Genomic DNA, 288,358 nt, shown 5'->3' on the forward strand with positions numbered 1-288,358 from the left:
TTTTATACTGGCCAAGATAACTAATTCCTGACCACAAGACAGGATACATTTTTAGTTACTGTAATGTCTCCCAGATTTATACTATACAAATCTACCTCTTCTAGATTTTCTTTTCAAATGTTTGGGCAATGCTTACAAATTACTACTTCTAGTCCAAAAGAGTGAATGTATACTCCAGAGTGGCAATGAACAGTAACAGCCGTAAGTGCAACATTTCTTTTAAACTTCATGTTTTTCCTAGCATATACATGTTAGAAAGTATTTTTAAAATGCAAAGGTTAAAGTTTTTAATTCTGAATCTTTAGGGATAACTGATATACAAAAAATGTGTTAATATATTTACCTGCAACCCTATATTCCCTAAAATACATCAAATATACCCTATTTGAGAAATAAAGCTCAAAGCTAAACATCTCCCTTCTATTCTTACTTTTTCTAGAAGCAAAAATTGACAAGACTGATATATATGCTAAATAAGAATCACACTCCTTGAATCCCCCCCTAGAGATGGTACATTAAAAAAAAAAATCATGTCATTTGCTGCCATGGACAGATTATACCAACTAAAATGAATCTCAATGGCCACTTATAGTTTATCTCTAGGTTGTTTGAGACATTTTTATCACCCACATGAACAAATACAAATATCATAAAAAGATACTTTAATGTAAACACTTTTTATTGAACTATTACACTATTTAAAATACACTCTTCAAAGCAGTCACAAAAATTATAGCACTCAAACATTTTAGGTAAAACTCTTCAAGGGTAAGCTATTTTTTTTTCAGTCAGCTTGTCCAAAGTTCAGTATCTAGAGGACACTACTACAGAGACTTGCAGTTGGTTCAGACTCAGTTTCTACTCATGCTATGTAGAGCGTCCACAAGGTTTTTATTGTACTCTGCAATCTGCTTGGTCACAGTCTTCATAATTGACTGGTAATCACTCTCTTGACTCTTGGTTGCTATAACTAATTACATGAGTTAAGGGAAAACACTGATCAACAAAAATAGTGATCTATTTTGGCTTTGGAAGGAACCAATTCATAGTGGTATTTTTCTTATTGAAAACTGAAAACAGCACAGAAAAAGCACAATTAGAATATATAGGAAAAATATAGTAGATTAAGATCATTTAAAACCTAAAAGGCCAAGCAAAACTTGTTTCAAAAAAGTACACCTACAGGGGCACCTGGGTGGCTTGGTCAGTTAAGCATCCGACTTCAGCTCAGGTCATGATCTTGCAGTTCATGAGTTTGAGCCCCACATTGGGCTCTGTGCTGACAGCTCAGAGCCTGGAGCCTGCTTTGGAGTCTGTGTCTCCCTCTCTCTCTCTGCCTCTTCCCTGCTCATGTGCACACACACACTCTCTCTCAAAAATAAACATTAAAAAAAAATATTTAACTCTAAAAAAAAAGTACACTTATACTATAAAAGTTTTTGTATAGTTAATATGTTATGCATCTCAATCTAATTCTGTTCTGAAAACAGCTGAATGTTCAGAAGAACCATGTTCTCTAGAGTACCTCACAATTTCAGAAGTCTTTAGACTTCACTGTATTTCAAAATCGCCTACTTTGTGTTGCATAAAACTAGACTGCTGGACTAAAGTATATTGTGTGTGGGAATCTTCTTTTTAAAAAAAAATGTTTATTTATTTATTTTGAGAGGGGGGAAAGAGTGAGAGCACACAAGGAGGGACACACAGAGAGAGAGAGAGAGAGAGAGAGAGAGAGAGAGAGAGAATCCCAAGCAGGCTCCATGCTCAGCACAGAGCCTGATATGGGGCTTGATCTTGTGATCATAACCCGAGCTGAAACCAAGAGTCAGGCGCTTAATGGACCAAGCCACCCAGGCGCCCTGGGAGTCTTCTGCTTTTAAACCAAGTTGCTCTATTGTGGGAACAGAGCTCCTGATGTATTTCATCTGGAGATAAGCTGGGATCCATGCTGCCCTGAGCTAAAAGTTCAGCAGTTTCCTAGAGGAGAATCTATACCACCAATGAGTCAGGAGCTATTTTTCCAAGCAGAGATGTCCTTAACGGGTCAAAGAAGAGAACTGAAAATAAGTTTTGGGGAAACGTTTCTTACAACTTCATAACACATGCCCTCAGTAGCTGTTTCCTTCTCCTATATAGTAGCACAAAAAGATAAGTAAGAAGATGGGATATAAGTTCCACCTTAGTAGAAATGTGAGGTTGAATTGGCTGAAACACAAATGAGCTTGAAGGTCAAATTTCTCAGGAGACTATTCGGTTTATCTCCCTCTCCTGCCCGGATATCCAAGGTACAGACATACCCTAATTACTGTAGACTAGAGACTAACTCTTATTCATTTATGACCCACATAGTTTGGCTCAGTGATATTTGATAGATGTATGTTAAATTTCATTTCATTTCAACCTTTAAAGAAATTCCTAGGAAAAAAAAATCACTTAGTCAAGTTCATTTGCAGCTTTTTAAAGGATACATTCTTTCATCACAAAATTATTTTGCTCATGGTGTTGCCACTTCCTCTCCAAATTTGTAAGCTAAAAACACAAAATAACAATGTTAAACAGTACCCATATTCAGAACAATTATACACCCTTTTAAGAGGATAAGGAAAAAAACATTCAATTTTAAGTCTTATCAACTCCTTGCATTTTAGTGAGATAAAGCCATGGTACACAAAAAAGAAAATTAGAAAAGATTAAACAACCGTAAATACATTAATAAATACAATGTTGAATTTGACAACAGGTTTTACTCTATATGTTTATTTTAATTGGAAAGCATTTACAATATTTATTATGCCAATGAATGTGCCAACTGAAAGACAATTTATGATTTTTTCCCTTTCCTAAAAGAACTAGAAAGAAAAGAATAGGACATAATGGGAATCTCTCCTTGAAATCTGGAAGTCTAATGCCACAAATGTGATATATATTCTAACACTGTCAAAGGTTCAACTATATAGGAGTAACTTCCTTATTTCCAGGGCTAAATTTCCTGTCTAATTCCACAAGCTGTGATAAGAGCAGAGCTGCAGTGTGAAGATTATAAGAGGGTTGGTAAAAAGCTGGCACTGTTACAATAATTTCTGCATCAACAGGAAACTAATGTGGATATTATATTGATGGTTGCTTCCTCAGAAGACAATTTTACTGTTATAGAATTAAATTGTTTTTCTGATTTAATTAACCTTGTAACTCTGGGTTATGGTCTTTCTTTTTTAAGATGCACATAGTACTTTTCCTAAGCAAAAGACTGTCTGAAAAATGAAACATTAAAATAACATTGTGCATGGACATTTCTAAGAGGTAATGATCATTTTTAAGAATCTGATAACTGAAGCAGCAGTAATATTTCTTTCTACTCTCATGTTAAAATTATTTTAAGGGCATATGTTCAGTCTTAAGGTAGCATCCATCTCATTGTTTATTCTAAAGAGATAAATCTAAATATTATGATAAATCCTAATTAATTGTATAAACTGTATGTGCCATGAGTTAACACTATTAAATCAGATATAGCTCCCCAGATGGGAACTCAAAGTTAAGATGAACTTAAGGAAGCAGTCAGCATTTTTGGCAATAAATCTCTAATAACCTTTTGCAAAGTCAAGTGCCAAACTTTTCCTCTTTGTTTCATACAAAGAGGTGGCCTTCTTAGAATGCAGCAGACCTCTTAAATGCTAAATGAATAATGCTATAAAAGCAACACTATGTAAAGGTCAACTTCCTTCTATATTATACATGTGTATTAGTGACTTGCCTTTAAACCTCCGAGGATATCTTGAAGCATTAATCTTTTTTTTTTTCTACAACTTAAACAGTCTGTTGTGTGTTCTTTATATATTCTGGATATTAACCCCTTATCAGATATATGATTTGCAAATATTTTCTCCCATTCTGTAAGTTGTTTTCATTTTGATTGTTTCTTTTGCTGTGAAGAAGCTTTTCAGTTCGATTAGGCATACGTATTTATTTTTGCCTTTGTAACTTCAACTTTTGGTATCATAACCAAAACACTGCTACCAAGACTCATGTCAAGGAGATTTAAAAAAAATTTTTTTAATGTTTATTTATTTTTGAGAGAGAGACAGACAGACAGAGAGCAAGCAGGGGAGGGACAGAGAGAGAGGAGAAAACAAAATCTGAAGCAGGCTCCAGGCTCCGAGCTGTCAGCACAGAACCCAACATGGGACTCAAACTCATGGACCACGAGATCATGACCTGAGCTGAAGTCGGACGTTTAACCGACTGAGCCACCCAGGCACCCCATGAGAGCTTTATCCCTATGTTTTCTACTAAGAGTTTTATAGTTTGTTTCAATATGATTATTGTTCAAATGATATCAAGTAAATAATAGCCATTCCTCAAAAAAGTCTGTTATGAAAATTATTTATAGGTGTCAAAAAAGTTTTCAAGAAAACAGTTGTGAAAGATAATGGGACCAGATTTTATGTGATCAGTAGGGATTCTCAAAAAGCAACAAATAATACAGAGAATAAATTGTGAGTTATGTTATGAATTCCTGTTACCAGCATATGGTGTTAAGTATATGATTAGTACTTGATGTGGGAATAAACAAGGTAGCCACTGACTGGGTCTAAGAAATTGTGTTTGTCAGGTGTTTTCCTCCTTAAGTATATCAATATTTTTTCCTAAGAACCATTTAAGACAATAGCCTCATAAACTTTTTCTTACATTTCTTCAGCATCCATCCCCACTCTAAACAGCCTAGGATAACTGTGCCAATTACAAATCTATATCTAGACCTGTACATCATGAAGTAGAGACAGAATAACTGATAAATTTGAGTAAAAAAATTAGTGATTTCTAAGCTTTTAGTTGTGGCAAACTCTGATGAGACTCCACCCCTTTCAAAAAGAATATAAGGTATATCTTTGTCTTTAAAATGGTAAATCCATATATAGCTGTCATAAAAAATCATCAAAAAAAGATCTTGAAATATTTAAGTGAGAAAATTAATCTTTAAAGACTATATGCATAGAATTCGATTTTTGGAAAAACAATGTAAAATGGGTATAGAACTGCACAGGAAAAAGTTTACAAAGATATTATACCAAAATATTAACAGTGATTGCCTATCATGATCATATTACCAAATAAAGAAAAGAATAATTTTTCATGCATTTAGTGTTAATAAATCATAGTTACAAATTGCTAATGTATGTATACTAATTAGACATGAGAATGATCAATCCTTATCAGACCATAATTACTGATTTTGTACACATCACACATGCTTCATTTAATCCTCCAACAAATACTTTTTGAACACCTATTATGTGCAAACCCCTGGCACAGTTTAAGAAGAAAGTGAATGAGACAGAAATCATCTCTATCCTCTCAGACAGGGCACTTAATCTAAAAAACTTCTGACATTGTTCAGGTAACTCTGTCAGTAGGATGAATGATATGCAAAGGGGGCTTGTCTATGCATCCTGTGTAAATAATCAGAAATGTAAATCAAGTAGTTCAAGTATAGGACTGCTTTTTACAGCATTAAACAGTTTTAAAACTAAAAATAACCTAAATGTGCAACACTATGGAACTGCTTCCGAAAATTATATCCATGAAGTCAAATATCATATAGAATCGTATTTTTTAAAAATCTACTGACAAGGGAAAGTGCTTATTAGAAACAAGTTTCTAAATAATATGTACCATATGATACCATTTCTTTAAATATATAGAAATACACATATACTTATGTGTATGTATAAAGTATATGTACATATAACATACACACAGAGACTAGAAGGACCTACATAAAAAGGACAAGAATTATTTCTTCTGTGAGATATTAGTCATTAAGGTTTATTTTCTTTATTTGTGGTTTTCATGATTTAGCAAAGTTTCTCCATTCAAAATGCTTGAGTTTCGAAATTTTTAAAAGCTATTATCATAACAGCTATGCCTAGAACAGGGCCTAGAACAGAGTGCCCTTCAATATAGGCTTATAGAAGGAGAGCAAAAGTAAATTCACTTCTGAGTGGAGACTGTACACAGTCTGGCTATCTTCAAAACCAGAAAGTCTGGAAGATAAAACAACTTAAAGAAAAAATTGTTTTGGGGTGGAAATACAGATTAAGAACATGGGACAGACAGTTTAAAAACAGAAATAAACTTTAGTCTTTTTTTTCTTTTTACCTGAGAATGTGTCTCATTTTCTTGCAATTGTGTTTTTAGCTTCTCATACTCTACATTTAGCTTCTCCGTTATTTTCTTAAAGGCATTTCTACGGGTTGTTAATACTGTTCTCTCCTGATGTAATTTCTAGATAGATCCAAATGGAAGCAAATAATAGACTTCAGTGAATATCTAGTAAGCCTATATAAATGATTTCCTACTTAAATAATTTCAATGATAGTCTGGTTAAATTCTACCAAGATTATAATTACTCTAAAACTTGTTTGTAAAATTACCTTTTGAGTTATAATAAGTGAAATCAGTATTAACTGTATTAAGGCTGCTATATATATGTTCTTATCCAACCAAATTTAATTTAATTTAAATAATTTATTTTAATGTAAATAGCAAAGAAAAGCCACTAATAATAAAGTCTTAAGTAGGGAAATATCATAATCAAACCTGCATTTAACAAAGTTCATATCTGTTGAAATGCTCTATCCCTCGCTTTTGCCTTTTGTTTAAAACTTGTATCTCCCTAAATTCCTACTACATATGTAAACATCTTTATTTTTTTTCTTAGCTTATATATCAAATAATCAACTGAAAATAGTAAATTCTATAAACTACATACATATTAATTTGTTAAAAAAAAACATTTGTATCATAATTTTGTAAGACTGTCACCATTTACCTTTTTCTTTTCTTCACCTGATGATTTTAAAGCTGGCAAATCATTATATGTTTCCAAATCAGCTGTCATTTGCTTAATTTTGCTTTTCAGAGAATGCTGTTCCTCAGTCATCTTACTTTCCAGAAGCTCCATTTTCTGTAGATCCAACTGTAGACGCTGACTATCTGAAACATAAGAAAATTCAAAACCATAGTCAAAACTTTATTCCTTTCACAAAGACAAATACAATGCAACCATTAAAAATCATGTTTTACAGAGTACCTGCAAAAGAAACGTGTTTCATTACAACCAACGAGACAATACAAAGATAAATTACAAAGAAAAAAAATACTCTTCCTCCAGGTAACCAACATAACCTGATGTATACCAACATACTTGTCTCCATTCTCATACAAACATTCAAGAACACACAGGTTTTTTTTTCTTACTTAATAATATAACATATATTATGAGACCCATTATTTTTAATAGGGGCATGAAAGCAAATTAGGAAACATTACATATTTATATACACATATATATGTAGCAAAATTTTGTACCTATATATACAGTCAATTCTCATTACTTATGGTAGTTATATTCCATAAAGTTACTATAAATACTAGGTTAGCAAATACTAAATCATTTGCTCCTATGGGTGATATGGGGTTAGGTTCCTGAGAGCCCCTGGTCACAATATTTTCATCCATCAACTAATACATAACCTTGTTTTGTGTGTGTTTCTGTTTAAACATACCTTATTTAATATATATAGAATTCAAGGCCAACTTATACCTGAACAAAGCTAACCTAACTCACATATTCTCTGAAAGGCACATTGCCTTACAATATTCTTAGGAATAGTGGGCTTAGGAACACGACCAACACTTCAGCATTGTGCTTGGGAGCCATATTATACAGGAGAATCACCAACAAAAAGTACAAAACTGTGGCAAAAAGTGGCACCAAATATGCCACAAAAAGGATACTTGTTCACAGAATGAGGATTAACACAAGAAGGCAGTGTGTTGCCTTATTTGACCTCCACTGAAAAATGTATGTCAGGCAATACAAATTTTTCCTGACTTTGCACATGTCCACAAATGATCATGAAAGTGCTACAAGTATTAATTTTGGGGGTACAAATTAATTATGGTGAGTAGGTAAATTCACAAATACAGAATTATGAACGAGGACTGACTGTAAATATATGTGTGTTTAAGAGGGAGTGTGTGTCTCATTCTTTGTTGCTAAAGTATTGAGCATCTACTATGTGCTAGGTGCTATGAATAATATGGAGATCAACAGAGACATTGATTTTGCTCAAGGAGCTATATTCTAGAGGTAGAACCAGGATATTAAAGTAAGCATTTACAATAAGTTAGACAACTACCATGAAAAGAGTAATACAGAGTGCCATAAGAGCATATGGGACTAAGAGAACTCTCTAAATATATGCCTTTTAACTGAGTGAAGCCTTAAGGATTAGGAATCCACCAAACCAAGAAGTGAATGTGCTCCAGGCAACACAACCAATATATGCCAAGTCTAGAGGTGAGAAAGCGAGGTACACCTAAGCAAATAATAAAAGTTAAGTATGATTAGGACCCAAAGTTCAAAGTGGGAAGAATTTCAGTTCATGAAGGGCTTTATAAATGAAAAAAGGGAATTGAAACTTTATCCAATTTGGCCCCTTGTAGCAATGTGGATGGAACTGGAGAGTGTGATGCTAAGTAAAATAAGCCATACAGAGAAAGACAGATACCATATGTTTTCACTCTTATGTGGATCCTGAGAAACTTAACAGAAACCCATGGGGGAGGGGAAGGGGGGAAAAAAAAAAAAGAGGTTAGAGTGGCAGAGAGCCAAAGCATAAGAGACTGTTAAAAACTGAGAACAAACTGAGGGTTGATGGGGGGTGGGAGGGAGGGGAGAGTGGGTGATGGGTATTGAGGAGGGCACCTTTTGGGATGAGCACTGGGTGTTGTATGGAAACCAATTTGACAATAAATTTCATATATTGAAAAAAAATAAAAAAAAATAAAAACAGTAAAAAAAAAAAAAGAAAGAAAGAAACTTTATCCAAAGGGCAATGGTAAGTAATCGATGAATTTCAAATCAAATTGTGGCATAATTAAATTTCAGAAAGTTCACTCTGGTTTCAATGTGGACAATTAATTAGAAAAGCATTACTAACATACAGAAGGACCAGTTAAATGTTGATTCAGTGATCTACATAAGAAATCTTAGACTGGTGTTAACACTTTGGGGATTTTTTTTTCATTAAGCAATATTTATTAAGTGCTTTCTGTGTGCCAGGCAAACTTCTAGGCAGAGGGGATACAGCAATGAATAAAGCATATGAAAATCCCTATCCTTATAGAACCTATATTCCAGTAAAAGACAACTATATATATGAAATCTAAAGTTATGTCACATGGAAGTAAATGAGGAAAAAATACAGGGGAGATGTGGAGGGACTCAAGAGATATTAGGGATTTGGGATTAACAAAACAGGCAATTGACTGGATACAGTGGTTGAGCAAGAGGAGTCAATGCAGAGTTCCATTTCTAACTTAAAGGTAAAGGAGTTGATGGTTGGGGAGGCAGACGGAAGTCTAAACTTTTGTTTGTAGGAGGGAATGAAATGAAGGGTTCAAGTCAACTTAGGATATGTTGTGCGAGTTACCTCAGAAACACCTAAATAGTAAACAGGACATGTATAGATATATGCGGGCGTCTAAAGCCCTGAGAGAAATTTGAAGATAACTATTTTGAAATCATCCACATAGCACTTGAAACTATGGGTGTAGTTGAAATCATCAAGGGAAAAGGATTCATGACAGAACCTATTTTTAAAAGAATAAATTGACATGAGGGAGCCTATAAAGGAGAATAAGAAATGACCAAAGAAGTAAAAGAAAAATGAAACCATGGTGAAAAGACATTTCAAGACTAAAGGAGTGGTTTGTAATGCAGAATACTATTTAGAGATTAAAAAAAAAAAAAAAAAAAAAAAAGACTGCAAAATACAAGTTGTACTAACTGGACAGGAAAACCTTGATGTATTTCCTGAGAATAGATTTCATAGAAAGAAAAAAAAAATGGGACCAAGAGTGAGAGGAAGGTTTTGAAAACTTTGGCAGTGAAACCTCAGAAAGGGAGGGATGAGAGCTGGGCAGAGAATACTTGGGAGAGGTTTCTTCTTTTTTGCCAAGATGAAATATTTGAAGAAGACTGAAGAAGATATTGGCAAATGACATGTCTGATAAAGGGTTAGTATCCAAAATATATAAGAACTGATACAAGTCAACACCAAAAGACCCCAAATAATCCAATTAAAGATGGGGAGAAGACATTAACAGACATTTTTTGAAAGAAGACATACAGATGGTCAATAGGCAACAGATGCTCAACATCAGTCATCATCAGGGAAATGCAAAAACTACCATGAGGTATCACCTCACAGCTGTCAGAATGGCTAAAATAAATATAGAAGAAACAACAAGTATTGGCAAGAATGTGGAGAAAAAGGGACCCTTGTGAACTATGGTTGGGAATGCAAACTGGCGCCGCCACTATGGAAAACAGTATGGAGGTTCATCAAAAAGTTAAAAATAGAGCTTCCCTATGATCCAGTAATCGCACTACTGGGTATTTATCCAAAAAATACAAAAACACTAATTCAAAGGGATACACGCACCCTTCTCTATGTTTACTGCAGCATTATTTATAACAGCCAAATTATGGAATCAACCCAAGTGTCCACTGATATATGAATGGATAAAGAAGATATGGCATACACACACACACACACACACACACACACACACACACACAATGTAATATTATTCAGTTATAAAAATGAATGGAATCTTGCCATTTGCAATGACATGGATGGAGCTAGAGAGCATATACTACTAAGTGAAATAAGTCAGTCAGAGAAAGATAAATACATTATGATTTCACTTATATGGGCAATTTAGGAAACAAAATAAATGAGCAAGGGGAAAAAAGGAGAGAGACAGAGACAAAAAGAGAAATAAAAAAACAGACTCTTTCTTAGCCATAGAGAATAAACTGATGGTTACTAGAGGGCAAGTGGGTAGGGGGATGGGTGAAACAGATGATGGGGATTAAAGAGTGCACTTAACCATGATGAGTGCTGAGTAATGCACAGAATTGTTGAATCACTAAATCGTACACCTGAAACTCATATAACACTGTGTGTTAACTATACTGGGATTAAAATTAAAAACTATTAAAAAGAAAAGAAAAAAGACTGGAAAGATAAATACCAACATTTGGAAAGATAAATACCGACATTTTAATAGTCATAAATATTTGACAGTGGGAATTTAATATTTAAAAAGTTTTTATTTATGCTTTTCTGTATCTCCAAAATTCTCTGTAATGAATACAAATTACAATAAGAAGGCAATGTTTAAAAAAAATATTGTTTTTTTTATTTTTTAATGTTTATTTATTTATTAAAAAATTTTTTTTAACGTTTTATATTTTTTTTTTTAATTTTTTTTTTTCAACATTTATTTATTTTTTGGGACAGAGAGAGACAGAGCATGAACGAGGGAGGGGCAGAGAGAGAGGGAGACACAGAATCGGAAGCAGGTTCCAGGCTCTGAGCCATCAGCCCAGAGCCCGACGCGGGGCTCGAACTCCCGGACCGCGAGATCGTGACCTGGCTGAAGTCGGACGCTTAACCGACTGCGCCACCCAGGCGCCCCTAACGTTTTATATTTTTGAGAGAGACAGAGTGCGAGCAGGGGAGGGGCAGAGAGAGAGACACAGAATCTGAAGCACGCTCCAAGCTCTGAGCTATCAGCACAGAGCCTGATGCAGGGCTTGAACTCAAGAACCGCGAGATCATGACCTGAGCTGAAGTCAGATGCTTAACCAACTGGGCCACCCAGGCAGCTCCAAAAATATTTTGTTCTCAACAGAATTCTATAATATCTACCTTCTCTATTTCAGAGACTTTTAAACATTGTGGTTCTGAATTTAAAAGTCCTTTTTCAATGTGAGAGAAAGGTATGGTGGGAGCCAATATTACTGAGTACCTGAAATGTGCCTGACTTTATATGTTATCTCTTCTACTTCATAACAGCCTTAGGAGGTATGCTATGAGGAAACTGAAGCTTAGAAAGGTATTTTGTCCAAGGTCACACAACCAGTCAGGCTTTGGCGCTGAGTAATATTATTATCATGTTTATGAAAGGTTCATATTTAAGACAGCAAATGTTACTTAATGATCCAAAAAGATGCCTTGATGAGGAACAGTGAGCTATGAAAAGAGGAACATAACATTTGCTCAGTTTTGCTATTCAGGCTTCCCCAGACATCTTCTTTGCTTTACTTTTCTTATAGCTATCAAAGTAAAACATGAGGGGCGCCTGGGTGGCTCAGTCGGTTAAGCATCCGGCTTCAGCTCAGGTCACGATCTCACGGTCCGTGAGTTCGAGCCCCGTGTCAGGCTCTGGGCTGATGGCTCAGAGCCTGGAGCCTGCTTCCAATTCTGTGTCTCCCTCTCTCTCTGTCCCTCCCCCGTTCATGCTCTGTCTCTCTCGGTCTCAAAAATAAATAAACGTTAAAAAAAATTTTTTTTAAAAACCAGCAAAGTAAAACATGATTAGAGCAAATTCAAAAATGGATACTAAAATGGAACTGCGTTGGGTAGTATTAACATTTTAACAATATTTATTCTTCCAATCCATGAGCACGGAATGTTTTTCCATTTCTTTATATCTTCTTCAATTTCCTTCATAAGCTTTCTATAGTTTTCAGCATACAGATCTTTTACATCTTTGGTTAGATTTATTCCTAGGTATTTTATGCTTCTTGGTGCAATTGTGAATGGGATCAGTTTCTTTATTTGTCTTTCTGTTGCTTCATTACTAGTGTATAAGAATGCAACTGATTTCTGTACATTGATTTTGTATCCTGCAATTTGCTAAATTCATGTATCAGTTCTAGCAGACTTTTGGTGGAGTCTATCGGATTTTCCATGTATAATATCATGTCATCTGCAAGAAGTGAAAGCTTAACTTCATCTTTGCCAATTTTGATGCCTTTGATTTCCTTTTGTCGTCTGATTGCTGATGCGAGAACTTCCAACACTATGTTAAACAACAGCAGTGAGAGTGGACATCCCTGTCGTGTTCCTGATCTCAGGGAGAAAGCTCTCAGTTTTTACCCATTGAGGATGATATTGGCTGTGGGCTTTCCACAAATGTCTTTTATGATGTTTAAGTATGTTCCTTCTATCCCGACTTTCTCGAGGGTTTTTATTAAGAAATGATGCTGAATTTTGTCAAATGCTTTTACTGCATTGATTGACAGGATCATATGGTTCTTATCTTTTCTTTTATTAATGTGATGTATCACATTGATTTGTGAATGTTGAACCAGCCCTGCACCCCAGGAATGAATCCCACTTGATCATGGTGAATAATTCTTTTTATATGCTGTTGAATTCGATTTGCTAGTATCTTATTGAGAATTTTTGCATCCATATTCATCAGGGATATTGGCTTGTAGTTCTCTTTTTTACTGGGTCTCTATCTGGTTTAGGAATCAAAGTAATGCTGGCTTCATAGAATGAGTCTGGAAGTTATCCTTCCCTTTCTATTTTTTGGAATAGCTTGAGAAGGATAGGTATTATCTCTGTTTTAAATGTCTGGTAGAATTCCCCTGGGAAGCCATCTGGTCCTGGACTCTTATTTGTTGGGAGATTTTTGATAACTGATTCAATTTCTTCACTGGTTATGGGTCTGTTCAAGATTTCTATTTCTTCCTGTTTGAGTTTTGGAAGTGTGTGGGTGTTTAGGAATTTGTCCATTTCTTCCAGGTTGTCCAATTTGTTGGCATATAATTTTTCATAGTATTCCCTGATAGTTGCTTGTATTTCTGAGGGATTGGTTGTAATAATTCCATTTTCATTCACGATTTTATCTATTTGGGTCATCTCCCTTTTCTTTTTGAGAAGCCTGGCTAGAGGTTTATTAAATTTGTTTATTTTTTCAAAAAACCAACTCTTGGTTTCATTGATCTGCTTTACAGTTTTTTTAGATTCTATATTTTTTACTTCTGCTCTGATCTTTATTATTTCTCTTCTTCTGCTGGGTTTGGGATGTCTTTGTTGTTCTGCTTCTATTTCCTTTGGGTGTGCTGTTAGATTTTGTATTTGGGATTTTTCTTGTTTCTTGAGATAGGCCTGGATTGCAATGTATTTTCCTCTCAGGACTGCCTTCGCTGCATCCCAAAGCGTTTGGATTGTTGTATTTTCATTTTCGTTTGTTTCCATATATTTCTTAATTTCTTCTCTACTTGCCTGGTTGACCCATTCATTCTTTAGTAGGGTGTTCTTTAACCTCCATGCTTTTGAAGGTTTTCCAGACTTTTTCCTGTGGTTGATTTCAAGCTTCATCACATTGTGGTCTGAAAGTATGCATGGTATGATCTCAATTCTTGTATACTTATGAAGGGCTGTTTTTGTGACCCAGTATGTGATCTATCTTGGCGAAGGTTCCATGTGCACTCAAGAAGAAAGTATATTCTGTTGCTTTGGCAAATGGATAAAGAAATTGTGGTTTATATACACAATGGAATACTACGTGGCAATGAGAAAGAATGAAATATGGCCTTTTGTAGCAACATGGATGGAAATGGAGAGTGTTATGCTAAGTGAAATAAGTCATACAGAGAAGGACAGATTCCATATGTTTTCACTCCTATGTGGATCCTGAGAAACTTAAGAGAAGACCATGGGGGAGGGGAAGGAAAAAAAATGGTTAGAGAGGGAGGGAACCAAAACATAAGAGACTCCTAAAAACTGAGAACAAAACTGAGGGTTTACGGGAGGTGGGAAGGAGGGATGGGTGGGTGATGGGTATTGAGGAGGGCACCTCTTGGGATGAGCACTGGGTGTTGTATGGAAACCAATTCGACAATAAATTCCATTAAAAAAAAAAGACAAAGACTTTCTGATTTGAAAAAATAAAAAAATAAAATGAACTGCAATACATAATATGCACATCAAATGAAGATATCTGAATTCAAACCTAGCTAAGCTAGTTTCCTCTCTCCTGTGTTCCCAGGGTATGATAATAATCCTAAACATCCTGCAGTTACTTGTTTGTAGATAGAGGCATACATAGTGATATACTTTCACCTTTGAACATTTAGCTTTCACTCTACCTCTATTACAAGGTAGAGATATGAATAGCCTCAGAAAAATATGGTGGTATTTCAGAGTATTAAAAGCCAAACGTGAACATATTCCATTTATTACTTAGAGACTTAGGGGTGAAAGATTTTTATAATAAAATAAGATAAAATTTAATCTTAGAGTGGGATGTATTATTCCCTCTATGTATATATTATTTTTCTCTGGCACCTTCATTGTTTTTCCTTTATGTTGCATTTTAGTAGTATGATGTGGTTAAGAGATTTTTATATCAATCTTGTTTAGGGTTCAATAAGCTTCTTAGATACTGTTTTATTATTTTTTTTAATCAAATTTGGGAAATTTTCAGCCATTATTTCTTCAGTTATCTTTTTTCTCCCATTCTCTGTCCCTCCACTCCTCCTGGAATTTCAATTACATGTATTTCAGACTGCCTGAAACTGACCCACAGAACATTTAAGTTCCTGTTCATTTTTTTTAAAGTTTATTTATTTTGAGAGAGAGAACGTGCACATGCACTAGTGAGTGTGTGCAGGGGTGGGGCAGAGAAAAAGGGAGAGAGAGAGAGAATCCCAAGGGAATCCTGAGCTGAGAGAGCGGAGCCCTATGTGGGGCTCAAAACTCACAAACCACACTGTGAGATCATGACCTGAGCCGAAATCAAGAGCAGGACACTTAACCAACTGAGCCACCCAGGCACTCCTACAGTCTCTGTTCACTTTTATTTCTTCTCCAGATTAGATCTTTTTTTTAAATCTTCAAGTTGATTGACTCTGCGGACTTCAATCTTCTATTAGGGTCATTCAATCAATTTTTCATTTGAGTTATACTTTCAATACTGGAATTTCTACTTGGTTCTTTTTTGTAAATATTTATTTTCTCTGTGGTATTCTCCATCTTTTCATTTATTATGATTTTATTTTCCTTTAAACCCTTAAATATGTTTATAAACATTTAAAATCTTCTGTTCAACATCTGGATTATCTCTGGTTCAGTGTGCATTGATTGCTTTTCCCCTTGACTCACATCTTCCTAATTTGCTGACATATCTAGTAAGTTTTATAGTATAATGGAAACTTTGATATGTTGTAGAGATTCTGGATTATGCCGTACTACTTTGGAAAGTATTGATTTTTATTAAATGAGCAATAAACTTTGCTAAACCAAAATTCTAAACTTTTCTCCTTTGGAGTAGACAGCATGTAAAAAAATCTATGTATGCAGTTCTTTCAATTTTTAACTGCTACTTTTTCCTGGGTTCCTTAAAGTTTACTCAATGTGTACATAGTTCACTGGTCAGATTAGGATCTGAATAGAATTTATGCATGTATTTTGGCATTGAGTTGCCCTCTTACCAGGATGTCTTCCTTATATGTGGGCAGGCAATTAGTAAGTTAGTTTCTTCATATAAAATTTAGCAAAATTTACTTGTAATTGAGTTGTATTATCTATACAGATTCACTAATGGAAAAATCAAATACAAAGCTGCTATTAAATATTAAACTTTCTTCCTCTACCTATAAAACTAGAAAGATTATGGATTAAAATATAGGTGGAAGGTGACATTATAGTAAAAATATCATGTTCAAAAAACTGAATGTCTCCATAACAATGATCACAGGGCCTAAAATATCAAATAGTTTTAAAAGTCTTCAAAAGACAATGATTTAAGAGAGGAGGTTTTTACCAACCAAATTTAAGTTGGTATAATTAAATTAGAGCATTTCCTTTTGTCCCTTTAAGAGTCACAAGACTCAGTCATACTGACATATATATCCTTAAAAAAACATACATATATACATGGACTTAAACGTTGTGGGATGGGTTTTGTTTTGTTCGATTCATATCTCTACTAGGGTTGGAAACAGTTAAAATGAAAACCAAAGTGCTGAATCAAAGTCCCGGAGGCTTATGATGTTTCAATGCTTCAAAAAGGAAAAGTATATAGCTTGTATATTTTGAGTGCTCAGTGAAAATGTTACTGAACTCTAACTACAGGTTTAATTTGAAGATATATTAGGGACATACATTTAGGAGCTATAGAACCTGCTTTTCCTAGAGAAAGGGAGAAAATGGTTGGTTGGTATGAGGTAAAGTTTATCTTCCTTTAACAGCGGGTCCCCTTGAAAAGCTAAAAACTTCTCCAAGGGAAGAGACAGGAAGAGGATGCAGACTAGTTCCTTCTGATATGCTATGAAGTTGCAAAGTTTACTAAGCAGTGTGTACATAGTAGCAAAATCTCAGAAGGAACCACTTTGACATGGGGAAATGTTTCTGAAATATTCTGCCATCAGTGCATTTGTTTATTCCTTGGAGTTTCCTTTCCAAAAATATAAATAAAAACTATTGCTGACAGATTTCTTGCCTCTTTCCTCATGCAATACAGCACTGTTTTGCAGTCTTTTTTTTTTTTTCCATTATTGTCCCCCTATGGAGCTTTTTGTAGATAATTATTTTCCCTTATCACTGCTCTCTCATGAAACTTTTATATTACAGATATAATGTATATATCTGTTAATTGTACAGTGACACTTTGGAGGGCCACAAGCCATTATAATCAAGATTTTTTTTAATCTCCCAAGAAATAATTTTTCCCCTGTGAGAATAATATTGTTCCATTAAAAAATAGAGTACACTAAGAAAATCAGGTGATTTCCAATCATAAACTCAAGAGCAAAAGGGGAGGCAATTCACAAAAGGGAATATAAAATTCATTATCTCTGAAAGGTGAAGTAGAATATTATAGACTTCTTATGGTGATTTGTAGACATAAGAAACTTCATGTGGAGGATAGTATTAAGAGAGGAAAAATCATTTATATGCTTGGTTTAAATTAACATTTAAAAATAATTGAGTAAATGCAACTAATTGTACAGGCCAAAAAATTCAAACCATTATTAATAAGGAAATTTTTCAGTAAAATTCTTATCATAGTAATAAACTTGAATAAAATTGAAGCCAGCTCTCATTATTTTTCAACCCTACATCACTGGAGAAAATATAATGGCTAGTTTTTAAAAGAAAATGTAAAGAATAAAGTATAAAAGTATGAAAGGAATTCAAAGTCCTTATAATTGAATTCATTACCTGGTACTGATATTTATCTTTTTAAAAAATGTATGTTTCTTAACAGCCATTTTACAAAGATAGCTTAAAGGAGTAAAAAACTTTTCAAATTAAAACTGAAAATAGATAAATGAAAGCCTTAAAACTATAGTCTAAAACACAAAACAGAGATTTCCTAGATGGAACAATTAAAGATAAAATTCTTTACCTTATAGAAAAAAGAAAATTTAGATGTAAAAATACTCATATTTGAAAAGATCTCGAAGAGGTATTTACACACCCATGTCCACTGTAGCATGAATCACAATAGCCAGGAGGTAAAACAACCTAAATGTCCATCACCAAATGAATAAAAAAGTGTATGTATAGTATGTACATACTATAGAATATTATTTAGCCTTTAAAAAAAGGAGACCCTGTTACATGTTACAACTCTGATGAACTTCAAGGGCATTGTAAGTAAAATATCCATTCACAAAGAGACAAATACTGCATGATTCCACCTATAAGAGGTATTTAAAGTAGTCAAACTTATAGAAACAGAAAGTAGAATATGGCTAGCAGAGGAGAAAAATTGAGAGGGAAATGGACAGCTGTTTAATGGGTGTAAGTTTCAGTTTTGTAAGATGAACAAGTTCTAGATACCTGTTGCTCAACACTGTGCCTACAGTTAATGGTTAAGATGGCAAATTTGTGTTCTGTGTTTTTTATCACAATTTTAAAAATTCTGATCGTTAAACCAATAACAGGTATAAGTCACATTTAGAATGTACCTCCTCTAGTTGTTTAGTATATATTCAGATATACAAGTAAAACTATAGCAAACAAACTCTAAACAAATCTGGACAGATAAAATATACTTGAATGTATAAAATAACGATAATTGTCCAACTACATCATCATTCTAAATTCAACTGTATATGAATAACATTCGGTATACACTTATAGGTCTATAATCCTTATTAAACAAATTCCTAGGTTATTGTGTTTTAGAATGCAGAATTCTTCAGATTTTAAAAAAATGATACAGCACATATAATGATTATAATAGAACTCCCATAGCAGGGTCTAAGGCAGCACCCTGTCATCAAGTACTTGGCTATTTCTGAAGCAAAAAGTATGAACAGTCATATTAGGTAGGATAATTAAAGACTATAAATAGCCTCATGTCAGTTCAGGTCAGGTTAGGTTTTGTGGCCAGGAGCTTTTAGACCTTAGGATTCCAGATAAATGAATACAGTGGATCTTTTATTCCATTTCACGAATCCCAACATTTTTACATTAGTAAATATTAATTCTTTATTCCTTGTAATTTTACTAACTGCCAGTGTAATTCCAAGTAGACAAATAAAAACATAGCTAATTCAAAGTCACCACATACCAGCATAAAACATATCCATAGTTAGAATCTATTAGCTTAAAAATCAAAGGTTCCATACAAATTTTGACTTTATCCTAAACTTTTTGTCTTTTGAGTATAGTTGACATCCTATCCTAAACTCTTTAAAATCAATTTTGTGTATTCGTTTTTAATCTCTATCTGCACTGCCCAAGTGGCAGCCATTGGCCAATTATCGCTTTTAAACTTTCGACTATGTCTAGTCCCAAGTTGAGATGGACTGTGACAGCAAAATCTCATGGATCATTTTTATACTGAGTACATGTTTAAATAATACTCTTTTGGATACACTGGATTAAATAAAATATATTATTAAAATTCATACATCTCTTTTTAATAGGGAATTTAAAATTATATATGTGGCTGGCATTACATGTCTAGTGGAGAGTGTTGCTCTAATACCATGTTAGTCATAATGGCTGAAACTAATTATAATTGAAACATTACTTCCTCTAGGATACCTCTCTGGGAGGGGGGGGGGGGCGGGTGGATATGAACCCAATGTCGGGTTGCTCCTTATGCTTCTATCATAGTACTGCTTCATTATATTTTAGTTGTTTGTCATTATTCCACCAAGTTCAAAGTTCCTTGAGGAAAGAGACCGGACTTTTTTTTTTTTTTAAATCTCTGCATACACATGTTATAGCACAGGCATAGAACAAATATTCAGTAAATGTTAAAAATGAATCAGAATGTCCCAATGAAATACTACTAAGTTGATGTGAAAAGTCACACACAATTCTGAGTCTATAAGTGACTGGAGCAATAAGCAATCATATATTATATTGTCAGCCTTTCAAAAAAATCAAATGAAATGGTATTAAAGTTTTAAAGTTTCAATTTGTCATGGAAAATATAAAAATCTATGTTCTCTCACCTGAAGTCAAATTTCTAGCTGTACTTTGTGACTTCTGCATTTCAGTAGATTTAAAATTGAGATCATCCTGCATCATCTTCAGCTCTTGATTGGTGATAGAGGATATCTGTTTCATACGATTTATATTCTGTATTTGTAGAGAAAAAAAAATAGAAAAACTACACTGATTTAACTCTTCAAGAAAACTCTTGGAAAACACTGCTAAGGGACTAGCTGTTGTGAACTGAAATACATCATTCATTATATATGTTTCATGTATGTTTATAAGAGTATAGTGAGATTCAAAGTCAGGTTTTCTCAACATGGAGAGACTAAAGCAAATGTAAAAGAAGTAATTCTGAATTTTATTTCACTGTAGAAGAAATTCAACTACACTATTTTAAGAACTATTTGGGGGTCTTACGACACTTAGAATATTTAAAAGAAACTGTGCATTTTTCCTTCTATGCTAGCACTCATTAGTAGCTGCTCAATAAATTTTTTTTTTGAATAAATGAAGATACTCCTTGGTATCATATACTCTTAAAGAGTATTACAAGAAAAGAATACCTTCTATTTATAGTACAAATTACAATGTAAAAATATATCAAAATTTTCCATTATAACATGTAGATTTTGAAGTTATCTGTGCAAGCATTCCTTCTCTAAGTTTAAACACATCAACAATGGAAGAAAATCATTAATAATTACTCCGAATTAATACCTCACTTACTGCTAAACACTGACATCATACATGTTACCCTTTTCCCCTACTGTCCTTAGCTGAATTTTGCTAGAAATACACAAATTAAAGGAATAAAATAATAATCAAGGGAATTTAAAGGAAACAGATTAAATGAGCAGATGCCATTGTGAACCACTGCATTTTCTGAACTGTATTTGGAAAGGTAATCACAGTAAAAATAATGAGAGCACTAAGACAGGCACATGGTACTTACTCTACTAGAGTGCTCCAAAAGTGTAACAATGTTGGCTTCTATCTGTGCCTTCCGTTCAAGTTCCTGATTCTTAGTTTCCTCAAAAGTCTCAATAAAAGCTACAGATTCAAAATTACAATGAGAAGTTACTGTTAATATAGTTAATACTATATAAACTCTGATTTGTAGCTCTTAACAGTACTTTTTAGAAATTCAAAGCAAATTTCATTTTTTTTTTGTTTGTTTCTACGATTTATTTATAATTTTTTTAACTTTTTAATTTTATTTAAATCCAAGCTAGTTAACATGGAGTGCAGTAATGATTTCAGGACTAGAATTCAGTGATTCATATGACTTACATATAACACCCAGTGTGCATTCCAGCCAGTGCCCTCCTTAATGCCCATCATTTAGCCCATCCCCCACCACAAACCCCTCTAGCAACCCCCAGTCTGTTCTCTGTATTTTCAAGTCTCTTATGGTTTGCCTCCCTCTCTTTTTATCTTGTTTTTTTCTTCCCTTCCCCTATGTCACAGTCAATTTTAAGGCACGGTTTCATCTTTTATTAACTCAAGGGTAATTAAATTATTGAATAAGAACATTTCTACATATTTTCACAATTAAAAAAAAGTTTTTTGAATGTTTATTTTTGAGACAGAGAAAGAAACAGAGTGTGAGCAAGGGAGGGCAAAGAGGGAGACAGGGAGACACAGAATCCAAAGTAGTTTCCAGGCTCTGAGCTGTCAGCACAGAGCCTGACTCAGGGCCTGAACCCACAAATCATGAGATCATGATCTGAGCCAATGTCAGACACTTAACCAACTGAGCCACCCAGGCACCCCTACTTATTTTCAAACTTTTAAAGCTTAACTGTTGTGATCTTAATACAAGTAAACTAAAAGTTACTCAGAAATAATAGTTGATATAAAGAAGAACAGAAAAAAATCTGTTCTTACATAGGATCTCCTTGGTCTATAATTATTAATATTTATAATTAGTCATTAATTTCAATACTGAGAGTAGTTACTAATAACTATTTTATCTGAAAGTGAGTATTTTACTTATAATGTTGCATTAATCTCAACTAAATAAATTTAATAATTTATTCACATTATAAATAGTTTCTAAGAAATCCTCCTTCTCTTGTCTTATAGAATGAGTACATAATTTACTTTTTTATATTCTTAAAAAATTTTTTTTAATCTTTATTTATTTTTTCAGAGAGAGAGAGAGAGAGAGAGAGAGAGAGAGCAAGCCAGCGGGAGAGGAACAGAGAGAGAGGGAGACACAGAATCCAAAGCAGGCTCCAGGCTCCGAGCTGTCAACACAGAGCCTGATGAGGGGCTTGAACTCACAAACTGTGAGTTCATGACCTGAGCCGAAGTCGGAAGCTTAACCGACAGAACCAGCCAGGGGCCCCTATTCTTTTTTATATTCTTAAAAATGTATTCTATGGCTTTCCCCAAAATAAAAACTTACAGTAAGTTAAAAAAAACTTTACTGTTATTATGAAACAATGAATTAATTTTGAGATAATTTCTGGTACTTGCTGAGATTTTAAAGAAATCTTGAGATATTGTTAAATCAGAATTAGCAATTACTACTTTATGGCATGCTTCGATGAGGGTAACAATTGACATCAGACCTATAAAACTTCAGATTCTAGTAAAATGATTATTAAAAAAGGAAACCAATAATAAATATTAATTTTTTTTTTAACGTTTATTTTATTTTATTTTTGGGACAGAGAGAGACAGAGCATGAATGGGGGAGGGGCAGAGAGAGAGAGGGAGACACAGAATCGGAAACAGGCTCCAGGCTCTGAGCCATCAGCCCAGAGCCCGACGCGGGGCTCGAACTCACAGACCGCGAGATCGTGACCTGGCTGAAGTCGGACGCTTAACCGATTGCGCCACCCAGGCGCCCCAATAAATATTAATTTTGAAAAATTTCTGAATGTACAACACAATTTTAAGTGAAGATCTACTTACAAAGTTAAGATTTTTTTTTTTTTTTTTTCAACGTTTATTTATTTTTGGGACAGAGAGAGACAGAGCATGAACGGGGGAGGGGCAGAGAGAGAGGGAGACACAGTATTGGAAACAGGCTCCAGGCTCTGAGCCATCAGCCCAGAGCCCGACGCGGGGCTCGAACTCACGGACCGCGAGATCGTGACCTGGCTGAAGTCGGACGCTTAACCGACTGCGCCACCCAGGCGCCCCCAAAGTTAAGATTTTTAAAAAGTAAATTAGAAGTTGCAACAGAAGGCTACCAAAACTACAATCAGTGACAGAATCAAGTAGCAAAATCTGAGGTAAGGGCTGATATATAATGAGAGAAGTATTATAAAGAGCTAAAAAAAAAAAAGGGTGAAAGACACTAAAGATGAATGCAGTGAAGCATGTAAAAGAGAACATTCAACATTCAATCAATAAGTGGTCTCTATACAATTAATGTAAACGCTAGTTTTAGAATCTATCCCTAACCTAAAAATACTCATACACACAAATACACAAAACCTTTCTAAATTCTCTACCCATCCCTAAACTCTGCTTGATATTTATTAATTCCTCAAGGCAAATGCTTTGAATGTCCACACTCCTGGATTTATTACTAGCTACTGTATCTTCCCAAAACGAGATGTCTGATTTGGTATAAATGAACAGATACCTGAGAATATTTTCATATCAATAAGATGACCACTTACTGTCCATATTTTCCTCTCGTTTTTTTAGTTCCTTGTACTTCTGATTCATTTCACCTATAAGAGACACAAAATATAACATCAATTTCACAAACTCCAGATGGTGTTCTAAATATAAAATATCTCTTAGGTTCTCTATATACCAATGGTCACTTTTTAGTGACCATTAGTTACTGAAAATTCATTATTTTAAATTCAGTGACATTCTTTTATATTAACATAGAATCTTTTTCAATACCTATATACTTATGTTTGACTATTTGGAAAAAACAATCTCCTGACTGGAAAGGACTTAAAAGCTTTGCAATGGTTCTCTATTTCAGTCCCAACTTGGAGCTATTCAACCTGCACATGAACACCACTGGTGATGGGAATCCTAAGTTCCCACAGAAGTTCATTCCATCTTTGAATAACTCACCACAGGAAGCAAAAACAGCAAAGTTAGCTCCCTCACAGAATTTAAAATCTAAAGATTGAACATGTAATTAGAACGGACTAAGTGCTACCTCATGAAAAAGGATGCTATAAGAGCACAGAATATGGACAACTTACCTAGTTAAGGAATTCACAGAAATGTTCTCTAAAGAAGTAATATTTAAGCTGCATTATATAAAGAATAAATGAATAGGAGTCACCTGGTTGAAACAGAGAAGGGGTTCAAAGTCAAAGCAATGCAAATACAGAAACTTCAAAGCGAACAAGGAAGTGAAAGAGCGGTATGGCAGAGGCAGAAAATGTGAAGTGAAAAAGTGGCACAAAGAGAAGGCAAAGTGATGAGAGATCTTAAAAGACACATATAAAGAAGTTTGGACTTTCACCTAAGGACAAGGCAAAATTACTAAAGAATTTTAAGCAGGGGAATCAAATGATCAATTTGCATTTTTGAAAAATATCTCTGGTTGAGTGAATAAAAGGGAAATAAATTTTGGAGACAATATGACCAGTTTAGGAGGTTGTCACAGTAATCCAGGTAAAAGATGAAGGTTCCCTGGAGTAGGGCAGTGGCAGTTAGGATGGAAAGCAGATTTTTGTCGCAGACATTTAAGAGCCAGAGTGAATTGATTTTGTAGGACTCCCAGGTTTCTGGCCTGGGCAACTGAGGACATGGTCATATTATTAAACTGAAAAGAGAAGCAAGTTTAGGAAGAAGTTGCTTACAGCAGGTCTAGATGTGTTGCATTTAATATATGTGAAAGACATGTTAAAAGGGCAAAAATCTAAGACCCCAATAAATGGATGAAATTGGACACTTTAGCTGCATAAAGGGACTGTTATAGAGGTGGATCATGATTATTTTATGACAACAGGATTTTCAGCGTAACAAAAAATGAGTTTTAGAAGCACACTGCTATTTCCCTGGACTAGTGAGACAGTTGCAGCCCTGTGTTCTCAGAGTCCCAGGTAGAGAAAGCATAATAAGTTTGTGCTTGCATCAATCTGCAATTTCTTCATCTGAGTCAGTCAATTTTTAGCATTTTGGAAAAACCAAGAAACGTTATTAAGATGATATCTAGCAAAGATGGTGAGAATCATAGACCAGAGATTCCTAAGGAAGTTCCTGATAAGGAGCTGGTGGATAGAAGAACTTTAAGAAGAGTTCAAAGAAAATAGGAGCCAAAGGTTATAGTGCATAGGTTAAAACCCAACGGTCAGCCTGTGTTCTATTTAAACTCCTATGCAGCTTTTTCAAATACTGGCTAGAGTAAAGTTAGGGAATAGAGAAGACAGTTGGGGTAGAACCTCAAATTACATGGAGGCATGGCCTTCTACTTATATAGATATATATATATATTTGCTTGGGTGGGAAGTGAGTTACAAGTACAAGAAGGTGATGGAACAGAAACCTAGGTCAGCAGTTTTATTCCTTTCTGGTCTAAATATTTTCGCCAAACTCACTGAGGAGAGCCCTGATACAGAGAAAATCTTGTCAAGGCCCCCAAAACAGTATTGACAATAAAAAGCTAAAAGTGAACTCCACTCCTTAAGAAGAGTAAATACCCCGTGGTCCTTAATTTCCAGCCAGTGAACACCGAGAACCAATGGGAAACATTGGGTTCATTCAGACTAAGGCTTTGGATGCATTAACTTTACTGAACAGCTATCTGAGTTCATATGATCACCAATGGTCTCAAAGCATATTGATGCATGATAGGTTATTAAGGGGAAGGGGAGAGATAATTTGTTATTAATAACAAACTTTGGATACAATGTTTTAAAATTAGTCTTAAAATAAATATCACCATTCACTCACCTTATGGCAATAGTTTTTTGAGTTGGGAACAAAGAATTAGAGATGGAATACCCTCCACAGGAGGAGTATATGCATGGAAATGTTACATAACATGTGAAGTAGCAGAAAAGGTAGTTTCTGCTGAACCTGCCATAGCCCAGGTTTCTAAGAAAGTCCTGACTGAGAAGTTGCGCCAGAGATTGGTCAGGCATTAAAGAATTAGGAGGAAGGCCTGCATCCTATGCTTTACAAAAATGTAACTACCATCGTATCTTTCTTCTTACTTAAAAGAATCTCCTATACATGCTGTTTCTAGTTCCTCATCTTGCTATCAGACCTCAAGACATGTAATGAGACTTCTCCTTCTACCATTCTAATGAAACTTCTCTCCGTAAGGTTATATGATTCTTTAGTTATCGAATCCAAGGGGGCAGTTTCCAGTTCTTATATTACACTGTAATATTTGACACTATTGATACTTTCTTCCTTCTTTCAATTTTTTTCCCCTTATTTGTTACTGTTAGGGTGGGAACTTCTGATTTCTCTCACTCTCAGATCATTCTTTCTGTATTCTCTTCATGGCTTTCGCTTTCTTATTTAAATTCTGGTTTCTGCCTTTAGTTGACTTCTAATGCTACATTACATCCAAGAAAATTGTACTCATTCTTGTGGTTTAAGAACTCCCAAATCTGACCTTTTCCCTAATTTTCAGATTGTTTTATCCAACTGTTTACTAGATATATTCATGTGGGTACTTTCAAGACATCCTAATAGTTTATTAATAATTAAATTCATCAGTCTTCCCTCTCAGAGTCTGCACCGCTCTGTATTCCCTATTATGTTTGGAAGTCCTTCACCACACACTTATCATCCAAGTCAGAAACCTGGGAGAGTATTTCCTCCTTCTCTTTTCAAACCCTTGTTCTTAACTGTCATCAGATTGAGCTAGAAGACATATCTGGTCAGTGTCTCCAACTATACAGCTGGCCAGCTGGATTAGAAAGGACACAGCTCCCATATAGCTTAGCAGATTACCAAGCTTTGTAAAACCTTCTCCCTTATCATTGTTGTTAGGAATAAAAGAGGTTGGGGCACTAGTAAACGCCTCTATTTTGTGATTTCTCAGTTGGAGGATTCATATTTGAGCTGTCCATGATAGGCAATGTACAGATGTGGGCAGTCCTGAGGTAGGGTAAAATACAGGAGTTATTACCAAATGTACCCTTATTGTACTATTAAAGGAGAGTTCAAGATCATAGATACGGGAAGCTAATCAGTATATTACCTGGAGGTGCCAAAGCAGGCAAGCAGAAGGACCTTAAGTAGTAAGATTAAAGAGACCAAAGGAGTAGGAAAACAGCATGCTGATAAGGGTTATTTTAGGGTTATCCTCAAATTCTGAATATATGATGTAATTATAGCTCTATATAATTTACTTCAAATTTACTAAATGCCTGCTATGTGCTAGATACTGTAGCAGGTGCTACAAATCAAAATGAACAAGATAGTTACAACTCTATCATAGAAAGGATTACAATCTACATTAGGTGTACATGTAGAACCAAAAGCTACAATGGAACCTAAGTGTTCTAACTGAGGTATATATGAAGTCCTGTGGTAAGTAGATAGGTGAAAGAGTTCAGGAAGTATCCTATCAGCAAGGCACTCTAACAGGTAATATAGAAATTATAGAGATGAAGAAGACCTTTACATTCAAGACATTTATACTCCACCAATGCAAGTACCCCAAAATTATAAACTATTAATTCAGGCCTTTTTCCCCCTCACTTGGAGGAAAAAATAAATGGGTATAGACTATTACAAAAGACTTGGTATACTGTAGAAAGGACATATTATTGTCTTTTGACGGTGTCTGCTATAGAAAGCTAGTGGAGTAAGAGAGATACGCTCTTCTTGCACTACCAAGGGGCTGAGTAACCACCACAATTGCCTTTGTCCTCACTATCCGTTCATCTGACTCTATTACTTCTCTGCCATCAAATGTTCTCTGGACTCTAGGCTTACAGAGTCATCTTGATTTTTATTCTCCAAGAAGTAGCTCTGCCCCTAAAGAAGGTCTGAGTACCATTTCCCCTCCATATTCTCTCTTGACCAATATACAACAAGGCATACGCTAATGATTCTTCTGGCCTAAAGTTCCCCACATTGGCAGGCCTACTGATTTTGGAGGGGAAAGAGCAAACAAACAAATGAACAATCAAAAACACTAACCAAGCAAAACAACAACAAAATTAACAAATAAAATTAGAGAAGTGGGCCATGAATAAACCCCAAAGGACTTTTACATATCCAAATTCTTTCCTTTCTAGTATTTGGGGTCCTTCTGAGGCTAGCTAAGTCTCCCCAGGACCTTTGAGTAGTCAATACCTTTGAATTTTCCTTCTGTGGCATGGTTTTAGTCTCTACCATTCTGTTCATTCTACTCTTAGTGAGTTCCAGTTCTTTTTTTGTCCCTTTTAAAGTATAATGCCAAGAAATATAGGATTCGTAGCAGACTATTACTTCCCATACCCTATATATTCACCTTTTTGTTAATGCAACCTAGGATTTCAGCTGTTTGGGAGGCTATAGCACATTAATTCATACTAAACTATTGTCTAAATCTTTGCTAACATTTTCACCTATTTTAGTAAGCCAGGACACTTTCTCTTCCCCTTTCCTACTTAAATTTTAATTAGTTTGGGGTTCCTGTTAAATTCCATCTTTTTATATTCAGTCTCTCTTTCCCACCTACTTTTCACCTATCATCGTAGCAGTAAGTAATAAACTAGCATATGAAATATTACCAAACTAGTATGTGAAGATGAGTCCATATAAGTTTAATGTTTTAAACTAACTTCTGGCTTCAGGCTTCATCCAACTTATCAGCCATACATTCTCTGCAAAATGTTTTAAATTTTTGCAGGCAAGTTTTCTTACAGCTATGCAGTAAATAATTCTATTTTTACACACTGGAGGCACTTTAAAAATATATAATAAAAATTCTCTAAATATGTAAAAGTTGAATTATTATAAAAAGCCTCACCATATAAATAAGAGAAAAAGGACTATAAAGACATGTGTTTTAACAGAGTAATATCAATAAAACTGGATGGTATAATGAGTAGTCCTTAGAATGTACTAAACACAAGTTCTTAATTATTCCCTCAAGAAGTGGTTATAAAACTTTAGCATGTATCAGAATCATCAGGAGGGTTTGCTGAAACACAAATTCCCTATTCCCAGTGTTTCACATTCAGTAGGTCTGAGGTGAAGCCAAAGAATTTTTATTTCTGACAAGTTTCAGATAGTACTCAAGTACCTGATCTGGAAATGATACCATCTTCTAATGAAAAATACAAAATGTAGCTTACCCAATCTCCAAATTGAAAAATAAGCAATGATTCATTCTTCTTCATTGAATGTATATTGAATCTCTACAGAACAGCAATGCATAAATGCCATTTGGCATCTCAGATACCAGAGGATAAACCACTTTGAAACTGAATCAGTTATTTTAAACATCCTAGGGAAAATCTTTCCTCAAAATATGTTTTGGGAAAATCTCCAGGAAAGTTACTCAAGTTTCAGTTTATAAATTAATAGCATTAATAATAACAGCCAGTAACTAACATTATGTGCACTTTTATAACTGTATGCTATTTTGAGTCAGTTACTTACATACACACACACACACACACACACACACACACACACACACACACACCCATTCATTTAATATGCATAGTGACTCTAAGTGGTAAGGAGGTACTGTTATCATCTCCATTTTAAAAATGAAGAAACTACTAGATCAATTAATTATTCATTAATTTTTTAAAAAAGAGGAAACTAAGGTATAGAAAGGTCAGATAGTATGTCCAAGATCATCCAGTAAAATGGCACAGCTCAGATTTGAATACAGGAATTTTGGCTGCAGAACCTATGCTCTTAAATAGAACTATCCTGTCTTTATAAATTCTATATTATCTAACATAAGTAAAGAATAAAAGCTTCCAAACTAGGCCATGGCACCCTGCGTATGAAAAAGTATCCTATGCTTCAAAGAAGCATATAAATTATAGAGTAAATCACAATGAGTTTATTTAGAGTTTAGGAAAGTAATGCAATGATTCTACAGCACTTTATGCATACTTCTACCATGATACATATTTATTATATTGCAGCTGTTCAATATTTAGATGTCTGTGATATGCTGTATCAATAATCACATATTTAGTTTTACAATCTAATCCATCTTTGGGAAGGTACTGAACTCTAAAAATGAGGAAATAATTTGTAGTGAGTAATAATGCCCAAGAATCCTTCTTTTTTTTTTTAAAATTTTTTTTTCAACGTTTATTTATTTTTGGGACAGAGAGAGACAGAGCATGAACAGGGGAGGGGCAGAGAGAGAGGGAGACACAGAATCGGAAACAGGCCCCAGCCTCCGAGCCATCAGCCCAGAGCCTGACGCGGGGCTCGAACTCACGGACCGCGAGATCGTGACCTGGCTGAAGTCGGACGCTTAACCGACTGCGCCACCCAGGCGCCCCGCCAAGAATCCTTCTTGCAGAGATATGTGACTGTACTTTTTTTTATGTGACTGTACTTTTTCAACAGTATTTGTCAAGCCTAGTCTGTGTAAGTAGACATCCAGAAAATTAGCCCCACCTTGTGGATCATAGTAGTCCTACAAATTCAGGCCTTTAAGAACAGTGAACCATCAAAGTGTATATTCTCTTGACTGACAAAAAATAAGAAATTTATAAATAACACTGGTGAGGAAGCACTTTCACATACTGCTGTTGGCTGTATAAAACAGCACAATCTTTTCAGGAAGAAATAAACAAAAATAATAGAAATTGTAAAAGTAACATTCTATTTAAAATGTCACTTCTAGAAATTTATCATATGGAAATACGCAAGCTAATGAACATGTATGTAACAAGGTTATTTACTGCAGCATTGTTCTTGGCGGTGAAAAATTAGAAATCATCTAAATGTCAATGTGGATCCAGTGAATACTTTAACCATAGTAACAAAGAGGATGATAGCAGGTAACAATTGTTGAGAGTAATAAATATGTGCCAGGTACCATTCTTGGTCTGGCTTTAAAACTCTGACATTGTGGGGAGCCTGGGTGGCTCAGTCGGTTAAGTGGCCAACTTCGGCTCAGGTCATGATCTTGCAGTCCGTGAGTTCGAGCCCCGCATGGGGCTCTGTGCTGACAGCTCAGAGCCTGGAGCCTATTTCAGATTCTGTGTCTCCCTCTCTCTGACCCTCCCCTGTTCATGCTCTGTCTCTCTGTCAAATTAAAAAATGTTAAAAAAAATTTAAGAAAAAAATAAAATAAAATAAAACTCTGACATTGACCACTATACTATACTTCTTAGAATGAAGTAGATATCCTCAAATGGAAGAAGGTACATTATATATAGTTAAATGAAAGACTCAACCTCAGAGAACCTGTATTACTCCATCTTAAAATACATACACTTATATATGTACAGAAAAAGTCTAAAAGGCTATAGACACCAAACTGTAAATAATGATCACGTCTGAAGACTGGGATGACTCTAAGGAGAAAGGAGATGACTTTTTACTTGATACACTTTTGTACTGCTTGAATTTTTCACATTAAGTATGTATCAGATTTTTATAAAAAAATAAAGCACACAATTTAAAAAAATGAATTAACTAGAGTCTTTAAAATAACTTTAGGGGTGCCTGGGTGGCTCAGTTGGTTAAGCGGCCGACTTCAGCTCAGGTTATGATCTTGTGGTCCGTGAGTCTGAACCCCACGTCGGGCTCTCTGCTGACAGCTCAGAGCCTGGAGCCTGATTTGGATTCTGTCTCCCTCTCTCTCTATTCCTCCCCTGTTTATGCTCTATCTCTCTCTGTCTCTCAAAGATAAATAAATGTTAAAAAAATAAAAAATAAAATAAAGTAACTTTAAAGAAATTTTTTTTGAAAATTAGGAAGGGATAACCTCCTATAATTGCACAGTTAATGAAAGCATGAGAATGGTCATTTGAGGCAACACACACACACACACACCCCGTAAAATGAAGTACATTCAGGTGATTAAAACTCTAGAAAATTCTGAGTAAGCCATGTTTATAACTGGTAATTTCTTGATAAAGATGGCAGGTTTAATAGGCACAGTAACTCTAATCCTCTCCCAAACTCAACAAAAACTACAGAAAAAAAATTTTAAAGGTAAAACTCCCAGCAATGAGATTTTTAGTGGAGTCTCTTTGTCTAATTTTGGAATCAGGGTAATGCTGGCCTCATAGAATGAATCTGGAAATTTCCCTTTCATTTCTAATTTTTGGAATAGTTTGAGAATAGGTGTTAAGTTTTCTTTAAATGTTTGGTAGACTTGCTCTGGTAAGCCATCTGGCCCTGCACTTTGTTTTTTGGGAGACTTTTGATTATTGATTCAATTATTTTGCTGGTTACTGGTCTATTTAAGTTTTGGTAGTTTATACGTGTCTAGGAATTTATCTACTTCTTCCAAATTGTCCAATTTGTTGGCAAATAATTTTTCATAATATTCTCTTATAATTGTTTGAATTTCTTTGGTGTTGGTTGTTATTTCTCCTCATTTATGATGTTACTTATTTGGGTCCTGTCTCTTTTCTTTTTGGTAAGTCTAGCGAGGGGTTTATCAATTTTATGAATTTTTTCAAAGAACTAGCTCCTGGTTTCATTGATCTGTTCTACTGATTTTTTTTTTTGTTTCTATATCATTTATTTTTGCTCTAATCTTTATTACTTCCCTTCTTCTGCTGGCTTAAGGCAGAAACAATACTTTAAAAAGCACAATTAACCAAATATTTAACGGCTGTCATTTAGCTGAGAAAGGAGAAATCCATACGGGTTCTGCCTTTTCTGAAAAGTAGCATGGCATCTGCCAATCATGCTCTGCTTGAATAATGATGTAGTTTGGGGGAGCCTGGATGGCTCAGTCAGTTAAGCGTCCGACTTTGGCTCAGGTCATGATCTCGTGGTTTGTGAGTTTGGGCCCCACGTCGGGCTCTGTGCTGACAGCTCAGAGCCTGAAGCCTGCTTTAGAATCTGTGTCTCCCTCTCTCTCCGCCCCTCCCATGCTCATGCTCTGTCTCTATCAATAATAAATAAATGTTAAAAAAAAAACCTGTAAAAAAAAATGTAGTTTGTACCCAAATTCTGACCATGTTAGCAACTTTCAATAGAACTATTTCTCATTGCTTCTAGTTAGTATAAATAATAAATAGTTCCTTACAGTACAGTATATATATTTTAATCTAAATATTTTTAGAATCTATATAACAAAATTACCTGCTCCATCAATAAGGTAAAACCACTGTATGGGTGAGGTCTAATAAATATTTAACATGATAAAACTCAATCCCTCAGAAGTTTAAAAAGAGTAATGATATCTTACTATATTGAAATTTTCTTTATGAGATTTATTTTTTTTTTTAATCACTTACAAAGATGAAGTAAAGATGTGAGAGCAAAGAAGCCTTTCTAGAAGTGGTCAAAAGTCCAGGGGCACCTGGGTGGCTCAGTCAGTTAAGCATCCAACTTTGGCTCAGGTCATGATCTCACGGTTTATAAATTCGAGCCCTGCATTGGGCTCTGTGCTGACAGCTCAGAGCCTGGAGCCTGCTTCAGATTCTGTGTCTCCCCATTTCTCTGCCCCTCCCATGCTCATGCTCTGTCTCTCAATAATAAATAAATGTTAAAAAAAAAAAAAAAACAGAATTGGTCAAAAGTCCAAGTGTACTATGAGGATAACTCAGCATCTGAATAATGAAGGTTTTCATAGGATAGTCAAATAACTGTTAATTTATTTTACTAAGTTAACTTTGAAACATAACTACTCAAAGTAACTTTTGACACGGTATAACTATAAGGACTTGTCAAAATAAATAAATATAATGCACTTATGGAAGATACTGGATTACAGGGCCACTGTTAATACTGAGCAGAGAACACGACTACACCTAACACAGTATCCAAGGATGCCTGATGAATTTAAAATGAATTATGCAAAACTGAAAGGATGAAGCAACTACTAACATAGTGAGATATATATTATTAACATTATTTATGGTTTATATGCTCTTTTAACCAGAACCACTACAAGGCAAAATGGTGGCCTTAGGTGGATTATACAAAGGCACCCTAAGGTAGCAACTGTGAAATTAGTAAAATGGCCAGAGAAACAAAGCCTGGGGCAGGAAAAAGCATGAATTGGAAAGCCAAAATAACTTGATTATCCTCTACACCTTAAGAAGTGGATTATCTACAGTCTTCAGTCAAGGGACTGTGAGAATGCAGATAAAGGTAAGAACCCATCACTTTACTGGTAATAAATAATGAATCCAAGGTAGGAATCTTCCAGAAAGTAATAAAACCTTTGCTAACCAATCAAACTGTCTCTGGAAAAGAGTGCATATGTACATCCTAAGAACTAGAGGGCCCAAAGAAGTGACAGAGCTCAATTTTCACCTTCAGTTCATTCTCAAATCTTTCCCTGCTAAAATACATCACTGTTTCATTCATTCCACAAACATTTATTGTTTATTTTCCCAGACACCATGTTGATGAAAGAGGTTACCAGAGTGAATAAGACACAGTCTGCATCCTTTGAGGATGTACAGCCTAAAGGAAAAGACAAACATCCAAGGACATAGTGGTAATATAGTATGGTCAATACAGTGATATATTTATGCACAGTATGCTCTGATACAGGGGTGTGTGTGTCTTAGTCCAGCCCTGATATAGGTCAGGGAGGGAGGTTAGGGTTATTATGCTAGATGAAAGGATACCTGAGGTAGATTTTAAAGATGAGAAGTTAGTAAGTAAATAACAGGGAAAAGAACATTCAAGACAAGGGAATAAATAGTAGGAGAAAAGGACTGAGTCTGATTTATGGTAAAGGGGGTGAAGTGCAGCGTACTGTAAGGAGATTATTATTAGAATGTAAGGACATAAATGATGAGGAGGAGAGGAGACTGACAACAAACAAATCAGATTGCAGAGGGACTATAATGCCATGCAAAGATTCTTAAACCTTTTCTCCCATAGGTCATGGGGAACCACTGTTAAGCAGGAGAATGACAGAGAATCAATTTTACTTCAGGTCACTTTAGCAACATTGTGGTAGATCAACCAAGAAAGAGCAAGACTGGAGATGGGGCAACCAGTTAGAAGGCTACTGCAAAAGGTCAGACGAGAAATAATGAAGTCCTGAGCTAACACATAACCTTCTAACAAAAGCCCCCTGTGCTACTGCATCCATAATTTATGTTCACAGTATAGCACAAGAACAAAAAATTAATGTGTTAATATATACGAACATACATATGTACATAATATTTATGTAACACATATATTTTTATAGATACTTTAACACTTTTTTGTTACTATTACATTATTGATTGTCTTTTTCCACATTAATCAAAAAGGACAAAGAAGGTTAGAAAACAAAAAGGAAAATAGAAGCCAAAATTCAAAACATTCTACTTAACTTAGAACTAGCAATTAATAGTTACCCTTAAAATGAATTACTTTACTGGAAAAATAAATTGAGTGTTGTTAGAAGTTTAAACATAGGAAGAGGAAAATTGTTTAGAAAGTTTCCTATAAAGCATCTAAAATCAAGAACATTATCAGATTTCTCAGAATAAGCTATTAATAAAAAAATCTAGAATACTAGATCTACATAAATTAAAAGCAATAAAATTATTTAGTAAGGAAGATAGTATGACCTTAGTTTTAACAATTTATTTGGAGCTTACCTTGTCATATATACCATTTAGTATTCATAAACTTAGTGAGGAATGACTCATATTCACTTTGCAGATGAGAAAATTTAAGCTCAGAAAGGTTTATCTGTTAACTGGAACTTAAAGTTTGTCTGCCTTATATGCCTAATATGCCTAAATGTCTTACTTGAAGCCATTACTAGTAGCCATATGTAAATAAAACTAAGCATTTCATAGGAATATTTTTACTTCACAAATGTATCACTGATTAGGCTTGGACAATAGAATAAAACTTTGGGATCAAAGAAAACTTGGTCTAAACCTAGACTTTACCCCTTCCTAGCTGTGGGAATTTGAGTAATTTCTCTGGGCTTCAACAAGTATAAAAGGGCTTACAAGGCTTCAATGGTTCTTGAAAAGATCACATAGTACCCAATCCAGGTAAGTAAGCAATCAATAGTAGCTAATGCTATTATTCACACATCAAGAAAAAATATAAATAATATAACCACACATATACTATAACTCTCCAATCCCTACATGTTCATACCCCAGGCTCCCACAAGGGTTCTAGTCCCTTTGGCCCTTCATATCCCACAGCTGGGGGAAGCAGGGAAAGGATCAGATCAGTACTTGCTACCTCATTACAGGGACCCCTAAGAAATTAATTCTTTCTGTTTGGGACTTGATCCTCTCTCTCCTCCCAATTCTACCAGCTACCCCAGTTGATTGATAGCTGACCACATTAAGAAGGTATAAATTAGAAATCTGTAATAACTTTAAACCATTTTATTTCATTTTTTTAAAAAAACTGGGGTGCCTGGGTGGCTCAGTCAGTTAAGCGTCTGACTTCAGCTCAGGTCATGACCTCGTGGTTCACGAGTTCGGGCCCCATGTCGGCCTCTGTGGTGACAGCTCAGAGCCTGGAGCCTGCTTTGGATTCTGTGTCTCCCTCTCTCTCTGTCCCTCCCCTGCTTGTGCTCTGTCTCTCTCTCTCTCTCTCAAAAATAGATAAAAATATTAAAAAAAAAACTGCTTTGCAAAACAAAATAAATTCTTGTCATTATATAACCACTTTATTTCAAGTTTTTAGTCAACTTACACAATTTAATATTAATTATATTTACTATTATAGTATAGTTCAGCATTTTAGTAATGTTAGAGATATAATACAGAATTAAATATTAAATCCCACGTAAATAGTCCCTGAAGTCCAGGGCAATACTATATCAATACTGCTATATACCTGCTATCACACATTATAAAAATACCAGAAAAATTACCTTGGTGTTCTTCTAAATCCATGTCCAGTTGTCTAATTTCTTCATTAAATTGCTTTATTTTTTCTTTTATATCTGTTAACCTGTTGAAAGTATTATTTAATAAAGTTATATAAGAGGGATGCCTGGATGGCTCAGTTGGTTAAGCATCTGACTCTTGATTTCGGCTCAGGTCACGATCTCATGGTTCTTAAGTTTGAGCCCTGCTTTGTGCTCCATGTTGACAGCACGGAGCCTGCTTGGGATTCTCTTCTCTCTCTCTCTCTCTCTGCCCCTCCCTCCTCCCCAAGATAAACTTAAAAAAAAATAAATTTGACAGATAATTTAGATATCCAGTAAAAACATTAAAAATAAATTAAAACATTAAATAAAAATTTAATGATGTTAGGAAATCTTTTCTAAGTTGCATAAATAAAATCTATAAATAATATGCCCTATTCTGAAGACAATACTATAGAGAGAAAAATCTTTTCCAGATCTTTTTATAGGATTCATATTTAGAATAGAAGTATATTCTGAGAAAGTTAGGTTGCCTGATTTCAATAGCAGACCTTTCCCCCATCCTTTTCTTGAGTTTGACTTGTGATATTAAAGTGAAAAATTTTTAGCAACCTTCTTTTTGTAGGTATATAAAAACTGAACTAAGTTGACAAATTAGTCTCAAAAATTAGAGAATAATAAAAAATTTACTGCTGACTGACAATTATATAGGTTAAAATTTTTAACAAACAGCATTTGTACTTATTACAAAGCTACAATAATTAACACAATGTGGTACTGGACTAAAGGAAGACATATACAGCAATGGAATAAAACTGAGAGTCCAGAAATGGGACCCCCTGTATTGATACACAACTGGTTTTTGACAAAGGTGAAAAAATAATTAAATGGGGAAATAATATTGAATAATATTTATTGAAAGAATATTTCAACAAATGTTGCTGGGACAAATGGATAAGCACAAACAAAAGAATAAAATTGGACCCTACCTCATACCATATACAAAAGTTTACTTAAAATGAATCATAGATCTAAACATAAGAGCTAAACTGTAAAATTCTTTTTTTTTTTTTTTTTTTCAACGTTTATTTATTTTTCGGACAGAGAGACACAGAGCATGAACGGGGGAGGGGCAGAGAGAGAGGGAGACACAGAATCGGAAAGAGGCTCCAGGCTCTGAGCCATCAGCCCAGAGCCCGACGCGGGGCTCGAACTCACGGACCGCGAGATCGTGACCTGGCTGAAGTCGGACGCTTAACCGACTGCGCCACCCAGGCGCCCCATAAACTGTAAAATTCTTAAAATAAATCATCAGCATAGATCTTCATGACTTTGGATTAGGCATTGGTTTCTTAGATAGGACACCAAAACCACAAGCAACAAAATAAAAAATAAACTAGACATTATCAAAATCTAAAACTTTTGCTCTTCAAAGGACACCACTAAGAGAATGAAAAGACAACCAACAGAATGGTAGAAAAACTTCACAATGATTTATCTGATAAGAGACATGTCTCTAGAATATATAAAGACTTCTTAACAATTCATTAATAAAAAGATAAATAATCCAATTAAAAAATGGGCAAAGGGGGTAGCTGGGTTGGGAAGTATCCAGCTCTTGATTTCAGCTCAGGCCATGATCCCACGGTTCTTGAGTTCCAGCCCCACATCAGGCTCTGCACTGGCAGCATGGAGCCTGCTTGGGATTCTCTCTCTGCCTCTCTCTCTGCCCCTCCCTGGCTCGTGCTCACTTTCTCTTTCTCAAAATAAATAAATAAGCATTTTTTAAAAATTGGCAAAGGATATGAACAGACATTTCTCTAAAGAAGATATAGACATGGTCAATAAACATCAGTCATTAGGGAAATGCAAATCAAAACCATAATGAGATACCACTTTCTACCCATTAGGATGGCTAGAATTAAAAAAAAACAAACAGATAATAACAAGTGTTGGTGAGGATTGGAGAAACTGGAATGCTCATATACCGCTGGTATAAATGTAAAATGGTGCAGCTTCTTGGAAGATAGTCTGGCTGATCCTAGAGTTACTATATAGGCCAGCAATTTTATTCCTCAGTATAAACCCAAGAAAAGTGAAAAAATATATACATCAGTGTTCATGCCAGCATGATCCATCATAGCCCAAAACTGGAAACAATCCAAATACCCATCGACTGATAAATGGATAAATATGGCATATTCACACAATGGAATATTATTTGGCAAAAAAAAAAAAAAAAAAAAAAAAAAAAAGAAAGAAAAGAAGAGAAAAGAAAATAAAAGAAATTATATACTGATACATACTACCACACAGATGAACCTTGAAGACATTATGCTAAGTGAAAGAATCTAGCCACACAGAACCACATACAATATGATTCCATGTGTACAGAATATCCAAAATAGGCCAAACTACAGCAACATAAAGTAGAATGGTAGACTAGGGCTGGGAGTGGTGGATGAGGGGGGTGAGGAAAGGGGTGTTGGATCTTACTGATGTAATGATTGCACAATTCTGAATATATTAAAAACCTTTGAATTGTATACTTTAAATGTGAATTGTATGCTAAGGAATATATATATATATATATATATTTTTTTTTTTTTAATGGCTTTTTTTGAAAGAGAGCACATGTGAGTGGGGGAGGGGCAGTGACAGAGGGGGGCAGAGGATCTGAAGCAGGTTCTATGCTGACAGCAGAGAGCCCAATGCAGGGCTCAAAGCCACCAACTGTAAGATCATGACCTGAGCTGAAGTTGGGTGCTTAAGCGACTGAGCCACCTAGGCGCCCCTGGTATGTATCATATCTTAATAGAGCTGTTTTTAAAAAATAATTATGCTATCCAATGGCTCTTAACTAAATATTAAAAGAAATATTTAAATCTCTAAATAAGATTGAACATTACATCAGTATTATCAGTGTGAAACATAGAAAATAATAACTAACAATATGTACCTATTGCACATTTAGAATGAAATTTAAAACATGTGAAATGGATGTAGTGTGTCATATTATAAATGTACTTACTGTCGCTCCATGCTGGCTATTTCCTGATTATCTTCTTTAACCTATAAAAGCATATAAACAAAATAGTACTTAAAGAGTTACTTATCATTAGGCTATCTTAAAGAGAATTTCCTTCTAAGGTATGTTGTACAAACATGTCAAATGTAGTCTCTTTCTTGAAATCTATTTCTTAAAATTCAACCTTTGAAGTAAAAAAATATATATATTTTATATATAAAAATTTTATAATTATGTATACACACACACACACACACACACACATTATTAAGAAACTACTCTCAGATTTTCCCTTTTTTCTCAAAGCAAGGGTGATGACTGATACATCTATACCTATCTGTTTGGCACCATGAGGCTGTTGTGTCTTCAGGCCTAGATCAGTTTACATAAATATCCAGGCTTTCTGAGACTGTCTTTCCTTAGCCCCTCACCCACACCCCCACAAGGCAGGGTTGCCAGATTTCATGATCTCTATTACATTTGAATTTCAGATAAATAATAACTTTCAGGACACGTATTTACCATGATTAATATATGTGTGTGTGTACACACACGCACACACACACATATAATACATATATTATAAACAATTATTCATTGTTTATATGAAATTAAAATTTAACCGGTTGTTGTGTATTTCATCTGGCAATCCTATCCCAAGATCACATTCTCCCTCCCCTGCGTCCAATGATTTCTTTCCGAGGAACTTCAGAGATTCTAGATTTTAATACCTTTCTGGAATGATTCTAACACTTAAACAGTTCCTGAGTTGATCCCTAAGGTTCATCCAAACCATTTGGGCTCAACCTAATCCCACAGAGGAGTCTCATCTGTAGGTTCCTAATGGGTGCTGTTCCCAAATATATATGCAGTGCTCCAGGAGCCCTATAGTTAGGGTGTCTCAGGATAAACAACAGGTTAATTATAACTTAGTGCTAGATTAAAACTAGCTTTGGGGTAATAAGAAAGCTAATGAATACATGTGACACAACCTGGTGACATACTGCGATTTCATAGTACATTTTAACTCCATTCACTTCACAGAGACACTGATAATAATCACCATAAAATTCATTAGCCTTGGGGCATTTTGTTTTCTAAATATTAGGCCCCAAACAAATAAAGGAACAGATCTTCAATAAGATCATCTAATTATTTATGGACCAATAAAGAAGACTTTCAGTTTTCTTATATGGATCCAAAACATGAAAAATGGCCAAAATGTGCACAAGAGCCATGTAAAATTAGGATTTAAGTCAAGAAACAGCTTATGTGAAAAATGACTTGCACCTAGATTTTCTTGGTCAAATAGTTCATCATTATTTATTTATTTTTTAATGTTTATTTATTTATTTTGAGAGAGGGAGAGTGAGCAGGGATGGGAGGGTCGCAGAAAGAGAGGGAGAGAGAGAATCCCAAGGAGGCTCTACACTGTCAGTACAAAGCCAGGTGGAGGGTTCAAATTCACAAACTGTGAGATCATGACCTGAGCCAAGATCAACAGCTGGACGCTTAACTGACTGAGCCACCCGGGCACCCCAGTTAATCTTAATTTAGATGAAACTCACTTTTCACTGTTTTTGAAGACAATAAACTTACTGGCTTTCGGTTCAATATATATGCCTTAAATAAAATAATCAGAATACTTAACAAATCTTAACATAGTAAAGTATTTTTGTTTTTTCTACCTGCTTAAGTAATCTCTCTCTCTCTTCCATCGGAGATCCCATGCTTTTGTCTTCAGCAATCATTTGGTCTCGATGGGACTCCAACTCATAAAGTTTTTCATGCAGCAATACAGCCTCCTGTTTAACCTGGGAGTGTGCTATTTCCTAGTGAGCACAAAAAGAAGAAAAATTTAATTGCATTTTATAAAAACTACTCTCAAGTAGGTTTTAGTTTATAAGAATTAGGACAAATTTAAGCCATCAGCATGTTCAAATAGAGATATCCAATATCTATACTACTCAATAATGCTACAAAGCACATTTGTAAATTGGAAGAATAAAAATAAACTTTTTCCTTCATAAGCCATTTTCAGTTTAAAATTCACAAGAAGATGGTGGTTTATTTTATCTTCTAAATATAACGCCTGAACAAAGACAGACATCTCTACCATTGGGAAGATAATTAAGAAATTGTCACAATGTATGTACAACTTAAACCACAACATTCATTTGGAAGTCCAAAGACCTGATCTCTAGAGGGAAGATATTTTCTCCTGGCTAGTCATATATATTCTACTACAATATTACAAGTTGAACTTTGTCACCCAAAGATATGTTGAAGTCCTAATCTCCAGTACCATGAATATGACCTAATTTGTAAAAGAGAGTACTCATAGATTTATTCCAGTTAAGATGAGGTCATTAGGATAGACCCTAGTCCAGTGTGAATGGTGTCCATATGAGAAGATGTACAGAGACAAAGAAGGAGAGTGCCATGTGATGACACAGGCAGAGACGAGTGATGCAGCTAAAATAAAGGAACAACTACCCAGGATTGATAGCCACCACCAGGAGCTAGGAAGAGGCAAGGAAGGATTCTAACAGTATCTCAGAGGGAACATGGCTCTGCTGATACCTTGATTTTAGATTTCTGGGCTCTAGAATGGTGAGAAAATTTGTTGTTTTAAGCCACCCAGTTGGTGTGGATTTATTACAGCAGTGTTAGGAAATTAATACACATACATAGGATAGTCTTGTATATTCACCACTATTCCACTGTTCACAAAGAGAAATTAAGGGCTGTGATAATTTTTAGATAACCAAAAGAGGTAGGGATGTTGACAGTGATGAGGATGAGGGGGAAAATGACATTTGGAGCTGTTATTTATTGAGCAAGTGCCTGTGCCAGGCACTATATTCCATGTTCTTTAGACACTATCTCTAATACTCAAAGCAACTCTATCAGATAATACTATTATCTCTGTTTTACAGATGAAAAGACAGAGGATCTAAATCTAAATAATTTTCTAAGTTAACAAAAATAAAAGTTAATGATGATATCTGAAACCAGGCCCACAGCATGAACAAGACCAAATGTTTAAGATGAAAGACCTCTTTTTTGGAAGCCAAAGAGAAGGAAAAAGCATGTAAGAGGAAATGTTTGAAAGTCTATTAAAAAAGCATCTTATAGGGGCGCCTGGGTGGCGCAGTCGGTTAAGCGTCCGACTTCAGCCAGGTCACGATCTCGCGGTCCGTGAGTTCGAGCCCCGCGTCGGGCTCTGGGCTGATGGCTCAGAGCCTGGAGCCTGTTTCCGATTCTGTGTCTCCCTCTCTCTCTGCCCCTCCCCCGTTCATGCTCTGTCTCTCTCTGTCCCAAAAATAAATAAACGTTGAAAAAAAAAATTAAAAAAAAAAAAAAAAAAAAAAAGCATCTTATAGAAGTGCCTGGCTGGCTCAGTTGGTGAAGAATGCGACTCTTGATCTCAGGATTGTAAGTAGGGACCACACTGTGTGCAGAGATTACTTAAAAATAAAATCTTGAAAGAAAAAAAAAAAGCAGGGGTGCCTAGGTGGCTCAGTTGATTAAGCGTCTGACTCTTGATCTCAGCTCTCAGCTCTTGATCTCAGAGCCAATAAAAAAAAGCATATATACAGCTCAATTAATCGATTAGCTTCAGGTCAAACAGCACGATAATAAAATACAGATAGAAGAAATACAGGTTATCTTGAGATACCCTTTTTCATAGCTATCTCCCCCTTCCTTTATTTATTTATTTATTTTTTTAATGTTCATTTGTTTTTGAGACAGAGAAAGACAGAGCATGAACGAGGGAGGGTCTGAGAGAGGGAGACAGAATCTGAAGCAGGCTCCAGGCTCCAAGCAGTCGGCACAGAGCCTGACACGGGGCTCAAACTCACGGACTGTGAGATCATGACCTGAGCCAAAGCCAGATGCTCGACTGAGCCACCCAAGCGCATCTCCCCCTTCCTTTTGCTTAATCATCCTAAAAATCTCTTCAAATTGTATCTCAATAAAACCGTTCCTGAATAAAACTCATGTTGATTCTTCACCTATGTTTTTTACATTCTGGTGAAATGAACAAGTAATACTTAGCATAGTAGTGAACACACAGTAGATATTCAACAAATACGAGTTAAATGATATCTGACACAATGTTTTCTTGAAGAACAAGTCCAAATAAAAAAGAGAAGGAATCTGGCAAAAGTTAAATAAAATTAGTAACTTATACTTTTCCTGATTTGGGAATACTGTAAGTTTTATAAAATTTCATGTTATCTTACTCATACATGTTCTGATTCCAAAAAGTAGCAGCAATATAAACACTAAGTCCAAAAATATAGCTTATACCTCTTCCTGCAGAAACTAAATTTGCCAAGTGAAATAAGACCTGACATTCCCTACATACCCTAAAACAGATAGTGAGGAATTCTGTAGGGCAGCTGTGTTAATACTTAATATGGCCCTTATTCTTTGAAGCTTATAGAGATCTGTTACCATAGAGATGCAAAAAAATAAAAATTATATATACCCACATGAGGACAATCAGATATAGAAAACCATCTTAACATTTTAAGCAAACTACTTTTTCAACAGTAAATTTCCAAAAGAATTACAAAATACTCATGCTTAATTCTTTTTGCAAGACAGTAATCTTGTCAATCTACAAGTGTTCCCAATCCTATTATCAGGATACCTACTGGAATCCATAGGAAATCAGGAAAGGCAGGCAAGGTTTGAGATACAGACAGTATACTGAAGTGTAAAGGACATGAAAAGGTAGTTCACAGAAAAAGAAATACATTGGCCAATAAATATATAAAGAAATACTCAATTTCATGCATAAACAAATGAAAATCAAAACAAGATAGAAATTTTTACCCATTAAACCAGCAAAAATGGAAAAAGTGGATAATGCTTGCCATTAATGAGTGCAGGGGAAAATAGGCACTCTCAAACATTGAATCTAGAAGTAGAAAATGGAACCAGCTCTTTGGAAGGCAATTTGGCAACCTGACATTTTAGAAGTATGTATCCTTTGACCCACTGCAAGAAATTTATCTTAAGACATATTTACATAACTGCATAAAATGCATGTTTTTACTGCAGCACTGTTTATAATACAAAAAAACTATAAACAACCTATTCATCTACAAGGCTATGTTATAGTTATGCAATATAACACAGTGCAGTAATTTACAATAATGATTTACAACAATAATTACAATAATTTACAATAATAATTTACAATAATAGCTGAGGTGAATAGAATTCAAGAGAGAATGTTAAGTGAAAAAAAAACAAATCAAGCTGCATATGAAGTGTGAATCCCACTTGAGATTTTCCATAACAATAAAACCAAGATAAGATTATGAGATTGTTGTAAAGATTAAACAACAATGCTGGTGATCTTTGTAAAGAGCTCAAAAAAAGCACATAGTAAACACTCAAAAAATACAAAGTACTTCTGTCTAGAAAGAGGGGAAAAAACAGACATTTTCACTTTTATCTTATTCAACTGTTTTGAATAAAAAATAATTTTTTGAATAAAAAAATTTTTCATTAAAAACACATGCTTTTTAAATTAAAACTACTTTAAATAAACAAATAACAAATGCAAGCATTTACATCTTTAAAGTGATGAACTAATCTCTCTCCCTTTTCACTTTTATTAGACTCTTTCTTCACATGTCTTTAACTTACCATTAGATTTTACATGCCTCAGCAAGGCAGAATGATTCCTTTTGCACACAGTAGGTACTCAATAACTGAATCTAATTTCTTAACAAACTAGGATATTTGTGGTGATGAATGGGAAAAAAATTATACTCCTCTTAGTAAACTGCTAAATAAATATGTCCTTGAATGAGTTCCATTAATATATTTAGCTGAATTATCTTTTGTAGCTGAGTAATATAAGAACCTTTATTTGATTTTATACGTACAGCTTCCAAGCTCTCTTTTTTCATGTTCAGTGAGTCTAGTTGTTGCTGAAGTGTATCTAATTCCTAAGAAAAAGGAAAAAAGCAAATATATATGCAAGTTATATTTAGAATAATCTGTTTCTCAACATTTCAAATGTGGTTGTGGCAAATATGATTGTGGTTTTGTAAACATATTCAACTCATATCTTGCTATATGACTAGAATTTATTAACATTATTTGTATTTTTGTTAATTTCTTTCATTACTCCTAAAAACTATGCCATGATCTACCTTTAAAAATACCTTATGAGCTTGTCAAAGGTAGCTAGCCCTTTACACAGTGAATCATCATTGTGTTTCAAGAATATTAAATATCAGAAGCCTTCAAATTAATGATGTCATTGTTTAAAGTCATGATTTTTAATTTTGACTTCTTAACTATGTTTTCATATATTTTGTCTAATTTCTTTTAGAGCCAACACATAATATACATGGCTCACTCCTAGGGACAAGACTTTCGAGCTGATTACTTATTCAAAAACAGCTGTGCAAGATTAAATACATTTTCATGGTATTTTGGCATTTCTGTAATAGTCTTTTCTTCAGTGTTTCATTTTATGTTATAAATCCTGAATAAAAAGTTATATTAAATTGTTGGTGAAGTGGGTGGATGAGTGGCTCAGCCGGTTGAGCATCTGACTTGATATCAGCTCAGGTCAGGATCTCACAGTTATTAGATGGAGCCAGCAGCCCCCTCTGTGCTAAGCATAGAGCTGGCTTGGGATTCTCTCTCTCTCTCCGCCTCCCCACCAAATAAATAAATGAACTTTAAAAAATAGTCAGTCAAGTAATATTTGAGAAACTGTATTCATTACTGGCATTCATGAGGACTAATTATCTGTGAACTGTTGGGTTAACGGATATATAGGCATGTAAAGGCACTAACTTGCTAATCTAAGTCACCACCATAACTGAATGTTGGGAGAATTCTCAATGAGCCCTCAGCAGGCCCCCAAATTTTTACTTAAACACCATGATTAGGAAGCAAGAGATGTTCAAATCAAGGGCACGGTAAAAGAGATGCTTATTAGGTGCTGCTTATTAGGCAGGAAAGAGAGTAAATATCTATATGGCTCTGGTATATGAGAGTTTTTATTATTTCCATTTACAGTTCATTTAAAAAAACAAGTGTTTTCATGAATCTTTGTACCATGCAAAAGTGAAAGATGCACAGAAATGAGTAATACAGTCAGATTAGGTCATTATGCAACATATGCTAATGAAGTTTTCTAGATCAGTGCTTCTCAAATTTAAATGTCCATAAAAATTATCTGGAGACCTTGTTAAAATATTCTTATCAGTAGATCTCCAGGATGCCAATGCTGCCCATCTTCAGACCATATTTTTATTAGCAAGACTGCTATATGCTTGGCACAGAACAGTGATTAGTATTACCTGCAACAATTTCTCATTTGTGGTTTTCATTTCTGTGTACTTGACTTGTTTTTCAGGAGACATGTTTTTGATAATGCCATCTGCTGCTTGCTTTTCCTGTTCAACTTCTTCTTCTACACTTCTAATTTGTTTTTCCTTCCTGAAATCAAAAGCAAGCATGTAATATTCCTCTTACTATATTGAGGGGGAAAACATCAATTAATTTTTCTCAGGTCATGGTCTGAACTAAATAGGGTAAAGTTATTCAACATAGTTTGTAATCCTTATAGATGTACAAAAAATTCTATTTAGAGAACAAACTAGCAGTTGCTGGGGAGGAGAGGGTGAGGGATGGGCAAAAATGGGTGAAGGGGAGTGGGAGATACAAAGTTTCTAGTTATGGAATGTATAAGTCATAGGGATGAAAAGTATAGCATAAGTAATATAGCCAATGGCATCGATATAGTGTTGTATGGTGATGGTAACTTGTGGTGAACGTTGCATAACATATAGAGCTGTTGAATCACTAAGTAACATTATGTGTCAACCATACTTCAATTAAAAATTAATAAGAAAATCCTTTATACATCCAAAAAAAATAATTTGGTCCCATCAGCACAGATTTATTTTACGTCTTTTTCTTCTCAATCCCCAAATCCTTCTATTTCCTTAGTGTCCATTTGACTTTATTAGAAAACACAAAGATTATCACAGAAAATCCTTAAAGCCATATATATACAAGGATGTGTTTACACTTTGCCATATCCTCAAGAGAAATAAGACAGTTAAATTTTAGAATAGTGGATTTTAAACATCTTTTGGCTATAGAATTCTTTGACCAAATGAAATCTTGTATGGTATCACCATGTAAATGATATAAAGTAACACTGCTCTGACTGATCTGAGAGTAAGGAAACCTACAGTGCAATTTGATTAAAAAACAATCAGAGCTTTAGAATAATAATATATTTTGCTTATCTACAGCTTTAATTAAAATTGGTGTTCTGGGGCACATGGGTGGCTCAGTCTGTTAAGTGTTCAACTCACTCTTAATTTTGGTTCAGGTCATGATTCATGGTTTGTGGGACAGAGCCCCACATTGGTCTCTGTGCTTAGAGCACGGAGCCTGCTTGGGATTCTGTCTCTGCCCCTCTCCCACTTGTGCTTCTTCTCTCTCTCTTTCTTAAAAATAAACTTAAAAAAAATTGGTGTTCCCAAAGTTATCAACTATATTTTAGCACTGCAAAATAATAAATTTCCCTAAAAACATAACAGGAACATCACGAGTGTAATCATATAAAAGTAGTAGTGACTAAATTAATTATAAACAATAACCATCTTTATCATATAATCACAAGAAATACCAGTGATGTGTCACTTATTACCTAAGCAAGGTCAATTATCAATATGGTAGAGAAAAATTCTGAAAAAAATAGAAAGATGCTAGTTATCATGTAAATACTTAAAGACTGACATATAAAAAGACTACTTGAAGATAAATGTTTAGACTCAACATCAAAATTTCTATTTTGTGTTTCAAAATATGAGTCTTCTACTATTTAATCTTTCACATGTAGATATCAACTTCTACAGTTTTCACAATCTCTCTCTAAACCCTGTAGATGCACCCATCTCCACACCTTTTATACTCATACCCCACTACCAGAATAAAATAATCTAAACTAAGAAATTTTCCTACAAATAATATCTCATAATAACCCAATAAAAGATGAACAAAATCAGGGGTGCCTGGATGGCTCAAGTGCAGGAGCATGCGACTCTTAATCTCAGAGTTGTGAGTTCAAGCCCAACATGGGATGTAGAGATTACTTAAATAAATAAAACTTAAGAAAAAAAAATGAACAAAATCAAACAACCTGGAATTTCTATTTATTTTTGTCTCACTGCCTGACAGAGTGATATCTTCACTTTGAATTTCAATTACTATAGTACAACAAATGCTGAACTGATACGGGCTTACGGGCTCACAGAACTTTCAAGCAGAAAAGGTCATCTATTGCAATCTCTTTGTTTCATAGATTAAGGATACTAGGCTCAGAGGAGTTAATCTTTTGGAACTAACTCATTCTAAATTCCATGATTATTCACTATCAATAAGGAATCTTAACCATGTTTTTGCCTGATTTATCTGTCTACTGTAGTAATATGGGAGCTCATACTATACAGTATTCTATTTCACAGATGAGAAGCTGCAGCATAAGGAAGGTAACTCATTTTTTGAAGGCCACACAATGCCAAGTGTCAGGTCTTTTGATGCTCTGAGCACTTTGCTCCTGTTATAACTTGGCAGTAAAACCACCAATGACAGTGTCATAAAAATGAGTAAATAACAAAGTTGAAACTCAGGGAATACAAAACTTGGTGGTATCTTTTCAACTTGAATCTTTCTAAACACAAAATACCTTTAGGACTAACTTTAAATCACTCTAACAATATATCTTTTAAAGTATGCATTCTCAATATTATATACTTTAACTTGCAAAGTGAATTTGCTAATATTTAAATTTTCAAGAGTAATTAAGAAACACAAAGGTTAAGCAACGCACTTTATTTGTTACGCTAAAAAAGTCAAAGATGACTTTAAGAAATTATTCTTCTAGTCAATCTTTTGCTAAGGAAGTCTAGTTTTTTTTAAATCACGTGTTCACTAGGTACAAAGGTTAAAATGTAAGTGAAATGCAATCATATGACATACTTTTTTTAATGGTGTAGAAGAAACAGTAGACTCCTTAGCACACGAATCTCAGAGACAAAAGAAAAAAGTAAAGGTAAGATCCTATATATTTATAGGTTTGGTGGTTGCTGGTGAATTAAAAAAAACATATTTAGATTTGTTAAGTCTGTACAAAAATCTTTAATAAGTGATGAAAGAGGAGAAAATATGATTATATCTTCACATGATCTACTTTAGAAATATACACCTGGGACATGGCCAAAAAACTTTCTCGAATAAAGTTATAATGCAATGCAAACTAATTTTCTTTTTTTTGGGGAAAAAGGTTGCATCTAGCTAATCAAATATATAAGATCTTTTTATTTTGAAATATGTTAATCACAGAGCATTCTGAAAAATGACATTAACTTAAAACAAATTTAAAAGATGAAAAAAAAACCAAAACAACTGGACGCTAATTGGTAATTGCTGAAATTAGGTGTGACTATTCTCCCTGCTCAGAGGTTTTCTCTTGAAATTTTCCATTATAAAAATGTTTAAGTTTGCAAAAAAAATCTATAAAATGGTTGACTACAAAAGTGAAGTTAATCATGAACTGTTAATATCTTCAAACACATCAAATTCTGGTGTAACTAAAATATTTAATGGCAAAACTATATATACATTTTATTTAACAAAACCAACATAATTGCAGCATCTTTTTATTTCATGGTATGAAAGTCATAGGAAGTAAATAACCAAAAACTCCCAAGAAACTTATACTTGAAAACGCACTAAGGGGAACACTATTCTTTACCTATTATTTACTTTTGTGTAAAGCTTTTTTTTCCTGTAAGGTAGGCTGTAAGCTAAGTCAAAAGGCACTTTATTTTGTAAATTAAAAGAAACTGTTATTCCATTTGTTCTTTATTTTTTTATCACTAAATTCAAACCCAAGTATCATTTCAAAATAAATTTCAAATTGAGAAAAAATTCCAATGGGAGGGAAAAGGCAGTAATAGATATCTTCTTTTTACACCAATGTTTTAAATGCGGTAAAGTGACTCAAGGACAATCTGCATAACCTATCTACTGGCTAGCTATTCCACCCACTTGATTTCTTTAAGATAGCCAATAATGCTAGCAAATGTTTTTGTCTAGGGACTTCTCTACTCAGGTTGTGATGGTCAACATCCACTCCCTCTTTTATTTATTAAAAAAAAAAAATTTTTAATATTTATTTTTGAGAGAGACAGAGTACAAGCAGGGGAGGGGCAGAGAGAAAGGGAGACACAGAATCTACAGGTTTCAGGCTCTGAGCTGTCAGCACAGAGCCCAATGATGAGGAGCTAAAACCCACGAACTGCAAGATCATGACCTGACTCAAGTAGGACACTTAACCGACTGCGCCATCCAGGTGCCCCCACCCCCTCTTTTAATCTTTCCCTTTCCAAAAGACACACAAAATATATGAAAAGCCCCACACTGTGTAGTCCAATCAATGCATTTCATAGCTTTAGACCTAACAATGCTTGAGATTTGCTGAACACTTTCTTATACAGAATCTACCTTAAGCTCTGCATATATATTGCTCCTAACTCTGAAATTTATCAAAAAATGGGGAAAAATCCTTTTCTAATCTTATCACCTTTAGCACACTAGAGAAAGCAATTATTAGTATGAAATAGAGGATAAAGATCATAAATTACACATTGGTTTATAGTCCTGCCTGATCTCTCCATTACATACTTTAGCTGCTTCTTTTCCACATAATTTCTTAGAATCAGCTCATTTTTTTTTGTAGCCTATTTGCTTCCTTTAATGATCCCTATCCTACTTATTTCTGAAAAAAATAGGACTTTTCCCTTACTCACCACTACCTTACCTACATTTGCACCCTCACTAAGAACTTTGCTACCCCACTGATAAATACTGACACAAGCCATTGACAAGGCTGTACACATGTTCCTAGAGGTGGTTAAACAGGGGTAAAGTACCTTTTATGTATGAATTAGGGATCCCCTTTTGTGGACAATGTTCTGGAATAAGAGCTTGAACTCATTTCTGATTTTAAAAGAATCAGATTCTAAATCTGATTCTAAAAGAATCTGATTCTGAGTCTACATCCAGTTTGTGAAATCTAGGACAGCAGTGGCTTTTTCTAATAAATTTAACTATGGTAAAGGAGAAATAAAAGAGATATAAGTATAAACAAATCAACATACTGAAGGTAATGAGAAAGTGAACTAAAATAGACCAAAACTGAAATAACAGTAAATTCCTCATTGCTAATGAGGCAACAACAGATTTTATAACTTGAAATGAGGCTTGCTCATTCTGAATAGTTTTCTACTTCCTGCTCTGATGGAATAAACTTACCCTTTAAAATATTAAGTATCGCATTGCAAAAAATGCTATAAGATTTAAAAGACTAAATTTCAGAAAGCCAATAAGGATTATAACAGGATATATTCATATCCTCTTAAATGATCATTTGTTTGCAATATAGTTTTCTAATGCTGACTTTAAGAAAACAGATAAAAACAAGAAACATCAAGGTCATGAATAAAATGACTAAATGGAAAGTAATTATTTAGCAACAAGAGTTTACTCAAATTAATGGTAATTTCCAGTTAAAGATGGCATGTTGGATGTACACGTTAACTTTGACTCCTGACCCAAACCTGACTTAAATGAAAATAAAAAGTAATAAGGACAAAGAGAATGGAAGAGAGGGCAACAGCAATAAAACCAAGAAACTTGAAAGTTAATGGTTAAGTGGAATCTAGGAAAGCAAAATGTTTCCAAGCCAGCAGTGGGGCAAGCTGAGAAGTTGCTTGAATTATACCACAGAACCCATAAATGGCCCAGAAACTGGCAGCACCAGGTACTCTGGAACTGGAGAAGAAAGGAATAAAACATAGTTAAAATTCTTCCTTCTTGCCTCTGCCCAGCCAAGTAAAGTTCCTCTCCTACATAAGCACAAGACTGAGGCCTTTTTTTTCCCTCTGGGGAGAATACAACAAAGGGAATCTGGGCACTAACCACAAGTGAATGCAGGAATGTTAGTCCAAAAACGGGGAGTAAGTTAAAGTTTACATACTAATTACTGAGATAAACCCCCCTTTTTCACCACTCAGCTTTCAGCTCACTACCTGGCCTTATCTGTTCAGACAGTTGAAAGTCATTTTGGGAAAGCCAACCAGTCCAAGAGAAAAACAAAACAAAACAAAACAAAAAAACTAAGGATAATAACATTTAGGGATTCCCAAGAAAAAGTCCAGCAATTTCATTCTAAGTAAGGCCTAAGGAGAGACTTCTTTAAGAAGATGGAATGTTAAATATCTAATAAGTATAAACTATTTAGCGATATGTTAGGGGAGAGTTTAGGTATCAATTCATAAAAAAATAAAAAAAAAACTAAGCACATGAAAAATACAGTAATTTAGAGGAAAAAAAAGTGTACAGGAACAGGAAAGTAATCCTGTTACATGGCTCAGTCATTAACAGTATTTATACGTTCATGATAAGCCCTGAATACTCATCTAGCCAAAATTATAAGTAACTATGTTTGGAGAATGAAGAGATAAAAAGCATACATTTGATGGATTGGAGATGAAGGTAGCAAGAGTTTGAAAAAGAGCTGAAGGCTCTCAACTCCTACGGTTTTAAGTCAATGGATTATACCAACAGACAATGCCTAAAATCTAAAAAAAACAAGAAATAACAATATAAGCATATTAAACATGTACACATATGTATGTATATAAAACTTTCTTTCACGCACATTATTAAAATTTTAAAATATACAACCAGTTCTATTAAATTTCTTTTCAATCAATTCAGGAACTCATAAACATTCTAAAATATATTCAAATTTCATTTGCCAGGAGCTTTCCAATTTGTTAAGATTAGAGAGCAAGGAAGAGTTCAGGGACATGTACTTGTTTTACATTTTACATATTTTAAGAAAAAATAGATTTACAAGGAGAAAAAAGGAAATCAAAATGTCCTCAATCATCTCTAAAGTTCTAGTATCCTACTGAGATGAAAATACTCTCTTTTCTATCAGGCTTCCGATATGAAAACTACATGCATCACAATCTTGTTTTGGCCCCTCTCCATGCTATTGTTATCAGACGACAGCCAGTCTTCTAGAACAGTAAGTTTTTACAACCAATATTTTCAAAGGTATACTTTGTGTACATTTAGTAAAATATCCCAAGACAATAAAAGAAAAAAATCCAAGCTATCACAACCAAATGTTTAGCTGTCTATATTCAAAATCTGTGATATGTAAGCTGGATTCTAATTTGACAAAAGCAGTCTATAAATTTTTTTTTATAAATTGAAAACACATGCTTTTTATTTATTTTTTTATTTTAGACAGAGAGCACATGTTCGAGTGGTGGAAAGGGGCAGATGGGGGGGGAGAGAGGGAGAGAGGGAGAGGGAGAGGGAGAGGGAGAGGGAGAGGGAGAGGGAGAGGGAGAGGGAGAGAGAGAGAGAGAGAGAGAGAGAGAGACAAGTAGGCTCAATGCTCAGCCATGGAGCCAAACGTGGGACTTGATCCCACAACCCTGGGATCATGACCTGAGTCGAAATCAAGAGTCGGACACAAATGACTGAGCCACCCAGGTGCCCCCATTTTTTTTTTTAACTTAGTTCTTTAAAAGTTTTCACTATAAAATGTGAGATTAGTTTCAGGACATAAACACCACTGTCTTGTTTTAAGTAATCTCTACTCCCAAAGTGGGGCTCAAACTCAGGGCCTGAAGATTAAGCGTCACATGCTCTACCAACTGAACCAGCCAGGCACCCCCAAACACTACTTTTTAAAATGTAGGATTTTTTTTTTAAATCATATATTTATGAGGAAAATTATTGTTGTTACATTATTGTTTTTAGGGAGATACTTCAATTGCAAAAATAGTCAAAATAAGAACTATTTTTTTGGCTCTATATCCAAATAAGGAAAGCACTTCTTCATGCTTCCTGGCTCTTAAATTCAATACATGGTTCAATTTCTGTTATAAAATAAATATTTTCTGGGGGCACCTGGCTGGCTCAGTCGGTAGGACATGATTCTTGATCTTGGGATCATGAGTTCAAGCCCCATGCTGGGTACAGATATTACTTAAAAAAATTAATAAAGTATGTATTTTCATTTATTTTGAGAGAGAACATAAGCAGGGAAGGGACAGAGAGAAAGGAAGAGAGAGAATGTTAAGCAGGTTCCATGCCCAGTGCAGAGCCCAGGACGCAGCTTGACCTGAGCCAGAGTTGAGTTGGACGTTTAACTAAGCCACCCTGGTGCCCCAATAAATATTTTCTTTTAAAACACGAAACTTTGATCTGTTAATTCTATAGAGTTATATCTTGAGTAATATTTCTGAATGATTTAATGATTTAATAGCCCTAGTGTTGGTAGCTCTGATTTTTAAAAACAACAAATTTTAAATTTCATTATAAATCTGCACAAATGAAGTACTAAATAAGAGAATTATTATTTGCCATGTATTTCCACATACATAAATGGAATTACACCCATAGTCTTTCTTTCTGTAATAACATAAAGTATATATGGTAAACTAGAAGATCTTTGCTCAATTACATGTATCAGAATTTCCTTAATCTTCAGTATTTCATCCCGATAAATAAAAGTATTTTCTTTACCTTTTTTACACTGTAACATCAAATATTAGAGAGGAAATATTTTCTAAAACTATTTTCTCCTAAATATCTAATTACCTGGATATGAAAATTTGGGAAATTCTGTCAATATTTTTCCTAATTAATTTCTGATTTTTTCTTTTTTAGGAAGTCAAATATAATTTCACTGAAATGAATTATTCATTAATTCCAGTGGATATCAATAAAAACATTACTATACTTGATCTCAGTTATAACCAAATTTCTCTGAATGTTACAGACACAAGGGTTCTACAGACCTATTTTTTACTCACTGAACTCTATTTGATTGAGAACAATATCATTATGTTATATAATAACAGCTTTGGTAACCTCTCCAACCTAGAAATTTTAAATATGTGTACAAACTCCATCCACATAATTCAACAGGGTGCGTTCATAGGCTTAAATAAACTAAAACAGTTACATCTCTGTCAAAACAAAATATTTCAACTGAATCCTGATATATTTGTGCCTCTAAAAAACCTAATACTTCTGAATCTGCAAGGCAATTTGATAAGCTATTTTGATGTACCACGAATGTTTCATCTGGAATTAATAATTTTATATGGAAATCCATGGAACTGCTCTTGTAGTCTACTGAATTTGCAGAAATGGTTGAACACCTCAAATGTGACACTAGGTAAGCTAACATAATTTAATCAAAACCAAAATGTGATTGATTTTTGATTGTACCACCCCAGGAAAGTCTCTCACTTCATGTTTTAAAGAAAAAGAAACTATTCCTGTTTACGGGAAGCAGGAAGAAACAATAAAAAGTAATTGCTGAATAGATGTTCTTCCTCTGCCTTTCAGGAAAAAAAAAAAAAAAGAAAAGAAAATTTTAAATGTTCTATATATGTGAAATGATACTATCACTTCATGTTTTAAGTTTGCAGTGTGAATACATAAGAGTAATTTTTTTAGGTATTTCCTTTTCTTAGGATATCCTGCCAGAGAGTAGATAAAAACAGGTGCCCTATTTGCTTAACTGCAAACCATGCTCTGCCTGTGATCAATTTTCACCACAATCTTAATCATACCATCTTTACTTTAATACATAAACTAAACAATAAACATATTACACTTGAACTATATTCATAAAATAACTTAATAAACAAGAATATGAATCTTTCCCTTATAGTGTTGCTAGGCAAATACAAGAGTTTCTTTCTTATAATCTTTAATGATGACAGGTCATTACCAAAAATTCTAGGTAAAAATAATTATAAAATGTTAGCTATAAAAATTTACTAATATTATTAATCCTATTTTCCCTAACAAATCTTAATTCTGATTTACCAGAAAATGAGAACATCACCACATGTGCCTACCCAGATATCCTGAAACGCTATAGTATCACAACTGTACCATACAATGCTGAATGCTACTCAAAATTTTCTCCACCTATAAATGAAGATCTTTATAACCACTCTCAGTCCATTAACAATTCAACATTTAACAGCTCTTTGAACAACTTAAAAAATTCAGGTAATGTACTGGTCTTAAATATTAATATTGGGGCAGTAGACTAAATAAACTGAATTTTAAATTTCTAGAAACAATGTAAAAGAACAATTCCTCATTTCAACAAAACATTTACAAAATACTAGGTTTCCAAACCAGGTTCTGCCAGTTACCATCCAATGCCATAATGCAACTTATTTAACTTCTCTGAGCCTTACTTTCGACTGGTTAAGTAACAATTCTCAACAGGTATAAATCAATAATGTTTTAAGGTGAATTGATAAACAGTATCTGCAAAGATAGGTAGCTATTTTGAAAAAAAGGTATTTTCTCACCACACTATGAAATATCTTAATTTACTGTAGTCTTAGTAACTTTTGTTTAAAGAAAATTAGAATGTGTGTTTATTTCTAATACCAATACTATGGAGTTATTAGGACATGTAATTATGATTATTTTATTTTTGTCAATTTAACAAAATCTCTTTCTCTCTCTCTCTTTCTCGGTATTCCAATTAAGAACATGAACTTCTTGGAAAAAGCTGGGCTTTTCTTCTCGGTGTGGTAGTCACTGTATTGATGACTTCATTCCTCATTTTTATTGCTATCAAATGCCCAATATGGTATAATTTTCTGCTTAGTTACAATCATCATCGCCTGGAAGAGCATGAAGCAGAAACCTATGAAGATGGTTTTACTGAAAATTCAAGTTCTCTTTCACAGGCCTCACATACAAACTCTGAAGAAACTACAGTAATATTTGAACAACTACATTCATTTGTAATAGACGATGATGGGTTTATTGAAGACAAATATATAGATACTCATGAATTACGTGAAGAAAATTAATTCTCTTCAATGTTTGATTCTTTAAAAATGTTACTGGCTCACTCACAGTTTAGACATAGAGATTAGGCATGTGACATACCAAACTGTGGCTAGTAGTACTTTCATATTAATTACAACACATGAATATCATAAAATCATGTTTTTCTCATTGGTACTGAGCAAGTATGTGCAAATATAGTAAACGACATTACCCGGTAGCTAACAGTTACAACAGAAGTATTACTTTTCTCAGCAGTATTCAGGAGACCATACATCCTAGTAAGAAAAAGACCTAAAGTAAATTATTCATTAATTAAAATGAATTGATTCTCATATTAGCCCAGATATTTGATTCACTACATATTAAATTATATTAACATTTATTGACTGGAGTAAGTGAAAAATAAAGGTTTTGGATATGAGAAGTCAAAGTGAAGAAGCTTAAATATACAACAGACTAAGATTGATTTTATGCTCATAGAATGAATTCATGGAATTGGAAAATATTTTTTCAATGCTTCCAGAATTAGCACAATAAATTTCCTGAAAATTTAGTACTAACTTAAAGCCCAGGCACAATGTTCAGGCACAATCCCTAACAAGTTACTACTGATTTCCAAAAAAAAAAAAAAGTACCGAGTTTGTCTATAAAGAAAGACCATCACCATAAGGCATGATCGTCACAAATGAACAGTATGGTGGCTTCCAAAGTGGCTATCACAAGTATCTGTGAATCCTGTTTTTAAAAATCTATTTTTTTCCCTCTCTTAGGAGAACTCTATTCTTTTTTTTTTTTAATTTTTTTTTCAACGTTTATTTATTTTTGGGACAGAGAAAGACAGGGCATGAACGGGGGAGGGGCAGAGAGAGGGAGACACAGAATCGGAAACAGGCTCCAGGCTCTGAGCCATCAGCCCAGAGCCTGACGCGGGGCTCGAACTCACGGACCGCGAGATCGTGACCTGGCTGAAGTCGGACGCTTAACCGACTGCGCCACCCAGGCGCCCCAGGAGAACTCTATTCAAACGAATTTGGCTGGACGTGAGAAATTTCCGCTGGTCCAGGCACAGCTGTTTGGGATCCTGTAGATGGCCCAAATTGTTTTACAGAATATTAATTTCCAGAAAAATGCCCAGAAATACTTATAAGGGGGGAAAAGGTACATGGGCAAATTACTACTGAATTCCTATACGAAATACTGAGTTTCAACAAAGTGAAACAAGATTCTTTGTCATATGACTTATTTGAAACTCTACTAAGCTAAAGTACTCTGCTCTTCAAGAACCAAGTTTTAAGAATTTTCCAAACTTACTTGACAACAAAACCCTTTATTTGAAGTATGCCCATAAAGAGTTCATAGCACATTAATGGTCCAAAAAATGTAGTTTGGACAACAATGGCCTTAAACTATTATAGGAAGGGTCTGAAGTTAATTATTTACTAATTCGTATTATTTACTAATTCAGTTGGCTGCAATCATAATTTAACAACTTAATGCAAACAGTGGCATTAAAAGCTGTAAAAAACAATCCATCATTTTTACCTTCCATATGGGTGGAAATTAAGTGTATTTATCTATATCTTTTAGAGAACATCTCTAAAACACTAAAATAAAATACTTTTCTAGATGAAATAATACAATATCTTTAGAACTTCTTCATCGTAATACAGGGAAGGCAGTAGTGAGTGCCTAGAGGTCTGTATGGAGCAGGAATGGATATGAGCTGATGGAGCTGGGAGATGGGAACATAAGTGTTTAATACACTGTTTTATTTTTGTGTCATTTCTCAAAATGCCTATGCACCTAATAGTTTCTTAGAAAAAAGAAACTAAAAATAATGTAGATATATGTTATATTCTGCAGAATAGCCATTATACCAATAGTAAATTCAGCTCAAATGTCTAATGAGGAAAATAAAAACTGTTAAGGATGATATATATATGCCCTGTCAAATAGAACTCACTTATTTATAATGTATATTTGTCTGTGTTTATAGAAACATGTTTTCAATAAAGGACATAAATGTTTTACATGTAAAATTTCTTACTAGATAATATCATTTATACTTTATTGTTTTAAATCTCAATTATAAGAGATAATTATGGAAACAAAATGCACCTTTTTAATTTTTAAAATTTTTTAAAATTTACATCCAAATTAGTTAGCATATAGTGCAACAATGATTTCAGGAATAGATTCCTTAGTGCCCCTTACCCCCATCCTCCCTCCCATAACCCCTCCAGTAACCCTCAGTTTGTTCTCCATATTTATGAGTCTCTTCTGTTTTATCCCCCTTCCCGTTTTTATATTATTTTTGTTTCCTTTCCCTTATGTTCATCTGTTTTGTCTCTTAAATTCCTCATATGAGTGAAGTCATGGTATTTGTCTTTCTCTGACTAATTTCACTTAGCATAATACCCTCCAGTTCCATCCACGTAGTTGCAAATGGCAAGATTTCATTCTTTTTGAATGCCAAGTAATACTCCATTGTATATACATACCACATCTTCTTTATCCATTCATCCATCAATGGACATTTGGGTTCTTTCCATACTTTGGCTATTGTTGATAGTGCTGCTATAAACATGGGGGTGCATGTATCCCTTCGAAACAGCACGCCTGTATCCCGTGGATCAATTACTGGGTTGTAGGGTAGTTCTATTTCTAGTTTTTTGAGGAACCTCCATACTGTTTTCCAGAGTGGCTGCACCAGGTTGCATTCCCAAAAATGCACCTTTTTCTAAAAAGCTATTATTTTACCAAAATATCATTTCCTAAGAGGCAAATATTAATACTGAAAAAAATGTAGTAAAATGAAATACTACATGAGCAAACTACATCTATTTTCTTAAAACTCTTATAATTGAATATTGGCATGCAAAACTAAATTTTTTTTTTTTTGGCATGTGAAACTAAATTAAAACCAAGTTTCTTAATGCTGTAGTAATATATTAAGGCTGCATAATATAACTAACTGATTATGAATAGGTGTTACATAATAAACCAGATGGTTTAGTCACCACACTAAATCACTAAATGGTAGTACTATAAAACAGAATGAAAAAAAGTTTTTAGACTTGCCTTCTCAAGGTATGAAATTACTTGTTCCCTTTGAATGTGGTCAAGATACAGCCTTGTGTTATTGAGATGCTGACCATCTGATTAACACATGAAGTAAGTCTATCCCTCTGCATATAAAAGTAAACTTCTTGAAGGTAACTTTTGTTCTTAATTTAATTTTCTGCTTAACAGGGTCAGGAGAACCAATTTCACTCAGCCTCAATTACAAACTGCCAATATAAAGTTTGAAAGTTCTCACATTTCAGGACAAACTACCATATTTTAAGAACTTTTTCCTCAACTAAATGAACCTAATAGACATAAAGCCTGTGGCATTCTTAAATTTATAATCTGTGAGTTATCTTTCTGGATGAAGTATCTATAAAACATGTACATATAATATATACAAATCTGACTTGAATATTATACAACTGCAGATAAATGAGGAAATAAATGAGGACCTAAATGTTCCAGACTCTAAAGGTTCTAAACTCTATAAAAAACACTTTATATAGTTTTTTTTATCAAAGTCCATTATAAAATATAAATGGACTACAGTTTATTATTTATTCCTTAGGTACCTAGGAGAGTATTTTATGTATGGTAAGTGATAAATGCTTGCTAAATGGTTTAAAACCAGAACAAAAACAACAGTAAAAAAGAAAATTTTCTAGTAACAACCTGGTCACCATAAATATGGAATTTGCTTTGTAAATGGGAAGGGACTTCCAGGATTTGTAATTTCTAAGGCACACTTTATAACAGCATCAAACGATAGATTGATGCTTTGTTTTTAATCAACAGAAAAATTATATTTATCTTCCAAATGTTTTAAAATTACCTGTAAACATCCTATTCTTTATCAAATATTTACGTGCATAAGTAATAGGACAGTATATGTGTTACAGAATTTCAGTAATTACGGTTACTTATTATCCTCGCTCTCAAAGAGATTAATACTGATAAAATTCTGAGACAAAATATGTATGGGGTGTGTGTATAATAATAGCTTATCTTTTTATGTTTGCATTGCCTTAGATAGTATTTAATTAAGGCTAAAAATCAAGGAAGAATAATTATGTTAACTGCTGTTATCTGAATATTTATGTCACTCAAAAATTTGTGTTGAAATCCTAACCCCCAAAGGTATTAGTAGGTGCAGTCTTTGTGTACTGACTAGGTAATGAGGCTGAAGCCCTCATGAATAGGATCAGCATGCTTATAAAAGAGATCCCACAGACCCCCTCTGCCTTGGGAGGATACAGCAAGAAAATGCCTGGTATGAACCATGAAGAGGGCCTTCACCAGAATGGGACCATGCTGGTGCCTTGAGCTTGGTCTTCTCAGCCTCTAGAACTGTGAGCAACAAATTCTGGTTGTTTATAAAATACTCAGTTTATGGTATTTTGTTATAGCATCCCAAACGGACTAAGATAACCACATCACATCTACATCTTTGTAGACATTGCTGTCACTGCCACATGTTTTTTAAACATGTTATATATAAAGATCCATATATATATATATATATATATGCATTAATATAACTATTAATTATAAACTAATAATTCAATAATGAAATAATATAAATAGCCCACTAATAATGTCCCTTTTATTAGGCTGGGACTTAAATATCATAATTCAAAATAGTTAAAAAGCTCAGGTTAAAATTACAAGTGGTAGGGGCACCTGGGTGCTCAGTTGGTTGAACATCTGACTCTTGATATTGGCTCAGGTCGTGCTCTCGCAGTTCCTGAGACCAAGCCTGAGTGAGGCTCTGCGCTGACAGCAGAGCCTGCTTGGGATTCTCTCTCTCTCTCTCTCTCTCTCTCTCTCTCTCTCTCTCTCTCTCTCTCTCCCCCTCCCCTGTTCATGTCCTCTTTCAAAATAAATAAACCTTAAAAAAATCAAAAATAAAATAAAATTAATAAAATTAAAAGTGGCAGAGATGGAGATGTTCTCATCCATCTTAGATTTTAAAGTACTTAAAACAGAAATTTTATTTATCTGATCTATGTAGTTATTTTATTTATACAGGATTTGGCTTCTTAGTGGTAAATGAAGATAACAAATGTATAAACAATAAAATTTGTTTTGCAAATATTCAAATTTTTAAAATACAAAAATGTAACAGAGGAAAACGAGAAAATTTCTAAGGAAATAAAGGACTCCAAAGTTAAATTGCCTAATATAGTTCACTTGTAAATGTTTGATTTCTACATGGATTGTACTTACGCTTGTCTTTCAGTAAATATGATATCCATACTTTGTGTTTCTCGATCATTTTGAGCTTTAAGCTGAATAAAGAGTTAACACAGAAGTTAGTGATAAAAATTACCATTCAACTGAGCTACTTCTTTAAAAGGTATGCTGGTCATAAACAATTTGAGAGATTATCATAATCCTAACGCCACTGTCAAAGTTTAAAAAAAAAAAATACGGTACTTATTTCACTGAACGAACTACAACCCCTGGAAAAGGAAGTCTTTTTCACAGGCATTGTAATCTAAACCAAAAATATTCACTGTTCTTTAGTGATCTATCAAATAATCCAACGTAAACTTAATTTATGTAAACAGAATCTAATATTTATTGGCTGTTCAACAGTTGATTAGTAATATGCTGAATTAAGGGCCAACGCAAGTTTTATTCTTAAATTATTCAGAATTTTACCCTGAGTACTCCTATGTGACTCTACCTGTCTATATTCAGCCTAGAATTTTGACCTATCCCAAACAACTGACAAAACACATAAAGAGGTTTTCACATTTTACATTTGGCATGAAAAATATACTTTTAGTGGTGCCCAGCTGGCTTAGTGGGTAGAGTGCATGACTCTTCATCTTGGGGTTTTGAGTTCAAGGCCCACACTGGGTGCAGAGATTACTCAAAAATAAAATCAAATATATATAGGATTATATATAGATTTATATAAATCTATCTAAATCTATCTATATCTATCTATATCTATATCTATATCTATATCTATATCTATATATATAGATATATATATATATTTAAGTTGGGAATTTTCCTGTGTTCTAAAGTTAAGACTAATTTCATGAAATTATCATGTTTTTAGAACTCTAATTTAGAAAGTCATTTTATAAATTCTATGCTTTCACAGAATAGTCTGACTGTATAAGCTCTAAGCCATATTATAAACTATATAAAAGTTATATAAAGAAATTATAAGTTATATAAACTATAAGCTATATGTATGTTAGTTTCTCCTAAATGTTTATAATCAAAATAAGTTAGCTTCTATCCTTTTGTTGTCTACCAAAGAATCTAAGAACACTGAACACAAAGTATCATTTATCAATCAAAAAGTAGTATTATGTCTGGCATTATATAACTACTGACTTTTCTCTCTTTCTTATAAAACTTTGTAAAAGTGCAATTGTATTTCCAGTGAGTAGTCAGTTCCTTTTGTGCAAATACTGAACCAAAAGTATTGCAAACTAATTTATATGTAAGGAAATATAGACAAGACTCCCTAACTAGCGCTGTGTGTGAGACCAATTCAAACATGGCCTTGTAGAAAGATACTAAAGCATCTACTAGGGAGATATGACCAATAGGAAGAAATTTAAAAAGAGCAACTAAGGGGCCACTGGCTGGCTCAGTTGGTAAAGCATGCAACTCTTGACCTTGGTGTTGTAAGTTGGATCCCACATTGGGTATCAAGATTACTTTAAAATCTTTAATGGAAAAAAATGCAACTAAGGGAAGTCAACTATAATAGAAATATTTAAGATCAAAGTAATACCTATCTGTAAAGTGTGTAAGGTTTTATCAAACTATTTCTAGATATGAATGCTTTGTTTTGGGTGATATGATCTATGTAAATCTATTACTTATACTTTTAAATTTTCTTACCATGTTGTAATCATTCATTACTTCTTCCATTTCAGTATTGGTATTAAGTTTATCTACCAACTAAAAACAAAGATACAAAAAAAAAATTGTTAGTCTTCATAAATTTTCTCTATAATTCATAAATAGGTATTCAATCTTAAAACAATGAGTAGTCATTTAATTATTATTACTTCTAAATATTTTATCTTTTTTAATTTTATTATTATTTTTAATTTTATTTAAATCCAAGCCAGTTAACATATAGTGTAGTAATGGTTTCAGGAGCAGGATTTAGTGATTCATCACTTAAATATAATTCCCAGTGCTCATCCCAAAAAGTGCCCTCCTAATGCTCATCACCCATTTAGTCCATCCTTCCAGCCAACACCCCTCCAACAACCCTCAGTTTGTTCTCTGTATTTAAGAGTTTCTTATGACTTGCCTCCCTCTCTGTTTTTATCTTATTTTTCCTTCCTTTCCCCTATGTTCTATCTATTGTTTCTTAAATCCTACATATGAATGAAATCATATGATATTTATCTTTCTCTGACTTATGTCGCTTAGCATAATACACTCTAGTTCTTTCTATGTTGTTGCAAATGGCATGATTTCATTCTTTTTAAAAAAAATTTTTTTTTTAATTTTTTTTTAACGTTTATTTATTTTTGAGACAGAGAGAAACAGAGCATGAACGGGGGAGGGTCAGAGAGAGAGGGAGACACAGAATCTGAAACAGGCTCCAGGCTCTGAGCGGTCAGCACAGAGCCTGACACGGGGCTTGAACTCATGGACCGCGAGATCATGACCTGAGCCGAAGTCGGACGCTTAACCGACTGAGCCACCCAGGCACCCCTAAAAAACTTTTTTAATGTTTTATTTTATTTTTGAGAGACAGAGAGAGAGAGAGTGTGTGTGAGTGGGCAAGAACAGAGAGAGAGGGAGACACAGAGTCCGAAGCAGGCTCCAGGCTCTGAGCTGTCAGCACAGAGCCCAATGTGGGGCTCGATCTCATGAACCACAAGATCATGACCTGAGCTGAAGTCCAATGCTTAACTGACTGAGCCACCCGGATGCCCCATGATTTCATTCTTTTTGATCTCTAAATAATACTCCATTGCATATATATATCACATCTTCTTTATCCATTTGTCCGTCAATGGACATTTGGGCTCTTTCCATAATTTGGCTACTGTTTATAGTGTATTTTATCTTCTAAGATAAAAACAAATATTGAGCTACCTAAGTATACACTATGCATTTGGCCAGTCACATTTTTAGGGTGGCAAAGTGAGCTTTGCATGCTTTGAAAAGATGTTTGACCTTAAAAGGAGTGTCTAAAGAAGACAAAAAGTTTGGGGAATGTCGGTCACTCTCTTTTCTGCAGCAGAGAGCCTATTAACAGATTTACAAATTTATACCAGTGAGAACACAAAATGATTTTCTTGGTCATCTAAAAATTAAAAACAACAACAACAACAACAAAAAAGCCAACAAGGTAAGGCACAAACACAACACCAGGTAAGCTTCCTTCAAAAAGTTAGGCAATGATAGCAATTGCTAACATATTTGCCTTCCACCAAACATTGTTCTGGACCCATTATATGTATCACTTAATTTTAACAATTACTCTCTAAAGTAGATATTATCTGCATTTTGCAGATAAAGAAATTTATTTTTTTAAGTTTTTTTATGAAATTTACTGTCAAATTGGTTTCCATACAACACCCAGTGCTCACCCGAAAAAATGCCCTCTTCAATACCCATCTCCCACCCCCCGTCAACCCTCAGTTTGTTCTCAGTTTTTAAGAGTCTCTTATGCTTTGGTTCTCTCCCACTCTAACCTCTTTTTTTTTTTTCCTTCCCCTCCCCCATGGGTTTCTGTTAAGTTTCTCAGGATCCACATAAGAGTGAAACCATATGGTATCTGTCTTTCTCTGTATGGCTTATTTCACTTAGCATCACACTCTCCACTTCCATCCACGTTGCTACAAAGGGCCATATTTCATTCTTTCTCATTGCCACGTAGTACTCCATTGTGTATATAAACCACAATTTCTTTATTCATTCATCAGTTGATGGACATTTAGGCTCTTTCCATAAGAGAAAGGCTATTGTTGAGAGTGCTGCTATAAACATTGGGGTACAAGTGCCCCTATGCATCAGTACTCCTGTATCCCCTGGGTAAATTCCTAGCAGTGCTACTGCTGGGTCATAGGGTAGGTCTATTTTTAAATTTTTGAGGAAACTCCACGCTGTTTTCCAGAGTGGCTGCATCAGTTTGCATTCCCACCAACAGTGCAAGAGGGTTCCCGTTTCTCCACATCCTCTCCAGCATCTATAGTCTCCTGACTTGTTCATTTTGGCCACTCTGACTGGCATGAGGTGGTATCTGAGTATGGTTTTGATTTGTATTTCCCTGATGAGGAGCGATGTTGAGCATCTTTTCATGTGCCTGTTGGCCTTCCGGATGTCTTCTTTAGAGAAGTGTCTATTCATGTTTTCTGCCCATTTCTTCACTGGATTATTTGTTTTTCGGGTGTGGAGTTTGGTGAGCTCTTTATAGATTTTGGATACTAGCCCTTTGTCCGATATGTCATTTGCAAAAAACTTTTCCCATTCCGTTGGTTGCCTTTTAGTTTTGTTGATTGTTTCCTTTGCTGTGCAGAAGCTTTTTATCTTCATAAGGTCCCAATAGTTCATTTTTGCTTTTAATTCCCTTGCCTTTGGGGATGTGTCAAGTAGCTTGTATTTCTGAGGGATTGGTTGTAATAATTCCATTTTCATTCACGATTTTATCTATTTGGGTCATCTCCCTTTTCTTTTTGAGAAGCCTGGCTAGAGGTTTATCAATTTTGTTTATTTTTTCAAAAAACCAACTCTTGGTTTCATTGATCTGCTCTACAGTTTTTTTAGATTCTATATTGTTTATTCCTGCTGTGATCTTTCTTCTTCTCCTGGTTTTGGGGTGTCTTTGCTGCTCTGTTTCTATTTCCTTTAGGTGTGCTGTTAGATTTTGTATTTGGGATTTTTCTTGTTTCTTGAGATAGGCCTGGATTGCAATGTATTTTCCTCTCAGGACTGCCTTCACTGCATCCCAAAGCGTTTGGATTGTTGTATTTTCATTTTCGTTTGTTTCCATATATTTCTTAATTTCTTCTCTACTTGCCTGGTTGACCCATTCATTCTTTAGTAGGGTGTTCTTTAACCTCCATGCTTTTGAAGGTTTTCCAGACTTTTTCCTGTGGTTTATTTCAAGCTTCATCGCATTGTGGTCTGAAAGTATGCATGGTATGATCTCAATTCTTGTATATTTATGAAGAGCTGTTTTGTGACCCAGTATGTGATCTATCTTGGAGAATGTTCCATGTGCACTTGAGAAGAAAGTATATTCTGTTGCTTTGGGATGCAGAGTTCTAAATATAGCATATAAAGAAATTCAGCAAGTTGTGGAACCAGAATTTGAATAGGAAGGCTACTTGGGAATGCAAGCTGGTGCAGCCATTCTGGAAAACAGTATGCAGGTTCCTCAAAAAACTAAAAATAGAACTACCCTACCACCCAGCAATTGAACTACTAGGCATTTATCCAAGGGATACAGGTTTGCTGTTTCGAAGGGACACATGCACCACCATGTTTATGGCAGCACTATCAACAATAGCCAAAGTATGGAAAGAGCCCAAATGTCCATCAATGGATGAATGGATGAATAGGAAGGCTATTAAAAGCAAATTATTTGGGTATAATTTTTTCTGAAACACCAAGCTTTATTAATGTACTATGCATTAGTTTATAGAATATTTCACTTCTGATATGAATAGTAAGTACTAATAAACCCTAACATTTGAGATCTTACTATATGTTAGATATCAGCTAAATGTTTTCCCTGTATCAGTTGTTAGGTCATTATACCTGCAAACAACATATTTCACACATTATTAACATCTTTACATAAGTAATTTACCTAATGCATTCCAGTACAGCTAAATGATTTTATCTAATGTCATTTCATATTTTATAAAAAACTTCCTCATATTTAGAACAAAACATTACTAAAAAAAAAAATCTGTACTGAATACTAGGCTCTACAAAATGTTCATTATGGATTATACAGTTAAACAGATTTGAGAAGTACAGTATTCCATAAGCAGCAAAATTTGTTTATAAGTACAATATAACAATATCAAGTAGCTATAGCATAATTTACCCAACCATTATGATAGAATGTTTCTTGTTTTATGTAACACAATTTTTAACAGAAGTGAAATAAAAGTTTTCCCCTTTAAGACCAAATGCCATTGCCATCTAGAGCACCTACAGAGTTAGAAGAAAGAAAATTCTGACACTAGAAAGTGTAATGGGGCCAAGACCACCCCAAAGATTGCGACAGTTATGAACAAAGCCAAGGAGATTATTTCTTCAGAAAGTAAACATTAGGAAAAATCCTTGGTGGAACTATGTTTATGTTACATACTCTATTTTGGCAGAAGGCAACCACTGTATTTTGGATGAAACATAAGAATGGAGGTAGAATCTGCACAATACATAATTAAAATTTTTAGTATTTCATAATAAAAACCATCCATAGAGAGAGAAAATGTTTTTTTACAGAAATGACAGTTAGTACCCAATAAATTTTAGCTACTTTTAAAATGATTATTTTAATACTGTTAGGGAAAATATGTATCTGCAAGTAAATGTATTTTCTTAAGACTGGAAGAATACATATCTGTTAGGCCAAATGATTTCTGGTGAGAAAAATGAGGGAAAAGCAAAGGGAGGCTTTAATCTCTATACTCTCCCTTGTTACAATCTTTCGCCGTAAGCATATATTCATGTATTATTTAGTATCTAAAATAATATATTTTTAAAGTGGTAAAAAACAATGGAAATATTCAAAAAAATCTCAGAAAAGGGCAAATACCATATTGTAGTCTGCTAGTTGTCCTTGAAACTCTTTGATTTCAACAGCTAAAGTCTCAGCTCTGTAAGCATAAAACAAATACATTCATAAACACCTAAATAAGAAGAACATTATAAACATTATGTATAATTACAAATTTGGTATTAAACTTCTGAAGCATATAACATTGAATATTGCTCTTAAAAAGACCTTGCATAATTTTAACTGCAAAACTGCTCACCTCTTTTCATATGACAAATATACTGAATTCTCTTGATTGTACATTTCTATTTCTTTCTGAAGTTTATTAATTTCTGTTGTAAGTTCACTTATTTTACTTCTAAATGGAAAGAAATAAAAAAGTCAGCAATAATCCTAATCCAGGAAAGAGCCTTTCTAGTCAAGCAAATTTTTCATAAATATGTAACAATAATATAAATGGTTTTGTGAAATTTCACTAAAAAAAGAAAAACAATTTATGTGGCCTGTTTGACTAAAATGAGGCATATCCCAAGAAACTGAAATAGATTCTCTGATCATTAAGATGAAATAGGACCAGAATGTAAGCCTGGTCAAAATAACAATCTATAGACACAACTAGATGCCTAATTGTCATCCTCACAGCTACTGCTACTCTCTAAGGTGGGGCTTCTCAAAAGCAGCACTGCTGACAGTTTAGGTCAGTAAAGGATACTCTGGCAGTGGGGAAGGGCTATCCTATGCACTGTACAATGCTTAACAGCATCCCTGGTCAAGTTGTCAGTAGCACACACCCCCAACCCTAGCTGTGACAACCAAAAATATGTCCAAAAATCACCAAATGTTCCCTGGGGGGCAAAAATCATGGAGAGTTGAGAACTAGTGCTATAGAGTCAAATAATTACAAAAATACCTAGACCCATTTTTTTGACACAAAAGCACAAATCCTGGAAAAGTGAGGATATGCAATGCTGACAAATAGCTCTATATCCTTTCTTTCTTTTGATTAAAAAGTGGCTGGATATGAAGAGATGCTACGTAAGTGCTGGCCTCATGCTGATGTTAGCATTAAGGAGTGGTGGGGAAAACCTACACTTCTCTCTATTGCCTTCTAGAAGTTTGAGACCCATAAAGGATCCTGATAATTGACAAACAAAAGACTGCAGAAGAAATGAAAAAGAAAACAGAGGTTTTAGGACATGATAGAAGGATGGATTAAATGCAATGGAAATAGTAGACAAAGATATAGATGATGAGCCAAGAACAAAATACAATAAAGCAGAAAAATGAAGACTGAACAGTAGGACATCTGAGCAAAAAAAGGTAGATAAAGAATACGAAAAAAGTTCTCAATTTAGAGCTTCATTCTTAGAGACATAATGAACTTCATGAATTAATTAAAATTAGGTTACATTTGTGGCAACTGACCAATTATACATTTATGTAAAACTCTGCCCTAAAATATTATAAGTATACGCATTTTCCCTTTCTTACTAGATACAAGTGATGACATTTCAGTGGTATGAATAATATATTTCATAGTAGTTAGTGAAAGAAGCATAATAAAAGATGATTCTTATCATTATATGATAGTGAACTGGACATAAATTAATTCACACACATGCAAACAAATACAATTTAAAATCTCAACCTATTTGTATTATCTCATATATTTTGTAGCACAGCCAAATTAACCAGAAATTATAACACAAAATAATTCTTAAAAATCAACAGACACCTAACTATCTTAATAAGCACCAGCGTTAAAACTTCATGACTATGCATAGGAAAAAAAAATGTTTATTGAACATACCGAAGAAGTCCAAGATAATAAGATTTGTCTAAAATTTGCCTCTGGGGACCTAAAAAAAATTTTTTTAATTATTAGTGTTCAGTTTGGAAATACCACCAAAATAGTAAAGCCAAAGCACAACCACAATTACACTCCACAATTCTGTTGATTCCTTATTTATGCCCCAGTAAATCTGATAATCAAGATGACAGACTGAATCAATTGAAAAGACAATTGGGGTGCCTGGCTGGCTCTGTTGGTAAAGCACGTGACTTGTCATCTTAAGGGTCATGAGTTCAAGCCCCATGTTGAGCGTGGAGCCTGCTTAAAAAAAAAAATGGAAAAGAGAACTAATATCTTAGCATCATAACATAATGGAAACTTGAATTAAGATCACAAAAATACGACTAAAGGTAGGGGTGTTAAGACAGGAAGTACACTCTACAGGTCAGGTTAACTGAATGCAAACTCAATCTAAGAAAGTCTAGGCACACCAGGGTGGCTCAACAAGTCAAGTGGCTGACTCTTGATTTCAGCCCAGGTCATGATCTCATGGTTCGTGAGCATGTGCAGAGCTTGCTTGAGATTCTCTCTCTCAATCTGTTTCTCCCTCAAAATAAATAAATATTTTTTAAAAAGTCTAGAAGAGGGTTATCCAATAGAACTTTTTGCAACAATGGAAATATTCTATACCAACACTGTCCAATAAAGCAGCTACTTGGAATTATTAAACACTTGAAATGTGGCTGATGATAGCAGAGAACTGAATCTTTTATTTAATTTTAATTAATTTAAATTTAAATAGCTACAAGTAGCTATTAACTATCATAAAGCACAGTGAAGATTTAGACTGTGGATTTCTCAATGTAAGAGATTATGATTTTTCATAATTTGTCTTAGAGACCGTTTTTTTAGAAACATGATCTTATTTCAGTTATTTCAGCAGGACTAAGAAAGTAACCCCTAGGTTAAATGTCCAAACCTTGAGAGAGGTGACCTTGCAAAGTGGAAAAAGTAAGGATAGAGTAGTAACTGTGAGGTCTATGATCAGAAGAGGGAGAGAAGACTAGACAATGATATAATTTTGACATTTCTTCACAGTATTGATATCAAGCAAGAATTTCTAAAAAATTGTGTTTTTTTTTTTAAGTTTATTTTGAGAGAGGGGGGGGGAACCAGTGGGAGAGGGGCAAAGAGAGGACAGAGGATCCAAAGTGGACTCTGCACTAACAGCAGAGAGCACTCAAACCCACAAACTCACAAACCGTGATATCATGACCTGAGCCGAAGTCAGATGCTAACCAACTGAGCCACCCACATACCCCTAAATAATTGTTTTTTAATATTTAGTGAGCTAAGTGGTATTATAATAAAGTAAAAAAATTTAAGTCTCCTGAAAGGCATGGCATACTATATTACAAAAGGTAGCATAATATCTTATAATTAATTTTATCCCAGTAGAATATCTTCATCCCTGATAAGTCATCTGTCACAAATACAGAAAATAAAAAACTCATTATAAAGCAGTTTACCATGCTTTGATTTGTATGTATCACAGACCAATTTTTCAATCATAAGTATACCATTATGCTTTTTTAAACACATACATAGGCCTAAGGAAAGATGCAGTAAAAAACTGTGTTAGCTTCAATTCCTTACTTAAGAAGTTACATATTATAATGGATTATTAATTATTAGAAAAGTAACACTTCTTGAGTCATTTATCATAAATACACAAATACCTTAATAGTGTCATTTTGATATGGAAACAATCAAAAAATATTTCAGAATATTTCTATGTAGTACTAGAAACCTAATTTTCATTCCTGAGCTTTTCTTCAAATTATTTCAAATTTCTTCAAGTTATAGTAAAGCTCCATATTTAGAAAAATGAAGATTAAAGTTCACAGTGTATTTTCACAGCACTTTTATTTAACCATCACCATAATTTTGTGAATCAAGGAATAAAAATTGAATAAAATGGCCTCTTTATACTTCTTGGCTAACTAATATGGTACTGCAATACTATTTTTTTTTTTAGTGTTTGTTTATTTTTGAGAGACCTCAAGTTGGGGAGGGGCTGAGGAGGGGGTGGACAGAGGATCCTAAGCGGGCTCCATGTAACAGCAGCAACCCCAACACGGGGCTTGAACTCACAAACCGCAACATCATGACCTGAGCTGAAGACAGACACTAGTAACCAACTGAGCCACCCAGGTTCCCCCAGTAATATGGTACTGTGATACTTCTTATACAAAATATACTCGTCTTTTTAAAAGAGATACCTTTCATTCCAGTTTTCATTCCACTCAAACCTTGTTGTGTTACAGGACGATCAGCAACTTTGATTTGAGAAGACAGAACTCCTCCTGTCCCAATGGTACCACCACGAGAGCCTGGTCTTGCTGTTCCAGGTGGCATCTAAATGAAAAACATGATTTCAGTTTTAGTAAACTAGAAAAACACTATACCTCTAGTACTGTTATGACAGCAAAGAGATTATTTTTTAAAAATTAAAATTACATTTAATTTGTAAAGTATTCCTTACCTTTTTGAATTCCCAAAATAGGACATATTAAATAAAAGTCTTTAACATTTAAAATTCTATGAACAATAGATGCTGGCAGCCAAGCTCTCCAACCAGCCTGATGGCAGGGCCCAGACGGTGGATGGATCGGGACTGCAGGGCGGCCCACTGACAGTGAAGCTTCTTGTACTCCTGCTTTTATGTAATTTGGCCTTAGCATTGGTCAGGGCAGCCCCCCTGCCAATCAAAGTACCTGGGGGAATCGTCTGTTGGTGAATTGCCCACGACATGCCCCCAGGGAAAAGAACCACTGGGGAAAGAAAGAAGATACCCCAAGAAAATCATGCAGCCCTACATCTCGCCCTTGCCACCCCCTATAAAGACTCCTCTACCTAAAGGAAGGATGACCCCATATATTTCCCAGCCAAGGAGGGAACAAATGGATTTGAAAGCCCCACTCCGGCAACAAAGGAGTGTATCTATGGATACAAGTTACTCCAACCCTAGGCCCACCTGGCCCCCAGGAGACATTCAAGATGATGACTGGACCTGGTGGGTTAAGGTACAGAATGGTTCATTAGTTCCTAGGTATACATTGTCTCTCTGGGAACACATGAGGCGTGGGTTCCCAGGGTCCTCTTGGCTCCCTCCCGGCACCCCAGACCAAAGCAAAAACTTTTGTTCCTTACACCGCAAATGGTTCAAAAAAACAATTAAGAAGTCCTGTCCCTGTAAGTCTTCCACTTGAGGTGTTGAGAGATAGATGACCTTTCATGAAAATAGCAAAGCAAATGCTTTATAGATTATAGATAAACGTAGATACATAATGAAATAATGTGAAGAAATTAATCAATAAGAAAAGGGCAGGAGGGAACATTACAAGAAAATAACCATGTTGTTCCTTAATGGGTGATTACACATAGGAACATTTTTAGAATTAGGTAATGCCAGAAAAAGATGACGCATGCTACAAGGAAACTGCTAACAAATATAATGCCACGTTTGTCACAATAAAGCGGCCAGTCAAACACACTGCTGTTGTCTGTGTCCATTTTTTATTTTTTCACCGGCGCCATTCATCCTTCGGGAATCCCTGGATCTGCTGGGGCTGGACCCCGGCAATTAGACAGTACATTCCTTTAAAATTTAAAATTTTAGAGGAGTTAAGATGGCAGAGAAGTAGGGTTACAGGGATTTCCCTTCCCTTCCCTTCCCTCAAACACAGCTGTATTGAGGTCAGAACACTTGGAACACTAAGGAAATCAATCTGTGGAGTGAGAGAAGTCTCCACAGGTAAGGGAGACAGCTCAGCAGGACACAGATGCATTATGTGAACTGGGGGAGATAAAACAGTGTAGGCACAGAGGGGAAGGAGCCCCTTCTGTGGAAAAACAAAACGGAGAGAAAGAAAGGCTGTGGATTGTGGTATTGTGCTAGTACAAGAGAAAAACTTCTCTGGACCATAGACTGGGGAAAAAAAATACTGACAGTGCCAGTTTCTACTTTGCAAACAGCCTTAGGAATTGAAGATCAAAGATAGGAGCTTTCAAAAGTGTGCAAATTTCGGCAGACTGAAGTCACTGCAGCTTCCATGTACGCAAGCCTGGGGGGAAGAGGGAGCTGGCCCCAGGGCACAGTAGCAATCTCAGGGGCATGCTGAGAGGTAACAGTCTCCTTCCTCCAATACTGTGGGAAGAGGGTCTATGGCCCCACCAAGGACAAAAGACCTTTCAGGTGCCAGCAGGGCTGAGTGGTGCTACACCAAAATGGAATCCACGTGGTATAGGGCCCCTTAAGACATCAGGTTCTGAATCTTAGCCAAGAGCCTAAGAGGTGCGGGAGACTGTGGAGAACAGGCTGACCACCAGCACTATTCTGTAAGGGCTGCCTGAACAGCATGGTTTGAGAAACCCAGTCCAGGGAGGAGAGACTGGGGTGTTGCCATTTTTCTCATCACCAACACAGTGGGGATTGAGGGAACAGAACAGTTGCCCCCAGTGGAGGCAGGACTAGTTTACACCAGACCCGCCCCTCGTGTCTAGCAATTTGGCAACTGCTCACCTACTGGAGTGGGAATGACACTGACTGAACCAGACAGTCCCTCCTCCAGACGAGCACAGCCACTGGTCCCAGACACCAACAGACAACTATCTTGTGGCTTTGTATGTTAGTCTGTTTTTCTTTTTTTTTTTTTCCTCTCTTTTTTCTTTCTACCCTCTTTTTTTCCTTTGGAATCAGGATCATAGTTTCTGATTTGACTTTTGGTCAATTCTTATTATATATATATATATATATATATATATATATATATGTATTTTTTTCAGGCATTTTTATTCTTTTTACACTTTTTATAAAGCTCCATCTTTATTTTCCTTCCTCTCTCTCTGGATTAAGCCTTATAGTTTCTTTGATTCTCTATTTGGTCTTTTTTTTTTCACCTCTTTCATTTTTCACTTTCTATGGGATCAGGTTCCCCACCTTTTCCTTTCTTCCAGAGTTACTTCAACGAACAAATCAAAGCACACTTGGTGGAAGGTCCAAACAATCCACACCACAAGTAAGGAGGAGCTTTGTAGAAGACTGACCAGTGGGTACAGCAGCCAAATACACAACACAAGAGTGCACTCAACACACTCCAAAAACACTTCCTGAAGTGCCTGGCCCTGGCCAGTGTATTATCCCTCTTTAATATAGTAGTAACTTGCAGATGGAAGACATAACAAGCTGTTAAAACACGTAAAAGCCAGAAATGTAGCCAAAATGTTGAAACAGGAGAATTCTCTTCAAAAGACAACCCAGGAAGAAATGACAGCCAGAGAATTGCTCTTAACAGATACAAACAATATATCTGAACAACAGTTCAAAGTAACAGTCATAAGACTAATAGCTGGGCTTGAAAAAAGCATCGAAGACAGCAGAGAATCTATTGCTGCAGACATCAAAAATGTAAGAAATAGTCACAATGAATTAAGAAATAACTGAGATGCGGGGCGCCTGGGTGGCGCAGTCGGTTAAGCGTCCGACTTCAGCCAGGTCACGATCTCGCCGTCCGGGAGTTTGAGCCCCACTTCAGGCTCTGGGCTGATGGCTCAGAGCCTGGAGCCTGCTTCCGATTCTGTGTCTCCCTCTCTCTCTCTGCCCCTCCCCCGTTCATGCTCTGTCTCTCTCTGTCCCAAAAATAAATAAACGTTGAAAAAAAAAAAAAAAAAAAAAAGAAATAACTGAGATGCAAAATAAACTAGATACAGTGACAGTGAAGATGGAAGAAGCAGAGGAGAGAAGAAGTGAAGGTAAAATTATGGAAAATGATTAAGCTGAAAAAAGAGGGAAAAGAAATTATGAGACCACAAGGGGAGAATTAGAGACTTAAGTGAGTCAATGAAATGAAATAACATCCATATAATAGGACTTCCAGAAGAAGGAGAGAGAAAGGGGCAGAAGGTTTATTTGAACAAATTACACCTGAAAACTTCCCTAATCTGGGGAAGGAAACAGACATCCAAGTCTAGGAGTCACAGAGAACTCCCTTCAAAATCAACAAAAACAGATCAACACCATGACATATAGTGAAACTGGCAAAATACAAAGATAAAGAGAGAATATTGAAAGCAGCTAGGGACAAACAAGCATTAACCACCAAGGGTAGACACATAAGGGTAGTAGCAGACCTGTCCACTGAAACTTGGCAGGCCAGAAGGGAGTGGCAGGAAATAAATACTCAATGTGCTGAAGAGGAAAAATATGCAGCCAAGAATCCTTTATCCAGCAAGGCTGTCTTTCAGAATAGAAGAAGAGATAAAGGCTATTCCAGACAAACAAAAACTAAAGGTGTTCCTGACCACTAAACCAGCCCTGCAGGAGATCCTAAGAGGGACTCTGTGAGTGGAAAGCAGTAAGGATTACAAAAGACCAGAGGCATCACCACAAGCTTGAAACCCACAGATAACACAATGACACTAAATCCGTATCTTTGAATAATCACTCTAAATGTAAATGGATTAAATACTCCAATCAAAAGATACAGGGGTATCAGAATGGGTAAAAAAATAAGACCCATCTATATGCTACTTACAAGAGACCCATCTTAAACCTGAGGACATCTGCAGGTTGAAAGTGAGGAAATCTATCTATCATGCTACTGGGCGTCAAAAGAAAGCCAGAGTAGCCATAGTTATATCAGACAAACTAGATTTTAAAACAAAGTCTGTAACAAGAGATGAAGAAGGGCATTATATCAAAAGTAAGAGGTCTATCCATCAAGAAGAGCTAACAATTATAAATGTTTATGTCCCCAATGCTGAAGTACCCAAATAATATAAATCAATTAATCACGAACATAAATAAATTTATACACAATAACATGATTGTAGGGGACTTTAATACTCCACTTACAACAATAGACAGATCATCTAGGCAGAAAATCAATAAGGAAACAACGGCTTTGAATGACACATTGTGTTGCATCCACACAACTCCTGAAACAGAATGCTATGGGCACCAGTGACAGTCACAACAAAGTTTATTGCAATGAGAGGCAAGGCCAAACGATCAGGACTGACACTCTAGACCAGAGTGCATCTCTAACAGCAGGGGTACAGAGTTTTTATAGCGACCACATAGACCACATCGTCTTATTATCACCTGGGAACAAAACAAAGAAATAGTTCCCAGATGGGGATGGAAACAGTTCAGACATGCCCTTGCCCCAATCCAATCAAACACTAATCCAATTTATTTTCCTTGAACTTTTGTTCCCTTGATTGATAGGACAAGGTTGTTATCTCTTAATCTACAGTGTTAAAACAAAGCTGTTATTTCTTAAGGCTACAGGTTAGCCCTACACTACAATTTAACCCTTACAACTGTAACAGATGGACTTAACAGATACATTCATAACTTTTCCTCCCAAAACAGCAGAATACACATTCTTCTCGAGTACACATGAAACATTTTCCAAAATAGATCACATACAGGGTCACCAAACAGCCCTCAACAAATATAAAATGACTGAGATCATACATACCATGCATATTTTTAGATCACAACACTAGGAAACTTGAAATCAACCACAAGGAAAAATTTGGAAAGTCCCCCAAATACATGGAGGTTAAAGAACATCCTACTAAAGAATGAACGGGCCAACCAGGAAATTAAAGAAATTAAAAAATATATGAAAGCAAATGAAAATGAAAAAATGACCGTCCAAACCCTTTGGAATGCAGCAAAAGCAGTCCTAGGAGGAAAATATATTGCAATTCAGGCCTATCTCAAGAATCAAGAAAAGTCCCAAATACACAATCTAAACTCACACCTAAAGGAACTAGAAAGGCCGTGGCAAAGAAAGCCCAAAGCCCGCAGAAGAAAAGAAATAACGAAGATTAGAGCAGAAATAAAAATATAGAATCCAGTAACACAGAACAGATCAATGAATATAGAACAGATCAATGAATAGCCAGATTAATCAAAAAGAAAAGAGAGGACCCAAATAGATAAAATCACAAATGAAAGAAGACAGATCATAACCAACACCACAGAAATACAATTATTAGAGAATATTATGAAAAATTATATGCCAACAAACTGGAAAATCTGGAAGAAATGGACAAATTCCTAGACACTTACACACTACCAAAACTCAAACAGGAACAAACAGAAAATTTAAACAGACCCATAATCAGCGACAAAATTGAATCAGTTATCAAAATAACTCCCAAAAACATGAGTCCTGGTCAGATGGCTTCCCAGGGGAACTCTACCAGCCATTTAAAGCAAAGTTAATACCTATTCTTCTCAACCTATTCCAAAAAACAGAAATGGAAGGGAAGCTTCCAGACTCAATTCTATGAAGCCAGCATTATCTTGATTCCCACACCAGACAAGGACCCGACTGAAAAGGAGAATTACAGGCCAATATACCTGATGAACATGGATGCAAAAATTCTCAACAAAATACTAGCAAATCGAATTCAACAGTATATTAAAAGAATTATTCACCATGATCAAGTGGGATTCATTCCTGGACTGCAGGGCTGGTTCAATATTTGCAAATCAAACGTGATGTATCACATTAATAGAAGAAAGGATAAGAACCATATGATCCTAGCAATAGATGCAGAAAAAGCATTTGACAAAATGCAGCATCCTTTCTTAATAAAAATCCTCAAGAAAGTTGGGATAGAGGGAACATACCTTAATGTCATAAAATCCGTATGTGAAAGGCCCACAGCTAATATCCTCAATGGGAAAAAACTAACAGCTTTCCCACTGAATTAGGAACACGATGTCCATTCTCACCACTGTTGTTTAACGAGTGTTAGAAGTCCTAGCCTCAGCAAATAAGACAACAAAATGAAATAAAAGGCATCCAAATTGGCAAAGAACTCAAACTTTTACTTCTCACAGATGGCATGATACTCTACATGGAAAACCCAAAAGACTCCACCAAAAAATTGCTAAAGCTGATACATGAATTCATCAAAGTTGCAGGATACAAAATCAATGTACAGACATCAGTCACATTTCTATACACCAATAATGAAGCAACACAAAGAGATCAAGGTATCAATCCCAAGGTATCAAGGTATCAATCCCATTTACAACTGCATCAAGAACGATAAAATACCTAGGAATAAACTTAACCAAAGAGGTAAAAGATCTGTATGCTGAAAATTTCACTATAGAAAGCTTATGAAAGCAACTGAAGAAGACACAAAGAAATAGAAAAACATTCCATGTGCATGGATTGGCAGAACAAATATTGTTAAACTGTTGATACTACCCAAAGAAATCTACACATTCAATGCAATCCCAATCAAAATAGCACCAGCATTCTTCACAGAGCTAGAACAAAAAATCCTAAAATTTGTATGGAACCACAAAAGACCACGAATAGCCGAAGTAATGTTGAAAAAGAAAACCAAATCGGAGGCATCACAATCCCAGACTTTAGCCCCTTCAAGACAGTATGGTACTGGCACAAACACAGACACATAGAGCAATGAAACAGAATAGAGAACTCAGAAATGGACCCACAAATACATAGCCAACTAATCTTTGACAAAGCAGAAAAGAGTATCCAATAGAAAAAAAGAGTCTCTTTAGCAAACGGTGCTGGGAGAACTGGACAGCAACATGCAGAAGAATGAAACTGGACCACTTTTTTACACTATACACAACAGTAAATGCAAAATGGATGAAAGACTTAAATGTGAGACAGGAAATCATCAAAATCCTAGAGGAGAAAACAGGCAGCAACCTCTTTGATCTCGGCTGCAACTTCTTACTTGACATGTCTCTGAAGGCAAGGGAAATAAAAGCAAAAATGAACTATTGGGACCTCATCAAGATAAAAAGCTGCACAGCAAAGGAAATAATCAACAAAACTAAAAGACAACCGATGGAATGGGAGGAGATACTCGCAAATGACATATCATATAAAGCGTTAGTATCAAAAATCTATAAAGAACCTACCAAACTCAACACCTAAAAAACACATAATCCAGTTAAGAAATGGGAAGATATGAATACACACTTTTCCAAAAAAGACATCCAGATGGCCAACAGACACATGAAAAGGTGCTCAACATCACTAATCATCAGGGAAATACAAATCAAAACTACACTGAGGTATCACCTCACATGGGTAAGAGTGGCCTAAATTAACAGCTCAGGAAACAAGAGATGTTGGTGAGGATGTGGAGAAAAGGGAACCCTCTTGCACTGTTGGTGGGAATGCAAACTGGTGCAGCCACTCTAGAAAACTGTGTGGAGGTTACTCAAAAAATTAAAAATAGAACTAACCTACAACCCAGCAATTGCGCTATTTATCCAAAGGATACAGGAGTGCTGATTCAAAGGGGCACGTGCAACCCAATGTTTACAGCAGCACTAGCAACAATAGCCAAATTATGGAAAGGGCCCAAGTGTTCATCAACTGATGAATGGATAAAGATGTGGTATATATGTATACAATGGAATAATACTCAGCAATGAAAAGAATGAAGTCTTGCCATTTGTAATGACATGGACAGAGCCAGAACATATTATGCTAAGTGAAATAAGTCAGTCAGAGAAAGACAGGTATCTACGATTTCTCTCAAATGTGGAATTTGAGAAACTTAACAGATAAGCATAGGGGAAGGGAAGGGAAGGAAAAATAATATACAGAGAGAGAGGGAAACCATAAGAGACTCTTAAATACAGAGAACAAACTGAGGGTTGATGGGGCTAGGTAGGGGATGGAGGGTGGGGGAAATGGGTAATGGGCATTGAGGAGGGCACTTGCTGGAATGAGCACTGGGTGTTGTATGTAAATGATGAATCATGGGAATCTACTCCTGAAGTGAAGACTACACTGTATGTTAGCTAACTTGAGGGGAAAAAAAAAATTCTACGTTAACTATATTTCAAGAAAAATAAAGTAAAATTTTTTTTAAAATTAATTTTATGTGTAGACATTATATAATAACCTCAAAACTGGAAAGGAATTAAATATCCACATTTTTGTCCCTATTTGACCATAGGAAATGGTTGAATAAGTTACAGTATATTTTAAAAAGTAGTTTACAGAACAGTATTTATAATTCCATTTTGTAAAACAAAAAAGTCTGAGAATTATATAAGAAACAATAACAATGGTTATCTCCATATGATGTGATATTATAGTTCATTTTTATGTTGTTATTTTTACAATTCAGTGTTTTCAGCATTATTGTGGTAAGTATATACTACCTTCAAAATCAGAAAAAATAAATTTTCATTTTTAAATTATAATTACATATAAATTCTGTCATGAGATAGCCAAGTGTCAAAGGGCTGACATCATTCAGCATGCATTCATATCATTACATGATTCTCTACTTCAGGTCTGTAAAATCCAATAGAACATTAGACAATCTGAGGAAAGGACAAAAGACTGTCCTCTTGTCAGTTCATACAGCATGGACAAGTTGGAAAGGTAGGAGACAACCTGAGGCTGTTTCAAAATATCCTTCTTTTGTTTATCTTCCATTCTTTCTTTACTTTTTCCCCCACTCTCTGTCAAAGAGTCAAGTAGTAGATTAAATATGTAGTAGACATTTTAGATAGGGATTGTATATAACCATAGTCATTCATTTTGCTTATCATTAATTGTTAGGTGGTGGTCTCTAATCTTGTCAGCTAACATAGTTCTTAAGTGATTCTGAGAATTACTTGGTTATTATACTGGGGGCCAACAACAGTAACACATGTCAAAGAGTATGTTGGACACAGGAACACTGTCAACCACAAATACAAATGAAATGAGTTCAGGGTTATCTTGAGTGATCTTTGGAAGAGAATGCTACATCTCTTCCTGGGCAAACTTTACCAAATGAAAATATAGAGAAGTATAAATTAAAACGGCACATATTAAAAGGAATTACTATATATATGTATTCACATGGAAATACATTATTAAAAGTAATTGACAAGATAAATAAAAATGTGTATAGTATTATCATTATTTTAGAAAATAGTAAAACCATATAATCTTATATGCATGTGTGTTAGTGTTTGTCAATGAACAGAAAAAAATCTTAAAGGGTATATACGTCACACTGTTAACAATAGTTATACCTGAGGTAGGAGGCAACTCTGACACTTTTCCTTTGTACGATTTACAACAGGCATCAATATTTTTAAAACTGCAAACATTGGGGCGCCTGGGTGGCGCAGTCGGTTAAGCGTCCGACTTCAGCCAGGTCACGATCTCGCGGTCCGTGAGTTCGAGCCCCGCGTCAGGCTCTGGGCTGATGGCTCAGAGCCTGGAGCCTGTTTCCGATTCTGTGTCTCCCTCTCTCTCTGCCCCTCCCCCGTTCATGCTCTGTCTCTCTCTGTCTCAAAAATAAATAAAACATTGAAAAAAAAATTTTTAAACTGCAAACATTAAATGGGTAAAGCACCTGGCATGGAGTAAGTGGCCAATGAGTGTCAGATTCTTTTATAAATATTTAAATAACAAGCATAAATTTTTACTAAAATAAAAATTCTTACTAGCTCAGTACCATGTACATGAAGGTTTTAGAAAAATCATTTCAGTGTAAGTTGATGATGCTGGTAATATTAGCTGAAACTCTAGAAAAATCTGAAAACTTTAAGAAAATCTGATTTTTAACAAAATTATTCCCTCCAAAATTTATTGTGCTTCGTATGAACTAAAAACAGGACAACCCAGTATTATCTCTGGTTTGCAGTTAGCCTACTGTGTAAACTTCACAGATAAGGAGTCAAAACCACCTTACATGGAGTCAAAATCATCTGCTACAACCATAAGAAAAATTAATATGAATATTTTGGTACATTTACTTCTCTGTAAATAAATGTACGTTTTTATGTTCAACTGGCACCACACTTTTTTTTTCATTTAATACTGTATTATAAAGATATATACTTTCCTCAAATACTTTGAAAATAATTTTTAATGACTACCTAATAGCCAATTATAGGGATAGATATTATCATAATTTATTTAAGGTTTGCCTGTTACAAGGTAAGTTGCTTTCAAATTTTCACTATTATAATGAAACTGTAACAATTATCTTTTATAGGATATCACTCTGCTTAGAATTATCAGTTTATAAAGTTTATCCAATTTTTTTCTAATGCGGTGTTTCTCTTACTGATTTATGACATTCCCCATCTTACACTAAGCTATTAACATTTACTAGTTTGTTTGTTTGTTTGTTTCCAGGCTCCTGTGGCAACCAAAATATTGTTTTACTTATTACTTATATTTTTATATTATAATACTGCACTTTTATTTTTGTTTTTTATTGCTCTAAATGAATTCTGGAATAGTTTTACAATGATATTCCCCACTCTCCCCAAAATAAATCTCATGTAATTTTGATTTAACATAGGGTTCATAGTGTTTAATTACAGAAAGAGCTCTTACCAGTTCATAAAGATTTTTCATTTTACAATTCTCAACTCTATTTATGACATATATGTTGCAGATATTTTTATCAGTTTGTCATTTTTCTTTTAACTTTATTGTGGTGTTTTCAATTTTTAAAAATTCAAATATATAAATATAAACATACTTTCCTTTTCAGTACTTGGTGTTTCTGTTTTACAAAGGCCAAGTCCACACCAAGTTTATATGAAATACTTGCCTGTATTTTCTTCTAGAACATTTATGGTTTCATTTTCTAAATATAAAGTTTCTAAAACACCTAGAATTCTGTGTGAGGGAGGGGTCAATTTTTAAAAATAAATGGCTTATCCATTACTTGAATAAACTATTGAATACTCCATGCTTTTCCAACTATTTTGAAATGTTACCTTCATCACTAATTACATATGTTTGATTCTGTTTCTCATCTATTCCATTTCATTTAATTCAGGCACCAATAAGCTATACCACTTAAATTATTGTACCTTTAAAATAAATTTGAATATCTATGTGAGAAGGTATCTTCTCTCAGTAATGTCTTTTAGGGGTGCCTAGGTGGCTCAGTCAGTTAAGCGTCCAACTCTTGATTTCAGTTCCGATCATGATCTCATGGTTCGTGAAATCGAGCACCCACACTGGGCTCCGTGCTGACAGTGTGGAGCCTGCCTGGGATTCTCTCTCTCTCTCTCTCTCTCGCTTTACTCCTCTCCTACTCGCACTCTCTCTCTCAAAATAAATAAATTTTTAAAAATGTCTTTCAGACATCCTCCCACATTTATACTTCTAGGTATTCCCCCAAAAACCCCCCCCCAAAAAACGCCAAAACATATGTAATAGTATGCTGATGGAATAAAGAACAAAGAAGAATCTCTTATTATAGACAGGCTTTCCAACTTCTAGTAGGACATATGCATGAGAATTAAACAGATTTGTTTGAAACTTACTCCAGTTGCCACTCGAATACTTGCTGATGGGGGTCGTATTCCAGAAGGAGGTCTTCCAGTCAACCCCATTCCACCTCGTGAAACAGGGCGAGCTGCTGAAGGTTTGTGATTACTGGCCATCGTTTGTTTACTTTCACCACTATCTGGAAACAAGTAACAGTTCAATTCTCCTTTAATGTCTCCTATAGCAACACACTGGAGATCCACATAGCTTCCCTTCAAACATTTAACCCACAATGACTTCTCTTGCAAATTGTCATTCCAGGTACTACTACAAGGCTAAACAGGCTTCATTTTGTTCAAATATGAAAGTAATGTTCAATTTAGAGTGGAACTATGAAATCATTTATCATATGCCTTTCTCATTTCCCTATTTTTTACCAAAATGTAAGCCTCTCTAATTACCTATCTCTCTTGAGCTCTTCCCATACTCTATTAAAATTTCTCTTTTCTGACATATCCAGCACGTTTCTTCCCTCCCTACTTTTTTTTCCCCCCACAGGGAAAAATGATGATTCACTCCTTTATATTCTAAACCCTGTTATCAGATCTTTCATTTTACTCTTTGCCTTAATAGAATCCCAACTTGCCGCAAAACACTTTCAGTGAAGGCTGTTTTAGCTTCTCAATCCATAATTCCAAAGCAAAGGAGTGCACAGCATTCCCGTTGCTCCCCAGTGTCACTTTTAAAACATGAATCTTCCAAATCTTCCTTTGAGGACCAAGGAATGCAACCTTACTGCCTTGGATCTTTCCTGGTTCCTTTTATCTTAGGGACCTCCTAATTTCTCCCCCCATCTTTACTAAAGTCTTTTATACCTAGTTCAAGTCTCTCTACTCCAGTCCCACCAATGTCCTGGATGACTTCCATAGGGATACTGGCTTCAATATCTAACATTCTAGGTCACAGTTCCCTGACCTAAATTTTAGTAACCATCTCAACTCCATTTCACTCATCCATAGCTATGGCTAGACCTGGAGCTTGTCATCATCTGGAATTGTTTCATCTCAATACCAATTGAAATATTTCATTGGTATTCTTTATACCCATCTTATCTTTATTCTCACTTTATCTCCCTTTAAACCTGCTCCTCAATTCACTCATCCTCTCCCAGTTTACCAGCCCCCTCCTTTACTCATCAGAATATATTATTCAAAGTTTTGGCTGATGATTTAGAATAGCACTTTTCAGATTATGGGTCATGACTTGTTAGTGGGTTGTGAAAACAAGTTGGTAGGTTTTGCCCAATATGCTTTAAACATGAAGTAAAAAATGTAAGAAGGGTGACTGGGTGGCTCAGTCAGTTAAGCATCTGACTCTAGATTTCAGCTCAGATCATGATCTCACGGTTTGTGAGTTCCAGCTCTGTATCAGGCTCTAAGTACTAACAGTTTGGAGCCTACTTGGGATTCTCTCTCCCTCTCTGCCCCTCCTCCACTCACTCTCTCTCGCAAAAATAAACATTAAAAAAAATGTAAGAGGGGCACCTGAGTGGCTCAGTTGGTTAAGCGTCTGACTTCGGCTCAGGTCATGATCTCACAGTTCGTGAGTTCGAGCCCCACGTCAGGCTCTGTGCTGACAGCTCGGAGCCTGGAGCCTGCTTCGGATTCTGTCTCCCTCTCTCTCGTTGCCCCACCCCTGCTTGCTGTCTCTCAAAACTGAATAAACATCACACACAAAAAAATTTTTTTAATGTAAGAGTTCACTGCATATAGGAAGGGTATTGTTTCATTACATTTTTGTTTCAGTTATATTTATGTAAATTTACACATTAGCGAAAAAAATACTTCATTGCTAAAAAATGCTAACCCTCATCTTCATCTAAGCTTTCAGCAAGTCCTAATCACTAATCACAGATGACTATTACAAATATAGTAACAATGCATAGTCTGACATATCTCCAGAATTACCAAAATGTGACAAACATGAAGCGAGCAAATGCCGTTGGGAACATGGCACTTATAGACTCGCTTGACAAACAGGTTTGCCACAAACCTTCAATGTGTAAAAAGCGCATTAGTGGAGAAGCTCAAGAAAATGAAATACGGCTGTTGTCCATGTAAAATTTAAGTCTATTATTCTAGCTTTCCTGACAACTTTAAGAAAATGTACAACATACAGAATTTCCAGGGGCGCCTGGGTGGCTCAGTCTGTTAAGCCTCCAACTTCAGCTCAGGTCATGATCCCTGGGTTTGTGAGTTTGAGCCCCCATCCGGCTCTGTGGAACAGCTCAGAGCCTGGAGCCTGCTTCAGATTCTGCGTCTCCCTCTCTCTCTACCCCTTTCCTGCTCACACTCTGTGTCTCTCTCTGTCAAAAGTAAATAAACATTTCAAAATTAAAAAAAAAAAAAAAAAGAATTTCCACCTGACTGTCTCTACCACTGCTTTACTACCTTGGAGAAAGCCTAGCATTAGATCAGTCCCAGGAGATAAAAGAACGGTCACTCCTAACAGACAGGCCACTAACTCCTCCGTTATTCACGCAAATCAGAGACGGAGCCTAGCCTTTGGTTCCAGAAAAATGAGAGACACAAACTTTAGCTCTGACAGTTATCCCCACTGGATGTGGGTCCTCATCTGTAAGACCCATGCGTGGCAATGGGCTGTGGCCTGAAGAGCTGTTGTGAAGATTAAAGATACTATATAAAAACATCGGCTTGCTAATTATTACTACCAGGATCCTCCCTAAACCAGCCATTTTAACATATACCAACAACTGGCAAGTTGCTAATAAAAGACACAAATCTATTGCTTCGAGTGAAATCCCTCAGCCCACGGTGAATTTTCTCTTTGAGGCTCTTGGATCCTTCCTTCCGGTCTCGCCTCGGCAGGTTTCCTCAGGGGACTGACTGAGGTGATCTCTCCACACGCTCTGCCGGCCTGGAGTCCGACTTCCAGGCCTGGCGACAGGCTGAGAGAACGGCTAAGAGCCGAAAAGTGTGGATTTGTTTTTGTTTGGAGCGGATCAGCTTCTCCAAGGTAAGAAAAGCGGCTCCGGAGGGACTGAGAGAGGGATAGATGGGACCTGGGATTTCTCACCTCCCTGGGAGTGTCAGGAGGAAAGCTGTAGCGGTGACGGGCGCTCGAACCTGTTTCCGAGGCCGCCACCCCCGGCGGAGCCCACCAGTCGTACAGAGTACCGTTAGCTCACTTCGCCACTGCAAGCTGCCCTCGCGCAGCTTTCCTGGGTCCTCAGAACTAACCACTAGCGGCTACGCGCGGCTACGTATCCCGGCAACGGGGGCGGGACGAAGAGAGGACCCGCCTCCTGATTGGCCAATCTTCGGTTTCTGCCCCTGGTAACACCAAACAGAACGAGAATAACCTGTTCTCGCGAGATTGGAGATCTAATTTTTGTTGTCGGAGTATCTCCAGTCTTTTTCTGAAACAAACAGAAAACGGCGACTTGAGTAGGGAAGTACGTTTTGTCTGAAAACCTTAGTATTTATAATCAAAGTCACCTTTCTGATTGTGTGCCTGACCTGCATTTATTATATCGCTATGTCACCTCGTATGTGACATGATATGTGTTATCGTGTAATAGACTTTTTAATAACTGTTTTTAGTTACTTGTGGTAGGCAGCGTTATACTTTTTACTTCTTATTAGAGGTAGTTATCCTTCCTGTTAGGTCTGCGCAATGTACACATTACATTAAGTATAGATGTGTTTCTGGTGACATCTATTCCTCGTTTCAGTGGAAACTTCCTGTCTTTAAACTTCCTTTCAAAGTTATTTTGATCCAAGTTTGTGAAGGATGAATTAAATGGACAGTGGTCTTAAAAATAACTATCTTAGAATCAGTGTGTAAAGAAACACCATGTAGGGGTGCCTGGGTGGCTCAGTCGGTTGGGCATCCGACTTTGGCTCGGGTCACGATCCCATGGCTTGTGAGTTCGAGCCCCAGGTCGGGCTCTGTGCTGATAGCTCGGAGCCTGGAGCCTCCTTTGGATTCTGTGTCTCATTCTCTGTCTGCCCCTCGCCTGCTTCTGCTCTGTCTCTCTGTCTCTCAAAAATAAAGGTAAAAAAATTTTTTTTAAAATAAAGAAACAATGTAAAAAAAAAAACAAAAAACTACTTCATCTCAAATCCCACATCTCTAATAAAGTAACTTGGAGTTTTCTTCCATTCTTTCTATGTAGAGAAAGCTTAAATGTGCTTGCAACTATAATCATAAGGTACGTACGTATTGGACTTTCAACGTTTTTCACATTTCCAACTTGCATACATTATTTATAAACCAGATTTATTTCTGAATGTGCCTGCCTTCAAGTAGTTTAAAATGAATGCAACAAAATGAAATGTCACGTGGCTGAATTATCACTTCAAGTTCGTAAAATATTTTTATGTAATTCTCCCATTTGAGCCCAACAAATTTGTAGTGTTTTAGTGACTATACAGGAGGAATCCACATAACAAATTTTACTAACTGGACTTTATTTACTGTTAGTTCCCCATATTTTTGCCTCTCCAAAATTTGCTGCTTCTAAAGACTTAAAGTCCTTTTCTTCAGTAAATATTGTTCCTTTGTTAACTTGTGCTGTAAGTCCAGACTCTAGCCACCTCTTTGAGTACTCATTTCTGAGTTTCTCCCTTGCATATATGAGATATGTATGTTAATAAATTTTTCTCTTATTAACCTCTTTTGTTGCAACGCCCCGCGCAAAGCCTACAAAGGTAGAAAGAAAAAAGATTGTTTCCTTCCCTACAACCTCTGCCCAACTACTCGGTACACAGAATTGTCTGAATCAACTGACATTATGGAGATTTTTTCCCTGAGTGCCTTCAGACACATGGAAGGAGGACGCAGCATTTGTCATTTGTAGGCAGATGTGACAGTTGAGATAAATGTTTTAAATCTGAGAATTGCTTAACACGTAAGATATTTTAATTTTTTAGAGTACCGAGAACCCAGCTTAGTATTAGGATTTAAGGCAAACGACTGTTTACAACTTGGTCCCAAACTCTGTCGTTTTAATTAAAAAACAATGTTTAACTTCCAAAAGTCTCAGGCGATTTCACAGAAGTTCTGGAAAAGTCGCAAAAGGGTTACCCTGACAAAACGTTCAGAACGATTTCTCTCAACCACAAGGGAGCGCGCAGCTCCTGAAATCAAATCTTAAAATATCCGGATTCGGCGCGCCTGCGGTTCCCGCCCCACTGCGCGTGGCATTGTGGGATTTGTAGTCCCAGCGCGCATCTCGTACTACAATAAACTGTTCAGCCAGGACTCGGCAAGGACGCGGGCTCGAAAAGGATCCGGATTGGGGCGGTCGGGCCCAACGGCCGGGCCCTGTTATTTCTTCCTCGGCGGATCGTCCAGGGCGCGGGAAGGAAACGAGCTTCAGCTCGGCCTTGCCCTCAGCAGTCGGGACGCACACGCTTTGCGTCATGGCGGGCTGAGACAGATGATGAATTCCGGTGTACATGTCAGGGTTGCTGTGTCACTCGGCCCGTTCGGCGTTTCCCTTCCCCGTCGCCCTTCCGCACCGGCTCTAGGGCTCTTCCGGTCCTCAGCCGCCCCTCACCTGCAGGCCCCTCGCCCGCCGCGCTTCGGCGCACTCCTGGCCTCTTCTGCGGACTGATCTCGCGCGGTGCCTGGGCCCCGGGTGCCGGACCGACAAGGGCCATGGCGAGCGGTGCCGCCAGGTACCGGCTGAGTTGCTCGCTCCCAGGCCACGAGCTGGATGTGCGGGGCCTGGTATGCAGCCTCTATCCGCCGGGAGCCTTTGTGTCCGTGTCCCGAGACCGCACCACCCGTCTCTGGGTCCCAGACAGGTGAGCGCTGCGAGTCCGTCTGTCCCCGCCTGTCCCCACCACCCACCCCTGGCAGTGTTGCAAGCTTCCTATTGCTGGTGGGACGAGAGGGCCCCTCCCCTGCTGTATCCTGTACTGTTCCCGGCCTTGCCTCCGGTCCGCGCTCCCTCACAGTTCTGAGAGCACTGGCACTCTGGGCGCACAGTGTTAGGAAACCTGTGAGATTTAGGTGGAAAGAGCACCGCTTTAGGATTACAGAGACGTACATTCTTGTCCTAATTTTACCACTTAACGAGTGGGTGACCTTGGACGAAGCTCTTATCTTTTGGGCGATGATTTGCCATGTTTCTTTCAGATTTGAAAACTTACTGATGCCAGGTGCACCCCCCCCCCCATTAGACGTTGTGAAAACATCTGACATGTAATTGAAGTAAATCCTCTTCTTTCCCTAGAATGTGCTGTGTAATCTTCCCTCAAATTTAATTTTTGATAATTGCGTTGCAGAAAGTTGCATTTGGCACGTCTCCTTGTCCAAATAAGTTTCTTAGTCTGGGGTCTGTGGTGGGCTCGGATGGAGGGGATGAAAGTTTCAATATGTTTTATCGATGTGTGAGGATGTGCTGTTTTCTTGAAAGAAAATCCATTGCCTTCAAAAGGTTGTCAGGTTAACCAAAAAGAGAAATTAAGAAACTGAAGGTTAAGTTCCAGTCCAAATCAAGTTCAAGGGGTCGGTCCTGATTTGGCTGGTTGTAACAGGAAATTTATGACGTGGAAGACAGATTTCAGTTCAGAAAGAGAAAATTTGAGGTGATCTACTTTGTTATGTAGTAACTCTCCCATTAGTATAGGTTTCACTCAGAGTTTGGGTAGCCATGCATAAATTCAGATGTTAACTCTTGGTTGAGTCTCTACTATTTGTTTAGATCCTGAAGAAAAAGAAAACAAAAACAAGTTCCCTCTTCTTACGGAGCTTTCTTACAGTCTGGGAGGGCTCATGGATCAGAAAAAAAAGTAAATAAATAATTGCTCATTGGCATGTGTACTGTGAAAAAAAAAACAAACAAGTATAGAATTGAATGGAGAGATGTTAAAGAAGGAAGCCTCTCTGATGAGGGTTTCAGTTTTGTTTGGTTTATTAAAGCTGACACCAAGATGGACCTAGTCATGGGAGCAAGGAATGAGAAGAGTTGAAATGAAAGAGATCTGTAGATGGTAGGAGGATCAAGCATAGACACCCTGGATTAAGAAAGAGGCAAGTTCCTGTGTTCGGGAGGGAATGAGCTGTGAGGTCAGGAGCCAGAAGTTGGCTGGAGCCACATGCTATGGTAAGAGTGCTTCTAGAAAGAGTGTAAGTAGAAGCCTTCAATGCATTTCAGGCAGGGAGCAACATGATTTGATTGACCTGTTGAGAAATACTGCTAGCTGCTGGTGGAGATTAGATTGCAAAGGGATAAATGTGGAAGTAGGTCTGTTTGGAGGCTTTTGTTGTAGTGCAGCCAGTACATGATGGTAGACAGACTAGAAACGTTATAGAGCAAACTCCTATATTGAATTGGACGAGATAATCTCTGAAGGTCTCTTTTAATTCTAAGATTCTGTGATATTCCGAACCACTTAGTAATGCTAATACATAAATTTATGTGTATTTGAGTGTAATTACTGATTAAGCTTATCTCTTTAAAATTGAGTTCAGTAGAAGCACGTACCCAGCAGGATATAATCATTGCAGTCAGAAGTAACTAAAGGATGGCTGCTGTAATAGTTGAGTCTTGTCATTAAACTTTACATGTTTTGTAGGACTGTGCTAGGTCCTAGAGTTTTTGCATTCATCAGAACTTCAGGAATTGGAGGCTGAAGTCATGTATTTGAAGTGTTGTGCTTTTTTCTTTTTAACTCATGTTGTGTTTTTGGTTTTGTTTTCAAAATCATTCATAAATTTCTTCAGCTAACACTGATTGAGAGCCAGCGTTGTGTCACACACAGGAATAGATAGTGGGTAATGATGAAATAAGACTGTTTTACCTCTCATTTCCAACTGTTCAGAGTAGGGCATTTTATAGTCCCTGGGTGATGAGTCTCTTCTACATCCCAACTGAAGTGTCTAACGTACCCTTACTGTTATAAAAGTGTCCTCAAGGCTGACATCCTGACAATTTGTATGTCAATTTGTATTTGTATGACAATTTGTATGTCAAATTGTATGACAATTTGTATGGTATATTAATAAATGTAATGAAGTGCTGTAAATGTTTGTAGCCAGATAGGACATGAAAATTGTTTTCCCATGTACATTGTTGATAGAATTCTGGATCAAGGTAGTTAGTGTACAGATGGATTGGGAATAATGGAATTTAGTTTTAGGGAAGCAAAATAGTTCTCTTCCAAGGTGCACTAAACCAGATACCTTGTCTTTCACAAAAGCCCATTGAAAACCCAGAGGCTCTCTCAGCCTTCTGAAGACCTTTCAGAATGGAGACATTATTCTTTGATTGTACATTGAACTGTACCAGTCAACATGTGATTGTTTCAGACTGCTTCAGGCCTCCCTAAGCCCACTTCAAGTTAAACTGGATTTCTCATCTGTCATGGACTATTTTTTTACCTTTGGAAAACTACCCACATTTGAAAGATGCAACTTCACATTTAATGTGGTGTGTTGACTCTTGCCTGTCCATGCCAAGGGTTAAATGATTTCTCCCTCCTGTAAACACTCAGCACTTTGTGTCCAAAGTCAATAGTTCTATGGAGTTTGTTAAGAAATCAGAGACATTCCCTTCCCAACCCCCATTTCCTTTTCTTGGAGTTAAAATTGTTGTCTCTTTTAACTGCTTATTTTTGTATGTTACTTCCATGTGTATGTATAAAGTGCTTTATTGCTATTTTTATTTTTTTAATATTTTAGGCATTTTCTGTTCTTGCTGCAGAATATTGGACTTTAGCTCTCCCCCAGCTTATGCATCTTTTCTATGCTCCGCCCCTTATAGTTGAACTTAATTTAGATGAAATCAGTATAATTTTTAAGTTTTTGTTTACTTATTTGAGAGCGAGAGTGCGCACAGCATGTATGGGCAGGGAGGAGCAAAGAGAGAATTCCAGGCAGGCTCCATGCCTTATGTGGGACTTGAACTCACAGAACATTTGACCTGAGCTGAAACCAAGAGTCCGCAGCTTAATGGATTGTGCCACCCAGACACCCCTAGACGAAATCAGTATTTTATGACTGCACAGGCTCTACTTACACTGCTGTGGAATAAACTAAGATAACTCTTCCTCAACAGTTTTATGATCTCCCTGTAGTAGTGAGTATCCTGTTTGGGGCTTTCATTCACTTCATTTTTTATGTATTTCTCACAAATTCAACTTCATATTCTTTGCTAGTTGTCTAAATCTCTTCTCAAGACCTGTAGACATACTTCATATTTTACAGTTTCATCTTCCTGGGGGTGAAAACTTTCTGACCTGGTCTGTCTGCCCCTGGGGCACACAGAGCCTGAGATCTCCCTTCATTGTGTTCTTCACAGTTTCTTCTTTTGGGCCTCTTGTGTTGGATCTGTTATCTGTATCGTTTTACTTTCTTAGTTTTCTTCCTTGATGCCTTTTTGGAGCATATCCTCCAGGAGCTTCCTGAAATGCAGTACACTGATGATAAATGTATTAAGATAGTGAAAGTCTGAAAATGATTTTATTCTGCCTTGCTACTGGAATAATAATTTAAATGTCTGTAGCACTGTAATTCCCAAATAATTTTCCTTCAGAATTAAGAAGCTATTGCTCCATTGTATTCTGGCCTCCAATGTGTATTTTTTTTTTTAATGTTTACTTTTTTTTATTTGAGAGAGCACCAGCAGGTGAGGGGGGAGGGGCAAATGGAGAGGAAGAGAGAGAATCCCAAGCAGGAGCCCACCAACACAGGTCTCGGTCCCACAATCCTGGGATCATGTCCTGAGTCAGACATTCAACTGACTGAGCCACCCAGGCGCCCCAGCCTTTACTGTTAAATTTGACAAGTCTGAAGCCATTCTGTTTCTTGAACTATTATTTTTTTTCTCTCTGGAAGGCAGTCTGTATTTAGGCACCCCTAAAAAGTTTTAAAAAACACACAACAAAATAAAGTGGACAAGTTAAAAAAAAAGCTACTGCCAAATACCTTCCTTTGAAGATTTTTCATATGATTCATCTTGCAACTGATTCTGAAGATTTTCAATAGTGTTCCTTTTCCTAATTCCTACCTTTCTTGGTCCCCATTTCTAGAGGTACATAGTGCTGCTAATATTCTTCAGCTTTTTAGGGATTCATTGGTAGATTGGTCCTCTACTTTCCCTGATGCCTACTTAGAACTCAGTTTTCTCAGGGTGTCTGGGTGGCTGAGTTGGTTACATGTCTGACTCTTGGTTTCAGTTTAGGTCATGATCTCAGGATTGGTGAGTTCAAGCCCTGCATCAGGCTCAGTGCGGACAGCAAGGAACCTCCTTGGGATTCTCTCTCCCTCTCTCTCTGCCCCTCCCCTGCTATTGCACTCTTTCTCTCAAAATAAATAAATAAACATTAAAAAACCCCCTCAGTTTTCTCAGGTATTCTATATCCTTTATTATTTTTCAATCAGCTTTGAGTGTTCAAAGTTGTGTTCCTGTTTCTTTTTCTTCTTATTCTCCCTGGCCTTGTGGGTTTATGCCTTTCTTCGAAATGTGTATGGATGTGTGTTTATCTTGAAGTCTTATCTCTTCGTGTGCACTTGTCCTGTCTCCTTCTACTACATTGCAGACTTTTTAATTTAGCTTGAATCGGGGATATAATTCTTTATATTCTCTCAGGAGTTACCTTACTGCCTTCCACATAGTACATTGTAATGTGTTGTTTGACTTGTTATATAAGGCAGTGATGCTGAGTGATGTGTGTAACAAATTGATAATCTTTCTAAACGCAAGGCAGTTATTAGTATGCTGTGTCCCTAGAGCATTCATTTATATATCCCTGTATTCCGTTAGTTTGCATATTGAGAATGATTGGTACTCTAGCGATTTAGATATATATACTCTACTAATGGGTATTAAGTTAGTGTTTCATAGTATGAAAATATTCTCACTGTGTTTGAGACTTATTGATAGTGTACTTCATTATCTTAATTGTATGAATGTTTCACTTCACCAGGGATTTCTGAGGGTAACAGTCACAGATGAATAGAAATGAAGACGGAGCATGAGAAAAAGCCACTTGCGATACTTGTTTCCCTCCCTTTCCTTCCTTATTCTTTCTGTTAATTAATATACTCTTATCAATGAAACACTAATTAAACTTTTTCTAATCTGATGTGAATCTCAATAGTAGCTAATAAAATTAGATATTTAATATTTAAGTTAAAATAATAGATTCTTGGGGCACCTGGCTGGGTCACTCAGGAGAGCATGCGACTCTTGATCTCAGGGTTGTGAGTTTGTGTGTAGAAATTACTTAAAAACAAAACAAAACAAAACCAATAGATTCTTAAGGTAGCAGACACTCTAGCGTTCAACCCGTATACTAAAAGAAAATGAGTACTTTGATACTCATGTCCTATGGTAAGTCAGGGGACAAATGTGTATCTTATTCATTACAATGTCTTTCCAGTCCTAACAGGGGCTTTACAGAAATGCACTGTATGAGTGGCCACTCCAATTTTGTATCTTGTGTATGCATCATACCTTCAAGTGATATGTACCCTCATGGACTAATCGCCACTGGAGGAAATGACCACAATATTTGTATTTTCTCACTGGAAAGTCCAGCACCACTTTATATACTAAAAGGTCACAAAAATACTGGTGAGTATAATGCTTTGATTTTTTTCTATTTGAAGAAGTTTCATCCTTTTGAAAATAAAATTCATATATCTGCATTCTATACTATTAATTATGTTTGTTTTACCTATGGCTATGACTTGATAGTGAAAACCTTTTAGGATCATCATTGTTCTGTAAATTCTATTCCAGAGTTATTGTTATCATCAGTAAAGGTTGACATGCTTATATATGTAAATAATACAGTGTTCTGTTATAAAAGGAAGAAGCTGTATAATTTTAATACACCTTGTGGTTTTCGTTTTCAACTATTTTGTGCAAGGAATTAATTTAGGAAGACTAAGAGTATTTTTTCATCTTATGGTTGTTATATCTGTATTTATGCAGTAAATTGAAGACCCAGAACAAATGTGTTTAGGACCTTGGTATCATAACCGAAGAGTATTTAATACTTTTTAATATTGTTTTCTATGGTTTACATATATTTCTGATTAGCTGATATTCCTGGATTTGTGTGTGGTTTAATAGCTCTTTATTATAAAATGATGTGCTTAATCAATGCAGTGTATATACCTATTTTTTTTATGTATCTGGATCTGTAAGCAAGTAGTATGCCCCATAAACACTTGAAAATTCCTTTGAAAAATTTTGTAAAATGAATTGTGTGTATATATGTGAAATCTTTAATACTGAGTGATACAGACTTTTTTTAACTTCATTGAGGAAGTCTTGAAATGTATACAATGGTAGAGATACAGTATTTTGTAATGAGTTATGTATAAATATATATATTTAAAGGGATGACGATCTTTTCCACCGGTGTATTTACATAGCTTCAAGGATTATCAACACATGGCCTATCTTCTTTCATCTCCCCAGTCTTCTACAATGTTATTTTAAAGGAAATTTCCAATATACTGTTTCATTTGTAAATACTTTAATATGTAACTCTAAAACAGGGTTTGGCAAACTTTTCTGTAAAGGGCCAGATAGTAAATATTTTAGGCTTTGCAGGCCATCTGGTCACTTTTACAACTATTCAAGTCTGCCGATGTATACAAAAGTAGCCATTGACAATAAAATGAATGAGCCTATCTGTATTTCAATAAACAGCTATTTATGGACACTGAAATTTGAATGTCAAAATTTTCACATATCAGGAAATATCTTTTAATTTTTCCCCCCAATTAACTTAAAAATGTAAAAACAATTCTTAGTTTGTGCAGTATACAAAAACAGGTGGCCCACAGGCCATAGTTTGCTGATCCCTCTAAAAGATATATTTTTTTTAATCGTCATTACACCTAAAACAAAACAAAACCTAATTGCTTATTATCAAATATCCAATGAAGGTTCAAATTATACCCAATTGTTTCATAAATGTTTTTTTACAGTTTGCTTGAACTGTGACCCAGCTCAGGTCCATATATCTTTTAATCTATGGGTTTCTTTCCCCCTTTTCTCCCCCTCCCTATTTGAAACCAGCTTATTTAACCTGTAGGATTTCCTACTGCCTGAACTTTGCTGATTAAAGCCTCATCGTTTCCCTTAACATGTTCCTCAATCCCCTATATGTCTTAGGAGGTATTAGTCAGATCTAGAAACTTAATCAGATTCAGGCTCAAGTTCTTGACAAGTACCTGTTATAGGTAGTATTGTGTACTTTCTGTTGTAGCACATTAAGAAGCACTTAATAACTCTTTGTGATGTAAATTAGTGGGTTCAAATGTTGATCATTTATTCATTATAAAATTACTAGCTGTCTTGTATGTAATGGTTTTTAGCATGTAGTGATGAGCACACACAGATCCAGTGTTTCATTAAGATTTGAAAAATCATTATACTCTACCTTTTTTTTTTTTTTTTTTTGCCTTTAATAGCTAGCATTTTTTTACTATATAATTTCCTGACATTGCTTTTTTTTCCCCTGTCAATTCGTTGGTTACGTGTGAGACTTTTGTACAGGGAAGATAGGATAAATGCTTGCCATGTCTCCTCTCCTACCTCTTTTACCAAGTTTCAGAATGAGTTAGCTTCCTGTTTCTTTTTCATTCTCAAATTGTCCCATATTTGGCCATATTGGAAACCTCTTTAAATTGGCCCTTGTGGCCTTTTGAGAAGACCTTTAGCAGTTTTCTTTGCTTTTGGTACTATAGAATGTTACAGGTTCACTTTATGTATACCTTGTTCTAGACCTGGAATCAGCTATTTCTCCAAGAAGCCCCATGTTTTTTGCTTTTGTTTTTTTAGTGGGAAATAATAACTGGAAACCTGAGTTTTGGTTGTAATGGTGCTCAACAGGATTTTTTAACTTAATGTTCCTTTATAATTCTATAAAACATAAATAGTTTCAAAGGAAAAACAACTCACCAAGATATATTCAAAGAAGTCTAGATTCATTCACTATTGGCTTCTTGCACCGTCCCTTTCCTTATATTTATTAACTTTGTTCTTTTTAAAAATAATAGAGCAGATATGGATGTAGATTTATATTGCCCCTTTCTTAGGTAAAAGGTAACATACTGTATGCAATTTTCTGCCCTTCCTATTTTTGCTTGATAACATTACCACTTTGGAGATCTCTTTATTATACTATATAGAAGCCTTCTCCATTCGTGTTTATGATGGCATTATAATTCATTGTTTAGCTAGCTGTACTATGACTATTCTAGCTTATTTAGCGAGTCCCCTACTGATGGACATCTGAGTTTTCAATCTTTTGCTAGTACAGATAGTACCATAATAAATGGCTCCGTGCCTCTGTCATTTTGTTAGTTTGGAAATGTCTTTTAGGCATAATACTCATTTCTGGATCAAAAGGCAAATGGATATGTAATTTTGTTAGGTATTTCTGAGTCGCTTGATTAGGTGTTGTAACTTGTTTTTGCATTTCAAGCAGCAACATGAGTCCCTGTTTCCCTTACCAATGGTGTATGTTGTCAGATTTTTAGATTGTTGCCAAAATAATAAATGAAAAGTGATGTTTTAGTATAAGGGAAATTTGCATCTCTGTTATTACGGAGGGGGACATCTTCATAGAAGGAAGGGATTTTTTACCCTTTTTTTCCTGTGAACTATATTAAAAATTTCCCATTTACTATTGGGTTACTGGCCATTTTTGAAGACCTTGATTAGAGTTATTAACTCTTTCATACAAATTACAAATTTTTTTCCCATTTTGTTAACTTTTTTTACTTTGCACATTTTTTTTGTAATGCAAAAGTCAATTTTTATATAATCTTATTTGTCTTGATCTTTTAAGGTATCATATGATCTCATAGAAATCTATGTAAAAATACTGCTTCAATTTTGGAGGGTATTTTTTCTGCCTGATTCATTTCTACTTTATTATAAGGTAATCTTTTGTTATTTTGTTAGTTTCCTTGGTGGTTTAGAGGCCAAATGTCATGTGCTTTTTTTTTTTCCTGGCATACCATACATACCATGTTAGTGAGTATAGCTGAAAAAATTAATGATTGACATTCTTATGTCATTTTTGTTCAGCTTTCTAGACCGTTTTATTTTCTAAATAGTAAAGTAGTACTATTCTTTAGTTGATATTATACATATAACACTTCCCCATTTCATTATAACTTGCGATTCTAGGTAATTTTATGTTGCATTATTTGGTATCATGGGCTTTTTTCCCCTACCTATTCAAAGCTAAATGCTTCCTTATGCTTATTGAAAGAGATTTATTTTTTTTATTCATTATTTCTGCCTGATCTTGAAAGAAATTAAAAAAAAAAGAAATTTTCTGTGCTTTCTGAAACGTTTCTCTTGAATTATATGTTACACTGATCTCTGAGAGAATATGAAGAGCTTTCCCAATTACAACTATCAAGGAGAAACATTTAAAAAAAGAAAATTGGAATTGGTAGCTAAATCTCCTTATGAGAGAACCTCCTGTACCCAAAGATTTAAAAAATGGAACTTATTTTCTAAATCCAGCTTGATTCGCTATTATCCATTAGGAAATATGGTGTAAGTTTTTGGAGGTAAGTTGTTATTACCTGGAAAATAAGGTTATCCAAAAGAAAAAATTTTTCACAAATTAACCATATCCTGAAAACTTAGGGTTTTCTGTTTTTGGACTTATACATGAATAATTTATTAATATAAGCATCAAATGTTGAATTTACTGCCTTTTTGAGCATTTGAGTTTAAAGAACAACTGATGCTACATAACCTTTTTTTTTTTTTTAACGTTTATTTATTTTTGAGAGGGAGGGAGACAGAGTGCAGGTGGGAGAGGGGCAGAGAGAGAGGGAGACACAGAATCTGAAGCAGGCTCCAGGCTCTGAGCTGTCAGCACAGAGCCCGTCGTGGGGCTCGAACTCACCAACCGTAGATCATGATCTGAGCCAAAGTTGGACACTTAACCGACTGAGCCACCCAGGCGCCCCATGATACATAAGCTTTAAGTTGATTTTTAAAAATTTATAATAATTTGAAAAGCAACTTTTCATATGAATGGAAAAAATTCAGTTCGACTTCTGTATTCAAATACAGTAATTGTATTTTTATTTGTGTAGTAATCTCTTTCAATCTTTGTCCCTATGACTAAGAATGGGTAATAGATCCATAGAAGATATTTTCTATTCTAATTGCCAAGACTATTTCCTGACTATCTAGTTTTTTTTTCATTTTAAAGATTAAAATCCTTTCATTCTCTGAACTTTAGTGTCCTCATCTGTTATTTAACAATAACAATAGCGTTTAGTTCCTGGAGTTCTTGTGGAGTGTAATGCACTTTTTACAGTGTCTGGCACATGGTAAGGACCCTGTATCTCCTAGTTGTTATTGCTAAAGGTTTCTGCTTCTTTGCAGAAGCCCAACACCAGCACCTGTTCACAGCTTTATATTTTACATACTAATTTTCTCTTCCTTTTGCCCTACTTTATTTTCCACTTATTTTTAATTTTTACCTTATTATTTATATATTTATGAAAATCACAATTTTTTCTGGAACAGAGTAGGTAACAAAATTTGGGGAATGTTTGTTTGAATATAGTCAATGCATATGTAGTTTTTAAATTATATTCTTACCTAGGAAAAAAATTTTTCCTAAAGTTAATGGCCCCTTTTTTTCCATTTCCATAATTTTCTGAGTAACTGTAGCTGATATTTTACAAGTGTTGCAGGAAGTCTCCTAAATGCCTATTACATTTTTTAAATATTCTAACATAATGAGTGAGAATAGGTTACGGTATAGTAACAAACACTTCCCTGATCTCAGTGGCATGACACAAAAGTCCTTCTCACTCACCATACATATTCATCATGGATTAGTGAGGGGAATCTGCTCATCAGAGTCTCTCAGGGACCCAGGCTAATGGGGGCTTTCTCTCTACCTGTGCTGCAGTGGTTGGTTGCAGCAGTGACAGGGCAATGTGATTAATAATGCACTGACTCTTAAAAGCATATACCTGAAAGTGTCAGCCACCATTCAGACTCTTGACTAATGCATGGATCATTTGGCTGTGCCTAATGTCATGCACTAAAAGGGTGAGCCACCAACCACAGTCTGCCTCTGGTTATCAGTTATTCAGCTTGCTCTCCCTTGTGCAGGCAGAACATACCCACTTCTCTCTCCATGTCAGACAAGCCAAAGTTACACTTGCAACCACAAGCCCAAAGTTAAGAATCCCTGGGTGACAGGTGGTATTTTAAACATCAGGGAGGTGATGCTCAGGTGTTCCGACATCAAGTCCCAATATAGTTCTTAAAGTCAGAGGTGTGTGGGCTACAAACATACGTTCCCTGTCATCCATTCACCCAGTATACAGTTGTGGAGCTGTAGGGTAATCAGAGCAAACACTGCCATTCAGGAGAAGGAACAGTGCAAGACAATGGTTCCTAATATGTAGTCATTCTGACATCTAGACGGGTGTCTGTTTTCAAGGACCTGCCTGCTCAGAGAGTGGAGAGATTTTTGTGATCTGTTCCCGTTGGTCTCTAAAAGGGGTTTCCCCAGTACATTATTCTTCGTAGCTCCACCTTGGCCCTCTGGCATACTCTTTCCTTTCTGTTACTCTCCTTGGTCACCTTGATATATAACCTCCTTGGAGACTAAGCAATATTCTCAGCTCTCCTTCTGCCTACGGGAGTTGGGTGCACAGGGTCATTTTTGTCTTGAAAGGTCATAGACTTTATATTTTTAGTTCTTGGCAATGCAACTCTCTTGGTAGTCTTATTACTTATTTGATTCCAGTCAGACCTCTGTGTCAGTAGCCATACCCTCAACTGTAGACTGGATTTGCTGTATTTCTCCCCCTCTCTCCTTTCCTCTTTTCCTACCTGCCTTTTTAGATTTTACTACTGAAGCTTTGAGCCTATCCGACCTCAGTGGGAAACCTGCATGCTCAGATTCTTTTCCCTGAGCCATTTGCCCTGTTGAAGGCATTTATTTTCATGGTTAACAACCTAATTTGCTTTGCTTTGAATATACTTAAAATCCATTTAGACAGGGAGTTTGGGTGGCTCACTTGGTTGAGTGCCTGACTTCGGCTCAGGTTATGATCTCGCATTTGTGGGTTTGAACCCTGCGTTGGGCCCTGTACTGGCAGCTCAGAGCCTGGAGCCTGCTTCTGAGTCTATATCTCCCTCTCTCTCTGCCCCTCCCCTGCTCATGCTCTTGTCTCTCTCTGTCTCTCAAAAAATAAAATAAAGATGTTAAAAAAAAATAAAGAAATGTTGGCACTGTGCATGCTAGCCACGTTTTTTATTTGTCCCTGTTGCATGACTGAGTTTCAGTTGTCCTTTGCAGCTAAAACACCTTCTCAGGTTCATATTTTATCATTTGGGGTTGGGAAGCAATTGGCTTCAGTTTCTGAACTCCATTCCTTCTTGACAACCAGCCACTTCTTTATCTCATTGCATTCTTTTATTGATTGATTGATTGATTGATTGATTGATTTAGAGAGCATGTGTGTGTATGTGTGCGCGTGTGTATGCATGCACACACATGAGCAAGAGAGAGGGAGAAAGAGGATCCCAAGCAGGCTCCACATTTTCAGCACAGAACCTGATGCGGGGCTCAATCCCACAAACTGTAAGATCATGATCTGAGCCGAGTTCAAGAGTCGGACACTGACTGAGCCACCCACGTGCCCCTCATTCTGTTCTTTTCGTACTTAGTCAGATGTAGCTGATAGTAACTGACAGCTTATCACTGCAGTACCATTTTCCATCCTCTTTCTTTAGAGCTACAAGTTTATTATGTCTTCGATTTTTGCCGGCTGCTGTTTTACAAAATGTTCCACTGCATAAGGATTACCAAACTTCCATTCTCTGTTACAATGTCCTCCCCACCAGCTGCGCATTAAGCTAATGCCATTTTTAGATTTTTGTTTTAGCAGTGTCTCATTTGTGCTACCGATTTTTGAATCAGGTAGGCTAGTTGACATTGTGGTAACAGACAACTCCAGAATTTCAGGAGTTTGGCACAATAAAAGTTTGCTTTGCTTCTTACAGATCTAGTGCAGTACAGCAGGGGGCTCTGCTCCTCATAATCACTCAGGGATCTGGGATGACAGAGGTTTCATCTCATGTGCTTTCAGAGACAGTGGAGCAGTGGGAGGGAACACGGCTTAACTATGCACCTGTCCTTAAAGCTTCTCCTGTTAAATAACATTTCCCTCATTTTTCAATGCCAGAACAAGTCATGTGGCTTGCCTAAAGCCAAAAGAACTGGGGAAGTTCAATATTACCATTTGTTGAGAAGATAAAGAGCAGAAAATATTTGATGAATATCACTAATGGCTACCATGCACACCACAATATTTACCTGTTCCATGTTTTTCCTGGAAACTTTCCTCTTCAAGTCTACTGTTGGATTGATGCTCTGGGCTGATGTTAACACTGGATTCCCCTTTGACAATAGATTTCCTAGAGAGAATTCCCATATTTTTGTCATTCTTTTTTTTTAATGTTCATTTATTTTTGAGACACACAAAGACACAGCATGAGCAGGGGAGGGAGACACAGAATCGGAAGTAGGCTCCAGGCTCTGAGCTGTCACCACAAAGTCCAACGCAGGGCTCAAACTCGTCAACCACGAGATCATGACCGGAGTGGAAGTCAGATGCTCAACAGACTGAGCTACCCCTGTGCCCCTATTTTTGTCCTTCTTAACTTACTTTTTCATTTTGGTGTATTAAGCTTCTTAAGAAAGCTGTTACAGGGACTAAATGTATTTTATATTTGTATATTAGAAAATGTCTTTATCCTTACATTTGATTGTTAATTTGGGTGGATATAAAATCCTGTATTAAAACCATTTAATCTCTGAATTTTGAAGGCATTTCTCTATTGCCTTTTAGTGTATTGTGTTAACTGAAAAGTTTGATGCTGTTCTCATTTCCCATCTTCTCTGTGGGACACGTGCCTGGTCCTTGTAAGCTTTTAGGATCTTCTCTATTTCTGATGTTAGAAAATATTTCACAGTGCATCTCTGTCTCTGCTTTTGAAAGTGACTTTCATTTGGCTCTTTTGTGGGTTCATTCAATCCAGACATTCATGTTCTTCACTTTTGGGAATGTTTCTTGTACTATTCTTTGTCTTATCTGTCCTGCCCACCCCCCCATTTTTTTTCTTTCTGGAATCCCTATTTGTTGGATATTGAACATTGTGAAATTATTTTCTAACTTTTTAAACTTTTTTATTTTTTGAGTCTGTCTCTTTGGTCTAATTCTCAGGAGAGACTTTTTTTTTCTAGTGCTATTTGATTTTGGTTTGATTCTTCTACTTTTAGTTTTTATTTTTCTTGTTCTCTCAATAGGTCTTCTTATGTAATATCTTACCTATTTGCAAATATTATGTGACTATTAAAGTTTTATGGGGTTTTTGTTTGTTTGTTTGTTTTTTGGCTTCCTGAAATTAGGTTTGTTTCTTCTGGCCTGCCTAACCCTTTGCCTTTTATTTTTGTGTTGCTTTGTTTGGATTTTTCTCTTTCCCTTTGGAGACTTTTATAAAATGGTTGTCGATATTAAACTGGCTGCTCATATTTAAGAATAAGGTATAAAGAAGTTGAAAATTTTTTAGCTAGTGTACATGAAGCTTGGTGATTGGTGGGCTTCATTAGAAGGTGATCTGGAGGTGGTCTGACCTTTTAGGTGGGAAACCCTCTCACATTTCCTTATCTGAAGTTCTTTAGCATTATTAAGACTTCTAGAGCAGAATTCTCCTCCCTCTTGCCTGGGCAGTGGGGAATATATGCCTGTCTGCTGGTATTGTGGGAGAAAGGAACGACATAACTACCACATTTCAGGATGTAGATTTTCCATTTATTTCCCTTGTGTTTCACAGGGCTTCTTATTCCAGACTTTTATTTTACCTGACTGCTTGAATCTGTAAACTGTGCTTCAGTTCTTCCAGAGAATAAACCTCCCATTGCCTGCAGCTGGTGAGGATGTACTTTCCTGACACTGGAGGCTGCTAGGAGAGATCTAGCATTTCAAGTTCTCTGCCTAGCTCCATTCTCCATCGAACCTAGTGGCTGGACATTGAGTCTCATAAGAGTTCCTTGGGGGAGTCGCTCAATTCTTATCTCTCTGTGGGTGTTTAACTTATAACCTCCTTCATTTTGCTATGTCAGTGACAGTGTTTTCTGTCTTCTTTGTCCTTGTAGATTAATACCATTATAGCTTTACTGTGAACAATCTGCCATTTTTAATCAGAACTGTATCTTTTTGAGGGTGCCTGGCTGGCTCAGTCTGTTAAGCATTCAACTCTTGATATCAAGCTCAGATCATGATCTCATTGTTTGAGAGTTGTAGCCCCACAACAGGCTTGGGGCTGGTGGTGCAGAGCCTGCTTGGGATTCTGTCTCTCCTTCTCTCTGCCCTTTCCCTGCTTGTGTGTATACATGCGTGCTCTCTCTCTCTCTCTCTCTCTCTCGCTCTCTCGCTCTCTCTCTCTCTCTCAAAATAAATAAACTTTAAAAAAAAGGAACTCTGTCTTTTTTGTTTCTGTGTTTTTAAATAATTCTTCACATGTTTAATTTTTAGCTTGCATGATTTTACATTAAGATAATAAGATATTTAATTACCTATTCTGTTATTGTTGAACATTTAGCTGAACTCTACTGGGTTTCTTCTTCTTTTTTTTTTTTTGTCATTTTAACTAAATATCTATATAAACAGCATTTCAAAATCACTTGCATTATCTTTCTATTTAGTTTTTTATAACCAGAAGGCATTGTGCAACCCATTTGATCCTGCTCCCTCACTTTACAGATAAGGAATGTGAGTTATCCCATGGTCAGACAATTCCTAAGTGGCACAGCTAGGCCTTGCACCCAGGCATTCGTGGCTTAGCATCCGTGCTCTTGACCATTGCACTCTACATCTCCATGGAATTAACCCTTAACTGGCCAAGTTACTTTTAGTTCAAAAAGTGTTTTTAAAATTGCAATGCTTTAATAACTAGCAAGGTCGAACATTTTTCTATATGACGATGTGTTAACTAATGCCTTGTTTCCCTTTAGTTTGTAGTCTTTCATCTGGAAAATTTGGGACATTACTTAGTGGCTCATGGGATACCACTGCTAAAGTGTGGCTAAATGACAAGTGCATGATGACCTTACAGGTACAGTAGTAGTTCTGTGTGAATGTTCTAGATAATAATTAAATATGATCATTCTGTGGCAACTTAATTTAATTCCCATTTAACTCACAGGGTCATACAGCCGCAGTATGGGCGGTAAAGATCTTACCTGAACAGGGCTTAATGTTAACTGGATCAGCAGACAAGACTATTAAGCTGTGGAAAGCTGGAAGATGCGAGAGGACTTTTTCAGGTAAGATCGGAGTAGACAACTTTTATAATAAATCTCTTCATATTCACTCAGATGGTGTTTTCTCAAAAGTTTAGAAGCTTGAAAATGGTATTCAAAAACCATCAGTCTGTAGTATAGAACATTGGGGTAAATGTAACTTTCTGACAATATTTAAAATCTTTTTAAAAGATATAATGAAACTTCTCATAAAACATCCAGATGTGGACTAATACATGGCCACTTGAACTTATAACATGGTTTGCAATTGTTTTTGGCTGTCATTTTAACAAGTTTAGCCTGAAACTTCCAAGCATAAGCCTGGTGACTTGATGATGGCTCAGTATTGTTAACTTTATATATGGAGGAAAGCATCATGAGTATTTTATGAATACTGAAGTACATTATTTAGTAATAACAAATTTAAACATATGTTGTGGTTTTAGGGGGGTAGTCTTTTTGAACCTTACCTATTAAATAGCTCCTACACTGAGGCATGTGCTAATACTACTATTGATGATTTATTTGTGGTGCACTTACATTTTTTTTAAGTTGTGTTCATTTAAGTAATATCTACATCTAGCATAGGACTTCAGCTCCTGACCCACAATCCAGAGTCACATGCTGTTTGTCTGACTGAGCCAGCCAGGCACCCCTTTGGTATAAATCTTTACGTTGTTTTTCTTCTCTTTTATTTTCTCTTTTGAAGTTGATCACTACTCCGGATAATACTGCAGAAGTCCCTTATGAAGATAAAACTATTTGTAGATGGACGAGTTATAACTAAGCATCCCTATGTTGCATACAATATATGTTATCAAGTTGTCATTAATCCTTGATAGCTAATCTAAATCAGCAAATACTGAGCATGGGAAATTTTTTAAGTTTTTGTTTATTTGAGAGAGAGCAGATACATGTGCACTTGAGGAAGGGAAGAAAGAGAGAGAGAGAGAGGAAGAGAGAGAGAATCCCAAGCAGGCTCCATGCTGTCAGCTCAGAGCCCAATGCGGAGCTCAGTCACACAAACCATAGATCGTGACCTGAGCCAAAATCAAGAGGAGGTTGCTTAGGCAACTGAGCCACTCAGGCACCCCAAGCATGGGAAATTCTTTGATTCCTGATCTCCTTTATTAGACAATATTCTGTCCTTGAAAAAAAATGTAGTATCTTCTGTACTGCCTCAAGTAATATTGAAAGAAATTGAATTTTATGAAGGTTTAAAAAACATTTTACATCCTTTGATTAATGGAATATAGATGTTTTTCCAAGTACATAATTAAGAATATAATATAAGAAGTTTATTCCATAAAATCTTTCCTTTAAAAAACAAATCATTGAGGGGCGCCTGGGTGGCTCAGTCGGTTGAGTATCTGACTTCAGCTCAGGTCATGATCTCGCAGTCTGTGAGTTCGAGCCCCGCATCGGGCTCTATGCTGACAGCTCGGAGCCTGGAGCCTGCTTCGGATTCTGTGTCTCCCTCTCTTTCTGCCCCTCCCCCGCTCATGCTCTGTCTCTCTCTCTCTCTGTCAAAAATAAATAAAACATTAAAAAAATTTTTTTAAAAATCATTGAGACTCCTGTGGGGCTCAGTCAGTTGAGTATCCAACTCTTGATTTCAGCTCACAACCTGAATAAATAAAAATGAAAAATCAATCATTAATATTTACTGTATAATTTCAATGCCTGCATTTGTATATATTATGAACTGTTTCTATTAACAAAGCAGGGATGTTTGGTTTTATATTTGTTTTTTGGTTAAATCAGAGGGGAGAAGTTAGGATTTGTTGAATCAAAACAACTAGGATTATGAGGCAGGAAACATGAATCTTGTAGCTTTTCCATTAGTTGTGTGGTCCCAGATAAATTAATCTCTCTCAGCATATTCTAAAGTTTACTTTTTATGATGGTTTTTATTTCAAATTCTTAAATAACTGATCTTTTATAATTTAACTTCTCTTCATTTTTTTGTTGTTGTTTTGGGATTTTATTTTTAAAGATTTTTTTTTTTAAAGATTTTATTTTTTATTTTTTAAAATGTACATCCAAATTAGTTAGTATATAGTGCAACAATGATTTCAGGAGTAGATTCCTTAGTGCCCCTTACCCATTTAGCCCATCCCCCCTCCCACAACCCTTCCAGTAACCCTCAGTTTGTTCTCCATATTTATGAGTCTCTTCTGTTTTGTCCCCCTCCCTGTTTTTATATTCTTTTTGTTTCCCTTTCCTTATGTTCATCTGTTTTGTCTCTTAAAGTCCTCATATGAGTGAAGTCATATGATTTGTGTCTTTGACTAATTTCACTTAGCATAATACCCTCCAGTTCCATCCATGCAGTTGCAAATGGCAAGATTTCATTCTTTTTGATTGCCAAGTAATACTCCATTTTATATATATATATATATATCTATATATATATATATATATATATATATATATACACCACATCTTCTTTATCCATTCATCCATCGATGGACATTTGGGCTCTTTCCATACTTTGGCTATTGTCGATAGTGCTGCTATAAACATGGGGTGCATGTGTCCCTTCAAAACAGCGCACCTGTATCCCGTGGATAAATCCCTAGTAGTGCAATTGCTGGGTCGTAGGATAGTTCTATTTTTAGTTTTTTGAGGAACCTCCATACTGTTTTCCAGAGTGGCTGCACCAGCTTGCATTCCCATTAACTTCTCTTAATTTTTTTAGTACTTTATAAATACTAGTCGCAGTTTTATGTGGTAAGAAATTTAGAGGCCATAACTTTTTGTCATATTTGAATATTTTATATGCTATGATGCTTACCAATTATTGTTACTGAGGATGAAAAACTGAAAATGAATTTCCAGGTAAAAATGAAGAAGTGTTGGGATTAGAATCTTATTTCTGGAGAGTTGTAGAAAATAATTTGGTGAAGATAGTGTAAAATAACTTCCAAAGACCGGTAATAAAAAATATTGCCAAATCTGAAATACAAAGTTTGGTTACCAGGCTTTTCTACAGAAAAAAATGAATTGCTCTGCCTTGCAAATCAGTTATTACTATTCACTGATATGTTTTATTTATTTGTTTATTTAGGGAGGACACAAGTGAGCCAGGGACAGAGAGAGAGAGAGAGAGAGAGAGAGAGAGAGAAGTGGGGCTCATGTTTTACATGAAGCGGGGCTTATGCTCACCTGAAGTGGGGCTCAAGCTCATCTGAAGGGGGTCTTGAGCTCACCCAATTTGGGACTCAAACTGTGAGATCGTGACCTGAGCTGAAGTCAGATGCTTAACATCTGAGCCACCCAGGCACCCTGATGTGTTTTATAATGTTAGTTAAATACATAGATCCATCAGTCAAATCATCCATCTTATTGGTTCATATTATTTTTCTTTTCATACAGGGCATGAAGACTGTGTACGAGGTTTAGCAATTTTGAGTGAAACAGAATTTCTTTCCTGTGCAAATGATGCTAGTATTAGAAGGTGGCAAATCACTGGCGAGTGTCTTGAAGTATATTATGGACATACCAACTATATTTATAGCATATCTGTTTTTCCAAATTGTAAAGGTAAGATTAGCATATATCATGTATTTAAAATTCTGTATTGAACCTTGTTCCATCCCATTCTTGAGGTGGGGGTAGGAGGGCTCATTACCGAAATCAGTTTACTAACTGTACTTGAATAATTTAGTAGCTATGTTTCATAAGGATCTTCTTGTAAAGGAAGAAATTGTGTGATCATCTTTATATCAATTCACACTTGATGGTTAATGTCAAATAGTTTTGGGTATTTGAGGAAACGCTTTGTATAATTTATTGGTGCAAAGTGCATAATATGTAAGGTGTGAAATGTAGAAAATATGATTTTTGAAGTTTTTGTGGTATAAGTAACAAATAAATAAAATGTAAAACTATAATTTTAAAATATGTTGGGTTTAAAAAAGTCATTATGCCTCCCTAGAAAGGTGATATTTATAAATGTACTTAATTTTATTTGTTCAAACTAGTTTTTCCTATATTCATTGATTTTAGATTTTGTGACAACGGCAGAAGACAGATCTCTGAGAATCTGGAAACGTGGGGAATGTGCCCAGACAATCCGACTTCCAGCTCAGTCTATATGGTGCTGCTGTGTTCTAGCCAATGGTGACATTGTGGTTGGTGCGAGGTATTTATATTCTAGTCAGTCAATAAATATCATGTGTCTAGGCCTTTGGTAGGTGTTAAGAGTGCACTGAGATAAGCCATAAGGAACTTTAGGTGAATTGGGAGACATTTCAGTACATTTCTGTACTGAAAAAACAGCATTAGGCATAAGAGCTTTTATACATTAATGGTACATGATACAGTACAAAAGTATTGCTCTGCCAGTTGTGCAGTCAGAACGTCGAATGCAAAAGAAACTGGAGAAGGTAGAGATTAGTGTGGGAAACCTTTATGAAGAAGAGGAAATTTGAATTGAATGTTGAAAAATAATGAGAAAGAAGGGAAATGAGAATTTCTGTCAAAAAAAACCACAAAACAACAGTGTAAGTAAAGGTGTGGCAGGACCAGGAAAGTGATTTGTGGGGCAGATCAAGGAAAGTGGTGGAAGACTCATGCTAGGGAATAGTGGGGGATACTGGTAAGGTGGTAAAGGCAGTAGGGTGGAGCATAACTGTGGACAGCCTTGAATGCCAGGTATCTTTTAGAGTCTGTGCTTGGAGTAAAGGGTTGTAGCTACTGAAGTGACATGAATAGAGCATAACCTGTGAATTATTAACTATGTAGGTTGGATTTAACTAGTGGTGATGGCAGGAAAGCAACTTGGAAAGCAGTTCCGGTAGTAGGGGTGTGATGTTATGAAATACCGTCCCCACGGTGCCAATGGACAAGAGGCCAAAATATTAGATATTGCAAAGGAAAGGTTGTCAAAAGGAGGATAAAAGAAAACTGTAAAGCTTCAAGCTTTTGGTGATTGCATTAATATAAATGGGGAAAGTGGGAGAATTGGTTAGGTGCAGAAGATGACGACCTCAGTTTTAGATTTCTGAGGTCCGAGTGGTGATGAACCACCCTCGAGCCGGTGGATCTGGCATGGAAGGCAGAAAAGAAAGAAAGGAAAACCTCTAAGGGATGGTGGGTCTAATAAAGCGGAGGTAGTTTACATTTTGGCTGGGTCAAGGGTTGATTTGTTGATTTAATTATTTTCCCCCTAAGCATATTTAAAGTTAAAGAAAATAAACAATTTGAAAGGGTAAAGTTCCTGTCAGTCAAAGGTTACATAAGAAACAAAGTTCTCTGTAGAACGGGGCAGGATTAGTGCATTTGAAGGTGGCCAACTTGCCTCTTACCCAAGAATTTAGAAATGGTGGAAGTGAAGTCATGTGCCAAGACTAGAGGTTGGGATTGCCATCTAGTCTAAGATGAGGCTTTTTTTTCATGAGTGGGATTACATTGCTGGTTAAGGGCATAGGAAACACAGACTGTGTTTCCCAAATGAACAGATACTGAGCATCTGCTATTTTCTAAGCTTTATGTTGGTTATTTGAGCCCTTTGTAAATAAAATAACCCACTACCCTTCTTTATACTCTTGTATCTATGTAATATTGACTTAAATTGTATGTTATAGCTCCAGATTTTTATGATGGTAAATATCTAACTTGGAATTCAAAATTGTGTTAGATACATATTTCTCTGTCTTTTCTCAGTGACTTTTCCCTTAAATAATCTTTTTCTACCCTATAGATGGCTTTAGAAAGCAGCATAGGGTAGTGTGTGAAGTCAGCAGAGTGCTCTCTCTACTCAGCCATAAATACATAGTAATGTTTCTCATATTCACAAATACAGATTATTTTTGCTCTGGATCATCCAGGTGGGATAATGTTAATACAATATGGCAGTGACTTATAGTGTTTTTCCTTATAGTGATGGTATTATTAGAGTGTTTACGGAATCAGAGGATCGGACAGCAAGTGCTGAGGAAATCAAGGCTTTTGAAAAAGAACTCTCTCAGGCAACCATTGATTCTAAAACCGGTGATTTAGGGGACATTAATGCTGAGCAGCTTCCTGGGAGGGAACATCTGAATGAACCTGGTAAATATTTCAGTGTATATAGTAGTAAAAAATACTACCCTGTTTGCCTTTGGGAATAATTAGAATGATAAGAAAAACAAGTTTGTTTTGCTAGTCATTAAGTGTTATTCTCATTGCCAGATAGGGATTTTTTAGAACTTTTACACTTAACCACTATGAGAAACCATATTCTTGCTTCTTTCTGTGTCACATTTTGAGCTTAACTCCTTAAAGAAGAATCTTCGTTTTTGTTTTAAATCCATCTCCGGATACCTAGCTCGTATATAATAGGTACACAAAAGTCACTTCTTTAATACCTTTTGGTTGATTGGGTTCCCTGAGACACACTGTATAGACTAAAAATAAAAATGAGTTCAAAGAAAGCAGTGTCTCCTTAATAAGTTGGGGATCATTTGAGTTTAAACCAGAGGACAGTAGTTATTTCAAATGAAATCTTGTGTTTGATATATCCCTGATCCATTATATCATTGGTTCTTAGAACCTGGTACATGGACCCCTGGGAATATTGAGATTCCTTCAGGATGTCCTTAAGGTCCAACTAATTTAATAATACTAAGCTGTTATTTGACTTTTCCACTATGTTAACATGGTCTGTGTTAACTTATGGTCCAAAAGCAATGCTGGGTAAAACAAACAAACAAACAAACAAACAAACACAGGCTTCTTAGTACACAAATCAAGGCAGTGACACCAGACTGTTGTGGTAGTTATTATGCTCTTCACTGGCATGCAGTTGTAGTTAAAAAAAAAAATGAAAACCATTTGCCCATAAAAATGTGCTTGAGGAAGCATTAACAATTAATTTACTACCTCTCGAGGCTTTAATACATGTCTGTTTTAATATTCTGGTTGACAAAATGTCAACACATAAAGTACTCCCGAGTACCATGGTGTCTCTGGGATAAGTACAAACATTCATTTGCATTGCGGGCTGAACTTTTCATGGAGTGCCATATTTATTCATAGAAGAAGTAACTATGGTTAAGCTTGGGTTTAGGCAAGACTTTTTTTGAAAATTAGCAAAATGACCATGTCACTTTAAGGAAAACAGCTGACAGTATATATTGCCAAAGATAAAATTCAAAACTCTCAAATGAATATTGAAATTTTGGAAAATTTGTATTTATTACCAGGAGCTTGTAAGATAGACCAGTGCATTTTAGTATTTAATAGAGCCTGAAAAATGCATTGATGGTTGCAGATTCTAAATTGTAACCTTTAAAGACCTGCTACTTTGTAGAATATTCACATTTTTCTGAAAAAGCTGTTAAACTAGTCTTTTCTTTTTCAACTATGTTATCTGTGTAAGGTTGGATTTTCTTTATATACTTCAAATAGAACAACAGATTACAACAGATTGAATGCAGAGGCAGGTATGATAATCCAGCTGTCTTCTATTAAGAGACAATAAAGAGATTTATAAATACAAAACAATGTCAGTCTTCTCAGTAAGTTTCTAAAGCTATTCTTATTTTTCATATTATTTATTCAATATGTAATAGATCTATTATTGTTTTCCATTAAGTGAATTTTTTTTACTCTTTATTTTTAATTTCAAATCCAATAAGTCAATTCATATAACCTACATTAAAAAAAGTTCTTTGGGCTTCTGAGTAACTTTCATGACTATTATAAGGAGATCTTAAAATCAGAAGTTTGAGAACTAATGTATTGTATTGTCATGTTTTTAATATTCTTACAATTCTTTGCAAAAATGTAGTCTTTTTGTCACTGTATACACACACACACACACACACACACACACACACACACATTCAGTAAGTATTTCCTAAGTGCCCAATGTGTGCCAGGCATTGTTCTAAGCTTTGGGGAATACAGCAAATATAAAAGGTTACAAATATCTATGTTCTTACAAATTTATACTCTTTAGGAGACAAATTAAAAAGTAAATAAGTAAATATATAAGTATGTCAGATAGTGATAAGTACTGTGGGAAACAAAGCAGGAGTTGGGTGTTTTTGTAATTTTAAATACAGTGTTCAGGAAATATATAATATTTGGTATAGCATTAGTTGCTATTATAGATAAACTAAAATCTCACTGACTTAATACAAGAGTTTATTTGTTGCACATTCAAAGTTCACTTGATGACACGGTATATTAGGTATGTTTGGGGAATTTTTATCTGTTTCTGGGGTTTGTTTGTTTTATTTTAGAGAGTGTGCACATGAGCGGAGGAGAGGAGCAGAGGGGAAAGACAGAATCTTAAGTAGCCTCCACACTCTGTGGGAACCCAATGCAGGACTTGATCCCATGACCCTGGGATCGTGACCTGAGCCGAAATCAAGAGTTGGTTGCTCAACCAACTGAGCCACCCAGACACGCCATCTTGAGCATGTTTGTAGAGCAGTTTTTCTCCTTGTGGTCATTTGGGGATGGAAACCACCATCACCATGTAGCTTCCAAGGGCTTCTTGGGTAGAGACATTCAGCCATCAGACAGGATAAAATGGGAGGTTAGAGGAAGATCGACTAGGCCTAGAACTGGCACATAGCACACCCATTCAGATTGCACAGACCATTTCTCAGTAAGTGGCATCTAGACACTGCACCTGGCTGTAGCCACAGCTACATCTCTACCCTATGGTGTAGGATTGTGAATCTCTGGAGGACAGCTGCCTGTTTCTGCCACTGAAGGCTTTGCTGAGAATGTGACGTTCAAGTAAGTTCTTAAGGAGGCAAGAGAGTAAATCTTGCCAACATCTGTGTGAAGAGTGTCATGGGCAGAATTAACAGCCAGTGTAAAGACTCCAGGGCTAAAGTCCGGAGATGGGTTGAGGGGAGAAGTGCAAAGTGAAGACAGAGGGGATGATAGATTTGGCCTTGTACACTACTCCAAGGACTTAGGCCTTGATCAAGAGAGATGGAAAGTCATTGAAAGGTCTCGAACAGAGGAGTGTCAGGGACACTAACCTTTGAAATAATTTTTATGGTTACTGGATTGAATATAGACTGTAGGGAGCCCCAGGGCAGGAGTAGAAGGCCATTAAATCAGTCCAGCCGAGAAACGTTGGTGGCTTGTAGCATTGGGTAGCAATGGAGATAGAATAGATAGTTTTTTTGACCTTTTTTGAAGATGGAACTGATAGAGGGGCACCTGGTTGGCTCAGTCAGTTAAGCATCCAACATCAGCTCAGGCAATCATCAGGTAACCACAGTTAGTGGGTTCGAGCCCTGTGTTGGGCTCTGTGCTGACAGACAGCTCAGAGCCTGGAGACTGCTTCAGATTCTGTGTCCCGCTCTCTCTTCCCCTCCCCTGCTTGTGCTCTCTCTGTCTTTCAAAAATAAATGAATGTTAAAAAATTAAAAAAAAAAAAGACAGAACTGATAGAATTTGCTAAGGGTTTGGCCATGGGATTCAGAAAAAGAGGAATCAGACTCTTCTATACTTTTTGGCCTGAGCAGCTGGAAAAATGGAGAGTCATTTATTAAAATGAAAGTGTTGTCAGAAAATAGTAATAAAACTTATTTTTAGTGGGCCAGCTACTTTCTAATGGAAATACACCTTTTTTTCTTTCCTTTATTTAATAAATTGGTTACTTTTAACCATTATTGTCTTTTGAGACACTTTCCAGTAGATTAACTTTTTTTTTTTTTTAGTGTTTGTTTATGTTTTGAGGGAGTGCACACATGAGTGGGGGAGGGGCAGAGAGAAAGGAAGAGAGAATCCCATGCAGGTTCTGTGCTGTCAGTGCAGAGCCTGACATGGGGCTCAAACTCACGAACCGTGAGATCTTGATCTGAGGAGCAAAACCAAATCCCAGATGCTTAACTGATGGAGCCTTTTAATAAAATTTCCAGTTAAACCAAATACATAAAGTTAAGATTTTTTAATCTGTGTCTTTCATTTTTACTCTGCTTTTCTACTTTTGATTCTTAACATTTTTATTTTAAGGTGCTAGAGAAGGACAGACTCGTCTAATCAAAGATGGGGAGAAAGTCGAAGCCTATCAGTGGAGTGTTAGCGAAGGGAGGTGGATAAAAATTGGTGATGTTGTTGGCTCATCTGGTGCTAATCAGCAAACATCTGGAAAAGTTTTATATGAAGGAAAAGTATGTCAATTTCTACTTTCTAATTACCATTATCTTAAAGCATTAGACAAAGGTTTTCTTTTCCCTTTTCCCCATGCTAATACAATTTTCTTTGGTGTTTTGCCATTTAAAAATACATTTCTCTGGGGAGGCTTCTCTCTTTTCCCTGCCTTGAAATTGACTTTTAAAAAATCTTTTTCCGTATTTGATACATTAGACACTATTTGTCTTTTGGTACTTACTGTGAGTAAACTGTTCCCAACCCTTTTGGATTAGGAGCTTCTGTGCCACCTTCCAGCCAATGCTTTCTGCCTTGTTATATTTAACTTGGCAGGACATGAGGGCCCCTGTGTGGCAGTGCTTATAACACCAGCATGTTTTGCTGAGTGGGACATGGTAACAGCTAATACTTCTGGCCTTGAGATCAACCAGTTGGAAACCTTCCTTTGGCCTTAGAATTTATGTGTAGTTGTAATACATTCCCCTCCTCCATCCCCAGTGAAATACTGACCTTGCAGCATATGCAGATGGTTGCTATCAATCATCACATGCCAAGTGGAAGATTGTAACATTGCACTTTGGAGAAAGTTTAAGGATTATAATTTTATTATAAAATGTTTATATAAATATATTTGTTATAAATCAATATAATATTTATTATAACTTTATAAAATAAAGGACACATAAGATCTGTGATATATATGCCATTAATATGAACAGATAAGTTAGTAATCATTTATCTCCTTTTTGTATTCCTGTTGAAGGAGTTTGATTATGTTTTCTCAATTGATGTCAATGAAGGTGGACCATCGTATAAATTGCCATATAACGTCAGTGATGATCCTTGGTTAACTGCATACAACTTCTTACAGAAGAATGATTTGAATCCCATGTTTTTGGATCAAGTGGCTAAATTTATTATTGATAACACGAAAGGTCAAACCTTAGGACTTGGGAACACCAGTTTTTCAGATCCTTTTACAGGTAAGTTAACGGTTTATATTAAGTCTTCTGTACTTAATTCATTGGTTAATTTTTTTTTAAGTGTATTTAAACATCTGTTATCATAAGCTGTTTAAATTAAAACAAAGATCCAAGATCTATAGCAGGTTTTTACTTTAAATCATATTTTACACCTCAAATTATATAGTAATTCTGTGTTTATAGAAACAATTCTATATTGCTCACTTTCAAAAATATAGCCACACTAACTAAATAAAATTATGAAACTTCAGTCATTTGAAATGAAAATAAACCTGGAAGTTCCCTTATATAGTGACTCTTTTTAAAAATACCTGTTTTGGTGAACCTTAGTAAGTAGAATTTTTTTTTCCACACAAGGCTAAATTGGTTAGTTGGGCATAAATCTAGGACTGAACTATGGGTAGTTTTTTGTTTTGTGGGGTTTTTTTTTAATGTTTGTTTATTTATTTATGTTTGTTTGTTTATTTTTATTTTTGAGAGAGAAAGAGCATGAGCAGGGGAGAGGCAAGAGAGAGAGAAGGAGACACAGAATCCAAAGCAGCCTCCAGGCTCTGAGCTGTCAGCACAGCCTGACATGGGGATTGAACCCATGGACCACAAGATCATGATCTGAGCTGAAGTTGGATGCTTAACCAACTGAGCCACCCAGGCACCCCTATTTATTTATTTTTGAAAGAGAGAGTAAGCAAGGTAGGGACAGAGAAAGCGAGAGAGACAGAATCCCAAACAGGCTCCATGGTGTCAGTACAGAGCCTGACGTGGGGCTCGAACTCACAAACCATGAGATCGTGATCTGAGCTGAAACCAAAGTCAGTCACCTAACCGACTGACCCACCTAGGCGCCGCTGAACTGTGGGTAGTTTTAGTTTACATGTGATTTGTATTCCACATGTTGATTTTTAAGTCGGTCGTTCATAACATATTATACAGTATCTAAAATGTTATAAATGATATTAGGTTCTCAGACCAGTCCATAAATGATAATCCTAGTAGTATTAGTCTGAGTCCTGATTCATAGGAAATGGATTATAATACTAATTGTACTCACCTTAGTTTTGGGTCCCAGGAACTGAGACCATGGTACAGGAGACAATAAAATGCTTCCTTTTTTCTTAGGTACAAGGGCCAGCTCTAAATAAAATTCTGAAATTAGCACTTTATTGTTAATGTTTTTGTGTTGTCATTTTTCATGTGCTAGTGCTCTTGTTTTATAAAGATTCCATATCCCTTCCTGCACTAAGACCTTATGTAGATCTTTTTTTCTTCTTCTTTCACATACTTCATGCTCCTAAACTATCTCCTCTCCTTCTCGTTCTTTTGCCCAGTCACCTAATAAAGCGAATGTCAACCTGCATGTTGACTTAAACAGAATTATCAGACTGACTTGCTACTGAATCTAAATAATGTAACCCCTCCCAGTAGTTGCACTTGACAGGAAAAAAAAAACCTGTGTTTATTGTCTGGGTATTCTGTTGGTGGAATTTCAGACTGTAGTACAAAAGACTGAACACATAATTATAGTCCTGTGTAAGCTGTTTTGTGGAGCAGAAGGCAGAAATTAGAGCAGCTGGCTCCATTTGGAAATCTTAATAACTGTGGCTTTTTTTGCTCTTCTGAAACTATAAGCATCTTTTTATATATATCTTTCACATATATCTTTTTGTAGATGCCTCTGATTAGTTTCCTAGAGATACTAACAAAACATACACTCACACACACCACACATTTGTAAAAGTGTAAGTGGAAATCTCTTTCCTTTGTGTCACTCATCACCTTTCAATTCTCTTCTCCAGTAGGTTGTAAGCTTCAGTGGATACAAGCAATCTTATTCTCTGCTGGATCTGCGCTATTTGACACAAGAGTTAATGAACTCAGGGGTTCTTTAAAAGATTACCATTTGATGACTGTGGTTCTGTTAGCAACAGGAACAGTGGGAATTCTAGTGAATTTGTATAGAAACAGCAACTGATTATATGTGTATATTATTTAGGTTAGAGACCACCTGTAATTTCTCCTTTTATATTTGAATTTTTAGTGATTTTAATATTTAAGTGCACAAGCTAAGATATAATACAGCAATAAAGACAAAACTTGGAGAATCACTGAAATGTTAATTTCTTAGTAGTCTTTTCCTACTGTAAGGCTTCTAATTTGTTATTCTGTCATGTGATGGCTTTGCTCTTTTGTTTTTTCTCCAAGCTTAGAGTCCTCTAATGTAAGCACTGTGCCGTTTTTGAGATTCAAAATTCTGGCTTGGGGAGCCTGAGTGGCTCAGTCGATTAAGCGTCCGACTTCAGCTCAGGTCATGATCTCACAGTTTATGAGTTCGAGCCCCGCATTGGGCTCTGTGCTAACAGCTCAGAGCCTTTATGAAGCCTTCTTCGGATTCTGCATCTCTCTGTCTCTGTCTCTGTCTCTGTCTCTCTCTCTCTCTCTCTCTGCCCCTCCCCTGCTCACACTCTGTCTCTCTCAAAAATGAATAAACGTTAAAAAATTTTTTTCTTTTTTAAATTCTGTCATACTTCAGCTTTTCCTTTGTTTGCACGCACAGGTGGTGGTCGGTATGTTCCAGGGTCTTCATCAGGATCTGCTAACACGCTGCCTGCGGCAGATCCTTTTACAGGTGGGATGCAGTTTCAATAAGTACATCTTTTTTCACTTACTGTGTAACATTTTGCATTGTATGGCTTTACATTTTGGAGATATCATCCAATTATTAATAATCCCCTTATCTATATTTCTAATTTTGATGGATCTCCTTTTCTTTAACTTCTAATTTTTGCCTTTTCCTGGAGTATTTTGTAGTTTTCCTCATGACTTTTAAATAGCATATTATTAGAACTCATCGTTTTCTCCAGTGGTCCTTCCTGCAAGGAGAGCAAGAGTCAGTAAGGGCATAGGTTTTAGAGTCAGATAGACCTTGGTTCAAAATCTGGCTCTACCACTTACTTGCTATGAGAAGTTGGCAAGTTGCTTAACCTGTCTGAGCCTATTTTTTTTATCTGTGAAATTAGATAATAGGGGAACCCACCAACCAAGACACAGCATGATTGCTATTACTGGCGAGATCCTACCGATCACAAGCCAAGAAGGAGCCATGTGAGTCCCTGATATTGGATGGAGCGGTGCAGTCAAGAAGTCTGTCTGGGCATATTTTGCCTTAGCAAATGAAGGAGACAGTCCATCCAGCTACCCAGGATTAGTCTTCTAATCTGTTATTAATGGCCTTCGTGATGCCCTGGAAGTGTTGGTGTATCTCTTCAAAGTGACTTTATTTACCAAGGTATGCATGCCTCAGCATCAACACTACTGGGAAAATAATTGCCAAACTTGGACTTAAGTGCAGCTGAAGAAGTCTCTGTTTTCAGAACAGCTTTTGATATATTTTATGAAGCTGTGGTTGGATCTTCAGCCAGAGTTCCTGGACAATAGACCAAATTTGGGAAGAGATCCTTGGCATTTATGGTATCCACTGGCCTTGCCAAGATACAGTCCTGTCTAAACCATAAATTGGAGCAGCACACAACCTTTGGTCACTGTCATGAATTTGTGAATCGCTGTCAGTGAGCTTCTTCTCTCCAGTGAATGAATTGGTGGCCCAGTTGCACGTAGCTGCACCCTGTGCATTGATAACCAGTATACTGCACTAACCACCTATCAAGATCAAGCTAAATGTTGTGATGGCACAGTGGCTGTTAAGGAAATCTTTGATGACATAATGCAATTTGAAAAAGTAGTAACGATCTGAAGCGTAGATAAGATGATGACTTATTCAGACATAGTGATGCCCTAAAACTTAGAACATCATAGTTCCCGGATCTCATTAGCAGCTTTTTCTTGGAACAGAAAGAACATACCAAGCTTCGAACAATACCAACAAAATCAAGAGAATTCCTGGGGCCATCATAGCTGGAGTATGTCTCACTGTTGCATAATGTCAGTAACTCAGAAGATGCAGTGATTATGGAAATATGCAAGATAGCATACTAAACATCCAGGAGAATTATGGAATTAGGATAACTGAACCACACTATTATAAAAAATAGATAACCATATTGAGATGTTAGGGAAATGAAATGGTATGGTACATGTAAAGTGTTTAGCAGAATGCCTGGACTGTATTTAAGCCCTCGGTAGATTTTAGTATACATTCCTCCAATTTTACCAGTAGCAGTGGGGCCAAGAGTTTTCCCCATCTAGCTTATGACTTAAGGTCAGTCTTGATTCTCTTTTTTTTTTTTCCCCTTATTTATGTGGTTCCCAAACTTCTAATGTCAATTAGAATCATCTGGGATGCTTGTTTAAATTATCAAAAGGTCCTTCACACAGAGATATTCTGATATACTAGATTGGTGAGGAGGTGAAAAATACTCATGCCCTGATCCCTCACCCATGGATTCTGATTAAATGTTCTTTGCTGTGGTTTGCTATTAAGTAATTTCAAAAGCTCCCTGTCAGTTTCTACAGTGAAGCCAGTTTGGAGAACCACTAGGCTGCTATGGGTGGAACCTGAAAATCTACATATTGAATAGGTGACTCCTTCAGGTTGTTGGAGAACCACATTTAGAAAAGTGTAGGATTGGGATGCCTGGGTGGCTCAGTTAAGCGTCTAACTCGTGATTTTGGCTCAGGTCATGATCTCAGGGTCATGAAATTTAGCCCTGTGTTGGGCTCCACAGTGGATGTGGAGTCTGCTTGAGATTCTCTCACTCTCCCTCTACCCCTGCCCCCTACTTGCATACTCACTCTCTCTCTCTCTCTAAAAATAAATGAATAATAATAATAACAAGTGTAGATTTACTTTGCCTCATAATTAATGCCTTGGGCAAGTTATTTAGCCTTTTTGTAAAATATTGTTAATAATAATAGTACCTAATTAATATTTAAATGCATATATAAACATAAGATGCTTAGCGTGCTAGCTAGCATATTAGTAAAAACTCAAAGCCTCTTATTCTGTGTTCTTCATTATTTTAATTAATCTATTTACATCTGCAGTTTTTGTTTTTCATTTTTTGTTTTGTTTGCTTTTCTGTATGTATTACACCCATTGTACCAACTCCTAGATATTAAATTCGGAGGGGTTAGAACAGTAGCTTATCTTTATTCATCCTATAAAGGCTGACCCAGGACTCTGAACATCTTCAAATCCTGCTGATTCTTTCTCTACATTTGTTTCTCATGTTCCTTTCTTTGTATTTTCAATGAGACATCCACAAGTAGGATCTCAGATGTGCGACAGAGCTATTTTCATACCATCTCTAAATCTTATACAATCTGTTTTTTGCTTATGTGCTAGTTAATCCTCTGTCTCTATTTCAGTAGGATGGTGTTCACATTTATTTTTTTTTCTTATTTTTGTTTTTTTAAGATTTTCTTTTTGAGTAATCTCTACATCCAATGTGGGGCTCAAATTTACAACCCAAGATCAAGAGTTGCATGCTCTACCAACTGAGCCAGCCAGGTGCCCCACATTCACATTTCATTATGGAAACCTTGTAATTTCTTCTCTCCAATCCACTAATGCCTTTTCACTTCATTAGCTTCTGTAATTATAATGTATAAGGCATCTAATGCTTACTTTGTAACTTGAGAATTTTAAGTCTCACAATTATTGGCACCAACTATATGTCAGGTACTGTTCTCAACATTTTTCTGTATTAAATTTACAGCCCATTTATTATACATATAAAGATACCATTCTGGGGTGCCTGGGTAGCTCAGTCGGCTAAGAGTCGGACTTTGGCTCAGGTCATGATCTCATGGTCCATGAGTTCAAGCCCTGCATCGGGCTCTGTGCTGACAGCTCAGAGTGTGGAGCCTGCTTCAAATTCTGTGTCTCCCTCTCTGCCCCTCCCCCACGCAAGCTCTGTCTCTCTTTCTCTCAAAAAAATAAACATTAAAAAATTTAAAAAGAAAGTGGCGCCTGGGTGGCTCAATTGGTTGAGCGTCCGACTTCAGCTCAGGTCATGATCTCACAGTCTGTGAGTTCGAGCCCCGCATCAGGCTCTGTGCTGACAGCTCAGAGCCTGGAGCCTGCTTCAGATTCTGTGTCTCCCTCTCTCTCTGATCCTCCCCCGTTCATGCTCTCTCTCTCTCAAAAATAAATAAGCATTAAAAAAGATGCCATTCTAAGGTGTGACTCCTAATGACAGTAAGTTATCGTGTGTAGAGAGCAACATTTTGAACTTTATAATTTGCAGTTACCTTTGCTTACTAGATGTATTAATTGCATTTTAGGCAGTGGTCGTTATGTGCCAGGGTCTGCCAGTATGGGGACTACCATGGCTGGAGCTGATCCATTTACAGGTACATACTTTTCATTTCCTTTTCTTCTTCCCTTTTGTTGCTAGAGAACTTTTCATATAGTAGATCAAGACCAAACTTCTTGACCTGGCTTTTAGAGCGTTCTCAGAATTGTGTCATAGTGCATATTTAACTCACATAGGAAACTTTAAAAAAGTACTTCAACCTCATCCCCAGAGATGTTCACTTGGTCTGTTACTGCTGTGCGTTGGGGCCTTGGCAAGGGTAGTTTTTATAATCTTATGTGATTCTAATGTGTGGCCAGGATTGAAAACTGCTATTCTGCTTATAGGTCGGGTTTTCTCACTACCCTTACAAAAACTGAGCTTTTTCCTGTCTCTCCTTTGTTTGTTCTTAATGCATTGAGAATTTTAGTCACTATGCTAAATATTATTCTGCTTAACAGGACTTACAAAACAAATCTGATTTTGTGATTTAGGCCTATGCTTAGGCTATGCTATCTCCTAAGCAATTAATTTTTCTTTTTATTCTTAGTATCTAGCCCAGAGTCTGACACATCTTACTTGTTCATCATTGTTGAATATAGGCAGACCTGCTTTCCTTTGTAAGGGCTGCTAGTAAAATGCAGAACTAAACTGTAAACCTCTTGCAAGTTTGACAGCTCTCTTTGACATATATTTTCCCCTACTTGTTTTTTTCTACAAGAGAATAATATATGTATGACACATATGTTCTTGACCATAATAAAATGTATACTTATAAACCCGGCACTCTACTTAAGAACTAACTTGGTATATGATTTTTGTAAACTATTTTTTCATTGCAAAAGTAACACTGGCTGGTAGTTTTGAAGTAGATCATAGTGGACGAGAATGCTTCAATTCAGATCTCAATTTCACTGCTTTCTACCTGTTTTACTATAAGCCAATTACTCTGTTTCTGTGCCTCTGTTTTTTCTCATTTGTAAAGTTGAAGTAATATCTACCTCTTGGAGTTGTTAAGAGCTTAAAATGACAATATATGTAAATCACTTTATACAGAATAAATGCTTAGTAATTGTCAGCTGTACATATTGCATTATAAAAGAGTCTAAAGTTAACAGTGCTGGGTGGCTCAGTTAAGTGTCCGACTCTTGATTTCGGCTCAGGTCATGATCCCAGGGTATGGGATCGAGCCCCGTGTTGGGCTCCATGTTGAGCGTGGAGCCTGCTTGAGATTCTGTCTCTTTCCCCCTCTGCTCTTCTTTGCGCATGCTCTCTCTCTCTTTAAAAAAAAAAAAAAATTAATTAAATTAAAAAAAACTTTTAAAGTATGAGAGATGTAGAGAATATGAAATGGAGAGGCTTTGTTTTACATTTAAGCTCCCATTCCAGAAACTAAAATTTATTATATCAACAAATATAAATAGTATATAAAATCTTACGATTTTTCTTTCTTTTTTCTGAAGTGCTTGTTTTATTGCATGCACTGAATAGTTATGTATCTCAATAATTGTAAAAATAAAGTCATAGAGTTAGAAAAAAATCTCATTTTTGATTATTCTTTATGCTTTTCATCATCGTTTGTTCTGTGAATAGGCAATAGTGCCTACCGATCAGCTGCATCTAAGACGGTGAATATTTATTTCCCTAAAAAAGAGGCTGTCACTTTTGACCAGGCAAACCCTACACAAATATTAGGTAAGTGCATTTTAATTAAAAAGTTTTTTCACATATCCATAGACTTCTGTGTAGTGCAGTCAAGGCTGTTCTCCTCACATGAGCTAGGAACTGGGTGCTTACGTGACAGAGACTTCTGTTATTACACCACTGTGTCTACTACAAATACGCAGTCTCATAATGGACGCTTAATACTTGCAAGATGCCTGATATAAATATGAGGTTAATGCTTTATGATGCTTTTATTGATAAAAAAAAAAACTAAAGGGGAAATCTAAATCCCATCCCCTAAGCTCTTAATGTTTTCAGGAAAAGAAAATAATGAAAATGAATGAGTAAAGCACTTAAAAATAAAGATTATGCCTTTAAAAAATTAGTGGCCTTTAGAAATAATAAAAGGCTGTTCAGATTGCCCATTAAAAATGAAACTGCCAGCTGACTTTGATAGCTTTTTCTGTTAACTCATTTCTCTCAAAATAAAATGGCAGGTGGCTTTGGACTAAATACTACTAGCTCTGTTTGCCATTACTACCTCATGAGAATTAATTGAGATAAGATAACATATACATCTCAGTATAAGATATGGGTGTTTTGATCAGAATTAACTTTCATACTGTCTGTATAAAAATCATTAGTAAGTACTTTCTTACTTATTTTGAACAATTCACATTCTCTTCCTTTTGCATCCCTTAAATAAACTTTGTTTTCAATATTCTGTTAGTGTTAAAATTTTTAATGCCAAAGGAAAGTGAAAGAGGTCAAGTTTCCAGTTATGATTGATAAAAATCTGTAAATTTGGACAATTTAAGCTTTTTGTGATGGGAACTTTGATCTTTTTTATTCTTTATAAGATTTTTGATGGGATGCCTGGTTGGCTCCGTTGGTAGAACATGAGACTCTTGATCTCATGGTGATGAGTTCAAGCCCTTTGTTGGGAATAGAAATTACCGAAAAAGAAAAAAAAAAAAAAGATTCTTGAGGAAGCAGTGTTGGATGACTCAAAGTAGCATTAGTGATGACAAGGATGCTAATATTGAAGATGCAGGTAAAGGGCTTAAAAAAATTGTTTCATGAAATGTAAATATGGTGACAAAAGGCAGTATTTGCATTAAAGAGGTTTTTAAAGTAATGTCAAATATGCATATGGAACTAAGTCAATAAATTAAATATTATACACAGACATTTAACTCTTCAGTTATTTCATTGACAATCATAGAAGTAAAATAAGTTGGCCAAAAGTTGTTATAAATTTTTCTTTGAGAATATAGAGGATTGACTTATAGTTGGTTATAAGGATGATACTGCTTTGAAAGCCAAAATGATTACAAGTATCTACTTTAAAACTCACTTGAAGCAGAAAGCCTCATAAGATCTTAGAAAATAATAAGTAAAATAAAAATCACCACAGTAACCTTTCATTTTTCTATAATGGGCTCAACTTAAAAATACTCCCAGGCCTTACCCTTCTTTGACGGTCTTTGATAATTGCCATGAAAAGTCTCACCTCCCCATGGTGTGTGGTAGAATTCTCTTATAGAAAATTTTGGCACTTTTGTATTACATCTTGCTAATTACAGTTAGAGAATTTTCAAAGTCTGGGTTTGTGTTCTAGGTAAACTGAAGGAACTTAATGGAGCTGCCTCTGAAGAGAAGAAGTTAACGGAGGATGACTTGATACTTCTTGAAAAGATACTGTCTCTAATATGTAATAATTCTTCAGAAAAACCCACAGCCCAGCAACTTCAGATTCTGTGGAAAGCTATTTACTGGCCTGAAGGTATGGAAACGGTCTTTAAAATGTAATTAGAGGGGTGCCTGGGTGGCTCAGTCAGTTAAGCCTCCAACTTTGGCTCAGCTCATGATCTCACGGTCCGTGGGTTCGAGACCTGCATCGGGCTCTGTGCTGACAGCTCAGAGCCTACAGCCTGACTAAGATGCTGTGTCTCCCTCTCTCTCTGTTCCTCCCCCGCTCACGCTCTGTCTCCGTCTCTCAAAAATGAACAAAAAAGCACTAAAAACATTTTTTTTAATGTAATTAGAAAACAAAGTATGTCTGTTCATTTCTGTCAGTATTACTGGTGTTTCCAGATTGAGTAAAAGTTACCCTGGGTACTTGTTATTCACATTGTGAGAAACTTCACAAAAAGGACTCACCACACCCCTGTAATTCATAGTCTTGATTTGTCACATGCCTTATGAGAATCTGAAAGGAACGGCATGTACTGTGGCATGTACCATTTCGTATACTATTTCAGAGCATCTGTGGATCCCGGCAAGCCATCCAAGAGATGTTTTGTGACCTATTAACCCCAGGCTACAAACCTTTGCTATAATTTTGTTTTAACTCACTTAATACCTTTTAAATTCCAAAAGTGTCCTCTCCCTTATTATTTTTTCATGCTGTTGATTAGAGAAGAAAAATAATTTGTCCCACAAAATATCCATATTTTGGATTTGGGGTTCACTTAATGTGTTCTATCTCTATAGTTCCTGCTAGACATAATTAGATCCTGGTTCAATAGATTTTTTTTTTAAGTGAATATCCTTTATAAATGATGCCACATACTATCTTTATATCATAGGGCATATAATTTCTGGATTCCTTATTTTTAGTGATGTTAAGAAGATTATTGAGTGGCTACATTCAGATGGTGTCTGCCCAGTCTTTTGAATGTAAAGCTCTCCACCAATCTGTAAGCATACTATTAGCATTTGTCAACTGGAATTCTGTAAAAAGCTTTTCTTCTTAAACTCTTTGGTCTTGTAGGATTTTTTAAAGCATCCTACATTACACGATTCATTCCACAAGGATATATTGAGTACTCCATATGTGTCAGGCTGTTTGATAGCCCATTTAAATTATTTTTTAAATTTTTTTTTTTTCAACGTTTATTTTTTATTTTTGGGACAGAGAGAGACAGAGCATGAACGGGGGAGGGGCAGAGAGAGAGGGAGACACAGAATCGGAAACAAGCTCCAGGCTCCGAGCCATCAGCCCAGAGCCCGACGCGGGGCTCGAACTCACGGACCACGAGATCGTGACCTGGCTGAAGTCGGACGCTCAACCGACTGCGCCACCCAGGCGCCCCCATTTAAATTATTTTTAAAGTGTACGTGATCTCATAGCAATAAATCCAGTCCCTATAAAAATGAAAAATCAGTTAACACAAGTTTTAGAAATATATATATATTACATAAAGCACGCACATGGCTTTTAACATTTTCTAAAATGAGCATGTGTTAATGAAATAAGATTCTGAAAATTGAGTAACAATCATAGGAATTTTCTGGGGTTTTATAAACATTAATGAATTTTTCTTTTTAACAGATATTGTCTTTCCTGCACTTGACATTCTTCGGTTGTCAATTAAACATCCCAGCGTGAACGAGAACTTCTGCAACGAAAAGGAAGGGGCTCAGTTCAGCAGTCATCTTATCAGTCTTCTGAACCCTAAAGGAAAGCCGGCAAACCAGCTGCTTGCTCTGAGGACTTTTTGCAATTGTTTTGTTGGCCAGGCAGGACAAAAGCTCATGATGTCCCAAAGGGAATCTCTAATGTCACATGCAATAGAACTGAAATCAGGGAGCAATAAGAACATTCACATTGCTCTGGCTACATTGACCCTGAACTATTCTGTTTGTTTTCATAAAGACCATAACATTGAAGGGAAAGCTCAGTGCTTGTCAGTAATTAGCACAGTCTTGGAAGTTGTACAAGACCTCGAAGCCACTTTTAGACTCCTTGTGGCTCTTGGGACACTTATCAGTGACGATTTAAATGCTGTACAGTTAGCCAAGTCTTTAGGTGTTGATTCTCAAATAAAAAAGTATGCCTCAGTATCAGAACCAGCTAAAGTAAGTGAATGCTGTAGACTTATCCTAAATTTACTGTAACAATGGGGACGGGAACTGAGATTTTAAATTGATTAGTGGTTTTTTCCCTCATGTTTTACATGACTGATTACAGATGTTAAAAAAAAAAAAAGGATGCTGTGGAATAAGTAAAATTTCAGATCTTGTAAAGTGGGGGAGGGTAAGAGGAGACAAAGAAGAAATAAAATTTTTGCACTGATGAACTGTGAGATTTTCCTGTGTGATGTGGGTAAGTTTTCAGGAGTTTAGAAACAAATTAAGAATGAGCTAAAATCAACAACAATGCAACTATTACAGTGGCATAATGTACATACCTCTGCTGCATGAAAGAAGATAAGAGCTTTTATTTATATAATTTACTCTTGCTACTTATATAATACCCCCAAAATGTTTTACTTGTTGGTGATTGTCTTTTATTTAATTTCTGCTCTACTCACTTCCATTGCTGATTCTTTCAACAACCCCAATACAAAGTACGTTATAATTTTCAAAAATTAAGTTCTAAATTATTTCGTGTATCCAAAAGATACGATTTATTCATTTAAGTTACTTGTAAATAGAAATTGTATTTGTTTGATGGCTTATTTTTTACTTTGAGACAGACAGTATGAGCGGGAGGAGGGGCAGAGAGAGGAGACAGAGTCCCAAGCAGGCTCCATCTCACAAACCACAAGATCACGACCTGAGCCAAAATCAAGAGTTGGACGCTTCACCTACTGAGCCACCCAGGCGCCCTGATGGTTCATTTTTACATGAAGGAAAAGCAACCTACTAAGCTGTGTTAGGTTGTGTATCACTTCAGATAGATGAGGCCCCAAACAAATTAACTCCAGGCTTGTGCTCCAGTTTCTTTTGCCCCTCTCTATTGGAGGTAACTTCATTATTCATTCCAGTTTTGAAATTAGCTCATTTTTGGTCATTTCCTTTGTCTCAAAAGGAATTTGGAATGTGTTGAGTTTTCGAAAGCATTTGTGCAAGCCAGAACCATGCTATTTACAAGTCCAGAGCCTATCGTGTGAAACTTACTATTTTTGAGTTCTTAACACTGGCCAGGCACTGTGGTAACCACTTTGATATTTAATTCCCAAAACCTCTTAAATGGAGGGTGATGTTGTCTCTATTTTCAGAAGTAAAGATAATAGGATGAATCATGATAGGAGAAAAAAAGAAAAGTACTATACTTCCTACAGAGAAAAAAAGAAAAGTCCTATACTTCCTACAGAGAAGCATCCATATTTGTCTCTAAACATCATAGCAGATGGAACCAGTGCACTAATTACATAATTTAATGTCTAAGAGAACTTCAGTTTCTTAAGCATAAGTAGGAAAGATCTTTTCACAAAGAGGACTTTGTAAAATTGTGAATAGCATTCTCAACATGGATCGTATACAGAACCATCAATTTGCTGGCTTTATTGCAGTCAAAGAATAATCCTTCTCCAATAAGAGAGGAAAGATTTTCCATCATCTGGATTAATTCAAGGAAAAACTTTTGGAATATCAAAAGGAAATGGGTAAAATAGAAATAGAAGGAATGTGTATTTTGCTGAGTATTAAGTTGCAGTTTTCTGATATGTACCCAGACTTTAAAAAACCTCCATTAGGAATCTGTGCTTTACTTTTTGTTAAGTTTGGATTTAAGTGGTTAAGTCAAACTTAAATGGTGAAGTTAAGAGTTTAATCCAGGTCAGCCTGATTCTGTTCCAATACACTGCTTTTCTTGTTAACATTTCCAGTCTAGCATGCAGTCACAAGTACAAACAATTTATCTACAATATTTTTAAATACTAGGTAGGACCTTTCAATGATGGGAGAACTAAGAACATGAATTGACTGTTCAAAATAATAAGGGGTGGCAAATTGTAAACACTGTTTGCTTCTTTTACTGTACAAGTCTTTTTTCAACAACTTTTATAATATCAGTATTTCATGTTTATTGAAGAAAAATTACAAAAAACAGTTTAGCAAAAAAAAAAAAAAAGATAATCCCATTTGAAAAATAAGTGTTGTATGATGGTTTCGTGATATTTTAAAGTCTTTTTCAGTTAAACTTTTTTAATGATTCCCTTATTATTTTTTTGTGAATATAAAAACATACATTCATTGAATAAAACACACACATCAAATAAAACTTGCCTGTAATCTGACTACCAGAGAAAACCATTAACGTCTTTTGGTGTATCAGTAGGTATGTAAATGTGTTGTTTTTTTCTGAAAGGATTGTGTGATACACATTGTTCAATAACCTGATTTTTAAGCTTAATATAGTATACATCCACCCTAATAAATACAGTACATTATATGGATATATCCATTTCCTATTAGCCGATGTTTTCAATTTTCAACTGTCAGTGCTCAAATAAAAAAAAAAAAGTATCTTACTAGTTCCTTAGGCTACATTTTATACATAGAATTGGTGGGTCAAGTTATAACAATGTATGTGTTTAGACTTGATACATGCTGTCAAGTCACTTCCAGTGGTAAAAGTCTTGGAGTTAATGTCTTTCATGTTGCATTTAAAACACAGTTGCCTGCAAAAGAGATGTATCATTGTCTTGATTTCACAACTATTATCCTCCATCTGGCCTTACATTTTTTTTAAGGTTTTTTTTTTTGTTTGTTTTGTTTTTTTTAAGTATTGTTTCTTTTTGAGAGACAGAGACAGAGAGTGTGAGTGGGGTGGAGGGGCAGAGAGAGAGAGAAAGGATCTGAAGCAAGCTCCAGGCTCTGAGCTGTCAGCACAGAGCTGGATGCGGGGCTTGAACCCACAACCTTGAGATCATGACCCGAGCCAAAGTCAGAGGCTCAACCAACTAAGCCACCCAGGCACCCCTGGCCTTATATTTTTTAAATGAGCATGCTTCTATTGTGGTTCTCCCCCCAAATTCCAACCCCCCCAGCCCCAGCCCCTGATATTAGCAGAGTTTATAACTAAGTAGCAATACAATGAATTTTTTACCCACCTCATAATCCTTTTAAGTGATGGGAGAAGCATAGTGAAAAAGATTCTTCACAAATTTTGGGGATGAGACTGGGAAATAGCTTCCTTAACAGTTATCACTGTGTATCTTCTGGTTATTTTGTTAAGAAATGATAAAATGTATAGAGAATCATTTGTGATGTATCATACTTTGTAAAGGTCTTGAGATATAAATTGATTAGGAAATGTTAATCTTAAAAAAAATTCTAATCTAACTTCTAGTATATTTTTCTATAGAAAATTATACACTGTGTTTGGGCTGCTACAAAAAAAAAAAAATCCAACAATAGATTGGATGGATTAAAAACAAACATTTATTTCTTACCATTCTGGAGGCCAGGAAGTCCAAGACGATGGTGGCAGCATATTTGGTGTTTGACAAGAGCCCATTCCTGTTTCTTGCATGGCAGAAGGAGAGAGATGGGGTCTCCCCATTCATGAGGACTCCACCCCCACTAATCATCTCCCAAAGGCCCCATCACAATGGGGATTAGGTTTCAATACAATGAATTCGGGGGGGGGGGGTGTATAAATACAATTTTGAATATTTTTTCATTTAACAATATCTTTCCATGTGTTTTCCTTCAATTTTTTTTAAATGAGCATGTTCATACATAGAAGTTCAAAGAGTACAGTGAACACTCATGGACTTGTCAACTAGGTTCTACAGTTGTTAACATTGCTATATTGGCTTTATCTCTTTCTTTTGAAATTATTTAAAAGTAAATTACAGACATTACACTTACAACCATATACTTCAATTTGTATCTTCTAAGAACAAGGACATTTTAAGGAATATTATTTAAAACCATAATATTGTATTTAAGAGAATCAGTAATCTCCTAATATCTAATAACTAGTCCACATCCAAGTTTCCTTGTTGTCTCATAATATCTTTTATCACTTTTTTTTTTTAATGTTTGTTTTTGAGAGACACAGACCATAAGCAGGGGTGGGGCAGAGAGAGGGAGACACAGAACTTGAAGCAGGCTCCAGGCTCTGCACTGTCAGCACAGAGCCCAACACAAGGCTCAGACTCATGAACTGTGAGATCACGACCTGAGCCGAAATTGGATGCTCAACTGACTGAGCCACCCAGGCACCCTTATCCCTGTTTTTAAAAGATCTAATATAAATAATCAAGGTTTATGTATGGTATTAATTTGGTTATGTCTCGTTGGTATCTTAATCTAGAACAGTTTCTCCATTTTTATTTTTAATATCATTGACTTTGAAGTGTTTAGGCAGTCCAGAACACAAGGTACCCCAATTTTATATTTTTAAAACATATTCCTGTAACTTCCATATTAAGTTTACTGTTGCTTAATAGATTACCCCAATACTAAAGTGGCTTAGAACAACACACATTTATTATCTCAAATTTTCTGTGAGTGAGGAATCCTGGCCCAGCTTAGCTGGATCCTCTATTTCACATGAAGCTGCCATCAAAGGTATCAGCCAAGGCTGAGGTCTTATCTGAAGGCTCCACTGGGGAAGGATGCAGTTTCATGCCCACTTACATGGTTAGTTTCAGTTCTTTTCAAGTCATTGGATTGAGGACTTAAATTCTTAGTTGGCTGTTGGCTGCCCTCAGCTTTTCTGCTTTATAGTTTTCTCTGTCATGGTAAGTGGTTTTATCAAAGACAGCAAGGGAGAGAGTCTGCTAGCAGAACCAAAGTCATAATATTTACAATCTAACCACAAACATGCCACCCTCTCAACATCAAGGTATTCTATTGGTTGAAAACAAGTTGCTCAAGGAGAGTGGATTACACAAGGCTGCGAATATCAGAAAAAGGGATCACTGGGTGGCTCAGTCAGTTGAGCATGAGACTTCGGCTCAGGTCATGATTTCATTGAGTTCGAGCCCTGTGTCGGGCTCTGTGCTGACAGATCAGAGTCTGGAGCCTACTTCAGATTCTGTGTCTCCCTCTCTCTCTGCCCGTCCCCCACTCATGCTCTCTCTCTGTCTCAAAAATAAATATAAACACTAAAAATTTTTATTTTTTAAAAAAAGAAAAAGGGATCACTGGGAGCCTTCTTAAAATCTGCCTGCCATACTTATTTCTTATAAATTAAAAGCTAAATCCAAAGGCTTGGTTAGATTAAGCTTAAAGTACTGTGGCAAGAATACTTCACAGGTGTGTGCATTGTTTTTTTTTTTTATTTGATTGCATCATATCTGTGCTTCCTTAAAGTTTATGTTTCCCTTACCATAACTAAAGGAGGTTAGGAAGACAAAACAGGGCATAATTGGCCTATTTGCCATATGCATAAGCATTTAAAAAAATTTTTTTTAATGTTTATTTTTGACAGAGAGAGACAGAGCATGAGGGGCATAGAGAGAGGGAGGCACAGGATCAGAAGCAGGCTCCAGGCTCCAAGCTGTCAGCACAGAGCCTGACACGGGGTTTGAACTCACAGACCGTGAGATCATGACCTGAGCCACAGTTGGACGCTCAACTGACTGAGCCACCCAGGTGCCCGATGAATGTTTTTAAAAAGTTTTCTCGGGGCGCCTGGGTGGCGTAGTCGGTTAAGCGTCCGACTTCAGCCAGGTCACGATCTCGCAGTCCGTGAGTTCGAGCCCCGCGTCAGGCTCTGGGCTGATGGCTCCGAGCCTGGAGCCTGTTTCCGATTCTGTGTCTCCCTCTGTCTCTGCCCCTCCCCCCTTCATGCTCTGTCTCTCTCTGTCCCAAAAATAAATAAACGTTGAAAAAAAAATTAAAAAAAAAAAAGTTTTCTCATCTTTCTATATCTTCTTTTCCTTTTTTTAATGTTTAATTTTGAGAGAGAGACAGACAGAGCATGAACGGGGGGTGGGAGTGGGTGGGCAGAGACAGAGGGATACAGAATCTGAAGCAGGCGCCAGGCTCTGAGCTTCAGCACAGAGCCTGATGCAGGGCTTGAATCACGAACAGCAAGATCATGACCTGGGCTGAAGTCGGCACTTAACCGACTGAGCCACCCAGGCACCCCTATATTTTATTTATTTAAATGATTATCATGTTTTTACTTGTTTAATGTTTAAAATTAGGGTACTTGTTTTCTGGAGGTACTAAGACAGGATCTTGACTTTGACGGCAACAAGTAAACCACTTTGGTGCCTCTCATGGAGGAAAAGGGTCTTGAGAATACAGTGAGTAATGGAAGTTTTAAAGAGGAGAGAGCTGGGGTGCCTGGGTGGCCCAGTTGGCTAAGCGCCCAACTTCGGCTCAGGTCATGATCTCAAGGTTTGTGAGTTCAAGCCCTGAGTTGGGCTCTGTGCTGACAGCCCAGAGTCTGGAGCCTGTGTCTCCCTCTCTCTCTGCCCCTCCCCCATTCACTCTCCCCACACCCCCAAAATAAATAAACATCAAAAATTTTTAAAAATAAAATAGAGAGCTGACTAACGCCCTTCTGTAAAGTAGGTAGGCTGATACCTAAGGTCCTAAGCCTTATATGATGAGGTCCTGGGACTTAAAGCTGGACCTTGGGGCTCCTGGACACATTATAATAAATCAGAAAAGTAAAAACACACAAATGGCAATAATACTTTCATCAGATTTAAAAGCATATGATCTAGTAATACTTACAGGATAGATTGTAACTGAATTTAAAGCAAACCAGTTAAGTAACATTGCAAAAAACAGAGAAATTTAAGTAGACTAGATAGCATGAATTAACTTTTTTTTTTTTTTTTTTTTTTTTTGACAGAGACAGAGAGAGCGTGAGCGGGGAGGGACAGAGACAAAAAGACAGAGAGGATCCCAAGCAGGCTCCGCACTGTCAGCACAGAGCCTAATGTGGGGCTCCAACTCATGAAACTGAGATCCTGACCTGAGCCGAAATCAAGAGTCAGACGCTCAACCGACTGAGCCACCCAGGCAACCCAGTGTGCATTAAGCAATTACTTTATACTAGTTCTAAGTTTATCCTCATCATCCCTATGGGGAAATTACTGTTAGTAATTTTACTTTTACAAGTGAAGAAACTCAAAAGAGTCAAGTAAATCTTTCTGTAACAAGTCACTAGCAAGAAAACAATGGAGAAGAGAGTAATATTTAATAAATTTAATAAGTTTATTTAATAAATGATGTTGACAAAGCTGGATATCAAGATGAAGAGAAATATCAATTTGTGGTAGGCACTTCACTTTATCATAATAGCAACTATGGTGTTTGGTACTTGCTTATATGTTTGATACACAGAGCTGAAAGTCGCCTGAAACAAACTCTAAATCACATTTCTTTCATTCGTGTGTTTTCAAAGGAACTAATAAATTCAAGAAATGTTTGCTTATTTTTATGTCATTTAAAGTTTTCAGTAGTAAAAGCGACCAGAGATGCAGTGTAATATAGTGAAAAAATACTGGCTTTGGGGTTTAAAGGCATACATTTCAATGACATTTCCACTTGCTATGGAATTAAGTTGCTTGATCTCAGCCCCAGGTTAATCAAAGTTACATTAGGATTTCATAAAATAGAATAAAATATGTAAAATGTCTGCAACCTAATGAGTACTTACCAAGCATTGCTTGGTAAGATAATATAAGGCAACCACCATCTTTAACAATAAAAGTGACTGCTGTATACAGGAACATTTAGACCGGGAAGAAAAGTATTTGATTTTATTGCTACTGTGAAAAAAATGCCCATTAGAGGGTATCCTGATGATATTTTGTAAAATTAGTTGTTTGGAACTCTGAACACACAGATATCCTTACACCTCATTTAAACTTCCTATAATACCACAGAACCTCACCACGAAATATAAAAATGTTTCTGTTGGAATATAAGAATCGTATCTACCCACACTATAGCCCTGGCATTGAATAGTGACTCATGCAATATCAAGCTAGTTTTGAAGACCCTTCTCATGGCTAGCAGAGAAATACAGGACAGGGGGCTTTAGAAAGTGTGCCTATGAGGTAACCATAGCCTCAATAATACTGTTCAACAACTAACAACAAAAACAATAGCATTTATTTTGCTAAGAAGTTACAAGCATAGGGTTGGCTGATCCTGACTGGACTCATTCACGTCTGCAGGGTGGGTGAGGACTCTGCTTTAGGCTAGACTTGACTGGATAGTTTAGCTTGGCAGCTCAGCTCTCTTTGTCTCTCATCTTTCTCTTGGGACCAGTGCGCTAACCTGAGTATATCATTTTCATGGTAATGGTGGAAGTACAAGAGTAAACCATCATTATTATAATTTTTTGGTTGTTTCTTTTGTTTTTGTTGTGTTTTTGTTTGTTTGCTTTTTAAGTAGGCTCCATGCCCAAAGTGGGGCTTGAGCTCAAGACCCTGAGATCAAGAGTCATATGTTCTACCCACTGAGCCAGCCAGGTGCCCTGGTTTTGTTTTGTTTTGTTTTGTTTTGAAACATTTATTTATTTTTGAGAGAAAGAAAGAGCATAAGCAGGGGAAGGGCAAAGAGAGAGGGAGACAGAGTTTCCAAAACAGGCTCAGTGCTGTCAGTGCAGAGCAAAATACTGGCTAGAACTCATGAGCCCTGAGAACATGACCTGAGCTGAAGTTGGTTGCTTAACTGACTGAGCCACCCAGGTGCTCCTGTTTTTTTTTTTTTTTTTTTTTTTTTTTTTTTTTTTTTTTTTTTTTTTTAATACTGTGCTTGCTACACATCTGCTAACATTCTTTTGGCCAAAGTAAGTCATATAGTCAACTCCAATGGCAGGGAATTACATGTCTTGCCTGTAGTGGAAGGACACTGCCAAATCACATGGCAAAGGGCATGAATACAGGGAGAAGTGAAGAAATGGTGCCCTTAAATGCAATTTACCATGGTGGTGATTTGGAAAAGAGCTCTGTATGGATCCTGAACTTCTCAGTTCAGAATTTAATATTGCATTCTTAGTATATGCCAGGCCCTGTATTAGGTGGTCAGACTACAAAGATACATAAGACACCTCCTCTGTTCATGGGAACTAACAGTATATTGAAGAAGATACTGAACAAATACCCGCAGCCAAGAGTTCTGGATGCTCTGTAGGAAAGACAATGTCTAACAAAGGTATTAGTATTTCATTTTAACAGGATTAAGAAATGAAGTGATTTGGAACAGTTTTAAACAAGAAGTGATACTTAAAAAGAATTTTAGATTTAATAAGATGTGTGGAGGTGGGGTCGTTGAACAGGCCTGGAGGGTATAATTCTGGGAAAGCTATGAGCTACAGAGAAAATGCTGTGCAGATCATGAAAGGTCTTCTTACATGTTGTATGTTGTTTTCATTAGGAATCTGGGTTGCAAGAGACAGAAACCAATTCAGATGAGCTTAATGAAAAAAGAATTGTTTGTTCATTGATACAAAGATGACAGTATCAAGGACTCCCTGTGTCTTATTTCAGCGTGTCTTTTGTTGGTCTCATTCACGTAGGATCCTTCATAAGACAGAGAATGTGACAACTAGAACCTATGAGGTAATTTATTCACTGTTCATTTAAGTGGAAGATTGAATTTCTTACCTAAGTGTTTTTACATAAAACTCCAGAGAAGCACTGATTAGCCCTAGCATTAATACCTATATATGCCAGGCCGATCACTGTGATAAATGCTGAGTTGCTGAAGAGCAGTTATAAAAATGGCTTATAAATTCCAATCTCTGTCCACCCTCCCATATATTTGTTCCAGGACAGAAAAGCAGGCCTGCATTTGTTTGCCGAGCTGTAATTCCATAACAATACATAGTGCTGAGTCTCTTAAACACTATAATATTCTATTGAAGCATATGAAACTGTCAACATTCAATCAGTTTTGACCTCCAAAAAAGGCAATTTCATATGATTCAACCTAAATAGACAATGGCCTTTCTCTGGCTTTAAGCCAACCAACCTTGTGATGTGTCTATGACATGTTCACACCATGAATCAAAGTCCTTTCCCTGTTTTCTGCACAGCAAAACTCTATGCAGAATTATCTGGTTTCTGTTAGAAAGCTGTTTGTACCTATTGTTCCAAAGCCCATGTGACGTCAGCGTCACAGCAGCATCTAACTCCATATAGCTAAGTCTCTCTGCCCTGTGATGAGGAAGCACTGAACTATTCCCAGCAAAGCTCCTACTGACCTCCTTAATTAAAGACTAGTTTCTGGCCATTAATCTCACTAGGTGCTTTTACTCTCATAATATAATGAGTTCATATAATTCTGGATAAATCTGGTTCTCCATCTGAAACTATGCAATCATCCACTCATTTATTCAATAAATTTGTATTAGGAACCAAGTATGCAGGGAATTGCGTGTGTGTGTGTGTGTGTGTGTGTGTGTGTGTGTGTAAATATTTTATTAAGGGTATTTGGGTAGTGGGCATACAAAAGTGAATAAAACAAAGTCCTTGCTTTCATGGAGCTTACATTCAACTGAAAGGAGACAAATAAATGCATGTATAGCGGTGTTATGAGCACTGAAGAAGGGGCCCCTGGGGTGGCTCAGTAGGTTAAGTGTCTGACTCTTGATCACGGCTCAGGTCATGACCTCATGGTTCATGGGCTCAAGCCCCATGTTGGGCTCTGAGGTGACAGTGTGCAGCCTGCTTGGGATTCTCTCTCTTTCTCTCTCTCTGCCTCTTCCCTGCTCACATGCATATGCTCTCTCTCAAAATAAATAAATAAACTAAAAAAAAGCACTGAAAAAAAAATTAAGCAGAGTAAGAAGAATGTACAATGCCAGATTGAGTGAGGATGGAAGCACTTCCTGTTGTGTATTTCCTTTGGTTTGTTTCTCCCCACTAGAATATAAGCTAATGAAGGCATGGCTTTTGTCTATTTTGTACTTTTCCCTAGCACCAGTAGTCAAAACAATGCCTTTGTATTCTAGAACCAAAATATGGGAGACTGGACAAAAACTGGGATTCATCTGTCAAATTGGTAAGTTCCTCAGCCACCTAGCTGAAGTGCCCTGACTTCTGGTCCAGCCAAAGAAATATGGGAACTATTGTCAGGTTGCTGTAGAATGAGGTAAAAACCAAGAAGCTTTTCAACTGACTTTATTAAGGAATAATTTGCACCTAGTAATTAATAAACAACTAGCTTTATCCAGGCTGACACATTCCAGTTTAGGTTTATATCAGTCAGCTCAGGCTGCCATAATGAAGCACCGAGGACTGGGTGGCTTAAACAATAGAAATTTATTTTCTCTCAGTTCCAGAGGCTACAGGTACAAGATCGAGGTGTCGGCAGGATTGGTTTCTGGTGAGATCTCTCTTCTTGGTTTGTAGCTGGCCTGTTCCCTTCTCACACTAGCCTCTCCTCTGTGTGCTCACAGAAAGTGGGAGGTGGGGCTTGGAGGGGAGAGGGGAAAGGATAGAAGGGGACCAGGTGGGGGCCAGGGGGAGAGAAATCTTTAGTATCTCTTCCTCTTATAAGGACACCAGTTTTATCTGATTAGGGATCCAACCCTCAGGACTTCATTTAACCTTAATTACTTCCTTAAAGGCCCCATTGCAGGGACGTCTGGGTGGCTCAGTAAGTTAAGCGTCTGACTTTGGCTCAGGTCATGATCTCGTGGTTTGTGGGTTCGAGCCCCAATTCCAGCATGGTGCTGACAGCTCAGAGCCTGGAGCCTGCTTCAGATTCTGTCTGTGTCTCTCTCTGCCCCTCCCCTGCTTGCGTGCACGCTCTCTCTCTCTATATCTCAAAAATAAATAAAAACATAAAAAAGTATAGATACATTTGGGGTCAGGATGTTAACATACACATTTTTGGGGGACACAATTCACCCCATAACAAGGTTACAAACATTATGTTATATGTTTTTATTTATGAGCATAATACTTTCAGTCCTTTCAGGTAAGATACTTAATGAGGCCAATATGGAACTCCTAAGAGCATAAAATGCTCAACTTCAGCATTAAACTTACAAGGCAAAACTAAGGGTGGGGCCAGGGGGTGGAGCCAGCTGTTTCCCCAGGGCTGGAATCTCCCCAGCTTTGGAATTTGTTTTAGACACTTATTAAATAGCTGTTGAATGACAGAGATAGGTAGGGGATATGGTCAAAGGGAAGTTTCTTTTTTTTTTTTTTAATTTTTTTGATGTTTTATTGTTTATTTTTGAGACAGAGAAAGCACGAGCTGGGGAGGGGCAGAGAGAGAGGGAGTCAGGAACTGTAGCAGGCTCCATGTTGACAGCAGAGAGATGTGGGGCTTGAACTCAGGAGCCCTGAGATCATGACCTGAGCCAGTCACTTGCTTAGCCAACTGAGCCACCCAGGTGCCCCAAAGGGAAGTTTTTTAAATTGCTTTCTGTCACTCAAGTGAAAGATACAGGATTACCATCACTTAGTTAGTGTTGCCTCAGGCCCTATCTTTATTCTTCTGTGGTCAAAAGCCCCTGCTGAGACAAATCAACCCTGCCAAATGAGGACACTTTTTACAAAATGTATTTGTGATCCTGATTTTTTTTTTTTAATTTTTATTTTTGAGAGGGAGAGAGCAAGAGCAGTGGAGGAGCAGTGAGAGAGAGAGAGAGAGAGAGAGAGAGACAGACAGACAGACAGACAGACAAAGGATCTGAAGCAGGCCCTGCAGTAACAGCAGAGAGCCCAGTGTGAAGGTGGAACTTATGAATCGTGAGATGACGACCTGAGTCAAAGTCAGACCATTAATCGACTGAGCTACTTGATCTTGATTTTAAAACCCGGCTTGTGTTTAGATCCAAAATCCTAGGGGGCGCCTGGGTGGCGCAGTCGGTTAGGCGTCCGACTTCAGCTCAGGTCACGATCTTGCGCTCCGTGAGTTCGAGCCCCGCGTCAGGCTCTGGGCTTATGGCTCAGAGCCTAGAGCCTGCTTCCGATTCTGTGTCTCCTTCTCTCTCTGCCCCTCCCCCCTTCATGCTCTGTGTCTCTCTGTCTCAAAAATAAATAAACGTTAAAAAAAAAATTAAAAAAAAAAAACAAAATCCTGCCCAGCAGCCCACAAAATCTAACCCTGACACAGCTGTGACACATACTCAGTTTTCAAAAACTCACTCAAATCCTTTACTTGTCCCTCATGCACTCAATGCAGAAAATATATAATCTTCAGAAATACTCCCTAAAGTCTCTTCAGTTGTCTTCCATTTGCTGCCCTCAGGCACTGCCGAAAATGCAAAATCTTTTGCGCATTTCTTGCCTCAAATTCTTTTTGAGGGGAAGGGCAGAGAGAGAATTCTAAGCAGGCTCAGCACTGTCAGCTTGGGGCTTGAACTTGCAAACTGCAAGGTCATGACCTGAGCTGAAATCAAGAATCAGTAGCTTAAACGACTGAGCCACCCTTGCATCCTGCCTCAGTTTCTTTCTAAACATGGCCTGGGATTTCCTGACCAATCCTGTGCACTCCTGAACTCTTGTTTTCCTCTCCTTCAAAAACCAAGACCTACTCTGAAAAGGCAATTTTTGAGGAAGGGAGGGAGAGAGAAAAGATAGGAACATTGATATGCCAATAATATTTTTCCCTGTTCCTCTCTCCCATCTCACCAATATAAATAATCAATATACATTTATTAGGTCAACACACTGATTTCAGTAGATAAATGGTTAACCTTATTAGCACTTGATAATGAGGAAATAGTGTTCCAACCAATGGTAGTCAACACTGTAAATCAAAAGATATATATGTTTACTGTAGCATTATTTACAATAGCCAAGATATGGAAGCAACCCAAGTGTCAACTGAAAGATGAATGGGTAAGTGTATATACACACACATACACACATAGTGGAATATTATTCAGCCATAAGAAGGAGATCTTGCCATATGCAACAAGATGGATGGATCTAGAGGGTATAATGCTAAGTAAAATAAGGCATCAGAGAAAGACAAATACCCTATGATTTCACTCATATGTGGAATTTAAGAAAAAATGAGCAAAGAAAAAAGAGAGTCAAACAATCCCCCCTCCAAAAAAAAAAAAAAAAACAAAAACAAAAAACAAACAACCAAAAAACCCAGACTCTTAGATACAGAGAACAAACTGGTGGTTGTCAGAGGGGAGGTAGGTGGGGGTGCAGTTGAAATAAATAAAGGAAATTGAGAGAACATTTATTTTTTTAACAGAATCTCTTTAATGTTTATTTATTCTGAGACACAGAGCAAGATGGAGCATGAGCAGGGGAGGGGCAGAGAGAGAAGAAACAAGAGAATCCCCAGCAGGCTCCATGCTGTCAGCTCAGAGCCCACACAGGGTTCAATCTCATGAACTGTGAGACCATGACCTCCGTGGAAATCAAGGGTGGATGCTTAGCCGACTCAGCCATTCAGGCGCCCCGAGAGTACACTTACCTTAATTAGCATTGGGAAATGTATAGAATTGTTGAATCATTGTATTATACCCCTGAAACTAATATAACACTGTATGTCAATTATACTTGAATTAAAATAAAATAAAAAATGCAAGTTAATCTCTATTATATATTAGATTTAGGTTTCAGTGTATGGGTGACATTTTAAGTTGGATTAATCTTCAAAATAATCTATTAGGACAAGAAAAATAAGGTGCTGATCAATTGTTTTGGCGGGACAAAATACGATAGGGAAAATCGTGTAAATTTTTTCCTTAAGCTGTTCAGAGCCGCATTATTGTAAAACGTAACAGACTGTCAACAACCTAAACACCAGCACTTGAATATTAGGTAAATTGAGAAAGAATACGGCGAAGTACTAGCCCCAAATAGTTTTAGAAGTGAAAAGGAAACATGCCTAACAATTACTGTTAATGGGGCAAAACAAGGAGGCACAAGACCCTAGGTACAATTCCCTAAAATACACTTCAAAAAAAGATTCCCCGCTGATGATAATAATGATGATGAGATTTTCCCTAAGTTCTCTATTCTTCTAACGTTTTAGTGTCATAAATAAAAATTGGAAGACAAATGAAAAACGAGAACAAAAACTACACCTTTACCTTACTGTGTATTTGTATACGACAACATTTGAAAGACGGTCTCAATAAGGCAAAGAGCTCTTGTAAAGCTCCACGTTCCGTCCTTTGCAGAGGCAAGGAAACCCGAACGTGACCCGACAACCTGCGAGTCCTTCAACAAACTCAAGCCAACCTTCACGGCTCGCCCTGGAAGCTCGGTGGGTCCCGGCACGCCTTCCAGAAACGCCTCCCGGCCTCTGCGACGAGGCCGGAAGTGACGCACAAGCTGCGACGCCCGCGCTGGCAGTCCGCTGCCGCCGCCGCCGCCGCCGCAGCCGCCGGAGCGCGCTTTAGGTAGCTTCAGAGACGGCGGGCTTTCCCTGGATGGTTGCAGCAGGAGGATCATGACGGGGAAGAAGTCTTCCCGGGAGAAGCGGCGTAAACGAAGTGGTCAGGAGGCGGCCGCGTCGCTCGTGGCACCGGACCTGGTGCCCGCCCTCGCCAGTAGCGGCAGTGGAAGCACCAGCGGCTGCGGGAGTACCAGCGGCTGCGGGAGCGTCACCTGCTGTGGGAACACCAGCTTCAGTGGAAGTGTCACCGGCGGTGGGAGCGGCGGCAGCTGCTGGGGCGGGAGCAGCGTGGAGCGCAGCGAGCGCCGGAAGCGGCGGAGCACTGACTCATCTTCTAGCGTCTCGGGGTCCCTGCAGCAGGTGCGTGCGCGTCCTTCTCGCTGCTGTCTGAGCGGCTGCATTCTCCCAGGAAGGCGGACGGAAGGCTGGATGTGACGGCGGATGGAGGTCTGGTTGTAGCTCAGTTAGCGCTGCGACCGCGAGCTTCCACCCGGTCTTGAGGTTCATTTTCCTAAGTACCGGTGAACCTCATACTCCCAAGTCTTTAAACTTAAAGTTTCTGATTTGCCGATTGTCTAGCTCTTTGCGTTTGGCCCCTTCCACTCCTGTGGCAATCTGTCTGAAAAGTATGGGTCGAGGGCTAGCCTTCAATGCCCATGAGAGTCACGCTTTACTTCTCTCTTCATCTTCACCTTTTAATAGATAATGATTAACTTCACAATATAGGATGAGAAAATTGAGGCTCGAAGAGGTTTATGAACTTTACCCACAGTCATAGTTTATTAATAACACTTAAATTTGAATACAAAATCTGATTATAAAAGCCATGTTCTTTATACGTTAGCTATCTATCAAGATACCGCCGTTTAAAAAAAATTGCTCAGGGACGCCTGGGTAGCTCAGTCGGTTAAGCGTCTGACTTCAGCTCAGGTCACGATCTCGCCGTTTGTGAGTTCCAGCCCCACATCGGGCTCTGTGCTGACAGCTCAGAGGCTGGAGCCTGCTTTGGATTGTGTCTCCCTCTCTCTCTGCCCCTCCCCCACTTGTGCTCTGTCTCTCTCTCTCAAAAATAAATTTAAAAAAATGGTTATAAGACAAAAGCCTGAATACCTAAACTTCATACAACACAGAAATCAAGAAGTCAAATTGCTGGGTCAGATTTTATGCATTTAAAAAGATTTGGTAGAGGGGCGCCTGGTTGGCTCAGTCATTAAACCTTGGACTCTTGATTTCCTTTCAGGTCATGATCTGTTTGTGGGTTCCAACCCTGTGTTGGGGTCTGCACTTACAGCCTGGAACCTGCTGGGGACTCTCTCTGTCCCTACCCCACCCACTGGCTTTCTGTCTCAAAATAAATAAACTTAAAAACAAAAACAATAAAAAGTTTTGGCAGGTACCACTAAATGCTTTACAAAAAAGGCTTTACTGATTTATAGTCTATTACAAAAGAGTACCCATTTCTGCAAATATTCATTATATCCATTTTTGAAAAATTTGTCAGCTTAATGGGTGAAATTGATGTTTCATGTTTTATATACTCTTGATTAATAGTGAGATTGAACATATTAATATTTTATTTACCATTGGATTCCTTATTATGTAAATTGCATATACATATCCTTGGGCCATTTTTCTTTTTGGTTATTTTCAGCTTTTTTTTTTTTTTAATTCATTTTTGAGAGAGATCGCAGTGGGTAGGCAGAAAGAGGGAGACACAGAGTTTGAAGTAGGCTCCAGGCTCTGAGCCATGGGCACAGAACCCCCCACGGGGCTAGAACCCATTAAGTGTGAGATCATGACCTGAGCTGAAGTGGGCCCCTCAACCGACTCAGCCACCCAGGTGTCCCAGTTATTTTCAGCTCTTTACTGATAAGTTCTGAATCTTTCTACATAAACTCTTGGTTCTAATCTTCTGTGTAAAGTATACTGCAAAAGTTACTACAACTTTGTCTATGGTGTAACTGAAGTTTTTTATTTCTTTGTGGTCAAGGCTAATACTTTCCTTTGCCTTCTGAATTTGTGTGTTTAGGAAGATCTTTCCAGGGGCGCTTGAGTGGCTCAGTCAGTTAAATATCCTTCTGACTTTGGCTCAGGTCCTGAGCTCATGGTTTCTGAGTTTGAGCCCCGTGTTGGGCTCTCTTGCTGTCAGCACAGAACTCGCTTCAGAGCCACTGTCCACCCCCCCCCCCCACCCTTTCTCTCTGTCCTTCCCCCACTTGCACTCTTTCTCTCTTTCTCTCAAAAATACATAAACATTAAAAAAAAGAGGAAGATCTTTCCATATTCCCTTCCCAACCTGTCCTAAAACTATTCTTTATTTTAATATTTTTAAACATTACATCCTTATTTATTTTTTAAGTTTATTGTTTTGAGAGAGAGCGTGGAAGGAGCAGAGAGACGGAGAGAGAGGGAATCCCAAGCAGACTTTGCATCGTCAGCGTAGAGCCTGATGCAGGGCTGGAACCCGTGAACTGTGAGATCATGACCTGAGCCTGAGTCAGACACTTAATCAAATGAACCACTAGGTGCCCCTAAACATTACATCTTTTAATTGGGAGTTGTGGAAACACAGAAACCCATTTATTTTTATGCATTTTCTCGTATTTAGCCACATTATTATTAGTTTCAAATGACTTAGAAAAATTTGTGTTAACAGGGAGTTTTGTCTATTCTTTTTCAGCACTAATATATCTTGTTTTTTGTACTTTTTCATTATCTAAGACTTTTAGTGTAGTGTTTAGCAGAAGCAATGACAGTAGGCATTTTTTTTCCCATTTGTTTTTTTTAGTGGGAACATTTCTTTTTTTCTGGAACATTTCTAATGTTCACCCATAAGTATATTTGCCAAAGGTTGTGAAAGATACTTATCATCAAGTTAAGGAGATTTTCTCCAATTCCTAGTTCACTGAAGGTTGGTAAAGTGTTATTAGATGCTTTTATGGCATTCTGTTTAGATAATCACATAGCTTTCCTCCTTTAATCTGAAAATGTAATTTTTGGTAAGTTGGTAAATTAATTCACGTTAAACTGTCTTGTAGTCTTGGAATAGATCCTATTTGGCTTGGTTATTGTACTCAGCTGGAATTTGATATTCTTTCTTTTGTGTTTTATGTTTCTAAGTTAAGTCAGCCTATGGTTTTATTTGTGTAGATATCCTGTCTGGTTTGGGTATCAAGATTTTACTAGCCTCATGGATTGATTTGGGAAGCTTGCATTTTGGGGATGTGTTCCAGAATAGTTTCTCTGTCTCTCTCTCTCTCTCTCTTTCTCTCTCTCTCTCCCTTTTCTTCCTTCCTTCCTTCCTTCCTTCCTTCCTTCCTTCCTTTCTTTCTTTCTCTCTTTCTGTTTATTTATTTTTGAGAGAGGGAGAGAGCGCAAGCCAGGAATGGACAGAGAGAGGGTGGGGATACAAGATACAAAGTAGGCTCCGCACTAATAGCACTGAGTCTGATGTGGGGCTCAATCTCACGAACTGTGAGATTATGACCTGAGCTGCAGTTAGATGCTCAACCGACTAAGCCACCCAGGTGCCCCAGTTTATATCTTTTTCTTGAAGATGTATCAGAACTGGACTATTGGACCCTACAGCTGTGTGGGTCTGGTGAGTGTTTTAGGGGCAGGTTTTATTTATTTATTTGTTTTTACTTTTTTTTCCCCTCCAATTATTTGATAGTTATAGATCTATTCAGTTTTTCCACACCTTGTAGATTTAATTTTGGATATCATCATTCTTATCTTAATTGTTTCCATATCTTTTATACTCTTTATCATGATGAGAGGCCAATAAGCTACATATTGTAAACATTCGCATGCAGAACTAAACCCTAGTTTTAATTTATGAAGGAAAAAAGAGTTCAGTGTATATTAGGCATGTAGAGAAGACCTCAGAATTCTGAATGCCATTATATCTGTTGTACATTGCATTCCCTATTATTATTGTTGGTAACAGCTTTATAGAGATATAATTCATATACCATATAATTCACCTCTTTCAAGTATACAGTTCACTGGTTTTGAGCGTATTCATGGAGTTGTACAACCATCACTGTGGTCAGTTTTAAAATACTTTCATCACCCCCAAAAGAAACCCAATGTGAACCTTTCAGCTCTCATCCCTAATACTCACCGCTACCACATTCCATCCCTGGGCAGTCATTATTTCCTATCTCTATAGATCTATAGATGTTCCTGTTTTGGACATTTTATGTGAATGGAATGATATTCAGTGAATGGCTGTTCCACAATTCGTTTTTCCATTTTTCACTTGATGGACATTTGGATTGTTTCCACCTTTTGGCTATTACGAATAAAGCTGCTATGAACATTTGTGTACCAGTTTTTGTGCAGGCATGTGGTTACATTTCTCTTGGATGTATATCTAGGAATGGAATTGCTGGGTCATAAGGTAACTTTTTGAGGAGCTGCCAGACTGTTTTTCCAAGCAGCTGTACCACTTTCTATTCCTACTAGCAGTGTGTGAGAGCTCCAGTTTCTCTACATCCTCACTAACACTTGAATTATTTTGTGAGCCATTAAAACAAGCTAACGTTCTTTACTTTTTCAGTCTAATTATCATAATAGTCTTTAAAATTGGCATGTTTTTAAACGACTTTTAAAACAATTCTATTAGAAAATATAATAAACAGGGGCGCCTGGGTGGCACACAAAGGTGACCAAGCGTCCAACTTCGGCCCAGGTCATGATCTCACAGTTTGTGGGTTCGAGCCCCTCATCGGTCTCTGTGCTGACATCTCAGAGCCTGAAGCCTGCTTCGGATTCTTTGTCTCCCTTTCTCTCTGCCCCTCCCCCCAACTTGTGCTCTGTCTCCCTCTGTCTCAAAAATAAACATTAAAAAAAATTAAAAAAAAAAGAAAATAATGATAAACATACCTGAACTATATAGTCAGGGAGAATTTTCTTGAAGAAATGCCTTTTGAATTGATATCTGAATTTGTTACTTTTAAGAGTATAGGAGGGGGGAGGGGGGAGCGGGAGGAAAGACCGTTCAAAAGCCCTGCCTATGTGAGGTGAAGGGAGAACAGGTTTTATTTGAAGGCCCAGATAGGCTTTGTTATCCAAAGATCAGTGTGAATTCACTGGAAGGTTATAAATAAGGAGGATGAGTATATGTACATTTTATAGAATCTATTCTAGTAACAGTATACAAAACAGATTGGAGAGACAGATTAGATGTAAGGCACCCAGTTTAGTAGCTGCTAAGGTAATCTAGGCAAAAGATGATGGTACCTTGGACCAGGATTATGGCAGTAGATTTGGAGAAACTGATAGATTTGGGAGATAAGAGGTAAAATTGACAGAAATGTTTTAAATTACTTGGCTGCTTTGAATATGATTAAATTACATAACATTTTTAAAATGAGCATAGCTCCTGATAAGCAGTAATACTTTATAATATTTGTGATCTTTAACATTTTTGCTGCTGTGCCATTCTGTTTTATGAATTTAAGAATAACAATGCATACATAAAATTTTGAGTTGAGTGGCCTGCGAGAGTAATATCCTAATTCTTCAGAAGTCTAAAATTATAGGAGGTCACTCAATAGTGAGTATATTTTCTTTTTCTTTTTTTGATGTTGAGTATATTTCCTTTTATATGTCCTAAGGTGGTATTTCTTTGCTTAATATCACCTTATCAAGTTAAGTGTAGTTTGGAGAGTAATATCAAGGAATATTTAACAATTAAAAGTCCTTGTTAATGGCTTTAGGTAAATAATCTATGCAAGCAAAGAATTTGGAAATGTTTAATGAAGTAGTTATTAAATATAAATGTATGACATCATATACATTCTCCTTTATTTAATGGTTCATTGTCTCTTTTAATTTTAGGATACCAGATACCTTCTGCCAACTTTGGAAAAAGAATTATTCTTGGCAGAGCACAGTGACCTTGAAGAAGGTGGACTGGACCTGACTGTGTCACTAAAACCAGTTAGTTTCTACATATCAGACAAAAAAGAAATGCTTCAGCAGTGTTTCTGTATCATAGGCGAGAAGAAGTTACAGAAGATGCTTCCTGATGTGTTAAAGGTATTTCATTACATATATTATTGGATTATACCCAATATAGAAATATATACCTTTTTTGTAGCTGTCATTTTACTTAATGTAAATTATATAATTGGATGTTTTCAACTAAAACAGGCTACTTCAAAAAGATTTAAAAAAGGGATTTTGGAGAACTATAAATGGCTTTGTATATTGAAAAGTTTGCCAAGAGGGGCACCTGGGTGGCTCAGTCAGTGAGCATCCGACTTCGGTTCAGGTCATGATCTCCCAGTTCCTGAGAGGTTCCTGAGTTCAAGCCCCATATCAGGCTGCTGGCACAGAACAGTTTTTGAATCCTCTCCCACTCTTTCTGCCCTTACTCCGCGCACACGCCCTCTCTCTTTCTCTCTCACAAAAATGAAAAATAAATAAATAAAAATTTAGGTAAGGAATGTATTGACCTTTTGGAAATAATTCTATTAAATGAAGGCAATTTTAGTAACTAAATTAGACATATAATGATTCTTTCTGGTGCTTTAGGAAATAATAATTCTGCTATGTAACAGTGCACAATATTGGTTGGCAAAAGCTTATATTTCATTAAGTTCAGAAATATTTTCATATATTCATGATATTCTAATTTTACAGTTGTGGAAATAGGGCTTAGGATCAAAGATGTTTAGAACCAACATTTGAGTGTTTAAATCATTAGAGGAATTACCTAACAAATAGGCTGCTATTAAAAACATCTGGGTACCTGACTTACTCCTTAGTTTGTTCTTTCCTAACAAACTTGAGTTTATTTTCATCAAGTGTCTGTAAGTTGTAACGTTTACATATTAATTGGCCCGTTTTTCAGATTTCATCTCAATGAAAAGATTTATCTGGCTTTTAATTTGTTTTAATGTAAGATTTTGTTAACCAGACTTTTTTCTTTGTAATTGCTGTTTTCCAGTTTACATTGGTGCTATATTACATAAGTGTATTTCTTTTAATAACATTTTCTTTAGAACTGTTCAATAGAAGAAATTAAAAAGCTGTGCCAGGAACAGTTAGAGCTCCTATCTGAAAAAAGAATCTTGAAGATTCTTGAGGGTAAGAACATATTTCTACACTCTGGTAACTTATTAGTTAATATTATATTTAGCATAAATCCTAGGTTATTCTTTTTTTAACTTGGATATTACTTTAATTTCATTAAAGTAATGATAATCATTGGATAATCATTGAGTAATTTTACTTCTATTTGTACTTTGAAATATAGTTTACATATCAGAATAGCATTTCAAGAATAGACTTTTTGTTATCATTTTCTGAAATCAACTGTGTAGGTAAGAGCATAAGTTTGTACACAATAATAAAATGAAATGAAAGATTTTACCCAAAACACTGTAAAAAAATTATTAATTATTGAGATAGCATTTCTTGAAATAATTTTTTATTTTCTGCTTTATGTTCTTACGGCTTTTAATTGCCTGTTGTATACTGCTTTTGCTCTAATAAGACCTGGATGCAGAGTGGGAAGAATTTCTTGGAGATTACCTACATTTATCTGTCTGCCTGAAGTATGACTCTGTGACATTATTAGCTGTAGAATTTTAGATTTTCAAGCTTTTTTTTTTCTTTTGGAACTATACAAGGATTTTAGCATTAATATTACAAGAGAAGAAGCAGAAAAATGGAGACACTGGATTCCCAGAGATAACATCTTTTTTAAATGTGAAATGGTTTAATGGGGTGATGTGGCTGGCTCAGTTGGTAGAGCATATGACTCAGCGTTGTGAGCTTGAGCCCCACGTTGGGTATAGAAATTACTTGAAAATAAAACCTGAAAAAAAAAAATAAAAAATTTAAAATGGTTTAATGGAGTTTGTAACTTTGCTAATAGATGTATACATCTGGGTATAGTCTGTAAGTATACACACACACACACACACATATATCTATAAAATAGATAAAGGGAAGGCAATTAGAAATACCTAATAAAGCATCGAAAAAACTCATTTTAAATGTAAGCAATTAAAAACATCCTCTCATCAGTTACAAAGTTCTTTAATTTGCATCATTTTTCTGGATGACACTTTGTGTAATGATTAAATTGTTCTGACATTTTATAAGTATGCGTTCAACAGTTTATTTTATTTATAAGGTGACAATGGTATGGACTCTGATATGGAAGAGGAGGCAGATGATGGCCCTAAGATGGGATCTGATTTAGTCAGTCAGTAAGTTAAAAACTTTCATTTCCGTTTCAAAATTTCTTTGTTGTTCCTTCAGTGATTTCTTACCTCAAGAATGTGATTGTTTTTCTGTATTGTATTTATATAAAATGATTCAACAGTGTAGATTTGTTTACTTATAATAATTGATTTTGGTATATATGAACATACAGTTAATTGCTTTCAGGATTAAGATGATTTTCTTAAACTACTAGTCATAGATGTAAAACAGTGATGCCAGCCTGCAGCTGAATCACTTCTGTCATTTGGAATTTGAATTAACTACTAGTGATACCCACTATTTATTAAGTACTTTCTCTACCAGGTATTGTGTTAGTAGTTTAGAACACTTTAACTCACTGACTACTTCTAGTACCTGTTAATATCAGGTGATAATTGTCACATTTCACAGATGAGATAGTAAGGTGGTTCATTTTATATAGGTACATAAAATTTGACTATTGTGATGATAAAAAACACCCAGAGTTTTGGGGATGCTAATATAAGCCTTTTTATTTTGGAAAATTTCAAACTTACATAAAAGTTGAAAGAATCATATAGTGAAATCAGCAACATTAACATTTTGTTATTTTTGCTTTCTCTCTCTTTATCATGTTTTTTTTTTTTCTCTCAGAGCCATTGCATTAGTTTGTTAGGACTGCCATAGCAAAATATCATACACTGGTTGACTTAAAGAAAAGTTCATTTTCTTATAGTTCTGGAGGCGGGAAGTTCAAGATCAAGGTACTGGCAGGGTTGGTTTCCTCTGAGGCCTCTCTTCTTGGTTTGCAGATGGCCACTTTGTTGCTGCTTCTTGACTTGTTTGCACTTCTCTCTGTGTGTCCCCTGTGTCCTCCCGTGGACAGGTGTCTCTCCCCATGTCCTGATCTCTTCTTTATAAGGACACCAGTAAGATTGGATTAGGGTACACCGTAATGGCCTCATTTTAACTTAATTACCTCTTTATTTTTTTTTTTAATTTTTGATATTTATATTTGAGAGAGAAGAGAGGAAGAGAGAGAGCACGCTAATGGAGGGGCACAGAGAGAAGGAGGCACAGAATCTGAAGCAGCCTTTAGGCTCTGAGCTGTCAGCACAGAGCCGGATATGGGGCTCGAACTCATGCACTGCAAGATCATGACCTGAACCGAAGTTGGACACTTAACCAACTGAGCCACCCAGGTGTTCCACTTAATTACCTCTTTTAAGGTCCTATCTCCAAAATAGTCCTATTCTTTTTTTTTTTTTTTAATTTTTAAGTTTATTTATTTTTGAGAGAGAGACAACAGGTGGGGAGGGACAGAGAGAGGAAGAGAGAGAATCCCAAACAGCTTCTGCACTGTCAGCGCAAAGCCCAGAGTGGGACTTGAACTCACAAAATGAGATCATGGCCTGAGCCAAAACCAAAGCTAGATGCTTAACTGACTAAGCCCCCCAAGTGCCCCCAAAGTAGTCATATTCTGAGACACTGGGGTTGAGGCTTCAACCTATGAATTTTTTAGTAGAGGGAAACATAATTAAGCCCATAAATCTGTTTTTTTTAATTTAGTTAAATTTTATTTTATTAATTTTTTTTTATTATTATTTAAATCCAAGTTAGTTAACATATTGTGTAGTAATGATTTCAGGAGAATTTAGTGATTCATCACTTACATATAATACCCAGTGTTCATCCCAACAAGTGCCCTCCTTAATGCCCATCACCCATGTAGCCCATCCTCCTACCCATTAATTTTTATTTTAGAGAGAGAGTGAGAGAGCAAGCAGGGGAGAGGGGCAGAAAGAGAGAATCTTAAGCAGGCCCCATGCTTAGCATGGAGACTGGTGCAGGGCTGGATCCTACGACCTTGGGATTAGACCTGAGCCAAAATCAAGAGTCCTTTGCTCAACTGACTCAGCCACTCAGGGTCCCCACCCATAAATCATTTAAAAATAAATTGCAGATGTCATAGCATGTCATGCTTAATTCGGTATGCGTTTCCTAAAAATAAGGACAGTCTACTCCATAGCCACAATACAATATCACTTTAAAAAAAATAAGCAGTAATTCAAATAATGTCCTCTAATATATTGCCCACATAAAATTTGCCCTGTTACTAAAAAAATATTTTATAGTGTATTTATTTATTTTAATTAATGAACTGATTCTGATCCAGGATCCAGTTAGAATTCATGTGTTTCATTTGACTGTTAGCATAACAAAGCTGAGTTTAAAGGGAGGGTTTAGATGTGAGAAATAAAAGCTTAATGACTGGCCTGGGAACTTAGTGCCCATCTTAAAGGAATTTAAGAAATAACAAAGTAGGGGCACCTGGATGCCCCACTTGGTTGAGCCTCTGGCTCTTGATTTAGGCTCAGGTTGTGATCTCAAGTGTGGAGCCTGCTCAGGATTCTCTCCCTCCCTCTCTCCCTCCCCCTCCTGTACTCTTGTGCGTGAGTTTTCTCTCTCTCTCAAAATAAATAAACATAAAATAACTTTAAAAATAACAAGTTAAGCCAAAAGAAAGTTGGAAAAATGAAACAAACAAATGTAAACATTAAAACTAAAGAAATAGTAAGCAAACAAAAGGATGAGTAAGTTATAAACTTGGTCTTTGTAAAGACCAGAACATAGATTGACTCCTTGGAAGGACATCAGTGGAGAACAGTTATAATTGAGATTAGGAAGAAAGAAGGAGATAATATCATAATTATAGATAGGTGTGAATTCATATACAGCATTGTATAAACAAAGTTGAAACTAGCAAATGGATGATTTTCTATCAGAATACAAATAAACCAAGTAGACTTTCTGCAAAGTAGAAAATTTGGAGATTAACAAAGAAGAAATTAGAAAGTGAATAGGGATCTACTGTTGAAAAAACTCCAAGACAAGGTGAATTCACAGCTGAATTATTACTTAATAAGTCAAAACATGTAAAGTGTTTACAGCTAATAAAATATTCAATAATGCCTTCTGTTGTTATTTTCAAACACGTTACACCTGTGTTATTTAAATTATTTCAGGCCGTAGGAAAAGGTGTAAAGGTCTTCAATTTACTTTAGGATTTCTGCATAGCTTTAGTACCCCAAATCTCATAAGTAGTGACGAAAAAGTGTGTGGGGGATTATAAGCCTTCTCACTTGTGAATATAGATGTAAAGATTGTAACTACATATTAGCATATAGAATCCAGCATTGTGTCAAGTAAGTAGTTACACCACTGACCGTGTAGAATTTATTCCAGTAATAAATTTATAGGAAATTTAATTAGAAAGTCTATTAGCATAATGCATATCAGCAAATTAAAGAAGAAAAATTATATGGTCTGATAAGTAGATACTAAAAAGGCCTTTGATAATATTCAGCAGTCATTTCCAATGTAAGCTATAGGTAAAAAAGGTACCGTAGAAAACGATTCAGATATGATGAAGGCATTTGACCAAATTTAACTACCCACTTAGTGAATTAAAATGAGGAACTAGACAGGAAGCCTGTTAAGGCCATTAATTTTAAACATTTTCTAGCATTTCTAAACATTAAACATTTCTGGCAAATGCAGTTAGACCAAAAGAAAGATGGGTGGTGGAGAGTAATTAATTTTGATATGATAAACTTTGGAAGAAGAAATAACTGTATTTCTCTTTTCAGTTTATAAGATTATAAATCTAGAATAGCTGAGAGATTCTAGGTTCTTAAGACTAGAATTTGATAAGATGGACTATATATAAGCATAAGAAAATCAACAACTGTTCCCTCTTATAGCAGACGTATCTATAAAAAGAATGCATTAAGCTTTTCCAGACAGACAGATGTGTGTGTGTGTGCATGTGTGTGTGTGTATAGGGTATGTATAGTTATATAAAAGAGATTTATGATAGGAATTGGTTCATGTGCTTATGGATGCCAAGAAGTCCCATGATCGGCTGATCTGCTCTCTGTAAGATGGAGAACAAGAAAAACTGGTGGCAAAATACAGTCTTAGTCCAAAGGACTCCAGAAGCCCAGAAACCAGTAGTGCCCATGTTCCAGGGCAGATGAATGTCTGAACTCCAGCAGACGGAGCTAATTTGCCCTTCTGCCTTTTTTATTCTAGCCCTGAAAGGATTGGATGATGACAGCTCAGGACTATCTGCTTTATTCAGTTCACCAGTTCAAATGCTAATCTCTTCAGGAAGCATCCTCACAAACACCCAGAACTAATGTTTTACCGGCTATCAGGCATTCTTGTGCTGTCACAGGGAACTAAAAAAAAAAAAAAAATTCTCTTCATACAAATTACAAAAACTAGGATGTGCTTTCCAAATACATTTTATAGGAAATTTATGAAGAATATCCTAACATTTTACTAAAAGACAAAAATCATCTAAAAAAAATAGCATAACATTCTTAATTGTGTAGTCTATGATGGTGGTGCGTGAAGTTCTTATATTAGACTAAAACCCCAGATCCATTTGGGTAAAGATACCAAAATTTAGATACATTAAAAAAAAAAGTGCATCTGCGTGAGAATTTTTTTTTTTAAGTTTGGGTGTTAAATTATGGCATAAATAAAGTCGGTAACCAAACAGAAGATCTGGAAGAAATACTTGAAAGATACAACAATCCTAATAGTAGTGAAAGCTGGTTTCAGGACAAAAAGATTTATGCAAGACAGTTAAGGGCAGTTTATAATAATGTGAAATCCATAAAGATGATCTAACAGGAATATATGCCTTACATATGCCACATATATGTGCATTTCCTGTATGTAGCTGTTACAAGGCAAAAACTACAGGAATCGTGATGTGAAACCAGAAGTGCAGGAGTAATAGGAACTTGATTTTATCTCTCTCATCTATCTAATGATAAATCACTTGGTTAAAAAATAAATCAGGATATTGAACACCTAAATAAATTAATTGATATAGACCATATTCTGTATTCTGAAAACAGAACATATCTTCTGTGGACTATCCAGAAAAGTTGTTAATAAGTTTGGTCATAAAAGCTCAATAAAATTCTCAAAGAACTATTGTCCTGACTTTAGAGCAATAAACTAAAATGAACAAAAAGGATGTGGAAACTCACTGCCTACATATTTTAAAACTCAACAGCTTTTAGGTTAAAGAGCAGTTACAAACTGTCTAAAAACTAACAATAAATAAAAAACTAACCAGCTCTATGGGATACAGCTAAAGTAGTACTTGGAGGAAAATTTTGCCTTAAATATAGATAACTAATCCCCAAATTAAAATAAGTGAACTAAGTATCAATTCAAGAAGTTAGGAAAAAAAAAACCCACAATGAAATAAACTTAAAAATAAATGCATACAGATAAAATGGCATACTTAATTGTGAAAATCTGCTCGGTTTCTTTCTAAGATTGGATCAAACAAAAATACCTACTCATTACTCGTTTTCAGCAATGTACTGGAAGTCCCAACATGTTCAGTGAAGCAATGAAAAGAAATAAAAGTCGCATAGATTAGAAAGAAAAAGTAAAACTCCCTATTTGCACAGGACTTAATGTGTTAATCTGTTGGGGTGCTATAACAATACCACAGACTGGATAGTTTATAAACAGAAATTTATTTTTTAGTTCTGTAGGCTAGAAGTCTGAGATCAGGGTGCCAGTATGATTGGGAGAGGGCTCATCTAGCCAGATTGCAGATTTCTTGTATTCTCACATGGTGCAAAGGGCTGTGAGATATGTGGAAAATGTTTTATAAGCGATATAATCTGTGTCTGGCTGGCTTGGTTGGTAGAGCATGCAGCTCTTGATCTGGAGACATGAGTTTGACCATGAAGATTACTATTAAAAAAAAAAGAGAGAGAGACAGATAATCCCATTCAGGAGATCTCCAGTCTCATGACCTAACCACCTCCAAAAGGTTTCACCTACTAATACCCTCAATGTCGAGGATGAGGATTTCAGTATATGAACTTTGGAGGGGACAGAAATCTTCAGACCATGACACAAAAAGCATCTATGTAGAAACATCTCAAGAATTTACCAAAACACTCCCAGAACACAAATATGGTAGACAGAATAGTGACTTCTCTCCAGAGATGTCTATGTTCTAATCTCCAGAACATAAGGAATATGTTAATTTACATGCAGAAAGGAATTTTGCTGATATGATTAAATTAGGAATCTTGAGATAAGATTATCTTGGATTAACCAGTTGGGACAAGTGTGATCACAAGAATTCTTTTTTTTTTTTTTTTATGTTTTTATTTATTTTTGAGACAGAGACAGCATGAGTGGGGGAGGGGTAGAGAGAGAGGGAGACACAATTGGAAGCAGGCTCCAGCTTCCGAGCTGTCAGCACAGAGCCCCTCAGAGCCCGATTCGGGGCTCCAACTCACAAACTGTGAGATCATGACCAGAGCCGAAGTCAGATGCTTAACAGACTGAGTCACCCGGGTGCCCCACAAGAATCCTTCTAAGAGGGTAGTAAAAAGATCAAAGGCTTCCAAAAGAGATGGGATGACATAAGCAGAGGTTTCAGTGATGTGCTTGGAAAGGAGTCACAACCTAAGGCGTGTAGGACGACTTCTTAGAAACTGGAAAAGACAAAGAAATAGATTGTTCCTTGGAACCTCCAGAAGGAAGCATCACTAACTACACCTTGATTCTCCTGTGCTAAGACTCCTTTGGGATTTCTGAATTCCGGAAGAGTAACAGAATAAGCTCATGTTGTCCTAAGCCACTAAATGGGTGGTAATTTGTTACAGTGGCAATAGAAAACTAATGCAAGGTATCTGATTAAAATGTAGATAGGGGTGCCTAGGTGGCTCAGTCGGTTAAGTGGCCAACTTCGGCTCAGGTCATGATCTTGCAGTCCGTTGGTTAAGCGGCCGACTTCAGCTCAGATCATGATCTCGCGGTCCGTGAGTTCAAGCCCTGCGTCGGGCTCTGTGCTGACAGCTCAGAGCCTGGAGTCTGTTTCAGATTCTGTCTCCCTCTCTGATCCTCCTCTGTTCATGCTCTGTCTCTCTCTGTCTCAAAAATAAATAAACATTAAAAAAAATTTTTTTTTTAAATGTAGATAGAAGCCAGAATTATAGGTGGTTTGCCTGGAGCCATAGAGAGGTTTTGTTTGATTTAAACATGTAAAAATTTCAAATCGTTTCTAACATTTAAAAACCAAGTGATATCCCACCAAAAATCTGTATTTTTTGAAAAATCAGATCAACAACTTTTCCTAGGAGCGCAGAAAATTATTTGGACCTGAGTGTAGCTATTGCCTTTTTGTCTGGTATGTATGTATTTCATTGTGCTACACAGTACTTCATTTGCCTGAATACTTAATGTACAAAAATATCTATAAAATGAAACTCTGATTGAAGGAGAAATACAGGAGAGCCAAAAGGTTGACGTTGGAACCAATTATGTCAGTTTGTCAGTGTCTTATCAACTGCAACATATACCTTTTTTCATCCCAATTTTAATGAATAAAAATAATTTCAAATTGGTCCAGCTAAAGTAATCTATGTTACTAAAATATATGAAAATTTGATACTTTATTTTAATGGGCGACCTATGTGCTTTTATTACAGTTTTTATTGGAAGCTTCTTAGGATTGTCTTAAAAGCTATAAAGTTACAATTTTCAATATAAGGTGTATATGTATGGGTACGTGTATGTATATGGTATTTAATATGCCCTATGTAAATTAATCTTTTTTTAACTACCAGAAATAACAAGAAGGCGGAAGCAGTAGTTGTAAGAAATTTTTGACAGTGTGTTACTTTGAAATTTGAAACTAATGAGTGTTAACTTGTAGCAATTTTTATAGAAATGGGATTTAGGAACTGTAAAGATAAAACTTCCGTAGTTTCTAAATATCTTCATTTTCAAAAGGGTGAGGCATGGGGTTTTCACTTTAGTTCACCTTAGGTAAGCAAATGAACAAGTTTATATTAACAGATAGTCCAAAAACCTCAGCATCTCTAGTTTTGCAGTGTTTTAGAACTGTTGGTATTATGACAAGATTTGTAAATGTTACGGATTATGACAGTTGCTTAACAATAACAATAATTTTAAGTAAATAAAGTAATATAGAGGCCTGGCATTAGAGTGCTGTCTCCATTTGGAATGTGCTAGAAAAAGCTTTATAGCTAAAATAGCACTAAAAATGAGGACAGGTATTAGCTCAGCCTATAATATAAGATGATTATGCTCTAAAGAATATGTTTGTAATGATATTTAAATCTTCAATAGTGCAATAAAATAATCAGGATTGAAGTTTTATATATAAAGAATAAAAATACAAACACTTTAGGGAGATCTTAGCAGTATTTTAGAATTGTTCTCATAAATAACTTCATGAGTCTTAGGTTAATGTGTTTTTAGTGAGTGATATTGAGGGAGGATGTGGTGGAAATGAAACTGTGTTTTCCTACAGATAATAAATATTGTTGAGATAATATCACAGTTCTAGAAGATAAAGAAATGAAAAAATCCAGGTTCTCAAGATAATGTATACCACAAAGTAGTTCCTATATGAGTGTTAGGAAATATTGTTCCTGGTCACTGCTACTTTCTTAGAGAATGGGCATACTCTAAATTAGCTATTACTGGATTCCCATTTTGGATGATTAACTTAAAAAAAAAAAACAAGATATTTCTAAATAGGCTTTAGAGATTTTAGGTAACATAAAAATTGGACCATTTTATGTTCACTAGAATATTTAAAACAGTAAATAAAATTAACATGAAATTGTTTTTATAAAATGAATAATTATTGGTAGGAATTATTTTAAATCTCCTTTTTTTTTTTATTACATCTGTTTTGTGCATCTCAAATGTGAATATTTTTGTTTAAAATGGAATACATGGTGGTGGGGGGGGGTGTCCTGGGTGGCTCAGTCAGTTAAGTGTGTGACTCTTGATTTCAGCTCAGGTCATGGTGTTACACTTTGTGGGTTTGAGCCCCCACGTTGGACTCTGCCCTGACAGCGTGGAGCCTGTTTGGGATTCTCTCTCTCCCTCTCTCTTGGCCCCTTCCCCCTTAAAAATAAACTTAAAAAAATGGAATACGTGGGTATTAAATATAAGTGGTTGAAAAGATCAAGTTGGCTGGTGGGAATGCAAACTGGTGCAGCCACTCTGAAAAACAATATGGAGCTTCCTCAAAAAATTAAAAATAGAACTACCCTACGATCCAGCAATTGCACTACTAGGTGTTTATCCAAGGGATACAGAGATGCTGTTTCAAAGGGGCACATGCACCCCAATGTTTATGGCAGCACTATCAACAATAGCCAAAGTATGGAAAGAGCCCAAGTGTCCATCGATGGATGAATGGATAAGATGTGGTGTGTGTGTGTGTGTGTGTGTGTGTGTGTGTACATATACACATACATACATAGGTATCCATATGTGTATATATGTATACATATATACACACACACAATGGAGTATTACTCAGCAATCAAAAAGAGTGAAATCTTTAAATCTTGCAACTACGTGGATGGAACTAGAGGGTATTATGTTAAGCAAAATTAGCCAGAGAAAGACAAATCTCATAGGACTTCACTCATACAAGGACTTAAAGACACAGAACAGATGAACATAAGGGAAGGGAAGCAAAAATAATATAAAAACAGGGAGGGGGACAAAACATAAGAGACTCTTACATATGGAGAACCAACAGAGGGTTATTGGAGGGCTTGTGGGAGGGGGCTGGGCTAAATGGGTTAGGGGCTTTAAGGAATCTGCCCCTGAAATCATTGTTGTACTATATGCTAACTAACTTGGATGTAAATTAAAAAAAAAAAAAAAAAAAGAAGATCAAGTTGGTGTCATCTACTAGTTACAATGTACTGGTTACTATGCACAGTATACTAGATTTTAGTACATTGTAATAATTATATCTCTTAAATAGCTTTAAGCTATTCTACCCTTCAAAATAGGAGTAGCTTCCTGTTTACTGCTGTTAATGGTCACTTGAGGGTTAGGCACTTTAGTGAAGATAGAATGCAAGAAGAGTGTAGTGCTTAGATGTAGGTGAGTTAAGTGACTACTTTGCATTAATATATTTATTCTTGAAAATATTGAGCTATTCCTCTGGCTTGGTCAGTTGTCTTGTTGAGAGCAGCAGCTAGAACTGTGCTGTGTGACCACTCTTCTGTTGCTGAACCTTAGCAGTGATGTGTGATAGAACTTTGATGCTGTATGTCAGTTAGAGATTAACATCTGCTTTAGTTTTCCTACTGAGCTATCCTAACACAGCTACTACTGAGGATATTTGAAGCAGGGCTCATGAGCAAATGGCTAAGAAAGAATTCTTGAGACGTTTTTGCTGCAAAATGGTGGTTTGATTATAGCATGAGGACAGGACCCAGGAGCAGAAAGAGCTGTTTTGGGATTGTGAAGAGTGACTGATTATATACTTTAAAGTTTGTGAAGAGAAGGGGGATAGAGATAAAGTAAGTTTCTAAGAAGTTTGGAAGTAAGGCTTTCAGGACCTTGAGGGGTTGACTGCTGTTAAGATAAGGTTACCTTTAGTCTTTAATAAAAGGTAAACATGAAGACACAAGATAGCCATGAGGTCCTTGAGGAAGGTCATGTCCTTCATGTTTCAGGTGTCTATCAGTGGGCTGCAGGCTGTAAGGAAATTTTTTTTAATACATTTTTTTTTAATGTTTATTTACTTTTGAGAGAGAGACAGACAGACAGGGTGTGGGCAGGGAAGGGGCAGAGAGAGAGGGAGACACAGAATCTGAAACAGGCTCCAGGCTCTGAGTTGTCAGCACAGAGCCCGACGCGGGGCTCGAACCCACGAATCGTGAAATCATGACCTGAGCTGAAGTCGGACACTCAGCTGACTGAGCCACCCAGGCCCCCAGGAAATTTAACTAAGACTATATTTCTCTTGCCTTTGTTTCCCTCATTGCTTACCACCTTTAGTTTTTAATAAGGGAAAAACATCCATGTCCTTTTTGATGAATTAGAGCTATCCAGTAGGTTCAGCTCATCAAACAGGCAATAGTATTCAGCCAAATGCTAAGTTTTCAGTAAATGTCAATAAAACTGAACTTGTTGGGAATAAAAGAATCTTCCACAAACTACTGTTACTAAACTTCAGAAAAGTAAAGTATTTGAGGTCACCTGGGTGGTTCAGTCAGTTAAGCGTCCCACTCTTGATACTGGCTTAGGTTGTGATCTTGACATCATGGGATTGAGTCCTGCATTGGTTTCTGTGCCCAACAGTGGAGCCTGCTTGGGATTCTCTCTACCCCTCATCCACTTTTTCTTTGTCTCAAAATAAATATTTAAAAAAAAAAAAGGAAAAGTATTTGAGCAAAATTTACAGTGCTCTGGAGCATTGGATTAATGGGCAAAATAATACATAAGTAAGCATTTTTAAAAAAATTTTTTTAAATGTTTTTATTTATTTTGAGACAGAGAGAGACAGAGCATGAGCAGGGGAGGGGCAGAGAGAGAGGGAGACACAGAATCCGAAGCAGGCTCCAGGCTCTGAGCTGTCAGCACAGAGCCCGATGCGGGGCTCGAACTCACAAACTGCAAGATCATGACCTGAGCCTAAGTCAGACGCCTAACTGACTGAGCCATCCAGGCGCCCATAAGTAAGCATTTTAATCAGTGAATAAAAAAAATAGGTCTCAGGTAGACCCAAGACTAGAGCCTTTTGGGAATGATGCTCTTCAGAAAATGACCTGTGATTCACCTGACTCACATGACCCATTTATGCTTTGTACCAATTACTTATTTGTGTGCTTAGCTCTGTTTTGGAAAATTTTATTGTACAATGAACCTTCGCATACCTAACCCATTTGTCCCCTTCCATATTATTTTAAAACCCCTCCTCCCAATTTCTTCCAATTTGATAACTGAAGCAGATCTTGACCCAGTTACCTTTTTGTGTGTGTGTGATTTTATAGTTTTTTTTTTTTTTTTTTCAAGTTAGATAACATATAGTGTAGTCTTGACTTCAGGAGTAGAATCAAATGATTCATCACTTTCATACAACACCCAGTGCTCACCACAACAAGTGCCCTCCTTAATGCCATCATCACCCATTACCCTTCCCGGCCCCTAACACTAAGTTCTCTGTATTTAAGAATCTCTTATGGTTTGCCTCCCTCTCTGTTTCTGTCTTATTTTTCCTTTCCTTCCCCTCTGATCATCTGTTAAGTTTCTCAAATTCCACATATAAGTGAAGTGTGATATCTTTCTGTGACTGACTTAGTTTCCTTAGGATAACACCCTTGACTTCCGTCCACAATGTACAAATGGCATGATTACGTTCTTTTTCATTGCCAAGTAGGATTCCATTGTATATATACACCACATCTTCTTTTTTTTTTTTTTTAATTTTTTTTAACGTTTATTTATTTTTGAGACAGAGAGAGACAGAGCATGAACGGGGGAGGGTCAGAGAGAGGGAGACACAGAATCTGAAACAGGCTCTAGGCTCTGAGCTGTCAACCCAGAGCCTGACGCGGGACTCGAACTCACGGACCGCGAGATCATGACCTGAGCCGAAGTCGGCCGCTTAACCGACTGAGCCACCCAGGCGCCCCATACACCACATCTTCTTAATCCATTCATCAGTTGATGGACATTTGGGCTCTTTCCATAATTTGGCTATTGTTGCTGGTGCAACATTGGGGTATATGTGCCCCTTCAAATCAGCACTCCTGTGTCTTTTGGATAAATCCCTACTAGTGCAATTGCTGTTGACCCAGTTATTTTTAAATGTTAAGCAGATTGGCACCTCTCCAGAATCTCTAGAACATTCTTTAGAATGGGAGGAAGTGAACTTCTCACAGGTCTCAGATGGGATCTTCAGTTGAATTGCAACTTTATTTCCCCATAAAGAACTGTGAGGGACTTGGGAAGCATTGTTTGTGGTTTTGTAACTTCTCTCCACACAAGACAATGAGTATTCTTTGTGTTACAGAAACCTAATCAAAAAAAAGTTTTTTTTTAATGTTTATTTTTGAAGGAGAGACAAAGCATGAGTGGAAGGGGCAGAGAGAGAGGGAGACACAGAAACCTAGCAGGCTCTAAGCTCTGAGCTGTCAGCACAGAGCCCAACTCAGAGCTCAAACTCCCAACCATGGATCATGACCTGAGCTGAAGTCAGTCCCCCAACCTACTGAGCCACCCAGGCACCTCCAGAAACCCAGTTTTTAAATTGTATCTGTTGTCATTTTTATTGTCTGTCAGTTTACTGCCTCATCTTGCTGCTCAAGGACGTGGTTAGATGTTAGCAGGTATTTTTCTTTTTTCTGCTATTTCCTTATCACTATTTTAAAGTTAAGTTTTTCTTAATCACTTAACTGATTCTCTTTGTATTAATTGCCCTTTCTAGCTCATTTGAAAAATAAATTCACTGATGTTCACAGTGTGCTAATCTGGTTGTTGATGACTGTCTCCTAATATCTCTAATACATGTGTGAACTTGTCTAATACACGTGTGAACTTCAAATACTCCATTTGAAGTGTTTGCTTACCAAGAGTCATTCATGTTTGTTTCCAGTTCAGTTACAGTAGTTGCATAATTTAGTTAAACATATAAACAGAGGAAATACCAATATGAAAAGAATAGTTGATAAGTTGATTGCTTTGAAAAACTCAGAGTGGAGTTATTAAAAAGTTACCAGTTAGCTATGGGATAACAATTAAAAGTTTGGGGAACATTGAATAAATATAAAGGCTAATTTTTTTTTGCACTCAGATTTTTGCACCTTAAATAGGCCAAAAGTAGAAGTAGTTTATGTGACTAGGATGAAACTGACCTCTGTTCTGTGAATTCACAATAAAGGTAAGGCTGTGGCCTTAGATGCAAAGATTGGTGAAGGAAGGTAACAGTTCTGTTTCATGTTAACCTAAAATGCTTCAATTATATATAACTTAAAGGTGCTTCCCTGTATTAATAAGATTTTTTTTCCAGGCAAATGACATTACTTGTCTGAGTTAGAAAAAAGGAATTACACTGTATTAGGTTTGTTTTTGTTTTTGTTTACTTTTATTATGAAAAGTTTCAAGGGTATAGAAAAGTACAGAGAATAATAGTGTAATGACACTCCCATATACCTATTGGCTAGATTTAGTGATTATAGCAATTTTCAATTTTCCATTTTGCTTCATCTTTTTTCTTGAAGTATTATAAAGCGAATTATAGTAATTTTGAATATTTGTGTGAATTTCCAGAAAATAAGGACATTTTCCCACATAACCATGTATCTAGTGTCTCTTATTTAAGAGCTTATTTATTTGAATGCATGTACATAGTACAAAAGTTTTTAGAATATATAGTGAAAATAAATCTTTTTCCTTTTATCCATTTCCTCCCTTCCTTTTCCTGCAGGAACAGTAAGCCAGCTTCTTGTGTATCCTCCCAGAAATATTCCATAGTTTACAAATATATGTGTGTATGTATTTTTTCTTTTCACACAAAATGGCAGCATATTGTGCAAACGATTCCATACCTTTCCCACTTAATTTTTTCCATATAATAGAATGTCTTTCCTTGGGTTTTGTTCTACCTAGTACATGTAAGGCTTCCTGTATATACCTGTATACTATTCCATTGTTGTACGTAGCAAAAATTTAACGGTCTATTGGTGGACGTTTAAGTTGTTTACTCTTTTGTTACTACAAATGTTATAAATATTTCCGTATATAAGTAATGTTGTTCCTCTGTGTTTATGTGTAGCATAAATATCTAGAAGTTAATTATTGAGTCAGATGTTTGCACATTGGAAATCTTTAAAGATTTTGCCATAATTGACTTACAGAGTTTTAACTGATTTGTACCTCTACGTGTGGAGTGTATGTGTTCCTACTCTTTAATTTTGATCTTTGTTCATTTGATAGATTAAAAAAATAGTATCTCTGGGCACCTGGGTGGCTAAGTTGGTTGAACATCTGACTTTGGCTCAGGTCATGATCTCGCAGTTCTTGAGTTTGAGCCCCATTTTGGGCTTGCCACTGTGAGTACAGAGCCTACTTGGGATTCTCTGTCCCTCTCTCTCTCTGCCTCTCCCACACTCATGCTCTCTCAAAAATAAAAATTAAAAAAAGATAGCATCTCATTGGAATTTTAATTTGTATTCTTTTATTATGAATGAATAACCATCTTTCGACACATAGAGCTGTTGGAGTTTTCTGTGAACTCTCATTTTTTTATCCTTTGTATGTAGTTGGAAGACTGGTCTTTTTAATATATTGTTAGTGATATGGGTTGCAATTACTTTTTGCTTGTTGCTTTTTTTAAAAATACTTTTAAGGCTTTTACCTTTTTTTGCATGCATAAATATTTCATGTTTATATAGTCTAATTTTGTTATTCTATTATATTTTCTGCATTTTATTTTATATTTAGAAAAGGCCTTCTCTATTCTGAAATTATAAAAAGTATTCTTCATATTTTCTTTTAGTACTTTATGGATTTTTTCAATGTTGAAATCTTTGATTCATTTGAAATTTATTTTTGTCTAAGTTTTAAGGTAGGGCTCTGATGTACTCTTTTAATTTTCATTTTGCCATACTCCTCTTTATAATCATCAAGAATTCCCTTAGAATATTGTTTTCACAATTCTTGATTAGACTGTTCTTACTCAGTAAATTTGATCTGTATATTTATTTCCTTAATTTCTTTTTATTCCCTCCTTTGTTTTCTGTTACAAACTTGTGTGAATCTGTACTTCCATTAATTTTTTTTTAAGTGAATAGCCAAATACATGGGCATGGTTTAAAAAATATAAATAGTACCATCCTTCCATGCCGCTGTGATGGTGTGCATGAATGCCTTGGCACATGCTTTCAAGAGCATTGGCAGCACCAAAAAATTGAAGTAAAAACAATGCCAAAAAGTGGGACAGACGCCATGTTCTAGGGTCTTTCTAGGCCATGCTCCAAAGTCATAGTCCGTTTTCCAACTGTGATGATGAAGCATGGTTACATTGGCAAACTTGAAATCATTGATAACAGAGCTGGGAAAATTGTTTGAATCTCACGGGCAGGTTAAACAAGTGGGCAGTGATCAGGCCCAGATTTGATATATGACTCAAAGATCTAGGAAAATGGCAGACTAGTCTGCTCCTGTCCCACCAGATTGCTTTCGTTGTACTGACAACCTCAGCTGGCATCATGGACCATAAAGAAGCAAGATATAAACCCACAGAAGGGACAATCCTGGGATTCTTTTTTCTGAGTGTGTAGTACATATGTGCAAATAAAATGCCTCAGTGGGGAATATAATTCAAACAGTACAAAATAGTACAAAAAGGTATACAGTTAGAAATGTTTCCTGCCTTTTCATTCCCATCTGTCTCAGGCCTTCCCTTTCTTGTGGATTATGCGTCTTTTGTTGTCTGTCATGCCTGTCTTTTCACTGAAATTCCAATTTTTAAAATAATTCTGTCTTGATGCTTTAAAAGCATAAGTTTATCCAAGAAGAAGGAAGTATTTTTCTCTGGGGCCTTGAGATCAAATTCAGAGTGAAAACTGACTTTATGCTTTGAGATACATATTAGCCATATGAATATGTATATGGCTACGGCTACCTGTAATTTTTAGGTATTACTACGTGGAGAAGTATTTCTGCAGGTAGTAGCAAGTCTAAATAAATGCAGAGAGTCAAGGTTGTAGAATTAAACTGCCTGCATAATTTAAATTTAATAATGCCTGCCAGCATAACTCCACAGCTTGCTGTCTCTCTGATGTTTGGCATGTTACTTAAATCTGGAGAATAGGGATAATATCAGCACCTAACCTATAGGATTTTGATGGTGATTAAGTGAGAAAAAGATTGTAAGGTGGTTAGAATAGTACCTGTTACATGGTAAGCATTGGTAAAAACATGTTGCTGTATTTGCTTTGGGATTTTTACTCTGAATCTAGAATAATAAGTATTCCTAAAATTCCACTTTACACTGCTGAGTATTGGGGATTTTCCCCCACATTTTTTTAAATGAAAGCCTGAGGAATGTGAAATAATTCATTGTGATTTTTAATTATTTTTCTTTACTGTAGCTTTTAAAAAAACAATTTGTTGCTTACAAGTGTCTAAATTTTTAAGTTGTTACAAAAAATAGTTTAAGAGGAAGCTACTGTACATATATTTTCAAGCATAAAAGGATTTTTCTAACAAATGAGATCAATTTGTTATGTTGACATTACTCTTTATAAGCTCAATTCTCTTAGACATATATGAATATAAAGGATTGACTGTGCTTTTAGGCTAGTAAATGGTAATAAATTGATTATCTTATTTTACCACTTATGTTCTCATATCCTTTATAAATTGCTGTTAGGCCATAATACTTAGGTGTAGACTATTCTACATAATAGGGTAAGTTTATCAGAAATGAAAGGATACGTTTTTCATGAAACCTTCACAAAAAGTATTACTAATCATTGACAGTGTTGTGACCTAATTCTTAGACTCTACAAAGTAGTAACATGTTTGCACATCTTATAAGTTTGTACCTTTATTTTTTTGTATAAAAAAATTTTTTTTAATGTCTATTTGAGAGAGAGACAGTGCACGAGCAGGGGAGGGTCAGAGAGACGAAGACAGAATCTGAAGCAGGCTCCAGGCTCTGAGCTGTCAGCACAGAGCCTGATGCGGGGTTCGAACTCATGAGTGGTGAGATTCTGACCTGAGCCCAAGTCAGACCCTTACCCGATGATCTGATCAGAGCCACCCAGGCACTCCCATAAGTTTGTACCTTTAAATGCACTTACATAGTAATCTCATGCTAATTCCTTGAAAACATAGAAATATAGGGATACAACAAAAAGAAAAACCTCTTTGATTTCCTTTAGTCAATTTTATATAGACTATAGCCCCCTATTTAGGGAATTGTCTCTTCACAAAAACACAGTTGCAGGGGGCCAGTTATACCATGAATCCTTAGAGAATCATGGATCAGAGAAAAACTGGAGTTTACTGTGACTCTTTGCTTAATGTTACTTGGAGAGAGGAAATGGAGAAAAGAGTTAAATTTTGCTGTCTTTTGCTGAAGGAATTTGCTGAGTGACACAGTGGAGATACGGATTTATTTGCTTCGTGGAAAGGCCCTTTGAGAAAAATTAAGATTATTTTGCCCCATTTCTTAGTTTTTGAAGGTGACAGTTTACCACTATATGATTCAATATTTTTGAGCCTGCTCTAAGACTTTTGTGGTATTTCAATTAAAAAAAATTTAAGGTATAATTTAGATACAGTACAATTCACCTTTTTTTGCTATACAGTTCTGTAAATTTGGACAAATGGATGGTAATTTATCTACCACCATAATCACAATATAGAATAGTTCTGTCACACTAACAATTTCCTCCATGCCTCTTTGTAGTCTTCTCCCTCCATCCCCAACCCCTGTAAACCCCTGATCTGATTTCTGTCCGCATACCTTTTCTTTTTCTAGAGTGTCATATGGATGGAATAATACAGTATATAGCCTTTTGAGTCTGGCTTCTATCACTTAGCACAATGCATTTGAAATTCATTTGTTTTGTGTATATCAATCGTCCCTTCCTTTTTATTGCTAAGTAGTTAGTGTTATATTGTGTGGGCTTACTATAGTTTATTAATCCACTCCCATTTGAGGTAATCTTATAGACCAAAATAATGACCCTCCAAAGGTGTTTATATTCTGGCTTCAGAACCTGAGGACATGTTACTTTATTTGACAAAAGGAACTTTGCAGATTTCGTTTAGGTTAAGGACTTTGAGATGGAAAGCATATCCTGGATTATCCAGGTCATCCTAATTTAATTCTATGAGTTCCTAAAAGTTGAAGAGGAAGAGAGAAGAGGTCAGAGACATCTAACATGAGACATCACTAGAATCTGGGCATGATCCTCAGCTTGCAGCCAGCAAGGAAGCAGGGACTTTGGTCCTGCAACCTCTGTGAACTGAATTCCGCCAACAGTCCAAAGGAGCATGAAATGAATTCTCCCCTAGAGCATCCAGAAAGGAATGCATCCTGTGGACACTTTGATTTGAGTCCAGTGAGACCCATCCCAGATTTAGGACCTACAGAACTCTAACATGGTGCATAATGTTGTTTTAAGCTATCAGGTTTGTCGTAATTTGTTATGGCAGCAATAGAAAATTAATAAAGCGACATTTGAGCTGTTGACAATTTATGATGATTTCAAATAAAGCCACTATACATGTTCACACACAGGTTTTTGTGCAAACATAACAAGTTTTAATCGTCCTTGGTCAAGTACCTAGGAGTGGGGGTTGGTAGGGCATGTCGGCATCCTTGCTGATACTGTGAATGAGAGTTCCATTTGTCTGCTGTTTTGATTTTAGCCATTTTAATATATGTGTAGTGGTGTGGCATTGTGGTTCCAAATTTGCATTTCCTTAATAACAAATGACATTGAACATATCTATTATTGTGTTTATTTGCATCTGTATATCTTCCTTGGTCAAGTGACTATTAATTTTTTAACCACTGATCTGATTTTTTTTATTGGGTTCTTTATTTTTTATTTTCATTACTGTGATTTGAGAGGTTTTTGTTTGTTTGTTTTTTCAGAGCAGGAGTTGGGGAGAGGGGTGAAGGGTCAGGGGAGAGACTATCTTAAGCAGGCTCCATGCTCCGCACGGAGCCTGATGCAGGGCTCAGTCTTGGGACACTGGGTTTATGACCTGAGCTGAAATTAAGAGTTTGACGCTCAGCCCAAAGAGCCAACAAGGCGCCCCTTGAGAGTTCTTTATATACTCTGAATACAGTCCTTTATCAGATACGTGGCTTGCAAATATTTCCTCCCAGTCTTGCTTGTCGTATATTCTGTCACCATCGCCTTAGAAGAGCAGATTTGTTTATCTGGGGGAAATCGAATTTATCAACTATTTTTATATATAGACCATGCTTTTGGTGAAATCTTTTCTTAACCCAAGGTCACAAAGGATTTTTTTCCTGCATCTTCTAAAGATTTTATAGGTTTACAGTTTTTAAGTTTGTGATCATTTTGAGTTAGTATTTGTATATGATACAAGTTACTGATTGAGAATTATATGCAGGGTGCCTGGGTGGCTCAAGTCAGTTAATTGTCTGACTTCAGCTCAGGTCATGATTTCATGGTTCATGGGTTTGAGCCCCACTTGGGGGTGACAGCTCAGAGCCTGGAGCCTGCTTCGGATTCTGTTACTCCCTCTCTCTGCCCCTCCCCCACTCATGCTTATTCTCTCAAAAAAGAAACATTAAAAAAATTAAAAAAATTATATCCGTATGGATATCCAGTTGTACCATTCGTTCAGTTTGTTAATTGCCTTTGTACTTTTGTTGAAAATCAGTTGACGATGTATATGTGGGTTTATTTCTGGGCTCTCTTTTGTTCCATCAGTACATATGTTCATCTCTTTTCCAATATCATAGTGTCTTCATTACTGTAGCTTTGTAGTCTTGAAATCTGATAATGTACATCCTTCAACTTTTTTTTTTTTTTTTCTGTTTTGGCTACTCCAGTTTCTTTGCCTGTTTCTTATTTTTAATAGTAGGAAGCTCATAGAATGATAGGCTGGCTTCTTTTAGCCTCTGTTTCTATTCCCTGGAATCTGGAGAGAATCCAGAGTTACACCTTTTGTTATGCCAATTTGCCTGATTGTCAGCTTTTGCCAAAATGGGAAGACACTGGCTGCTTGGTCTGGTTTCTTTATCCTTGAGGTATCTTCCTTTTTTATTTTTATTTTTTTTTAATGTTTATTTCTTTTTGAGAGAGAGAGAGAGGGAGAGCATGAGTGGGGGAGGGAGGGAGAGAGGAAGGGAGGGGGAAGGAGAGAGAGACAGAGACAGAGAAAGGGAGGGAGGAAATCCCAAGCAGGCCCCATGCTGTCTAGGCAGAGCCCATCCTGGGCTGTGAGGTCAGGACCTGAGCCAAAATCAAGAGTGGGACGTTTAACTGACTGACTCACCCAGGCACCCCCTGTGTATTTTTTATTTGGATAGAATTTGACTTTTTTCCCTTTTTTTTTTTTTTTTTAATTTTTTTTTCAACGTTTATTTATTTTTGGGACAGAGAGAGACAGAGCATGAACGGGGGAGGGGCAGAGAGAGAGGGAGACACAGAATCAGAAACAGGCTCCAGGCTCTGAGCCATCAGCCCACAGCCTGACGCGGGGCTCGAACTCACGGGCCGCGAGATCGTGACCTGGCTGAAGTCGGACGCTTAACCGACTGCGCCACCCAGGCGCCCCGACTTTTTTCCCTTTTAAAAGTACCAAAAGTTGAAACTTTTGGTAATTCACATGTGTAGTGGTTCTTAAGTTCCACAGATCTCCCCAATGTATCACTCTGACTTAAAAAAAAATATCCTTTGAGTGTTGAGTTTTATAAGTTCTTTGTATATTTTGAATATTTGAATATATCCTTTTATTGGATATGTCATTTGCAAATATCTTCTCTTATTTCATAGGTTGACTTTTTTTTTTTTTAATTTTTTTTTCAACGTTTATTTATTTTTGGGACAGAGAGAGACAGAGCATGAACGGGGGAGGGGCAGAGAGAGAGGGAGACACAGAATTGGAAACCGGCTCCAGGCCCCGAGCCATTAGCCCAGAGCCCGACGCGGGGCTCGAGCTCACGGACCGCGAGATCGTGACCTGGCCGAAGTCCGACGCTTAACCGACTGCGCCACCCAGGCGCCCCTCATAGGTTGACTTTTATTTTTGTTGATAGTTTCCTTTGCTGTGCTGAAACCTTTTATTTTGATGCAATCCCAATAGTTTATTTTCTATTTTGTTGTTTAAAAAAAAAAAAAAAAAAGGTCAAGAGTGGAATTGTATTTGGGGTAAAAGAAAGTAAGTTGGATTTATACTGGTTGGAGGACTTAAACCCCAGAGGTGGGTATAAGGCTGTCTTATATTGCAAAGCCAAGATTGTAAATTAAGCTGCTTTAAGGAGGAGCACTGCGGATGTGAGAAAGGAAGTAGAAAAATAAAAACAGGCTTTTTTTCCCCCCTAATGGAAAGGACTACAAAAGTCATCCTAAGATTATTAACCCAAACCAGATTAAGCATGTGTCCCCCTCCATCCCCCACTTTTTTCTCTTGCCATCTCTCTTTCTCCAGTTGTTACAAAATTCTTATCTAAAGGGTGTGACAGAAATATTTAAATGTCATTTAAATATAAATTGGAATTACTTTAGTTTTCCTAACTCTGACACCTAGTATTTCTTATCTGGGAGTAGACATTTTTTATTTTCATAAAACTAGAAATAAAAAGACATATACTTGTAGGTTTCTTATACTTTAAGACATTTCCTTTTTTGGTATATTTTGCTTTCCATGCTCTTTGTTAAGGATCTTTAAATTGTATTGGAGAGCTCTGAATGTGTATGGTAATTTTAGTTGCGAAGTCTACATGTTGGAAAAATGAACTAGTATAGATTTTAAAATTCCAGGCTATTTTCTGGAATATTTTTTCAACTTCACATACTACTGAAGTAAAAGTATCTTGCATTTTATTTTTCAGCCACAAGGTGGTGCACTTGTACTGCGTCTACTTTTGAAATTCTGTTTGGTGACATTCTTTAATGGCATGTTCAAGCCTAACTTAAGATAAAACAGAATGTTATAAAAGTTCACTTTGGGCACTAAAGCAATCCTTTATGGAAGCAGGTAATCTATATAGAGATGTCCAGTTTTATTTGAAGGACAATCAAGGGGCTTTCACAGAGAAAATAAAATAATGCATAGAATAATGCATTTTACTGCATTATTATTAAAAATTTTTATTTGACAATAACTTCACAGTTATTAAAATGTTATAAGAATAAGAATAGTACAAGAAGTATCCATGTATCTTTTATTTAGATTTCTCTATAATATATTAATAAAATTTTATCCCATTTGTACCCTCTTGTTACATAGATGTGTGTCTATTTTCTAAAACATTTGAGGCTGTAAGTTACATACATCATGACACTTTACCCCTAAATACTGCATTGTGATTTTTTTTAAGGATATCAGTAGTCTATACATAACAACAATACAGTGTCAACTTCAGTAAATTTAACAATGATACAACACTTTTACTCAGTTTGCTTTCGGTATTTGTTTGTCATTTGACTCAGTAATGTCCTTTACAACATTTTTTCCCCCTCCAGTTCAGCAGTCTCAAGTGAATTATAACATTTAATTGTTATGGCTCTTCAGCCTCCTTTAACCTAGAATATTTCCACAACCTTTTTTTTTTTTTTTTTTTTTTTTTTGCCTTTTATACATTGACATTTAACTCCCCACCCACTTTTAATTGAACATTACTTATTTCCTTTTTTGGGTTTGACTGAAGATTTCTTCATGAAATAGGTCATACACTCTCAGCTATAATATTGCATAGGTGATGTTGTGTCCTTCTTATTAGCGTATTACAGATGTCCATGGCTCTTTTAATGGTGATGTTGCATTATGTTTTTGTTGAAGTCTTCTAGATGTTATGTGTTTAGAAGAAGAATTGAGTGGTGCCCACTCAAGGATGTGTAAGAGCAAACATTTTATCTAAAGAAAGATATTTAGAAATAGATTAATGTTCCCAGCAGGTAAAATCTAATTTGACTGTAAGGCGTGAGGTAGCACATTTTAACTTTCTTCCTTGCAAAGCTCTTAATGTAGTATATTGGCATTTTATCTGTCCCTGGATTACCAAAGAATATTTGTTGATATCTTCCTTGGGATCTGCCAGTCATTCTGGTGAAAGAATAAATACTGAGTAGGTGATATTAGACAGAAAGAGGTATAAAATATGTATTTCAACTTTAAATCTTTTATATGTTATAATTAATATCAGATCCAAAGAATTTTATAGTCTCTATTTCACTTTGTGCTTGCATTAGTAAAATTTTAATGCAAAACACATAAGTACCAAATATGTTGACTGGAAAGAATATTGTAAACTTAAAGAAATGATCACAGGTCTTTATCTTTTGGTTATTTGAAGCATGTGTTATTAAGTGGATAGAAATCGTTTTGGGAGGGGTGCCTAGGTGGCTCAGTAGGTTGAGTGTCCAACTCTTGATTTTGGCTCAGTCTTGATCTCACAGATTGAGCCCTGTGTCCATCTCTGCACTGACAGCATAAAGCCTGCTTGGGATTCTCCCCACCCCCTGCCTCTGCCCTTCCCTCCTTCTTTCTCCCCCATCTCTCTCAAAATAAATAAATAAACTTTGTTTAAAATAAAGAAATAGATTTGTGAGCAGGAAAATTCCTGAAATATTTCTTGTATGTTAGTTTTAGGATGCATATAGAAATTCTCCAAAAGGTAATATTTATTTATAAAGAAAAGTCATTTTGAATGTTCGCAACTAATTTCTTTTGCCAAAAAGTATTTGTAATATTAATATCTAGATGGTATAATGCCCTCTAAGAAAGAACATTAATTAGTTTAGTTTGCAGCTCTGTTAGAGAACATGGTGGATCAAAACTTTTTTATGATCTTATACTTGAATCCATTTACTTTGATTACATATGTATATTACATGTAAAATATGTATTTCCCACATCAAAGCACTTGAGGTATGAAATTAGATGAATATAAAATAATTTGAATGCCAAAGTGCTCATTAAATTTAACACTTGAAAAATTATTGGATTCCTCTTAAGTTTTGATTTCTCCCACCAGCTATCCTGCAAGGTATTGGAAGTGAGAAAAGTTACCTCCATATTTCTCCAGTTTTGCCCTTAATTTTTTTTCTTGTGTTTTTCTTTTATTTTTTAAATTTACGTTGAAGTTAGTTAGCACATGGTGCAACGATTTCAGGAGTAGATTCCTTAACGCCCCTTACCCATTTAGCCTATCACCCCTCCCACAACCCCTCCAGTACCCTCTGTTTGTTCTCTTTTTAAAAACAAATTTTTTTTTAACGTTTATTTATTTTTGAGACAGAGAGAGACAAAGCATGAACGGGGGAGGGTCAGAGAGAGGGAGACACAGAATCTGAAACAGGCTCCAGGCTCTGAGCTGTCAGCACAGAGCCCGACGCGGGGCTCGAACTCACGGACCACGAGATCATGACCTGGGCCGAAGTCGGCCGCTTAACCGACTGAGCCATCCAGGAGCCCCAATGTTCTCTATATTTAAGTAAGAGTCTCTTATATTTTTGTCCCCCTCCCTGTTTTTATAAGTATTTTTGCTTCCTTTCCCTTGTGTTCATCTGTTCTGTCTTAAAGTCCTCATATGAATGAAGTCATATGATATTAGTCTTTCTCTAATTTCACTTAGCATAATACCCTCTAGTTCCACGTAGTTGCAAATGGCAAGATTTCATTCTTTTTGATTGCTGAGTAATACTCCATTGTGTGTGTGTGTGTGTGTGTGTGTGTGTGTGTGTGTGTGTGTGTGTATGTGTGTGTACACACACCACATCTTCTTTATCCATTCATCTATCGATGGACATTTTTGCCCCTTAATTTTTACAAAGATGTGTACTACCTAAATTGTTAGTGGTTTATAGCTGCTGCTTTTGACACTTGTATACACATGTTTCTGAGCTTCCAAAGTGTACTAAATGATATCCTGGGGGTTCAGAAGAATTCCATGTGTCTTCCCAAGTGTCTGATTTAATAAATTCTGGGAACCTGAGCAGTAAGTATTACTTGACTGAATAGAGTTTTAAAAATTGTTTTTATTTATTTTTATTCCTCAGACAAGACATCTGTATAGATTCTACATCAACCGTGAGAGAGAACAAACAACCTGAAGGTTTGGAATTAAAACAAGGTATAAACCAAGTATTTAATTTTTATATAACATTTACCTGAAGATTATAAACACTTTACCAGTAATAAATTTTCAGTGTTCCAGCTTGCCCCCATTTTACAGATAGGGGAACAGAATAATTTATTTGGTCCAAGATCAAAAGAATAAAGAATATGTCCTTTCTTTATTTCATGACTCCTTTAGCCATTGGAAAGTTCTGCCTTAGTGATACATGCTTATAGTGCCACCAGAAAGCTATCATCTTGAATAGTTTTAATTTTATCATTAGCTGCAAGATATTGGAGATACATTAACTGGGTAGCTTTGGGTTATATGTGGGGAAAAAAAGCTTTATGGATAACTTTTTTGTCTTTTTTTTTTTTTTTTTTTTGCCGAGGTACAATGTTATTACTTTATTTTCTATGAATCAGTAGTGTTTGACATTGCCAGCTAGCAGAAGTGAAGTGGTAATTTGTAATTTATTCAAGCCAACTAGATGAGTAGGGCTAGTCTTTCATGTGTCTTTTTTTGTTTCCCCTCATCCTGGTAGGAAAAACTGAAAGTAAAATAAATTTTTATTAGTTACTCAAAGACTACCTCACATTTTTCCCGTTTCCTGGTATAATTACTTCAGAGCAGTGACAATCTACTCTAGCCAAAATGGTTGTATTATTTATTATGTAAGCAACTAATATTTGATTGGCTTAGAATAATGTCTGTAAAACTTGAGTCATAAGAACTTATTTGGTAGAGAGAAGTAGGTCATCAATTTATTTAGGCAGAATTTCTTTTTTTACTTGGGGTCTGTGTTGCTTAGTTAACACAGTGGAAAAAAAAGTTGGATAACTAATTTTGTGATTCATTCATTATATATGTAGAGAGAACAAAATCAAGATTTTCTGTAATTCTAATTATGTACTTTGGGGTTTTAATAAATATTTTTGACAGTTTCAAGAATTCCATGGTTTTTCAGAAGTCTTGTTGTGTTAGCCTCTTAAATAGCCAGACAAAATTGTATCTTTTTATATTCTGACTTCTGAGCACCCACCAGAGACATAAACTGAGATTCAGTGTCATTTACATTTCTTTGTCATATATAAATAAATGTTAAGCATATTATCATTTTCACATAACTCTTAAACCCCGTGGGTAATTGGACATCTCTGCTATTGTTTCTTTCTTTGTTTCTGTTCTTTGCATCTAATGAGCAGGCAGTGTCGAGGGTATGCTTTTAGATCATCTGTGGAGAGAAGAATGTCATGTAATTGACATGGTTGATTCCAGTTCCTAGGGAAAAAGGAATGGGGACCTCATTGTACAAATTAGCCATTGCTGCCTTCTAAGGGAAGGTGTTTTTCTGCTTTCATGTTCAGGTACCTGGAGCTCTTTAAACTCGCTTCCCAGTGCTAACAGCCTATTTTGCTGTAATTTTATATGGTAACTTCAGTCTTTTAAAAACCAGACAGGGAAGCAAAGAGGAAGAGAAAAAGAACTCAGAGTAGTCAGGTATCACAAAGCACAAGTCTTTTATGCTTAGGAGCCTATATAGACCACTCTCAGGTTCTCATCTAGTCATCAGAAACATCAAGAACACACTGTCATCAGTAAGTGACATCAAGCAGAGGTGAGAAAACATAAGATCAAAGCACAGCAGTACAGTTCATGTTATGACTAAATCTGTAGGAAAAGGTCAAATTAAGTTGCAACTCTTATTTTAAAGAATACAGGGAAATAGTAGGTAAAGTCTTCTAGAAAAATGTCTATAAAATAGTTAAAATATAAAATGTTGCATAATGGAATAAACGTAAGTTATCTAGAAGATCGAATTATGTAGAACATTTTCCAGGTAAATATTAGTATAGCTAAAATCTGAACCAGGTAATGAGTAACTTGCTTGGAGTAACCCAAGAAGCTGAGGTACACCAGGAAATAGAAATTTTAGTAGTCTGAATACATTTTGTTACCTTTTTCCCTAAATGAACCAATGCTGTCTACTTTTAATATGCACAACTTGCAAAGTTGATTTAGTATTATCTCCAGCTTTTCTTGCATAGCTAGTTGTTCTCTTTCACAGTGAGCTTAATAAAAACAGAATATAATGCGCCTTGTGAATGTATCGTCATTTTATTTAATGGCTTGACCATTTAAGAAAATTCATTGAAGCTTAGTTAGAATTAAATTCATTGAAGCTTAGTTAGAACCCTTTGTTCAGAAGAACAAAATCTAAAGCAGTGTTGAATTTCCTCTTTGCTTTTTTTCAAATACATCTTATTATATAACCTGTTCATAGTATGTGATACTGACACATTACTTAAATTATATCTTCAGTTTTTTTAGCTTCTCAGCTTCTAAAATACTCAAATATTGAGAAATATTAATGGTGAATTAGTTACTTGAAATTGGCATTTTTTGGGTCTAGTTCTGGTTTCACCCATTTCATTGGTAAGAAATATCATTTATGAAACAAGCTGTGCTGAAGATGAGTATCTGATTGTGCTCTGACTTCGACCACGCTTTCATAATGGACTAATAACCAAGATCTGCCTTCACTGTGCAGACATTATTTAAATGTAAATACAATCTACTGGTTGATTGATTCGTACTCAAATAAAATTGGAACTCTTCCATTGGGATTAGTTTCTTCACTCATTCATTTTTAGCAGGAGGGCAGCTGTATAAGAAACATTAGTTATAGTTTTGGTCTTTATCTGTAGCACAGCTGTGTTTGTGTACATGAGCACATATACATGTGCAAGCCTGAGATCCTTTATTAATTTCCTGGAGGATCTCAGGGCTTGTATTATTGAAATGGATTTGCTCACTTTTTAAAATAATAATTATATAAATTTTCTATATTGGCCATTTTGTGCTAAAAATATTTAAAACTTTAACATTCAGTTTAAAAAAATGAAAACTGCTATTCATTGGAGGTATTTAATTTGTAGAAAATATTTTTAAAATGTCAAATCTAATATTAGTGAATTCTGTTTATATATAGCTATAAATTTGCTTAAGACGTTCAGGAATATTAAAATAATGGTCTGTATTTAAATAGTTGCTTTAAAGTTGACAAGCAGGAGTATATGTAACTTTGCAAATTTTTCTCCTTGGTAACTTAAGAATTAAGCTCCTTTGTGTTTCTTCTTGGAAGTGGCCATGAGAAATTTTTTTAACTATACATGAGAAATAGCTAAGTCAAATTTGGATACTTAGGTTGAAGAGGTGGTGAGGTTTTCAGCCCTCACTTTAAAGTATTTGAAGAGCTGTCAAGTGGAAGAATGATTAGGCTTGTTCTGTATTGCCTCTGAGAATAAAAACAGGGCCGCTAGGTAGAATTATCACTAGACAGATTTTGGTTCAATTTATTGATCTCTAATCGGAAGTCTCAGAAAATGAAGTGGGCTGCCTTCTGTATTGCTAAAGGGTGTTTGAACACAGGCTACAAAAACTGCCACTTGGTGGCTCTGTTGTAGAGCTAATTGAAGCAGTGTTTGGATGTTTGGCCTTGATTTGAAGTTCCTTTCTAGCTGTCAGATTTTGTAAAGACCAGTGCTGGGTGCAGTGTCTGGACTTGAGAAGAGTGCTTAATGACTGGGTTTTGTTTTGTTTTTTAATTGCTTAATGGAAGCAGAATAAAATATACAGTGTTTTTTTCTCTATATTTTTTATTCCATTAGAAAATCATTCTTCCTTTCTATTAGAGAAAGACAGGCAAACACACACAAAATATGCAAACTGAATTTTGCTGTGGTGAGGCTCAAATTCTGCTACTGTTGTGTGTGTGTGTGTGTGTGTGTGTGTGTGTGTGTGTGTTTTAAAATAATGTCGTTGCCTCATGCAATTATATTTTGACCTTCCAGTTCATGAATTAGTGAATGATAGACAGTTTTAAGAATTGTCTTGTTAACAAGAGCTTCAAAAAGTTGAAAGGTAGACTTTAATAGGGGGAAAATGTTTATCAGTGGTTAAACTGTCTGATGGAAGTTTAGATATTTTCTCTGGGCTTCTCTGACCAATTTTAGACGGGTGGTCACCACAGTGTTATCATACACACTTCCAGAGAATGCAGGAAAAAGAATACCTGTACTTCTAAAGTAAATAAAATGTATAAATTTATATATTTGTCCCTCCACTGTAAAATTTCTGGTTGCATGTGTTGTTGTATTAGTACATACTAATTTATAGGAATAATACATGCTATTTTTTAAGTAAATAATATATACTGGAGCAGGTACTTAAAAACATTTTCACTGATAGGTTTATGTAAATAATGCAGTTGAGAGACCTCTTTTAGACTATCATGAAGAATTGATGATGGTCGCAGCTTATTCACTTATTACTTACAAAAATTAAATGTGGTAGAAGAGATTTTTGCCATCATTTAGCAAAGGTATTAAATATAAAAGTATATGAGACCATTTGAATCCTTAAGGTGAGGGATTGATGGAAAACCCCAACTGATTTTTGCTCTTCTTGTTGGTATTGTTACTGCCATTATTCTAAGATAGTACTGCACCAGGAGAAGCAAAGGTGAGTAAGTAGAGGGCCTAGAATAAAAAAAGAATGAAGAAGTGAATTTGCAGTAGAAAAGGAGTTGAGTTTTGCCAAAAAGAACTCTATAACCATAGCTGAAGGACTACATGCAAGTTAGGAGAAGTTACAAAGATAATGAGAAAAATGCCTTCAGTGATTTGTGTTGCTTTGGGAAGAAAGAGAGAATGAAGACCATTGGTTAATTAAGCCTGTTTGGAGCAGTTTGACACGTATGTATTGCTGTAGAAACCTCTGCATTGTCAAGTGAGGTCTTGTGGTGCCTCGTCCTTTGAGGAGCTGAACTGGAGGCATGAGTGTGGGGAGACCAAAATAAAAGCGTCCCAGGCTGTTCGGAGTTGGAAACAGAGAAGCAGATGTACAACTGATTTGTTCTCAAAGTTCGAGTCTGATTTCTTTTTTCCTCGCCCTTGATTGTCTCCCTTACTGGCTGTAACAAGTAAGTATTCACACAATGCAGCTTCTTAACATGAGTTAACTTTTCAGCAATTGGTGAAGTAAGAAGAGATTGTGGTGTAACCTTCAGTGTGACTTAAGAACTTACATTTCTCTTCTTGTTCCTTTGAGCTTTTTCACAAGTTATTACTAGCAATGACAGCAGACAGGACCCTCCCACTTTTTCATTTGTCTCTTTCTGTGTGTAGTAATTGAACAAAAGGGTGAAAATTACATTTTGTGTGGCACATTAGCCCATACTGTTTCTGTACCTTTTGAAGACCCCTCTGTTGCATTTAATTGTGCAACTTTTCTGCATTAAAAAACAAAGTACACTGGCAGGGTTTTTGGATGCATAATGCCTTGTGCGTGTTTTTCAAGAATGACATTATGAAGGGTTTGATTTAGTATCTGAGAAAAATGTTGATTGCCATGTTTCTTTAAATTTTACCCATTCTCGGGGCGCCTGGGTGGCTCAGTCGGTTAAGCGTCTGACTTGGGCTCAGGTCATGATCTCGCGGTTTGTGAGTTCGAGCCCCGCGTCGGGCTCTGGGCTGATGGCTCAGAGCCTGGAGCCTGCTTCCGATTCTGTGTCTCCCTCTCTCTCTGCCCCTCCCCCATTCATGCTCTGTCTCTCTCTGTCTCAAAAATAAATAAACGTTAAAAAAATTTTTTTTTTAAAATAAATTTTACCCATTCTCTCTTGTGGTTTCATAGGATTGTAGACATACTGTTAGGGCAGCCACTTCAGAGGATATATAGTCCAAACCTTTAACATGTTTGGATCTCCTTTGGATCCATGGTGCTATTCAGTAATTATGTTCTTGTCCAATCGTTGGCAAAAGTACCTCCTTATATAGAAGTAACTCCTACCACAGGAAAGATGGTAAACATTAGATTTGAAATCAGATTTTGTTACCAGTTAACGAACTTTTTACTCATCCTACACCATAGTCTATGATTTAATTAGAAGTTTTGGTTGTAATATTATATGTAGTATGTAGTCTTTTGAGATTGACTTCTTCCACTTAGCAGGTATGCATTTGAGGCTCTTCATGTCTTTTTGTAGCTTGATATTGCCGGACAGTCTTCCGTTGTATAGATTTACAACAGTTTGCTTATCCATTTACCTATTTACCTATTAGAGGACATCTTAGTTGCCTCTAGATTTTGGCAATCATGAGTAAAGCTACTATAATCATTTGTATGCAGGAGTTTGTGGACATAAGTTTTCAAACTCTGGGTAAACACCAAATTTAGTTTTGTAAGAAACTGCCAAGCTGTCCTTCAAAGTGCTGTACCATTTTACGTCCTGCCAGCAGTGAATGAGATTTTCTGTTGTTCCATCTTCTTGCTAACATTTGGTGCTATCAGTGATTTAGATTTCGACTATTCTAATAGACGTGTAAGTGGTATCTTGTTGTTTTACTTTGCAGTGCCCTAATGATATATGATGTTAAGCATCTTTCCATGGGCTTCTTTGCCATTTGTATATCTTCTTTGGTGACTTGGCTCTTCAGATCTTTTGCCCATTTTTTATTTGGGTGGTTTTCTAATTGTTGAGTTTTAAGAGTTCTTTATGTATTTTGGACACCAGTCTTTTATCCAGGTGTGTTTTGCGAATATTTACTCCTAGTCTGTGGCTTGTCATTTCCTTAATAATTTTTCACATTTAATACAGACTTTTTAGCTCCGTGCCTCATATATTTTATTCATTCATGTGGACTTAAGGGACCTCATACAAGAAGAAGATAAATTCAGTCTGAACCAACATTCTCATCAGTGATGCTTCAGTTGGTCATTCTGATTCTGTTAAGATCTGGGAGGCACTATAGAATATTTAAATGCATAGATCTGTGAAATATACTTGGGCTTGAATTTTGGTTTTGCCACTTCAGTTGTGTGAACTATAGGGCAAGTTACTTAAACTCCGTTCCTCAGATTCATCAATTATAAAATGGGGATAATAAATATGAATGTCTATTCCATTATGGTTAGCATAAGGATTAAATGAGTTAATACATGTTCAGTGCTTTAGAGAAGTGATTAGTACCTGGTAAATGCTCACTAAATATCCACTCTTGTTATAATTATTTCTGCCATCATTATTGTTGTCATTAGAATTTTCTGCTTCATCCCCCCAATATCACCCTGGCTGTCTCTAATTGGCAAAAGTGTCTCCGTATTGAATCATAGTCTGCCAGTATGTATTTTCTGCTCATTTATCCTTGTGTGTCCTTTGGATTATAGAAAATGAATTTAATGCTTTTTCTAAATGATGTCCCTTCAGATTTTGAAGCTGATCCCTTCTTCCAACAAACAAATTGTGGTTTTGTGCTAGGCACCAGAAAGATAAATAAAATATGGCCTGGCTTGGAAAGAACTTCTCTAATAAAGGAAAGTAGATGTATAAATTAATTTTTCATATCTACCTGTTTCTGAATTTATATAGTCCCTGTCTCTCCTCTTAAAAATGGGTGAACTCTTTGTGTTGCTGCGACCAGCCCCTGTATTTGTATAGTGAACACATTCTCTTTTGGTATCTGCAGGTGTTTTTTTTCTCTGTCCCTAATTATTGCCCCCCTCTGTAGTAAACAGTTGTCAGCAACTATTTCACTGATGTGGCTGAGTCCTTATCTTGGCCTGTCAGCCATGTGTAACACTGTTGATTATCCATCCTTCCCTGACACTTTCTTTTCTGTTTCTTTTGTGTCTTGCTGTCCTCTACTCGACTTCTAAAGGGTGAGTGCCCCAGCACTTACTCTTTGGACGTTTTCTCTTTTCTACATCCTAACGTAATTCTAGGACTGGCAACTACGAATTTATTTCTCCAATTCAGACTTCTTTCCAACCCTTAATATCTAGCTTCCTTATTAGATGTTCAGTAAGCATCTTAATATGTTCCAGAGTAAATTCTAGATTCTTCTCTGACCCCTCCCCAAAAGCAACAAAGAAGAAAACAGTACCACTCCCCCTCCAAACCTTGCTTCTCCTACAGTCTTCTCCATCTCAATCAATAGCATTTGCATTCTTCTGAGTGTCTAGGCCAAGAACCTGGGAATCATTCTTGAGTGCTTTCTTTCATCTTTGTCAACAAATCCTGTCAGCTCTACTTTCACAAAGATCAGAATCCCACCACTTTACACCTCTTCTTGGCCAAATTATTCTGGTGTTGATTCTTATAGCATGTTGATCCCTCTGTTTCTATCTATGCCCCCCTGTAGTCTCTTCCCTATAGCAGTCTGAATGACTGTAAAAATCAAAACTAAAAGTTGTCAGTCACTGTCTTATCAGAGCCTTCCGGTAGCTTCCCATCTTGAAAGTCCTTGAAGTCCTTCCTTCCTGTGGTGGTACAAGCCATAATGTGATACAGCCTGTCACTCTCCCCCTTGTTCTTTCTAGTCCCTCCTCCTCACTTTCCTCCAGCGTTATAAGCGCTGTTGTGTCAGAGACCTGACTTTTGCTGTTCCCTCTGCCTGCATGTTCCTCCTGAGGTAACCAGCAGTCTACAGCGTATCATTTAGATCCCCTGTCAGATGTTACCTTTTCTGTCTAAACTAATTAGCAGTACTTTTTTCAGAGCTAATTAACCTCTTAGTAAACCTAGAATTTTACTGAGCCTTGGTATCAGGCTTACTGTACTGTAGTTTTGTAGAAGTTATTTTTCGAACCCAAAACCCTGATGCTTTGTCATGCGTCTGGTTCACAGTGTATCTCAGAACAGAAATGTTAAGCTGTCCTTTGTGACTACAAGTTTTACTGCTTGTCATGCACTTTGTCCAAATCTGAGAATTAAACTCATTCACACCAGTGGTGTACTCTTACTTAGGTCAACTACTTGTTCTGTAAGATCACACCTTTCCAAATCCGTGGTCTTCCTTAACTTGTGTTTACCTCACCTCTTCTCTCGTACTGAATAATTATCACCTAGTTCATACTACTGTTGCCTGTTTAATTGCTTATCTGATCTATTGTAAAGGCTGGTAAGAGGTCCCTGTTGTGCTTTTTCTCCTACAATGGTGATGTCTTGTCTACAGAGGCAAAATTTTTGGATACTGTCCTTTTCTATGTTCTCATGTGTACATTTTATCTGAAAGGCTCACATACTTCTGTATTGTTTAGCTCTAGCACCTATTTTTCCATTCTGTCCCTTACACTTGGAGTTTCCTCCTCTGTCAACATCACTTACTAGATTTTGAGACCTACTTCATATCACATCTGTAGATCTCCTTGACGTTTCCCTATTGCCTTATATACTCGAAAATTCTGTTATGCTTTATACCACAGAATTTAGCATTTTAAAGTATCATGTCCATATTTTAAGCATACCTAATTACCATAAAGGCAAAATCTGTGCCTTAGTTATGCTACAAATATTTAGTTTACCCTACCTGTAGGATTTTGTAAGGCCCACCTCTTCTGTGGCCTTTATAGCACCATTGTAGCATAGGTAATAAATACTGAGTGAAGATTTGTTGATTCTTGGAGTAATCTCTCAATTTGTCATTCACAAAAGTTAGGTTTATAGGCCTATGGACACTCAGTTACCCAGAAATTGAGTGTGGGCCTGGTAGTATACTAGACAGTTTTTCTGTATTAAATTGTTTGCATATATCTCAGTAACCATCAGATAATGTCATGATTAAATTTTGAATATCGTGGTTAACATGATACACTTAAATTTAAATCAGTAGTTTAAAATACTACATGAGAAAAAATAGCCAAGTTCTGTCAGTTTTGCTGAGAGGAAGATTAAAGTCCTCTACAAAAGATTGTTTTTACATATTAAAAAAAAGTTGTTTCTTTTTCAGAAAATAAAGTTTTGATTTCTTTCTTGAAAAGGCTAGAACTCACTAGAACTGTTATAAATTGACTTTCTACAGTTACACTATAGTAGAATTGTCTTCCTTATAACTTAAAATTTAGTAAAACCGAAGTTTTCTGTTGTCTCAGAAAAGAAATCCACAGAGGCATAGCATTGCTTTCCAGTGAACTCTGGCCTTTGTTACTAATGAGATTGTAGTAGGTTGATAACACTTAGAAGCCTTAGAGAGTTGAGATTCTAGAGGGAAGGACCTAGAGGGAAGGATGGTGAAATGTGCTGTTCTAAATGGCATAACCACTGAATGTGATTAACTGAAAATCTGATGAGAAAAACTAAAAGAGAAAACAAAGTAAGATAGTTTAACCCTTTTGATAACCAGGTCTATGGTTGCCTAATAGGAATATTGGGATTCTGATTTTCTTGTGTTCTCCTCCAGCATATATATATTTTAAGGTATTTTCAAAATTGTTACTGTAGGTTTCTGAATAGAAATCACCATAAACAGACTTTTTATCTTGGAAATTGTCAGACAAAAATAAGTAAAAAAATAGCATTAACTCCCATGTACCTCTCTCCATTTTCAGTTATCCACCTATGGCTAATTCTTTCATGCATACCCCTACCTGCTCATACTGCTAGATTATTTTAAAGCAGATTCTAAACCTCTTTTCAGTTCATCTATAAATATTTCAATATGTTTGTATCTCAAAGACTAGAGATCTCTTTTTAAGCATAATCACAATGCCTTAAAAAGTTAACGTTGCTTAATATCATATATTCAGAAAGTGTTCAGGTTTAACCTACCGCTTGTATTCATTGGTAGTATTGTGATGTTAAGATTGATTGGTACAGGTGTTATCAGACTACCACCTAATGGTTTTAGTAGCTATTAATGTTTAGATCCAGTATTTCATTAGGGATTACAGAATAGTGATGTTTTTAATCCTCAAATAATCCAGTAGTTAGTTTTCTCAGGTTGTCTTATAATAGTTTTAAACTATATTTGTATGAATGGACATCCAGATAAGTACCCTATGTTACAATTGTTTGGATTCTAAGTCTCTTTTTAATCTGTATGCTCCTCCTTCCCATCCCTCCCTCTCACCCTCCATTGCTCCCCCCTTCTCTTCGAAGTTTCTTAAACCAGATTGTCAGAGTTTCTCAGTTCGAATTTTGCTGATTGCATACCATTGTTCTATTTAATGTTATTTTTCTGTAAATTGGTAGTTGGATACTGAACCTTGATCAGATTCATGTTCAATTTTTGACAATATTTTAGAAGCAATGTTGTATCCTTGAGGCACATAATATACCGTTACTTCTCTTTTTTGTGATCATGTTCATAGCCATAGGGATATCTTGTCCACAGGGCTGATAGAAGTGGTCTTGATTTCTTGAGGCTAGCTTTTGTTGGTAATCTAGTTTTTTTCTTCTGGGAATTTTTAGTAATTTTTTTTTCCCCCTGGGTTCTGATTTTTTTATAGGATGTGTCTTAGGTATGATACACTGCAGTTGGCAAGCCTTTTCACTAAGAAGACCTTCTTCACCTCAGATCACCTTTTTTGTCATAATTTTCCCTCTCTACCCTTTTTTCTGTTTTCTGACTTATTCTATCACTTTATTCACTTCTCTGCTCAGTTTCCTTATCAAATCACATCGATCACTCTCTGAAAGCATCCTGCTAGTGTCTTCTTATCATGCTTTATTTTTCTTCATAACACCTGACATTTATTTATAGTGTCTCCTATGATTTAAATATAGCACAAGGACTTTTTTTTATTCACTGTTTCCTTAATGTTTAAAACAGTGTCTTGTACATAGTAGGTACTCAGTAATATTTGCTGAGTAAATTATGAGTTGTTGGACTCATGGGTCATTCATCTCTTAACTTTTACTGCATATTTTAGATATATTTTTATTTCTTTTCTACATAGGAGGTTTTTTTTCTTTCACTGTCTTCCAGCAGCCACTGAATGTTTGCTTTTGATAACTGTGTTTTAAAATTCTAACATTTCTTGTTCTCTGTTCTTCTTTCACTGCATCATGTACTTACTTTATGGCTCCAGAGTCTACTTGAGTCTCTCTAAGGATACTAATTAGACTCCTCTTCCCTTCCTTCTCCCCCATTAGATTATCTTTTGATCCCTAGATTTTCTTTATTTCGTCCTTTGTTCATCTTGGTTCTTTACTTACTGTAGCTGGGTTTTTCTGAAAGCTGGTTTGGGTTTCATCAGTAGCTGTTTAGATATATCTCAGACTCTAGGAGAGCTCTTTAAGTGGATGAGGTAGGCTCCCACTAGAGTGCTTGGGCATGTGGTAGGGAAGGGAAGAGAAAGAAGGAAGTGTTCAATTGGCCCAACTATTCTGAATGGATTTAATTTAATTATCTTGCTGTGTTTCACAGCCAACTCTTCGTTGCTTCCAAGATTCTCTAAGAAAGAGTTACACTTATCTGTGGTGTCTTTGGCTGTGGTTTTGCTCTGCTTTTATTTTCTGTCAATTTCATCCTGCCTGCTTACATTTTGTAAAAATCCTGCAAAATGTCTTTTTAGATGATACCCTTCTGTGTTATCTAATATTATGGTTTCATTTTTTCTTTTTAAACTTTTTATAAGGATTATATTCTTAGAACTGGTTGAAGAAATACATATGTTCATAGGGCAAAATTGGAAAGCTCACTTTCTTTTTTCTACATTAACTTTCCTCCCCAGAAGTAACCACTATTAATAATTTACTGTTATTTTGAATATAAATATAGTTATTACTCTTTAGTTTTCTTTGTTCACTTAATCATGTCTTGATCATTTTTCCATCTTATAAATTTATTAATTTTTTTACAGATGGGTAAAATTCCTTTTTGTAACTAATGAGTTAAAAGTAATATTTTAATTTGCATTGCATGGTTAGAAATTAAGTTGAGCATTTTTTTTTAAATTTTTTTTCAACGTTTATTTATTTTTGGGACAGACAGAGACAGAGCATGAACGGGGGAGGGGCAGAGAGAGAGGGAGACACAGAATCGGAAACAGGCTCCAGGCTCTGAGCCATCAGCCCAGAGCCCGACGCGGAGCTCGAACTCACGGACCGCGAGATCGTGACCTGGCTAAAGTCGGACGCTTAACCGACTGCGCCACCCAGGCGCCCCATAAGTTGAGCATTTTTATGTATTGATGCTTTTTGTATTTCATAGTTTGTGGAATGCTTGACTTGTTTCTACCCTTTGCCCTTGTTTTTAGTTATCTCTTAATGATACCTGGACATTGTATATATTATAGTTCATTAATATTTTCTTATAGAGTGCCTCTGTCTTATTTTATTTATGATGTCCCCTGCCCAGAGGTCCTACTATTTATTTAGCTAAATTTGTTGATTTTTCCCCTTTATGGATTCTCCATTTTGTATTTTACTTATAAAGGACTGATGTTAGTTTTATTCTCAGTTAATTTATAGTATTTATGCTATTATTGTATTTTTAAGTATCGGCCTTCTGTCACTTCATTGGCTTCTTGGTAGAGAAGGGAATTAGATATGTGTGCTCAATTTGCCATCTTCGGCAGGAATTCAGACAGATATTTAATTATTCTATGTTCTAAGGTTTGTCTCCTGGCTTAATTTAATAATTCACTATCAGGAAGTTTCACGAGCATACAGTCACTCATAACATTAGATATGCCTCCGTTTTGTGCATTAAAACTACTCTTAAGTTGAATTATTAGCAAGTAGAATGTAGGCTCTATTGAGGTTTAAATATGCTAGCATAACTTTAAAATCCTTTAAAATTTTTATCCCTCAAAATCTTTGTGATTAATAATTCTTGTACGTTTGTGTACTTCCAATTGGGTATTTAAAACTTTTAACAGAAAGCAAACCTAAGATAACACACACATACATTTAAAATTTTTATTTTAACAAAAAGCAAACCTGAGACATACGTGCGCACGCACACACACACAGACACGCATGCGGACTGGTGGAAGGACAGAACAGACAACACTGATATTCTAAGACTTATGAATGAAGCATTTTGAGGTAAGGTTACTTTTTTTAGAAAAAATGTACAAGTTTCACCACTTCTACCTTGAGGATCATAATTGACAAGAAAAAGAACTATAAATTCCTAATACCAAGGATGAGAATAAATTATCTTTGGAAGTGTATTCATGTGTTTGCAAATGATACTTTAAAAAGCAAGTCAGTAGAATGATGAAAATTAAGGAATAGTGAAGTAGGATCCTAAATCTTTAAATAATTTACCATGTTACATTGTCCAAGTCACCTTGTTTTCACATTTGTGAGGTGAAGTGTTATGCTAAGTTGTTTCAGACACAAATTCTACAAAGCTTTGGGATCCGTGGTACAGGTGTAGTGGGCAGATGGAATCTATGAATGTATTCACCAGTACTGTGTTATGGAGAACTCAGGCACTTAGACTTTGGATAATTTTTTTTCAAGTTTATTTATTTATCTTGAGAGAGAGAGAGAGAGTGAGCAGGGAAGGAACAGAGAGAATCCAAAGCAGGCCCTGCGCTTCACAAACCGTGAGATCATGACCTAAGCTGAAATCAAGACTTGGGCGATTAACTGACTGAGCCACCCAGGCGCTCATGGATCATTTTTTTTTTTTAAGATTTTATTTTTAAGTAATCTCTACATCCAATATGGGGCTTGAACTTACAACCCCAAGATCAAGAGTCATGTGCTCTACCAACAGCCAGCCAGGTGCCCCGACTTTGGATAATTTTAAATGTAAACAGAGAACACCAAATTCATGGAGCACCATTTCTTCAGTGATAGGATATGTATAGCTGTTTAAAGAAATAAAGCAAAGCCCACCTTCTGCCTGCTGAAAACTTTGAAACAAACCCATAGAATATATAAAGAACTTTCTTGTCAAGATTTACCTCCTTTGAAACATGGGAAGTGTGTGTATAAACACTTTGACCCTGAATTTCCTGTGCTGATAACTTTATAAAAAAAGGATTTTATTATTTTAAGCTTGGGGCAAAGAGGCTCTTTAGCTGTGGTTGCTTCTTAAGCTTATATAAATAGGCTTGAAAAATTGTCTGAATTAGGTGAGAATATATATAGCTCTGGTTCTTAGCCATTTGAAGTGTTTGATAAAACACAGTAATAAGATGAACATAATGTACATTCCATTAGAAAATATTTATATACACTCATATATATCCTTGTAGTCTTTTGGTCAGAAATATAAGCTGATGGTATATGACAGTGATACTCAGCTGGAAAGTTTGCCATGTATGTCTTCAGGATCTACGAGTGTAGATTCTCCACTTATTTAATGAAAATATCTCTAAGATTTGCTATTATCATTTGCTCACATATAAACTCAAAGCAAATTAATTTCATAAAAATACAGCTACTTCAGAATTTGTGATTTAGCACATAAGGGATTCGATAGTTATAATATTACACATTGAACCCTGTACCCAAGATAATAAGTGAGCTTCATTTATATTGCCTGGATATTGTAAATGTACTTCTTTTCTCTAGAAAATCTGTTGTCCTTTTAAAAGGTTATTTGGGGGCACCTGGCTGGCTCAGTCAGTGTAGCATGTGACTTTTGATCTCAGGGTTGTGAGTTTGAGCCCCATGTTGGCTCTAGAGACTGCTTAAAAAAAGCAACAAAAGAACCCCTAAAACCCCCACAGGTTGTTGCATGAAAAAAAGTAGATTTACTGATGTTACTTACCTTTCATTGGCTACTACTGTCAATGGGAAATTCTTTTGGATGATTATCCAAGTGATCAATGTATTAAATGAAAGATAAGTGGTAATCATGTCTTGGGAAAACAAAAGAGCTGAAATATTGCCATTTTATAAACATTTATATAGACTTAACTTAGGGTAGTATTAGACCTTGCACTTTAGAGATGTCCTAGGACAATTTGCCTTAATTTCAGGAAATTCTGGGAAGTTAAGGGATTTGCTCAAATCACATACTTTATAGCAGAGTAAAGTTTTAGAACTCAGGTATCCCAAATTTCAGACCTTTCCTCTCTCCCCACCCACCATTATATTCTTCTGCTCTTAATTCATTATCAGGCAACAACTTATAGTTAGAAAAACAGATTACATTTTTTCAAAAACTTATGTTTTAAAATCTTTTAAACAGACCGCAGGTTTTCACTCAGAATCAGTGAGAACAGATTTAGAACTTTAGATTAAAGATGGCTAAGCATGAAAGTGAAATTTTTGAGGCTGTGGACAACTTAGCGCTTCATTTCTTAAATTTGTTTTTGTCTCAAGTTGCAATACTTATATAAAGCATTATTTCTTTACATAAACGGCTGTATTTTTATTTATTTTTTTAGCTATTTGGGAATATTTGTTTCTTTGGGGAAGATAGGTAAAATATTCTTTGGCATCAAATAATTAAAACTTGCAACGTTTTTTTTTTAAACAGTTTTGTGGACACGTATAATTTATCAATTTATTTTTCCACTTTGATTTTAGAATAGGGAGTAGTTTTTTAATTATTAGGATGTAGGAGGATCAGTCAAGGTCAGTAAATTGTTATTACAAAACCAGTGGAGTAGAATTGTTTATGGCCTAACCCTATAATATTGTATTATCAGAATTTTCCATCTGTTGGTAAATAAGTTTTTCCTACTATAAGAAGACTTAACAAAGGTAACCTTTGGGGGGGGGATCATGACTTAAAAAAAATTTTTTTTAAAGATAAATAAATTGGAGGTGTAAGTGAGCACTCAAAGTTTAAACAACACCTGGACTTCAGTAATGTCCAAGGCCAAGGTAGTTGAGAGCCATAATCTGTGTGTATGTTGAAAGTTTTAGTATCAGTTATACAAGTTTTATAACATATTTTTTAAAATTATAGTGTACTAACTTTATTAATTAAAATCCTCATGATGAAAATTTATTTTATCTTAGAAAATGGCCTTAGGCATTCTCCTTTAATTTATTGATTTATAACAAAGTGTTTGAAAAAGCAAATGAAAAGATGTAGGTAATTGCATTGCACATGGTGTCCAGCTTGCCAATGATATTTTTTCTTTTTTTGTAGTAAAGTTTTTTAAACTGTTTCTAGAATGGAATTTTACTTTTTTGTTAATAAGCCATGCTCTATTCAGACAGTATCTAGCATCACTAATTTTGTAATGTAGAAGCTTCACTGTGGTATAAAGTGGTGTGACATTTTAATTAGGAAAAGAGATCATGTGATGGTATAAATTTCCTACTGCTTCCATGTTCTGCTAAACTGGAATGAAAAATTCATTAAAATTTACATTAAATTATATCTGTTTTCATAGTTGAGGAGTCAGGGGAAAAAGGGATGGGACAGAGATTATGGAATGCATTTGGGACTTCATGGTGGGAGGTGGGGTCAAGGTACCCCATTAATCATAAATAGAAAAGACATTTTGACCAGGGCATTTAGGTTACGTGGTTCTTTCCCCTTTTTTGTTTGTTACAGGCAAAGGGGAAGATAGTGATGTACTCAGTATAAATGCAGATGCTTATGACAGCGACATAGAAGGCCCATGCACCGAGGAAGCTGCTGCTCCTGAGGTCCCAGACAATACAGTCCAGAGCGAAGCTGGTCAGATAGAGGACCTGGAGAAAGACATTGAGAAAAGTGTGAATGAGATTCTGGGGCTGGCAGAGGGTAGCCCCAAGGAGCCCAAAGCAGCCACCCTGACTGCTCCTCCACCCGAAGATGTTCAGCCTTCCGCACAGCAGCTGGAGCTGCTAGAACTGGAGATGAGGGCGAGAGCTATTAAAGCCCTCATGAAAGCTGGTGACATAAAAAAGCCAGCCTAGTTACTTGAATCTGAATTCTAGGTGTGTTTGAACAAAGCCACATCGTATAGTTTTGTATATGAAGTTTATTTTGGGTCTTACGTGATAGTTTTCATGTAACCTTTATTAGATAAACTCATCTTAGGCCTAAAATACCTGTGGTTTTTTTTGGTTGTTGTTACTTTTATATTATATATGTGTCATTGCTGTATGAATTCATGCCAAATATCATTGGATAACCTGGATACTTTGTTGGATGAGTCTTTATGTCTGCAAATTGATATCTGAAAAGCCATTAGCAAAGAGTCACTGTATTGTTCCCCTTCATTTTTAAATGTTTTGGCTTCAGACCTAAAAGCTTAAGAAAGATTGACCAAGCATGTTGCTCTTAAGGTTACCTATATTTTTGTGGTAGAAAATTAAATTATTGCTCTTAGATTTATCAACAATTTAAGTTTAGTCATGCTTATATGCACTTTTAAAATAAGTCCATGTTGAACACACCTTCTCTGGGTGTGGATTTAACTAGTAAAAACTGAAGAGCATTTTTTGTTATAAAGTTTAGAGGGTCTGAAATGGCTGAGAAAAATGTTTTGTATAAAAGAAAAAACGGACTTAATTTAAGGCCATTTTTTAAAATGTGGAAGTAATTGCCCAACTTTAATTCTAGCAGACAAGCCATTCTAACAGGTATTTGATATTATTGGACCCTTGGTTCAGATTTTTTCCTTCGGTAAAAAGGGAACATATTTTCATTTACATTCCAAGCTATCAAGAAAAGAATATTTTATTGTACAGGCTTTTATCTCGTGTTTTCGCTTGAAGATCTGATGTGCTATAATTCCATGAATTAAAAATAATAAAGACTATCATTCTGGATCTGAAGACTTTTGATACATTTCCAAAAGCAAAATTAATTTCAGGAAGCTTTGATAAGTTGGTGTTATAATTAATCTAATTTTGTATAGTTTTTGTAAATAAATTAACATTCTGCCAAAATAACAGATGCTTTTTGCCCTATAACTAGTTGTAGTTGTTTGATACAAAAAAAATTTAGGTAGAGACTCTTAAATTAATTTTTTTCTTAAAATATAAATCTGAAACCATTGCTTTTATATTTGCTTATAAGTATATATTATTTGTAAGTCCTGCTCTCCTAGTGTTGTATGAGGATTTTCCTCATAAATAAGACTTGCAGGGATTGCATTTTATTAATTACATGTAAATCTTAGTTTCTTCCGGAAATAGTGTGTTATGAAACATTAGAGTTGCAAAGTTACAAATTTATTTTTTGTTGTTTTTGAACATGACTTTAAATAATCCTGTCATTTCCCCCCTTCGCCCCCCCCCCCCCCCCCCCTTGAATCTTTCTAATGTAACACAGGCCTATATCATTTGAGGTACTTCTCTTAGGTAAATATGGGTGTGATTTCATTTCTTTTTTTTCTTTTTTTTTTTTTTAATGTGAGAGTGAGACACAGAGTATGAGCGGGGAGGGACAGAGAGAGAGGGAGAGACACAGAATCTGAAGCAGGCTCCAGGCTCTGACAGCTCAGAGCCCGATGTGGGGCTTGAACCCACGAATGGTGAGATGGTGACCTGAGCCGAAATCGTACACTTAACCAACTGAGCCACCCAGGTGCCCCAATGCGGGTGTGATTGCACTAGTGAGTTCTCACAGTTACAGCTTCAAGATGAGAAAGCAATGATTACAGTAAAATAATTTTTAAATTCCAACTTGAACTAAAAATTGCAATAAGAACACAGCAATACGGAACAAGCTGTCTTGCTGCTTACTAATTATAAAATGCAGTAGATGACCTGTAGCTGTAGACCAGGGTGTGAGTGCTCTGTAGCTGATGGGTCACCCCCTTTGTGCAGCATGGTGTGTCTGCTCTGTTCAGTGTGCAGAACGGTATACAGGGCATCGTACCAGAGTGGTATGTGGGAGATAGAATAAGCTTCACAAATTAGAAGCTGTTTAGTTTCCTGCCTTGGAAAATCAGCTTTTCCTCTCACTCCTTTTTATTTTTTTAATGTTGAAAGACATGAGGACTTTTTGAAAAATAAATGGCTTTAGAGAATAGGAATACGTTTGTTTTAGAAAATAACATATATTGATCTAATGCTGCCATTTAAGTCACCAGCTCACAGGTATTTATTAAATGCCTCTGAGGTGTTTAGTCTTGTTCAGAATCTCAGACTCAGGGATGTTACAGGATAAATTTGAGCACAGAATAGACCGAGTAATAATAGAGATGTGGGTGCTGCTGCTTTTCATGCCTCATTTCCCGTTTGGTCAAGGTAAGGAGAATTTTGAGGTGGTGTGTAATTAGTAAAATAAAAGAGCAAAGAAATTTTTAAGTTTGTTTATTTATTTAGAGAGAGCCGGGGACAGACAGACAGAGAGAATCCCAAGCAGGCTCTGTGCTGTCAGTGCAGAGCCCAATGTGGGGCTTGAACTCATGAACTGTGAGATCGTGACCTGAGTAGAAGAGTCAGACACTTAACCAACTGAGCCACCCAGGCGCCCCAGCAAAAAAATTTTTGACAGCCTTACTGTTTTTATCCAAATTGAAGTATCCTGATATTTGAGGAGGAACTTGACCCAAATCTTGAAAGATAGGTGTTAACTGATAATAAGGGGTCCTATGCATTAGGCCTTGAGCCAGTTTTCGATATTCCTACTAATTCACATGCACTCAGGTATAGATCTTAAAAACCTGTGAGGGGGCACCTGGGTGGCTCAGTTGGTTAAGCTCAGTTCATGATCTCATGGTTTCTGAGTTCGAGCCCCGCATTGGGCTCTGTTCTGTGAGCTCGGATTCTGTTTCCCTCTCTGCCCCTCTCCCGCTCATGCTCTGTCTCCCTCTCTGTCAAAAATAAACATTAAAAAAAATTCAAAACAAAAAGTGGTTAATGAGCATATCAATAGGCATACAAATATATTGACTTGATATTTGTTATTTTGAAATGCACTGTGATGCAAAGAGTTGAGAATTAATAGCAGAGCAGTCTTATTTTGCACAAGTAACTGTAAAAATGAGGGACATAAATTGTTAGCCAATATATAAGATTTCCTTCTGCTGTTATACTCTGTGATTTCAGTACAGAATACTATACAATTTGGTAAACTTATTTCTTAACTCTTCCCTTCCCCTTTCTACTGATTCAAAAATGAAGCAATCTTTAATCTTTTTTATACTACAGTGTTGCTGCATATGAACAACAGTCCAGTTTTTGTGTTCTTTTTCCCTTTTTTCCTTTTGCCTATTAGAGTCTTTATTGTCAGGATCTTTTGGTAAGTATACTGTCTAGAATTATTCAAATTGGTGCATAAACTTAAGTTATCCTTAATTTACTGTTTTATTTAATTTCAAGATAATAAGTAGATGATTTTTAAGTTGATAAAGGTTTTTCTCCCTCAAGGCTTAAAAATGGAAAAACAGAGCTCTCCTTTCCTATTCTTTTTACCAGCTTTTGCTACTAAGAGATAACCACTTTCAAATCTTTTAGCTATTTTTCTATTAATCTCTGTATTTCTAAGTAACATAATTATTATGCTATTGCTTGATATTTCAGTTTTAGGTTTCACTGACCTGTTTTGGAATATGAAGACGAAGATCCGTTCCTTCTAGCTCTTCCCTAAACACATACCTTCCTCCTTCTTCCTCCTAATACAGTGCAGTTACATCACACGTCTTGGTTAACATTCACTATTTATACTATTTTGACATGTAAATACTATTCACAAATGGGTTGTGTGGTATCTATAATTATATTTTCTTTTTTAGTCTAATTTCTGTTCTAAGTTTTTTGGTATTATAATTCCCCTATTCATTTGCTCAGTGTTCTTTGTAGCACGCATTAACTTACACCCTAATTGTCCTCAAGGGGTGTAAATCTCTTCTCAGGAGATTCAAATGTATAATCTCCCATCCCCCCCCCCCCCCTTAAAGACATTTCTCCTGGAACTCTCTGTTCTATGTTAATCTGGATTGGTTGGGCTTCACCTCTCTCATGTTGGATATCCCAAGTTCCTGAATCTTCTGTTTTTATCTTTTAGTTTATTCCCTTATTTTGGTGGTGTGCCTCTTCCAACAGTTTCCTTTGAAAGAATTCATGAACAATACATTGTTTTGATTCATTAGTGTGACTCAGCATGGCTCAGTTCTGTCCATACACTGAATTGAAACATTATGTGAGTGTTGATGTCTAGGCTAGAAATCATTGTCCTGAATTTTATAACATTACACCTGTGCCTTCCGGCTTCCACTGAAGCTGTTGAGAAGTCATTTGTCATTTTGATTCTTGATACTTACGTGTGTCCTGTTTGTTTCTCTTCAGAAGCTATTAGGCTCTTTATTCTTGGTATTCTGAAATTTCTTGATGATGTGTCAGAGAATGAACCTTTTTCAACCTTTGAGTTAATCACTGGTGAACTTTTTTAGTGGGGAAATTCAGGTCATTTAGTTCGGGGAAAATTTTATTTTTATTTTATTTTATTTTATTTTATTTTATTTTAATTTTTTGACTTTCTATAATTTATTTTTTATAATTTACATCCAAGTTAGTATATGGTGCAACAATGATTTCAGGAGTAGATTCCTTAATGCCCCTACCCATTTAGCCCATCCCCCTCCCACAACCCCTCCAGCAACCCTATTTGTTATATTTAACAGTCTCTTATGTTTGTCCCCCTCCCTATTTTTATATTATTTTTGCTTCCCTTCCCTTACATTCATCTCTTTTGTATCTTAAAGTCTTCATGTGAGTGAAGTCATATGATATTTGTCTTTCTCTGACAAATTTTTCTAATTTTGCTTTGCATAATACCCTCTAGTTCCATCCACATATTTGCAAATGGCAAGATTTCATTCTTTTTGATTGCCGAGTAATATTCCATTGTATAGATATACCACATCTTCTTTATCCATTCATCCATTGATGGACATTTGGGCTCTTTCCATACTTTGGCTATTGTTGATTATGCTGCTATAAACATTGGGGTGCATGTGCCCCTTCAAAACAGCATACCAGTATCCGTTTGATAAATCTCTATTAGTGCAATTGCTGGGTCATAGGGTAGTTCTACTTTTAATTTTTTGAGGAACCTCCATACTGTTTTCCAGAGTGGCTGCACCAGTTTGCATTCCCACCAACAGTGCAAAAGAGATTCTCTTTCTCCGCATCCTCGCCAACATCTGTTACTGCCTGTGGTGTTAATGTTAGCCATTCTGACAGGGGTGAAGTGGTATCTCAATGTAGTTTTGATTTGTATTTCCCTGATGATGAGTGATGAACATTTTTTCATGTGTCGGTTGGCCATCTGGATGTCATCTTTGGAGAAGTGTCTATTCATGTCTTTTGCCCATTTCTTCACTGGATTCTTTGTTTTTTGGGTGTTGAGTTTGATAAGTTCTTTATAGATTTTGGATATTAGCCCTTTATCTGATATGTCGTTTGCAAATATCTTCTCCCATTCCGTTGGTTGCCTTTTAGTTTTGCTGATTGTTTCCTTTGCTTTGCAGAAAATTTTTATTTTGATGAGGTCCCAATAGTTCATTTTTGCTTTTGTTTCCCTTGCTTCTGGAGACGTGTTGAGTAAGAAGTTGCTGCGGCTGAGGTCAAAGAGGTTTTTGCCTGCTTTTTCCTTTACGATTTTGATGGCTTCCTGTCTTACGTTTAGGTCTTCCATCCATTTTGAGTTTATTTTGTGTATGGTGTAAGAAAGTGGTCCAGGTTCATTTTTGTTCATGTCACTGTCCAGTTTCCCCATCACCACTTGCTGAAGAGACTGTCTTTATTCCATTGGATATTCTTTCCTGTTTTGTCAAAGATTAGTTGGCCATACATTTGTGAGTCCATTTCTGGGTTCTCTGTTGTGTTCCATTGATCTGAGTGTCTGTTTTTGTGCCATGGGAAAATTAAAAAAATTTTTTGATATTTATTTTTGAGAGAAAGAGAGAGAGGGACAGAGCACAAATGGGGAAGGAGTAGAGAGAGGGAGACACAGAATCTGAAACAGGCTCCAGGCTCTGAGCTGTCAGCACAGAGTCTGACCCAGGGTTCGAACTCACAAACCGCGAGATCATGACCTGAGCCAGATGCTCAACTGACTGAGCCACCCATGTGCCCCAGTGCCATGGGAAAATTTTAAATATTAAGATACTGAGTTCCTTCCCTCTATTTTTTTTTTCTCTATTCTCTGTTTTTGGAACTCCTTTTATTAAGATACTGACATCTAGCCTGATTATTAAATTTTTTACTTCTCATTATCTGGTTTTCATCTTTTTCTTGTACTTTCATATTTTCTCAATATTCTTTTCTAGTTCTTCCATTGATTTTAAAGCTTTTTCTATCATTTTTAATATCTCAAAGATCTTTAAGTTTTTTATTCTCCAAATATTTCCTTTTAAAGGTAGCATTATGCTCATGTGTCTGTAGGGCAGTGGCTCCACCTTGGTGTCCAGGTGACCTTGCACGTATCCTGGTAGGCCATGCAGGCAGAGTTTGTACCTCTGACCAGCCTACAACACAGGTGCAACAACCTGTGATCCTCTTACGAACATGGTGGTCTTGTGAAGAGTAGTCATAAGAACATTTTATTTGCCTTTCTTTCATGAGGAAGCCTCCCTGTCTTGCAGAAAGATGTCTTGAAGCAGTTTTCCCATCTGTCTCCTTGGTTTCTTTGAAACTTGAGACTTTCTGTCATGCTCCACTTAGGACATTGCTACAGGCTAGACAGTTGCTTAGCTACAGCATGGCATTAGCTCTTCAGCAATAGAGTGTCCCGTTAGTCCTCTTCCATCTGGTCCCTTTTTCTTTGGTGTCACCCTGCATAAGGGCCATGAGGAATTGGCACCTTTTGGCCACTGTTTTCTCACTGTAAGTAATAACCTGCCTGAATCTAAAAAGAGCTCATTGTTTTTCTTAACTGCCTAAATTTGCCAGGTCTTATTTGGCCATTGCCTTGGCCCTTGGTGGACATAACATTTAAAAAAATTTTTTAATGTTCATTCATTTTGGGGAGAGAGAGACAGAGCACAAGTGGGCGAGGGGCATAAAGAGAGGGAGACACAGAATCTGAAGCAGGCTCCAGGCTCTGAGCTGTCAGCACAGAGCCCAGTGTGGGGCTCAAACCCATGAACTGTGATGTAATGACTTGAGCTGAAGTCAGATGATTAAACCGACTGAACCACCCAGGTGCCCCAGTGGATGTAACATTTTACCTGACGATGTTAATGTTAGTATTGGTTGTTTTCAAGTCGTCTTCTGTTTTTTGTCTTGTATTTTCTTCAAGTTCATGTTTTTCTTGTTCTCTGTCTGATGTTTTCTCTAATTTTCGTAAGTCTTTGGTAATGTTTGGCTACTCTTAAGACCCTAAAAAGCTGATTGGAAGTTCTTTTTATGGATGAGGCCCTTTAATGAGTGCAGTTCACTTTTTTGGTGGGTTGGCTAAGGATAATCCATAGTTTACTCTCAAGACTATTTAATCCCCCAATTTCAATAGGCTAGCCCTGTTCTTAACTGCTCGGTATGTCTGAGTTTAGATTTCGTACTTCAGCTTTGCTCATATATTCTGTGAAGTTGGTGAATCATTGGTTGACTTTTGTGAGAAGATCAACATTCATGTTTCATCCCTGTGCTCTGTCTTTGGGTCTTTGTTACTGAGCTTTACTTGCGTTTGTATTTAGAATCAAGTTGCTCCTGTTTCATCTCTCGATAGGCTCTTAAGTTGCAACCTTCACCAGCAAGATCGGTGCCACTCATCTATTTGTGCTCCAGCTTCCCAGATTTTTTGACCCATCTCTGTCTTCTCGGCCACTGTCTATCTGAATATGTTAGTGCTTTTAATCTCTGTACTTGTCATTTTAGTGGACTTTCATAAAGGAGTAGTGGCAAATGTGGTTTTTAGTAAATTTGTTTAAGCAGTTACTACTTGGTTTTTTTAATCTAGTTTTTCTTTTGTCAATCTTAAGGTTTTTTTTTTTTTTCTAAATTCCGTGTTTAGATTAATGTAGAATCTGAATTGATTGTAAGTGGGAAGGCGTGAGAAAGAGAATAGACAACGATAAAAGCTGATTAGCATCAGTGATAAGGACTGAGGCTGGTAAGGACACTGTTGCTTAAAGGTGGCCATATTTTCTTTCACTCCAGTAGTTTTTTACTAGAACATGTGTGGGTGTTATTCAGTGTTCATGTTCTCAGACATGCAATGTGCTCTTCCGTTAAGTAATTTCACATCATTTCTTTTTCATTTCAAGAACATTTACTTGAAGTATTGTTGTGTTTGTCCTTTTGCCTTGCTTTGGTTTTCTTCATTTCCTATGATTTGCATTGAGTCTTGTATATCTTCAATATATGTCACTTTTTTGTGAATTGTTTTTAATCTTCATTTTGAGTTTAAAATCTCCCTTTTCACCTATTTCTTTAAGGCATTATCTGTTGTGTTTATGCAGTCCTGTGTTCTTCCTTTAGTTTTCATATCTTAAATTTTTTTTAATTTCTAATTTTTCCCTGAATTCTGTTACCTCACATCTAATATTTTTTTCACTGTTTCATTTTGAGAGAGAGAGAAAGCATGAGCAGGGGAGGGGCAGAGAGAGAGGGAGAGGAAATCCCAAGCTGACTCCACTCTGAGTGTAGACTGGATCCCACCATCATGAGATCATGACCTGAGCCAAAATCAGGAGTTGTTGCCTAACCAAGTAAGCCATCCAGGCGCCCCACCTCATATCTAATTCTGATTCAGAGTTGTTCTTTTATGGCTTTTGTCATTTTTTAAATGACTGTCATTTTAAATACAAGTAATGGTTTTAATACGTTTTGTGTGTCTTTCTGGTGAACTTTTATTTCTATATGTGTGTTCTTATTCTGTCTCTCTTTTAATTTATAACACTGTTGCATAGGATATGACCTTGATGTTTTTGTTTCCCCTTTTTTTAATTAAAATTTTTTTTCTAATCATTTTCTTTGTTTTTATTTTATTTTTGAGAGAGAGAGAGCATGAGCAGGGGAAGGGCAGAGAGAAAAGGAGACACAATCTGAAGCAGGTTCCAGGCTCTAAGCTATCAGCACATAGCCAACATGGGGGCTGAACCCACAAACCATGGTGGGATCATGACCTGAGCTGAAGTCAGATGCTTAACTGACTGAGCCACCCAGGTGCCCCTGTTTCCCATTTTTTTATGTGAAGCTCACTTTTCTGAACTTTAGAAAGAACCTGGTTCAGATTAGCTTTTCTACCTTCGTGGCCCTTTGACTTTTTCTTGTTCCCTAATGTTCACTTATGGTGGCTTGTTTTTTGACATTTCCTGGTTCTGTTTTCTTCCTCCACTTTTACCTGGACTTCTCTTTCCATCCTGTTAATATTCTCTATCCTGCTCATTTTGATTCCATAACCAGTTTATTTATTCTCCTTAGTGTGGAACTCTGTCCTGGAAGGGAGCCCTGACTGATCAGTTTCAAGAGTTCTTAGGGGTGAGACTTTTCCAGGTTCTTTAGACCTTCTTACATTTTGCCGTCGCCTGCTATTATTAGAGGCAAAACCTCTTCCAATTTCAGTTGCTGTGTCAAATTGATTTGCCATGATTTCTACTAATTTTGAATTTCTCCTTTTATCAGGTCTATTAGATTCCCAACTGGCCTCCCTTCTCCTCCCACGGAAATGCTGATATTGTGTTTTTATGACTTGTTAGTGGTTTGTTCTCACTTGCTTCTATTTTGGGGTTGTGAGGATACCTATACTTAGTTGGTATATACCTATACCATATACCTATACCTTACCTATACCATGTTGTCCATGGTTTTTGGTTTTTCTTTCTTTTGGTGAGCCTGGTATTATGTAGGGACTTGAAGAAAAATAGAAACTGTATTTCATACTAAGGAAAACTAATTTATATGTAAAATATCTTACCGAATTATTTGCAAAGTATTCATATTCTTAAAATTATTTGATTAATTTTGACAAGTCTGTTTTTTAAAATATAAAATGATATGAGAGTTTTTATTTTAATTCCAATTAACGTACAGTGTTATATTAGTTTCAGGAGTACAGTGTAGTAAATAAACACTTTAAAAAAATGAATTAAGTTTGACAAGTCTTTAAGATTTTAAAGTTATTCTAAAACTACCACCTGTTTATCTTACTGGATCGAAGCAGTTGTTAGCCTGAAAGTAAAACAAATCAGTATTGCTCTTTAGTAGTAGAGGAATTTAGGTTTATTAGGTGTATTTTCATACTTGATAGTTACTGTCAGTTGAAAGATTTTTTTAAGTCTGTTAAGGTTAAAAGTAATTTATATAAAAATAAAAAGACATGACATTATAGAGTTAAAGGACCAATATTTTGATGTTTTAAATTTTGGGGGAATAGAAGAATTCACTGTGTGACCTTTATTTTTTTTATTTTTATTTTTTTAAGTTTATTTCTTTTGAGAGTGAGAGAGTATGCACGTGCGAGTGGTGGAGGGGCAGAGAGAGGGGGACAGAGGATCTGAAGTGGGCTCTGTTGAGAGAGCAGAGAGCCCAATATGGGAGACTCAAACTCACAAAACTGTGAGATCATGACCTGAGCCAAAGCTGGGCACTTAACCGACTGAGCCATCCAGGTGCCCCAACTGTGTGACTTTTAAAAAGTAGTTTGTTGGGACGCCTGGGTGGCTCAGTCAGTTGAGCATCCGACTGTGGCTCAGGTCATGATCTCGCGGTCCGTGAGTTCGAGCCCCACATCGGGCTCTGTGCTGACAGCTCAGATCCTGGAGCCTGTTTCAGATTCGTGTCTCCTTCTCTCTCTGACCCTCCCCCATTCATGCTCTGTCTCTCTCTGTCTCAAAAATAAAAAAGTAGTTTGTTCCTTTGAACAATTTATATTTTTTTCACTACTTTTCTGTTCTAGTATATTTTCTTTGCTTGGAACACATTTTCTCAAAGTCCAAAAGAGAACTGCAAGTTTTGGCAACCAATTTTTTTCCCTCCAAATACATTTGATATAAAATTAAAAAAAATTTTTTTAATGTTTATATATTTTTGAGAGAGAGAGAGAGGGAGACTGAGCGTGAGTTGGGGAACGGCAGAGAGAGAGGGAGACACAGAATCCCAAGCATTCTCCAGGCTCTGAGCTGTCAGAGCCCGACACAGGGCTCAAACTCAAAACTGGGGGATCATGACCAGAGCAGAAGTTGGACGCTTAACTGACTGAGCCACCCAAGCACCCCTGACATAAAATTTTTAATCAGATTCTATCCTTAAGTGTGATATTTAAAATCACTAAATTAATGGAAATTTGGTATTGTTGCCTATCACGTGTATCAGTCTGTCACAACAGGATCACAAACAAACAACCTGTCTGCTGGAGATGAGATTCAGAAAGTATCTGTATACACTCTCATACAAAGTTTTTCTCTCTCTCCCCTAGTGGAAACGATATAGTTGATAGCTATGAAACAGTTTTGGTGTTGAACACCTATGTGATAAATAGATTATGTATTGTGGGATTTTTTTGTTAGTAAACAAGGAAGAGGAGAATATAATATCAAGAACACCAAGATGCCAAATTAAAATGTGATTGGGAAATCCTTTGGCTTATCCATGCTTATTTCAACATTTGTGGTTATTTCTAGGACATCGCACTGTGTAAAAAGGAAAAAGTATGCGTTATGTTTATCTTATTTACAGCCAAACTTAATGTTAAAGTGCCTCATTTTTTTTTTCTGGTCAAGTTGCATGTTTTATAGTTCTTTATTGCCATTAACATTAAAATATGTAAACAATGCTTTCACATTCTGAAGCTTGCAAACAAGTTTTTGCTGCACACTAGTTAATCAGACTGCTGCTGTAGTCACCGGAGAAGGAACTGAGACAGCCACTGTAAATACAGCATGGTTATGAGACTGGAGGACAAGCAAGTTATCCCTGTGTTTTTGTGTTTTTAGAAAATATAATCATATCATCAGCTATTCTCTTTTAAATCTACCCTAAGGTATCTTTTTTGACCTAGGACAAAAATCAGTCTTACATAACTTAGTGTTTTCTATGCTGAGTTAAGTGAAATCAATTCCACTTGTAGAACATGTTTGTATCAACATAGGACAACTGTAAGAACTCAGTATTCGTATTTCCCTTTCTATATTAATGTCAATTGATTTTTTTAAATGTTTATGTACTTTTGAGAGAGACAGAGGGGAGGGGCAGAGAGAGAGGGAGACCCAGAATCCGAAGCAGGCTCCAGGCTCTGAGCTGTCACCACAGAGCCCAGCGTGGGGCTGGAACTCACGAACCTGAGCCAAAGTCGGCCGCTTAACCAACTGAGCCACCCAGGCACCCCTTAATTGATTTTTTGTTAAAAGCCTGCCAGCCATTAGTGAAGGATAGGAATTTCATTGATAGTTATTTTTTTAATACCCCAAATGAGCCTTTATTCAGTGCATTGATTTGGAATTCAGGAACCTTTAAATTGTAGCTCTTCCTCAAAGTATTTAAACACTGAGTTTTCTCTCTTAAGCGCATTTTCTTGTGAATTAGTTTGAAATTACGTGCCTTTAGAGGCTAGATGTTAATGGAAAATAGCGTTTTGGTTGGTAGAAAAGTGAAGTCTATGTTTGGAGCTTATGGAATCATGACATGGAGAGGAGGCAGAGTGATGCAGGTACCCACATTAGCTTGGTTGGTGTGTCTGCCTTGAACCAGTCCTACCTGACCTACATTTTTAGTCAGTCTCTTTGGCTTCTTTTCTCCCCCTTTGCCCTTCCAACTCACTATTAATTCTTTCCTTTGCTCTTCTGCCATTTCCCTATCCTGCACTTTCTTCCTTAATCATTATTTGACACAAAAGCTTTTTTATTCTTTGTTGTATTCTCAACAACAAATATGCTTAAAAAAAATACATGTCAAAAAACATTGCTTAAAAACATGTTTTTCATTTTTAAAGTAGATAATTGAGAATTTTATAATCCTAGAAAGCTGGAGAAACAATTTTCAGGTGGATGGGATAGTAAAGATCTAGTTCAAAACACTAACAATTAGAATGTTTATTACATAGGATTGTCAAGATTTATTTTTTGATTACTGTCTTTTTCAGTTACAAGAAAAGATTAAAGTTTTTGGTCATGCCGCTTGCTTCCCCCATTTCCCACAAATATTTTAATGCATATGTGACTCAATACTAATTCTCTTCCTCCTATCTTTCTCTTACAACTTCACTTTATATTATCAAAAGTACATGAACACTAGGCAATTTTGAGTTCAAAGGATTTTTTAAAATTTTGTTTCCTAATTTCTCATTTTCAGTTTTATTGCATTTGTAGATTTATTGCAAATAACTTACACAGAAGAGGAAAGTATAGAGAGAAATGCTATAGATGTAATCTAGATGTAGCCTGTTAGCTGTTTCACTTTGTTCTCCAATATTTAAAATCACCCGTTGATCAAATTAGCAGTAAACAGACACATACACTATATGAACTACACAGTGTTGCCAAGAATATAGGGGTATAAAAAGATGAAAGGCACCCAATCTGGGGGAAAAGCATTTGCACAAATATGAAAGCCATAGTTTTGATATCCTTAAGATATCAAGATCTAATACATATAATCAAGAAATCACAAAGTGTTAGTATCCTAGAATTATGGGTTAGCTCTCTATGGTTGCTGATTCTTCAAGGTCAGAAGGGAAAGGTGGGTGTGTCAGAGCCTGGAGTTGTGCGGGGGAGCATATACAACAAGGGGAAACAGCTCGCAGTGAAAGAATTTTGAGCTATGTGTATGTGGTCCTTGAAGACCGTTAGTGCAAGGACAAATAGCATGACACTCAGGAGTTTTTGTGTAAGAATCGCATTACAATATGATAATTGATGTTTCTTTTATTTTTTAATGTACTGATTTTGAGAGAGAACGTGTGTGCAAGTGGGGGAGGGGTAGAGAGAAAGAGAGAGAGGGAGAGAGATCCCAAGCAGGCTCCTGCAAGCACTGTCAGTGTGGAGCCCATCGAGGGGCTCAAACCCATTTGAGATCGTGACCTAAGCCGAAATCGAGAGTCAGATGTTCAACTGACTGAGCCACCCAGGTGCCCCCCGATAATGAATGTTTCTAATGAATCTGAGCCTGCAAGACTTAGAGTTCATGCGCAAATAAGGTTTGTTGTAAAGGCGTATTAAAAAAATGTTTTGGTGTAAGAACACTAGATACGCACTTCTTTTCTTGATTTACTGGATAAGTGAGGCATCTTCAGGCAACTATTTGAAAACACCCTAGTGTGTCCATGTATATTTAGCTTTGAGTCCTACCTGCAGTCAGACTCTTTAAGATTGCTGGAAAGTACATAATTTCTATTCACTGAAACAATAGAATAAAGCAAATGTACTTGTGTACTTTGTGGTAGATGGCTAGTTACTGTCATTGGAAGCATAAGATATGTATATCACAAGAAGCTGAAATTAGCCCCAAAACTCGTGGGCTGTGTTTGACACTTTAAAGATATAAACTCAATGAGGAACATAATTAGAGATAATGGGCTTTTATGCTTGACAGGGGTAGGTGGCACATTTACTTAACATACATTGCCTAATATTACTCTCTTGACAGGTCTCCAAATATCATTTTTTTCCCCATGGCAACATGTGCCCCTATATGTCTGGTACTTAATATGAACAAGATTGTTTTTCACGGTTGATTGCAGTTAAATGATGAGACTCCTGTGCTGTGGTCAAAGTGACATACATATACTTTGTATGTAACAAGTATGAGCATTATAACTTATCTGAAACAGTTCAATTATACTAAAATAAAAAATAAAATCCGACTTATTAGCTGTGAGTTCGCTGTCTCTGGCTTCCTCACAATTCAGGGCAGTGTTGCAATGAACACTTTCTCTGAGTGCCTTGTTTTAAATTTTTGTGTGTTTGTAGTATCCTGAAAGGACAGCTTCCAAACTATATTTTTACATCTAGTCTCTGTAAACTTTTAAATTTAACTAGCAAAGCGATGAATAATCTTTGTTGCAGAATGTTTAATAAACAAAGCCCGAGTAAAAGAATAGGAACACAATAAACTGAAAATGTTCTTTTAATGTTTTAAATCTGTGTCATTTCTTTCTTTCTTTCTTTTAAAGATGGGGGTGGGGAAGAAAAGAGAACTTCGGATTTTATATTTAATTGAACTAACAGCATGTGCTGACAAGTATAAATAACAGCCGTTGGAAGTGACTAAATAAATTGGTTTTCACCAGCAATGATTCATCTTCTGTCTTTCATTGCCATCAGGCTAAGAGACAGCTTCTTTTTGTCAGCTTATAGGAAAAATAGTTGATAGTATAACAATCCTGTTTCTATTCCTGCAATAGAAGCTCATCATTTGCTATACCAGTTGCATTTTAAAATATTTAAATACAATAATCAAGTTTACATTTGGTTGGTCGTTTCCCTAAAACTTTGCGAAGCTATAATTATATTGCTCAGTCTTCGTGGTGTTTTACAATATTCTGGTAGGTTCATTTCCCTCTTGAGTTTTTCCTTGACTCGTGGGTTATTGAGAAACGTGTTACTTAGTTTGCTAACATTAGGGGATTTTCTAAAGATATTACTATTATTGATTTTTAGCTTAATTGGATTGTGCTCATAGGACATATTTTGCGTGACTTGAATCCTTTGATATTTATTGAGATTTGTGTTATGCCCCAATATATGGTCTATGTTGGTAAGTATTCCTTGCACAGTTAACATGCATATTCTGCTGTTGTATGGTGGGGTGTTATATAAATGTCAATTAGGTCAAGTTGGTTAATAGTGTTCAAACCTTCTGTACTCTTACTGATTTTTCATCTGTGTCTTTTTTACTTACTGAGGGAGAGCACATTAGTTTTGTATTGCCGCATAACAGATTACGACAAATTGGGCTTAAGGCAGCACACATTTATTACCTCACAGTTTCCACGAGTCAAGATTCTGGGGATAACTCAGCTGGATTCTTTGCTGAGGGCCTCAGGAGACTGCAAAGTGTCGGCTACAGCTGTGGTGTCATCTGAGGCCTGGGGGCCGGTTCCAAGCTCATGTAGTTGTTGACAAAATTCACTTCCTTGTAGCTGTAGAACTTGTGGCCGCCGTTTTTTGTTTTTTTTGTTTTTTTTTTTGTTTGTTTTTTTCAAGTCCAGTAGGGTAGAGTCCCCTGGCTTCCATGTCTTACCTCAAGACTTTACTTTAAAGCTCCCACATGATTAGGTCAGTCCCACCCAGGATAATCTCTCTTCTAATTAACTCAAGGTTAATTGATAAGTGACCTTAATTACATCTTTAAAATCTCATCACTGGTGTCATATAGTATAACGTAATCAAGGGAGTGAAATTCCATTATGTTTACACGTAAGTCTCTGCCAGGAATTATACAAGGCATCTGTAGCAGGGGGTGGGAATCTTGGGGATGGATTTGGACTTGTCTACCACAGACGGGCATTAAAATCTCTAACAGTAGCTGTGGATTTGTCTATTTCTCCTCGTAATTCTATAGTTTCTGCTGCAGGTAATTTGAAGCTCTGTGGTTAGGTAGATAAATGTTTAGGATCATTATGCCCTCTTTAAAAATGCATCTCTTTATGAAATAACATTATTGTCCCTGGTAATGCTTTTTGCTCTGAAATCTGTTTTATCTGTTAGTAATTTAACCACTTCTGCTTTCTTTTGAGTAGTGTTAGTATAGTACATCTTTTCCAACCTTTTAGTCTATTAGTGTCTATACTCAAATTTTGTTTCTTATGGGTAGCATATGGTTGGGTCTTCCTTTTTCCAATATGACAGTCTCTACTTTTTAATAGGGTTATTCTGGCCATTTGCACTTTTTAAAATGTGTTTACGGTTTATTTTTTAAGCATAGTGTTTGTACGTAGCATATCATTTGTAACACTCTCTCACCTTTTAGGTATCTTCCACAATATTTCTGTCATTTATTTTGGCAGCTTTGTTGATATGTCATTCAGTTACCATAAAGCTCGCCCTTTTAAAGAACACAGTTCTGAGGTTTTTAGAATTGTACACCCATCAACACTATCTTAGTTCCAGAACATTTTTGTCACTTCAGAGAGAAGCTTGATACCCATTAGCGGCACCCACCATGCCCACGTTTCCTTGGCCTCTGACAACCAACCACTGATATAGTTTCTGTCTAGGGACTTGCCTAGTCTAGACATTTCCTATAAGTGGAATTATGCAATAGGTGACTTTTTGTAGCTGGGTTCTTTGTTTTGAAGTTTCATCCGATGTGTAGCATATGTCAGTATTTCACTCCTTTTTGTGGCCAAATAATTTTTCTGTTGTGTGGATACATCACATTTTGTTTATCTGTTCTTCGGCTGGTTGACTGTTCAGTTGTTTCTGCTTCTGGCTATTGTAAATAATGCTGCTATAAATATTTATGTACAGTTTTTTGTGTAGATGTATGTTTTCACTTCTCTTGGATACTTAGGAGTGGAATGACTAGGTCATGATGGGAACTTTATGTTTAACTTTTTAAGGAACTTGCAGACTTCTTCCCAAATGAATGCACCATTTGGCATTCCTATCAGCAATGTATGAGGGTTCCAGTGTCGTTGCCAACACGTGTTATTGTCTGCCTGCTTTCTTTTACTATTTTAAAGATGTTGCTTCACTGTGTTCTTACTTGTTTTCCACTGAGCTATCTCCTGTCATCATTGTTCCTCTGTTCATTCTTTCTCTGCTTTTAGGGATTTCTTTATTACTAGATTTTTATTTACTCTATTACTAGCTCCAGTGTGGCTTAATGTAGTTTTCTTCATGTCTTTTGTGCATGGAGTTCATGGTATTCTTAGATTTGTGAGTTTTTAATTTTTATCAAATGTAGAAAATTTTAAGCCATCATTTATTCAAATATTTATTTCCCTGCTATCCCTTTGGGGTTTCCAGTTACACGTAATAGCATACTTCAAGTTTTTACCCTAGCTCGTTGAGCCTCTGTTCATTTTTCTTAGTTCCCTTCCTTTTCTTTCAAGTTCACTGTTCTTTTATTCTCTTAATATCTAACTTGCTATTAATCCCATCTAATACATTTCTCATAATATATATTGTAATTTTCTTTTTTATTTTTATTACTATTTTTAAAATTTACATCAACGTTAGTTAGCATATAGTGCAGATTGTAATTTTCAATTTAAGAAATTTGGTTTGCATCTTTATTATGTCTTCCATGTCTTTGCTTAGTATTTTGAACATGCAGAAATAGTTATAATAACTTTTTAAAGTCCTTGTCTACTTATTCTGTGTCGATTACAGGTAAGTCTCACTTGATGAGTTTTTGTCCTAATGATGGATTATATTTTCCAGTTTCTTATAGGCCTGGTAATTTTTGATTGAATGTCAGACATTGTGAATTTTACTTTGTTGGGCGCTGGATATTTTTGTTCATATGAATAGTCTGGAGTCTTTTTTACTGAGACATAGTTAAGTTACTTGCAACTAGTGTGATCATTTCCATTCTGGCTTTTAAGATTTGTTAGACCCAAATGGAACATGCTCATTCTAGGGCTGAGTAGTCCCAACAACTGATGAAATACCCTTCTGTGTACTTAACAACCTGAGAATCCTGAGGCTTTCCAGTCTGGTTGTTGTGAATAGGCACTACTCCTAGCCTTGTGTGGGCGCTGGGCGCTGTCACCTCCTGTCCTTACCATGATTCTTTCCCTGCCTGGTAATTTCCCCACATACGTGCCTCGTTCACTTCTTGCCTGAATACTGGAGAGGCACCCAGCAGCTCCCTAGAGTTCTCTCCCTCTGTTGCTTTCTCATCTCTGGTCGAGAGTGTACCTCAGAGTTTGTCTTCAAACTTGTCTTCAAGACTTTTCTTTGGCTGGTTTATTCTGCCTTCTGTTCTTTAGGGTGTTTCTCTAATCTTGATAAATTTGGGTCACAACATACTCTGTTCAGGAGATCCTTAACCTGTCTCTCTCCTTCTGCTTACCTCTATTTTCCTCCATTCCTGCCTACATAGGAAAGAACTGTCTTTCTGTGTATCTTATATGATGTATTATTTGATTCTGGAGGCATATTCTTTTCTGTGTTTTGAAGAAGTAGAGAACTAAAATGCTAATTTGTTTATTTATGGTCTGTTATTCTGCAAGAAGATGCTTGCCTATGTGAGAGTGTTTGTTAGTGGAACTGGCAATTGGTAGTTGCTCCTGTCATCCTAATTTATTTTAACAGTGTCAATTGTGAGTTGGAACATCAGCTTTTCCTCTAAACTGTTTCCTCGAAAGGCGGTAATTGATGTTGCTAGTAAAGTTTTAAAAATCTCTTTAAGACCTTCTTCATTTACAATGAAATACTGTATTTTCATCTGTTTTTCTTAATATTGTAGGTAATGAACTTTAATTTTTTTAAATACTTTTATTTTATTTTTGAGAGAGAGAGACAGAGTGCAAGTGGGGGAGGGGCAGAGAGAGAGACACACACAGAATCTGAAGCAGGCTCTGGGCTCTGAGCTGTCAGTGTAGAGCCTGATGTGGGGCTCAAACTCACGGACCACGAGATCATGAGCTGAGCTGAAGTCGGACACTTCACCAACTGAGCCACCCAGGTTGCCTCTAGGTAATGAACTTTAAAAAAAGAATTGAAGTGATGGTAACTTTAGGCCCTTATTAAAGTGGCAAAGAAGAATTTTGGGGGAATAAATGTACAATTCTATGAATCATTGCTTTCTGGTTGTAAAATAATGTTTATTTGTATGATGTTTAAATAATTCAAAGGCAGATGGTTAGTAACTCCTATCTGAAGCCATGAAAGTAAAATAAATTTGTTTAATTTTTTTTTTAATCAAATGACATGTGGGGAATTAATCTGTTGCTATCTTTCATTGGGAACAAATTTAAAATGGTATAAAATATTTAGAAAAATCTCAGTTGTGGAACATAGTTTCTTATTTTGCTTCTCTTTCATACCTCTTTGTTCTTGTTGGAAATGCTGAAGTACTGAAATACTTCTTTTCTATAGAGGATGGTCCTCCCTCTTATCCAAGAATAGGTTTTGTAGCAAATCACTGCGTCAGCAATGATTTTGACTCTAACTGAAAGAGATAAAGTTCCTAAGAATTTATTATATATGTGTCTTGCCACTGAGTGAGCAAGAAAAATACATACCCATCAGTGCTGACTGGTTGGTAATTTCTGAAACACGATGCCACGGTTCCTCATAAATAACCGAGTAACAGAATCACAGAGAATTTGGCAGAGATCAATCTCTAGATGGATGAGTTAGTCTATAAGCAAATAGCTACTCAACTTCTTTTGACTTTTAAGAATGTTCTGTGCATTTTCTGATCCAGATCCTTGGATCTCACTGAGTCCCTAGAGATCAAGTAATTTTTATAGACCAGCAAAGACTTAACAAGTCAGCAACTGTGCACTGGTGTGTGGAGGTACATTTTTATTTCAGTGGGAGACCTCCTGATGCTGCTTTTAGAAACTCTCCTCCTTAACTTGATATCACGTCTATCTGCTGTGACTGGCCAGTGCACTGATTTGACCCTGATGTCATGGGCTGAGAAAGTATAGACTTCATCAGTGATCAGCAAAGACCTGCCAGTAAAATATTTGTACTGCCTGGTTGTTTTATTTTTAGCATATTTGTGAGACTGAGTTCGATGCTGCATTTTCCATTTTGTCAAATGTCAATTAACATTTATAGAAGCATAACCTTGGTAGCCAAAGACATTTCAAGTCCTTGCCGTATTTCTCCAGTCACTGTGCCCAGGGACTGTAAACTTGGAGGCGTCTGATAGGCATGTGGCTTAATACCCCTGCTTTCCTGTTTTGAACATGTGAATGTTTCCCGACTCCATAAATGAACAAGGAGATGATCTAAAAGCAAGCGAATATGCTTTGAACTTTCAAGTGAGATACGAGCCCAAGCACTCCTTTATCCTTTATCCTTTATCTCTGTAGACAAGAGATGTGGTAACAGGAGGTGCCTGGAAATGGCCTCCGAGGCCCCGTCAGCCATCATCTCAGGTGTCTGGCAGGTGCAGCAGGCAGGGTGGTTACAAGTCTGAAGATGGCTTCAAAAATGATGTCACATTTTAAATAGTCTATACAGTGTTTGCTTCACTGTACTGCTTCTTCTAGCCTTTCTACAGTAGGACAAACTGAGGTATTTTTAAAAGGGTTTTCAAAAAAAGAAAAAAAGGGTTTTCATCTCAGTAGGTCATTTCGCAAAACTGTTGCATGGGGAGCATTAACTAATTTGGGGATGGATGACCTTAGAAATAAGCCAAGTGCCTTCCAGGCAACCCACTGCCTCTTTCAAAGTATTCGTCCTGCTGTCAGGACTTGTGGTATCTCTACCGGCCCCCAAAAGGGAAGAAATTCATTTATACAAAGGTAATAGGGACTTCATGTGTTGCTCATATAAAGAGTGACGTTTTAAGAGACAACCAAGGGAAATGGCAATGCTAGCAATAAAGGTAATAGTAATAATAATAATAATAATAATAATAAATATGATGACGATGATGAATTCCCCGCTGTGCATCAAGCGCTGTGTAAGAACTTTCTATACATTGTCTTCCCTCCTGGAAGCAACCTTATGACCAGTGATTGTTGTCTCTGTCTCATAGATGCCACACCCACAGTAACACTGGAAAATAGAGCCATGTGCGATGCCAGAGCCAGGCTCTTGCCTTTGTGTGACGATTTTCCATTATGAATGGCTGATAACTGGAATTTTGGACATCCCAAAAGGACATAATTTTAGAGTAGGAACTCTTTTCAGCTCCCTCAAATTATGGAGTGACAAAGTTAATTCTGGAATCAGCAGCGCTTTCACACACCATACAAATGTTTTGCTGGCTCTGAGGCTGTGGATAGATTCCAATGTATAATAGAGCTGTGAGCCAGTGACAGAAAATAAACAAACTAAATACCTTACCAGTGATAGGAGGTTTGGTCTGACCACTGGGAAGCATGGCACCCATGAGCCGCTGACGGTTTTGCCCCCTTGTACCTGAAAGCCCTCAGTGCCTCTCTGTGAGTATCAAGGGAACAGCATCTCCCTGCTTGAGTATCTTACACCAAGCATCTTATGCCAAGAGGGGTAAAATCATCTCTAATCATTGATAAAGGCAGTGTTTTCTAGCTCTTCTGATCCTGTAACATAGAGGTCACTCATCGTAGGTTGTCCATAAGGAGGTTCCAAGTGGTTATTCTCATGTACTTGGGAAGTAAAGCAACAGTAGGGAATTGACAGCTGTATACAGGTCTCCTTTTAGTCCCTTGTCAGTTTTTACCAAATAATGGTAAGGCTTGCTCTGAGCACTACCTAAAAATGGATTCTGAGCCCCCCACCTGGAGAGCCATGATCTATGAATGATTTGGCCAAAGGTGCAGGTAGGGGTAGTGAGTCATGAATTTGCCTTCTCTTGTTAGGTCATTAAAATACATTCCATAAAGACCCTCAGATACCAGGTGGTTTTCTCAGAATACTAATTCTGAGAACTGAGAAACCAAATACTAATAACCAAATACTAATTCTGCTCTGACTTCTTGGGTTCTAATCCTGGCTGTGCCACTTTTGTGACCTTTGGCCTCAAATTTCTGTGTGCCTCAGTTTCCTCAGCTATCATGTGGGGAGTAATAATAGGATTTACCTCAAAGAGTTGTTAGTTTAAGTAATTTAATACATGTAAAGTTTTTAAAACAATGCTTGACCCATTATAAATATTCAATACATATTAATTATGATTAATAAAAAGACAGTTTTGAGTGGGTATTATGTATAGGCATATTCTGGGTTTATGCAACCCCTTGACCTTAACCCTCTGCCCAACTTAGGATAGTATTTATTGAAAGTGCTTTTTTTTAAAAAAAATTTCTTTTTATTTATTTTGAGAGAGAAAGAGAGAGCACAGTGGGGTAGGGACAGAGAGAGAGGGAAGAGAGAGAATCCCAAGCAGGCTCCGCACTGTCAGTGCAGAGCCCGACGTGGGGCTTGAACTCAAGAACTGTGAGATCATGACCTGAGCTGAAGTTGGACACTTAACCGACCAAGCCACCCAGGTGCCTCTTTCTTAAACTTTTTTTAAAAATGTTTTTTATTTTTGAGAGAGAGTGTGAGTGGGGGAGGGGCAGAGAGAGGGGGGGACAGAGGGTCTGAAGCTGGCTCTGTGCTGACAGCAGAGAGCCCAATATGGGGTTCAAATTCATGAACCATGAGGCCATGACCCGAGCCAAAGTCAGATGCTCAACCGACTGAGCCACCCAGGTGCCCGCCCCCTCCATTCTTCTTTTAGGCAGCTAGGCAGATAGGCAGATGACAGTATGCCTAAGATGTGTTTTAACCATCAAGTACTAGAGACTATTTATTTATTTATTTAAGTGGGAAAAGCAGTATTTAATTTGGGACGCTTACTTGGAGAACTCTGACGATCTGAAGTCCTGAAGTAGAGCAATCTGGGTGTAGAAAGCATAAGGGAACAAAGAACTCTCTCTCTGTTTTCATCTCTGTCTGTCTCTGTCTCTCTTTCTCTCTGTCAGAAGATTTTCCAGGAACTTTCCCCCTTATCTTTTGTGAAAAGGTCTGTGATAGTGTGATAGCTTTGTAGACCTATCTGGCTTCAAATCTTGGTTCCTCTACTGTTTGCTATAATGAATTTGGACAAAGTCACTTAATGTTGCCTGGGGTCGATTTTCCAGACTATAAAGTGGGGTTTATAACACCCACTTGGCGGAGTTGTCATGAACTCTAAATGAGATAACATGAATAGTACCTCATATGTAGAAGCAGGAAAATAAAAGTTACTTCCCTCGCCACCTTTTTGGAAGATCTGTTTGAAGTAGTTGAAAATTGAACAGGATCATAAATTCCCAAACCCTGGTTTGCTCTGAAATTACATGAGGACCGTTTTAAAAACTACTGACCTACTGAATCAGAATCTCTCAAGGGTAGCCAAGAAACCTGTATTTTTTAGACAACTCTCAGATAATTCTGCTGCCTAACCAGGTTTTAGATCAATAAAGTATATGAACTCTCGTTCTTTTTAAAAATGTTACTTTTTAACATTTTTAACATTTAAAAACATTTATTTAAGTTTATTTATTTATTAGAGAGAGAGAGAGAGAGAGAGAGAGAGAGAGAATGAGCGGGGGAGGGGCAGAGAGAGAGGGAGGGAAAGAATCCCAAGCAGGCTCTGAGATGATAGGGCAGAGCCCAATCTGGGGCTTGAACTCAGGAACCATGAGATCATGACCTGAGCCAAAACCAAGAGTCGGATGCTCAATTGACTGAGCCACCCAGGTGCTGCTGAACTCTTATTCTTTTGTGTTGCCAGTTTCATTGCTCAACACTGTTTAATTATCTTTTCTCCAGTTTGTGGACACTGGGACTGTTTCTAGTTTTGGGCTGTATGAATAAAGCGGCTATAAACATCACAAGTCTTGTGGATGTGTTTTCTTTTATATTGTGTAAATACTTGTGTGGGGGCTGCTGGCCATAGGGAAGGTGTGTGATTCATTTTAGAAGAAACCTACAGACATCGTCCCAGTGTGGTTGTGTCATTTTACCCTGTCATTGATAGCCTTGCTCCAAGTCTGTCACCTCATCCTTGATTGGAGTCAGTCTCTTTAAATATAACCATTCTGGTGGTTGTATAATATTGTCTCCTTATGGATTTATTTATTTTTTTTTCATTTATTTTTTTCTAAGTGGGCTGCATGCCCAGCATGCAACCCAATGCAGGGCTTGAACTCAAGACCCTGAGATCAAGACCCAAGGTGAGATTAAGAGACTGCTGTTCAATTGACTGAGCCACCTAGGCGCCCCTCCTTGTGGTTTTAATTTGCATTTCCTTGATGACAAATGACACTGAGCAGTTTTTAATGTGCTTGTGGGCCATTCATTTATGTATACTTTTTGACTCTTCAAATCTTTTCCCCGTTTTTTTTTAAGTTTATTTCTTTTGAGAGAGAGAGACAGAGAGAGAGTGAGAATGAGCCAGGGAGGGGCAGAGAGAGAGAAGGAGAGAGAGAATACTCAGCAGGCTCTGTGCTGACAGTGAACAGCCTGACACGGGGCTCGAACCCACAAACTGTGAGATAGTGACCTGAGCCGAAACTGACAATTGGACGCTTAACTGACTGAGCTACCCAGGTGCCCCTTTTGCCCATTTTTAATATGCTTTTTTGCCTTTCTGTTGTTAAATTGTCACAGTTCTTTGTAGATCCTGAGTAACAGTCTTTGGTCAGATATATGTTTTGCCAGTGTTTCCTTCAAGTGTATAGCTTGCCTGTTTATTTTCTTAATGGTGTCTTTTGATGAGTAGAAGTTTTTAGTTTTTTTTTTTAATTTTTTTTTAACATTTATTTATTTTTGAGACAGAGAGAGAGAGAGCATGAACAGAGGAGGGTCAGAGAAAGAGGGAGACGCAGGATCTGAAACAGGCTCCAGGCTCTGAGCTGTCAGCACAGAGCCCGACGCGGGGCTTGAACCCACGGACCGCGAGATCATGACCTGAGCCGAAGTCGGATGCTTAACCGACTGAGCCACCCAGGCGCCCCTAGAAGTTTTTAGTTTTTTGATGAAACCTAATTATTTTGTATGGTTATTACTTTCTATGACCTAAGAAATCTTGACTATCTTTAGTCATGAATACATTCTCCTACACATTCTCTTTGAAAAGTGTTTAGAGTTTTACCTTTTGTATTTGGGATATTTATTTTGCCTTTCACAACTTTGCACAACTTCTCAAGGCTAGACCTTCTAAAAATGTGAAGTAATACCCAGTTAAAATTACTTTTATATATAAAAAATAAATGAGGCTTAATCATGTTAGGAGAAACCTATTATAATGGCTTTCCTGAGAAAATATGTGCAAATGTGGAATTATTCAAAACAGCAGACCATCTTCCATATTCATGTTTTGTTTCCAAACACATAATTTAAGAAGAATGGATTCTCTGATTATAAAGCAGCCTTGACTTAAAGAGGTGTTTTTTTTCCCTAATATTTATTTTATTTTTGGGAGAGTGCAAGCAGGGTTGGGACAGTGAGAGGGGACAGAGGATCTGAAGCAGGCTCTGTGCTGACAGCAGAGTCCAGTGCAGGGCTCGAACTCACAAACCACAAGATCATGATCTAAGCTGAAGTCCAATGCTCAACTGACCAAACTACCCAGGTGCCCTTAAAGAAATTATGGAAAGAGACTAAATGTCCATTAATTGACTAATGGATAAAGAAATTGTGGTTTATATACACAATGGAATACTACTTGGCAGTGAGAAAGAATGAAATATGGCCTTTTGTAGCAACGTGGATGGAACTGGAGAGTGTTATGCTAAGTGAAATAAGTCATACAGAGAAAGACAGATACCATATGTTTTCACTCTTATGTGGATCCTGAGAAACTTAACAGAAGACTATGGGAGAGAGGAAGGAAAAAAAAAAGTTAGGGAGAGAGCCAAACCATAAGAGACTCTTAAAAACTGAGAACAAACTGAGGGTTGATGGGGGGTGGGAGGGAGAGGAGGGTGGGTGATGGGTATTGAGGAGGGCACCTGTTGGGATGAGCACTGGGTGTTGTATGGAAACAATTTGACAATAAATTTCATATCAAAAAAAAAATTAAATGTTCATTTATTTTTGAGAGGGTGGAGAGGGGCAGAGAATGAGGGAGACACAGAATCCAAGGCAGGCTCCAGCCTCCACACTGTCAGCACAGAGCCTGACAGGGGCTTGAACTTATGAACTGGGAGATCATGACCTGAGCCAAAGTCAGACGGTTAACCGACTGAGCCACCCAGGAGCCCCTAAGAAGTGTTTTAAATATACATTTGTTGAGTTCAAAGAAAATTGGTCGCTATATGCATTTGTACCTACTGGTAAATGGCAGGGAGAGAGGAGTAGCCTTACACCCCCACACACGGAATTTGAGAAGAAAGTGAAAGCAGAAACCGTTTCCTCCTTGGTTTCTGGAGATGAGAAGATGGGAGATGGGAGAGAGAACCTTACTCTGCTTGTTCCCAGTTGCTTCCATCCATAGTTGTTCTCTTCTGTCCCACATGTTCAGATCTGATTGTCAGAAGATGACTCTGGCCATACTGCTTCAGGCAGAGAATAACTTGCGTTCTTTTGCAGGGCCTGGCTCCCAGCTATTACCTCCGTAGTGGAATCTGACACACTGATAGATGACAGGCCATCTGATACTCTATCCAACAGAGGACAGTGGCTCATTTCTGCTCTCACATAACATTTGCTCCAGAAATGGATTTTCTGAAACTTTCCACTTTAAAAGCTGTGGATTAACTTTAGTGAGGCCAACATAGTGGAAACTAAGCAGAGCATATAACCTCAGACCGTTGGGCAGGCGCACTTTGTCACGGCTCTGCCTTAATTCACTGCGTATTACTTTCTTTGGAATTCGCAACCAGATTCTACACCATTCACTTTTAACATCTGGAAATACGCAAAGCATTTGGCTATTTGTTCACCTTGTTTAAGCTGTCCACCTACGTCAGGTAAGAATATATTTGCCAAAGCAAAGTGTAGTTTACTAAAATATTAGACTGCTTCTCCTAACTTAGATAAGCCATAGAATGTTAGTGATCGTGTTTTTATGCAATCCTATGAGTGATAACATTACATGTTATCATGCCTTCCCCCAAAGTTTTATTTTTTTTTTGTGAACTTAGAAAAGTTTCTAATATAAAGGTTATATTATCAATGAATGCTAGTTTGAAAGAACCAAATAGGATTTTGAAGATTACCCTTCTTTAACAATGCCTTAAATTTTTATCTCCTTATCCATTCCTCATTGCTTTCTTTCTCAAGACATTATGGTTTATTGTGTCTCCACTAGGTACCTTGCATGTGATTTACACAGTGAATGGCCCTGCTTTCGGAGCAAGTTAATGATATAATATCCCCATTTATATTCAGAGCAGTCAACACTTTCCAGCTCTCAGAATAATAAAAGCACCTGCATTTAATATACATGGAAGAATGGAAAGGCAAATAGCAGATAAGGCACAATCAGGTAAGTGTAATCAGATAAAATATCACAATATTATAGTAGATCAGCATCTGGTAATGACTTGAATTTTGAAAGACTGACAAACAGCCTGGCCTAAAGCAGCCAGGCATACCTCATTCAGAGCAACTCTTTCCAGAGCTGATTGCTCCTCTCATGTGTTTTCTGGCAGATTAAGCAGGTAGGGTGTCTTATTTTAACTCTTCTGGAACTGTTTTGTACCACTGGAAAAACACTGGCAATCTTCCTTTTGAGCCCAGATCAGAAACAAAAACAAATGACGTGTCCAAAAATAAAGCCTTGCGTCTCCCGGCAGTTATCTCAAATTGATCCAAATCAATTGTATTAAAAATAAAAATAAAGCCCGCGGTGATAGGAACAGTTTTCATTTCCATCTCTGCGCTTGCCTGCATGGCGTTGACATTTTGTTCTAATTTTTTTTTTTTTTTTAAACAGGGGAAGACAGTTTATCAGAAACTGATGTCTCCGAGAACTTCCTCACTTTTGGCCACTGGCAGCTGGAAACCTAACTGTGTATCTTAGCCTTGTGTGGACCCTAACGCAACATAACCATATGGAGTCAAATGGAAAGCTTCGTATTCGCAAGTCAGAACTGAACAGACCTGGTTTGTAGAGTGGGATTTAGCACGCTTTCTCTCCTTTTAAATTACTCTTTGTTGGAGGCCAGTGATCTCTTCACTGAACTCACTGGGCCTCACCAGAGACCATAAGGACATGGGGAATATAAAGGACAAGGCACGGGGAGGGCCCAGGTGCGGAGGGGCTGTTGCATGAGCTCGGGCTGGCCCGCAGTCGGCCCTGGTGTTGACGTCTTTGGTGGCAGGGCTCCAGCTCCTTCCCAGAGGGATCACAAAGTGCCTTTGCTCTTCCCTGCTGCAATTGGAGTAGGATATCATGTGTAGAAAATGCAATGGACTGCCCCATCTTCTGAGAAGAGCTGTAGTCACTCTCTTGTTCCTCCATTCTGATGCTTTCGTTTGCTTTTCTAGAGTAGTAGCCCTGGGCACTGGTCAACAGGTGTGTATTTAAATTTTTTTTTTTTCTTCAACATTTTTATTTATTTTTTTGGGACAGAGAGAGACAGAGCATAAACGGGGGAGGGGCAGAGAGAGAGGGAGACACAGAATTGGAAACAGGCTCCAGGCTCCGAGCCATCAGCCCAGAGCCTGATGCGGGGCTCGAACTCACGGACCGCGAGATCGTGACCTGGCTGAAGTCGGACGCCCAACCGACTGCGCCACCCAGGCGCCCCAACAGGTGTGTATTTAAATGAAATTTTCCTAAGTATGAGTATGAGGGAGATGAAATAACTGTCCACTGCATTTAGAGCCACTCTATTTTTATGGAAACAACTCTTCCCAAAATATCTCTGTCTCTTCAGCTGGTTTAGTCAGCTCAGACTGTGAGAACAAAATAATGTAGGTGAGGTGGCTTAAAGAACAGAAATTTATTTTCTCTCAGTTCTGAAGGCTGTACATCTGAGACCAGGGTGCCAGGACGGTCGGGTTCTGGTGAGAGTTCTCCAGCTGGTTTGCAGACGGTGGGCATTTCAGTGTGTGCTCACATGACCTCTTCTTTGGAAAAAGAGAAAGCAAGCTTTGTGGTCTAAGATGTCTTCTTACAATGACACTAATCCATGAGACTCTCCCCTCATGAGCTCATCTAAACCTGTTTACCTCTCAAAGGTCCCATCTCCAGGCACCATCACACTGTGGGTCAGGGCTTCACCAAAGGAACTGGGGGGGCTATGGGGTACAATTCACTCCATAGCATTACCCAGTAGTATCATTGTGGCAATGGTAGTAAGGCAGAGACAAAGAGAGTGACTGCCTGCCAAAAAAAAAAAAAAGAAAAAAAAAGGTTGACATGAAGAGTATTAGTAGTTCACTCCATGATGGAACAAATGTGAATTATTATCCATTCTTTTCACACACGCCACCCCTCACTGGCCCACTCACCTACATACCCACTTGAGACTTAAAGAGATCACAGGAGAAGGCGTTGTGTCAGGGATTAAGTGGAAAAGTAACACCTTTCAGGATGTTTATGATGTCAACATTCTCTTGTCTTTTCTACTATACTTTCTACCTTCCCCATAACGGGGACCAATAACTGGTTTCAGAATGATGGATTAACCCACAAGGGGGCTTCATTCACCAAGACGGTTCAGTTATGTTCTAAATACCAAAGATGACAGAACTAATTTTCAGAAGATTTTTAATAACAGGAGTGAAGTAAGGAGTTTGTGAGGAAACATGGGTTAATTACAAGCCCCTCTTTTCAGAGTGTCCCATTTCATATAATGTTCTCTTTAACGGAATTCATCATTGAATGCTTTTGGGGAAGTGGGCTGAGATTTACATTTTACAACTGGAAAACTGGAAGCTTCTTCAAGGTCATTAGAAGAGATTTGGATTCTCAATTTAAGCATGAACTACACAAAACTAAAAATTGAAAACACCTTCCCCAGAGGTTTGTTTGTTTATTTGTTTGGGTTATTTTTTTGTTTTGTTTTCTTTTACATTTTAGTTGTGGCCTCAGAGGAGTAAGACTGTTTTAACTTGTCACTTTGTGAGTCTGGGCCATGAAAAGCCCGGCTAGTTGTGTTCAAAAGAGGTGTATCACTATCTGATTTGTGATAGAGAGAGCCTTAGATAAAGAACAACTGGGGATATTTCAGACACTACACTGAAAGCATTTCTACTTCTGCCTGAAGTCTCCTTAAGAGGTATTTAATAAATAGTAACAGTGATAATGCAACCAGATTATTTTCAGGTCCCATCTGCATTTCTCACCCTTTCTTTCCTCTGCCCTCTTCGTGGAGGGTGTAGACACTACATTAAGTAAGTAGTAACACAATATCTGAAGGATGGCATAAGCATTGACTCACCTGGAGCCTTTTGATATAGATTGTGGTGTATGTAATGGGGTATGATGCATAAGCGTTTCTTTAAAAAATTTTTTTTAATGTTTATTCATTTTTTGAGAGACAGAGAGAGCACAAGTAGGGGAGGGGTAGAGAGAGAGGGAGACACAGAATCCGAAGCAGGATCCAGGCCCTGAGCCAACAGCACAGAGCCCAACGCAGGGCTCAAACTCACGGACCGTGAGATCATGACCTGAGCTGAAGTCAGTTGCTTAACCAACTGAGCCACCCAGGCGCCCCTGCATAAGCCTTTCTAATTTAAGACTGTGGTCGATACATTTTGCCCCCACCATCCCATTTGGGGCAGTTCATGTACTGATCTCTTAGAAATGATAGTGGAAATAGAGCGAGGAGAATAGAAAGGCTGGAGAGACACGTGTGTGATGGCAGTCACTCATGAAGAAGGATGCGAATCGTTCCCTGAAGAAGGGATTTGCAATTACTTCTTAAGGACTACATGATTTGTTCTTTTCCTCTATATATAATTTGTGTTGACGGTTTTGAGTGACAAGAAAAAGACTTCTTAGTTACCTTTGCAATTCTATGTAAGTCATATGCTCTAAGGGGAATATCTGAGTCTGCCTTTGTTCAATGTACACCCCAAGTGTAAATCTCAAGCTTCTGAAATGAGAAAAGATTAGATCTTCATACATGTTAGTTGTTAGAAAGTCGATTAACTCTTTGCTTCAGCTTTCTCATTTCAAAAGCGGGCACATATTATTTTCTGCCAGATTTAATAATCTATTCATTTTCTTAGCTGAACTCTCTAGATATTTGTCAGAAGATTTTGTCATTACGTGATGGGGCCCCACAATTGTTTAATAAATTGTTGCTATAAAAGACATTATAAAAAATACATATATAAATAGACTTCTAAGAAATAAGGGTGCATCGTTGGAGATGATACATTGTTAAATATCAGAAATGATTAGTGGAGAAAAAGCATCTGAAAAAATAATAACTTAGCTGAGTAATGAGTGCTGTGATTAACATATTCTACAAATCTATCAATAGTATGGCTCAGCATGTCCTTGTTAGTCTCTAAAATTAATAATGACAGATACCAAGACCCTATTAATATTTTAATAGTCTAATAGGCACAGGCAGGCATGTAGCAGAGAAGAATGTGAATCAGTGGGCAGGGTTGCAGGGCCATCTCGAGAGAGTCTGTCAGGTGGGAGAGTGAAGTCCTCATGTGGCTTTCTTCTTCCTGTGTTCATTCTCCTATCAGCACCCAGGTTCAGAAAATGCACTAATTTTCAGCAGAGGGATGTGCCAGTACAGGGCAAAACCCACAGAGTATTTAGTAGTCTTTATACCCACTCTGTATTTTAAGAAATCCTAATGTTCCTGTTAGTGTGTATCCTGAAATGCCCTGTCATCTGAAAAATAGTAGGAATTCTTACAAAGAATATATATTCTGGGAATTTGAAGAGATAGGTTTTGAGATAGGTCTTTCCCGGATTCTGGCATCATCGGTCTCCTTGCTCGAATCATCTCCAAATTCATCCTCAGTAGAAATGATAGGATGTGCACAGACTACTCTGAGGTACTTAAAAGAGTAAATCTGAGTGAAATAAGGAAAAGTGAAAGCAAAACATTAGATAACGCATGTGAAGTTCTTATGGTGGTGCCTAGCACGAAGGAGGTCTGCAAGCAATGTTGGCTTCCTGCTCTTTTTCCTTCCTCTTTGGATTGAGGGCCCCATCTCTGGAGCGACCTTTACCTGACCTTCCTGTGTGGCTCACAACGTATTTTGCAGCACTCATAAACTTTTCCTCAGAGCTGACTTTGGATTTGAAAATGTAATGGTATCTCCCTCTTGTAACAACATGTCCCTACAATTTGACACCCATAGAGAGGTGGTTCTTCAGAGAAGGAGGGTCTGCTTCTCGAAGGCTGTCTGTCAGTGCCTCATCACCGGGCAGTTTTGAAGGATCATTTCTTAGAGGCTATAGAGGACCAGCAAGATCACATCACAAGAGACTGAGTATTTTCCAGTTGAAATTTCTAATCTAGGTACCACAACTGATTTCTAAAGCATGAAAGAAAAAGCCAGAAGAAAAGAGGCATGATTCCAAAAAAGGGGGAAGAAAAAGCAATTTTTTTTTGGCCAGGAATTTGTATGCTCGCCCCAGGATTAACAACCTCAAAAGTAGGTTTGGTAGCAGCTGCCAGAATCTGTACGAGACCAGTACCAGTCTTGTTCTTAGAGTTTTCTTACAGCTCAGCTGGCAATAATTCACCTTTTCTTTTCTTTTTTCTTTTTTTATTTGCGATGATTCAGGTTTTTTTTTTGAATGTTTATTTATTTTTGAGACAGAGAGGGACAGAGCATGAATGGGGGAGGGGCAGACAGAGAGGGAGACAAAGAATCCAAAGCAGGCCCCAGACTCCGAGCTGTCAGCACAGAGCCCGACATGGGGCTCGAACTCACAGACCGTGAGATCATGACCTGAGCTGAAGTCAGTCAACCGACTGAGCCACCCAGGCGCTCCCGCGATGATTCACTTTTAATCATCCGATTCTAGTTAGAGCGCAAATTCATTTCTTCTCTCTCTCTCTTTTTAAAAATATCTCCTTACAACTTAAAAGAGTTGGTTTGTACTTTGGTCTTGACTCTGCTGCCAGCTTGCCTGACTGGTTTTTCTCTGCAGAAGTCCAGCCCAACTTCCTCTTCTACCTCGTGCTTGCCATGTTTTCTGGTAATTTTCCCTAAGCGATTGTGCCTGGCACAGACCGGAACTGGCCACCTTTTGTCTCTGCCTGTTGACCAGCTATTCTGTCTCCGGCTCTCTTCCCACATCACCTGGAAGTGAAGTTTCCTTTTCCTAACCTCCCTTTCTAGGTCTAAAAAGTTTTATTCTCTTTACTATCACAGCACATCGACCATGACAGAGTGTACTTAGAGGATTATGCTTATTTGTAAGCATGTTTGTCTTCTTTGGATTGTCGGCTCCTTGACCACAGGGTCTGTGCCGTTCATCTTTATATGCCTGGCCATAGTGGGTGCCGACAGAGCATTTACTGGACAAATGTTCAATACATTCTCTTTTGTTACATGCAACAAGATAATTTGAAGTTAGTAGGGAGCTTTTGATGTGAAAGAGATTAGTGAAAAGAATAAGAGCTAGTATTTTACTATTCATTCTAAGACATGGAGAGCAACACATATTTAAGAAATATGGGTAGGGGGCGCCTAGGTGGCTCAGTCAAGCGTCAGAGTCAGATCATGATTTCAGCTCAGGTCATGATCCCCGGGTTGTGATATCAAGCCCTGTGTCAGGCTCTGTGCTGACAGTGCTAAGTCTGCTTGGGATTCTCTCTCTTTCCCTCTCTCTCTGCCCCTTTCCTTGGTTATGCTCTCTCTCTCTTTCTAACAGAAAGAAAGGAAGAAAAAGAAAAAGAAAAAGAAAGAAAGAAAGAAAGAAAGAAAGGGAGGAAGGAAGGAAGAAAAGGAAGGGAGGGAGGGAGAAAGTAAGAAAGAAATATGGATGAAAGAATTGATTTGGTGATCATGGGACAAACCATCTTGGAGGATGGCATAATGAGGTACAACCAGTTCTCTGGCAGAGTTCTAGACAGAGTTTTCCATAGAACCTGACTATAGTACCTGGAGCCTCCCCTTTCTGGATGTAATTTTCTCTTTTTGTAGAATGGAGACAGGGGAGGAGATCATTTTACATGAATTTCAGGTCATTCAATCTCTGAAACCCTGTCATCCATCATACAATTACAATTGATTTATGGCCCATCTCTCTAGCCCCATAAAAAGGCACCTAAACATTTCTTATACCCTATCAGTCCTCTAGGTCCTTTTTCTTAGTTTCCTCCATTCATGCTCTTCTTCCCCTTCCTCTAGACCTGGTAAGTTTTGCCCTGAAGCTGCAGGATTCTTTGAACACGGTATTACATGGCTCTCCCATTCTTCTAGAGGGGGACCCTATTCACCTCGCCCCTGCCCACCTCCGCTTCATGACACCAGACAAGCCTTAGCACCTCTCCAACTAGCCCTTACCTCCAGCTGGCCCAAGTAAGGTTTGACGGCCTCTTTGCATTTTGCCCTGTCTTCATTTTTTTTGTGAAGAAGCCATATTACCATAAAAATCTGCAGCCGCTTCCCCATCAGCACACCTCCTTTCTTCTCTTTTTCAGAATGCCCCCACCTTTAATATGACAATAGTGATAAGTGCTGGTTATAGAAGGTTTACTGCTGCCAGGTAATTGTGATAGATATTTAATCACATCACTGTCCTTGCAGCGTTCCCAAGGGTAGACATTTTGTGTTAATTTTGGAGGTGAGGAAACCAATTCTCAGATTGTTTAAATAACTCGCCCAGATTGTCCATTTCCAAAGCCGGTGCTATTTCTGCTGCACTGTGTTACATTTCAGCATATGGAGGCCCAGATCAATTTTTGTTGTTTTGTTCACATCAGCTCTTTATGTGTCTATGTGTTTCAGAAACAATGTTGTATCGCCAAAAAGAAAAACATTCCACCACACTTTACAACATATCAACTTGCTATTTTATTTTTATTATATACTTTTCTACTCCGTTTATCTTCACACATATTTTAAAGAGTTAGGATCATAATATGAATATAGTCCTTTTTCTAAAAATAATCCTATAGGCACTTTCTTTGTTGCTTTTGTCCTCATTATCATCTTTTTTTTTTTAATGTTTATTTATTTTTGAGAGAGAGTGAGAGCATGAGCAGGGGAGGGAGGAGAGAGAGGGAGACACAGAATCCAAAGCAGCCTCCAGGCTCTGATCTGTCAGCACAGAGCCTGACGTGGGGCTTGAACTCACGGTTCATGAGATCACAACTTGAGCCAAAGCTGGATGCTCAACCGACTGAGCCACCCAGGTGCCCCTTGTCCTCATTGTCATCTTAAAGGCTGCATAATTTTTGTCAGATTGGCTTATCATAGTTTTTAAAGAGTGTTTTCCTGATGCAGAGCATTGAGGTTATTTCTATTTTGCGCTGTGATCAATTATGTTATAATAATGATATTTATGGGGGTGCCTGGGTGGTTCAGTCTGTTGAGTGTCGGACTTCAGCTCAGGTCATGATCTCACACTCCGTGGGTTCAAGCCCCATGTCGGGCTCTGTGCTGACAGCTCAGAGCCTGGAGCCTGCTTCAGATTCTGTGTCTCCCCGTCTCTCTGCCCCTCCCCTGCTCATGCTCTGTCTCTCTCTGTCTCAAAAATAAATTAAAAAAAAACATTAAAAAAAATAAAAAAATAATGATATTTGTATACTTCTTAAGATTAATGGTAATACATTGGCTTTTAAAAACTATTTAATTGTGGAAATTTTGAAATACTCACAAGAGACTAGAAGGGACCTGCCTTTATCTGTTATGCCGCTTCAATAATAATTAACATTTTGCTCATGGTGTCTCAGTTACTCCCCCACTTTTTTCTTGAGAACATTAAATTTGTCATTTTGTGTCAGGATAGACTTGTAACTGATGAGGACTTTCCCCAGTGTCATCCAGAAGTCTATGTTTAAACTTCCCTGATTATCATCAGAGTGACTTTTCACACTTGGTTTGTGCAAGTTAGGATCCAAATACAGTCCAGTTGGTTGTTACATCATTAAAGTTTTATTCATTCTAAATGACACACACACACACACACACACACACACACATTTAATGCCATCAGTTTGTTGGAGAGATGATGTCAGAATTTCTGTAGAATGTCCAATGATCTAAGGTTGGTTCTTTCTTCAAGGTAGCTTTTAACTACCATATATATCTACTATATTTGTTTTAAGTGATAGATGTGAGAGCTTAATAAGATGGTGGTTCAATTCTTTTTTATTTTATTTTATTTTTTTGTTTTTTTAAAATTTACATCCAAATTAGTTAGCATATAGTGCAACAATGATTTCAGGAGTAGATTCCTTAGTGCCCCTTACCCGTGTAGCCCATCCCCCCTCCCACAACCCCTCCAGTAACCCTCAGTTTATTCTCCATATTTATGAGTTTCTTCTGTTTTGTCCCCCTCCCTGTTTTTATATTATTTTTGTTTCCCTTCTCTTATGTTCATCTGTTTTGTCTCTTAAAGTCCTCATATGAGTGAAGTCATATGATTTTTTTCTTTCTCTGACTGACTAATTTCACTTAGCATAATACCCTCCAGTTCCATCCACGTAGTGGCAAATGACAAGATTTCATTCTTTTTGATTGGTGAGTTATACTCCATCGTACATATATGCTGCATCTTCTTTATCCATTCAAACACTGATGGACATTTGGGCTCTTGCCATACTTAGGCTATTGTTGATAATGCTGCTATAAACACGGGGGTGCACACCTTCGAAACAGCACACCTGTATCCCGTGGATAAATGCCTAGTAGTGCAACTGCTGGGTCGTAGGGTCTATTTTTATTTATTTATTTTTTAATTTTTTTTTCTACGTTTATTTATTTTTTGGGGGGGACAGAGAGAGACAGAGCATGAACGGGGGAGGGGCAGAGAGAGAGGGAGACACAGAATCGGAAACAGGCTCCAGGCTCCGAGCCATCAGCCCAGAGCCTGACGCGGGGCTCGAACTCACGGACCGCGAGATCGTGACCTGGCTGAAGTCGGACGCTTAACCGACTGCGCCACCCAGGCGCCCCTATTTTTAGTTTTTTGAGGAACCTCCATACTGTTTTCCAGAGTGGCTGCACCAGCTTGCATTCCCAGATGGTGGTTCAGTTCTTAAGAAAGAATACTTTGTAAGTGCGGTCCTTTTCACTTTGAGGTCAAACTTAGCATACCTCTTAGAACATTTTACTACATCATAAGCTTCTTCTCTTTCTTGTTCTGCCAAAAAGCCTCTTGTAACAGGCAGTTTATTCATATACAAGCCCATTCATGTCAGGTACATATAACTGGATCCCTGCTAATCCCAGTCTCTTCTGCCCCAGGTACTCGACCACGTGTTAACATTAACCAATTTCCTTATAGTCCTTTCAACCTTACTAGAAAACTAGGAATTGCCTGAGATACTTTTGAAAGCAGTTAGTGGTCCAAGAAAAACCTGGATTTAAAAGAGAAATAATTGAGAATTGAGGAAGGATGCCTCAACTGTAGACACTGAACGTTCTGTTTCACAGATTAAGTCCAAGTAGATCAGGCATGACTATCATAATGATGCCTTTACATGTTAGAGAAGGGTTGACACCTACACCTGTCTTTATGCCTCTATCCTCTTTGAGCTTAGGGCAGTTTGAGGTTTCTTTTTCTTAAGAAAAGGATTAATTAATTCTTTTAATTAAAGTGTTAATTAACGTGAAACACCATCATCATAAACCACTAAGTTCTAATGAGTTTGGTTCCACCATACTGAATCCCTGGTCTAGAACAGAAGAGTAGGACACTTGCTTTTCTCCCTAGAACACATTCCTCCTTGTTTTATTTATTTATTTATAGTGGGGGGGAGGGGCGGAGAGAGAATCTTAAGCAGGCTCTACACCCAGTGCAGAGCCTGACATGGGGCTTGATCTCACGACCATGATATCATGACCTGAGCTGAAATCAAGAGGTAGATGCTTAACTGGTTGAGCCACCCAGGCACTCCTCCTCCTTCTATTTTTAGATAGTGTTTGAGGGCCTCTTCAGGGCCACACATAATAAATACCCAGAGTGCCACCAAACAGAACAAAGACATGTCCAATGTCTGAGGTTCCCATAATTGTTCAGGAATTGGGAGAGGCAGAGTGATTGCTCCTTTCTTTCTGGTCCCAGGAAATTATAAGGCATGTGTAGCTTACCCTTTAGGTCATTAGGCAAAGTGAGATCTTCCACATCCTGGTTTGTCCAACTGTTCCAAACAACTACATCTTTACACTCCATAGGTAAAGCCATAGCATTACTGGGCAAGAAGACGTAAGGTCCCACAGCAACCCTCTCTATCATCCCTGCAACTAGAAATGCAGACGAGGTGCTATTACATTTCTCAAACATATGCCAAAGGCAGTTATGTTACTGTGTTAATGGAAACATGGGTGGAAACAGCTCATGACAATAGCCTCAGAGAGAGGAGGGCTGTGTGGTGCTTTATCTAATGGGGTGACTTTTCTTTGGGGATTAAATTCAAGGATCTGAATGTTTTTCTTTTATCTTATCAGGCAGGCTGTGGACTGGAGACTGAATTTTGAACTTGAGTTGTAGGAATACATAGCCTTTCTTCATTCTTTTAGCTTCTCGTTGCTCATTTGTTTTATTCACTAGCACTGTATGATCCAGGGAGCCTCACTGGAAGGTCAGTCGCAGAAATTGAGAATCTGAAAATGGGGGGAGAAAAGATTCAACATTAGGTCATCTAATCCTGTAAATCATTGTTTAAAATTATTTTTGGCAACTTGGTCTTTCCCCTGTTAAGTTTAAGCATTAACTGTTTTTTCCTATTTAGGTTTCTTAAGAAATGACTCTGCTATGTATTAGGTATTACTGAGAATCCTCTTCTTTCTCTTAATTGTTGCCACATGTGCCTCTTTGGGCATAGTAAACAATCCTTTCTCTGTCTTAATTAACCTTTAAAATATTTAGAGCTTTAAAAATGGACACTTGGGTACTCTGCAGTCTATTTCCAGCATCTGTTCTTTGACTATATGATTCTTATTACTCTTTGATAGTTCCATAATGTGTGTGCAAATAGTAGTGTGAGTACAGTGAGTAATGTGTGTGCCCTGTTGGAAAATTGCCATCAATGAGAGGAGAAAACAGTGTCCTACCTCTTTTGGTTCTGAACAAATCACATAAGGAAAAGAAGTAAAATTGAAAGGAAGATGTTGCTCTAATCTTGAGTTTATATAAATAACTAATCTACGGATCCCTTTAAATGTTAGTATTTAGTATTTCTCAGGGGTAGCAAGACCTAGGCTAGAAATGGTACTGTTTTCTTAGACAAGCCAGTAATTTGTCAGTTAAGCATACTTGGAAGTTGGAAATCTATTTTAAGGATCTGAACTCAATGGAAGGCCATAGTATCATGGCGGGTGGAGTCAATCATAGTATGCCCTAAGAGATCACACTGTTTAATACTCTTACCTTGTACATGATAAAACTGAATGAAGCTCCTGAGTTTTTCTAGAGCAAATGGCTGTTAGTTGCTGAGCATAGTCAAGTTTTTTCCCCTGATATACTCAAGTTTCCCCCTCCCCAGTTGTTACATCTAGTCAATACTAAGAAGGAATGACCTTAGGAATTACTAGCTCTCTTTTGCATCTTTATTTTATTAAAAAAATTTTTTTTTGTTTATTCATTTTCTGAGAGAGAGAGACAGAGTGTGAGCAGGGGAGGTGTAGAGAGAGAGGGAGGCGCAGAATCTGAAGCAGGCTCCAGGCTCTGAGCTGTCAGCACAGAGCCCGATGCAGGGCTCGAAACCACGAACCGCAACATCATGACCTGAACTGAAGTTGGATGCTCAACTGACTGACTACCCAGGCGCCCTGACTCTTTTGCATTTTTAAAAAAAAACCTTCTTATCATGGATTATTTCTCATTTTACAATAAATGTTAGTTTTATGTTCAACATTGTCACTTAGTAGTATTATTTGGCAAATACCAAAGAATCAATGTGGTAAGGCCCTCCAAGATGATGTCAGATATATGTAAATCCTTTTTCTGGTCATTTTGAAATTGTAAAAACAGTGACCAGCTCCATTATATCGTTCTGCCTGACTTTCCGTCAGCATCGAAACTATATGTGTTCACTAATGCAGGGAGGACAAAAATCATTCAAGTAGTAAATGAAGGATGCTGGTAACTATTTCCAAGGTCAACAACAAAAATTTGCCCCTCACACTTTCCAATGGGAAATATAAATAAGTTGGCACCAAACATGCATAATCCATTTTTGCCTTGAAATCAGGTGTGGACATAAGTCTTTGCTAGAACAGGAACATCTCCCTTCCATTCTTCTGTGTGCTTATCCAAATTTTGTCTTTTCCTTTCAGTGCCTTCCACTTATTTAATTCTCTTGCTTCTTTGTTGTTGTTACAAAAACACTTTATTGTAGAATGATTGACATGTAAAAAAAAACTGTACATATTTAATGTATGCAACTTGAGTTTGGAGATAAGTGTCTGCCTGTGGAAACCATCACCACAATCTATGCCATAAAGCTGTTGATCACCTCCAAAAGTTTTCTGCTCACCTCTTCACTTATTTTTTTCTCATCTATTTAATTCTTATCTTCTGGCAGTCTACTTTTGAAAAGAACCTTTCTGTTATCTATGGATATCATTTGCTCTTTGTTTTATCATGTTAACTTGCTGTCTCCTACTCTTTCCTTGTGAATATGTACAACTAGTAATCTGGGGAACTGGAATGTCCTACCCAGGAGTGCCCAGTCTATATTCATTTTCTCCTATTGCATAAGCAATTCTGGCTTCTAAGCAAACAAAGGAGTAAACTTCTGTGTATATGGATGCAACTAAAATAAAAAAGCTTGACTATCAGACATGAATCAAATGTGCTATACAGACTAATCCATTATTTGAGTATATCTGGGACTGCAGGAATTAATCTTAATCATGTTTATTCTTTTAAAAACATCAGCAGTTAAAAATTGCATATCTCATTATTAAAAATGGTTTTAGAGCTGAGATGTAATCTCCTAAATTAAAGAATTAAAATAAGAGCAGGATGATCCAGCTAACCATTTTTCTTCTTAAAACTTGAAATAAATGGAGATCAAGAATGTTAGACATCTTTAAATAAATCAGAGGTCTTATGACACTTCTAATATTTTATTAACAAAGTTTTGGTTTGATTTATTGGTGTAAAATAACTAGCAAGGTATTCTCTAAGTGCTGAAATGTAAATTACAAACACGAAACCTTGATTTATGTTAATGGCGGATAATATGTGGGACATGGTAAGTTAGCACAGATTTTACACTATTCCCTGAGTTGGGGGATGGAATCAGAGAAAAGTGCTGGAGAAAGGGCTGCCTTAGGCTCCATTTGTTGATATATGGGTGATGGCTGTCTTCTAAGAAATGATATAATCCTGATGATGGGAACTTTCACTTCTATTCCAGCCACCTCCAGATTTTAGTGAAATCTGCTCAACATTTCTGAGTCCCTAGGAAGGGTCAAAGGCATTCAGATCTCTGCAAGAATGGCAGAGTTCTGAGAAAAAAACAAAAAAGTGTCTGCATTGGTAAATATTGGGTCTCTCTGATCTCTTGCAGGATGTTAACATTTTCATATTTCTCAAAGTACTTTCATCTCCCCCACCTCCTAGACCCTCAGTGACACCCACTGCCAATTTCCAATTCTGTGTCATTCCAAAATAGGCCCTCTGTGTTGTTCACCTGGACTGCTGATCATTGCCAGGGAGAAATTGCATGGTTCTGCAAATCAGCGCCAGTCCACATTTTCGTTTGTCAACCTCAAAACTGTTGTCTGCCTCATGTGTCCTTGTTCCTTGCCTGGCTGGCCTCTCCTCATCTTTTAGGTGTCAGCTTAAACTTAACAGCCTCAGAGAGATGCTCCATGATCTCCTCATCTGATTAGACTCCCTCCTTGCCTGATGTCCTGTTCATCTATTTCATGACACTTTGGACTTTATAATTCTTTATGTAGTCTTTGCCTGACTGATTGTTTGTCTCCACAACTAATTTCTTTTGCATGGAGACAGCATCTGTTTTATTAATTCCTGTAGTGTAGCTCTTCTGGCATACCATAGGTACTCAGGACGAATTTTTGTATAAATGAATAAATTGTAAGATTGTGCTTGAAGGAAAAGCATTCCTTAATTTAAAAAAACAACAAAAAAACAAGTTTAGGGGTACCTGGGTGACTCAGTCGGTTAAGCATCCAACTTCGGCTCAGGTCATGATCTTGGGGTTTGCAGGTTTGAGCTCCACGTCAGGCTGTGTGCTGACAGCTCAGAGTCTGGAGCCTGCTTCAGATTTTGTGTCTCCCTCTCTATGCCCCTCCCCCGCTTGTGCTCTGTCTCTCTCTCTCTTTCAAAAATAAATGAAACATTAAAAAAAATTAAAAAAAAACAAGTTTGAAGAACATCTCTTTCAATGAATGTGGCCATAGCACAAGAGATATCCTTACCGATGTCAGATTGCGTATACATGCCACATAAACTTCTTATTTGTGGTGACACAAATGGACTCTTGTGTTCTGACTTTGGAACACGCGGCAGTTGCTAAGCCTTTGTGACAGTGGTTGTCAGCCTCCTTTTGTCTGCAGGCACACACGGGCTGATGCTCTGTGGCTGTGTGCCACGAGAACCCAGACAGCCAGTGAACGTGGCTCCCAGGACCCTGCCTCTCCCTGCACTTCTTTCTCCCTGACTTGAGAAACTGTTTGAGGATGCAAGTGAGTGGGTGAATGTGAGTGTAAGGCTGTTAGAAGGATTATCTCAAATCTGTTCTAATTTATATTAAAAAGCAAAAGATAAACCAATTATAGATTTGGAGTTTTTTAAAAAAATAGTAATGAGTCACTTGCTACATATCTCACAGCCAATCAGGGCACATCGGTGTGGCATGACATGTTTTGGCGTTTTAGAAATTAATCCCAAGCCACTGGGGAGAATTTTATCACTCGTCACTTTTGGGGAAGAAGAAAGCACATGAGTTGAGATCATAAGATAGCCAGCCCTATTAGGAGAGGAGCTCATGGAAATAAAAATTGCATAAAAGTGTATAGTGTTACTTATAAGGTATTACCCCTGATGCCCTCCCTCAGTGACTAATGTAAAATACTTATTATTTAAGTTGAACCATATGAATGGAGATATGGGACATCTTTAGCTAAAAATGCAATTTCATATGGTTCGAAATAATTAGTTTGTTAATGTTTTCTTCATCTAAAATGCACTTGGAAATGAGCTATAAGCACTTGCAAAAATGAGAAAAGCAGCATAACGCTGTTTTGTGTGTGTGTGTGTCCCTTTTAGTGACTTTTTTTCTCAGAACAAGTATGCTCATCAATGAGCCTGTTGATCTTGTTTGCACATCCTTAGCCCAGCACTGGTTTAAGAGCTCTCTTGGGGATACGGAGATGCGCGGGGTATCACTGGGCAGTGCTACAGTCCAGATGCAAGAATAAGATACACCTGGAAAAGAAAACATTTGATACTTACTAAATTATGCAGTCCTGCCCAAAAAGAATGGCTTGTCTGTCACTGTTGTTCCTCTTGTCTGGCCATATATGTATTTTGAAAAGCTTTGTATTTCAAAAAATAATTTTATATTTATAAAAGAGTTGCAATGATTGTACAAAGATACACTCAGCTTTCTGTGATGTTAACATCTTACATAATTATGGTACAACTATCGACCTAAGATATTACCGCTGGTACATTTACTATTAACTAAAGTACAGATTTTATTCCAATTTCATAAGTTTTTCCATTAATATGCTTTTTCTGTTTCAGGGTCCAATCTGTTGACAGTACAACATTACATTTAGCATATATGTGTTTTAATAATGATACTATATAAAAGTAAGAAGGAAAGCATTTTACCCATACTCAGATATCGCTGCTGTTAATATTTTGGTACATTTCTTGCTGACAGCGTGCACATAACCACACACATCAGGATCAAACTACATACCTGTTTTGGTACTCTAGTTTTATCATTTAACAAATCATAAATATTGCTCTATGTTATTAGTTACTGTTTGAAAATATGTTTAACGTGTATATACTTTTTTATCATATTGATATGATAACAAAAGCTATGTTCACATTACCAGGTTATTGAATGCTCGTGTCCATTTTTGCTCTTACAAATGTCTCTGTGATGATTTGAAGTGCACATGAGCTCTGGGCAGTTTTCATATTTGTGCAGGGTGATGACAAGGAAGAATATATAATGTGAATATCTATGGATTTCCCCCTTTTATTATTTTTTTATTGAGACATCTTTTATTGTATTTTTAAATTCAAGAGCAACACATTTAAACTACACTGAAATCTCTAAAATTGAAAATGAAATCTTCTCTTACTCTGGTAGACTGCCTTCCCTGAGGAAAACAAAGTATCATGAGGTCTCTGGCTTTAACTTGAACCCGTGTGCCCAAAATTATTAGGGGTGTTTCCGGCAACGGTGTAAAAATGCAGCTTCAAACCTGAGCTTTTCGTAAGTGTGCAAAGTTCCCATGGGCTCTCAGGAAGAATATCCTAGCCCCATTATCTTTTGATTTGTGGCCAAAGGCGCCATGCATTGGACATCCCCTGTAGTTCTGGAAGACCATTTTTATTTTCAGGATTTTGCTGCTTATTTGTTGCTGAGGAGTCAGTTTCATTACTCGGTAACAGAATGCAACACCAGGGAAAAAGGATCCCCTGACTGTCCCTGCCTTCTGGAATAGATAATTCATCCGTTCCCAGGACACTATGGCTTGCAGGGGGACGAGGCCAGGAGCGGCCATCAGCTGACACTGTTGTTGGCAACCAGAGTATCAGGGAAGCATATTGGGACCCCTGGCTCCTACAGGCACTAGCCATGGTGACTAGACACTGGAGCACATTGTTGATGTCAGGGCTTACTACAACCAGGGAACAGAGCACAGGTAATGAAAAGGATGGCCTCTGAAGTTAGACAGCCTGGGCTCAAATCCTAGCAGGTAGGATCTAATGCCTACTAGGGATTCTCAGCTTTAAGCAAGTAACTGAGCCCCTCTGAACCTGAGCTTCTCAACTGTAAAGATGAGATCGTTATACAGGCTGTTATATAATTTGAACAAGATGTGAAAATGTTTGGTGCAGTGCACTGGGCACATAGTGTGCCATCAAATAAAAGCTTGTTAAATGAAGAGATGAATGAATGATTAATGGAGCCAGTTGAACACCCTACTTTTAAAATAGCATTGTGGTTGGGGCACCTGGGTGGCTCGTCCGTTAAATGTCTGACTTCAACTCAGGTCATGGTCTCGCGGTCTGTGAGTTTGAGCCCTGTACCGGGCAATGCGCTGACAGCTTAGAGCCTGGATCCTGCTTCAGATTCTGTGTTTCCCTCTCTCTCTGCCCCTCCCCCACTCGTGCTCTGTTTCTCTCATTCTCAAAAATAAATAATAAAACATTAAAAATTTCTTAAAAATTAAAATAAAAACAATAGCACTGTGGCTATTTGTGATAGAGAGCATAAGAAATATCAATGCAATGAGTTAAGGGTCAATTTCTTTTCTTCCCCAGGGTTGCAGAAAACAGAAACCAACTCCAGCTAGCTCCCATGAAAGGAATTTATTGATAGGACACCCGGGTCCTGATATCTAAGAGTTAAAATAACCAGTCTTTGGATGAGCCAGAGCCAGGCAACTCCAGGGCCCTCAGAAAAGGACAATTATGGACTTCTCTAGAACACTGACATCCATATTTCTCATTTTTAGTGACCTGTAGTGTCAGATGAATGAGCTCTGGCCAGGAAGGTAGGGTCTATGATTGCTAGAGGACCCTTGTCTGTATCAGGGGCAATTCCCAAGGCAAGGGGAATATTAGGAGCTAGTAAATTTTTAAGGCTTTAATGAGGTGTAATTGTCATATAATAAACTATACCTATCTAGAATGTACAAATGGATGTATTTTCATATATACACAAAATTATATACAATTATATTTATGTTATATATTATATCTATTTATCAGGAAAACTGTAACTGTGATGAAAATAATGAATATATCCATCATCCTTGAGAGTTTCTTTGTGCTCCTCTGTATTCCCCCTCTCCTACCTCTCTGTGCTCCTCTACCTGTTCCCAGCCAATCACTGATCTGCTTCTGTCGCTATAGATTAATTTGCATTTTCCAGAATTGTGTATAAATGGGATCATATAATATGTGCTCCTTCTTGTCTGTTTTTTTTCACTTGGTATAATTATTTTGAGATTCATCTATGTTGTAGCTTGCATCAGTGCTTCATTCTTTTTCAAGGCATGTAATATTCCATTGTATGGATATACCACAGTTTGTTTATCCATTCACTTCTTCATGGGCATTTATGTTGCTTCTGATTTGGAGCTCTTACCAATAAACTTGCTATGAAAATTCAGGCACAAGTCTTTGCTTAGGTATGTGTTTTCACTTTTCTTGGGTAAAAACCTAGGACTAGAGTGGCTGGGTCATATTCTAAGTGTATATTTAATTTTTTCAGAACCTGCCAAGCAGTTTTCCAAAGTGGTTGTTGCATGTGTTACATTCCCACCAGCAATGTAGGAGAGTTCCAGCAGTTCCATATCCTCACCTCCACTTGGTATGTATCCAGAACTTATTTTTAGAAAACTCTCAAAACTTAATACTAAGAAGAACAATAACCCAATTTTTAAAAATGAGTAAAAGATTTCAATAGATAATTTGCTAAGGAAGATATACAGTGGCAAACAAACACATGAAAAGATATTTAACATCATCAGTCATTAGAGAAATGAAAATTAAAAGCACAATGGCAAGCTTATTCAAATAGCTAACATTCAAAGGAAGCTAATAATTTTACATTATTCTGCTGCCCATTTTATAGATGAGAAAACTGAGGCTCCAGGAATTAAGTGACTTGACCAAGCTATCCAGTGATAGAATTTGAATTTGAACCTGGGTCTGCTAACCCCTGCTTAATCTTGATGCTATGCCAGCAGTAGTCCTTTGAAGTAGGCTTCACAAGCAAGATTGAAAACAGGGGAACTCACTTATTACTCAGGAGTACAATTTCCATTTTCTCTCCTGATGAGACAGGCTACCACTACTCATAGTGAACTTTATGGAACTTCAAGTTTTGGTGTCTGTTTTGCCTAAAGGATAGATTTTGTTTTTCTAACATCCAGCTTCATCTAGGTGCCTCTGAGGGAAGTACTCAAAGTATGGGGATGCCCACCAAAGCTTCTTTGGTCCAACCAAGACAGAGGTCTGTTTAACCATGATCATTACGAGTATGAGTTTTGTTTTGTTTTGTTTTGTTTTGTTTTTGGGGGGGGGTGAATTCAGACAGATCTTAGTTTGAACCATAGATCTACTGTTTCTTAACTATGTGATCCCAAACAAGTTACTAAATACTGCGAATTTGATTTCTTTGTCTGTAGAATGGGAATGATACTGACCTTACAGTGTTTTAAGGGTTAGAGGAGCCCATGTGTATACAGAGTTTGCCACAGTGTCCTGCACTTAACAGATGCCCAAAACACTATTACCATGTCACAAATAATAATATATAACCCCACCAAGAATAGGTGTGTTAAGCTTCTCACTCACTACAAAACCTACCTAAACCACAAGCTCATCACTAGCTTACGTCTCACATTTCTCTGTAGACTTGCTCCTTTCTTTAGGAAATGCTAATCCACCATTAGAGAGGATGGTATTTAATTCTATAGGAATCACTAAGTCTTAAGAAATAGTTATTCTTTAATTGTAAATGTATCCTTCAGTTAGAAATATTCTTTGAAGGGAGTATCTGTGGTTGCCGTTGGGCCACATCAGCGGAGTACGTGCATGGATGCTCTAGAGTTCAATGATCAGATATGCAGGAATCGCGTGGTGTAAAGAAATCAAAGTAAATGTAATAAAGAGCTCTGCAGAGCACCGTTACTCACGCTCAGGTTGCTTGGCTTACAAACCTTATCAGGCACTCACACTCTGTACACTTCCTTCATCCTTTACCCTCTCTGACGCCACCAGCTCTTTTTCCAGGCCCCTGGAGGTGCTGCTTTAGCTACCAATGATCTGTTTTCCTCTGTGCTGTTATTTTGTTTCTGAAATGCAATCAGTGTTTTCAGTCTGTACTTGGGGACTACAGGGAGCTTCCTCCCTTGGATGTAGAATTATGAGGGGAGACAAGCCAGTTTCTCTGGTGGACACCTCCAGCCTCTTTCTCTCAGGTAGTCCAGTAACGAGCTGGCCCTGCAGAGAGAGCCAGAGATTGTACTGGTTGGCACCAATGCACGTAATGTGAACTTCGCAGAAGATGGCCTCTGAGTGTACAGGGTTTTTCACACTGGCAAGGCTCTTGTGGTATGGGGTGGCAGAGCACTGGGGAGGTCTTTATCCTAGAACACGACTTAAATGGTCTCCAGCTGTGCCAGTTTAAGGAGGACACACCTAGCTTAAATCTTGGGATGGCCGGAGACTAGGGGACTGCCTCCAACATGTTCCTTGAGCCCAAATGTTGATATTTTCATCATTGTGTGTCATTGTGGTGTTTGACCCTATCTCTTTTGCAACAGAAAAATACTTTATACTTTTTTTTTTTAATAATTTGACTTAAAAACAAGCCTATAACACTTTAGAGTGGAGATGCTTAGATTCAACCCCAAGGCCTGGTAGATCCATTTATTCCTTTTTAAAAAAAAAATTGTGTAAAATACAGGCAACATCAAGTTTACATCTTTCCCATTTTTGAGTATGTGGTTCAGTGGTATTAGATACATTCATACTGTTGTGCAACCATCACCACCATCTGTCTCCAGAATTATTTTCATCTTGCAAACTGAAACTCTATACCCATTAAAGAATAGCTCCCCATTCCCTTTTATCCGCCCCTGACAGCCACTGTTCTTTCTGTCTCTGTGATTGTGCTTACTCTAGGTACCTCATGTCACTGGAGTCATACAGTATTTGTCTCTTTGTTCCATTCATTCTTAAGAATGATAGACTCAGAAGGTAGGAGATTTTCTAGAATGCTTGGCAAGGAAATCCATATAGAAAGTTGAGTAAATCGTGCTATCTACCTTGATACCATTAAGCACTTGTGTATCTGGTTTTCTTCATTCCAATTCCATGTTCACAAAGCAATCCTCTGATCATGTTATGGTTTCTCACAGTAGATCCAATTAGTTGCCTCCTCTCCCAACATCCATTCCATCCCATTTACACTGTACAGCATTGTGTCACAGTTTGGGGCGTATTGACCTCCCTTAACTCCAGAGGTGAACCATAAACCAATTCTCAGGAACCCATACTCTTTTTTAAACATTTAATTAATTAATTGTTTAATTTACATCCAAGTTAGTTAGCATATGATTTCAGGAGTAGATTCCTTAATGCTCCTTACATATTTAGCCCATCCCTCCTCCCACAACCCCGCCAGTAAACGTCTGTTTGTTCTCTACATTTAAGAGTCTCTTATGTTTTGCCCCCCTCCCTGTTTTTGTATTATTTTTGCTTCCCTTTCTTTATGTTCATCTGTTTAGTATCTTAAATTCCTCATATGAGTGAAGTCATATGGTATTTGTCTTTCTCTGACTAATTTCACATAGCATAATACCCTCCAGTTCCATCCACGTAGTTGCAAATGGCAAGATTTCATTCTTTTTGATTGCTGAGTAATGCTCCATTGTATACATATACCACATATTCTTTATCCATTCATCTGTTGATGGACATTTGGGCTCTTTCCATACTTTGGCTATTGTCCATAGCACTGCTATCAACATTGGGGTGCATGTGTTCCTTCGAAACAACACACCAGTATCTCTTGGGTAAATACCTAGTAGTGTAATTGCTTGGTCATAGGGTAGTTCAATTTTTAATTTTTTGAGGAACCTCCACACTGTTTTCCGGACTGGCTGCACCAGTTTGCATTCCCACCAGCATGACAAAAGTGTTCCTCTTTCTGTGCATCCTCGCCAACATCTGTCGTTGCCTGGGTTGTTAATTTTAGCCATTCTGACAGGTGTAAGGTGGTATCTCATTGCAGTTTTGATTTGTATTTGCCTGATAATGAGTGATGTTGAACATTTTTTCATGTGTCGGTTGGCCATCTGGATGTCTTCTTTGGATAAGTGTCTATTCATGTCTTCTGCCCATTTCTTCACTGGATTACCATTTTTTGGGGTGTTGAGTTTGATAAGTTCTTTATGGATTTTAGATACTAACCCTTTATCTGGTATGTCATTTGAAAATATTTTCTACCATTCTGTCAATTGCCTTTCAGTTTTGCCAATTGTTTCCTTCACTGTGCAGAAGCTTTTTATTTTGATGAGGTCACAGTAGTTCATTTTTGCTTTTGTTTCTCTTGCCTCCAGGGACATGTTGAGTAAGCAGTTGCTGTGGCCGAGGTCAAAAAGGTTTTGCCTGCTTTCTCCTCTAGGATTTTGATGGCTTCCTGTCTTACATTTAGGTCTTTCATCCATTTTGAGTTTATTTTTGTGTATGGTGTAAGAAAGTGGTCCAGCTTCATTTTTCTGCATGTTGCTGTCCAGTTTACCCAGCATCACTTGCTGAAGAGACTGTCTTTATTCCATTGGATTCTTTCCTGCTTTGTCAAAGATTAGTTGGCCATACATTTGTGGGTCCATTTCTGGGTTCTCTATTGTGTTCCATTGATCTGAGTGTCTGTTCTTGGGCTAATACCATACTGTCTTGATGATTACAGCTTTGTAATATGCCTTGAAGTCTGGGATTGTGATGTCTCCAGCTTTGGTTTTCTTTTTCAAGATTGCTTTGGCTGTTCTGGGTCTTTTCTGGTTCCATACAAATTTTAGGATTGTTTGTTCTAGCTCTGTGAACAATGCTATTTTAAATAACAATGTTATTTTAATAGGCCCATACTCTTTGTCACAGCCATTGACTTGGCTATGGACACTGACTTAGGCCTAAACCAATCCTCTGGCTATAGTAATTAATTAACGGACAGGTACCTACCTAAGTTGGCCCAATCAAAGTGAAGTTTAAGAACTTTGATAGTTAGACAGAAAGAAGCCATCCTTATTTTACTGAAGTTGAATTAAAAAAAATGTGCATACATTTTATTGCTGTAAGCAGCCACTTTGTAACCATGAGAAGAAGTAATCCTAGGAGGGTCTCAATATTATGGAAAATAGAGTGAATATATGGAAAGAAACTTAATCCTTGGTGACAGCCTTAAACTGCTGGATCAGGCCTTACCTGAAACACTCCCTACCACAGACCTTTTGAGCTCTTGAGTTAATAAATTCTCTTTTTGTTTAACCAAATTTGAGCTGGGTTTTACTTGTTTTTAGGTACACTTTAATAGATTATCCATAAAAATCTGTGTACAGGGTCAGAAAACAATGATTAGATGGACTTTATACATTCCCTTTGGTACTAATTTCTCATTGTGAAAAAATAAAATGGTATTACAATTTGACACATTATTTTCTTTAGCTTGTTTAATGTGAGATATGGATTCTTCCCCAGGAGGCTGACAAATTTTAATTTCTGGCTTTGTCCTACAAGGGACCACAGTAATACTGTCAAGGTAAGGAATAGTATATTAAGGGGGTGTTTTGGGAGAAGACCTTAATGACCATATATGGTCTGCCTTGAAAGCTCTCCTTGAATTTGAGTTTCCATTTCATCCCTTTGAACTTCTGTAGCCACTGGAAATTCTTCTGAATATCTGTGATTGCTCTAAATTAGCGACCAATGCCAGCTGTGCTGTTGGCTACCTGGTCTCTCACACTTGGTTCCCCAATCCTGAGAGTCTCTTACCTTAGGTCCTGTTGCATTCTCTAGTTACCAAAGGGTAGCCAAGTCTGCTTTCTACAAAGCTGTGAGCCCTTTGCACGTGGCCACGATGGAAGTGATAACATCCAGCACAACGCCTAGTATATAGTGCTTTGACTCTGCATCTGAGGGCCCTTCCTCGTTCTGTCTTTGGCAGCCCTGAGAAGGTTAGAAGATACCAAGTTCAGTGAAGGCTCAAACTTTTTCCCCTCAAACTTGTTAGACACTCTTCCCAGTTATCCAGAGGTACTGGATGAGAATTTTTTTGTGTGGTAAAATTGTGTGTTCTCAGTGTTTCCCTCCATCCTACTCCCCTTAAAGAGATCTGTGTATCATTTCCTCTTTTGCTGGCCCTGGGTAAAAATATACTACACATAGAACAGGAGGGTTGTTTCCAAATGGTGTACTCATGAAACATTTCTTTCTAAAGGGACTCAAGATTAAAAAAAAAAAAAAAGGTGGTACTGTAATTATACAGAAAATCTGAGTGTTTTTTGCTTTTAATTTTACTCTAGAAGTTAAGGGCTCTTTGAATGAAGGGAGAGTTGTGGATGAAATTCTGTTCAGCCTGCCTTTGGGAAATGTTCATGGACATACGCTCCATCAGTTGTAGCTAAATGCAGAGAGGCTTGTCCTGTCAGCATCAAGACAAGACATACTTGGAATTCCAGTCCATAAACATTTAAATGTGGTCACTCTAAACCTATTGTGGCCCTGACTTGTATTTTCTCATTTCTAGTGACGGGACCATTTTTTAACAGAGCATTCTGTGTGAACTGGTTGAATGGAGTGCCATGAAAGTCTTTAATAAATTATAGGTGGATTTATGGGTTCTGCTCCGGGCCAAGGTAGGTTGGCTGAGTTGAAGTGAATTGGGACATATTCATCCAGAAGGTCCAGTGGGGCCTTAGGGAAAAGAGATTCACGAATGGATGCGATGTTTTTCACCTCATAGGCTTCCTATTGTACATGGGCAACTGTTTCTAGGATTGAATAATCCCATCACATTAATGTGACACATTGTCTAGTTGGTTATTTAGAACAACTTCTTCAGAGTAACCCAAGTTACCTTTTGTACAATCATAGGAGTGAGCAAACTCTCAAAATCAGCCCCATGGTTAAAACAGCAAAGCATCAAAGCAATCCAACATGGATGGTCCTCGTTTACAGGCCTCACATCTTTAAGAACAGATACTTCACATCCTCTCTTGTGACTAGTGTTTCCCAGTGTGTATTATATTTTCTACCTCCTGTGCTCCCATTAGGAGGAAGAGATGACTATAGATGACGGGTCAGAGCTTTGCTGAGCTCGGCCACTTGGAGGGATGTCATTGGCTATGTCAGTCTATTTGATTTTCCATACATGTTTATAAGTAAACCTCCTGTGAACTGTGCTTGTGAGAAAAATGTGAAGATGAGAGGGAGCTAGGTTCTAAATTAGACAGCAGTGTTTCCCTAAAAGTGGGGCCAAAGTGGTAGCAGAAGCTGTGTGTTTGGACATACTTGCTGGAATAACTGGGATTTTTGAAGGAAAGTTCAGAAATCCTGAAGGTTATGTATGTTGAACATGCATATTGAAAAGGAGAAGGTGCCTGGGTGGCTCAGTTGGTTAAGCGGCTGTCTTTGGCTCACGTCATGATCTCATGGTTCATGAGTTCGAGTCCTACGTCAGGCCCTGTGCTGACAGCTCAGAGCCTGGAGCCTGCTTTGGACTCTGTGTCTCCCCCCTCTCTGCTCCTCCCCAGCTCGCACTCTGTCTCTGTCTCTCTCAAAAATAAATGTTTAAAAAAAATTAAAATAAAGAAAAGAAAAGGAGAGAGCTGTTCCATTTCCTGCCGAAAACAATCACATGGACTTAATTCCTACCTGAATAAAGGTGTGCATTGTGCCTCCCCTTTTCTTGACATGAGTTTCTCTTCATCTCTTTCGGATGGTTGATAATAAGAGGGGATGTCTGGTATCTGTCTTCACTGAACTTGTGTGGTCACTTTCTGCTGCTCAGGACAGCAATACAGCCAAGTGACACCGCTCGGCTAATGACTGATGTTTCTGAAGCAAAACAAGGGCAGTTTTATCTAAAAGAAAATTTTCTTCCCTTATTTTCCTCTTTCAGCAGATCCCTGGGAAGGCTAGAATTTATATGCTGTGTGTGCACTTTAAGAGCTCCTGGTGGATGGTGCAAAGGACAAGATAAAAATAAAGAAGGGAAGATAATGAGCAAACTCCTCTTTGTTGGCAAAAATCTTTGTTTTTCTGCCTCCAAAGTTTTCTGTAACGTTTCCATTGACCTAGAAGCTATTGTGCTTTCTGGTGAGTTTCTGTGAAGGCCCTACTCTATGTGGAGAAAGGCCAGCAAAAGAGCAATTCCTGATGCATGGGATGGAATTGTCTCTTCTATAGAATCAAGTTGTAAAACGAATCTGGACATTTGTCTGGGGGTGTCTTAACACTGGAAGCAGCTTTACGCAAGTAAGAAAGAAATGGAACTAGTGATCAAAGTGTATTGATATTTTTAGGATCTTGGTACATATTGCCAGTGTGAACCCAAGAGAGGTCACAGTAGTTAATACACACACTAGCTGGGTCGGAGCACTCAGCAACATTATTACTACCTTTTACATCTTTACTAATGTGGTAGACTGAAAAAGACGTTGAGCCCGATTCAACAGTCTGCTTACTGTATGGTTCTATTTATGTGATATCCTGGAGAAGGAAAAGCTATTGGGGGAAAAATCTTGGGTCAGGGTTTGGGTGTGAGAAGGAGTGACAGGAGAGAGATCGGAGGGAATTTCTTGGGGGTAATGGAAATGTTCCATATCTCGATTTTGCTGGTGCTTTCATGACTATATGTATTTGTCAAGACTCACTGAACTATACACTTGAAAAGGGTGAATTTTACTGTACATAAATTATACGTCAATAAACCTGACTTTTAAAAAATGACATTGCCTTGTGGTTTTAAGTCACAGCTCTTTGGCTTTGCAGTGAAATTGAACAGCTTTATATTTATTTGCCATTTATAGTCCTTCTTTGGAGAATTGTCTTTTCATCCCATTGCAGAATTGTCTGCAGGGTCTGAGACTTTTTTCTACTAATGGGGATAATCTTTTAATATTGCCTGTCAAACTTGCTATTTTTTTTTCCTGAATTTCTTTTACTTTTATTTGTGACTATTTTATTTGATCTAGCCTAATTTATTGACTTTTACTCTAGTGGTTGCTTTACTTTTCTAGCAGAACTTGCTGATAGAAACTCTTGAAACACTGAAATGTTTCAGTACATGCTACTTCAGTTTCCCTTGGGAATTCACCAGGTATGGTGTGGGGAGTCTTTTCAAAATAAAAGAAGAAAACAGGGGCGCCTGGATGTCTCATTCTGTTAAGCGACAGACTCCTGATTTTGGCTCAGGCCATGACCTCGTGGTTCTTGAGATCTAGCTCTGAATCTCTGTGAGTGACATCTGCACCGAGTATGGAGGCTGCCTAAGAGTTTTTTTCTCTCTCTCTCTACTCGTGCTCTGTCTCTTAAAAAACAAAACAAAAACAAACAACAAAACCTCCAAGAAAACCAGAAGAAAGAAATGAAAAGAAGAAAACAACTCCTCCACGCATCACTGTAATAGTTGCCCTCCTTCAAAGTCATTCACTGGGCTCATCCTGTCCTCCTGGCTCCACTGGGCTGAGCCCTGAGCCACAGCCGTGGCCTCCCAGCCTCATGCTCTCCCCATGGCGTCAGCAACAGGAGCTTGGACACAGGGCGCTGCAAAGCGATTTATACTGACAGAAATCGACCAAAGCCTCAATCAGTTGAAAACCTCATTTAACATTTCCCTCTGCTCTCTGGTTTTTGGAAGTTCTGCTTTGTCCTGATTTGCTCCGTAATGGGATTGAGGGAAAAAAATATTACCTCACTTTTACATTTCGGTAACTACTGAATGCTTACTGTGTGCCTGGAGCTCTGCTGGGTGGGTGCTAGACACACAATGGTGGGTGAGATAGACGAAGTTTCTGTCCTCATAGAAGTTACAAGCTGATTACGCCATCGCCAATGGATGAGTACCAAATTGTGACAAAATAGTTGGAAATTAGGGGCACCTACGTGGCTCAGTTGGTTGAGCCTCCGACTCTCGGTTTCGGCTCAGGTCGTGATCTCACAGTTCTTGGGTTCGAGCTTCTCATCAGGCTCTATGCTGACAGCGAGGAACCTGCTTGGGATTCTCTCTCTCCCTCTTTCTCTCTGCCCCTCCCCCTCTCGTGCACAAGCACGTGCTCTCACTCTCTCTCTAAATAAATAAGTAAACTTAAGACAAACCAGAAATTATGATAGGTGCTGTAATAGGTACAAAGATGTCCCCCTGTCACAAGTGGGTGTGTAGAAAGTGGCAGGGCTCCCTGTCTTCTCCAGTCTGAAAAGATTATTTGGCCCCAGGCTTACTGTATTTTAACATGTAGGAAGACTTCAGCAGAAGAAAACTGTCTGCAAAGCCAGTGCCCTGTGGAATTATAAACAAATGTGACAAGCTGAGTGAGCTTGGTCAAGGCCAAATTTCTTCATCGTGGATAATCTAGATGATGTTACCTGTCCTGGGGACTGCTGTGAGAATTAGCAAAAATAAACGTAAAAGAGGCAGAAGGGATATGGCTGGAGGCTCTGGAGGCAGACAGCCAGGGTTCAAATCCTGGTTCCTCCATCTAATAGCTACTGCTGTCTCAGCTTCGTTTTCTCACCTCTCTGTGCCTCAGTTTCCTCATGAAGAGAATGGGGGTAGTAATCATGTCTCCTCATAGGGCTGATCTGAGGATTAAATGGGAGAGAAAATATATGGCTTGTACAGCAGTGCTTGCTGTATGGAAAGCATTTAATCAGAGCCAGCTTCCACCATTACCATCCTATCATCATCGCCACCTTCGTCACCAGGCTCAGGTCCCAACACGAGAATGAACAAATCCCCTCATGTACTGTAACTGTGTAGTTAGGTTGCTCTGGAACCGCCATGCCCTGGGACTGTGAGGAATAGACATACAGAATAAAGAGAATTGTGAGGAGCACAGTGGATATAGACTCTGTGTGAAAAGGGTCAGGGATCTTATCTCACTTCCAACCCCAATCTCCTTTTCCCTGCTTTACTGGGGAAATGACCTTGAAGGAGGAACAAGTGCACTCTGATAGATAGAACGGCTTTGGCCACAGCCCAACCCACCACCCAGGCAGAGAGGAGAGCTCTCTGATGTCTCTTGAATGATTTAGCTTTATTGGCTCTTGTGTCTCTCTCCAAATTGCCTTCAGGATGAATGTCGTGGCCAGAACCCATAGAGGACACCAGCTTCCCAAGCAGCTCACAAGATGCGGATACTCTCTCCGTTTATGAAGCAGGCTTCAAATTGGCCATCAGTGGAGGCTGTATTTTGCACCTCGTGAAGAGGAAATGATACTGCATTAGAAGTTCTGCACTGTGGCTTAGGCAGTGCATTAGAGGTGGGCTACAGGCCGGGTGGTTTCCTACTGGGCATAATACCCAACTTATTTTCATTTACATTACTTTCTCTACATCACTGACTGCACGAGGCATGAAACTGTTAAATGCACACAATTCCCAATTGCTTGACACAAATAGAAATGTTTAATGAATAATAATAAAGAAGGAGCCTATGGATGAAACCAATATGCAAAAACTGTGAGTGCGTGTTAACCAATTTTTCTCACTGCACAGAACTCAACAAACTTTCTCTTTTTCTCCCTCCCTCTCTCCCTTCCTCTCTCTCTTCCCCTCCCCGCCCCCTGCTCCTTCTTCCTTTCTACATTCTTTTTGAAAAGGCAAAGCAAATACATTTAAGTGGAACAGAATAGAGTAGTGTAGTATTGTTAACACAACAAACAGAATTCATGAATGTGAAAGGCTTTCTCTGGAGGATTTTAAGGTGAAAGAAAGAAAGAAAGAGGGAAAAAAGAAAGAGAAAGCAAAAGAAAGAAGGAAAGAAAAGAGATTTCATTTCCCTTCAGCTCTAAGGATGGGGGCAATTTGGTTGCTGGTATGAAAGGGGATTTTAATTTACGCATCTCATCTCAGTATCAGTTACATCTAATGTTTTCCCAGCCCCACTGGCCCGTTAGGAGAGTCAGAGTGGGAAAAAGGAAGCCTGGCTTTGATGGGGAGTTTCATCGGCACCACATTCCAAGGCTTCTGCTTCTGTTGTGGATTGCCTTGAGCAGGACTGGATTCTTTTTTTTTTTTTTTGGGGGGACAGAGAGAGACAGAGCATGAATGGGGGAAAGGCAGAGAGAGAGGGAGACACAGAATCGGAAACAGGCTCCAGGCTCCGAGCCATCAGCCCAGAGCCCGACGCGGGGCTCGAACTCACGGACAGTGAGATCGTGACCTGGCTGAAGTCGGACGCTTAACCGACTGCGCCACCCAGGCGCCCTATATATAGGACTGGATTCTTAAAGCCTCCATCAAAGTTGATGGATCTTCCCCCTCACCCCCATAGTTTTACTCTCATCTCATAACTTAACAGTGTGCTGTGGTGGAAGAGGTGTGTTGTTAACCGAGACCTGGATTGGAATCCAGACTCTGTCTTTCACAAGCAGTATGACTGGGCAAAATGATTTTAACCTCTTGGGTCCTCAAATTCCTCATTTACAAGAGGAGCAACAAATATCTGTTTCTCATGGTTATTTCCCACATTCTGATAATAGAAGCTCAAGTATATAGACATATACACAGAAAAGAGACTGGAAGGAAGAACAACACCATGTCAACAATGACTGTTGATTTTTCCTCTTTGTTCAGCATTTTTCGACTTTCTATGTAGGCAAGCATTGTCTTGCAATAGGAAAATCATAGTTTACAAAAGCACATATTTTCTTGTTTGAGCAAACATGGATTATAACAATATTTATTGACTTTCCTTTCTCTTCTTTCTTTGTTCCATACAATCTGCCCTTCTCTCTTTCTCTTTTGAAAGGAAAACAGATATGGGGTGTATTGGTTTCCAATTGCTGCTGAAACAAGTTACAAGCTTAGTGGCTTAAAACTACCCAAATGCATTCTTTTCCAGTTCTGGAGATCAGAAGTCTTGAAATGAGTCTTAACGGGCTAAGTGGGAATGTAGGAAGGGCTGGCTCTTTGGAGGGTGTGAAGAGAGAATCTGTTTCTTTGCTTTTTTCAACTTTTTGTAGCTGCCTGTATTCCTTGCCTTGTGGCTTCTTCTCCATCTTCAAAGCACATGACTGCAGTCCGTCTGCTTCTCCCTATACAAGGAGACATCCCCCAGATAATCCAGCATTATCTTCCCATCTCAAGATACTTCGTGCAAAGGATCCTTTTTGTCATCTAAGGTAAATACATGGAGATCTTGTGGGAGGCTGTCATTCCACCTAACACATAGGGTTGATGTAAGAGGTGAAGGATTAAATGAAAACTGAGCAAGAAAAAAAAAGCAACAAAGTTTCTGATAATGTGAAATAACAAACCAAGTACTTTATCTAGAATATCCATTCAATTCTTACAGCGCTTAACTGTACTGGACCAAGTGCCCTGGCAGGAAATACAGGGCATTTGGATCTGGTATGAACACAGAAGCTGATATATTCCATTAGAAAAACAAAATTATGACACACAACAATAAAAAAGTATCAAATCCCTTGTCCCCAAATCTCCAAGAGGCCAGAAATTCAGTCTAAAATTATTATTGTTGTTATTATTATTGTTATTGTTTCTTTGAAATGTCAGTTCTTCCTGTTGAAAGGCATCAGAAAGACCCAGGTCAGGGATTACTCCTTGATTCCAAAGCAGCCTGTTTTCTTCAGCGTGGTACCCAGATGTGCCAAGAATGATTTTGTTTTTAAAAGGCAAAAAAGTTCAAATTATTATTTGTTGTTGCAAAAATGCCACAGGTTATTAAACTAACATCAAGAATAGATATAATCAGATCTCATCTATTATTAATGAGGTTCTGTCTTAATGCGATCATTATAGGTATGTGCCTCATACCTAGCAGCTACCATCTAACATAATAACAGCCTGAAATAATGAGTTGCCAGCATGATATTTTTCTTCTGTGAAGGGTTATACCTATAGGGTTGCCTTTTTCTTTTCTTATAACAACAGCAACAATAATAAACTGTAACATTTTAGACAGAGACAGGTGTAAGTTTTATTTGAAATATAATGGTTACTGCTTAACATCTTTACAGTTAAGATTTGTTACACAGCCAACACAAAAATGTTTTGAAACCCATGTTATTACTACTTATAATGATGATCCAAGAGCCAGAAAAGCTCCTATAACTTTTTATAACATCTACTGTGTGTGTGCCTGGGTGTGAAAGAGACAGAGACAGAGACAGAGAAAGAGAGACACGTACACACACACACACACACACACACAGAGTTCCAAGATATGACTGTACTTATAGGCCAATGTACTAAAAAATTTAAATTTTTTCTCATATACAAGCCTTTCAACTGCAATCCTTTCCTTTCTCTAAGGCATAGGCTCAGAAAAGACATAAATTAAGTCTTTGTGAACAGAGGCAGAGCCAGACCACGTCCTGAATAGTTTAGCTTCCTCTGCAGCAGGTTATTACAAATAGTTGTGCTGAGGCTTGCTCACAAAATCCTATTTAATCCTTAATGCAGTTGAATTCTATGGGGTGCAGTTACCTAGAGACCAGATTAGGCAAACTTAAGCATCAGGAATGAGAGTGAATGCAGAAATAAGGGGCTGAGACCCAAGAATCTGAGCACCTGACAACAGCAAAATCTGCTGAGAAAAACTCAAGGTTGGCCAATGCTGACTTCCCTATCTCCAATGGTTATTCCACAGTCCTACCGCTCTCTCCCTTTACTGCTAGACTCTGCTTCCTCACAGTCTACTGTCTTCCAGCTCTGCAGTATGACTTTTGCTCTTCTGGCCTGGTTTTGGGGCAGCCTCCAGGATCTCCCCACATTAATCCTCAGACTTGAGCTCCCTGCAGTGTTAGCGCTACAGCCCAGTTGTGGCAAAATCTGGAAGCTCTCTTTGTCTCGGCTTCCTCAGCACCAGGCTTTCCTGGTTCTTCCCTGGCTCTTTGTCCCCCTGTGCTCTGCCGGCTCCCATGGCTCATCTGCCCTGGAAACATTGTCATTCCCCTGGAAACATTGTCATTCCCCAGGCTTATTTTCTTGCCCAGGTGCCATGATCGGATCTTTAGTGGTAACTTCTAAGTCTGTATCTCTAGCCTTGTCTCTTGCTAATGAGATCCGGACTGGAGTTTTCACCCACTCACCGCGTGGCTCCACACCAATGTTCCAACAGCCTCACAAAGCATACGAGTCCAGTTTTGCTCATTAGCTACAGTTGTCTCTCCATCTTCTGTCCTCACCTACCCTGTTCTTACTGACCCTTTTGGTTAAAAGCCTCACCTGCCTCTGACTCCTTGTTTCTTCCTTTGCTAGATTCCCTAATTCCTCAGTTCTGAACTTTCTTGTTTGGTGAGAAAACATGTCTCCCCTCATTCCCAATTCCTGCCTGGATGATTATAGAAACGACTTAACTGATCTCTCTGCTTCCAAACCAGCTTTCATTCTCCTGTTAGAACTAACTTTAAAAAAAAATGTTTTTTTTTTTGATGTTTATTTATTTTTGAGACAATGCAAGAGACAGAGTGCAAGCAGCGCAGGGGCAGACAGAGGGAGACACAGAATCTGAGGCAGGCTCCAGGCTCTGAACTGTCAGCTCAGAGCCAGACACGGGACTCAAACTCATGAACCGTGAGATCATGACCTGAGCTGAAGTGGGACGCTTAACTGACTGAGCCACTCAGGCGCCCCTGTTAGAATTAACTTTTTAAAACACTGGTGGACTCATGATACTGCTAGCAGCACTAATATACATAGTAGTTTCTCAATAAATGCTATTTCATTGCTTCCTTGGCTTCAGTGACTTTATCTGGCAAATTGAAAGATTTAGATTAGATAGCTCTAAAACTAGCCTTCCTCAGATATTGTACATGCCTCTAAGAAATAAAGGATGGGGTTTTCATCTGACTTCTGCCTGAAAATCTTATCATGGATGAATCTGGGCCTGTACCTGAAGAGTGATCCCAACATTTGAGAGCTTTTTTTCATTTCTTTTCTTTTCTTTCTCTCCTCTCTCTTTTTTTTTTTTTTTTTAACTTGGAACCTTTTTTTCTCTGCTCATGGATTTAACCAATGTCAGTATACCTCAAGCTCTAAAATCAGTGATACTTAGAATATAAGAAGTAGTCTGCTGAGAAATAGGACACTGGGCCATTTTCTATAGGGTAGACTATTTGAAATACCTTTTCATATCTATAAAATAAAGAGATTGAATTAGTGAGCTCAGTGTCTCTTTGGAACCTCATTTATATGCTCAATTGGCATTTTTAAAAATGTTTATTCATTTTTTGAGAGAGAGAGAGAGAGAGACAGAGCACAAGTCAGTGAGGGGCAGACAGAGAGAGAGAGAGAGAGAGAGAACCCATGACAGGCTCCAGACTCGGAGAAGTCAGCACAGAGCCTGACGTGGGGCTCGAATTCACAAACTGTGAGATCATGACCTTAGCTGAAGTCAGATGCTTAACCAACTGAGCCCCTGAATTGGCATGTTTAAAATGACTTACCTCATAGGATCACCACTTTCATGTGTGTATTCTTTATGATTTTCTTTGGGATGACCATATGAGGACACATCTGTCGGACCTCCAACTGTAAGGTGTGTAATGGCTCAAGGCCCCATCTGCTGGCCTTGGAAACCCATCCCTGCATTTTCGTGAGGCCACGCATTCCCTGGACTGCTGCCAGTTGGTGGCTGCGTGTGGCTGGGACACAAAGCACACCTGTCGCTGGGAGATGCCAGGCTCTGCTCCTGAGCACCTGACTCAAGAGCTCCCCCACCTGCCTCGCCGATCTTTTTCTGGAACTGCAAGGCCTTCCTCTGTTTTTCTCCTCCACTTAGGGTCAGACCTGTAGAACCAGCCTCTCACCCCCCTCCTTTTCATTTTCTCTTACTATCGTGACCCACGTCTTGGCTACTGCTTCTTTTTTTTTTTTTTAAATTTTTTTTTTTTCAACGTTTATTTATTTTTGGGACAGAGAGAGACAGAGCATGAACGGGGGAGGGGCAGAGAGAGAGGGAGACACAGAATCGGAAACAGGCTCCAGGCTCTGAGCCATCAGCCCAGAGCCCGACGCGGGGCTCGAACTCCCGGACCGCGAGATCGTGACCTGGCTGAAGTCGGACGCTCAACCGACTGCGCCACCCAGGCGCCCCTTGGCTACTGCTTCTTGATGACCCGGATTGATACACAGCCTATTTTTGGTATCATAAGAAATTCAGCCTCCATCCATGGAAGAAAATAGAAAGTTGGGTCTGGTTTTACTATCACCCAGACAACTACAACCAGCCCCCTAGACTGTTTTCTCCATAGCAAAAGCATTCATTCACCTATTTCTTTAAAAAAGTTTTCTCCCCTAAATTACAACCCCCCCTAGGATTTTCAGGAGATACACATATATAAAAAGAAGAAAATGAAACTATCCATAATTTTTCCATCCCCCAAATAACCACTGCTTTCAGGTCTTGTCTGTAATATACAAGTAATTCTTAGAAAACAATAACAGACAAACATTGATACAAAGAACGGTTTAGTGGAGGAGTTGGCAAACGTTTTCTGGAAAGAGCCAGATTGGTGAATGTGTCCAATTTTATTGGCCATACAGACTCGGTTGCCTGATGCCTCTTGACTCTGCCAGATTGGATGAAAGGGGCCATAGACAATATGTAAATGAGAGTGTGGCTGTATTCCAATAAAACTTTATTTAAAAGTCGGGGGGTGGGGGCTGAATTTGGCCTTGGGGCCATCGTTTGCTGAGCCATGATTTAGTGAAAGACAAGATCTTGTAGGAAGACCAAATCTATGGCTGAATGGGGCTATTCAGACCTTACTTAAAATGACCCATCAGGGCCAATAGAAGAAATCTGCTGGAGACTTTTCTGAAGTGGCAGCTGTAGCAGAGGATCCCAGCAGCGCGTGGACAGGAGTGTGCGGCTGCGGGCGTGGCCAGCTTACCTCTGTCCGGGGGGCTCCCCCCAGGCAGGCTCCAGGATGTGTGAGAAGCTGCTACTTGTGTGGAACTTTCCCAGAAGGACGAGCCATGGCTTAAAGCAGGACGGGACGAACTACTGATCTGACAGCTACATTGTGGTCTTTTGCTGTTGTCAGGCATGAGTTAAGTAGGTTTCAAACCTTTCTTAACGCACTTCTCTCATTTATTTTTGTGGCTGCATAAACTTTCATAGCAAATAATGAGTCGGGGCTGCAGCCCAAATGTTATGGACTCTTGATGTATCTGGAGAGCCTATGGAGTGTGGCTCTGCATTCTAATGGCGTGCTTAACCCGGCGCCGGCTGGGCCCCCCCCTGGGCTTGTTTTGGCTGGAAGAGGGATTCTGCAGAATGTGAGGGAAACCCACCAGAGAGCCCCTTGGCTTCACTGTCTCCATCCCCTCTCCACAGAAGTGTTTTTCCCCAAGACTTGACAGCTGTTCCTCTTGGGTCAGAGTGAATTTGTCCCTCAGCTAGAATTCTGACTGTGTCTGTCTTGATTTGAGTGTTGAAGGATAAATTCCTACCTAGGAGTCCTGTTTTCAACATCCACACTTGCTACTCCTATTTGTCCACGGAAATCAACACTGACTGCCTATTCTCCAGTCCATCTGCTGGGATGGCATGGTGCCTGATTCTTGGCAGGGTGGGAAGTGCTCCAAAGGGCTGGGGTTTCAGGGCACTGTATTTGGAGGGATGGCCTTGAGGGGTGGGGAAGCGAGTGAGGTGGAAGGAGAAGAGCTGTGGGAAGCTGCTTTTTTCTTGCGTTGCCTCCCGTCTCAGGCTTCTGGCCCCTTAAATCAACAGACCTTGGCTTACCCTCTAGGGATCAGGCCCTATAGAAAACCTAGACATGCTTTGCTTGTCTGCATGGGGAAGGTGTAGGAATCTGGCTTCAACACTGTCCCCAATCACAAACGTCTAGAGGAGTCATCCCCCAAGATAGATCATAGTGAAGTGGAAAAAGCAGATTACAAACTCATAGCAGAGTGTTACCCTAGACAATGTGTGTGTGTGTGTGTGTGTGTTTGCAGCATGCATGTACACACACTGTTAGCGTTTCTCTGGGTGGGTGGTAGGATTATGTATGATTTTTATTTTTCATTTCTTTTTTTAATCTGCTTTTGTATTTTTCTGTATTATAGATATATGGATGATTTTTTTAAAGGAAAGCAGAACAAAAATAGCTTCAGAATATTCTGTTTAGGAAAAAGACCTTCATGAAAAGACCTAACTGCTCGCTGAGAAAGAATTTCTAAGCCCTCTGTAAAATGACAGTCAACTGGTGCTGGTAAAGTTCCAGTTGGGACTTTAGGACACAAGACAAAAGACCTGAAAACAGAGGGAATCGTGCGGTGGCTGGAGTGGGGAGGGTCAGGTGTGGGTGCATGTGTTGTGAATTCTCGAAAAGCTGGGGCGGAGGGCTGGAGAAGGAGAGCCAGCCCTTTGGAGGACACTCATGGTGTCTGTGTTACCTTCCCTGAGAGGTCTTCAGTTGTCCCCCACTGTCCCCGTCCCCAGGCTTCTCTGGAGGACTTGAAGGCTCCCTTTTTTCTGTACCACAGAAGGCTAAGCAGGCTGCTCTTGGAGTAGTTTTTCCACTTAGGTGGGCTTCATCCATACATTCCAATCCCTTTCTCACTAAAGCATCAAGGGCATATGCAACTCGCCTTCAGTCACATGGTAATGTACACCTATCTGTATGTATGTAATGACATATCAGACATTTAGGGTTTAAAGGAAATCCAACCCAATGCCCTCATTTTCCATAGAGGCTAAGAGGTGAAATGTCTAGCAGAGGACCCATGCTGGACAGAACTGGGATCACAAGTCATATATCTTCACTGACTCTCTAATGTGTCTGTAGAGATTCACTCCCTTGAAATTTTTTTTGTTTTTTTCCCAGCTAGGCTGTCAGTTTCTCATAAGAATGATCTCTTTTTATACCTCAGCATCCAATTGTGCGTAGGAAGGGGCTAGGCCTGTAACAGGGGTGACTGGGTGAGAGGAAGACGCATGTGACATGCAGAAGATTTCCCCCAAACGCTATAATTTATATCCAGTTCCTATTCATTATCTACGTAGTGGGAGAGGTACGTGGGATTCAAAAGACTTGGATTTTAATCTCATTTCACTGTTTACTACTGAAAAGGATCAGAACATGCCACCCCCAAATGTACCACTTTTGTGTCAAGATTATTTTGAGTTGAAGTTAATGGAGAATCGACAGGTGCAGGAGGAGTTCTCTGTCCTCTTCTTTTTTTTTTTTTTAATTTTTATTTATTTTTGAGAGAGAGACAGAGTGTGAGCAGGGAAGGGGCAGAAGGAAAGGGAGACACAGAATCCGAAGCAGGCTCCAGGATCTGAGCTGTCAGCACAGAGCCCGATGAGGGGCCCGACGAGGGGTTCGAACTCATGAACTACGAGACCCTGACCTGAGCTGAAGTCGGATGCTCAACTGACTGAGCCACCCAGATGCCCCTCTGCTGGCCTCTTAAATTGTCTAAAAGCAGGGTGTAAATTTCCCTTTGTGACAGTGTTCCCCTTCTACACGGAAGAGGAGAGCACTTTTATTACCAGAGATGGAGGGTCGACACTGAGACAAGTCTGTGTAAACAGACCTTACTAAAATAACCCTGATCTTCCATTAGTTCCTCCATACATTTCCTAATCACTTCCCCACAATTTATTGTCTCTTGAAGCCCCTTTCTTTTGTTAACATGGTATATAAAACCCAGAGTCTCACTTCTGTGAACTCCTGTGCATGTACATATTGATAAAAATGATGTGCCTGTTCTCCTGCTAATCTATCTTTTGTTTAATTTGTAGGCCCTCATACATTCACTTTAGAAGATGGAGGAAAAGCTTTTCCTCTCTGATACTTTGAGATCGTGGGCAAATTGTTAAACCCTCAGCCTCAGTTTCTATCTGTAAGATGGAGAGATTAATATCTACTTGAAGGTTTATTAGAAATAGAAGTAAAAGCACACTTCACAGAGCCTGACACATATTGGACACAGTACTTATTATATCTTTCTCAACTTCTTTCTAGGAGAAAGCACATCCGTCCTAAGAAGAAGGCTGGTTCATAATCACGAGGGTATGCATTGCCTATGCAATTGAAGCAGTTGGAAGTTGAAGGAAGGGTCAAGTTTTTGACACTGAAAATGTGTCTGTGTATAGCCAATCAACAGAGGAGTTCATGTTCACAGACCAGTGTTTACATATCCAAAAGGTGGGAGCAATTCAAGTGTCCATAGACAGATACATAGATAAGCAAAATGGGGGATATGTCTACAATGGAATATGTTTCAGTCATAAAAAGGAGAGGAATTCTGACACTTGCTACAACATGGATGAACCTTGAGGATATCATGCTAAGTGAAATAAACCAGTAACAAAAGGCAAATACTATGCAATTCTACTCACATGAGGTAATTAGACTAGTCAAAACTACAGAAACAGAAAGCTGAATGATTTGACAGAGGCTGGGGGCAGGAAGAACAAGGAGTTGTTGTTTAATGAATGCAGACTTTCAGTTTTGTGAGGTGAAAAAATTCTGGAGATTGCTGCACAACAATGTGAATATACTTAACACTACTGAACTATACACTCAAAAATGGTTAACATGGTGAATTTTATATGTGTATCACAATTACAAATAAAAAGGAGTCCAGGAACAGTAAATATTATTTTATTGCAGCAGCTCATAAAACCACATCTTCTCTTTCTGAGTCCAACTTGCGAAGCGGAAGCCATTTCTGTGGAGGCAGAACTCCATCCATGATGCAACAGGTGAGGAATAGCTTCATAATTTTCAGATTAGCAGACTTTCTCTGCTAATGTCTCACTAATTACCATGTAGACTTAGCATTGAACCATAATTATTATCAGTTAATTAGACCTTAAAATGTATCTTTGATAACACCTCTGGCATTTAATTATGTAACTGGTAACTTATGAATGTTATTAAGGGGATATATGACTACACTAACGTGTAATTAGATCTCGTTTTTGTTTCTTGATATCATATTGATTCTGATAATAGGGTTGGAGTTTTTACAGCTTATATGAAAATGGTCATATTAAATTGATAGTCTATAAAACAAATGCACATGTTAGCAAATATTTAATAAGCATATTAAAAGAAAGAGTCTGTGGGAGAAAGAAAAGTGGAGATTATTCTTGGTATCATTTTAAAAAGTTCATAGCAAATACATTGCCTGTTTTCAAGGCCACTTTCTGCCTAAAAACAAATAGCATTCAAGAATTTATGTAATAAAAGAAATTAGTTCCTACTGTTGGAAAACAGAAAAAAAACCCTACCAAACTGTTTTCAATATTGTGAGAGTAACAAATACGTGTCCTCAAAGCTTTATGCACCTCGACTCATTTTTTGAATGTCCTATTGTCATTTAGGAAATGTTCAGCAATCTTTTTGTAAAATGAAGAATCTCTTTTTAAAATAATGTGGCTAATTTCCTCTCTTTGTGGGAGAATTAAAGTCAGCTAAAAATCAGATTGTCTAGTTAGATTTTCTGGTAGATTTCAAGCCCCTTGAGGGCAATGTTCTGTCCCTTTTACATCTTATTATCATTTACAATTCCTAATGTGGTGGTTTGCACAGTGTAGGTATTTTTTTCAGCTTTACTGAGGTATATCTGACAAATAAAATTGTTAGATATTTAAAGTATACATCGTGATGATTTGAGATACATACACATCGTGAGAGGGTTCCTCTCATCTAGTTAATTAACACATCCACTTCCTCACATATTTATCTTGTTTTGTTTGTGTGTGAGAACACTTAAGGTTTACTCTGTTAGCAAATTTCAATTAGACAATACAATGTTAATAAACTTTTGTCATCATGTTATCCAATAGATCTTCAGAGATGTTATTCATCTTATAGCTGAAAGTTTGTACCCTTTTGCCAACCTCTTCCTATTTCCCCATCTCGGCAGGCCCTGGCAACCACTTTTCTACTCTCTATGTCTTTGAGTTTGGCTCTACATATGAGTTTGATTCTACGTATCAATGATACCATGCAGTATTTGTCTTTGTGTTATCTCACTTAGCATAATGTTCTTTTTTTTTTTAATTTTTTTTTCAACGTTTATTTATTTTTGGGACAGAGACAGAGCATGAACGGGGAAGGGGCAGAGAGAGAGGGAGACACAGAATCGGAAACAGGCTCCAGGCTCTGAGCCATCAGCCCAGAGCCTGATGCGGGGCTCGAACTCACGGACCACAAGATCGTGACCTGGCTGAAGTCGGACGCTTAACCGACTGCGCCACCCAGGCGCCCCTAGCATAACGTTCTTAAAGTTCACTCATGTTGTCATAAATGGCAGGCTGTCCTTCTTTCTCAAGGCTGAATAATATTCCATTGTGTGTATATACCACATGTACTTTACCCATTCACCTGTTGTTGGACACTTAGGTTGTTTCTATATTGTGAATAGTGCTGCCATGAACACGGGAGTGAGATATTACAATATTCTGTTTTCATTTCCTTTGGATATATACCAGAAGTGGGATTGCTGGATCATATGGTATGAATATTCTTTGCCTGTTGAGTAAGAGAAATTGGAGGGAATTAAAGAAACTCTGCTATATCTACTTTCTCTCCAAAATGTGGATGATGAAACATGCCTTAGGAAAACAAGTAAAGATTCTGATGTGGAAAGGGTACTCAGAGCCTGGTGAGCTGATGGATACTTAGTCACAGAGGAGATTGTGGGATTTAGAATAAATCTAAAACAAATAGATGGATTGGTTGATTTATATAGTTTTAACTCCATATCCTGATTTGTAATAAAAATGTAATAAATTAGCTGGGATTGTGGGTACTATTTGACATGTAACATAGAGTAAAAGTTATTATCAGAGATAAAGTTTTCTCCAAGTGACCCATCTGTATGAACAAACTTCTAATTACCAAACATTTGCTCTTCGTATTGCCCTGTGAATTGCCCTCTTCTTCTTTCATGCCCCAAGCCTCTATCCAATTCCTTAGCTCAGGATAGTATATATAATTCCTTTGATCTTTCTGTCTTTGAACCTCTCATGCATGTGGGGTTCCCACGCACACAAAATTAAATTTGGTTTTTTCCTGTTAATCTGTCTTATGTTAATTTGATTATTAAACCATCCAAAGAATCATGAAGAGTAAAAGAGAAAATTCTCCTCCCCAACATCTCCAAACCAAACATCCGTGTGCATGATCTAGACAGGAAATGTGAAGTTTCAACCTAGAGACCATCTGAGCATGTTAATTTGTAGCAGAATGACTTTACCGTTTAATAGCAAGTAATCCATTTCTGAGAAACCATTGCAGGCAATTGGTCCAATTGAACTTCGTCTTTAACATTTTACTATGATTTGTGTGATTAGGCCACTGGAGGAAGTGGTTTTCAATAGCATGATTAAAGCACTTTGAGGAAATAATTTCTGTCTTCAAGCACCTTGCGTACATTTTTGTTTTCAAGTGTTTGTCCTTTCTCATTAAGAGGGAGAGGCAGGAAATGGAGAAATATTGACTTTTAAACATTGTCTTGGATTGGAAAAGAAAGATCAAAAAATAGCAGAGTCAAGTCAGGTCTTTAGCAGACCTGTGCAGCATAGTTTCTTGTCTGATGAATCCTGGAACTTGAGGTATAATTAATTCAGCATTCTGCAGATTTGAGAATTTCACCCCTTTACCAAGGATTTTTTTTTTAAATTGAGGACACTGATGAACTTTTAAATTTACTAAGCAAGGACATAGTAAAATACAAACAAACATGACCATCACCTACTAAGAATCAGTTTTATAAAAGAAGAGACATTTTAATGTCAGACATAGAGGAAGGAGTTAATTTTATAATAATGGACTATTTTATCCAAGAAAATACAGTTGTTGCGTTAGTCTCAATTTGCCAGGAGGTGAAATTGGGTCACGGACGAGGGACAGAGTTCCCGGTTCAGATGACTTTCTCAAATCCAGCTCAGACTAATTTTACGTCAAAAATATTCGACTCTCTTTCTGTATGTGCCACAGTGCCTGAAATTATGTCCGGAGGTCCCCAAGTAGTGTCCAAAATCAATAAAATTTATAGCCAGTATGGATTGTTCCACATTTTGGGGAGTAGGAAGGAGTGTTGTCAAAATGTAGTAGACGTGGTGAGATTTGCAAACCTCAGAGTCATCATTCTGAACTCTTCCTGCCCTTTCCAATTTATTTTGAGAAACAGAATCTTGTGCCCCTTCCCCACGGTGCTTTACATCTCAACCAAAAGGAAAAGAAGAAAAGTTCTTTATGGAGAGAGTAGGTTGTGGGTGACCTATCTGAGTTCACTGGCTCACTGAACAGTGATTAACATTTAAAATGTATGCAAACTAGACTCCTAATTAAAGTCCAATAATGTAAGACTTTGAACCTATTCACTGCCTTTGGAAATAATCACAGATGCTGGCTGCTTATCATGAAAAAGTCATTATGGTAAATGACCAACTCCCCCACCTTCTCCTTTCCATCAAGTGCAAAAGTGATTCTCCATTGCAGGGATTTGCAAATGGTGCATGTTGCAGAGTCAAATGTCTCCTGGTGGCTGTAATTGTGATGCAAATTATCTTGGTTACAAGAAGAATGAAATTTATAGAGCTCCTGTCATATGTGAATTTGCAAGCATGTACCAAATTTGAAGAGGGTGGACACTCACGTTGATCTGAGGGGACCTTGAGAACTCTTGATGGCAATTTGGACGTGGCAGTGATGAAGGATGAATGACCTTCCTCCCACTCTCTATTCTTCCTCGCTTGCTTTGCTGCTTCTTTTGTGGGAGGCTGGATAGGAGACACAGAGAGGGAATTGAAAAAGAATGATGAAATCAAAAATAGGTCAGAAGAAAGAAATACTCAGGAACCAAATATTAGTTGCAGATCTGAAGAACTAAAGTTGATTTGGTTCTCAAAGGTAAGGAATGCAGGTAAGAATCAAACTCAGCCGCAGAAGAGAAAAAAGGGAAAAGTGAGAATCAACATTTATTGTGCACTTGCTATGGGCCGGAGATGCCAGTGGGTGTTAACCGTTTTTTCATTTGACTTGTATGATAGCCTGATGAACTAGGCTGTATGATTTTACAGGTGAGGAGTCTGGGGTTCAGAAAGTTGGTGTACATGACGAATCAGGTTCTAATGCCTCAGAGCTAAACCTCAACTCTAAGTCCATCTGATTTGAAAAATTCCTGGCCTTCCCCAGGTCCATGTTGCCTCTCAAAATTACTGAAAAATACACCTTCAGAAATGAAATTCCAGGAAATGTGATTTCAGAGCTGGGGTTTCACTCTCTTATTCACCTGGCCTTCAATACCACAGAGACAATGTGGCTCCCATAACTGTTTGTGGCAGATGCAGTTGCTGCTGTGACCAATGCACTGTGGTCCTGGGATGGAATGTGATAGAATGTGTAACTACTGAAGAAGCTCCGGGGAGCTCTTCCGTTTGCTTCATCAAGCCCTCTTACCGTACTCTGTGTGGTAGATGTGGGTGGGTAATTTAATGTTTACTTGCTTGAAGCAAATATTGATATGTAGTCAGCAAATGAAATCATTTTCACCTTTAGTAAATCATTTATCTGATGGAGACATTTAGAGAATACAAGTTGTCTCTTTGAAGATTTATGAATAGGAAAAGTGATGACGAGCTGTGAAAGAATAAATTTTTCCCTCTATTCTTCTCTTTTTCTTTGGTCTGGCAGGCTTTCCCAAATATTTGTGAGGCTCAGGACTGAGTACAAATAGAGGCCTTGATACCATATGTCTATTTATTTATTTATTTATTTATTTATCATTTTAGAGAAAGAGTGTGTGTGTGTATGTATGAGCAGGGAAGAGAGGCAGAGGGAGAGAGAGAGAATCTTAAGCAGATGTCAGGCTCGATCCCATGACCCTGGGATCATGACCTGAGCTGAAATCAAGAGTCAGACGCTGAACCGACTGAGCCACTCAGGTGCCCCCACGTGGCTAAATATTTAAGGCTGTAGGGGCATCTGGGTGGCTCAGTCGGTTGAGTGTCTGATTCTTGATTTTGCCTTGGGTCATGATCTTACGGTTTGTGAGTTGGAACCTCTAATCGGCCTCTGCACTGACAGCGCAGAGCCTGTTCGGGATTCTGTCCCTTTGTCTCTGCCCCTTTCCTGCTTGAGCTCTCTTTCTCTCTCTCAAGATAAACAAACATAAAAAAGATAAATATTTAAAATTTTCAATCTATCTAGCAAACGATTAAATATGTTCCATCATCCTGTTTTACAAATATGCCTATGACACGGAAGACTCTGCGGTGCTCCACTGTAGAGTGGGTGAGTACACGGAGGGCAGGCCCCGATCTTGGACCGCAGTCCACCCTCTTCTCCCACGCTCACGTGTTCCTGCACTGTAAGAGGCCTGAGAGGCACCCGTGAGGACATCCCGGGCTACATGTGCGAGCTCTTCCGTAAGCTCCAGAACAGTTACCCTGTCTGTATTCACCTCGGAGGCTTAGGACTGTGCATCCTGGGGGCGCAATAAGAGGGAAGGCATCTGGCTTTGGTGGGCGTGTCTTCTCGGCCTTAAAGACTTCTCATCTCAGGGAAAGGGTGTGGCTGGAGAAGGACCCTAGGGTGGTGTCTTTTAAGCCTGGGACCCACGGCAGGCGCCTCTCGCTGGTTCTAAGAGTGAACGGGAGACAGGAGTTGCAATTTGTCCCAGGGAAAACATTCTTCAACGTTAACATAGATTTTTATGTATTTTTAGCGTATCAATTCTTCAATATTAAAATAATTTCCGTTTAGCAATTTTTTTTTTTTTTTTTTTTTTTTTTTTTTTTTTTTTTTTTTTTTTTTTTTTACAAAACTAAACGAGCTAGTATTACCTGAATATGACTATAGAGCTCTTTGCACTCACAAGAAGTGGAAAGATCACCAACTGGCTTTTCCAGATCTTATGTCTTATTCGTAGAAGAGTCTGCCAGGGAGAAAATTGTTGATGTGTGTACCCAACAACTTTAATCTTGAAGGTATTGGAAGAAAATGAGCACAGAATCCATAAAGGCCATTTTCAGAGAGACACTTTTCTGACTCCAGCCGCATTCTAATTAATATCACAGAGCGTCAGCAAACTAAGTAAGGAGCAATTATTAGCTATCAGATTCTGGGTTTGGGAGAGAAATGATGGTATATTGTGCATAATTTTTGCATCATTAAAAATTAAATCCCATAAGCATAATGACTCAAACATCAGGGCCTGACAGTATCTGCAGATGATAAACTATGGTATGTAAAAAAACAATTTACTAGGTAATGGCGCAATATTTTCTGTATTTAGACAGACTTACCCCCCTCTCCCCAAAAAAAGAGGCAAATGGTATTTTATATCAAATTATTCTGAGCAGAAGTTAGCAAAAGAGTAAGGATAGTTTCTGAACGATATTTTCTTTTACATACAAATCCATGGACGTATAGGATAGGCTGTTGGATAGGAAACATTCAGTTTTTCTATTTTATAGAAGCTAATTTAAGGAAGAACATGGATTTCATTGACAGATAGACCCATGTCTGAATCTTAAGTTCACAACCTGACTTACTGTGAACTTGAGTAGGTTTCTTAATCTCACACATCTTCAGTTTCAATGCCTACCAAATTAGACGCTCATCTTACCTAATGGAGTTTTTGTGGAAATTAAATAAGATAACATAGTTAAAACTTCAGGCTGGGTCCAGTACATAGTAGACATTTAATAAACGTTAGTTCATTTCTTCCTTCTTTTTTTTCTATGTTGTTGAGTTCTTTCTCAAAGGAGAGTATCTTAAAATAAGAATGTGTTATGACAGCAGAAAGTCATGCTCACGGGCTGAGTCACAATAGGGGGAAAACTGCAGATTGAAATCTCCCAGGACCTCCTGAAGGCCCATCTGTGAGATCTCTGAGCTCGAAGCCAGTGACCAACGCATGCACAGCCAACTCTATGGAGGCTGCTAAGACTTCCAGGAGGTGGGAGAATGACTGGCATTTGTGTCTCTTGGTTTGCTTTTCCCAGTGGACTTGTCATGCTTCCCTCAGTGATGATTTTAAGACTTCAAGGAAATAACATGTAGCTTATGTCTGAGAGCACCCAGAGTGTTAGGGCGTGTGCTCATGAGAACAAGACCATGGATTTGATCTTGTTTCAGTCCCAGCCCAATTTTCTAATCTCTGATCGGCCATCTCACAAATGTGCACTCTGGATCCAAGCTGGGACTAGAAGAGAGACTGTGGGTAGTCACTATATTAACTGGCAAGAAGATGGCTTCCATTCTTGAATGGCACCTGTGGCTTCTGTGACCCAAGGAACTGATGTGTCCTCTACCTTCTTCAGGGTTTCTTACTGTAAATTGGGTTAGACATCTTTGTCTTACTCAAATTCTTCCTGTAAATTCCCTACTCAACTCAAACTACCTGCACAGTGCAGTGTCACTAATAATTTTGCACCTGGTCCCCACCTGTCATATGGTAGTGTGTAAAAAGTGCTTGTCTTCCCACTCTGTGGGGACATGTCTTGGTGTAGTGGAAATTACTCAGGCCATTCCTATTCTGTCACTAACTAACTATGGGGACTTGGGTTATTCAACTTCTCTGGAGCTCAATTTCCTCATCTGCAAAATGGGGATAATAATTCAAGTTTATAGTTATTGTGAGGATTAAAATGAAACAGTATATAAATATTATTTCCTTTCTCTTTCCTTTTAGCTACAAGCTAAAGTTCAAATATTGTTTAAAAAATATTTTAATGTTTATTTATTTTTGAGAGAGAGAGAGAGAGACAGAGTGTGGGCACAGGAGGGGCAGAGAGAGAGGGAGACACCGAATCTGAAGCAGGGTCCAGACTCTGAGCTGTCAGCACAGAGCCTGACGCAGGGCTCAAACTCACAAATCGTGAGATCATGACCTGAGCCAAAGTCGGATGCTTAACCGACTGAGCCACCCAGGCACCCCTAAAGGTCAAATAATATAAAGAAGTGTGCTGTGGTTTAGTCATGAGGTAATTAAAGAAGTTTTGTAAAGGGTAAACAGAATTTCTCTGTAGCTTCCCAGAAACTTTATATATTTGAACGATTTCCTACATTTTTCTGTGGTCTGTTGAAAGGTCCTCTAATCTTTTCAAGCAATCTATATACATCCATTCTGTGTTTATTTTAAAAACATTTCTTCTTGGGTCCCTGGGTGGCTCAGTCGTTAAACATCTGACCTGGGCTCAGGTCATGATCTGTTTGTGAGTTTGAGTCCCATATCGGGTGAGCCCCCCATAGGGTGAGCTGGAGCCCCTCTTCAGGTGACTTCAAGCCCCTCTCTGGGTGAACAGGAGCCCCACTTCGGGTGAGTCCTGCTTCTGTCTCTCTCTCTTTCTCTCTCTCTCTTCCTCCTGGGATTCCCTCTTTCTCTCTCTGCCCCTCGCTCACTTATGCCCTCTCTTTCTCAAAAAAAATTTTTTCTTCTTTTGATTTGTAAAGGGAAATATGTTCAGTCCACCGTCTTGAAACGGGAAGTCCTAAGCTTACACATGTTTTTAACATCTGAGTTTTCTTCCTTTCACTCAAGTGGCCTCTCAGTTAGGAGGGATGCCCATAGCAGCAGTAGCAGGGCAGCGTGGTACTGAGAAGGAATCATTCAAACTTTTGTGTATACATTATGAGGTGGAAAGAAATATAGAAAAAATATACATCAAAGTGGAATGAAGAGAGATCAGATATAATAAAATAGTTCCCTCCAGGTAGTCAAGATTTGACAGAAGCCTCAGGGGTTTCCAAAGAAGTAATATAATAAACATGAAGAGGAAGAACATTGGCTTGACATTCAGGGGATCTAAACTTCTTCTCAGTTCTGCCGTTCCTGCTTTGTAAATTGGCCAACTTGTATCAGCTCTCTTGGGTTTGGTTCCATTTTCTTCAAATGGTGGTGGAAGGCCATTACACAAATGGTTTCCACTGTCTCTTTAAAGTCTCAAAACAATTAAGGTCAACACCTAATTCATCACGTGTCTGGGGAATATAAAATGGAGATTTAAAAATAGAATTTTGTGGAAAAAGCAGATGATAAATCCATGATATGAGGATTCTATTTTAAGAAGAGGGATGGAGAGTGAAACTCTAGGAACCGAAGATGCCATAACATTTTAGTAGGAATATTAATACAGAAATATTAAACTGTGAAGCTTTAGGTTCTGTGTGACGTAACTGTAGGAAAAGAGATCTGTCACACTGAACAATTTAAAAATATTTATATAGAAAGTGCGTCCGTTTGAACAGTGTCTGTTTGCCTTACAATCTTGGTGGTAATAAGGTAGATCTAAACAAATAGATTTGTAAAAAATGAGTGTAACTCACCAAATACACACACACACACACACACACACACACACACACACGGCTGCAGAAGCTATCACTGAATATCCATAACCTAATATGGCTTGTCCATACAGAGAGTGTGCCTAAGTGCCTTATCAAACAATAGATTATGCAAAAAAAAATTTAGAGTGTTTTTTGAGTGAAAGAAGATTAGACATAAGGACACAATGCCTTAGATCTTTAAATATCTCCTATCCCTTTGCGTCTTTGAAGTTTTGTTTTTGTATTATAACATTAATGGAGAGAGTAGAACAGAAAGAGGAATATGACTCAAGTTTATTCTTCCTTGCTGTGAGTGAGAAAATAGCAGCTTTCAAAAGGTAACAGCCAAGGCATTTGGATAGGAGAGAACATAAAACATTGATGACTGGGATAAATGGAGATTTCATTAATTTTTTTCACTCAGTGGGTATTTATCAAGGGCCTATTATGAACCATAGTCTAAAAGTTTCACAAAGGAAAAGTGATAGGCAAAGAGGAATTTCATGTTTATAAAAGACACGTATGACCTGATATGCATTTTTTTAAAAACCAATACAGGAGATTTCTAGGGAGCAACGGAATAAGTGTGAGCACTGAGGGGTGAAAGTGAGGCTGTGTCACCGGGTAAGATAAGGGAAAAGAAGGCCAGCTCCAGAAGACATATGGGGAGAGAACAAGAGATGCAGGAATGTCTTAAAGAAAAATGTCTGAGCATTGGCAAAATAACCCAAAGACAGGCTGGCAGAAGACAGTGGAAAAGAATATGGTTAACATAAAACCGTAGTGACAGGACCTAGAGAGTTACTGTGATTATTGCACCTGGAATTAAGGCATTGTGGAAGAGCTAACCGGGGTGATTTTAAAAGTGCAGTTGCACAATGTAAGTTGTCAAGAAGGATAAAGAATGAATTTATTCTCAGTAATGAAAGAGCATAACTTTTATCTGTTGCAAATGGGAGAACTCAAAACTATAAAAGGTGAAGGGGAAAGGTATCAGCGTTCCTCCTCCCCACCCCCCCTACACCCCCTATATTACGTATGTCACTTGGTCATGAATTATCTCATTAATCCTGACAACTCTGGGATATCGTACCTATTTTGAATAAAGAGTAAAGTTCCGAAAGTTTAAGTGATCTGCCAAGGTCACGCAGCTCCTAAGTGGCAGGGCTGGGATTGAAAAGAAACTGGGTGTATCAGGTAGGGTGCAGCCAGGAGACAGAAACCACGCCAATTAATTTCAGAATTCAGTATTAAACACCGTATGAAAGGTATTAGAGAACTGACAACACACAAAGTGAACATTAAGGTACTACAGACATAGCAGCTGCAGGAAGCAGTGACCAGCCACTGAGCGGGGGGGGGGGGGGGGGGGGGCACAAAGCCAACGAGGATGGAATTATCAAACCTAGAGGCTTGGAGGAAGGGGCCCCGGTCCTGGAACCTGATCTCTGGGGAAGTGCACTGCCGGCTGGTGTTAGTGCGTCTGACAGTGTGCGACGGATGAGCTGCAGGGCTGCAGAAACTGCTATCTGGGGTCAGCTGTTGCTGCTGGAGCAAGCTGCTGCTGCGTTGGGGAAGCGGAGCCCCTGGGGTGCCGCTCGCAATAGCTGGGTGCAGACGCGCTGGCACGTCCCTGCCTCCCCCTGAGCGCCCCCTGGTGGCGGAGTCTTCCAGCGGTGGCAAAGGAGAACAGAACCTCGGGGTTCCAGCCACAGTGTCACAGAGCCCAGAGTACAAAGATGGGTCTGAAGCAAGGGACAAAGCTTGATGATTGGAACAAAGAAATTTCAGGAACCCTTTCAGAGTTTCAATACTTCGCCCCCTGTAACAGTTCTGAAAAGTTTTATGACCTAATTTAACACTGTTTTTGTTGAAAGGGGTGTGAATAGCCACATTTCACTAATTTCTGCAAATTAATGTAAAATCTAAACTACAGAATGGGTTTGGAAGAAATAGAGCTTCAGAATTTTCACGTGTCTGCAGAACTGCATTAACTGGGTCTTCAACGATAAAAACGTATATTAATTGCCCTGTGCAGTGAGGTAGGAAAAGACCATTAATTGTTTAGCTACTAAAGATGCTCTGTTATTAGGAGAGAAGGACAATTAGCTTTAAAAGCACATGCTCTTTCTCCCCCCACCCCAATGTTTCTATTTTCCAAAAGAGAAAGAATGAACCAAATTCCTTTCCACGAGAGCTACACTTGTGAAAAAGCAAATGCTAAACAGGAATTAGGAAAGAGAAAACATCCCCCAAAGCCTCATGGGGGTGACAATTCTTGGTTAACTGTAAAAAATGGAAAACGTAATTGAGACAGATGACCAGATTTAGGAAAAATAAACCTCACCATTAAAATCTAATTAAATATTTGCATTTCAGCATTAAGTTTCTTCTCGAAAGTTTTGTGAGCAGCAGGGTGACAGTGAAGATTATTGACTATAATTTGCTGAAGTTTTTAAACTAAATTAGTTTTGCGCAATGTACGGAGGGTTTACTCAGCTGCGCTTATCCAGGAGCTGCTTTATTATTCTTTTAAAGTGAATCATTTATAACTGTTCTCAGAGATCTTTTATCAGCCACTTATCTCCTTCAACTGGACTTGTGATGCCAAGGGATAAAATGAATTGCTGGCTGATATTGTGGGAATTAATCAGACCACAACAGCGGGAGAGTAATGACTTACTTACACTTAGATATTTGCATTTGGCAGTAAAATCACAACACAAATATAAGGATGTTTAATCTTTGGCTTCGACTTGAACACTGGAACATGTTGGCACTATGAAAAAACTAAATAGGAGAACCGTGTGTTTTAATTTCAGGTGATTAACTAATCTGAGGCATTTATTCGGGGAAGAAAGCTCTTATTTGATGCAAAGCGTTTTGCTTTTTGTTTTGTGTTGTTTTTCATTTCGCGGTACCTTTGGTTCAGACTGGTCTGGTTTCCTTAGATGGTTTTCTTTTCTCTTGGAGGCCTTTGGGCTGATGAAGTGGGTTCTGTCCCTCATCTCGCTGTCCTCCAAAGTCTGTCGGCTCTGTTTATTTCTCTTTGTTTCCTTCCTGTCTCTCCCACTTTGACTTGCAGTCCCTTGGCCTCACAATAACTTAGAAGAAAGCAGTGACAAGACCAAGATGAAGGCAGCAGAATTCTTCCTGCTGCTGTTCTGTTGAAATGATTTCATATGCCGCTTGGTCTCCGGTATCTTCAAATAATAGGATGAGGTTCTTGGTTGCTATATAAGCAGTGGAGAAGGTGTCCAATGGGAAATTTCTGGATTTGGGTCCATTGAATTGAATGTTTTGGAGAACATTCCCGATGATCAGAAGCCACTTTCTTCAATTTGTATGCCTGCAGTCAGTGTGTTAATGGTATCCGTTACTGTTTAGTTGTGGTGATTCATGTGTGGTAACTGTATGGGTTTTGTTCTTCACTGGGTATATACATGCACATATATATGTACTATGTATATGTACTGTATATATGTACATATATGTATATATATATGTACTTGTTCACTCAAACCCACATGCATATTTTTTCCCTTTTCAGAGGTGGTCTGGTGTGGTATAAAGCACATAGACTCAGAGAGACCTGGGTTTAAATACCATTTCCACCTTATAAAGACAATTTTCTGATCATGTTACTTCAACATCTAGGTACTTTATTTTCCTCATGAGTCAAATGAGGATAATAACATCTACTTTGCAGACCTGTTGTGAGGATTAGAGATTGTAATGAAAATATTGGACACTGCTCAACAAATGACAGTACTGAATATTTCTTTTTTTTTTTAATGTTTTTATTTATTTTTGAGAGAGACAGGGAGGAAGGGAGAGGGAGAGAAAAAGAGAGAGAGAGAGAGCAGGGAAGAGGTAAAGGATTGGAAACAGGCTCCGTGCTGACAGCAGGGAGTCCAATGTGGGGCTCGAACTCATGAACCATGAGATCATGACCTGAGCCAAAGTTGGACTCTCAACCGATGAGACACCCAGGCGCCCCAGGACTGAGTATTTCTATAGTTTGGAGAGAGTTAGCATCTTTGGATTTCCTGTGTTCCTTGTGTTTTCTGGGCATAGCAAAGAATAAAGCCTGTACATTAACTAGAGCAGTCCCTGGGCTGTAGTTCTTAGAAATCTAAGCTCTGACTTTGCCTTTGGAAGAGTGTAGCTCTAGTCAAAGAGAAGGATCCCTTCATAAAATCTTGTGCATCTTGTTTTTTGGTCCTTCTGAAGTCTAACTTCCTAATTTCTAAAGCAATTTGCTGTCTCTATAAATTCTTTAAGGACAGAGATTGTGTCTTAGTTTTCTTTGTATTGCCATTGGTGGCACATAGTAGGTGCTTAGTAGTTGCTAAATAAAATGTGTGACTATTACCATTCTTCTTTTTTTTAATGTTTATTTTTGAGAGACAGAGAGACAGTTGTTGCAGGGGATGGGAAGAGAGAGAGGGAGACACAGAATTTGAAGCAGGCTCCAGGCTCTGGGCCGTCAGCACAAAACCCGACATGGAGCTTGAACCTACAAACTGTGAGATCATGACCAGAGCTGAAGTTGGATGCTTAACCGACAGAGCCACCCAGTCGCCCCTGTTATCATTCTTTTTCTAAGATTTCCCTCACTTCCACTTTGGCCTTGGATCAGAATTTTTTTCCAGAAAAGGACCTAGGGATGGCAAATAGCTTTCATCTCATGAACCAACTCTGTAGGGAGTAGATCCCTACCGAATTGTCACTCAATCTCCAGTCTGAAAGAATGCCATGGTCAGTTAGCAATGACTGTTGCAGACCTGGGAGTGGGGATCAAGTATGTCATGCATTTGGTCTTGAGGCTAGAGTTATTTCTTTCACCCACTGAAATTTAAGCCCTCTTTGGATATTTCCCATGCATTCCCAAAGCTTGGCTGGCTGGAGCAGGGGGAGGTTAGAAGGATGAGAATCTCTTCCTGAATCTCATTGCTTCCTCTAGCATAACTTGAACATCACTGTAGCAAAGGATGACCCTCTTGATACGTGGGGAGAGAACACAGGTCTTGAGGTATCCCTGTCACAGCCAGAGGCCGGGCAAATGTTCAACCCTTCAGGTAGGAGAGAATCTGGTGATGTCTGAATGGAGTAAACTCCCTCAAGTCTCTTGCTGATAGAAGGAAATGTCTAAGGTAACAGCGGACAGTGATACTTCACTTTTGGCAAACTCTGGGCTTCATTTGGAATTCTGATTCAAAATTCTTAGTGATGTTAGAGGGGTTATTTCCTTGACCCTCAGTTTTCTTTAAAATGACCCTCTTTTCTTTACAAGGAGGGGGTACCTGGGTGGCTCAGTTGGTTAAACGTCTATCATGATCTCACAGTTTGTGACTTGGAGCCTTGTGTGGGGCTCCCTGCTGACAGCTCAGAGCCTGGAGCCTGCTTTGGATTCTGTGTCTCCCTCTCTCTCTGCCCTTCCCTGCTCTCTCTCTCTCTCTCTCTCTCTCTCAGAAATAAATAAATGTTTAAGTAATAAAAAAAAATAAAACGAGAATGGAAATCACAGTGCCTGTGATAAATGCCTGTGATAAGTCTGGACTGATGGAGGGCAGGGCAGGGGGTGAAGAAGGAAATATTTGTTATGGGGCAAAGAGGACATTATTATTAACATTATTACTATTACTATTGTTGAAAAGAGCTGATTTTAAAAAATAAAAATCAATCATCCTTACTGTAAAAAATTCCAACAATACAAAAAATATGAAGACATCAACTCAAATGACATACCCAGAAACGACTGGTTAACATCTTAATAAACATCCTTCTGGGAATCTCTCTCTTCAGGATAAATCATAAAATAATACCAATATGTTTGGTGACCTATTTTATTCTACTCAACAATATGTTCATACGTATCCTTCTACATCAATACATTTAAATCTCCACAGTATTTCTTTTACCTTTCATTTTGGCAAGTTTTAAATATATACAAAGCATTCAGAATATTGTATAACTCCCAGGTATTATTATCTGATTTTGTCTCCTCTATCCATACCTCTCTCCAACTCTCTCCCTACCCCCACCCCACCACTGGATCATTTTTAAACAAATCCCAACATTAAATCTGTGTTTGTTTCCTAGAGTTGCCATAACAAATGACCACAAACTGAGTGGCTTAAAATAACAGAAATTTGTTTTCTCACATTCAGGAGCCCAGGAGTCTGAAATCAAGGTGTCGACAGGATTACTTTCTTCTGCAGGCTTTGAGGGGGAATCTGTTCCATGCCTCTCTTCTAGCTTCCTGTGGTTGCTGGTAATCCTTGGCACTAAAAAGAAATGAATATTTATTTTTGAGGGAGAGAAAGAGAGAGTGTGTGCGGTGGGTGGGGGGTTGGGGGGGAGAGGGATAGAGAGAGGGGAGAGAGGTGGGCGGCGGGGGGACAGAGGATCTGAAGTAGGCTCTGTGCTGACAGCAGAGACCCCGGTGTGGGGCTTGGACTCACAAACTGTAAGATCATGACCTGAGTGCAAGTGGGCCACTTAAGTGACTGAGCCACCCAGGCGCCCCAATGCTTGGCATTCTTTAGCTTAGAGCTACAACACTTCAATCCCTGTCTCTGTCACCGTATGGCCTTCTTCCCTGTGTGTGTCTGTGTATTTCTCAGTGTCTTCTTTTCTTTCTTTTATTTTTTTTAATTTTTTTTTTCTTTTTCAACGTTTTATTTATTTTTGAGACAGAGAGAGACAGAGCATGAACGGGGGAGGGGCAGAGAGAGAGGGAGACACAGAATCGGAAACAGGCTCCAGGCTCTGAGCCATCAGCCCAGAGCCCAACGCGGGGCTCGAACTCACGGACCGTGAGATCGTGACCTGGCCGAAGTCGGACGCTCAACCGACTGCGCCACCCAGGCGCCCTGTCTTCTTCTTTTCTTATAAGGACAGCAGTTATTAGATTTAGAGCCCGCCCAAAAAGTCAGGATGATTTCATCTTGAGACCTTTACATCTGCAAACATCTCATTTTCAAATAAGGTTACATTCTGAGGTTTGAGGTAGATACGAATTTTTGGACGGCACTCTTCCATCTACTATAGTAACCTTTTGTCTGTTAACTCTTTCAGAACTAGTGTTCTATTGTCTGAATATTCTACAGTTTTTAAATCTGTTCTGTCCTAAAGACAGAACAAGTTATATATAGATTTTCATGAAGCATACATCTTTTCACTTCTGTGGGAGATGGCTGGGTCAAAGGGATTCACATTTTCCATTTTGATACACATTACCAAACTATCCTCCTGGGAAGAGTATACTGATTTGTATCTCCCAGATGGTGCCTGCGTGTGCACTCATCAACCCCGAATTTTGTCCATGTCTTCAATTTTGGCCAATTTGGTAGGTGGGAGACATTTTTTATTTGGTTTTTGGTTTTTGGTGTGTGTGTGTGTGTGTGTGTGTGTGTGTGTGTGTTTGGATTTTAAGTGAGTAGGGTGATTTTTTTTTAAAGAAAGAATATGCAACAGTAGTGGAAATAAGAGGGAAGAGTGGCTAGGAATGCTTGACTGCTATGGCTCAAAAGTGATTCAGATCAAAGCATTTTCACGAGCACCACTTGTATTGAGAAGTTCAGGGGAAAAGCACTAAAGAAATGCCATGAATCTTCTATATGTAGGGTATATACATTACTCTGTGGGATGCTTATAGCAGAAAATGAATGCCCTGCAGATCAAGGAAATAACCTCTTTAAGTTTCTGTGGACGATTGTAACAGAATGTTCAATCTAGAGGAATTATTGCCCATTGGAGGTCACTTCTTTAACCAAGGGGCAATACTTCTTCCAATTACATATTTCACAGCCAGGTTGTATATTAGGCTTTTGTTCATTTTGGAAAAAAGAAAAGAAAAGAAAAGAAAAAGACCATTCTAGATAGTATCCTGTCCCATTTACCATCAGTCAAACCTATTGGGTTAGCTAACAGAATTATAGGGAATTGCCAGTTTTCTGACGAAAGGTCAAAGGGCCTTGGACACAAAGAATATTGAAAAGGATAGTTTAAGATTTCAACAAAGTAATTCTTTGTCCCATATTTTAGCTTTCTTCCCATTAATAACTGGAATTTTAAAAATAACACTTTTTAAATCACCAAAGTAATTAACACATGTTCATTTATAATATGGATATGATAAGGTACTGCATACAGTTGAAAGTGAAAGCCTCTTATATTACCCTCAAATAGAATAATTTTTCCAGATATATATATGTATACACACACACACCCACGTTATTATTATCATTTTTTTTTTTTTGGTAAAATTGGTCTCCTATTGCCCTGCAATTTGTTTCTTCACTTACTCATATATCTGGCGCTTTTTTATCATGGAAATATACGTACATCAATTTCATTCTAACAGCTGAAGGATATGCCGCTGGAGGGATGTATCATAATTTATTTAGCCATTTCCCTATTGATTTGGGTTGTTGATGATTTTTCACTCCTGCAAACAGTGTTTCACACTGTTCATGTAGAATTCCACACTTATGCAGGTATTTTTCTAGGATAAACTCTTGGGTGAACAACTGCTGAATCTCAGGGTAACTACACCCTGGTAGATATTGTCAGTTCACCCTCTTCCCTCCCCCAGGAAAGGTTTTTCCAGGTTCTACTCCCACTAGTGATGAAACTGAGTCCCTAGTATCTTCATTTTGATTTGTTTGTTTATGTTGTAAATCAGAAAATTTCTTTAACTACATGAAACCAAGAGGTTACCAAAGATTTCAACTTTCAGTTTTTGGGAGACACATTACATCTCTGTCATTCCATTCTTGCCCAAGAGTCAAAAAGGTCTAGTGGATGCTTTTCAAGGCAGATTACCTAGGAGATCCATCTGACCACCTGGAGGATATGGGGACATTACTGTTACAGCCACTGATTGGTGTTAGATCTCAAGTGACTATCAGCAGCTTAAAAGCAATCCTTAGTTTTGTACTCTCGTGCTCCTGTGAGCTTCTCATAGCACATACACTCTTTCACCTAATAGGCTGTGTAATAATGGCGATGGCAAATATTTATTGAATTGAATGTCTACTAGGTGCCAGGCCTTTCGCATATTTTATCTAATTTTGTCCTCTAATGTCAGTATTATCCTATCAGTTTTACGGATGATGAATCTAAAACTCAGATGAAAAGTCGTTTTCACAAAACCTCTAGGTAGAAAATCCAAGGTTTACATCCATTGCCTATCCCCAGATTCATGACCCCGGACTCTGTCTTAACAGCAGCACCTTTAGTTCGGGCTTTGATTAATTGATTCATAATGGGCTATTATGGTTCAGTGATGAGGGCTTTGAATACATCATTAGCTTTTTAAAGTTAAATATCATCGATGAACCCTTCCTCCCTCCCTCCCTTCCTTCCTTCCTTCCTTCCTTCCTTCCTTCCTTCCTTCTCTCCTCCCTTTCTTTCTTCCTTCCTTCCACCCTTCCTTCCCTCCTTCTCTCCTTCTCTTCTTCCTTCCCTCCTTCCCTCACTCATCCATCAGAGGATCGCAGAGAGTCAAGTGAGGGTGACAGACATGTAAATTAGATTTGCAAATCTGAATCAAGATATTTGCATCTCTCCCAAAGATCCCTTGATGTCACTGTCAAAAGCTGGGCCGGAAGGCACCAGGAGCTTGACTTTTGAGGGGAAAAGAGCAGGGACTTCGTCTTCCAAATGAACAAACTTTATCTTTTTTATTTGATACTATAGTTGCTTAAAAATTTAAATAATTTGAAGAGAATGAAACCACTGGCAAGTTTGCCGTGTATCTTCCTCTCCTGACACACAGACGTACACACATACACATGTGTACTTCTATTATAACTTTTTTCTAGGATTTGCTTCTTTTATCTCAAAATAAATAGAAGTTATATATCAATATATACCTTACCTTGAGCCTTTTAACCAAGTATATACTACTTCAGTGTGCCGATTTATCAGTTACTTTTTTAGTCTCAATGGACTCTTTGGTGGTTGCCAACGTTTTATATCATACACAACATTGCAATGGATCTCTTTGTGTATACTACTTTGGAATCTTGTTCAGTTATTCTCACAGGCTGAATTTCTGGAAAAGGAATTGTTGAATCAAGCAAGGGGATGCAGATTCCTGGATTGTCCTAAAAAGGATGATTTTAATTCCTATTGTTTATGGGAGCTCCAGAATAGACTTTGGAATCAGAAAGAACCAAGGGCAGCTCCTGAATCAGCCACTTTCTATGTCAACTTACTGATAACCTAAATTTCAGCTTCCTCATCTCTGAAATCTATTAGTAACACTTATCTCAAAGGGTTATAAAAATTAAGTGAGAAATCTTTATATCCTTTAAAGGATCTAGTAGAGTGAGTGGCACAAAACAGTCACTTAATATATGATAGTTACTGGATCTATAGAGAGGTACAGCTCTAGGAAAGCAAAAAGGATAATTTTTTACCCTCATAATAACGAAGCTGTTTCAGGTTTCTGGTGTGATGAACTATCTAATGCTCTTTCCTACAAGGAGATCTTAGAAATTGCCTTCCCACCGAGGGCTAAGACCTGTCCACACATGCCTTTGTATTATACATCCTGGCATGAGGGTTCCCCCAAACATTTCCCTCCTTCCATCTTATTTATCAGATTTAATGTGTCTGGGACACCTCCCTGTGTGCCTTAATGAGCAGGTTTAAGAATGCTTTCTCTTTTTACAGTGTAAGGCCTTTCAAGGGTGTTGGTGATCTATAAGCTGGAACTGTTTCATGAAGTCCTAGATCACTTGCAGTGAGATAAATTGGCCCCGCATAGTAATGCATTAAAAACAGGGACATCTGCACAGCTTCCCCCTAGTGCTTTATAACTGGTCTCTTCCTTTTAAATCCACATCTGTTATATAGCTCCCAAGTAAATGGCACACATTTTGCTTAAAGACAGGACAGACTGGAAGGACTAAATTTTATTTTTTCTGACCATTAGTGCCTGCCATCAAACAGATTGTGAAAACGCACACATTTTTGAGCTGTAAGCAGGCATTTTGTATGCATCCCCACAAGGGAAACAATCCATTCTCTTTAAAAATATGTGTGTCTGTACAAATTTCTTTGTTAATGTACATATTGGCTTCTTTATTTAAAAATATTTTGAGTGGGGAATTCTGAATTTATACATTGTTATGTGATTTTAAGCCTTTTTTAAAACTACTTTTCTCCCCGGGAATGGCAGAATCTTTGATAACCATTCAAGCTGGGTGATGGGTACATGTGGGATCATTATGCTATTCTCTCTGCCTCGTGCATGCTGAAAAGTTTGCTTAATAAAAATTAGATTAAAAAGATTTTATTTTTCTGAGCCAAAATATAGCCTGTTTCATTGAGCTCTGTCCATTGCAGAACATATACAATTCCACAGTAGACTGAGAAAAGATCCTCAGAGCTTAGCGTAAAATCAAAAGACTGAGAACAACCAGTGTTCTGCTGGCCTTTGATTAGAGTCAAGTGTTTTTGTGGTATTACAGTCTGATCGTGCTATGGAGAGTCAGGGCAATTTACTTTGAATTGTAAATGTCCAACATAAGAATTTTTTAATCCCATTCTGTGCTCTCATCTTTTGATTATTTGAGATTTCAATCTAAGTCCCATTTACCCTCTTGTTTTTTTTTTTTTCTTTTCTTTTCTTTCTTTTAAAGGCTATTTAACTTCTCAAGTGATACAAGCCAGACTCAAAACATGAGAATTAGCATTAGAAGATCTGGTGTTGAATCTCAGCTCTGTGTAACCTTGAGAAAGAGACTTAATTTCTCTGAAAATCCATTTTTTAATATAAGAAATTGGTATAAAAGTAATCCTTCTGGGACTGCTGTGAAGATTAAAAAAGAGAGTCCAAAAAAACATGCTTTACAAACTGCAAGGCCTCTACAGCTGGAGGATATTGTGATTGTATCCTCCTAAGGCTCTAGAATCTCAGAGAATAAAGAACACTTGTGCACCCAGAGCACAAACTTTGCACACGATAGGATAATATCCTTTCCCTCTCTGGAACAGTGTTGAGGGAAAGGGTTTGATAACCTTATTCACATCAAGTAGTGATTTTCAAATGTTAACATGCCCCTGGGAGCTTGTTAAGATTCAGACTCCCAGACCAGTCTCTGGGATAGTGATTCAGAAGGTCTAGGGTGGGGGTAAGAAAGTACACTTTTTATAAGCATCTGTGGTGATTCTGATGTAGACGGCTGAAAGATTACAATTTGGAGAACATGGCTTCAAAGACATAACAAGTTATCCTTTTGAAGGCTATTTCCAGGTTAAAAGAAGACTCTGGGAGAAGTAAGGATTTAAGCCAAAGGAGTAAGTCACCAGGAATGAAACGCCTGAAGACAGTGTAGGAACGCTTTGAGTGGCACCTCCCCAGAGTCATTCAGGGAGGGATGA

At 37.3% G+C, this 288,358-nt stretch overlaps 4 protein-coding genes across 12 annotated transcripts; 3 read left to right on the top strand and 1 right to left on the bottom strand.

Moving 5' to 3' along the window:
- Positions 1–658: 658 nt before the first annotated feature.
- IFT74 (intraflagellar transport 74) lies at positions 659–89,440 on the bottom strand. 4 transcript variants are annotated; one of them, XM_047830797.1, is made up of 20 exons: positions 89,280–89,440; positions 86,240–86,378; positions 74,139–74,274; positions 71,875–71,923; positions 70,324–70,422; positions 70,104–70,164; positions 65,204–65,263; positions 63,557–63,618; positions 47,623–47,761; positions 46,189–46,251; positions 41,965–42,108; positions 40,280–40,320; positions 37,252–37,331; positions 23,981–24,034; positions 21,295–21,392; positions 20,357–20,483; positions 6,833–6,996; positions 6,160–6,285; positions 2,469–2,529; positions 659–970 (listed from the first exon to the last, which is right to left on the bottom strand). In XM_047830797.1, the coding sequence occupies exons 2-20, from the start codon at positions 86,357–86,359 to the stop codon at positions 852–854; spliced, it is 1,803 nt and encodes a 600-aa protein (XP_047686753.1). In that variant the 5' UTR covers positions 86,360–86,378; positions 89,280–89,440; the 3' UTR covers positions 659–851. The 4 variants fall into 4 exon arrangements, 3 of the variants coding, with proteins under 3 accessions (XP_047686753.1, XP_047686752.1, XP_047686754.1); XM_047830796.1 differs by having other exon boundaries at positions 86,240–86,382; XM_047830798.1 differs by having other exon boundaries at positions 86,240–86,382; positions 89,330–89,428.
- Positions 54,348–58,313, top strand: LRRC19 (leucine rich repeat containing 19). The gene is made up of 4 exons (XM_047830799.1): positions 54,348–54,437; positions 56,096–56,609; positions 57,272–57,457; positions 57,953–58,313. The coding sequence occupies exons 1-4, from the start codon at positions 54,357–54,359 to the stop codon at positions 58,279–58,281; spliced, it is 1,110 nt and encodes a 369-aa protein (XP_047686755.1). The 5' UTR covers positions 54,348–54,356; the 3' UTR covers positions 58,282–58,313.
- A 161-nt stretch (positions 89,441–89,601) lies between the features above and the next one.
- On the top strand, positions 89,602–131,638 carry PLAA (phospholipase A2 activating protein). Of its 5 annotated transcripts, XM_047830573.1 has the most exons (15): positions 91,615–92,017; positions 97,601–97,794; positions 108,260–108,360; positions 108,451–108,571; positions 111,926–112,093; positions 112,559–112,694; positions 114,435–114,604; positions 118,520–118,677; positions 119,421–119,640; positions 122,192–122,263; positions 125,881–125,949; positions 127,485–127,586; positions 129,178–129,342; positions 130,179–130,258; positions 130,894–131,091. In XM_047830573.1, exons 1-15 carry the CDS (start codon positions 91,869–91,871, stop codon positions 130,948–130,950), a joined length of 1,962 nt encoding a protein of 653 aa, XP_047686529.1. In that variant the 5' UTR covers positions 91,615–91,868; the 3' UTR covers positions 130,951–131,091. The 5 variants fall into 5 exon arrangements, with proteins under 5 accessions (XP_047686527.1, XP_047686529.1, XP_047686524.1 ...); XM_047830571.1 differs by lacking the exons at positions 91,615–92,017; positions 130,179–130,258 and adding an exon at positions 89,602–89,658 and having other exon boundaries at positions 130,894–131,638; XM_047830568.1 differs by lacking the exon at positions 130,179–130,258 and having other exon boundaries at positions 130,894–131,638.
- Positions 131,639–146,473: 14,835 nt separating this feature from the next.
- CAAP1 (caspase activity and apoptosis inhibitor 1) lies at positions 146,474–199,078 on the top strand. Of its 2 annotated transcripts, none has more exons than XM_047829669.1 (6): positions 146,474–146,960; positions 152,448–152,648; positions 153,617–153,701; positions 154,756–154,831; positions 180,431–180,504; positions 197,754–199,078. In XM_047829669.1, exons 1-6 carry the CDS (start codon positions 146,655–146,657, stop codon positions 198,098–198,100), a joined length of 1,089 nt encoding a protein of 362 aa, XP_047685625.1. In that variant the 5' UTR covers positions 146,474–146,654; the 3' UTR covers positions 198,101–199,078. The 2 variants fall into 2 exon arrangements, with proteins under 2 accessions (XP_047685625.1, XP_047685626.1); XM_047829670.1 differs by lacking the exon at positions 146,474–146,960 and adding an exon at positions 146,999–147,047.
- The last annotated feature ends 89,280 nt before the right edge of the window (positions 199,079–288,358 follow it).

Source organism: Prionailurus viverrinus, chromosome D4, assembly GCF_022837055.1.
Source record: "Prionailurus viverrinus isolate Anna chromosome D4, UM_Priviv_1.0, whole genome shotgun sequence".
Lineage (NCBI taxonomy): Eukaryota > Metazoa > Chordata > Mammalia > Carnivora > Felidae > Prionailurus > Prionailurus viverrinus.

What these genes read in the sequence shown, in the direction of transcription:
- IFT74 (XM_047830797.1), bottom strand. Translation starts at nt 86,359, where the DNA reads ATGGCCAGTAATCACAAACCTTCAGCAGCTCGCCCTGTTTCACGAGGT. An exon ending in CAGGTGAAGAAAAGAAAAAG is followed by an intron (nt 6,286 to 6,832) that starts GTAAATGGTGAC and finishes GGATCTATCTAG; the next exon opens with AAATTACATCAGGAGAGAAC. An exon ending in TAATTTTGTGATGAAAGAAT is followed by an intron (nt 971 to 2,468) that starts GTATCCTTTAAA and finishes TCATGTAATTAG; the next exon opens with TTATAGCAACCAAGAGTCAA.
- CAAP1 (XM_047829669.1), top strand. Translation starts at nt 146,655, where the DNA reads ATGACGGGGAAGAAGTCTTCCCGGGAGAAGCGGCGTAAACGAAGTGGT. An exon ending in TGCTTCCTGATGTGTTAAAG is followed by an intron (nt 152,649 to 153,616) that starts GTATTTCATTAC and finishes CATTTTCTTTAG; the next exon opens with AACTGTTCAATAGAAGAAAT. An exon ending in AGGTTTGGAATTAAAACAAG is followed by an intron (nt 180,505 to 197,753) that starts GTATAAACCAAG and finishes TGTTTGTTACAG; the next exon opens with GCAAAGGGGAAGATAGTGAT.
- PLAA (XM_047830568.1), top strand. Translation starts at nt 91,869, where the DNA reads ATGGCGAGCGGTGCCGCCAGGTACCGGCTGAGTTGCTCGCTCCCAGGC. An exon ending in GGAACATCTGAATGAACCTG is followed by an intron (nt 114,605 to 118,519) that starts GTAAATATTTCA and finishes TTTTATTTTAAG; the next exon opens with GTGCTAGAGAAGGACAGACT. An exon ending in AAGTTTTATATGAAGGAAAA is followed by an intron (nt 118,678 to 119,420) that starts GTATGTCAATTT and finishes TTCCTGTTGAAG; the next exon opens with GAGTTTGATTATGTTTTCTC.
- LRRC19 (XM_047830799.1), top strand. Translation starts at nt 54,357, where the DNA reads ATGAAAACTACATGCATCACAATCTTGTTTTGGCCCCTCTCCATGCTA. An exon ending in ACAGCCAGTCTTCTAGAACA is followed by an intron (nt 54,438 to 56,095) that starts GTAAGTTTTTAC and finishes TTTCTTTTTTAG; the next exon opens with GAAGTCAAATATAATTTCAC. An exon ending in GAACAACTTAAAAAATTCAG is followed by an intron (nt 57,458 to 57,952) that starts GTAATGTACTGG and finishes ATTCCAATTAAG; the next exon opens with AACATGAACTTCTTGGAAAA.